Source organism: Trachemys scripta, chromosome 1, assembly GCF_013100865.1.
Source record: "Trachemys scripta elegans isolate TJP31775 chromosome 1, CAS_Tse_1.0, whole genome shotgun sequence".
Classification (NCBI taxonomy): domain Eukaryota; kingdom Metazoa; phylum Chordata; order Testudines; family Emydidae; genus Trachemys; species Trachemys scripta.
This window is the reverse complement of record NC_048298.1, coordinates 306,413,895-306,702,252: the sequence shown is the minus strand read 5'-3', so window position 1 is coordinate 306,702,252 and position 288,358 is coordinate 306,413,895. Positions and strand designations below refer to the sequence as shown.

General features: G+C 43.4%; 3 protein-coding genes across 5 annotated transcripts in view; 1 reads left to right on the top strand and 2 right to left on the bottom strand.

Annotated features, from left to right (window-relative positions):
• The window catches only part of XPO4 (exportin 4), a 153,786-nt gene extending 30,634 nt beyond the window's left edge, over positions 1–123,152 (bottom strand). The window contains exons 1-15 of the mRNA XM_034758775.1: positions 122,871–123,152; positions 78,349–78,454; positions 72,253–72,394; positions 71,830–71,968; positions 42,286–42,402; positions 41,305–41,458; positions 28,622–28,734; positions 25,935–26,092; positions 25,484–25,658; positions 17,355–17,531; positions 14,329–14,471; positions 14,036–14,181; positions 12,396–12,573; positions 9,967–10,126; positions 3,463–3,632 (exon numbers count right to left, since the gene is read on the bottom strand). Of these exons, the coding sequence (XP_034614666.1) occupies positions 3,463–3,632; positions 9,967–10,126; positions 12,396–12,573; positions 14,036–14,181; positions 14,329–14,471; positions 17,355–17,531; positions 25,484–25,658; positions 25,935–26,092; positions 28,622–28,734; positions 41,305–41,458; positions 42,286–42,402; positions 71,830–71,968; positions 72,253–72,394; positions 78,349–78,454; positions 122,871–122,873 (2,081 nt within the window). The 5' untranslated portion in view covers positions 122,874–123,152. The remainder of the gene's footprint in view (positions 1–3,462; positions 3,633–9,966; positions 10,127–12,395; positions 12,574–14,035; positions 14,182–14,328; positions 14,472–17,354; positions 17,532–25,483; positions 25,659–25,934; positions 26,093–28,621; positions 28,735–41,304; positions 41,459–42,285; positions 42,403–71,829; positions 71,969–72,252; positions 72,395–78,348; positions 78,455–122,870) is intronic.
• Positions 123,153–157,125: 33,973 nt separating this feature from the next.
• LATS2 (large tumor suppressor kinase 2) lies at positions 157,126–277,889 on the bottom strand. Of its 3 annotated transcripts, none has more exons than XM_034758772.1 (8): positions 277,299–277,889; positions 215,496–216,030; positions 173,203–173,335; positions 166,150–167,678; positions 163,372–163,954; positions 162,192–162,374; positions 160,773–160,879; positions 157,126–159,387 (listed from the first exon to the last, which is right to left on the bottom strand). In XM_034758772.1, exons 2-8 carry the CDS (start codon positions 215,832–215,834, stop codon positions 158,893–158,895), a joined length of 3,369 nt encoding a protein of 1,122 aa, XP_034614663.1. In that variant the 5' UTR covers positions 215,835–216,030; positions 277,299–277,889; the 3' UTR covers positions 157,126–158,892. The 3 variants fall into 3 exon arrangements, with proteins under 3 accessions (XP_034614663.1, XP_034614662.1, XP_034614664.1); XM_034758771.1 differs by lacking the exon at positions 277,299–277,889 and adding an exon at positions 224,771–224,979; XM_034758773.1 differs by lacking the exon at positions 277,299–277,889 and adding an exon at positions 223,415–223,630.
• A 137-nt stretch (positions 277,890–278,026) lies between these two features.
• SAP18 (Sin3A associated protein 18) lies at positions 278,027–285,192 on the top strand. The gene is made up of 4 exons (XM_034758774.1): positions 278,027–278,188; positions 278,285–278,394; positions 280,608–280,730; positions 282,106–285,192. Exons 1-4 carry the CDS (start codon positions 278,117–278,119, stop codon positions 282,260–282,262), a joined length of 462 nt encoding a protein of 153 aa, XP_034614665.1. The 5' UTR covers positions 278,027–278,116; the 3' UTR covers positions 282,263–285,192.
• The last annotated feature ends 3,166 nt before the right edge of the window (positions 285,193–288,358 follow it).

Genomic DNA, 288,358 nt, shown 5'->3' with positions numbered 1-288,358 from the left:
TGTATTGAGCTCAAGCGGTTTATTTTGAGTTTTGTTATTATAACTCTGAGCCTAGAGACTCAAGTTTTAGAGAATTTACAGGAGATTCAGATTAAGCAAAAGAAAATCTGTTTTATCACAGAGTTCTGTTTAACCAAAAGAACACAAACCAGCAAAGTCTTTAGCCACTGTTCCTTCTTGCAGCTTGTCAATCTGTACACATCAAAACAACAACAAACAGGGCATCTCTTGTGTATCTCCAGAGCTCCTCAGCTCGTTTCTGGGCAACAAATTTCTGTCCCTTCTGGTCACAAGAGTAGGCCAGTCCCTTTAAGGGTCTAAACCCAACTAGACTCCGTCACACAGAGATTGCCTTTGCTCAAGGAGGCATTTCTAGCGGGACCAGATTAAGACAAACCAGGGCCCTTGCCACCCCCTCACATGGGGCCCCTCCTGCACTGTGGCGCTCTCTCTGATTTGGCCAGCAGTGGCATGGGCCACCAACATAAAAGCAAAGAGTGAATTTTGCTAGGCTGGTTGCCCTGCTCCTCTTTGCATAAATTTGGGCCTTTCTCATTTCTGGGTCACCACTACCTGCCTTCAGGTGAGCTGGGCCCTCTCCAAAACCAGGGAGGGGTCGGTCTGCATCCACCTCAGAACAGGACTCACTGTTACCACCTCAGCCAACTTATGATGGGGTAGAAGCAGAGAGGCCCCTCTGTGTAGGTAACTATGTTCTATCAATATTTGGCCCCTGTGTAGGGAACAAATGCCTGCCTAAGCTCATGTTTCAAACCTATCAATTCCTTTGCCTCTGTCATTTCATCTATCCCTTCATTTATTCATTCCTTCCCCTTCCTCAATGCATTACAGATCCCATATTCACTATATTCTCCTTTCCACGCCATCACTCATCCACCCTTTGCTTTTATCTCCTCTCTCACCTCACACATTTGTTAAGCTTGCATTCTCATGGTCTTTGTTCAACGAACAAAAAAATGAGGGCGGGGAGGAGTGAGAAGGAAAGGGGGAGCTGTAGGATCTCCCAACTCCCCAACAGGCTGCGAGCAGCAAAACATGGGCTCTCTTTCTTCCCAGTCTACCCAGAGTGCTCCAAACCCAGTGACTGACCCTCCCTTTCTTTGTAGGAAGCACCTCTCACAGATTCCTCTGGTCTCAGAGAACAGCAGGGAAAACCCTTCCTTTCCTTTGACTAGTGGCAGGGCCCCCTCTCCTCTAGAGCAGCACAGTGGCCATCCCAGAGCTGCAACAGCACAGGACTGGTCCCATCTGGTGGTGGGAGTGGGGCCAGAAAACCTCCTTTCCTTGTGAGTGGCTGTCTGCACATACAGTGAGGCAATGCGTTAGTTACACTCTAGTAATGTTTTCAAGATTTTCTTTACAAACCGGGGAGGCTATAAACTTTCGTTTATTTATTTATTTGTTTGTTTTTGGTGAATCAAAGTGGAGATTCTGACCGCATCATGTGATTCCAAGAGCTAGGGCCCCAACATGGCTCTGTAGTGCCTATGTCATAATCCAATGGTTCTCAACTGTCAATACCGCGATTCCATTTTACACAGGGAAAAAAAAAACAAAAAACATGTAGTCAAAGAAATGGAGGGTGGTTGTAATCCCCTTAAAATTCCCTCTAGGCTCAGAACACATGCTTTAATCCTGGATTCCAGACCTGACTCCCAGACAGGACTCAATCCCCTGCCAACCTTAACTAAAAAGCCCACACCATTATCAAGCTTCCTCTGAGGGAGCGCCACTGTGGTTTGGGAGCAGAAATGAGAGAGGCAGGGTTATGGGAACCCTGTAGAGAGCACTGAACAGTGTCAGCTCCCAGATAACACTAAGGAGTTCAGAACTGACTTTGGCACTTGAATGCTTTTCCTACGTTGAGAAAGGATGGTCTCATGGTTAAGGCAGATAAATGCTGCTGTAAAAGAACTGGATTCTACTCCTTCCTTTGCCAGAGCTCCTATGTAATACTGGTCAAGTCACTTCAACCAAGCCTTTTACAATCACTCACTCATTGTGTGTTTCTCATGCCTGACTTTGAAACCCTGGTGTCTGATTTGCAGAAGTGCTGAGCACTCACAACTGTAACTGAAGTCAATGGGAGCTCTGCTTTGAGTGTAATTATGAAGTGCTGTGTAATGCTGAGTATTCTAAAAAATCAAGGCTGAGGAACCTCAAATTTAGCACCCAAAGTTTAGTATATACTTTTAACCTTACTCTCCCTGTGCCTCAGTTCCCCATCTATAAAATGGGAATAATACCCCTTAATTTTAGAGAGGTATTGTGAAAATAAATTCACTAATATTTGTGAAGCACTTCACATACTATAATGATGAGCACCACAGAAAAGCCAATGAGGAAGTTAATAATTCTGTCTTCAGAGCAGAGTTTGAACAGTGTGTAGTAATAAGCCATAGGGCCACACACCGAACATCAAGCAGAAAACAAAATACTGAATAGTTGTTTGTTAAGTGAGCACTGTTCATTTTGTGCACTGAATGAGGCAAGGATTCTGTGTGAAAAAAATCACGTAATTAAATAATGCACCATAATGCATATGCACAAAGGGGGTGGATTACAGTTGCACATGCAACTTTAATTCTGGCATTTTTAAATGTGCGTGCTTGACTTAGCAACCGTAATAATGTTCTTTCAACACAGTACATATGTATTACACACAAAAAACTATTTTGTGTCAGTCTACAAAAGGATAAAACTTTCAAGAATTTGCTGCTTTACAGCTTCTAGCTCCAAGCAAATCTTTGAAATTTATCACTTTCTCCAAATTCTACATGCTTTTAGATGTTTAAAATTACACCATTTTAACATTCTTTTATAACATAACTATGTTGGCATTTGATTTTTCAACCCTAAACAGTTAATTCTTCAAAAGTAAATAGCAATGTAGAAATCCTCATTATAGGATTGGGAGGGTGGGGGGAAAGGCAGAGTTAATTCTTCCTAACCACTTGGTGGTTGAGAGGCATAGGGGAAGGAGAGCACATTTCAGTACAATATAAACTTGAAGGGTTCACTTAACTGGGCTGACAAGCACTGACGGGCTGATTCTCCTCTCCATTATACAAGTTTTATGTTTGGTGACACTCCACTGGAGTTACAGAAGCATAAAACTGGTGTAAGAGTGAAGAATCAGGTCTTGAGTCTATGTAGTCCAGAACATGGTTATTATTTCATAAAAGGAGAAAAACAGCTAGTTATATAGTTTGTGTGCAAGTATGTACATATTTTTAATAAAATACCTTATATTTTATGTTAGGGTTTGAACAATTTTGAATGCTTTAATTCTCAACAGAAAGTGCTCTTAGCTGTGGAAAACATTTAGAACAGTACAAATACTCTAATAGGTAATATACACTGTATTCGCTTTATTTTTGGCCCAATATAATTTTAAAAGATGCAAAAGAAAAATTTGACTTGCATAAGCCTTCACTTTACCTCTCTCTCCTTTCCACTAATGTTACTAGCAACTGTACAGTGTCATTTGCAAGATCCTGCTCAGAACTCCATACTGCCAGGTTACTGATTACTTTTTCTAAGAGGTAACCCACAATCCACTGGGAACCCTCTGTGTCTGCACCAAATGCTGTATTAAATGGTAGACTTATCTATAAGAAAAAGAAAACAATTAAATGAGTGCATTTTATAAAAAGTCAAAATAGTAACTCATTTTCAGACTTTCACAGTCCTTGCTTACTTAACATACAAAAGTTATGTTGACAAAAAGGAAAAAGTATAAGAAAAAATAGGTAGGAAACCAAACTTACCTCTCACTCTATGCCAAAAAACTGGAAACAATATCAATTTTGTTATAAAACCTTATTTTAAGCATCCTTCCATCTAACCTTCAACACCACCTTTTAAAAGAAAGATTTCCCATGTATGCAGTGTTGTTATAGCTGTGTGGGTCCCATGAATTAGAGACAAAGTTGGGACCACCTTCTGTTGGTGAGAGACAAGCTTTTGAGCTCACTCTTCTTACCTGAAGAAGAACTCTGTATAAGCTCAAAAGCTTGTCTCTCTCACCAATAGAAGTTGGTCCAATAAAAAATATTATCTCACCTACCTTGTGTCTAACATTTCCCATGCACAGTTTAAGGTGGCCATGAAGGAATTCCTGCAGTTTTTCAGAACTGAAGATTCTAATACTGAGGGCTGGCTTACTCTATCTCTTAGGTCGATGTAACTTATGTTGCTCAGGGGTGTAAAAAAGACACACCCCTGAATGACGTAAGTTACGTCAAGCCAAGCGCTATCCATATTGGCGCTGTGTTGGCAGGAGACGCTCTCCCGCCGACGTAGCTTCCATCTCTCTCGCAGAGGTGGAGTAATTATGCCAATGGGAGAGCACTCTTCTGTCAGCATAGCATGTCTTCACCAGACATGCTACAGCAATGCAGCTGCAATTGCTCCCTGAATTTGTTCCATTTGCTTCTTTTTATCGGGGTGGGGTGGGGGGGGGGAAGGAGCGCAGAGAAGAGGATTCAAGTATATAAAAGGTTGTTACAAGGAGGAGGGAGAAAAATTGTTCTCCTTCACCTCTGAGGATAGGACAAGAAGCAATGGGCTTAAATTGCAGCAAGGGCAGTTTAGGTTGGACATTAGGAAAAACTTCCTGTCAGGGTGGTTAAGCACTGGGTCTGGAATAAATTGCCCACGGAGGTTGTGGAATCTCCATGGTTGTAGATTTTTAAGAGTAGGTTAGACAAACACCTGTCAGGGATAGTCTAGAATAGATAATACTTAATTCTGCTATGAGTGCAGGGGACTAGACTATATGACTTCTTGAGGTCCCTTCCAGTCCTACGATTCTGATTCCATGTTCAAGTTCTGGTGCAATAATGTCTGACACCCTTGAAATTTCAAGTATTCAAATTTCCTGTTCTCTGCAAGAATTAAGTTTCTGAAAATTGAATCTCAGGAATTTGATAATTTTGCAAGGGGGGCTCTGGACCCCTCGGTCTTGTGAGCATGTTCAATTTCAAATTCCCATCTATTTTCACGTTTCAGCACTAGTTTTCAGTAAAAGAATTTTCTCATCACCTTCAGAGACCAATATTATTACACACAAATTAAGATGGATACAATTTTTTTTTAAAAGAAGAAAATCAGTATTTGTAATTTAAATTAAATATAGATTTATTCAAATTAAATTTGAATTTGACACCCTATGTTAAGGGCTAAGCTTGTACACAAAAATAACATTAAGCAATATATATTTGCTGCCAAGGCTTAAAGAAAGTGAAACCACTGAACTGATGGAAGTTACTGGCTAAGCACCTGGAATCAGAGTCTGATGAAGTGCTAAACCAGCTCTTCTGTGGATACAGAGAGAATACTTTCTTCATTTCAGTTTATTCAACTAGTTCAGTCCAATGACTAGTTCAGAAAGTTAAGAAAGTGACTGAAAAAACAGGAAAGCTTGTTTTCTTCTTCTAACCTATGAATAAAAACTAGGTGTGATAGGATGAGGTTTACGATTACTAAAATCTCAAAGGATGTGGTGACCAGAAGCAGTCAATTCAATTAACTAAACTACAGATAATATTTCCTTTGTTTAATAAATCAGTTTTAAATGCAAAACATGTTCTGATAACTTTTCTTATGTACTTAGCACATTTAAGGTTATTTTTTTTAATTTTAAAAAATTAAAATGCTGTTTTTGTTCTTAATCCAAGTACAGCTTGACAGAAATCACAAGAAACAAATTAACCATCTAGTCAAAAAGAAATACATCATTCACCATTCTTATAATAAAAAACAATGTAAAAATTAAGATTCTGAATAAATGTAAGTTAAGCTATACAATTGCTTAAATAAATGTGTATAGATATATTATATCCTCCTGGTTCACAATTTTTTTTTTTTTTTTTTTTTTTTTAGTAAAGGCTATATTTAGTTGCAAATCAACATGTTCTAATGGTTCCCAACCAATAAGAAGAGGAGGTTACTTACCTATAACTACAGGTTCTCCCAGATGCGTGGTCCCTATCTGTATTCCAATCATGGGTGCGCATGCGTGCCAGGTTCTGGAGCTAGAAGGTTTTCGTAGCAGTGTCCATTGATCCGCATGTGCATCGTGTCTCCTTGTTCTCCCAGCAACGCCTCTTCAATAACCCTCTTACCACTGAGTATGCCAGCCCACAGCAAAGGGGATGGAGAGCAGGTATTGGAATAGGGACCACATATCTCAAAGAACGTCCAGTGATGGTCCCTATATGTATTCCAATTGTGGGTGAGTAGCAAGTAGTAATCAGCATGGAGACGGAAATGCAGTCTATAGAACAGCATGTTCGCAGCCGCTCCTTCAGCGATGGCCTAGCGCAATGGTCCCGAAACTTTTCAGGGTCACGCCCCTCCTTACTCCTGTACATGCCTTCCACCATGGGAGGCGGGGCTGGGAGTGGGGCTATGGGACGCAGAAAAGGGTAAGGGAGCCAAGACTGGGGCTGGGAGCAGAGCCCTGGACTGAGGCTGGGGATGGGATGGGATGCAGGACTGCAGCTGGGACTGGGGCAGAGCTGGGGCTGGAACAGGATGGGGTGGTGCTCCCTCCCGGCCCCCCATGGGGGCTGGCCCAAGCCCTGCTGTGAATGTTCTTTTGAGCCCCCTAGGGGGGAGAGCCCCACAGTTTGGGGACAACTGGCATAGCAGGAGGTACAAAAGTGAACGAATCGCCATGTCGCTGCTTGACAGATGTCCTGACAGGAAACGGCTGCTAGGTGTGCCAAAGTGGTAACCCGTGTTTGCATAGAGTGTGCTGTAATTGTATCCAGTGGCTATACGTTGGAGTGTATGTAGCACGTCTAGATGCACCCGGAGACCCATTTCAAGAGTCATGGGGAGGAGACAGCTTGGCCCTTGGACTGGTCTGCAATTGGTACAAACAGCTTCGGTGATGCCCGAAAGGCGCGGGTCCTCTGGAGATAAAAGGCTAAGGCATGGCGGATAGCGAGGGAGTGAAGGGTAGCGTCTGCATTGGAGCCGTATGGCTTGGGACAGAAGACAGGGAGGTGAATGAACTGATTGAAGTGGAACTCCAACGCCACCTTCGTGAGGAAGTTAGGGTGCAGTCGCATGGAGACTGTGTCCTTCTGAGGGCAGTTCTATTTTACTGGTTAAGTCATCTAACTTACGTCACTCAGGGGTGGGAAAAAAAAACCTGCCCCAAGCAACGCAAGTTTTGCGCTGTCCACACCAGCGCTATGTCAGCGGGAGATGCTCTCCCACTGATGCAGCTTACACTTCTCACTGAGGTGGAGTATTTATGCCAATGGGAGAGCACTCTCCTGTCAGCATAGCGCATCTTCACCAGATACACTGCAGCTGCGCCGATGCAGCACCGTAGTGTAGATATGCCCTGAAACAGAGTGTGTGTGTGTGTGTGTGTGGGGGGGGGGGGAAATCTCAGTCATCGTGGTTGCCAGTATGCTGACTCGTCAAGCGAAGGTAATGGTAACCAAGAAGATTACCTTCATAGAGAGATGAGAGAGGGAGCATGTTTCCAGCAGTCTGAAAGAGGGCTTTGTGAGAGCAGATAGGACTAGATTAAGATCCCATGGATCAAACGGATGGTGGTAGGATGGATAAATACTGAGGCGCCATCCACTGGAGGGAGGAAGGCACTAAGAGCTGCCAGATGGACTCGGAGAGAGTTGATGGTGAGGCTCAGCATCTTGATCTTGAGTAGGTAATTGAGGATGATGGGAATGGAAATCTCACCAAGATGGTGGTGATGGCAGTAACACCAAGTGGTGAAAAGAACAGGAGTACTTGTGGCACCTTAGAGACTAACAAATTTATTAGAGCATAAGCTTTGGTGGACTACAGCCCACTTCTTCGGATGCATACAGAGTGGAATAAATATTGAGGAGATATATATACACACACACACAGAGAGCATAAACAGGTGGGAGTTGTCTTACCAACTCTGAGAGGCCAATTAAGTAAGAGAAAAAAAAACTTTTGAAGTGATAATCAAGATAGCCCAGTACAGACAGTTTGATAAGAAGTGTGAGAATACTTACAAGGGGAGATAGATTCAATGTTTGTAATGGCTCAGCCATTCCCAGTCCTTATTCAATCCTTTGTTGATTGTGTCAAGTTTGCATATCAATTCCAGCTCAGCAGTCTCTCGTTGGAGTCCGTTTTTCTGTTGTAATATAGCCACCCGCAGGTCTGTCATTGAATGACCAGACAGGTTAAAGTGTTCTCCCACTGGTTTTTGAGTATTATGATTCCTGATGTCAGATTTGTGTCCATTAATTCTTTTGTGTAGAGACTGTCCGGTTTGGCCAATGTACATGGCAGAGGGGCATTGCTGGCACATGATGGCATATATCACATTAGTAGATGTGCAGGTGAACGAGCCCCTGATGGTATGGCTGATGTGATTAGGTCCTATGATGATGTCACTTGAATAGATATGTGGACAGAGTTGGCATCAGGCTTTGTTACAAGGATAGGTTCCTGGGTCAGTGGTTTTGTTCAGTGATGTGTGGTTGCTGTCCTCACTTATAGACAACCCCCCAACCTAAAGCAAATACTCACCAGCAACCACACATCACTGAACAAAACCACTGACCCAGGAACCTATCCTATATACAGGAAGAGTAAAGGCTATGTTAGTGTAAAGACGAAGATCGCAGAGGACCAGGGATTCCGACTCCAGCCAGGCGGCAGTAAGAGGGAACTGAAGAGGTGTCAACCAAAACAGCCTATCATAACTTGTGCTAGGAGCATGAGGAAGCGCACTGCGCATGTACAGGTCAATGGACATTGCTCCGAAAACCTTCCAGCTCCAGCACAAAGCACGTATGCACTTCATCAATCAGGGAAGAATCAGTCTTTCTTTACAAAAATAATTAAAAAATACAACTATTAAAGACTAAGAAGGAGCCTTCAGTATCCCAAATTACACTAAGGATGATCCTCTGAGTATTTTAATATCCCGGATTATTTCAGCAATAGAAACTATAAAAATGCAGTCACTATGTCCTCCTTAGTCAATGCAGGCCAGCGAGTCTTCTACTATTGATCTGTAGTTCAATTGTGTCGGCAGGCTCCAATCAGCATTAGAGCTCCATTGTGTTTGTCCTGTTCAAACAACATATAAGACTGTCCATGCCACAAGGACTGCCAATAAAATAATGGATGAGGTAATATCTTTTATTGAACCAACTTCTCCTGGTAAGAGAGACCTGAAAAAGAGCTCCGTGTAAGCTCGAAAGCTTGTCTTTCTCACCAACAAAAGTTGGTCCAATAAAAGATATTACCTCACTCACCTTGTCTTTCTAATATCCTGGAACCAACACAGCTACAACTACAATGCATTCTGAAATACTAACAACGTGGACATGGGCTTGGAACATAATGGAGTGGGGAGGGCGAAAAAATGATTAACAGGAACACAAGTTCACACAATTTGGACTCTTCTTAGGTTCTGGGGGTCCCTCCCCATCTCTGCTTTTTAAAAATATCCAACTTTAAAGAAGAAATATTAATTAATCTCTACCAGGCCACCTGCCTAGCCATTATCATTAGGCCATGTACCATGACTATTACAGTGGAGATTAATCTCAAGAAGAGATTTGAAGACGGTATTGGCTCAGATAGCTTATTTGGAGAAGATATTCCACCAAGTGACAGCACGGAGGATGTATATCTGCTATATCAAAGCCTACAAAATGGCATTTAAAAATCAAAAAAGGTATTTGTAAGTTATGAGTGTTGCTATTTCCGCTTAGCAAAATAATTAAATAGAACAAACTCATTTTTCAGGCTATGACTATATACATGAAATTCGAAAACAAACCACAGCTAATGTTATAAATGTCGGCAACTGGAGGTTTAAAAACTCTAACATCCACTTTCACAAAGTGGAGTTAGTGTTATATTCTCTACAGTCCATTAATGCAATCAAAATTGCAGTTAAAGTCTTACCTGATCATACAGTTTTTCATCCACTAGGAGATAGGTCTTTGCCCAACGCTTAAGAAACCATACAATATCTTTTCCCATTTGTGGACTCAGAAGGTGTGTTAGATCCGCCCTTATTGCTCGAGATTCTACTTCTGAAACTCTTAGAATAGCAGATAATAACCTGCAGATATGAAGTATAATTAAGATACTTGACTTTGGGTTTTGGTGGATTTTTATCTTTTGGGGTTTTAGCAGGGTCAATTACCCAAGCAGGGTGGCCTGGCCAAAGATTTCCATTCTTCTTGGAATGGGGTGGAAGAAGCAATACATCAGCAAGTATTTCCTCTCTCTACTGATGGAGTGTAAGCACCCTCAGGATATTCTCTCTTTACACATGTATGGTGGGATGGGACAGAGATGCTAGAATATCCTAGTCAAGTCCAAGAGAATGCATTTGAAATTGGACTCCGAAATCACTGCAGCTGGAAGAATTCTCTCCAGTGCTCTGACATCAGGGGAAATGGGAAATATTCCAATTGGAACACTGTCTAGAGGACTTAAAAAGCTTTTATTGAGACATTGGTATTTCCCCACTCTCTTGCATTATTACCTATAACTTTGGACAGTCTCAGGAGTGCCTTTTGGAGCATGTGCAAACTAAATCAAATACTGAAACTGTAAATTATCTCATTATTTGTGTTACTGTACAGTGTATATACTTCCTCGCCCTCAACCATATCCCTGATAGACCCTAGCGACTCTCTTAATTTAGAACAGATTTTATTCCCTACTCCACTGGACACACACAATTGGACAGTATTGCTTCTTTTTTTTGCCAGCTAGAGGGAGGGGTCATCAAAGAGCAACATAAAGGTACTCCTTTACCTTTCAAGGACAAAGTATAATGCTTCTACATCATTTCTAGACCTGTCAATCCAGGGACCAAATGAATGGGAATGAAAAGCCATCTCTAGCCTCCTAGAGTAGATTAAGGCTGGCATGAGACAGACATAGAAAAGTAATTTTAACCCTGGGTGAAGTAACTTCCACATCCATTAGTGTGCCACATGATCCCCTTAATTTGAACCCTCAAACTCTGAGACTCTGCTCTGAGCCATCATTTTTCTTTCTTCTTCCTTCTTTCTGCATTAATCCCATCAAATAGGGTCAGTGCTGAGTCCTCTCCCTCCAAAGTGCTTTGTTCAATGCCATATCCTCTATCACAACACATGTTAACATGTCTTCCTTTATGAAATTTCACTACTTCTTCTTGGGCCGGCCTCTGTCTTTTTTCCTTCAGTCTTGATCTGTTGGGATTCTCTTATCCTCATACCTATCAGGACTGTACTTTACATGACCAAACCATCGGAGTCTGCACTCCCTCATTTTTTTGTTTATGGGTCTTACTTTGAACATATCTTTAACATACACATTCCTCGTGTGGTCTTTCTTCTGACTCCACCCATCCATCTTAACATCTGCATTTCTGTACAACGGATCATTTGCTCATGTTTCTTCTTTGTTGTCCAACACTGAGCACCATACACACCACTCTTCTTCCCAAAAAGGATGGAAGTCCCTTCTGAACCCCTCACACTGGTCCTTAAAATAGGCCAGTAACTGAGTGTCTGAGCGACAGCATTCTTTCCCCACTGAAGGCCAACAGAGCTGCTTCTGGAGCAATCCCTGGGACCAACAGTTCATGACAGAAGCAGACAGACCCATTTAATACTTTGGAACGCTTGGCAAATGGTCATTTTGTTTATGCACACTGTAGAAGGCAGTATGCAATTCATCTATATAATCTTATCTAGAGATTTTAATTCAATGATGTTTCAAACATTTAGTCTCAGATGTTCAAAAAAGAAACACCATTTATTTTGATTCTTGATATTTACTGGCAAAAGACATTTGTTTCTACAAAGATGTTTCTCTGTCTCTACTGCAAATCAAATTCTGCATCTCTCTCCAGAAACTTGCTCCACCTTCCCCTGATGACTCCCTACTTACCTGTCTGCTTACTCTAGCTCTCTACTCTTGGGACTCTTCTGAGTCTCTCACATTTCGGAGTTAGAGGAGTAATCACTTTTATTTGTCTTGCCCCATCTTCAATACTTTCCAATCCTACTTTTTCCCATGCCACTAAGTCACCTTCAGCTTAAAATTTCATCTTAAGACTGTTACTTTAACCTACAATTGATTTAATCCTTCCTACTTTTTCTTTCCTACCTTTATAGCATTACCTTATTATCCCTGTACTATAACCAATCTGACAGAACATCTACTTAAAAGATCTCTTTTCCTTTCCCATATTCAACATTCATGCATTGTTTCCCTTTTTCCCACATGCATGAGACCATCAATATTCAAGTTTTATCTTCTATCTACCTATATAAATTTGTTTGAGATACTATGCATGGAAGTTGCTATAGACTGTGTTGTATTCTTACCTAATTACAGAATCAGTTCTGTTGTACCCTGGGATGGAAGAGGCCTTTTCTCCTGGAGATCCCAGGATCTGAAGTGTTGTATTGATGTCAACCTCAGTTGAATGCTTAATGGAATATTCCATTACTTCTGGAGGTATTAATGGAGTCTCTCCCTGAGTATCATTAGCTAAGAGGTAGCCTAAAGTTAAGAGAGAGAGAAAGTGACCACAAGTTTTTTGCCCTAGATTAAGTTTCTGCACTTTAGGACTTTGCTTTTTAAGTCTATTGGCTTTACAACAGATGTTAAATGGCACTGGAATCAATCCTGACTAACAATACTAAATATATCTCTTCATCAATTATGTATTTCAGTTCTGTGTGTATAGATGAGAGAAGAGATCCTAAAATTGTAACAGGAAGCTAAAGATGAAAAGTAATCCCTGAATAAACAAGATACAGAACACATGCTTGCTTCACCTGCAGATACCAGAACTGATGCCTCTGTAGAATAATACATTTTTACACGACATTTCTACTAGCTTTCTTTCTGCAGCCATGTGATAAAATGTCTTCATTTTACAGTTCTGACTCATCAATCTAAATTGAGATTGCTAACAATCAAGCCTCTTAGCAGCTTTCAAAAGAATGCCAAACAAACTTGCCACAAAAAAAGGTTTCCTTCTTTCCATAGCAAGTCTAGCTCAGGTAGAAGTATTTATTTAAAAGTACAATAGTCTGATGTCCAGGACAGGCAATATTCATTTCTGGTCTAGTAACAACTGTAATATCCGATGTATCATAACTCACCAGAACTAGAAATAAAACTTTATCCCATAGGAGATAATGGTATGGCTAGTAAACTGTATACCATATTTGCCTCAAGATCTGGTAATCACTAAGACATCAGACATTCAAAAATCATAAAGCCCTGTTTTATTAAACATCTTAAAAGATGTACATGTTTATTCCAATATTTCTGCCACTGTGGCATGGGCATAGTAACTAAAGCAATTTGGTTTTATGAATCAATATAAAAGATAGTACCAATAAAAAGTTTGAAACTTAAAAATGTTTCAAAAATAAATTGCCCTAAAATGTAGCAAAATTTGTATGGTGCTGTGTGGTTGCATCAATATTTTATTGACACTCTATTTGGGATGATCTGCATAACTCAGTCAGGTCACTCCTTAATAACATGGCCATCATAAATTCATGCAAGTAAGTTCTTTATGCCATTACATACGTCAGATATTCTCTATTTATGATCTTTCATTGTTAGCAAGCTACCTGAATATGGTGACTGACTATACTTAAGAACAAACAGGTCAAAGTGTATGACAAAATCAATACAAGCACAAAAAGTAACATGTCTTCTGTTAACATTTTTCTAAGCATCTTTATAAGAAACAAATTATTTCTATCAAAATTAACAAGGAAATAAGAAAAAGAATGACAAAGTAACCCAGTATTGTTGAAGGGCAAATGATACGTTTGCCTCTAGTTTGTGAATTGTCTATATGAAATGAAAGATAATGAGCACATACAAATCAATTACAAGGATGAGACATATGGGCTTATAGACACATTGCAGTTTTGGCTGAGGAGCTCCAGTTTCAGATGCAGTATACCAATATTTTATGTGTTTAATACTTTCCACTAACCTGTGACTAAAATAAGCCAATGAATATCCTCATACAGATCATCAAGCACTTTATTGTCAATTGACCCTGATCCTGGTGAGGCAAGTAATTGCTGCTGATGTCTTTGTAACTGACCATGGAGCCTTGTCACTCTGTCTTCTAATAAACTGAAGAAAAACAATGAGCAAATAACTTTATGTAGTCATTACATAAATTAAGATTATATTAAAGAATTAAATTCTGCTTAACATGAGATTCTTTTGTTTTAATCATCTGACTAAAGTACAGTACACTTTTATAATTATATCTTGTACCTTGTAAGAAGAGGTATACAGTGTTCTGCAGCAATTCTTCCTAGCATGCCTACACTGGCCAGCTGGTCAGAGAACTGGTCTCGATCATCTTCCTGCAGTTCGCTTATTTCTTCTTCCTCCCGAGAGGCTACACCATTGGCAGTCTGATGTGATTTTAAATAAGATAAAAGTCATCAATCAATGTATATTATACAAGATATCTACTGTGTTAAGAATATCACACTATGATTTTTTTTTTCTTTTTTGCAGTTTTCTACATGCTATTCAATTTTTTGGTGTTCCAGATGGAAAGTCAGAAATGTAAGTTTAAGTTTAATAAAATATACGGAGAAGAATTAAGAAAGGAGTTGGTAACTTAATGCCCATGGTTTTCTAGAATCAGGAGTGGGACGTCTTACCTCTGAAACAATCACCAAACTCTGAACTCAAATCTCTTATAAAACAGGAATGCAATAATATAAATCCAGATATTAAATGAGACTATTTCTAATAAATGGAGGAATTACAGACTGGCCACTGGATGCCAATGACAGACAAAACATGATAGGAGAAACAGAAGGAGAAAAAAAATAGGAGGAAAAAAATCCCACCCTGTCTCCCAAACTTTTGTATCTGAATCAGGAGCTCAAACAAAATGCAACCTATGATAGGCCAAGTGAAAATGGCTTTTGGTGCATTTGGCTGACCCTACTGATCACACAGAACAGGCTCAGCCAATCAAGGACAGAGGCAAAATATACAGTTTGTTCTCAAGGACTAGCTTTAAGCTTGAAATACGTCACCAATATACCAATAAAATTTGCAATAGACAAACTGAGCAAAAAGATTCTAAAATTCAAACACATCACTACTGGCTTGCAGATACACTAGTTTAGACACTAATCAAGACTGAATTACTACGTTTGCTATTTGAATCACACACACACACACACACACACGACGAGGAAGAAAAGTTTCCAGCCCTCATTGTTTACAGAGTAAAGGTTGAAAAAGTGAACACTAAAAGCTCAAAAAATCAGAAGGGAAATAAGAACCACCTTAATTTTTTTTTTTTTTTTTTTTTTTTTAAATCTCACGATTTTTAGTAAATCTCTATTTTTGAAAACTTGGGTTGGCAATATTGCAAAGACCCCTTGAGTAACATCATGACTTATTTCCAAGAACAAATACACTACATTTCTGGGAAAAATGGATTTCAGTGTTAACTGGAAAGTTAAGTATGAAATTGCAGTAGTTGATAAGAAAGAGAGAAGATTGTGTGTCAGAGAAAAATACCTTTTTGCTGTCATTCTAGAAAGGAGCTGGGAAACTGAATCCAAATCTTAAGTCCTCCCAAAGTGCTTTTAAATGCCTCTTTTCTTTATCTAAACTGGCAAATAATTCTCTTTTGGCCACTTCAAAGTTGCAGCTGCTTACTGAAGAGTGCTTTCCTATTTGAAAGTTCCAGCCACTGCTTTGATATTGAACAAGCAGCATTCTGAAATGCCAGCTGTGGCTTTTAAAAGGTTATTCATGGGATAAACGACTTATCTCACAGAAGGACATGAATTAACCTGTGTATACAAGTTATGTCAAGACTGTCTGTTATGAATTCAAGGTCTCTTGTAAAATATTCTTCTCTATACTGACACTCTTACCACCATCTGTTATGTATCAAGAGAACCAAAGTAGGTTTATATGGTATTTTTCGGAAGTGAGGTATCTCAAAGCCCTTTAAATACCACTAAGTTCGATACCATTGATAAAATTACTGAATAAAAATTGGGCAATCATTAATATACTCAAGATTTACATTCAACAGTCTACATCAGAACCTGTTTTAAGAGACAGAATGTTGGGATGGATAACAGTTATTTTCTTTTTCCTGTGAAAATGCCATGGAATGTTTAAAATTTCCTCCTGGACAGCTACCCTAGAAAGGCTGTATGGACCCTGGTTTACCATTTTATCCAAAAGGACCATCTCTCTACAAATGCAGTTTCTCCTAGTCTGAGCCCACAGTCCTACTGTGTATCTAATAAGTTTACACATATAAAATACAGGGGGACAACTGAATAAGAATTTGGCGGTTAAGTACAGAGAGAATTAACAAATACACTATCAGGTTTATAATTCCACTGAAGTGTTTTTGGTTTAAATCATAATTCCCCCTAAAAGGTAGTTTGTTTTGTCACTAGACCCAAAGATGGAAGGCTAGGAGGCAAGCAAATTTTTCAATTATGGGGCTATTTTATATATTTAATAGAGCCAAGGTTTTAAAAACATTCTCCAACACTGCTCTCCCCTTATTTTCTCTTTAAGAGGAGAGAAAAAGGCTGTTGAAGAACCCTCTCCTGTGTCAAACTCAGCACAGTGTAACTGCTAAACATGTTTTTTCATCACTACTGCAGACCATCTAAAAAAATTTCTGTTACCTCCTTGAATAGTTACTTAAGTAGTGTATATCTAAGAAATGTTTAATTACTTTATACCAGGGATCGGCAACCTTTGGCACGCGGCCCACCAAGGTAAGCACTCCGGCGGGCCAGACCTGTTTGTTTACCTGCCGCATCCACAGGTTGGGCCGATCGCAGCTCCCACTGGCCATGGTTCGCCACTCCAGGCCAATAGGGACGGCGGGAAGCGGCAGCCAGCACATCCCTCGGCCTGCACTGCTTCCCGCAGCCAGGAGCGCCGCCAGCTTTTCTGCCACCCTAGGTAGCGGAAGGTCCCGCCCCAAAATGCCGCCCCCCCCACAGAGGCGGCGGAAGGTCCCACCGCCAAAATACCGTTGCAGTCGCCATCCCCCAAATTGTAGCGCCCTAGGCGACTGCATAGGTCGCCTAATGGGTTGCGCTGGCCCTGCCCGCAGCCCCCATTGGCCTGGAGTGGCAAACCGCAATTGGCGGCAGCGGGAGCCGCGACTGGTCAAACCTGCAGACGTGGCAGGTAAACAAACTGGCCCGGCCCGCCAGGGTGCTTACCCTTGCTCTATACACTAACAGAGTCTTTATTATTACCCCAAGAACCTCAAATTAAGAACTTACCAAATTCCTTGTACCATCAGGAGCAGCTAGGTGGCACTGAATATAAGAATTAAAAACCTGAACAGCATGTTGGGTAAAGAAGCCTTTGTGGAAATGTTTGTCATCTTGTACCAAGGTAAGCCAGGATTCCAGCAATTTATCATATGCCTCCATGTATACCATGTCATCTTTGTCAAGCTGTAAGAAAAAGATTATTACCAAAATAAACAAAGCAAAACAAACCAAAATTGCATTAGTAATCATAAATCTTTAACAGATATTCTACACATTTTTATAAACAATTAATATAAAGATCTGAGCTGAATTCAGTTACAACTACACCTCTACTCCGATATAACGTGACCCGATATAACACGAATTCGGATATAACGCGGTAAAGCAGCGCTCGGGGGGGGGCGGGCCTGCGCATTCCGGCGGATCAAAGCAAGTTCAATATAAGGTGGTTTCACCTATAACGCAGTAAGATTTTTTGGCTCCTGAGGACAGCGTTATATCGGGGTAGAGGTGTACTATAAAAGATACACATAAGAATTCAAATGGATTCCCTGAAATGATATCACATAACAAGGGCCAGCAAGTTTTCATGCTGGTTAAACTTTTTAAAAAACTGGCACTCTAAAAAACAAAAATAAAGTTAAGAAGATTCTTCCCTGCACCTAAAAGTTTAACACCAAAATCCGCTTCCCAAATTACAACTTTAAAATACTTATGATTTAGATCAAAATGTTCAAACCTGGGTGCCTAAAGATAGGCACATAAATAAGTAACCTGATTTTCAAAGGCGCTGTGCACTCACAGCTCCTCTTGATACCAATATTATATTATAATACATAAAATATAATATAATCACACACATATACTTAAGGCTCGTGAAAGTCGTGGATTCCATGACTTTCCGCTACGTTTGTGACTTCCACAAACGTAGCGGAAAGTCTGCAGCCGCTGGTGCATCTGACCCCAGGGCCAGCTGCTCGGGCACTCAGTGGCCAGCCACAATGGCTGCTGCTCAGACAGCCCTGGGCAACTGGCCCCAAGGACCGCCTGAGCAGCAGCTGTCCCGGGGGCAGCCGGAGTGGCGACCCTGGATGCCGCTGACGGAGTGGTTCCCAGGGGCCTTGGAGCAGGGGGTCCCCTAAGGCAGCGGAGCCCCATGAGCAGAGATTTAATTACCATGGATATTTATAGTAAAAAAGTCATGGACAAATCACAGGCCGTGAATTTTTGTTTAGTGCCCATGATCTGTCCATGACTTTTACTAAAAATATCCATGACTAAATCTTAGCCTTATATATATATAAAATTTATAAAATCACTCTTTTTTAAAAAAAGAAAGAGACAAGAAGGTGAAAGAATCCTCTATTCTGGGGAGAAGCACTATTAGGATTTGAATCTTCACAGTACACAATTACAGGTAAACAATTTTTTTTATGATAATTCAAAACAGGTCATCAATCTTGGAGACTAAAAATGGCAGGGATCATTCCACAAAACCACACACACACACACACACACAATAGACAACTGAAAGTGCAGATAATATGAACATATATTTGAGAGTAACATTCAAAATACTTGAGCGGAGGTTACTGTTTACAATTATACACACAAAAGAATAAGATGCCACAGAATGGAAGGGGAATAAAGGTCCTCAAAATGAAGTTACTACACAGCAGGACAGATGAGGAGCCCTTGTCCGAAAAGTTTCTTTAACACTATTTGACCAATTAGTGACTATCCTGAGGCAGAATTTAAACAATTTTTAGTAAATATATCCAAATGTCACATAGCTTTCTTGCTAAAGTCCAGTTGAAAAAACATTGTAAGTGTACTACTGCAAGACCTGCCTTTTAATAAATGGTCCTTATCATAACCTTTGAACAGGAGGCCTACCATGGTATAATCATTTGGTACAGTAGAACATAATGAATTGATGTCTTCATAAAATAAAAAGTGAGTGACTATGGCCTTAAGTCTGCTCCAGATAAAAGCTTAGTGACCTTTTAACAGCAGGCTTGGGCCTTGGCTACACTTACCCGGTAGTTCGACGGCTGGAAATCGAACTTCTGGGTTCGACTTATCGCGTCTAGTCTGGACGTGATAAGTCGAACCCGGAAGTGCTCGCCGTCGACTGCGGTACTCCAGCTCGCCGAGAGGAGTACCGCGGAGTCGACGGGGGAGCCTGCCTGCCGCGTGTGGACCAAGGTAAGTTCGAACTAATTCGAACTAAGGTACTTCGAACTTCAGCTACGTTATTCACGTAGCTGAAGTTGCGTACCTTAGTTCGAATTAGGGGGGTAGTGTAGACCAAGCCTTGTAGTGAAAGTCCTCACTGTGATGGACATGTGGGGAAAGGGGAAAAAAGGTTGGGATGACAAATCAAGATGGAAACATTTTAAGACACTTTTTCAGCACCATACTATCTTTAAGGTGATTGTATTTTCGAAATCAAAAACCAGGACATTCATAGATGCAACCATAAAAGGGGGGGCTGGGGGAAGAAGGGGAGGAAGAAGAATTTTATTCAACATAAAAAAGACAAAATTGGGAGACAGACAGCATAGTAAACCAGGGCTGGCCCAAGACAAATTTCTATCCTCATCGCACATTATATTCTTTCCTTTTAAAGTAATTTTTAAAACCTGGTTACTTATTGCATCATTGTGCATTTACCTTTTCTATTATGTAAAAACTTGTTAAAATTTACTATGTTTCCCTTGCATTAGTTCTTTTTATTTAGGCCTTGTCTACACTGCCACTTTACAGCGCTGCAACTTTCTCGCTGGGGTGTGTGAAAAAACACTCCTCTGAGCACTGCAAGTTTCAGCACTGTAAAGTGGCAGTGCAGACAGTGCACTAGCGCTGGTAGCCACGCTCCCAGCACTAGTAGCTACTCCCCTCATGGGGGTGGGGTTTTTTTTTTTTGTTTTTGTTTGTTTTTTTTTTTAATAGCGCTGGGAGAGCTCTCTCCCAGTGCTGGTGCCGTGACTACACAGCCATGTTAAAGCACTGCCGCGGCAGTGCTTTAACATTGCTAGTGAATACATATCCTTACTCTTCGCTCTTCTCCTCCTTCCCTCTAACATACAAATATCTTTTCCCAGTCTTTATTTTCCATTCAATATCATTTTTCTACATTGCATAATAACTGTTCTCTCTCTCGCCCTCTATCTTCCCCGCTCCCTCCCCCAAATATGTTAGATATTCTTCCAAGTTTCCAATTTCTCCCCAACTCTCCCTCTAGTGCTCTTCTCCTCTGAACTCTTGAGGAGTGGACATTTTTGAATGTGTTGGTGTGACTACTGCCAACATCTGACTCAGTGACATGCATATCTCTTGAACTGGAGGATTTTTTCCAGTAACTTAGTGTTCTGAATGAGTCATGAAACACAACTGGGTGTCATTAACATTAATTTGAACAAAAAAGCATCTATGCTAATTTGAATTTTCACTCCAAACACTGATCACACTGAACACTCATTCTGCTGGACTGCTTGTTCATGGTGAACACAGTGTAAATTTAACACTATACAGGAATAAGTCTTGAATTAAAACAAAAACATCTGACTTGATTAAATGAAAAGCTAGGACATTGTCAGGTGTTCTGAAAAGTTCCTGGAATATTATATCAATGTTCTGGTAAAGCCACTTTACCAGTATTCAAATATTTTATAATAAAGGTCTATTGATCACTAGGGCCTGAAGTTCACTTCAGCACACTGAATATGTCACTGCCAACAGGAAAGCAGTCTCTAAGAAATTTAAGCTCACAGGTATAGTTGTTTTTGTGAGGGCCCATTTGCAGTAGGTTTTTGCCTGGCTGTACTAGTTTTTTCTTCCTTTCCTGCTAGCTAATTGGTCATTAGAAATGTCCTGGGTGATACCGTCCATTTCCACACCTGTAGAGTTCTCTAATTACAATCTTGCCTTTCCCAGATTGTTTCTGTAGAACACACACACACCTATGGACCGGTCAGGTACATGGCCACAAATGTAACATGTTTATAAACATGCAGTGTCAACACAAACCCAAAAGACACTAACTCAGAACTGGTAGAGCTGTTTCCCTACTGAAAATCTGAGATACATCAGATGGTTGAAATGTATCCATACATGCATGGTAAAATCCAGGGCATACAAAAGAGGTATAATTTTTCCTAGTGACACCATTATTAATGTTACTTTTGACAGATGAAAAAAAACCAGCTATGTTTCCAAGATCCAGAGTGGATTTGAACCCGGCTGTTATCAACATCAGCAAACCCCTGGAATAAACCCGCTTTGTTCTTTCAACTGGCAGCATGCTATTCTAAGAATAATTTAATTTCTTGCAATCTCTCTTCCTCGTGCTGTTGAATCTGAGAATATTTAAGAACAATACTTTGATATAATTTCTCTAAAGCAATTCTGTATCCCATTAGACCAGTGGTTCCCAAACTTTAACAACCTGTGAACCCCTTTCACTAAAATGTTAAGTTTTGCGAACCCCCTCCTAAAAATGAGTATTTCCAGGGATTTTCTCCTTTACCCGAGTAGAAATTATAAAAGCAGTGATCTGGGAAATATAAAATTTGTTTTTATGACATGCTTATTACACACTATTAATTATTATTTATCATTAGAGTATTTGTATTTCATTATGAAAACGGCAACACTCTTCTGAGATCTCACTTTCGTAGCTTGTATCTCTTTGAATAAGCCTGTTATAAGACAAGGCTCCTATGTTTCATCAAGGAGCATCAGATGTGAAACAGCAGGAAGGTATTTAAGAAGCCAACTCAAAGAGTTCCTCTTACACAAGCATTCAGGCCTTGAGCAGTCCGGGCAAACAACACACATTAGACTAGCTGCCTATTTAATTTAAAAACAGCAAAAAATGATCTGCTTAGCTCTTGGGAGTCCAGGGGCTCTGGGCTGCTGGCCCCGTGCTGCCCAGGGTTCCTAGGCACAACTCTGTCTGCCATTAGGGAATTTTTTCCTGATAACCCTCTGTAACATTTTGCAAACCCCCCGGGGTTCACGAATTCCAGTTTGGGAACCACTGCATTAGACAATGCTGAGGATTCATGTGCTCTAGGTAACCACAAGCCATTAGGGATAAGAGATCGCTAGTCGCCCTCCAAAAAGACTGATCCTCCCAGGCAGATACTGCTACAGTTTGGCAATTTGCAGTAGGTTTTTGTTGCTTATGATTTTACTGAGAGATGGAGTGCCCCAACTCTGAGTATACTAATCACTTCTGATACCACATTTAAGATGTGTAGGCTGGCTCTGAGACTGGGTTTCTTTTTCTTAGTCCCTCAGGAACAGGCGGGTGGCTGAGGGTCAATGGGTGGCTTTCCTCCCTTTAACTTTAAAGGCTAGGTCTTCATCTTTTCTCCAAAAAATTCATCATATGAAATATCTTCATGCTTCTGCTGAACCTCTGTATGAAAGCCTTATAAATGTAACCAAAGAGAATCAGTCCCAGAAATAACTGCATTTAACGTCCTTGTCCGTTACAAATCTGTAAAATGGGGCAACTTAACAATAGATGAAGTTTGAAAATATACAGCATTTAAGATTCACACGAAGAGGTATATAAGTGTTATCCCCATTTTACAGATTAGGAAATGGAACCTCGGAAAGGTTAAGTGACTTGCCTGGAGAGCACTGTGGTCTAGTTGAATAAGCATTTGTCTAACAATGGTCAAGACAAGGGTTCTAATGTACTGAGTAGCTCTCTGACCTTGGGCAAGTTAACATCTGAGCCTCAGTTGCCCAAACTGTAAAATGCAAAGAGACATATTTGCCTACTTCATTGTGACGTTGCACTCTATATGATTTTATGAAAATATGCTAATGTAACTGGAATATGCTTCATGCAAAAGGTCTCTTGTAAGGTATCATTACAAAGCTTATAATCTACTGAGTGCGATCATCCTATTTGTATAAATGTACCACTCTTGTATCTGAAACTAGAAATATGAAACATAGCGCTAAGGGCCTATTGTAATTATGCAAAGTGTGGGCCGTTAATGGTGCTTTGGAATCTTGATAACTCCCATTAACCAGGACCATTGACTGCAGATGGCTCTATTTTACCTGTAAGTCTTCCTGTATACGTGTGTGCTGGCAAGTGGGTAATGAAGTCTTACAGTGATATGTGATCATGTCACCTGAACTGGAATTCATCTTTAACCTGGTACTTTTCCATTGGGGGTGGGGGTAGGAACCCAGAGGGACAAAGGATTCCTGCCTTATGTGAAAGATATATAAGTGGGTGGAACAGAGAAAAGTGAGAGCCATCATGAGGAATCCCCTAGCTACCATCTGAGCTGGAACAAGGGCTGTACCAGGGGAAAGGATTGTGCCCAGACTAGGAAGGCATCCAGTCTGTGAAAGAAAAGTATTGAAACATCTCTGAGGGTGAGATCTTATCTGTATTCAGTTTCTTACTGTATTAGACATAGACTTGCATGTTTTATTTTATTTTACTTGGTAATTCACTTTGTTCTGTCTGTTACTACTTGGAACCACTTAAATCCTACTTTCTGTATTTAATAAAATCATTTTTTACTTATTAATTAGCCCAAAGTATGTATTAATAACTGGGGGGGGGGGGACGGGACAGCTGTGCATCTCTCTCTATCAGTGTTATAGAGGGCGAACAATTTATGAGTTTACCCTGTATAAGCTTTCCACAGGGTAAAACGGATTTATTTGGGTTTAGACCCCGTTGGGTGTTGGGCATCTGAGTGTTAAAGACAAGAACACTTCTATAAGCTGCTTTCAGTTAAGTCTGCAGCTTTGGGGCAAGTAATTCAGACCCTGCGTCTGAGTTGGAGCAGACAGGCATGTCTGGCTCAGCAAGACAGGGTGCTGGAGTCCCAAGCTTGGCAGGGAAAGCAGGGGCAGAAGTAGTCTTGGCACGTCGGGTGGCAGCTTCCAAGGGGGTTTCTGTGCTCAAACCCGTCACATTCATAACTATCATGGGAAAGTATTTTATAATGTAAGTGCTAATTGTAAAGGTCAGTCAACAGCAAAGGTTGGAGAACTCAGGCCCTTCTGGCAATGAGAAAACCTCCACATAATTCATTTTAAAAGCTTTTCAATATAGGATCTTTCTGGAGTTTTTTTGTTGGTAAAGCCCAAATAGGTAGAAAGCCACCTTTTTATAAACATATAATCTAAGAGAAAAAATTATTAAACATTGCTAATAAATAAGGACAGTTTTATATTCTTAAGTTCTATTTTTACATCACTGTGTAGCAAATTTACCGATGTTAGTTCTCATTATCATACACAGGAGCTGCACAGTTTATCTGCCTTATTGACTATGTCTCTTCTTCAAATAGCTCCTCTTGGGATTGTTTCATTTTTAATATTCCTCTCCTGGGCAGAGAGATAGAGGGATAGTAATTGCTCATGTATGTTACAGCCAACAGCTTTGATATAACAACAACAAAACACTGAATTACCTGGCCATCTAAATTTGTAAAAATGTCATCTGAACTGAGTCAACAGTCAAGGGATACTTAAAACAGCCACTAAGACATAGAATGGGGGCAGTAACAGGGAATATCATAGCAGATGCATTCACTTAAACAGAGGTTCAAGCTTCAGGTAAGTTTCAATTTGCCCATATGTGCACATAGCCATTCCAGGCTTTCAAATCTGTAAATTGTTAACCATTTATAAGCACTTCTCAGAAGTTCTACCTGAACACTTAAGCAATATTTAATGCCTACTATACTTGCTAGTGAAGCTGTCAATTTAAAATGAAGACGTTTAACAGGTATTTTAATCAAAATTTTAATTCAAGTTTAAATTTGTTAGACGAGTATTTAAAGGTGCATAATTATTTCTATTGTTCTTCATTATTAATTATATTGGTCTACACATATCTCTTCTACATCTGATTACAGTAATGTAAAAATAAACTAAAAGTTAACAACAACTTTCTCTCAAACAGAACTAATGAATCTCAGAAAACATATATTACAGAATGGGGCTAAGACATCCAAACATTACTAAGTCATTACAAATCTATTACGTTCTTATGTCTCTTGTTAATTTCATGTTCATCATAAATGCAATAAAAAGAACTCAACTCTTTCAAGAATCAATTGCAGTTCAAGAACAGTACTCACCACTTCTTCCAGTGCAGCACTTCTCCCAAAAGAACAGGTGAGGTGTGTGAGGCAGTTAACAAATGAAGAGAAAAGTTCATTTGGAATGGCAGTTAAAACATTGCGAGGAAACACAGTTATCAGGTTGCTGAAAACACTGGAGATTCCCATTGCTTCAGAGTCCTCTATTTCAACTCTATAGATAGAAACAGCAGGGTTTGGGGTTTTTTTTATAAATTAGGAAAAAAGCTTAAAATTGTTCATTTTATGGATGAATTTTCAGCATTTAACAAACCAATATATACTTTATACTCTTTTCAGGAAATACCCTTTCGAAAAAATGTTATTCCATTTTAATAGTTCAACTCCAAACACAAATTATGCAAAGAAATAAGCCATACTGGCTCTCTCCTTCCACTCCAAAGTAAAGATTAAAAGATGCCATCTAAATTTAAAAGGCAAGTGTACATACCCATTGATAGTATTCAGTAATCCTTCAATGAAATGTGCCAGATAATCAACTTGTGAACCTTCATCAGGAAAGACTGGCCCATGCAGAGAAGCTAGCTGTGCTAGGCACTGTAGAGAGTCTTGTGCCATATCTGTATCCTCTCTGATTTTTCGATGTACCTTTTACAAAGTGAAATGAATTAATAATACATGGAAAACACATGCGTGTTCTTACAACAATCATATGGCTCTCAATCCAAAAAAGCAGACACCAAAAAAAAATCTTACCCTAATTTCTAGTCAATCTGAAATGACATGGCTTCTATAGCATCGCCCTAAACCAGAGTAAACATCAAGATTGCTCCTCAGTTTATTAGCGTCATGAGCCATGACTTAACTCACCAAAAGTAACACTTAATTGGGTCCTACCTACATTTTAGAAATTGAACTGTTTAGTGCATGTTATCTCTTAAAGAGAGAAACAGATGCCAGCCAGTCAGACATACTGCTCCTTCTAAAAACAGCAATAATGACAGTCATCTGTATTATGCTAACTATGCCTAAGCTACAGCGTCTTGCTAAAGTTAGTTGATAAATTCAATCAAGATTATATAGATGCTTCTTTAGCAGAGGTAAACACTGAAGGCACACAAAACAAGTGCACCTCACCCTTGGCAACATCTCTGAGACCACTAGTAATCTTTTCTCATTTCTGCAAATGGAGTGTTACATCACTACTTATGTGGTTACCAATTCTGGATTAAAATAAATTTAACATATCAATAGATTTAAAACATATTTTTACATATTTATTGCAAATATGTATTGCAATACATAATTGCAATACATATTTGCAATACTTTAAGGCTTTTATTAGGACAAGCATTTTATTTCTACAGGACAAAGCAAATAGTATAATATAATGGTATAATAAATACTAGTATAGTCGGCCTCTCAAAAAAAAAAACCACACAGTCTTGTTAAATTGATATATATAAAAGAAGTTAAATCTTTATAACCATTTCTCTATTTAGCCCATCTCAAATGTTATCCAAGTGATAATTGTGCAACTAACACAAACCTCTAAATGATACACAAAGACAAGTTACAACTATTTTAACTTCTGAAAGATCAAATCACGTGAAAACACAATTTTGAAATTTAAAACAATTCTTCCCCACTCTACCCTATTAAAATAAATCTTACACCATGTAGAAATTAGGATTTTTCTCCTTTAAAATGGCAGTTTTACAAAACTTAGAAGTATTCAAATTTGTTAGTTCAAATAAGTGTGTAAATTATCACTGTTCATTTAATTTTTGTATTTGAACAAGAATTTGATATCTACAGAAGCAAAGGCTGCATTACTTCAAATGCAAAATTAATGTTATACGACTTAAGCCGTGCTACTTAAAACAAAAGTAACAATGTGCTGTTTTGATTTTTGTGCATTCACAAATGATTTAACAAACTGATGTATTCTTTAGTTTCCATTAAATAAAATAAATGTTTAGTATTCAGAAGCATTCATCTTCTGAATGTGATGGATAAGGCAGTCACTCAAAATTTAACACTGAAGAACAAATCAGAAGTCAGACATTTAACTCAGGGACTTCTTAGTACAGTTAAACTAGAAAGGGTTAACCTGTAAACCCAAAAGTTATTTGCATTAGGAGGTTCACAGCTGACAGTAGCAACTGTCTAGATCGTCTAGACAGCTGTTCAGATTGTGTGTGGCTGTTAAGAGTTCTGCCAGGAAGTTTTTCACCTTTTCAAGAACTGCTGGAGCAAGATAAATTTTCAATCAAACAAATGAATCTCCTTTAATAAAACACTGAATATAGATGTGTAGTCAAACTCACAGGTCAGACATATCACTTTTGGTTCTAGAGATTTATATATGCTACATAGTGCCCACCCCAACAGAGTTTTGAGTATATTATTTCTCTGCTTTGCAAAAGGAACCCTAGCCTGAAGAATGTTGAGCTACAAGATCCCAAGAGATGGGATAGGATATAAAATAAGATTAGCATAGCAGTTTACATAAATAATCTGAATACTGTGGCTGGGTTGACTGCAAATTAAGCAAATATTAACAAAAATTAGTGGTAGGAAATTATTTTTACCCAGCTTTAATAGCAGTTTAAAAAAAAATACAAAATAACCATGTGTTACTCAGCTATTTTCCAATCAGCAGATCTATCATTGACCTTTTTGGTTTATATCCAGTTTATAACGAATGGAGTTTTATGCTAAACTTGGATGGAGAAATGCAAAGATATTGCTAGTTTTCAACTGTTCTGTTGAGCAGTGATCCAGCAGCAGTGAAAACCTATTGTTCAGCTGATATTTGTAGAGAGGCAATACCTTAGCTAAAAAGGTATCTGATAACACGGCTAACGCATTATGCTCAGAATTTCATCTGGCGAATAGATATGTCCAAGATATTAAATGAATACATGAATAATTTTTAAAATAAAAATAATTTAAGACACTTTATATGCAAAGTACGTCTTGATCACTTGATAGGGAAAAAAAAAAAATCAATAGTCCACCACCACCTTAGAAACTTGCTAGGGTAAAAATTGATGTTAACAGAATTAGTCTTACCTGGTACAACAGGAAGAATCCAACAATAATGTTTTAAAAGAGGAAGGAGTTGCTTCTCTGTGACCTGTATTATGAAAGTTGAAGAAGAATGAGACTTACTGTAAAGAAAAGCTCCATAACTCTGATGTCCAGGAGGGTTTCACGCCACAACTCTGTTGGCTTTAGCATCACATTTTGTGAGGATTCAAACATAGCTATATAATGTCTGCCCAGTTATCTGGTGTCAAGGTCAACAATAACATTCCTACTTGCCTTTAAAAAAAATCCTAGATACAACAGGATCCATTCAGAAAGAATGTAATGGAAACAATCTTTAAGCCTCTCCACATACACAGCATAATTCATGCATGAGGCCAAGGAATAAAAGGTATTAAGTATTGAAAAAAAGAATGCTCCAGGAATGTTAGATAACAGTTTGATCATAATTATGAGACATACCATAGTGATATGATCACTTTGATAACCAGGATATCTAATGTGACAGGGGGAGAGGGAAAAAAGCAACCGCAATTAACAGGTGTTAAAATTTATGCAAAATAGGAAGTCATTTTCTAAAAAATTTTCCTGGCAGCTTTTATAAAGGCCTTATGATTGCTAAAGATAGCTCTTTGAAACATATATCCTATTTTTCTAAATAGCCAAATATGCTTCACAGAATGAAAATATGTTCCCCCTGTATTACTCTAATTTTTTTATCATGCTAGGAAGAATAAAAGCATAAGGCACCACAAGTCATTGTTCTATTAAGCATATGTTCTTAAAAGAGAAACCAAGGAACATACACACATTGCATCTATGAATTCATTGCAGAGAACCATCTAATTACTCAACATTAAATTACAAGCATGGAACTCTGCAAATGGTCTAGTAGTGTTGGATGACCAAAGATGCGAGAAACCACTTAAGCATGTAAATCCACTGCACTCTGTGAGTCTATGACTATACTAAAGTATATAAATATTTAGAGAGCCATTGAGAATACACTACATGTAATACTATATGCGGTTAAAGGCATCATATATACTCCAGATTTCTCAAAATATGTAAAGTTCTAGACATCAGAGTTTATACTACACTAACAGATGTCAATAAGCTCTACCCATACTGATCACATTATTTAAAAGAGTAAGCAAGTGGGGATTTAAAAAAGACAAAAACCCCAAATATAAGTGGCATAAACAAAAGTGTGAGCATAAAGCAGGGTGCAACATTTTTACTGCCACTTGTTTGGGGAGACATCATAGTACCACAGTGACTCCAACCATATGGCAGCAACCAAAATAGAACCCCACCACCATCATACACAGTTGAACCCTCCTATAGTGAAGTAATTTTTTCCATAGAGCAATTTCATTGTAAGTGGGAGAACTGCAATCGACACATAATGAACTGAAACAATTCAGGACTTTTATATTACTTCAATATAAAATGAATTTCATTACATACAAATTTACAAATGTATATGTGAACAATATGGACTCCGAGATACACAATAGATTATTTCATACAGAAATACAAGATAATGGAGTTAAGTCTCATTTATATTTGAGAATATAAATAAAAGTTTAAGATATCTATAAAGTGACTTGATGAAAGTATTTCAGTTTTTTGGATGAAAATAATATATTAGTGTAAGTTATAATAGGAAGTAACCATCCTTCACCAAAACTTTACAGTTACTCTCAAGTGCATTTCAAAGCACTTAGTAGTAGTCGAAGTTGTACAGTAAGTTATAAATGATTTTCTCCACCCATGGTAATCTGATGAAGAAAATACAGCAGGATAAATTATTCTTTACTAGTGAAAGTGCTCTTCTCCTTAATTCTGTACCGAATGAATATGAAAGATAGAAGTACCAGAAGAGGATTAGAGATTCAATTTATTCATTAGTAGGTTTAATTTACAAATGGGACCAGTTATATATGCACACCTAATTTGGAATGAAAGAAGGGCTGGTTTACTGTCACTATTTTAACAAGCCTCAGTATTTAGTAGTCATATCCTGTTATTTTTAGAACTGAATCTCATACTAATGGCCTGATGACATCTGACAATAGAAGATTTGTAGGTGAAATAATGTATATGTTCACTAAACAATCCAAAATGAGACTGCAGCTACATCAGAGAACCTAAAGCCCATTTTCCAGAACATGTCATTGCACCGGTGCTAGTAAATGTATATAACTGCTAGTGTAGATAGGGATCAGGCATGCTTATCACACTGGCATAAAAACTTGCTTCAGGGACACTACAGTGAAATTCCTGATCTATGCTATGGTTTACACTGTTATTAGCATTGGTCCAGAATGGCTGAAAAATGGATACTAAATTTGACAGTGCACATGCAGCTTCTGATGCTACCCATGATAAATGCTGGTTTTGTAACATATTGTTATCAAAAATGAATTTGAAGACTGTCAATACTTTTAAAGCAATAGAAATATGACTAATTTGTGCAATACTATTTCCAGGAGTTCAGACAGCAATATAGTTTAAAAATAAAAATGCCACTGCACCACTCTGTAATGTCACAGGAAAACTAAATTAATTTTTTAAAATTAATCTTTTTTTCCCCCAGAGCAAATCGTTAAAACAGCTCACTGGTGATACCACACAAATGCACATTAAAAACAACCAATAGGAAATTCAACTTTGTACTGAGATGATAAAATGTAAAATACAGAGATTCTTACAGAAGCTGAAAGTCTTTTAAAATAAAAAAAAAAGATTACACTGGTCTACGATTTTTGAGAAGTCGTCTGCTTCAGAAATAAAATGTGCTATTTATTATATATTTTGATGTGCTGAATTCAAATATGACAATTAAAACAACTGATTGGCTACTGTTTCTAAGATATTTAAGTTTTTACATTTTATGGCTATGTATATTGTGTAGATAGTAGAGTTTGAATCATAAATTGTAAACCTAGGTCTTTTCATGTGTTTATCGTTGCTTTACATGATAATATTTCACCTGTCCTGTTTATGTAACACTTTAAAAATCAGCAAAAGGGTTATACAAATAAAATTTATTATGAAACAAAAAGGCAAAAAACTATTATGTACATAGTTTCGTCCTATTCAGTGTCTATTCGGCGCTTCTTGGCTTGACTCTTGTATTCATTAAATGGAGCATCTCTTATCACTGTCCAGCAATAGTCTGCAAGCATTGATGGGCTCCATTTGCCCTGATAGCGTTTCTCCATTGTTGCAATGTCCTAGTGAAATCGCTCGCCGTGCTCGTCGCTCACTGCTCCGCAGTTCGGTGGAAAAAAATCTAGATGAGAGTGCAAAAAATGTATCTTTAGTGACATGTTGCAATCAAAGCTTTTGTATGCCTTGAGGAGATTTTCCACCAACAACCTGTAGTTGTCTGCCTTGTTGTTTCCGAGAAAATTTATTGCCACTAACTGGAAGGCTTTCCATGCCGTCTTTTCCTTGCTACGCAGTGCATGGTCAAATGCATCATCTCGAAGAAGTTCACGAATCTGAGGACCAACAAAGACACCTTCCTTTATCTTAGCTTCACTTCACCTTGGAAATTTTCCACGGAGGTACTTGAAAACTGCTTGTGTTTTGTCAATGGCCTTGACAAAGTTCTTCATCAGACCCAGCTTGATGTGTAAGGGTGGTAACAAAATCTTCCTTGATTCAACAAGTGGTGGATGCCGAACACTTTTCCTCCCAGGCTCCAATGACTGTCGGAGTGGCCAATCTTTCTTGATGTAGTGGGAATCTCTTGCACAACTATCCCATTCACAGAGAAAACAGCAGTACTTTGTGTACCCAGTCTGCAGACCAAGCAAGAGAGCAACAACCTTCAAATCGCCACAAAGCTGCCACTGATGTTGTTTATGCACCTCAAAAGTTGTTTCATGTTGTCATAGGTTTCCTTCATATGGACTGCATGACCAACTGGAATTGATGGCAGTAAAACAGCTTTAAGACTCGTCTTCGATGAATCAATGAACAGTCTCCACTCATCTAGATCGTGAACGATGTTGAGGGCTGCCATCACACCATCGAGGTTGTTGCAGGCTACAAGATCACCTTCCATGAAGAAGAATGGGACGAGATCCTTTTGACAGTCACGGAACATGGAAACCCTAACATCACCTGCCAGGAGATTCCCCTGCTGTAGTCTGGAGCCCAACAGCTCTGCCTTACTCTTGGGTAGTTCCAAATCCCTGACAAGGTCATTCAGTTCACCTTGTGTTATGAGGTGTGGTTCAGAGGAGGAGGATGGGAGAAAAATGTGGGTCCTGTGACATTGATGGTTCAGGACCAGAAGTTTCATCCTCTTCCTCGTCTGACTCAAGTGAGAATGATTCTGGTGCATCAGGAACTGGCAGTCCTTTTCCGTGGGGTACGGGGCATATAGCTGATGGAATGTTTGGATAATGCACAGTCCACTTTTTCTTCTTTGACACACCTTTCCCAACTGGAGGCACCATGCAGAAGTAAAAATTGCTGGTATGACCTTTTGGCTCTCTCCAAATCATTGGCACTACAAAAGACATAGATTTCCTTTTCCTGTTCAACCACTGGCGAAGATTTGTTGCACAAGTTTTGCAGCATATGTGTGGGACCCACCTCTTGTCCTGATCTCCAATTTTGCAGCCAAAATAAAGGTGATAGGCTTTCTTAACCATAGTGGTTATACTGTGCTTTTGTGATGCAAAAGTCACTTCACCACAAACATAGCAGAAGTTATCTGCACTGTTCACACAAGTACGAGGCATCTTTGCTCACTTTGGCTAAACAGAAATGTGTCCCTTTGCAAAATCAAACACTGACAAATAAGAGAGCATGACACTGTATGATTTCTAGAGCTGATATAGGGCAATTTGTTCAGCAGAGTGATGTAAGCTTTGTTATGATTGCATCATCCATGATTTCTAGGAATAACATGATGCAATTCATATCATGTATGACGCAATACCAGCTTCAGATTGCATCATTCATTGTTTTGCCTAAAAAGCAAGTACTGTCCAAACCCAGTCATAGATTTATTCATAGATCCAGTCAAAGATGTATTTTAGTCATTTCTGGTTTAAATTGAGATCCCTTCCCTTTATAACTCACTTATCCTCCGCCATTCCCAAGTCAAGGGTCGTATATACTGACCCAATAGCATATCTTGAAAACTAGAGCCAATCAACAATTTTAAGCATCATTTTCATTCTCAGTGACCCAGAATTAGTAGAGTTTGACTACATTTATTTCAGAAGCATTTTGGCTGTAGAGCAGTGTTATTCAATGAACAGTCTCAAATTGTGCTGAGAAGTATAATAATGTAGAAATGTCATTCATGCCATGACATACAGTAAGGCAAATGTATTCACTGGTGCTTTTGCTGGAAGAGAACAATTGCAGATCATACTGAAGTATTGTTTTGGAAGGATTCATTTAGCTTACATTGGTTCCCCTCATCCCAATTTATGTATGCACCCACCAACTTCACGATGGGTTTAGTTTTACAGATTATAGAAATAAAACCATGTTTTCAAACATGAGCAATCACTGGGAAATTAAAATGATTTTCAAATTATATATGCTCTAAGTATTACTTACAATTACGCACATTTTTATTGACATACTAATTCATATTAATGAATATCTGCACAACATACAATAGGTGGCGTTAATCTCCAGATCTACACATAGGTCAGCCTTCTCTGCAGCATAGCCAACTTCCATGACTCCCCTGTGAAAGACACTCTGTGGGTCCAGAGCCCATGAGTAGTGAATGGACAGGATATGCACTGCTGCCCCTCTGACCCTCAAGAGGTGGGGCTATATTATCTTTTCCACAAAAGCTCTCCATGGGTCTGAGGGCAGCCATTGAGTATTAGAGCAAGTGTTGTAGCTCAGGGCCTTCTGCAGATCCACCAGGTTTGGTGGTTGGCCCCCACAGCCTGTTCCAGGTGAAAGCAAACCCTGCCTCTTCCCAACAGAACAATAGAGGAGTAGTTCATAATCAATGCTTTGATTTCCTCTGACAGACTTCTCCCACTGGTGTTTCTGCTGGAGAGGATGATCTGGCGCATTATGAGATATTTGCTTCAAAGGTCATTTTAATCAAGCTTTAGGATTTGTTTGGAGAAAAAGTGTTTCAAGTACAATAGAAGTACTCCTATACATATGTTTTACAAATAATTAAAAACTTTAAATAAAATCTAACAGCTGGAAGTCTGCAGTACAACGTTGTATTGCCAGTATACTGATTATATTTAGAGTTTAAAGACTGTTGTTTCTGGTTTGCATCTATGCCAAGCACATAGTGAGTTGTTCTCAGATCCTGGCTAAAACTCATACACAGATGGACTGGAATTGGTCCCTATGGGAAAGGGACTCTCAGTCTATAAGGGATCTTACAAACCCTCATAAGTCCCTACAGGATATGCCTTTCATGTCTGACTTTTTTGGGGAGGTGAGGTTTTGGTAATAAAATGAGGAAAGCCCATGCTTGAATGCTTAGCATCTTCTGCTTAAAAAAAAAAAAAAAAAAAACAGCCTACACTTCTAAATACTAAACTTTTGTCCAGGGCAGCATAATTAACAGTTAAGAGGAAGGCTAAATTACCTTGCAGTTGAGGCACTGGACTAAGACTCAAAATACCCTAGGTTCTGTTCCCAGTTTTGCCACAGACTACTTGTGTGCCAGTCACTTGCAGCCTAGTTTTCAGAGATGCCAAAACTGGAGTTGTGTGCACTCAGCACCTTGAAAAGTCAGGCCTTTAATCTCTCAGTCTCACTTCCTCTTTTTTTAAATGGGGATAAAACTACTTCCTTAAAGGCACTGCAAGATCTATTAAGGTTTGCAAGTTGCTCAGATACTACACTACAAATCAGAACTACTAACTGTGATATGTAACCTATCATTTCAAATCAGCTTCTGTACCAGATGACTAGAGGATAGCTACTGCAACGCCAATTTCTTAAAAAGGCTCCAGAGGTGATCCTGGCAATTACAGGCCAGTAAGCCTAACTTCAGTACCAGGCAAATTGGTTCAAACTGTAGTAAAGAACAGAATTATCAGACACATCGATGAACATGATTTTTGGCAAAGAGTGAACATGGTTTTTGTAAAGGGAAACCATGCCTCACAAATCTACTAGAATTCTCTGAGGGGGTCAAAAGCATGTGGACAAGAGGTATCCAGTGGATATAGTGTACTAGATTTTCAGAAAGCCTTTGACAAGGTCCCTTACCAAAGGCTCTCAAGCAAAGTAAGCTATCATGGGATAAGAGGGAAGGTCCTCATGGATCAGTAACTGGGTTAAGAATAAATGGTCATTTTTCGGAATGGAGAGAGGTAAATAGTGGCATCCTCCAGAGGTCTGTACTGGGACTAGTACTGTTCAATATAAATGTTCTGGAAAAAGGGGTTAATAGTGAGGTGGCAAAATTTGCAGATGATACAAAACTACTCAAGATAGTTAAGTCCAAAGCACACTGTGAAGAGTTACAAAGGGATCTCACTAAACTGGGTGACTGAGCAACAAAATGGCAGATGCCCACTGGAAAACAAAATCACAACTTTACATATAAAACAATCGGATCTAAATTAGCTGTTACCATTCAAGAAAGATCTTGCAGTCATTGTGGAGAGTTCTCTGAAAACATCCACTCAATCTGCAGAGGCAATCAAAAAAAGCTAACAGAATGTTGGGAATCATTAGGAAAGGGATAGGTAAGACAGGAGAAAATATCATATTGCCTCTATATAAATCCATGGTATGCCCACATCTTGAATACTGCGTGCAGATGTGGTCGCCACATTTCAAAAAAGATATATTGGAATTGGAAAAGGTTCAGAAAAGGGGAACAAAAATAATTAGGGGTATGGAACAGCTTCCATGTGACAAGCAATTAATAAGACCGGAACTTTTCATCCTGGAAAAGAGATGACTATGGGGAGGGAAGATATGATAGAGGTTTATAGAATCATGACTGGTGTGGAGAAAGTAAATAAGGAAGTGTTACTTACTCCTTCTCATTACACAAGAACTAAGGGTCACCAAATGAAATTAATTGGCAGCAGGTTTAAAACTAACAAAAGGAAATATTTCTTCACACAATGCAGTCAACCTGTGGAACTCTTTGCCAGAGGATGTTGTGAAGGCCAAGACTATAACAAGGTTAAAAAAAGAATTAGATAAATCCATGGAGGACGGTTCCATCAATGGCTATTAGTCACGATGGGCAGAGATGCAAAACCATACACTGAAGTGACCCTAGCTTCTGTTTGCAAGAAGCTGGGAATGGGTGACAGGGGATGGATCACTTGATGGTTACCTGTTCTGTTCATTCCCTCTGAAGCACCTGCCATTGGCCACAGTCAGAAGACAGGATACTAGGCTAGATGGACCATTGGTCTGACCCAGTATGGCCGTTCTTATGTCCTAGGTCTTATATAGTTTGCAACAAAATGTCTAGAAAAACCCAAGTGATGAAGCACTAATTATGGTTGAGTTCAGTTTCAATATGGTGTTTAAGTTTTGTTTAGTTATCTTTAAAATTCATGAAATCCAAACCCTCTTTCTCACACTCTGCTCAGTATCTCTTAAGACATTATTAATAGGATTAACACTTAAGTTGAACACAGGACCACAGACCACATGCCTTACTCAAAAGTACTTAGCCCCTCAAAAAGCAGTTCTTGTCTTGCCCACATACAATTGCTATATTCACATATGGCCTCTTCTCTTCCTCTGGTAGTCAGGGACTCTTATGGTGGTTTCTTCTGGACAATGTTCTCTAGAGCATTCCATTTGGTTCTCTGACTGCTCCGTTAGACTTAGTGATAGATGTTTCCAACTTGGGTTAAGTTGTTTGGGTGCTAAAGCCTCCTTTAAAGGTCTTACCGTGGCTCAAGAAATAAAAACCACTGAATAGATTCAAGGAGAATTCCCCTCCCTTGTGTATTTAAGGCAATAGGCATGCTGAACCATTAAAGTCATAAGGCAGATTCTCAGCTGGTGTAAACTGACATAGCTCCATTGAAGGCAACTATGACAATCTGCATCAGCTAAATAGGTGCACCATTATGCTACTAAAAAGCAGCAGATGTCTTAACCAAGATCCCACCTCAACATTCACTATGGAAGAGACCCAAGCCCTCCAGAGGTGCAGACCTTTAACTTAAAACAAAACAAAAAAACTAGCACTAAAGCAATCATTACCATAAAACTACTACCTAAACTATTGTTGAAACTTTAAACTAAACCTATTAACCAAAACTTATAAAAATCTATACCTTAATGAGTCTGAAGTTCCATGGCTGAACTTGCTAACAAAGAAATTAATACAATTTTGGGGGGAGACAGGACGACAAAAATCTTACGCTCTCAGTTCAAAAATTTTGGATCTGTGGAAAGTCACAAAGTCAGGCCCCTAATGATTTTACTGTTGTCAGTGGTTTCATAACTTGCAACTAAAAAGCATGTGACTTACTGTAGAGAAATCAGGAAGATCTGCAGAGGCAATTTCATGAGAGAGATGGGTTACGAGGGAACCATGAAGAACAGCTTAGTTGCATATGTCAAGGTACACATGGGCCAATGGTATATAGCTCTGAAATGGGATGTTTTAGATACAATATGTGGCTCCCAGGGTGGGAATCAGCAGAGGCAAATTTATGAAAAATATGGATATACAGCACAATACTAGTCCTGAGTTATCCAGTCTCCCCAAAGGTCAATTTAAAAATAAAGGAAAAAAAAAAGTGATCAGAACTAGCTTGATCCAAGTAAACAAAACAATGCTGTATCAGTACCAAAAAAAGCAATGCTACAGAAGCCAACATACCACTGCAGACTGCCATACATTCTTAGCGCAAAATAGGAATTCTATGTTATCATAATTTACAATTAGCACTGCCAAGAAATGTCTCAAGCATTCATAAACACCAGGTGAACTACTGCGTACACAGTATTCATGGAGGTAATGGATAAAAATAACAATTGATAGATTGTCTACATGTTATAAAGTGAGATGGAAGAAGCAGCATCTCTCAAACCAGCTCTTGCCATCTCTAGTACTACAGTTTAAATATGATGCTGTCATGTGCCATCTGTGACATACAGATGCTTAATGTGAGAAACTGCATTTAGCTAAGCAAAATAGTGCGCATCCTATTACAGTATGAACACTCTTGGCAGTGACTAAAAGTAACTTGTCTTAATACAATTCTTAAGAGATTACACTAAATTATATGACCCTTGAAGATTAAAATTCTCTTTGATTAGTACTGAGTTCATCACATTTTTGCCACTTCTTTTAAAGATACAATAATCATTTAACTAGAGAGAACAGATATCTACTGCAAATTAACTTCACTCTGTCATTGACAAACACAAGAATAACCAACCGTGTATTTTGCCGAGGGAAGTACAAAACATTATGGCAAAATCCACACACAACTGATGATTGTACAAGTCCATTTCTGAGGTCTGCTAACTGTCTGAGAACGAAGAGAACATCTGCTACAAAAATTTTGATGTATTAAAAGTGCACTCTCATTCAGGTCTAACAACTGGGAACCAAATGTCCAAGACCTATGGCCAACTGTCACATTTTTTTAAATTAAAGATTAAGAAATTACACTGGTGGAATTATTTAATGTTTTCTTAATTAAATTTAATTAATTCTGATACTAAATATGCTTTTCATATAAAAATTTAATGCCCAGCAGAGGAGGGGGAAAAAAAGACAATTCTCTCTTCCCTTTGATTATAAAAATACAGTTACTAGCTACTGTATCTTGAAAGTATCCAAGTGACTGAAAATATTGCTAGTACTAATGCAGTGATAAGGCTTGATTATCTGTTTCAATTAACACCTATTTACTGGCACAGAACAAGCCATTTTCTGATTACATACAGCTAAAAATGTAAGCTAGGTCACTAATTTAATTCTCCAATTTTCTTTGCATCAGTGTAGTTGCACCAATGTAACTGCATCATTTCAAACCCACAGTGTAGATGCACAGCACTCATCCGAAGAAGTGGGCTGTAGTCCACGAAAGCTTATGCTCTAATAAATTTGTTAGTCTCTAAGGTGCCACAAGTACTCCTGTTCTTCTTCTTACAGCACTCATGTAAATTATGACTTGCACTGGTACAGCATACCCCAGTTTCCAACTGTGGTATTCATCTCCACTAGGGTCTTGTACTAAGGTAACGCTACACCAGTGGGAAAACCTTCAACACAAGACAGCATAGAGGTGTACCTCTTCAGTGGACACTGTCAAATTACAACAGGCGATCCCAAAAGATATCCAATATTCTGCAAATCCCAAATTTTCCTTACACAACCTCAGCCCATTCAGCAGTTGGCCTCCAAAATCAGTCTTCAAAGCCCTTGGACCAACCTCATCTCTGGATTAACTTCGCTGACTTTAGCTGAGTTACACCAGGGCTGAATATGGCCCTTAATCCAGCCTGAATTCAGTGGTTTTCAACAGAACTGCAAATGGATGTTTTCTTTTAAATCATGGTACTTCCCCTATAACTTTAGAATTCATAATATGAACTCAGCCTTCCAGACGAGACTTTAAGAATGTCCACTTTCAAGCATGGAAATCTCACTTTTACTTTCTATTGTATGATAGGTACAAACTTCCCAGAAATCAGGGCAAAAACAACCCCGACAACATGTTTTGATCACCCACAACCAACAATATTTCTGGGAGTGAAATAAAGTCCTTACAGAGGATTCAGGTAGAACATCTGAGTTTTTTTGTAGTGTGTGTCATTCGATGCAAATGGATTTGAAAGGATTTAAAACAGCTTTGTGAGTCAGGGATAAAAGTCACCCCTGGCAGTGAAGCTTTGTCATTTAACTCTTTGTTGGATAAATGCAAAATGCAGTTTACCATATCTACACTGATTTTCTTCTAGTGTGTGTGTGTGTGTGTGTGTGTGTGTGTGTGTGTGTGTGTGTGTGTGTGTGTGTGTGTGTGTGTGTGTGTGAGAGAGATATCTCTCTCTATTCCTCTCTTCTCTCATTCCTTCCCCCTCCCTCCATGCTTCTTCCCTGCATTATAGTCCCTCTTCTTCTTTACTCTCTTCCCACTTCTTTGGGATCCCAAGATCAGCAACCTGTCACACACAGGAATGAGGGACTAAAGGACCGTCTTAAGGCAACCTGTAGGTTGTCAGGAGGAAGGGGTAGTGTACCAGGTGCAGTCTGTTCTCCCTGCCTTCTGGCAAATGCTTTTCTTGGTGGGATCCTAAAACGCTTTTCTACTGCTCATGGAAAAAGTAGTACAAAACTTCTCTTCTAGCTCCCAAAGAAGCCAGAGAGGGGGTAATTCTTGGAGGGTGTTAGTTCTACATCACCCTCCCCTTTTCTTGGTGGAGAGAAGGAGGTGATAGATCCACAGTGAGAAGCTTTATAAGAAAAACAAGAGCTCTGATCTATCCCTGCTGGTCCTGCCTAGTCTCATATTAAAGCAGTAGATGAAAGTTCCCACTCTGCACCATCCCGACATCTGCTAGACAGTCCAGCAGCCCATAACTAGCTGCTGCTTCTATGAGCTAATTTTAACCTTGTGACAAACACTCACAACTTTAAAGAGAAAACAGCAGTAACAACTTGAATATATAGTAAATATAAGCAAGTATGGGAGTGACCAATAGAGTACATAGCAAGGTCTAAATTACCCCCACTTGAAAAAAAAATTCTCTAAATGTTACATTTTTCAAAAGCTCCAATTATCAAGTACAGGTGAAGTTAATTAGCTGAAGCAAAGGTTCAAACATTAAAAGGATATAATTTGGAGGAAGAAAGTTCCAGCTTAAGACCTGATTGGCTAGTGCAAGATAACGCTGAAACACTGAAGACATCTGAGCATTGAGGTTTTCACGCCTGCTGAATTCCTGTAGTACCTCTACTGTTAGCATGAAGATCTGCCGAAGGTCATCCTCCTAGTGTTAGGAAGAATACATACTATTAATGGAGTCTCCCATTCATGAAGTAAGAAGTTCTTGATCAGGCAAATAGTAAGAAATAATAAAATTAAATTTTATTTACAAAATCTGGGATTCTTGCATTAACTTGGAACATTTCTAACATTTTTACAGAAACAAGGCCTTTACCTACACAATGTAACACTTTAAAAAAAAAAAAAGCTTAAATCTTAATTATAAATATTAGTCATTAAGAGAAAAAACTGGTAATACATTTTTCTAACAACTGGTAGAGGAGGAGGGATTTGGTCTTTGGCATGGAAGAAGTTGATAAGCTGTTCCACAACAGTCACAGAACTTAAAGCTATGCCTTCACAAAAACGTTTATCCATAGCCAAACAATACATCTGAGACAACCAGACCGCACCATCTGCAATAATATTTTTAAATGCATGGCTTTCCTTGGCTTTTAACCAAAGCTATATTTAAGACTATCATGGTTCCAAAGAGTATTAGTTTTATTTGCTATTGGTAGACAGGGAGTTAAGATTCCTACTGTGTATAGATTCATAGATCTACATTCATAAAATGGTCAAAAAATGCATTACACTTTCTGAAACAAATATTCATAAAATTACTAAAATGTTCACTAAACAAGGAATTAATACATACTTTGTATGTATTTAGTATTAATTTATAATATATAGGAGTCTTTTGCACATACCAAAATTGTTAATGCATTTGTTGGTGCATGAAAGTTTTCCTTTATTAACATTTCTATTTATCAGAAATATAGTTAGCATACGTTAATTTTTTTTGTTTGTTTGTTTGTTTGTTTGTTTTACCTGAAATATTCGTTTGCAGTTACCATGGAACTCCATGCTTAGTCCAATGTTGCTGGTTTTACTTGAACTTGAGAACTCACTCAACAAAGCCGTTAAAATGGAACAGGCCAAAGTTTGCTATATAAGAAATAATATAAATTAAAAATTGTTCAATAAGGTAATACTGCTTAAGATGCAGTTTAAGTTATCTTATTAGAATATTTCTATGGACTTCAGTCATCTTATGACACAAACTAGAGCAGTAGCTCAAGCTTTCCTCAGATTCTGAAGCGCTTAAAGTAAAGCTCCTTGGATGCGCCATCTCTCCCTGTACAGATTCCACACCTTCTCCGAGGGAACTTTAGTACTTGGGTAACATGAAAAGTAATATTAGAGTATTAACACAGGATGAAAACAAATTTGCTTTCAGACAATCATGTTTCTGCTTGGTTAGCTCAACCCATTTTCCATACATGCTGTTTAGTTCCTTCCCTGTGCTTAAGGCTTTACGTTCATTAGGGGTATGTCTACCCTATGGTGCCTATGCTGGCTTAGCTATGACAGCACAGCCCTAGTGTAGACTCAGCCTACACATACAGGAGTTTGTTGGTTTAACACCACCACCTCCCTGAATGACGTTAGTTATGTTGACAAAAGCCCTCTTCTATCAACATAGGCCCATCTACGTTGAGGTTTCTGTTGGCATGGGGTGTTTTGCTTTTTATTTCCCAGCTATGACAACATAGCTTTTAAGTACGTACTAAGCCTACCACTAGCAAAGGTTCAGCTTCCTGTTGCCTCTATTTGTCTAATTTATCCAGGTCACTTTGCAGTTTGCTTTGACCCTCCTTTGTGTTTGTTACTTTCCCATGTTGGTGTCTGTTGGTGTAAATTAAATTTATACCAAGAGACAGAGAATGAGATATAGCTAGTCAAAAAAGCACCCCCAAAGTCCAAACTCCCTCTCCCATCTCTAAAAAAAGTCCAGAACTGGGACAGAATTAGCAGAAAGTATCACTGCTTGAAGATTGACAGATGATTCCCTACTGACAGAAGTAGATATTCAAGCCACAATAAAGTACCTTGCCAACTACAGTTCATGAAACACAGAAAGCTTGTAGGACTGCAGAAAACATATCAGTCATTATATTGAGGTAGCTCCCAAAGGCTCTAATCAGATTGGGCCCTGGTTGTTCTTTTCTCACTCACAAAATGTAAGATAAGAGTCAATACTTCAAAAGTTTTTAATAGATAAGCTACTTAAAAGAGATGTGTTATCCTAAAATACAAGTCAAGGCCACACTCTTCTTTGCTGAAATATGCTGCAAAAACAATTGATTTTTGCAAAAAAAACAAAACAAAACAAAACAAAAAACAAGCTTTACTCTTGATACCGAAGTCCATTAATCATCTTTTTCAGTTCTCATTTCCCCTATATTTTACCATGATTGATCACCACACACAAAAGGAAAGAAAACATCTTGTACTGGGGAGGTAAATTACATTTCACAAATGTTCAACATATTACACAGGAAACATAACAGACACCTTGTATTAATTAAATGAAAATATTTTTGCTTAATAGATGTACCCAACACAGTTACAACTTCAAAAAGTTACTGGCTTTACTCCTAGACTGTTTGGAGCCAAGGTGCCAAGGATGGACAGAGGGACAGGAATTGTTAAAGGGTCATACATGCCGGCAAGTGTCCAGGGGTTAAATGGAAATATGCACACTACCTCTGAACACCCGAAAGATTAAAGTTGAGATACTATTTATGCAAGCTCATACAACAGCTGAAAGCAGTGCCATCCACCCACCAACTGCAACATCTTTGTTCAGAAATGCCTCTGATGTCAGTACCTTGACCCTACAGACAACTAGTTATCTTAGCCAGTACACATTAAATTAAAATTCTTACTTGCTAAATAAATCCCAGCCAGATCAAGCAAACATGGTTGTTTCATGCATCTTTGCAGACAATTGCCTACAGTACATTAAAAATTTACTTTATGTCCGCTTACTCCAATTAATTGCTAAATTCAAATATTTCTATTTCAGTTCAAAGTAATTCTTTTAATTTCAATTCTACTTGACTATTTCTTTTTTACTATTGTTAAATTGTGAAGGTTGTATCTTCGCCAGTGTAAAACAAAAAATCAAAGCCTTCAATTGCTAGAATAGCAGTGTAGTCTCTCTACTTGTCAACCCTATATTATACAATAAGTCAGCTGTCACCTAAATGATTCAGCAGTTTTAAAAATCTCAAGGCTCTGTGTAGTTACTGTTGGGACTGTGGGCTGTGTTTTTTTTTTTATTCAGAATTGAATCAATATGAGAATTAATCAAGGCAAGCACTTCCTTTTGAATCAAACATCAAAACTATGAGAACACCATATAAAAACTAGTTCTCTGAAAAAGTTAAAAATAAATTTAAAAGTTTGACTGAGCCACTGTTCTACAGTCAAGGATTTTTCATGCCTTTGCAAGATATATTTTTTAAAGAATAATTCAGAGTTGCCAGAGAATGCTATACATTTTTGTATGCTATACTGTGTGACAAAGTTCCTTCTCTACCTTGGTGGGTCCTGCGCTTATTGGCGGATTTGCTCGCTTCACAGTTTCATCTTGTGGGTCAGGAAACAGTCCAGAGGCCTTCCCCTCCGGTAGAAGCTATAGTCCAGGTCAATTCCTCCTGTGTTTGATCAGGAGTTGGGAGGTATGGGGAGAAACCGGGCCCGCCCTCTACTCCGGGTTCCAGCCCAGGGCCCTGTGGACTGCAGCTGTTTAGAGTGCCTCATGGTACAGTTGCACAACACCTACAACTCCCTGGGCTACTTCCCCATGGCCTCCTCCCAACACCTTCTTTGTCCTCACCATCGGACCTTCCTCCTGATGTCTGATAATGCTTGTACTCCTCAGTCCTCCAGCAATACGCCTACTCACTCTCAGCTTCTTGCACACCTCTTGCTCCCAGTTCCTCTCACACACTTCCTCTCCCCCGGCTTGAATGGAGTGAGCCCTTTTATAGCATCAGAGGGGCCTTAATTAGCGACAAGTGCTTAACTGCCTCACCTGACTCTTAGCAGATTAATTGGGGTGAGGTGGACTATTAGCCTGGAGCAGCCCCTGCTCTGGTCACTCAGGGAACAGAAAACTACTTATCCAGTGGCCAGTATATCTCCCTTCTGCTACTCTGCTGTTCCCAACTGGTCTGGGTCTATCACATATCTCTCCCCGCTGCTCAACACTAAGGGGTTGGGCAGCTTGGGACTCCAGACTGTGTACACATGATAAGCCATCGGCGTTGCCATGGCGACTCCCTGCTCTGTGCTGTATACGGAACTGGAAAGGTTGGCGGGATAAGAACCACCAGGCTACCCTTGTGTTCTTTTCCTTGTTCCGTTGCATCCATTGAAGAGGGGCATGGTCGGTCATGAGGACAAATCTGCGCCCCAGCAGGTAGTAACGCAGCGTTTCCATGGCCCATTTTACGGCGAGGCATTCTCTCTCTACCACTGCGTATTTTTGTTCCCTCAGAAGGAGTTTCCTGCTGAGGTAGAGAATTGGGTGTTCCTCTTCCCCAGCCATCTGCGACAGGACAGCCCCTAGCCCCACCTCGGATGCATCTGTTTGAAGGATGAATTCCTTGGTGAAATCTGGGGCTAACAATATGGGGTTACTGCAGAGGGCAGTCCGTAGGTCTGCAAATGCCCTCTCTGCTGTGTCGGACCATCTGACTGGATCCAGACCACAGGCCTTCACTAAGTCCGTTAGGGGACTTGCCCTTAGGGCAAAATGGGGAATGAAACGACGGTAATACCCCACCACCCCGAGGACTGCTCGGACCTGCTTCTTACTACTTGGTCGTAGCCAATTTTGGATGGCCTCTAACTTGTTCAGTTGATGTTTCACCAGACCTTTTCCTAGCACGTAGCCAAGATATTTGGCCTCTGTGAACCCCACAGCACACTTAACAGGGTTTGCCGTAAGGCCAGCTCGCCTGAAGGTATCAAGGATTGCCCCCACCTTCTTCAAGTGGGTTTCCCAGTCTGGGGTATGACTCACCACGTCATCCAAGTAGGCCGCAGCATAGCTGGCATGGGGGCGTAATAACTTCTCCATGAGGCGCTGAAAGGTACCTGGGGCCCCATGTAGTCCAAAAGGAAGGACCGTACACTGGAAAAGACCCTCTGGTGTACAGAATGCCATCTTCTCCTTTGCATCTTCAGCTAGGGGAATCTGCCAGTACCCCTTTGTCAAGTCTAGGGTCATTAAGTACCGGGCATTCCCCAGACGGTCTACTAATTTGTCTATGCGGGGTATAGGGTAGGCATCAAACAGGGCTCTCATTTAGTCGCCGGAAGTCATTGCAGATCCTCGTGGTGCCATCAGGTTTGGGCACCAACACTATTGGGCTGGACCACTGACTGTGAGATTTTTCAATGATCCCCATCTCCAGCATTTTCCTGACTTCCGCTTTTATTTCCTCCTTTTTGGCTGCTGGCACTCAGTAGGTCCTCATTGTTACTCTGGCCCCAGGGTTCGTGACAATGTGATATGTCCCAGTTGTGCGACCCAGCTTTGTCGAGAATACATCTTGATATTGGGTGATCATCTCAGTTACCTCTTTCTTCTGGGCTGTCGTTAGATCGGGAGACACCCTCACCTGTCCAGGGTTTTTGTTCCCTGGGTGTAGGTCTTCCCGAACCACCGGGCATGCCTCTCGGGTATGCCAGGGTTTCAGAAGGTTGACATGATATATCTGTTCTAGTTTTCGACGTCCCCGTTGTCGCACCTTGTAATTTACTTCCCCTACGGGTTCAACTATTTCATAGGGCCCTTGCCACTGGGCCAACAGCTTACTTTCAGCCGTGGGTACCAGTACCATTACTCGGTCACCAGGCTGAAACTGAAGAACCTTGGCTTGACGATTGTAGTAGGTTTGCTGGGCCTCTTGGGCCTTTTCTAGGTGCTCCCTCACTATGGGAGTGACCCGGGCTATCCGGTCCCTAATCTGTAGCACATGCTCTATTATGTTCTTCCCCTCACTGGGTTCCTTCTCCCAAATTTCCTTGGCTATGTCCAGGATGCCTCGGGAGTTGCGCCCATATAATAGCTCAAAGGGGGAGAATCCAGTTGGGGCTTGAGGTACCTCCCAGATAGCGAACATAAAGGTAAGGTAGTAGGGTGTCCGAGTCCTTCCCGTCCCGACTTACCACCTTCCTTATCATAGCCTTGAGGGTTCGGTTAAACCTTTCTACCAACCCATCAGTCTGCGGATGATAGACTGAAGTTCTCAGGATATGTATATGGAGCAGCGTACAGAGGTCCTTCATTAGCTTCGACATAAATGGGGTTCCTTGGTCTGTTAATATCTCCTTTGGTAGCCCCACTCGGGCAAAGATCCCCACCAAATCCTTAGCTATTGTTTTAGAGGCTGTGTTTCGCAGGGGGACGGCTTCTGGGTAGCAAGTAGCATAATCCAGAATGACAAGTATATATTGGTGGCCCCGGGCTGTCTTCTCCAGGAGTCCCAGTAGGTCCATGGCTATTCGCTCGAAGGGGACCTCTATGATGGGAAGAGGTACTAAAGGTGTCCTCACGTGGGGACGGCGATTGTGCAGCTGACAATCCGGGCAGGAAGCACAGTACCTCTGCACTTCTTCATGTACTCCGGGCCAGAAGAACCGTCGTAGGACCCTGGCCAGGGTCTTCTCTACCCCCAAATATCCCCCAAAAAGATGACTATGGGCAAGACTTAATACAGCATTCTGGTGTTTTTGAGGTACTAGGATCTGCTGTACCTTCTGCCCCTGTACTGGTGCAACCTGGTATAACAGATCCTTCTTCATTATGAAGAAGGGTCCTGGTCCCTGGGTTTTCCCTTCCACGGGGATCCCATCTATTTCAGTCATCTCCTTCCTAATGTTGTCGTACCTTGGGTCTTCTGCCTGGTCCCATCCAAAATTTCCTCTCCCGGGGCTAATCTGCCTGAGATCTAGGGCGCCAGTCTCTGTTGCCTCTACTGGTTCAGAAGTGTTTGAGTGGGAGTCAGATTTGGGTGCTTCTCCCTCCTGGGTGGCCTCCTTTTCAGCTGCTCGGATCCGCCTACCTACGAGAGCGACCCTCTGGCTTTAGGTCAGTATTCGGGTTCCCAAGGCCTTAGCTGCCCTCCTTTCCCTTTTTGTCTTTCTACCCTGTCTGGGAGTGGAGAACAAATCTGGGGATATTTCAGAGAAGACTGGGGGTTGACAGTCTACTGTGGATGCCGCACTAACTTCAGGGTTTCCCCCATTCTCCAATCCCCTTACCGGGAGTAAGTCTCCAAACCCTAGGAAGTCCTCCAAACTCTTAACAAGTTAATTGGAGTCAGGTATGGAAGTTTAGGGACTACACCTGCTGCTACCTCAGTAGTGTTCCCCGGAATCTCGATTTTTACTGGGATGGTAGGGTAACAACCAACTGTCCCATGGACACAGGTTATCCCCGTATGCTTAGCTCACAGCAGCTGACTATGCTTCACGAGCTTCCCCAAGACAAGCGTGATAGCACTCCCCGAATCAACCAGTGCTGTGGCCTCTACCCCATTTAGTTTCACTGGTCTGGTATACATATGTGGGGTTAGTGAGACCCCCACAAGGTGGATTAGGGAGCATGGGTCTGCCCAGTTCCCCAGGTTACACTGCATAGGCTCCTCAGCAGCTATGTGTCCCCACTCCCCGCAGGCATAACATCTGTATGGAGCCCTAGGTATTCCCAGATCTCTTGGTTTGGGCAGTCTAACCTCCCGATCCTCTTCTCCCTCAGTGCTCCGACTCTTTGTGGCCTCTAGTGGGCCTTCAGCCCCTCTCTTTTTCCACCTGGGCCCTCTTGGTGGCCCAGTCACCTGACCTTTGGGGCTTGGTGCTGCTAATTTAACCTGGGGTGCCTCTTTAACTGGTCAGGTCAGCTCCCTCGCCGTCCTTCGCCTCTCTACCAATGCGACGACCTCGTCGTAGGTGCAGGGTTTGTTCTGGCTTACCCAGGCGCAAAGGTCTGGTGGTAGTCCCCTCATGTATTGGTCAATGACCAGAACCTCTAGTATCTCTTCCGGATTCCGGGACTCAGTTCGCCACCACTTTCGTGCAAGATGGATGAGGTCATACAATTGGGACCCCGGGGTTTTGTGTTCCTGGTACCTCCACTCGTGATACGCTGGGCCCGCACTGCTGTCGTTACCCCAGATCTGGCCAGGATCTCTGCTTTCAGCAGGGGGTAGTCTGATGCAGTCTCTTCAGGCAGATCATAGTAGGCCTTCTGGACCTCCCCACACAGGAATGAGGCAAGGATGCCAGACCACTGATCTCGAGGCCAGGCCTCCCGTAAGGCTGTCCTCTCAAACGCCAAAAGGTATGCCTCTACATCATCCTCCCGCATCATTTTCTGCAGCCAATGGATGGCCCGTATGAGCCGCATCCCATCATGGCCAGCTCTGTAAGGGTCTTTACCTGGCTTACCAGTTCTCGCAACATAGCTCGGTCTTGAGCAGCCTGGTCCATCAACAGGCTAGTAGTCTCTTGCTGCAGCCGCATTGCCTCCTGTTGGGCGGCTGCCTGGACACGGGTAGCCTCCTGCTGGGCCGCCATAGCGTGTATCAGTGCCCGCACTACATCATCCATTGTGGTGAAAAAATAAATAAACCCTCTCCCCGCCCACCCTTTTTTTTTTTTTAAATCACCCTCCTTCTTCCGCCGCGCTGTGCACCCCAAATCCCACTGCTGACACCAGTTGTGACAAAGTTCCTCCTCTACCTTGGTGGGTCCTGCGCTTATTGGCGGATTTGCTCACTTCACAGATTCATCCTGTGGGTCAGGAAACTGTCCAGAGGCCTTCCCCTCTGGTAGCAACTATAGTCCAGGTCAATTCCTCCTGTGTTTGATCAGGAGTTGGGAGGTATGGGGGGAAACCGGGCCCGCCCTCTACTCCAGGTTCCAGCCCAGGGCCCTGTGGACTGCAGCTGTTTAGAGTGCCTCCTGGTACAGTTGCACAACACCTACAACTCCCTGGGCTACTTCCCCATGGCCTCCTCCCAACACCTTCTTTGTCCTCACCACCGGACCTTCCTCCTGATGTCTGATAACTCTTGTACTCAGTCCTCCAGCAGCATGCCTACTCACTCTCAGCTTCTTGCACACCTCTTGCTCCCAGTTCCTCTCACACACTTCCTCTCCCCTGGCTCCCCCTGGCTTGACTGGAGTGAGCCTTTTATAGCATCAGAGGGGCCTTAATTAGCGTCAGGTGCTTAACTGCCTCACCTGACTCTTAGCAAGTTAATTGGAGTCAGGTGGTCTATTAGCCTGGAGCAGCCCCTGCTCTGGTCACTCAGGGAACAGAAAACTACTTATCCAGTGGCCAGTATATCTCCCTTCTGCTACTCTGCTGTTCCCAACTGGTCTGGGTCTATCACAACTGATAATGCCTATTCCAGACTTCCATTATTACTTGTAGGCTCTAGGAAGCAGTGATGCAAAGACAGCTTTAATGGCAATTACTTTAATTCCATATATGATGAGCATGCTATATCATTTTTGTGATACAACAGCATACAAATTCAGTCCTCTCTGCTTTATCATACAAAGATCTGATAACCCTCCCAACAGATTTACTACACAAAACAACCTAGGACAACTAAAACAATGATACAAGTTGGCACCATTTACAAAGCCAAAATACAAGTGTATAATGGGAGTAAAGAAATAGGAAAGGAGGAGGGGGAGAGATTTGGTACCTACTGTGGTAATAAAAAACTTCCAAGATTACTCTAACTGAAAGAGTAAAGTTATTTTCTCCTTCCTTTTTTTTTCAGTTTTACTTTGTGCATTTGACAGTACTTTGTGCACTGTCAGTTTCATTGTTTTGTTTGTCAGTTGCATGCCTGATCTCATGCAGTAGCATGCTGTTTCCCCAAAGGACAGGAGGAGTCTCCAAGGGGTGAGAGATTGGTTTCCTCTTCCTGAAGGGGGAAGTCAGCTTTCTAAAGTTTGGGAAACACTGCATCAGCATGATGATTCACTACTTTCCGATACTGCTCTGGGATAGAGCTCATGCAAGGGCTTGTGTACCAGTAACAGCAACAGTAAGTCTGAAGCTGATATGGCAGCAATCAAACATGAGCGGGTGGGGGAGCTGACTGGTTGTCTTGAGCAGGTTTGGCATTACTCTCAGACCCACCTCAAAAGTCCCTTTCTAAAAGCAGCAACAAAGAGAAGAGAGAATTATTTCAAAACAAAATTGATTTAAAAAAAATAAAGAAATGTCAGGACTTACTAATTAAGGGGGCTTTATCAGAAAAACATTTTAAGTTAGTTTTAGGATATTCAAGTTTGTCCCTTTAAACAAACTAGTTTTTAAAAGATGTAACTTGAATAGATCCTATCACTATGGACTGCCATTCATAGCATTAGGGCTTGCCTACACATGGAGTTATTCAGGGAAAACTGTTCTTGAATAACTCCATGCATGGACACTTTTTCCAGAGTAAGGCGGCCTTGTTCCTGTTTAGCTTAAACCACACTAAACAGGAACAAGGCAGCATTATTCCAAAATAAAAGTGTCCCAGAGCTATTTGGGAATAGCCATTCCTAAATAACTCCATGTGCACTGTAGATAAGCCTTTAGAAATAAAAAAGGAAACAGCATATCTGGTGAAGAAGCCCTCCTGTTGGTGTGGTATCTGCACTGAAGTGCTGCAGAGGTGCAGCTGCACCACTGTAGACGTATCCTTAGGCGACGTCTATACTTAGAGCTGGGAAGATGATTCATAGTTTGCATAGACGTCCCTGTGTCAGTGCGCTACAAACAGCAGCATACCCATAGGCGTGCGCAGCACATTTCATTAGGGTGTGCACCCAGGGAATTTTTATTTATTTATTTATTTATTTTTTTATTTAAAGGCCAACATCATAAAGGTTGGCCTGTGGGAGGGGTGCGGTGTGCAGGAAGGGGCTCAGGGCAGGGGGTTGGCGGCAGGAGGCGGCTCAGGGCAGGGGTCTGGGGGGCAGGCAGGGGGCTCAGGGCAGGGAGTTGGTGGGCAGGAGGGGTGCAGGCAGGGGGCTCGGGGCACGGGGTTGGAGGACAGGGGGGCTCAGGGCAGGGGGGCAGGGGGCAAGGAGTTGGGGTGCAGGAGGGTAGGCTGTTTGCAGGCGGGACCCGGGCTGGGGATCTGGGCTCCCCCCGTCCCAGCAGGCAGGCTCGGGGGCCAGGCCGAGGGGGCTAGGCAGAGGCAGCCGGGGCGGATCGCAGCGGGGCTGGGGTGCTCCCAGAGCTGGACTCAAGGCCGAGGGAGCCGGGCCGGAGCCCCCGAACAGCGCCAAGGAGCTGAGCTCGCAGCCGGGCTCCAGGGGGGCCTGTGGGCCAGGCTTGCCCCCTGCTCCCGCTAGTTCCCGGGCCCCACTTAAGGTGGGCTGGGCTCAGGGGCGGCCTGACCCCTCCCCCGGGCAGTGCCCGGGCCCGCGGCCAGCGCTGGGAGCCCAGGCAGGTTTGGGGCCCCGGGCGCTGGAGGGGGGCAGCTGCCTTGGGGTGGGGGGGGGCTGCGGCAGCGCCCCCGCGAGCCCCACAGGCCACTTTAAACGGCTGTGTTGGTGCTGCCGGGTGGGAGGCTGCCAGCGCACGTGGGGCTGTTAAAGCAGCTGGGCCCAGCCCTGGGGAAGAGGCGCCCGGTTCAACAGGGTGCAGGGGGGGGGGGGGGGGGGGAAGAGCAGGGTGCAGGAAGGATTCGGGCTTACCCGCAGCGGCGCGCTCCCTGCCTACCCTGATGCCGTGCCGCGCACCACGTCCCCGCGCAGCCCCAGGGGAGGGGGAGGCAGCATAGGGCTCTGCACGCTACCCTTGCCACGCCTCCAGGTACCTCCCCCAAAGCTCCCATTGGCCGCAGTTCCCCGTCCCGGCCAATGGGAGCTGCGGGGGGCGGTGCCTGGAGCAACCCCCCCTGGCCCCAGGGACATGGTGCCCTGCCGGCCACTTCTGAGAGGGCATTAGGGTGTGCCCAGGCACACCCGGCACACTCCGTGCACATGCCTATGAGCGTACCCATGGTAGCACAGCAGCAACTCAGACTAGTGTCTGCAAATATGTACATGCCTAGAGCCCCTGGGTTCATACTGAGGGCTTGTCTACACTACCAAGTTTAGTTGACAAAACTTACATCGACACCCAAAAAACGACAAAACAAAAATCGCCAAAGGATCTTCACACTTGCTCCCTCTGTCGACAGACCATGTCCAAACTGGGGACACTATCATTGACAGGGTGAGCAATGCACCAGGGGTATGTATCCCACAGTGCAGTGTTGTGGGAAAGCAGAGCTGACCGCTGCGCATCTTGGGATTCTCTCCGAGTTCTCCCACAGCCCTTTCAGCTGCAGAGAGCAGCATCATGAGTAGCTCTCACTGTGAGCTCTCCGTGCTGAGGAATGGCAAAGCAGCACAGCAGTCTGTCCCCCTCTCTCTGCAGCAGCAGTCTGCCTGCTGCTGTGTTCCTAGCGCAGCACAGAACAGCAGCATTCCAATGATTTGCTCTTTGTTTGTTCCCCAAATGGAGCAGCACACAGATACTTCCTGGAGCTTTGAAAGGGGAGAGGCGCATGCCTGCAGGGCAGCAGAGATCAAAACACTGAGCAATCAGGGCAGGCATTGTGGGATACTGGTGGAAGCCAGTTCTGTATGCTCTTGCTGTTGTGTCACCAAAAGGCAGTTTTTGGCGACAAAACTTGCCAGTGTAGACAAGCCCTGAGATGGCTAAGCAGCCCATGCTATCCCAGCTACAAAGCTATTCTTTTTTTAAAGTTGTGTTCTTAACCCAGGTTTCTTCTTAACCTGGGTTAGCCAACCTGAGTTAAGAACACACTTCCCCCCCCCCAGTGTAGACATACCCTAAAAATACTGTAATTTTCCAAAACATCATAATGCTATAAAAGACTAAATATATTCATGCATGATATATTACCATTTTCACACCAAGGGGGGGGGGGGGGAGAGAAATCAGTCCAACAATTTTAAAGGGAGCTACATATAGTCGTCACCTTTTTAGCTCATTGAAAGAGGAACAATCACATTTATAAGACCCTTGAAAGGAGTTCACTTGATATACAGCAACAATGACACAATCTTTTGAAAAAAGCAACAGAGAGTCCTGTGGCACCTTTAAGACTAACAAATGTATTGGAGCATAAGCTTTCATGGGTGAATGCCCGACGAAGTGGGCATTTACCCACGAAAGCTTATGCTCCAATACATTTGTTAGTCTTAAAGATGCCACAGGACTCTCTGTTGCTTTTTACAGATCCAGACTAACACGGCTACCCCTCTGAATCTTTTGAAAGTTAAGTATTGTAAGCTTACAAGTGTATTTTGTACAGAGGGATCTACAAAGCATATCTAAACATGCACACTAGCTGCATTACTAAGTCTAAGAAAAACCTCATAAAAATTTGAAAAACAAAGTTATTTAAGATCAACCAGTAGGGCACACTGTGCTTGGTAAAAAAAAAAAATTAAAAAATAAATAAATAAAAAAAAATCTGTACATCAGAGTTACAAGATTCTTTTAAAGTAACCACATTTTAGGTTTTTTGGTTTTTCACTTTTAGTAACATCGCACAAAATACAGATAATCAGATTCAAGAATGCCACATATTAATGGCTAGAAAATGTGAGTAACTCTGATCATATTAAAAGTCAAACCTCAATGTTCTAATTTCCCATAGAGTCATTAACTTCATACCAGTAAGAGTATACCTCATGAACCTAGCTTGTCTCACTCAGCAGCAATTTCATTAGTTCTGTCACAAGAACATACCCAAACAATAACCCCATCTGACAAAATAAAATACTTCAGAGCATGGATTGTCTCTTAGAATAGCCTGGCACTTACCCCAGTTAGTTTTATTACCAGTAATAAATTTTTGAAAGGTTGACATACATAAAACACTCAGCTGCTCGGACAGAAGATCAATGAGACTTGTGATAAGAGATTAATTTAGCAATCAGACAACCCTAAAGCATGGCTTTAGACAATAAGATTTTTTTTAAATCTATACACAACACTAAAACAGAGCCACTATATGAAAAATATGCACAATTTGAACCTTATTTTGCAAAACAACTTTTGTGGAGTACTCTTCATGATATATGCATGCTCTATAAAATGTGACTCACTCCTTCTAAAGGAATGTCACTTATACCGAATGTTAAACCCATAATGAACATTTGTGGGATTTCTCACTTTCATCTAGGCAGCTCACTGAGTAAGTGAACTGATTTATTTGAGGATAATTAAGTTACAAAATGTATGAAAGTAAGAACAGTTCAATTATGGATTAGGAAAACATAGGAGTTAGCACACAACTGTCTAAATCACAGAAGCTGACCCAGACAAAGCAGAATTAATTGCACAGCAAAACTGTTGTATCCCAGTCTTGAACTTCAGTGTGTGGACACATTCGTGTTGAAAGACGCTTGGTTCAAGTTAGTCACATTCATCTCGCTGCAAATTCTGAATCATCAAACTAAAGAAGAAATCCCATTTGGGAAATCTCAATATCTTATTATTTTTCCTTTTGTATTCTAGATAATTGAACTTCAATGAATTTAACAGCACAAGGGGCTTATTCCCTTCACAGTTAGAACATGAAACTAATCCTGTTATCTTAAATAATTTTCAGTTACTCTTATTAGTGATTTACAGGGCTTCAGTTTTCTTCCCCCCTCCCACAATGGAATCTCTATTGTCAATGTAGACAATGTTTCAGGGCCACGGGAAGTATGCAATAAGGTCCCTTCCAGTTCTAGGAGATGGGATATCTCCATTTATAATTGGGTGGGAGGGATAGCTCAGTGGTTTGAGCATTGGCCTGCTAAACCCAGGGTTGAGAGTTCAATCCTTGAGGGGGCCACTTGGGGATCTGGGGAAAAATCAGTACTTGGTCCTGCTAGTGAAGGCAGGGGGCTGGACTCAATGACCTTTCAAGGGCCCTTCCAGTTCTAGGAGATAGGATATCTCCATTAATTTAAATTTATTTTTTTATTTTAAGATAAAAGTAATTCTTCAGGGATATTAACTAGTATAGAAGCAAGCAGTTGATAGAGTAGAAAAGGGGCATTGGGGCAGAAATAGTTGTGTAGTTCCTGGCTAATAAACTTTCATGAGTATAAGGCCTTGGCTACACTTGCGAGTTACAGCACAATAAAGCTGCCCACAACGCTGTACCTCACTCCCCGTCCACACTGGCAAGGCACGTACAGCGCTGTGTCTCCCTGACTATAGCGCTGCAGGTATTCCACCTCCCCGAGAGGAATAAGAGATGCAGCGTAGTAGCTACAACTCCCGAGTGTCAGCATGAATGAGGAGTTAACTTGCTGCAATGTGATAATCCCCTTATCAAGTGGCCACTCTTTTCATTGTTGTGATCAGCTCCAGGAATGCGGAAGTGCCGTTTCAAAGCTCCGTACCAGAGACAAAAAGCGAACATTTTGCTGTTTGCTTTGAGTGAGTGAATGAGAAGCAGGGGGGGCAGAAGGATCGGAACTTGCAAGGCAGCGTGCTGACACACTCTCAGCACCTCAAAACCCACTCTCTCTCCCCCTACACTCCCTGTCACACTCCACCCCACCCCCTTTTGAAAAGCACGTTGCAGCCACATGAATGCTGGGATAGCTGCCCATAATGCACCGCTTCCAATGCAGCTGCAAACGTGGCCACGCCAGTGTGCTGCCAGCTGTCAGTGTGGATAGACTGCAGCGCTTTCCCTACTCAGTTGTAGGGAGGTGGGTTTAACTCACAGCTCTGTACAGCTGCAAGTGTAGCCATACCCCAAGTAAAAAGGTTGTTCTACACCAAGTCTTTCAAAAGTGAGACTTCTCTTGCAAGCCAGTTCTACAATGAGAAGGGACAATGTTCCCGTTCCCTCCCCAGCGTTCCTCGGACAAACTACTACATTTACTAACATCATTTTCAGATCCTCTACGCATAACAGAATTGACTTTCTTCAACAGTTTCTGTCCAAAGCGCTCTGTTTACAGTTGGACCTTCTGATGTTCAATAGTTATGCAAACAAAATGAAGCCCTACAGTTATATCAGGGAACAAAGTAACAAAACAAAACCACACAGCTTGTCACTGGTATCAGATATTCATTTGAGGCCAACAGCTGTATACACTCAAATTCTAGTTTTGGCAGGTCACGCTCATGGCACGTGTGCTTAATTTGTTAACTTCTCAAACCTGCTTCCTCATCCCAGAGGACGTATGCTGCAGCCGATACATTCATTCTATCTAATATACTACTTAACTGTTATACATCCATGCCTCTTAGTTTTTAATACCACTCCTATCACTGCAGTTATCTAAGCACCTAACATCTAATTGCAAACTCTGAATACCGAGAACCAAGAAATTCTTCAGTCACTGTTATTTATCTGTCTTCAGAGTGTTTCATTATTGCGTTGTCTGATGAACAGTGAGTCACATATCACTCTGTGGGTCTGAATGAAGATGAACTGATTGCTTACCTAGAGACCTTTCATAGCTCCTGCTCAGATGGTTTAATTATAAGTCTGCTAAAACTACATGAATTAAAGGCAAAGCACATTCATTTATTTAGGCAATGCCTTCCCTTTAGCTGATTTTCACTTATTATCCTTGTGGAAAACTCAGGTCAAGTATCTCTATACTCATAATGAAAAATATGAAATTAAATAAACTGTGCACTATATTATACGATGCCTCACCACACTGAATGCACCTTCAGTTTAATCAGTGATTATACAAGCCTTGTAAATTTTTATGATTATTTTATCCTCACCAACGCTTACAAGAAATAAAAAAGCCATCTGGAGTTTCTCTTGAGGAACTTGGCACAGCTCAAACAATTTCCTACTCTGAGGGCAATGAAAATTTTACTACATGAATTACATTCTGCAGCCATCTAATTCAACTACACCAGGAAGCCCAGGATGGAATAGTAAGAAATGGGCACTCCGATGGTTTCATGGAACCAAAAACGGAACCAGATTGCTGCTATGTAAAATGAAAAAGGTCATAGAAGAGTTCTTAAACTAAAGGCTGGGGGAAAGCTGACAGGTGCAGAGGAGCACATGGTTTGGACAGACACATCCCTTAGGGAAAGATTTATTAAAGGGGATATTCTATATCCTAGTAAAGAGGAGCGGCTATGAGTTGACAAAGTGCAGGTAGGAAATAAAGAGGAACAGTGAAACAATTACATCACATAAAGGCAGACAACTAAATATTGACAAATTTTATAAGTGCTAATATACAAATGCAAGAAGTCTAAACGTGAAGATGGGTGAACTTGAGTGCCTGATATTAAGTGAGGATACGGATATAATAGGCATCACAGAAACTCAGTGGAATGATGATAAATCAACAGGACACAGTAATACCAGGGTACAAAATATATAGGTATGACAGAGCAGGTCACGCTGATGGGGAGTGGCACTATATGTGAAAGAAAGCATGGAGTCAAATTAAGTAAAAGTCTTAAATGAATCAAAGAATACCACAGAATCTGTATGGATAGAAATTCCATGCTTGACTAATAGGAGTATGGCAGCAGGAATATACTGCCAACCACCTGACCAAGGTGGTCACAGTGATTGTGAAAGGCTCAGGGAGATTAGGCTACAAAAACAGAAAACCCAGTAATAATGAGGGACTTCAATTATCTGCATATTGATTGGAAACATGTGACCTCAGGATGGGATGCAGAGATAAAATTTTTAGACACCATCAATGACAAACTGCTTCTTAGAGAGGTAGTCATGGAACCCATAAGGGGAGAAGCAATTCTTGATTTAGTCCTAAATGGTGCACAGGATATGGTCCAAGAGGTGAATATACTGAATTGCTTGGTAAAAGCGATGACAACATAATTAAACTTAACATCTTTCTAAGGAAGAAAAATACCAAAGAAACCCACCACAGTAACATTTAACTTCAAAAAGGGAAACTACACAAAAATGAGGAGACTAGTTACGTGGAATTAAAAAGAACAGTCACAAGAGTGAAATGCCTGCAAACTGTATGGAATCTTCTTAAAAAACACCATAATTGAGGCTCAAATTATGTAAACCTCAAATAAAAAGAACAGTAAGAAAACCAAAAAAAAGTAAATAAAATAAAAGCCACCATGGCTAATCAGAGTAAAAGGCGGTTAGAGACATCTTTTAAAAATCAAAATCAGATTCTACTGAGGAAAATAGAAAGGAGCCTAAACACTGGTAAATCAAGAATAAAAGTATAATTAAGCAGGCCAAAGACTTTTCTTTAGAAGAGCAACTAGCAAATAACAAAAACTAACAGCAAATTTTTTTTAAAGGATGTCAGAAGCAGGAAGACTGCCAAACAATCAGTGAGGTCACTGTATGACTGAGGCGCTAAAGGAGCACTCAAGGAAGACAAGGCCACTGCAGAGAAGATAAATGAATTCTTTGCATCCATCTTCACTGCAGAGGAGGTGAGGGAGATTCCCATACCTGAGCCATTCTTTTTAGGTGACAAATCTGAGGAACTGTCCCAGATTGAGGCGTCAGTAGAGGAGGTTTTGGAAGAAACTGACAAATTAAACAGTAATGAATCACCAGGACTAAATGGTATTCACCCAAGTTTTCTGAAGGAACTCAAATATGAGATTGCAGAACTACTAAACAGGATATGTAACCTATCACTTAAATCAGCCTCTGTACCACATGTCTGGGGGATAACTAATACAATGCTGATTTTTAAAAGGCTCCAGAGGCAATCCTGACAATTAACTTAGCCTAACTTCAGTACCAGGCAAATTACTTGAAACTATAGTAAAGAACAGAATTATAAGACACAGAGGTGAACACAATTTGTGTTGGGGAAGAGTCAACACGACTTTTGTAAAGGGAAATCATACCTCACCACTCTATTACAATTCTTTGAGGCAATTAAACACGTGGACAAAGGTGATACAATGGATACAGTACTTGGACTTTCAGAAAGCCTTTGATAAAGTCCCTCACCAAAGGCTCTTAAGCAAAGTAAGCAGTCATCGGATAAGAGGGAAGGTCCTCTCATGGATCAGTAAACTGGTTAAAAGATAGGAAATAAAGGCTAGGAATAAATGGTCAGTTTTCACAATAGAGAGATGTAAACAGCTGTGTTTCCAAGGGATCTGTAGTGGGACCAGTCCTATTCAACATGTTCATAAATGATCTGGAAAAAGGGGTAAACAGTGAGGTGGCAAAATATGCAGATGATACAAAATAACTCAAGATAGTGAAGTCCAAAGCTGACTGAAGAGTTACAAAGGGATCTCACAAATGTGGGTGACTGGGCAACAAAATGGCAGATGAAATTCAGTATTGATAAATGCAAAGTCATGAACACTGGAAAACATAATCCCAACTATACCACTTTAGATAGATCTTGGAATCATTCTCTGAAAACATCTGCTCAATGTGCAGTGGCAGTCAAAAAAAGATAATGTTAGGAACCATTAATAAAGGGATAGATAATAAGGCAGAAAATATCATGCCACTATACAAGCCAATGGTATGTCCACACCTTAAGTACTGAGTGCAGGTGTGGTCGCTTCCCCCTCCCCCGCCTCTTCCCCCAGCGTGCATCAAGCCCCATCTTCTCAACCTCCCTGCTGTCAACGGCCCTTGCCAGGGAGGGGAGAAGAGCAGCCCCAGTGCCCTCGCTGCTCAGACCAGTAAGGAGGCGGAGAAGAGGCAGGGGGAAGGAGGGTAGGAGCGGGGCGTATCCCTCCAGCCCCCTGCCGTGAGCTGCTCAGGGGGCAGGGTGCTGGGAGCACTCCCCTGATCCCAGCCCACACCCCCAGCCCTCTGCCCTGACCCCTGCACCCCCTTTGCACCCCAGCCTCCTGCATCCCTCCCCACACCCCATGTCCTGACTCCTGCACTCCCCACACATACCCAGCCCCCCCACAGCCCCTGCCCTGACTCCTGCACTCCCCACACATCCCCACCCCTACCCTGAGCACCAGGGCAGCAGCAGGCTGAGTGGGGCCAGCGGCTGGGACCCCAGCTGGCAAGGGGCCGGCAGCCAGAACCCCAGGTTGGCAGCGGCCTGAGTGGGGCTGGCGGCTGGGACCCCAGCTGGCAAGGGGCCGGCAGCCAGAACCCCAGACCAACAGCGGGCTGAGCAGGGCTGGCAGCCAGGACCCTGGCTGGCAGGAGTCAGCAGACGGAACCCCAGCCTGAGCCACTCAGCCCGCTGCTGGTCTGGGATGCCAGCCCCGCTCAGCCTGCCACCGGTCTGGGGTCCCGTCCCCAGGCTCCGCTCAGCCCGCCGCCGGTCTGGGGTTCTGGCTGCAGGCCCGGGGTTCTGGCTGCCGGCCCCTTGCCAGCTGGGGACCCAGCCGCAGGCCCTGCTCAGCCCACTGCCGGCCTAGGTGAACAGAACCCCAGGCTGGCAGGGGGCTGAGCAGGTCGGTGGCTTAAGATCAGCATTTTAATTTAATTTTAAATGAAACTTCTTAAACATTTTGAAAACCTTGTTTACTTTACATACAACAGTAGTTTAGTTATATTATATATAGACTTATAGAAAGAGACCTTCTAAAAAATGTTAAAATGTATTATCGGCGAAATCTTAAATTAAAATGAATATATGAAGACTCGGCACACCACTTCTGAAAGGTTAGGACAGGGGTCGGCAGAGAATAGGTCCATCAATGACTGTTAGCCAAGATGGGCAGGGATGCAACCCCATGCTCTGGGTGTCCCTAAATCTGATGGTTAGAAGCTGGGATTAGACGCGAGAGTGTGGACCACTCGATAAAATGCCCTGTTCTGTTCACTCCCTCTGAAGCATCTAGCACCAGCTACAGTCAGAAGACAGGATAATGGGCTAAATGGACCATTGGTCTGACCCAGTATGGCCATTCTTATGAGGCACAAAGAGCCCCGTGCATCTGGTTAGCAGTCAGCTGCTTCGGCCATCATTGTAACTGTCTATAATACAAAGAACCAGTTGAAAGCAGCCATTAACATCCTCCATCATAACAATACCCCCTTTCATATCAACTCTGCCAATCATCCCAATACAGTTTCAAAAGATAACACCCTGAGTGACTTACCTCCTACACAGAAATAAAAAAAACAAATGGCTGAGGGAAAGAGAAAATGGGAGGAAGAATTTAAACAGTGGCTCTGCCATGTGGGGAGAGAATGGGGGACCCTGGTGTGATGATTTGGAGGCTCTGTCTATGTACACCTCATCAAATCTGATTGATGTTATACAGAGAGTTCTGAAGTCTCAGCCTCAGTGCACACTAAATCAGCCATGGGCTGACAAGGACCCTGTCACATATCACGCCCCATCTGGAAGAAGCTATAGAACAAAGTAATTCATTAACATTTTATTAATTATGCTCCAGTAGGACAATGGATATGCTAAGGTGAGAGCCTGAGCTGACAGAATCCAATTATTCCAGGTGGTTTGCAGGGAGAAAGTTTTGGAGCAGTGGAATTTCTCCAGAAGGAGAACAAAGAAAGCAGGTGATAGCGTTAGCATTTAAAAGCTCAGAAGGCTAAGGGCTTGTCTACACTGGCACTTTACAGCGCTGCAACTTTCTTGCTCTGGGGAGTGAAAAAACACCCCCCTGAACGCTGCAAGTTTCAGCGCTGTAAAGTGCCAGTGTAGACAGTGCTGGGAGCAATGCTCCCAGTGCTGGTAGCTATTCCCCTCGTGGAGGTGGGTTTTTTACAGCACTGGGAGAGCTCTCTCCCAGCGCTGGTGCCATGACTACGCAGCCACGTTAAAGCGAAGACATGTCCTAAGAAGTCCCACCTCTCAGCAGGAGGCGCTAGACACGTAATCTGTACTTCATTAGTGTGCCTAGAGATCCAAAACCCAGAAGCAGTTATTGGACTATGCTCAGCCTCAGCAAGCCAAGAACACATGGGTCCAGGGTTGGGATCCAAGCTCAGTGACTGTCCAGCAGAGGGAGCTTGACCGGAGCTGTGACACAGGGGATGGGGGTACACAGAGCCTCTGGCATGAAGAAAGGGAGATACAGAGCTCCTGGAATGGGGGGAGGGAGGAATGAAGGTTACAGGGACTCCCTGAAATACACAGTGATGGGAGGGTGGGACACAGGGGGTGACAGTGGAATGCAAGGAGCCACTAGTGTGTGCTTGGCCTACAGAAGGTATGAAGCCCCCCCATTAATAAAATTTAAAGTTTATTTTCATGTACACTTTACAATGTGTTGATGGTGAGAGGCCACTACCTTTCTAAAATACAGACTCAGACTGAGCAAAGTGCATACACTTCTGAAAGTAAACAGCAGAGTTTCTTGTACTGACAGACTAATATGAAAGCAAAAGACAGAACTTTGAAGGATGGCAAGAGTATTCATTTAAGAAAAGAGTAGTGGAGCAGTAAACTCTTTATAAACATTTTCTTTTTTATGACACAAGACATACAAGTGAAAGAATGCTCTGTTAGAAAATAGAATTTATTTTAATTTGATTTTAAAAATCTTTTTTTAAAAAAGTGTCCTTTTAATTTCACCTTAAAGTTTTTTACCTGGAAGTTTCTTTAGTTTTTTATATAATCCTAAAATGGTATTGGAGAAAGAAGTGGGAGAAGAGCAAGGGGCATTTTCACCAGCCTTCTGAGATATGCAGGACAGAAGCACCACTCTCGAGAACCCTAAGTAGTGCAGAGGAGAACAGGGGGATCCCTTCCTGGTGACCCACAGAGATCTGCAGCACTGAAGATGCAGCACATCAGTAGCCATTACTTCTCCCTTCTTAAAGACTTGGAAGTCTATATGTGAGTGGACCTAAAGACATGCAGCAATGCATCTCTGCCTGGCCAAGTGCACCAGTCCCCTTCCCCGTGAACCTTAGGTGTTTGTAAGGGACTGAACAAGCCTAGATAGGCTTATCAGCACCCAAGAATCCTAAATATGTTGGCCGAGGACTCATGAGCATAAACTTTGTGGTGAAAAGGGTGGGTAAGTGTTCTTAAACAGCCTCCTTCGGCTTGGGAGGGATCCCTGATTCCTATTCAACTGAAATTGTACAGAAGTAAGTGCCTGCAATCTCCCCATCCCCAGACCTTCTACAGCAGGGATAGTCAATTATTTTTTGTCAAGGTCCAGATTTCTTGGTCAAAGTATAGTTAAGGTCCAGGCTCCAGAGAAAATTTAAAAAATGATAATAAGTAAATAAAAAGATCTCGGGATCCATTCAAAAGCATCTGGCTGTCCGGATTTGGCCCACAGTCCGCCTATTGACTACCCCTGTGCTAGGGAAACACATGGACCAAGCTTCTTTCAACTGCAAATGCTTGTGATTTCTTGGTCTCGTACGTATGTGCAGAATACTTCTATTTTGCATGCCTCAAGGATCTCTCTCTGAGCAGAACTAATTTTCTTTTTCTCCTGCAACTGTCTGCATAGCAGCAGATTTTCACATTGCTGCTTTTTTACATGTGTATATGTTTTAGTGTGTTATCTGTTCAGGGAGGTCAGGTATTTTTTTTAAACATGCTGAGCAAGCTTTATGCTCTGATCTCTTGATCACAACTGAAGGGGATTAATTTTTTTAGAGTACTTTGAAAAAAAAATGTATTTATGTCCCATACAGTAGCCAGGGTACTTGTCTTTCTGGCAAGAAAGGTGAACTTTAGGCACCAATTCCAGGCACGGTACCTGTCAGAGTCCCTGGAATGGGCAATTCCCTGCCATAGGGAATGTACTGTGTCTACATTTCTGCCAGAATGTGGGAAAGGATATTTAAAAGGTCCAAACTCCTGTAGGCTTGGTGTGAGACTGTAGAATTGTAGAAGTTATCTGATGTGGGGAAGAGGGGAAACTGTTGATGAGTAGGACTTCTGGTCATTCAACTTGCTCAAAATGAATCTGCCATTAGTGACTGAATAGACCAGTAACTGGATTTGTGGTTCTTGACCCCCAAAAGATGCACTCCTGTTCTTTATGGGAGTTTAATCTCCTACATCCATTTACCTAGTGCTGTCTCCTGGAGCAGGGTGAGGAGATGGTCTCATTTGACTGGCACCCTCACCCTAGTAATAATTCTTTGTAAATGTTGGGGCATTGGGGTGTAATGGGTCAAAGAACAGGCCAACATACTGTGACATTCTATACCTTACGGGAGCATCCTGGAACCCCCATATTCCTCATTTTTATATAATCATGATCTTACATCTAAAGCATGCCTTGTAAGATATCTGGAAAGGTTATGATCTGCTGAAAGTCATTTCTCTATCCATTTATGTGTATCATTAATGCATATGAAGTTATAAGAATTATGTTGTATGGTGGTCACTAAAACATGCTGTAAATTGGGGAATCAGCGAGATATTAGCTCCCCAGAGGCAACAGCAAGGAAAGTAACCAACACCCAGGCGGGATGTTAATCGACCCATCAACAACCACTGTCCAGCAAGGGAGCTACAATGCAATGACTCACCTGCATGAAGCCAGACCAGGGGAATTGCTCAACCTTCCCTGGAGGCTCAGCAATGCACCCAGACGTGTTTTCCAAGCACATGGACTGAGGGTATAAAACTAAACACAGGGGACCCATGCTTGGCCTTTTCCTGCCCCCACCTATGCTGCAAGCAACAAGGACACTGAGAAGACTTGAGAAGACTCCAACCGAGGGGACTGGCCGAGATTTCAAGGGTGAAATCTGTGTACTATGGATTGCAATATCCAGTGGGGTGAAAAAAATGCTTAATCTAGACGTTGCCAGTCTAATAGGGTTGAGAGTTTAGACTGTGTGGTTATATTTTCTTTTCTTTTGGTAACTAACTCTGACTTTCTGCCTATCAGTTAATATCACTTAAAATCTCTCTTTTGTAGTCAATAAACTTCTTTTACTGTTTATCTTTACCAGAGAGTTTATGTGAAGCGTGTGGCAAATCTGCTCAGGTTTTGCAAAGGCTGGTGTATATCCACTTTCCATTGATGAAGTGGTGAACAAATCAATAAATCTGCATTGCTCATCTTGAGCTGTACAAGATGGTATATTCCTGAGGTACAGTGCTGGAACTGGGGGGGATTTGGCTTTGCCTTTCTCTGTGTGATTCATGAGTGGCTCTGGGAGCACACATGCAATCTAGCTGAGTGTAGGGCTCCACATGTGGTTGTGCTGAGTGATAACAGCACCTGGAGGGGTTTGCTGCTGGTCACTAGGAAGGCACTGTGAGAGACAGCCCAGAGAGGAGAGCGTTCAGGGGGCACAGCGGTCCCAGGCTGCACTCCAGGGATCCCGTCACACATACCTAAACTGAATTAATTCTAACCAATAAACGGTGACAAACTGTTTAAAAATGACACAATTAAACTACAGCAAAAACAAAAGATCAAATCCAGTTTACTAGATTCATATAGTACAGACTTAGTGGAGACCTAGTGCACAAGATCAAGTTCAGTTGATTAAAACCTAATTTTAGAAGTTTATTACATTTTAAAAGGTAATACTGGAAGACGCTGAGCTAATTCTGCCTTGCTTGCAGCCCCAAAGATAGGGTTGGAAAGCAGGAGGAGACAGGCAGGATGAGAGGCTGTTCACTCTTTCTTGCACACATCATGGGGGGGAATGCCCTCTTTTTGGCCCCTTCAAGCCCCTTGCTCTCCTCAATTCCCTTCCCTCTGGCAGCTGTTAAGATGTGCAGAAGTGGAGCCCTGCTTTTGCAGGCTGTAGGACAGGGTTGTCAATAGGTGGACCATGGGCCAAATCTGGATCACCAGATGCTTTTGAAGGGACCCGGAAATCTTTTTATTTACTTATTATAATTTTCTCTGGAGTCTGGACCTTGACCAAGAAATCTGGACCTGGACAAAAAATAATTAACTATCCCTGCCCTAACATCTAGAAATCAGTGGTGAAAACATATATTACACATGCTAAAATTAGCCAAGTGCTCTGAGACTTCTACCAGAAACTCTATCCCTCAGAAATGCAGGCTACAGAGCAAGAAATGTTGAAGTTACTGGTAGGAGTGCTTTTTCTTGACTGCCAGAGAGAAGACCTGAAAGAAAAAAAGCAGGCACACTAAGACCCCTTCTTGCCTCTCATTTGATTGCTACAAAGTTACTTTGGGAACAAATAGCCACCCTACTACCCACAAGACTCTCCCTACCAAGCCCAGGACTCTTCCAGGGGGTCCTAAAAGGTCCAGATGTCACAGAAGCAACAGAAAGAGCCAGAAGGAAGAACTCAGCATTCCAGGTCCTAATCTTGGCCCACACTATACCACCTTCCCTACCACCAACAGTTCATAACATCTAGTCCCATTGATGGAATTTCTATAATGAGTGATAAAACTCTTCTCTAACATCTTACTGTTTCCCTAACTTGAATGCTCTTTTCCACTGCCCAGACTCACTCACACCTGCCCACAATTCATCTTACCAATCTCATATCCTTCTGTCCTTCATCCTCTTGTCCCTCTTTCCTATCCATACACTTGACATTCCCGTACACTCCCATTAGGGTAACCAGATGTCCAGATTTTATAGGGACAATCCCGATTTTGGGTTTTTTTTTCTTATATAGGCTCCTATTACCCTCCACCCCCGTCCCGATTTTCACATTTGCTGTCTGGTCACCCTACCTCCCATCCAACCTCTCTCTATCCTCTTTCTCCGTTCCATCTCATCGCTCTCTCATTTCTCACGGTTTTGCACATGCCCCTCCCTGTCACAACCTTTACTCAATGCTACTCTTCAAGCTCCAGCCTCAGAATAACCCAATTTCTATCAATTTTAATTAATATGTAAAAAAGTTAAATATATGGAACCTTTGAAAAGTGTGCAGACCTAATGTATTCTTCATGGTCAACCACATATTCTTAATGTTCAACTTTTGTCATCATCCTGGCTGCACACCGGATTCTGCAAGCAAACTCAAGAACAACATTCACATAAGTAGTCCCACTAATTTTAAAGAGCGCTGATATAAATAAAAGTAGCCATGGAAGGCTGAGGAGGGGCCTGGTGGGAAAGATGAAGCACATTCACCATCCTCTCAGCCCAAGGAGGGAAAAAAGGTCAGGTAGCTTTGAGTCCAGCTACAGGAAAGGAAGAAAGCAGGAACTGTGAAGATACCAGTTTGCTTCCACAGAAGGACCAGATTGCTTACAAGTGACTTTATAAGTAAAATACTGTTCCACTAGCTGGAGCAAGCTTCTTTTATTTATTTATTTTCCATTATATTCCTTTTTCTGGGCCAGACTGAGGAATAATATGCACAGAGATGCCTTTACCTTATAGTGGCAATATTTGATTTCTTTTTATCTTTATTTTTCCTATTCCATTCCTGTTACCCAAGAGATATGGCCCCAGCCTACACTTGTACAAAGCTGTTTTCAGATGTATATAGAGCAATGTTTAAACACTTATAACTATAAGCTGAGTTGTTGCTGACCCCTGACTGTGCTGCTGCAGTTGCTGAGCTGAGCCAGAGATGGGAGGACACAGAAGGGTAGGTACTTGACCAGAGAGAAATGTTCTGCAGCAGCAGTCTGGAGGGGGACACAGAGGTGGGGGAGAGGGAGGAGGACTAGATAGAGGAGAGAGCTAGGGGCCATCAAGGGATGATAAAATCGTGCTCTCCAGTCTCAGAATGCGGGAGGCTTTGGATGAGAGTATGTAGAGGAGCCTGGGGAGACATGAAAGGTGTGAAATGAAGTGAAAGGGACCAGTGAAGCAGAGACCATCTCTCCCCCATACCCCAGCCAAGTATATCTCTCTCCCCACCCAAAGGAAGCCCACTTTAATGGGTCTCATAAGTTCTGTTGAGTCTTTGTTAATTCGTTTTAAATGGAACAACAAAGATTCCATACTTTTAAAAAAGTTACAGTTAATGGTTCCAGCCAGTTCCTCACTGCCATACAATCCTTCAGTCTTATTAAATTTTATAATACAATAGCTCCTTGAGGGCCCAGTCAGGAACAGGCTCTGTTGTGCTGGGTGCTGTACAACCACAAGCCAATATGATTCCTGGCCAACTCAATATCACACATCAAACATTAACTTAGTCTTCCTGACTTGTTCTGTAATGGAAACACACTGTTGGGTGTCTACTGTTGAATTTATGTATTGTTGATTAATGTGCAGTAAAGATTTCAAAAGGAATCAAGTTCCAGGGCTCATTAAACTATGTAGTTCTAGAGGTCCACTCGGTGTAGTATGTTGGCAGAGTAGTAGATATTTTTATTACTAGAACTGGAATCAATGATCTATTTCATGTTATAAAGCATATTAATTGCATGGTGCAGTAGGTTTATACACATGTATTTAGGCCTTGCAAGTTTGTATCACACAATATAATAAAAATATTTAAATACACCTCTACCCCAATATAACACGAATTCTGATATAACGCGGTAAAGCAGCGTTCCGGGGGGATGGGGAGGGGGGAGGGAAATAGGGGGGACTGCGCGCTCTGGCAGATCAAAGCAAGTTCGATATAACACTGTTTCACTTATAATGCAGTAAGATTTTTTGGCTCCCAAGGACAGCGTTATATCGGGGTAGAGATGTACCAACAAATGTTAGTTTTTGGTAGCAAAAGTGTAGCATATGTTATAGTGGATTGGAAATGGAAATCCCTTGAGTAGAAAGTGACATTTTCTAATCAAGGATTTTATAATCTAAGTTTGTAATTACCCCCTTCGTTAAACGTGTGTGTGTGTGTGTGTAGCTCCAAAAAACTTGTGCAGAGGGGGTAATATGTTTGTGGGTAGTGGAGAGGAGGAAGAGGAACAGATGGTGAAGTCTGGTCTGTTTATATTGGAAGGGGGTGGAAATTGAGGAAGGAGGTGCTGGAAAACCAGGGCATTACTACAAGGCAGAGATAAGGTTGTGATACATTATCAATAATGTATGGTGACTGTGTTGGTGGCAAGGTGAGCCTATGGACGGGAAGCAGAGGTATTTACTGTTGGTAGACTTAACTTATTTCCTTACTTTTTAGGTTTTGTACTAGGTATATTATATAGAGAGCAAACTTAAATGACATATAATCTAGCGTGTGTGTATTGTATTTGACTGCAAGAGCTGGTCCAGTGACTATTCCTCTGATATGCAGCTTTCTACTTGTCCCACTCCTGTATCATTAGTTAAAATCAAATAACTTCCTATACATATACACATGAGTATATAGAAAACTTTTGGAAACCTCAAGTATATTTTTCAGGGGGGAAACTATATTTTCAATGATTAAAAGATTAATATGTATAGTTCTCCTTCCACACAATTATCAATCTCCACACAACTGCCTATTATAGGCTAATATGCATTTTAAGCAGCTAATTGGGTGAGGATGTTGTTCTTTGTACAGACATTAGAATACTGTGCTGCCAAACAGGAAATCTGAGTTTAAAAACAATCTTAGAACTTCCATTTCTATGAGTTAGGGAAATCTGTTAGAAGTGCTACAAAGGTGGAACACTTTTTAGGATCATGACAGGAGTTGCATTACTCTGACTGCACTTCTTTGATGTGATTTTCAGCGGTGCTGAGAATTTCCAGCTCCCATCTACCTCAAATGGAGTCCTAAGTGCTCAGCAATTCTAAAAGTCAAGCCCCTTTTTATGGGATGTGGGTAGTTTTAGTTTATGCTAATTTTTTGCATAATCGTACATCTACATTTGGGAGGCAAATTATCGAGTTTCTTTAATTTGTAGTTAAGTTAGTTTAGTTTTTAGATATATTTAGATATCAAGTTTATCACTAAAGCCTCCATTACGAACTATTCTAATCTTATCTCCTGGCATAGTAAATGGAATTTAACTAAATGCAAAGATAGACATTGACACCTTGTTTCCACTTTAACACAATAAGGAAGGGAACACTTACCCCGGTCTGATTCTAAATCTAGAGTGAACAAGTTTTATATTTCCATTCCAGTTTTTACTTCCTCGCAACCCTTTCTCCCCACCTGGCCCAACTCCCGGAGAATGAAGAAGGTCTATGTCTCTTGCTCAGTAGACAATTCCAACAGCTGAACCAAAACAGGGTGCAGCAATGGACAGATGTAAGTGGAACAGAGTCCTTACAGAACCACTGCCAGCTAATGGAAAATCCTTTTTTATATCAAGTGTCATGGCTCTTGAAGCAACTCAGAATGGAAACAAGTACACTGGTTTAATTCTAGTAAAGATTACCCCATACTATATGAGTGAGAGATTAATGGATCAAACACGCTAGTATTAAATACAAGTTTAAAATACTCATTAACATTTGTCTCTAGAATGCCAAATGCAAATCTACACTTTTCCATAGGACACAGATATCTGTCATAGTGCAACAGGGTAAAGCACTGTAAATACAACATGCATTACAAACTGCCTCAAAACTCATTTCTCACAAAAAAAATCCCAGATTCAGATATTCAAGCAGCCATTTACTATTTTCTTTGATTATGCTTCCTAATTTCATATTCTGGATATGAAAATAATCCAGCAAACTAGTACACTTAATATACAATTTATAATGATTATATAATATTTTAAACAAGAACTTACCACAGTGGGGTTACCACTGCTTATCAACTGGCTGACTTCATGGAAAATGCTTTTGCAGTCAATCGATTTGTCTAATGATCCTCGTTTCACTATTACTGCTACTGCTAATAGAATCTGCTCCCGAACATACTTTTGAAGGCTGTAAACATAATACAAATATTAAGTTCTTGCCATTAAGCTGAACAGCACAAGGCTTCTGTAAAACAGAATTTTAAATCTGGGTTATTTTTTCAAGAACACAATGAAAGCTTAAATGAAAACTGACAATTCTAGAGATGTCAAGAGCCATCCATTCAGGAATTAGAAGTGTCACTATCATTAAATGTTTCTATCTGTTAGCCTAGGAAGATTAAACAAAGGTAAATCATGGTTTATGTAGGAATTTATGTAAATATTTTTGGAAGTACTTCCATCCATACTTACTTAGGCCTTTGTAAGACATAGGTTAAAAGGAATGTTCGCAGTGACTCGATGCTACTTTTTTCCAAGAGAATCCATTCTCGCACAACTGCTTCCATTATTGCTGTGGCAGCTTGAAAAAGGACATAGTCCACTTTACTAGTTTCTGTTAAGACCAAAGACATTATTCAATTATCACCTGCTGTTTTCACTGCCCATGCTGGTTAAAATGAAAAAATATTTTTCGTTCAAAAAATATAGTCAGCTGCAGTTTTGTTAACTGGTTTTGCTATTTCAGGGGTTAGTTCCTCTCACATGTGACAAGGAGATAAAATGCCAGAATTATCACATTATCATATATTATTATGAATGGCAGGAGGAGTTGGGAGGAGATGGAGACTGGGATGAGAAGCCTAAGGAGTGGAGACTGACTGGCTAGGCAAAGAAAACAGGATTGGGATGAGGAACCGGGGTAGGGGGGGAGAGGAAAGGAAGACTATGAAAAGACTGGTCACTGACTAACACATAGCATATACCCATGTTATTAAAGATTGTATCATAATGCCTATGCACAAGGAACAGGAATTAATGTTACACAGTCAGCCTTAATTTTTTCATCTTCTAATTTTTGTATGCTTGATTTTGCAACCTTAATGTTATTTTAATGTAATTTGTGGGTGCATAATAAATATATACGTCATTGTTTTTTAGGATTTTATAACCTACGTTTATAAGCATCCCCTTCCTTAAACCTATTCAGGTGTTTGCAGATAACTTTAAAAAAAGATTTGAAAGCATCAACTCTTGACTTCTGAATTTCTACTTTTTTTTATTTATTTATTTGGGGGGCATTGTGAAAAAAGCATAGAAGGAGCAGTATGCAGGGGACGTGGCTATAGAGCAGAAAGGGCAGAAGTGGGCAGGGTAAGAGGATAAAGAGCTGTACCTGGCATTTGGTTGTGGTGGGCTAGCTAGCAGGGCAAGAAATGTTGAGAGACACTAAGCACCCCTGTACTCACACTACAAACTACTGTAATAATCTTTGTACAAAATATGCCTTGTGAAGTATCATTTGAAAACTAGTCACTCACTGACCATTAATATTCTTTAGATGTATGTATGCATTCAATATGTATTAATAGTTATGAATTTATGCTGGAATTAGTGAGAGAGAGAGAGAGAGAGAGAGAGAGAGAAAGAAACCAGGTATGTTGGGGGACTTGAACAAGTTTATCTTAAACAAAGGAATGTGTGATTATTCAATTTACATATAAGCAGTAAACAGACCCATCAAGCTAACAAGGAGTGGAGGCAAACTTCATACTAACAAATGGGTGGAGAAGACAGGAGGTGTCTACACCATGCAGCTTGGTCTGGGTTTCACTTTTCAGAAGAATCCATTTCAAAGGTTTACTTGTCTGTAAAAAAACTGGGGGGGGACGGGGGAGGGGCTGAACCTCAAGTGATAAGCAACTGAATCCACTGATTGCACACAATATTACTGTATTATAAAAGTGTAGAGAGTAAAATCTCCTCTGAAAACAAATGACATGCTAGTGATCAATACATTTATTTCACAACGATATTAACACTATGTAAGGAATTATGGATACTCATTGATATTAGGCTGTACAGCGGGGGGGGGTGCAAACTATGGCCCGTCGGGCCTTTTAATTTGGCCCTCAAACTCCCGTCTCGCCAGGGAGCGGGGTCAGGGGCTTGCCCCACTCCGTGCTCCAGCCAGGGAGTGGGGTTGGGGGCTTTCCGCGCAGCTCCCGGAAGTAGCAGCATGTCCCCGCTCTGGCTCCTATGCGTAGGGGGAGCCAGAGCCAGGGACGCCACACGCAGCCCCCATCCCAAGCGCTGTTCCCCACAGCTCCCATTGGTTGGGAACCTCCAACACCCTGAACTCCTCATTTCTGGCCCCACCCCAGAGCCCTCATCCCCTCCCACACTCCAATCCCCAATTTCGTGAGTATTCATGGCCTGCCACACATTTCTATACCCAAATGTGGCCCTCGGGCAAAAAAGTTTGCCCACCCCTGCTGTACAGTCTGCCCAGATAGGAGGGAATGGCACAGCTATATACCAGTCTCCTATGTAAATTAAGCATGGTGGAATCAAACAATGGAAGCCCCATCTGGGGGAGGGGAGCACACAGGAAAGGAAGAATAGCATGAAGTCATGAAGGCTAAGGGCATTTTGGGCTGTATAAGTAGGAGCTTTGCCAGCAGATTGAGGGACGTGATCATTCCCCTCTATTCAACATTGGTGAGGCCTCATCTGGAGTACTGTGCCAGTTTTGGGCCCCACACTACAAGAAGGATGTGGAAAAATTGGAAAGAGTCCAGCGGAGGGCAACAAAAATGATTAGGGGGCTGGAGCACATGACTTATGAGGAGACGCTGAGAGAACTGGGATTGTTTAGTCTGCAGAAGAGAAGAATGAGGGGGGATTTGATAGCTGCTTTCAACTACCTGAAAGGGGGTTCCAAAGAGGATGGATCTAGACTGTTCTCACTGGTACCAGATAACACAACAAGGAGTAATGGTCTCAAGTTGCAGTGTGGGAGATTTAGGTTGGATATTAGGAAAAACTTTTTCACTGGGAGGACGGTGAAGCACTGGAATGGGTTACCTAGGGAGGTGGTGGAATCTCCTTCCTTAGAGGTTTTTAAGGTCAAGCTTGACAAAGCCCTGGCTGGGATGATTTAGTTGGGAATTGGTCCTACTTTGAGCAGGGAGTAGGACTAGATGACCTCCTGAGGTCCCTTCCAACCCTGATATTCTATGATTCTATGATCCTGCCTCTTGAAACAAGGTCATTGAACTTTGGAAGATACAAGTAAAGACAGAAGTCAGCTTTGGCATCCATCACTAGACAGACACAAGAGGCCAGAGTTCCTGCAAGCTAAGAAAAATGAGTCCTTCCACCAAGGGGGAGCGCTGCTCAAGTCTCTGAAACTGAATATAGGCGAGAAACGTGCTTAGGCAAAGAGAACAAGGGAAGCCAGCACCTTGTACTTTTGTGGAAGGTCCTGAATGAGAAGAAAGTCAGCCATACCTGTGAAGAGAAACCATCTCCAACAAAGTCTGTATCTTGCTAGATTTAAGTTTTAGACTTTTAGAAGCATGTTTTGTTTTACTTGTAATTTTGTATCTTCATAGAATCATAGAATATCAAGATTGGAAAGGACCTCAGGAGGTCATCTAGTCCAACCCCCTGCTCAAAGCAGGACCAATCCCCAGACAGATTTATTCCTTATACTTGAATTCATATATATCTTCATTCCTTATACCTGAAGTCATTTACCTCTATGTATAATTTGTCAATACATTTCTTTTTACCATAAAACTAACTCAGTTCTGTATTTAAACAGAAGGGTTTATTACCCCCAGTTAAGTTAATAAGCTGTGATGTGTTCCTGAGTTTGTACAGGAACAAATGAACCATATTATTTCTCTGAACTGCCCAGGCGAGAGCTGGACATTGTAGAACACACAGTTTTGGGAAAATTCAGGACTGGAAGTGTATTGTGGTCACCCTGCAAGTAGTAACCAAGGCTGGTGGAAGCCAGAGTGAGACTGTAGACAGGCTGCTGGGGTAAGAGATGCTAAACCAGGGCTGTCTAGCACACAGAGACACTCCGGGTGTTACCTGCAGGCTGGCTGTGAGTGACCTAAGTTGGAAGCTACAACAATAAAGCATACAGGACAGACAATGACACAACCCCTCACTTGTCCAGACTGCACCCCCACCAGAATGGGACATGCTGGCTTCTCTTAAGCATCACCACTTACTTGTTGAAAGGGAATGCAGGTGGCTATGAAAGGAGACTTACAAATATTTTTAAAAGAGCCCACAATATTCATGTTTCCTTTATATATGACAAAGGCCTTCTCTATATTCAAAGTTGCACCGATTTAGCTAGAATCGGTTATTAAATTGATTTAAAACTGGCAGAAAACCTTAAGTGGATACTTAAATAGATTTAAACCTGGCTTATATCAATGTAGCTTAGTTTGGAAAAATAGTATGTGATCATGTAATTAAAAATATCATAACGCCATACATACTGGGAGGCTGAATTAAGGTGACATCAGCTACCTTAATTTCCTAATTTGAATGCTTGACTTTGCAACCTTAACATTTTTTAAATGAAATTTCCTAATTTTAAAAAAAACCTGAAAAATTAAATTTGATCATGTCAAATCATATTGAATCCTTACTTGAGCTAACTAAGCTAACCCTCGTCAGCTGGGTTGGGACCACTTGAGCTAACTGAATAACTAGTGGGAATAGTAGGTTGTTATTCTATATGTGGACCAGCCACTAGAGAGAGATAAGAAATGCACTTTGCCAGTGGGTTTCAGAGTTTTTTCCTGACGTAAGAACGGCCATACTTGGTCAGACCAATGTACCATTTAGCCCAGTATCCTGTCTTCTGATAGTAGCCAATGTCAGATACTTCAAAGGGAATTAACAGAACAGGGCAATCATCAAGTGATCCATCCCATCGTCCAGTAGCAGCATCTGGCAGTCAGAGGCCTAGGGTCACCCAGAGCATGGGGCTGCATCCCTGACCATCTTGTCTAATGGCCATTAATGACCTGCCCTTCATGAACTTATCAGCAGTGGAATGGAAAGATTCAGGACACCTAGGTTTTATTCCAAGTTTTGGAAAGGAGTGCTCTCTAGTGCTTAAAGACTGTTCTTATCCTGTTGTCCCAACCTGTCCCCCTCTCCTCCTATTCATCACCATCTATCCTGTCTTCTACCCCTTACCCTTCTGCTCTGACACAACCCTCCCCAACTCCATCTCCTGGCTGCTGCTTTCCTCCCCCTTTGAGCTTATCCTTCTACCCCCTTTGTTCCTGTCTCCATCCTGCTGCATGCATGTCCCCCCACCATGTCCCAAGTACTGCCCCCTCTCTGGCTCCTCCAACCCCATCTCACTGTCCCTCATTTCTCACTCCTCTGCATTCAAATCAGCTGCTTTGTCCTTCCCTCCACACTGCCTGGGTGACAGAGGGATCACAGAGCACAGGAAAGAGTCTATCATCAGTTCCTGTACCCAACATCACAGCAGCTCCAGGGGAAGCAACTGCAAGGAATGTCCTGCTCAGCCCCTGCAATCCTGAGCTGAAGTGTGTCCACTCACTCTGTGATGACGGTACGTGTACACACACACACACACACACACACACACACCCCTTCCTCTGATCAGCACATAGGAGCTGAGTGGGGATGTTTTGTGCTCAGTAGAGGTAATTTTGCTGCCAAGCTATCTAGTCTCTACCGAATCTGCCCAAATGTGATCAGTTTTCCACAGGCATTACAAAAAATACAACCCTGACACCAGGGCAACATGAACCTTTCTGCCAAATTCCAAGGCCCTGCTCCAAAGCTTAGAGGCCCTAGAGTTTTTTTTAACAAAATGGATGGAAGTGGGAGGTTTTAATCACAGATAAAACAGCATATTTCCCCATAATCTCATTCCCTGAAATGGCATGATCATTTTAGCTGAAACTTATTTAAGAAACTGGCATAGAAAATTTCCACCTGTATGGTTAAAGTCTGGCAAAATCATAAGCAATAGAAAACAGGGTCTTACAATGGAAAGTGACAAGCAACCTTAACTACAGGTGGCATTACCAACTCCACATACAAAGTATTCTCAAACTAAAATAAAAGAGTGTCCTGGCAAAGGAGTTGCACTTCGTTACTAAATCAGTTTCTAAATCAAATTTAGAAATTCTTCAACAGAAGAAAGTTGTACCAAGGCCTTCGCTAAAGCTGACAAATTTTGAGGGGGCACTAAACTTTTTTTTCCCCTTAGCAGACCATTTAAAAAAAAAAACATACTAGTAGCTCTGCAAACACCACAAAAATTATAGCTAAAAATCAAGGATTTATGATGTGTAATCCAGGATCTTAAAGAGTTCAATTTAACTTACTTTTTAAATGCTTTGCAATTCACCAACAAATTTAATACCGTACAACAACAATGAAAGAATATCTAACCTAATGTTCACATTCCCAGATGCAAAAGACTAGTATTTTCTATTAGTTGTGAATTTGATGACATGCTAAATCTCAAAAAATACACTGAAGACTTACCCAAAATATGCTTGCAAACAGCAAATGGTGATTTTGATTTTCTAAATGATAAGAATATGTGCTCGGCATGCTGGCGTTGTTCATTATTGACCATGGAAGGTGGTGCCTACAAGAAAATAAAGTTTACTTGCATTTAGGTAATCTGCAAAGTAGCGTTCCTACTGCATGTGCATTTTATGAGAAATTTTATAAGCTGATAAATATTTGCCTTGGTGAATAATCCAAACAACAGGAATATAAGTCTGCTAAGGCAAGGTGCCTCTTATTTGTCTGACATAGCCTTCCTTATACACAAATACACCTATTGCAGGGTGTAAATATCTCTATGTGCATATTCAAATGGCATGCAGACAATAAATCATTCTAAATGCTTCTACATTGCTAATAATACTAATACCAAAACACATTTAAGGTAAGGTGAAAGGAAAGGAAGATTAAAGTTCTACTCAATCCTTTTTGCACTGGACTGACGAAGCCCAAACCAAATAATAGCACACACTCTAGTACAGATAAAACCCCACCAACATCACCTAAAACATAATGGACTACTGAAATGTAAACCAAGGGAAATGGGATAAATTACAGCTAAATTCACCAAAAAAAAGTTTAAATCGTGGTACTTCATTTTTCTGAAGGTTTAAATTTAGATTAGAGATTTTAAATGGTATAGTAATCCTGAAAGGTTGAAGAATGTGTAACCTGATTCTTTTAGGAAATGAAATCATTATTAGTGATATGCTACCCTCTAGTGTTTAGAGTCAGCATATTACAAAGAGACTAAATTGGTGCTGAGCACTTATAATCATCCCATACCGAGTTACACAAAACAGAATGATCAAAATGCTTTGCTGTTTGCATGTGATCACGTACAGAGATTTACTGGTACCAATAGCCTTACTTGGTTCTAACAAATATTAAAGCTATCCTAATCAATTAATCTAGCAAAAGGAATTTTCTATCAAATATTTCAATTCAAGGTTCTATTACTTTAGGATGACATGCCATGGCATATTTTCATACCTACATTATAATATTTTCTTGTCATTTTATTACATCCATATTTGTAGAAATGACAGACTACAGAAATTTCTAGGGTATTTTTTTCCCTTTTAAAATCTCAGTAGAAAAAATATTAGTACTTAAATATATATATATATATTTTTTGTTACAAGCAGGAGTAGCACCTTAAAATTAAATCAGAATCTGCTTACTAAACTATCTATTGGAGTAGGTATCAGCTGTTCTAACTGAAAACTCAAACCCACCTCAATAATTATCCTCTGTAAAAAGTGTATTTATTACTCCTATATCCATTATAGTGGAGCAAAAGATCTTCTAGAGTTGAGCGTCACTTTGCTCAAAAGTTGACCATTCTAAGCCTCTAAAATCTACATGCTTAGTCTGCCTTGAAATTTGCTGTTTCATGAAATTTGCTGGTGGGAAGGGTTAGTGGGCAAATTTGGGGCTATTTGAGCAATGGATTTCTAAAATACAGTCCCTCCAAAAAATTAGATGTTTACAAAATCATCAAAATTACTTCTCAAACTGATCTCAGCCACTTGGGATTTATCTCAGCTAGCGCATGGCACCCTTTTAGGGAAAAACATTATTGAAAAAGTTACGAGTAAAGTTCTTAACTCCAGGTTGGCATGAACTACACTGATGCATCTAAAAATGAAGTGCACATGTGCAGCAAGACTAGGGCTCTGTTAAAGGTAGAGGGTTTGCATGAAGTCCGAGAAGCTGGGTGGCTTGAGGCACAATGCTGTGGTCACTGCAGGAGAGGTTATTCACCTTGTAGTAACTGAAGTTCTTCTAGATGCATTGTACCTATGCATTAGTTCACTTCAAGTTGTGCATACACTTGAGATCCAAGAATTCTTCCTAGCAGTGTCCACTTACTCTGTGCAAGTGTTCTTGCTCTCCTTGTGCTCCACACTGAGTGTACAGGGGGGCTGCACTGGACCACTGCCATCTCAGCTCCTTCATCACCAAAAGTCCTGAGACTGGGATCTGAGGCAGGGGGAAAGAGGATAGTCAGCACACTAAAAATAGGGACAACACACCTCGAAGAACTCCAGTTACTACAAGGTAACCGCTCCTTCTTCAAGTGGTTGTCCCTATTCATAGCACACTTCAGGTGATTCAGAGGCAGTGACCCCGCTTATGGAGATGGGTGCCCAGAGCATTGCCCAAGTGCTGATTGAAGGACTGCTCTCTGCTTAGGGAGGCATCTAAGGCAGCTGCCTGTACCAAAGCATAGTGGACTTTGTGAAGACATGGACCGAGCCCAATGTCACCCCCTGCAGATGTCAATGATTGGAACATTCTTGCAAGATGCTATCAAGGTTGCCTGGGTTCTTGTTCTCGTTGAGCATGCTCTCATGCTGCCCTCGAGAGACCTTGTTCACCTCATGACAGAGTATTTTGCAGTCAGAGATCCATTTTGACCTTAGTGGAGCAGAAATCGCCTCCCCTTTCTTTCCACAAATGAGATAGCTTTGATGACTTCCAAAGCAGCCTAGTCCTCTGAAGGTAAATGGCCAGGGTCCTACACACATTCAAGGTGTAGGACACATGGCTTAGGCTAGGACACAGGTAAGTTAATGCTCTGAATGTCCAATACCTTAGGGAGGAACTTTGAGTGCAACCTCAGACACCTTGTCCTTGTGGAAGATCGAGGCGAGGAGGGGTGTCCACCATAAGCACCCCCTAACGAGATCATGACCAGAAACTCCACCTTCACGGAAAGGTGCAGAAGAGAGGATGATGACAATAGTTCGAATGGCGCCCCATAAGAGCCAGTAAGACAAGATGAAGTCCCAAACCAGTGCAGGAGTCATCACTGGTGGAAAACCCCCACTATTCCCCCTCAGAAACCAGAACATAACCTAGTGCGAAAAGATAGTATGGCTGTCCACTAAGGAATGAAATGTGCTGACAACAGCTAAGAGCACCCTAAGGGAGTTAAGGAATAATCCTGTGGACTTCAGGGATTGCAGGAAATCCACCACATCAGCAGGTCTCGGTCAGCAACGGGGAAACTCCCCACTGGTCATGCCAGACTTTGAGATGTAGCACTTCCTGGTGGAGTTTTTCCTGCTGCTACTCCATATGGCCTGCATGCTTGCCAAGTAACAGCTCTCTAGATCTAACACCCATCCAAATACCATGCTGTCATAAGGATGGGTCAAGATGGGTAGTCTTTTCTCTTGTCCTGGGTCAGGGAATCCCATACAAGGAGGCGGCTGATTGGAGGTCAGGCCAACAGCTGAAGCATCACGGAGGACCAAAAATGTCACAGCCATCATGGAGCTATGAGAATGATCTATACCTTGTCCTGCTTGATCTTCCACAGGACCCTCAGTAGCGGAAGACGGCAAAGGGGTGCTCTTACCATTCTCAGGTTGATGTACGGGGGGGTTCTTCCTATTCAGAATCCAACTATGTTCTCAAAGACTTGTCCACGAGGAACACGTTAAGGCTGATCTCCGGCAATTTCTTTGTCCTTCAAGGAAATAAACGGCAAATACTGCATCTGGATGGAATATGGGTTTCTCCCAGGCAGTACAAACAGGAGTCATGGTCATCATTTACCATGAAGCAGTGTAGACAGACTATACAGTTCTTAATACTGGGGCTCTTTGTCATGCTGTCCCTTCCCCACTGGACGAAACAAATGGGGTGGGTAGATGAAGAAATGCACACCAAAAATGGGGGGCGAGGGGGCTCAGTGAAGGAAGCACCCTTAAGAGCAACGAAAAGCAAGCCTAACTGAACTGAACAGAAATAGCTATCTCTAACTATCTACAGGTAAACTTCAGGAGAGCACAGCAAATACTGGGGCTCCATCTAGGACAACAAGCAGTGAGAAAGAACTTAGATGGTGGCAGTCCGGCACAATCCCTTGTATCCTCAGTATGGTGCACAAGAAGAGCAAGGGCGCATGCGCAAACCAAGTGGATGCTGCTAGTAAGAAGTCTTTGGTCTCAGGTGCAAGCACACCCAAAGTGCACTACACATAGGGACAAGCTCTCGAAAACCTGAGCTACACCCATGCACTGTGAGTTTGAGCTCTACCCTTGGCAGCTTTCAAATAATGAGCTAGACATGTTCTTCGCTCTCTGCCTGCATTCTACAGGGAATTTTTTGGGAAGTCTTGCTCTGAGACCAGGGATTTGGGAGGGTACAGCATGAGGGCTCTGCCCCTTTGCCAACCTTTGCCCCTGAGGGCTGCTCTGGCACAGCTATTGAGGGGCCAGCACGTCCTTAGATATTGACCCTTATTAGTACCAGGGATCACTCAAAATGTTACATTTTTAAAAACCCAATGGGATGGCTAGAGCTTTGATGAAGACCTTGGTTTCCAGAAAAGTAGTTTTTCTTCTATGACACCTTGACAAATAAGGGATCGCCCTAAAAATGGACCTTTGTGCTCTGGGAATTCAGAAGGGCTGACAAGACAGAACTATAAACAGGGAGAAGGGGAAGTGGAGCAATCTATGCCTTCCCCCTCTCTTCCTCCTCTTCTACAAATATTGAGAGCTTGTCCCTGTGCATACTGCACATCACCCAACAATTCCTCCATGGCTATTTCACTAGGCTGAGGGAGTGACTCCAGAGTTCTTCTTTCTGCCACTGGTCTCCAGTCAGAGGAGGAATAACAGAATTCCCCTCCTGCCTCCATCAGTGAGGAAGGGACTTCCCTTCAGATGCTATGGCTTCTAGAGAAAAAGGGGAGGTCAGAGCAGTGCAAGGGAGCATGGGGAGGAAAAAATGAGGTGGTCACAGCTGTGCAGTGGAGGAATCTAGAAAATTTCAGCTATACCCACAAACCAACCTCCCCATAGCCACACATACCCAGTTTGTCTCCCCTTCAAAACATGCCCCAAAGTGCTAAAACCAGGATGGGGGACTGGGAATGAACTTTGTGCATGAAATAGGTACCCAGTGCTGAGAGGGGGTGGACAGTTAAGGACAGGCATGCTCAGAGAACGGCACAGGTGATGAAACCTTTTTTTGGGGGGGGGGGGGGGAGGGAATGAGAACACCGCATTGAGATTAATGGAGCAGTTCACATTTCTCAGAGCTATTGTTTCAGGCTGTATTCATCTTCACAGGGTATTCTCATTCAGCTAAGCACATCTCACGGAGATCATCTCTCTGAACTGTTTATGCTGCACATGGATATGTATAACCCCTTCCTCACCTCCCCATGGCATCTCCAAGCTTATGAGGCTAGGAAGAGGGTGGAGCTCGTGTGTGTGTGTGAGGGGTGGTCTCAGAGGAGCAGGGAGGGATGTGGGGGAATGGTCAAAGGGATGGACATGGATGGAGGGAATGTTCGAGGAGTTACACAAGTGGGGGGAAATCTGCAAAGTTGGGAGGGGAACCTCAAACTAGTAAGAGAGAAAAGGTGAGGGTGCTAGAACAGTGCAGGGGACAGATGTGTAGTCTGAGGTGTGGGGGCTTCAGCTCTGTCCCACAAAACCACCCCAGACTCCCCCATTTCTGTCCCCCCTTCAAATCATATGCCCACTGACTATATCAATCACTGTACTGTAACTGCTTTCTATTCCCATATCCTCAATCTGTGGGGTCCTCATCAATGTCTGTTTCTCTGTGGGAGGAGGATCAGTCTGTGCTGGACAGGCAATGAAGGGACCAACATGGACCCAGGGTTCTCTCTGGCCACCTTAATCAGGCCAAGAACCCAGAGGTAGCAGAGGGGGAACATGGAGGTACTGAGAGAAGTTTAAAAAGAACCAAAGAACAAAACCAAAAACAACCAAGAAAATTAACTGCCCAAAAACTTTGTTAATGCAGAGGTAAGGTTGTGTCCAGTAATGTCTTGTGCCCTTCCAGAACGTTGAGTTCATTTATACTCAAACCTCTGAAAAACAGTAAATGAAAAATTACAGTAAGGCAAACTTCTGAAAACCAGAAATACAGAATTAAGGTACACACCATCCTTGCAATGCAACCTTAACTCTTCCCTCTGAGAGATGGCCCAATATGCCTATAACTAAAGCTAAGATTTTGTCACAAGTATTTTTAGTAAAAATCATGGACAGATTCATGACTTTTACTAAAAATATGCATGACAAAATGGGGAGCTGTGGGGTTCCCACTCCGCCCCAGGGTGCTCCCAGGGCACCCCAGCTGCCCGTGGTGGCTCCGAGCTCTCGGAACACCCCACCCACCCGTGAGTACAGGGCCCCGCAGTTCCCAGCCACCACGGGCGATGGGGGGGACCCTGCAGCTCCCAGGCACTGATGGCTCAAGTCATGGAGGTCTCTGGAAAGTCACTTCCGTGACAAAATTTTAGTCCTACCTATAACACAAATACTAGCATTCTACCCTTACAGATGCTACAGAACACTCTGAGAACTGAGCACATGAGCACCTTCTCTATGCCAAGGCAAAACTCTGGTTTAGGTCAGGCATAGCAAACAGGAGCTACCTGCACCCAACCTACACTCTAATACTAAGCCTCCTCCACGCTCACCGTCCCAAATATGCAAAATGTTACCACCCCTTCACCCTTTCCTTGCGGACTTCTTCTAACACAGTGCCTTCACTAGCCCCCCACTAAGCCCCAGAGACCAGTCATGTATTCCACTACACTGCTGACAATCACCATGACAAGACTTGCCTGTCTGCTAATACTGATGCAACCTACAGACCTCAGTGCTGAAATGAGGCATGCTTAATCCCTCAAGGCAGTTATGGACCTCTTCTGATAGCACAATGACAACTCTACCAATCTACTCCAAATAATCCCTCCACCCTTCAATACAGCACCACTGGGCAACCTTATCTCTGCATTAACAAAGTTTTTACTCAGTTAATTATAATGCACAGTGTAATTACATGCATTAACCTCATTAGGCTCTCAAATCTGGCCTACTTTAAAGGTGCTGCTTTTTTTTTAAATTTATTTTAAATCCTCACTGTATGGCTGAGAAATTTTAGATCTCTCGTAATATTATTTTTGTATGCTCTGCACCGCATCACCACGAGAGGGAGCTTAAAGATAAGTAACTCTAGACTGAAAGCTACTACATGAAAATAACAGGGTTTCTGGTACACAAATAAAAAAATATTAAGTTTCAGTTATATGTCAAATCTAAGAAGAAAATCAGTGTATGCAAATTCCATTGGTATTAAAAAGAATATAGACTGTCTTATGTCTGAGATTTTGCCACTTTATTTGACTGCTGTTAACTTTTTTTGGACAGAGAAACTGGAACTGCTTAAGACATCAACAGCAGCACAGGAATCACAATCTGACTGATGACATAGGACTACACCCGTGAATAAAGATTATTCACATGAGGATTGCAGGACAGTGACCATTAATTTTCTTTACAATTTGTTCAGCTTTTCAAAAGTTTTACAGCAACAAAACAATGAATAAATCAATGAGGTGACATGTGAAAGCTGCCACTTTGGCAGATTAGTAACTAACAGACTAACTTTTTAAACTATGAGCCTGGCCATGTAATCAGAAAGAAGACACTTTCATCCCACCTTTATATCCCAGAGTTTCTAGAAAAACTAATTCTTCCGTCTCAGTCATATCCAACTACCACTGGTGGGGAAAATCTGAATGGAGGGCAGGAACAGATGGGGTACAAACGTTTGAGGAAAAACAGCAGCAGAGCAGAGTAGCATGTGTTGAAGGATTTAAATTCAACACAGGCTTGTAGAAATGCAGTATCTTCACACTTCTTCTGGGACAATCCTTGGCGGTGGCTGCTGGGACTGTTCAGGGATTTGAATGGGTGAGAAAAGAAGGAAAAGGGAAGAAACTGTCTTTTCTTTCCTCTCCAATTTGCCAACTTCCATTAACAGATCACAAGTACTTTTGCTGGAGATGTCATATGGATGAGCTTAACCGCCAGCATAATGAAAAATGCTGATTATGAAGAGCAACAAAAACACCGTAAGAATCTTGTGACAAGACACAGAATATGTGCAGATAGAAACTCCTGTGTCCCCCTACTCCATCAAAAAAACCAAACTTCAAAACGAGAAAACTTCTTCACATTAGGACAGGGACAGTACTGGAGTTTTTTAGCAGTTGATCAGCCTGGTAAAAGCCAGAGGAAATTCTGATAATCAGAGTCATAGGACAGGAAGGGACCTCAAGTGGTCATCTAGGTCCAGTCCCCTGCCCTCATGGCATCTCAAGGTATAGCACATATATATTTTTAGGCAGTACAAGTTGGCTTAGATTTTCATAGGAAACCTGAATATGTATGGAACATTACTACAGGTGCTAACCAATAGAGTACTGTGGCTACTCTACATGACTTCATTTGACACAAAGTCAATTTTTATATTCAAGCTGATAACCTGCACACGTTCCTCATGCTCATCTACACCACCAAAGACATTTCAAAAGAAGGACCATGAGGTTACTGAAAGTAGACCAGGTGAGAAGAAAAAGCGAGGGGCCTATTCAGATGGAAGATCTGCTTGATTAGCCTACCACTAGATCCATTTAACAGACTTTCATGTTATCCTACATTTGACATTTAGCTTCTGTACAAAACCAAAATCAAATAAATAACGTAAAGCATCTCCTCAAAAAGTAGGCTATGTAAGACTATAACAATGTTACAACAATGAGCTCAAGTTTAAAAATTACATTATGGAGTCACTGGTTGTAGCTCCATAGAAAGTCTATGTTTTATCACATCTGCACTTAAATGTGATTAAAAAACCCACCCCCCAAAAGTCACAGAGATAGTAACTTTTATATTGAAATAGATTTGGTATGGATTCCAAATTGCTGATAGCACTACAGCTAAAGTTAATGACTCAATCATAATTAGTACATGGCCTAACACCAGAAATAACTCCTACTAACCAACCAAAAAGCTATTTTAAAGGCAATGCTAAGTTCCATATTTTTAACAAAAGTATTATGATTTAAGATTACTATTGTGCTTCATCACATCCAGGTTGTGTGTATGCTCATTAACACACCCTGCCATGTTGCTGCTTCTTTACAAATATATTGTCAGACTTATCTATAGTATATATGAATAGATAGGAAATGTGTCACCTCAGACTGCTATTGTGTACTCCCCTCAAACTGAACAAGGTCAGTTCTTGTATAAAAGATCAAACAAAAAACAGTTCTGCAGGAAGCGATGTTAGCAGTTCAACAAATAGCACTTTCCCCTAGTCTGTGCCCCAACATGGAACTAAGGGCACTCTGCTGTTTGAAGTGTTTCCAGTCAGAAAAAAATTATTTATTTATTTGCAGGAATAATGCTGCTAGCTTGGGTGTCATATGCAAACTTCAATTTGAATAACTGCATTGTGCCTATCTACATTTCTCCTAAAGTTTTAATCAGAGAGAATATTCTTCAGTTATAATTATAATAATTAATGGAGATATCCCATCTCCTAGAACTGGAAGGGATCTTGAAAGGTCATCGAGTCCAGCCCCCTGCCTTCACTAGCAGGACCAAGTACTGATTTTGCCCCAGACCCCCAAGTGGCCCCCTCAAGGATTGAACTCACAACCCTGGGTTTAGCAGACCAATGCTCAAACCACTGAGCTACATGAGGCAATGACCATGAGATGGTCAAGTTCAGGACCCTGACACAAGGAAGAAAGGAGAGCAGCAAAATACGGACCCCGGACTTCAGAAAAGCAGACATTGACACCCTCGGGGAACTGATGGGCAGGATCCTCTGGGAGAATAACATGAGGGGGAAAGGAGTCCAGGAGAGCTGGCTGTATTTTAAAGAAACCTTGTTGAGGCTGCAGGAACAAACCATCCCGATGTGTAGAAAGAATAGTAAATATGGCAGGCGACCAGCTTGGCTTAACAGTGAAATCTTTGTGTTTTAAGATCAGCAAGGAAGAAGCTTACAAGAAGTGGAAGATTTGACAAATGACCAGGGAGGAGTATAAAAGTATTGCTCAGGCATGCAGGAGTGAAATCAGGAAGGCCAAATCACACTTGGCGTTGCAGCTAGCAAGAGATGTTAAGAGTAACAAGAAGGGTTCCTTCAGGTATGTTAGCAACAAAGGTGGTCAAGGAAAGTGTGGGCCCCTTACTGAATGAGGGAGGCAGCCTAGTGACAGAGGATGTGGAAAAAGCTCATGTATTCAATGCTTTTTTTGCCTCTGTCTTCACGAACAAGGTCAGCTCCCAGACTACTGAACTGGGCAGCACAGCATGGGGAGGAGGTGACCAGCCCTCTGTGGAGAAAGAAGTGGTTCAGGACTATTTAGAGAAGCTGGACGAGCACAAGTATATGGGGCCAGATGCTCTGCATCCGAGGGTGCTAAAGGAGTTAGCGGATGTGATTGCAGAGCCATTGGCCATTATCTTTGAAAACTCATGGCGATTGAAGGAGGTCCCGGATGACTGGAAAAAGGCTAAAGTAGTGCCCATCTTTAAAAAAGGGAAGGAGGAGGATCCGGGGAACTACAGGCCAGTCAGCCTCACCTCAGTCCCTAGAAAAATCATGCAGCAAGTCCTCAAGGAATCAATTTTGATGCACTTAGAGGAGAGGAAAGTGATCAGGAACAGTCAGAATGGATTCACCAAGGGCAAGTCATGCCTGACTAACCTAATTGCCTTCTATGAGGAGATAACTGGGTCTGTGGATGAGGGGAAAGCAGTGGACATGTTATTCCTTGACTTTAGCAAAGCTTTAGATAAGGTCTCCCATAGTATTCTTATCAGCAAGTTAAAGAAGTATGGGCTGGATGAATGGACTACAAGGTGGATAGAAAGCTGGCTAGCTCGTCGGGCTCAATGGGTAGTGATCAATGGCTCCATGTCTAGTAGGCAGCCAGTATCAAGCGGAGTGCCCCAAAGGTCGGTCATGGGGCCAGTTTTGTTCAATATCATCATTAATGATCTGGAGGATGGCGTGGTCTGCACCCTCATGCAAGTTTGCAGATGATACTAAACTGGGAGGCATGGTAGATATGCTGGAGGGTAGGGATAGGACACAGAGGGACCAAGACAAATTAATGGATTGGGCCAAAAGAAAGCTGATGAGGTTCAACAAGGTCAAGTGCAGAGTCCTGCACTTAGGACGGAAGAATCCCATGCACTGCTACACACTAGCGACCGAGTGGCTAGGCAGCAGTTCTGCAGAAAAGGACCTAGGGGTTGCAGTGAATGAGAAGCTGGATATGAGTCAACAGTGTGCCCTTGTTGCCACAAAGGCTAACAGCATTATGGACTGTATAAGCAGGGGCATTGCCAGCAGATTGAGGGATGTGATCATTCCCCTCTATTCAACATGGTGAGGCCTCATCTGGAGTACTGTGCCAGTTTTGGGCCACACACTACAAGAAGGTTGTAGAAAAATTGGAAAGAGTCCAGCGGAGGGCAACAAAAATGATTAGGGGGCTGGAGCACATGACTTATGAGGAGAGGCTGGGAGAACTAGGATTGTTTAGTCTCCAGAAGAGAAGAATGAGGGGGGATTTGATAGCAGCCTTCAACTACCTGAAAGGGGGTTCCAAAGAGGATGGATCTAGACTGTTCTCAGTGGTACCAGATGACAGAACAAGGAGTAATGATCTCAAGTTGTAGTAGGGGAGGTTTAGGTTGGATATTAGGGAAAAAAATTTCACTAGGAAGGTGGTGAAGCACTGGAATGGGTTACCTAGGGAGGTGGTGGAATCTCCTTCCTTAGAGGTTTTTAAGGTCAGGCTTGACAAAGCACTGGTTGGGATGATTTAGTTGAGGATTGATCCTGTTTTGAGCAGGGGGTAGGACGAGATGACCTCCTAACATCCCTTCCAACACTGATATTCTATGATTCTATATATATTTATTTAAGCAATTATATAATTTATATTTATTCAGATTTTTAATTTTTACATTTTTATGATGTTAGAAAATGGTGGATGGTGCATTTCTTATTTACTGGATGATTAATTTGTTTCTTGTGATTTGTGTCAAGTTCTATTTGGATGAAAATTCAGAATTACAAATGCACAAACAGCATTTTAATTATTGTAATTAAATAAAATAACCTTAGATATGTTAGGTACATAAAAAAGTTAAAACATTTTGCTTTTAAATTTTATTTATTAAACAAAGGAAATATATGTAATTAGTAAATTTAACTAGTTTTTTCTGGTCACCACGTCCTTCAAGATTTTAAACCTAGTAGATCTCAGCCTCTCACACCTGATTTTTATTCGTAGATTGGAAGAGGAAAACAAGCTTTCCTGCTTTTTCAAACTCCCAACTGGTTTCTTAACTTTGAATGAACTAGTAATTGAACTGAACTAAGTAGCTGAATTGAAATGAAGGAAATATATTTTCTCTGCCCCCACAGAAGAGGCTTCTCCTGTCAAAAGCTGGTTTAGCACTTCATCAAACACTAATTCCAAATACGTAGCCATTGACTTCATTTTCTTTAAAACTTGGCAGCAAACATATATTAACATTAATCTTACTCTTACTCTTCCCCTTAGCCCATCAAATGGGGTCGAGCCATCATGCAAGCATCCACCATCTTCATCTGTCTGAGGTGGCACTAAGGTCCACCTGCTTACCAGCTTCTTTGATGCAATCCATTCATTGCTTTCTTGGCTTTCCTTGGGGGTCACTTTTCTACCACCCTTTCCTGACACGTCATCTTCACCAGGTCCCCTTCATCCATCCTCTGCACGTGTCCAAACCAGCAAAGTCGCACTTCATAGATTTTTGTCAGCAACATCAGATACTGACTTCCATCCTAATAGATTCTGAAATGAAAGTGCCTCTTTGTGTAACTCCTCTTGTAGCATGAAGACATCTCATTTCAAATATCTGTAGGTACTGAACCTGCCATTTCTTTATTATCCATGTTTCTGCACCGTACAGCATTGCAGGGTTCCCCACTGGTCTATACAGTTGGGCTTTAAGTCTCAGTGGCTTACACTGGTCATATACAACCCCTGAAATATTATTCTACATTCTTGCAGCACTCCCCTATCTATACTGTATCATGTTCCACCTCACCGTCTTCCATGACCCAGGCGTCAAGGTACTTGAACTGGTCAGACTGGTTTAGTCTCACCCCATTAATCTCTACATCCAATTTCCCTGTGGCACCTCTACTGACCCAGAGGACCTCGGTCTTAGTCATGCACATTTTCATCCAATGGCAGCTTAGCTGGTCATACCACTGGTTTACTATTTCCTCTTAGTCTTCTTTTGAGGCTATTCTTATTGCTATGTCATCTGCATCCAGCAGCTTCTCATCTTTTCCTCTTGGGATCTTCCTGCTGACATAGTCCATCAATATGATAAACAGCAGTGGATTTAGGGCCAACCCCTGGTGCAGTCCAACGTTCACTTCAAAGGGACTTGATATTTCAAAACATATTTGGATCACTGTGGTAGGTGATCTATATAGGACATTCATCATAGTGAATAAATCAGACACTCCACGTTTCCTTAGCACTGGTGTGAGCATACTTTGGTCCACTTTATCATATACCTTTCCCATGTCGATAAAAGCCCAGAAGCTATTCTATTAGTACTGTAGCTGCTTCGCTATCCCTCGCTGAAGTACAAACATGGTACCTGTTCCTTGGCCTTTCTTAAAGCAAAACTGTTCTTGTTCGATTCTTTGTTCACTATGACCTCACATTCTTATCAGTCACTGCTTTCCAGGCTCCTGTCTTCCATTCTGTAGGTATGGTCTGCATTCTTTGTTGCTAGACATATGACCTTGCATTTGGGTGTATTAAAACACATTTTGTTTGAATGGACCCAGCATACCAAGTGATCCAGATCATATATCTGCCCTGTCATCCACTATTACTGACACTATCAATCTTTGTGTTTCACCACAAAGTTCATCAGCAATAATTTAATATTTTCTTCAAGATGATTGAAAAAATATTGAACAGGCCTAGAACCCACCCCTGCAGAATCCCACTAACATCACCCCCATTCAGTAATGGCTATAGCATCTCTCCCCTTCCGCCCATTCTTACCAGGACTAGTAAGAGGAACTGTGCTACAGTCCAAGTCCCAGAAGCTCCCCATCCCCAAGCACCAACATATGGGGTAGTAGTCCCATCAGCAATCTCCAATAAATGGCCTTAACACCCCTTTAGAGGCATCAGTCCAGAAGCACATGGAACAGAGAAGAGAGAAAACCCAACAGTCCTGTTCTCCCCACGACTACCATACTGATCAGCACAAAGAGCTGCTTCAGGGCATTGTGCTCCCAATGATTCCCTCAGCACCACCACATGGGGCACCTGATTCATTGACAAGCTCTCAAGAATGGCATAAAAAGGATCCCAGCTCTCTTGGAAAATATAAGTCCAGCACTGGAAGTAGCCTATGGAGTGCATCTTTATAGCACCAGCAGCAAGATGACATCATCAGGACAAGTCTTTATTGAACTTCAGATTTGGGCTATACATCTTCACTTGGCTGTGGGACTAGGTGGTGCAAAGAGAAGGGGAAGTTCTCTTTTAGGAAATAAAAAGATGACCCTGGAATGACATTTAAGTTGCCAAAGTCAAACTGGGTCCTAATAAGAACATCGGAATTCCAATACTAGATTAGACCTCTGGTCATTCTATTCTGGTGTCCTCACACCCACAGTTGTCAGTACAGTAACTCCTCACTTAACACTATAGTTATGTTCCTGAAAAATGCACCTTTAAGCAAAACGATGTCCCCATAAGAATTAATGTAAATGGGGGGGTTAGGTTCCAGGGAAATTTTTTCACCAGAGTGTGTGTGTGTGTGTATATGTGTGTGTGTGTATATTTATATATATATATATATATACATACACACACACACACACACACACACACACACGCACTACAAGTTTTAAACAAACAATTTAATACTGTACACAGCAACGATGATTGTGAAGCTTGGTTGAGGTGGTGAAGTCAGAGGGTGGGATATTTCCCAGGGAATGCCTTAGTGCTAAATGATGAACTAGCACAGGGGCTGGCAACCTTTCAGAAGTGGTGTGCTGAGTCTTCATTTAATCACTCTAATTTAAGGTTTCGCGTGCCAGTAATACATTTTAATGTTTTTAGAAGGTTAGGGTTGTTAATGTAGCCTCACATTCTACAAGGCAGCACAAATGGAGGGAAGGGAGACAGCATGGCAGACAGAAACAGGGACACACATCGTGTGTGAGAGAGAGAGAGATGCGCATTGCCCCTTTAAATGTGCTGACTGCACTCTAAGTACATTGCCTTTCTAAGTAGATCAGCAAGTTGAGAGAGCAGCTGCTGCCAGCAAGCTCCCTCCGTCTTGAGCCCTGTCATGTCCCCCCCCCCCGCTCTATAGAGATGGGGTAAGCGGGGGGCAGGAGCAGGGGGGAGGAGGACACATTGGCATTAGCCCCCACCCCCGGCACAGCAAGCAGGAGGCTCCCAGGAGCAACTCCAAGGTAGAGGGCAGGAGCAGCACATGGCAGTGGGGGAAGGGACAGCTAAACTGCAGGTAATTGATAGCCTGCTGGGCGGCTGCCACACAGAGAACTTAGGGAAGCGGGGAGCTGATGGGGGGCTGCCCATCCACCCTGGTTCCAGGCCCCCACCAACTAACTGCAATGGGCTGCTCTTTCTGCAAGCAGTGGACAAAGCAGGCGGCTGCCAAACAACATTATAAAGGAGCATGGTGCAACTTTAAATGAGCATGTTCTCTAATTGATCAGCAATGTAACAACGTTAACCAGGACAACTTTAAGTGAGGAGTTACTGTACGAGATACTCCAGGGGGAGATCAATAAGACCTATAGAAGACAGTTGTAAAAATAACATGCTCATAAGGAAAGTGTCTTCCTAGCCACAGGTAGCAGCTTATGCCCTGAAATGTAAGGATATATATTTTTCTTATAAACATTTCCCCTAGCTAGAGTAATTCTGGTTGTTTTCATTCTTCATATAAAATGTCTAATTGTTTTTGAAATCCTATTAATTGCTTGCTCTGACAAATACAGGGGTAGAGAGTCCAATAGGTTAACTACATATGTAAAAAAACAAGTCCTTTGAGGTTTTTAATTTGTTTTTCTAATTTCACTGACTATGCCCCTCCCGTTTTGTACTGAGGGAGGGCAAATAAAAGTACCTGATTTAACTTCTCCATATGATTCATTATTTTGTATATCTTTATCATGTTCCCTCTTATTTGTTTTTCTCTAAAATAAATAGTCCTAATCTTCTCATTTTCTCCTCATACAGTAGAGAATTTCCATGTCTACTTATTTTACTCACCTTTCTCTGAATCCCTTTCTGTTTCTAACATAACCTTCTTAGAGATGGAGTGTGAGAAACATTGAACACAGGACTTCCAGGAGAAGGTGTACCAACAATTTACATACCATATATTCTCGTTCATAAGCTGAATTTTTTTAGTAAAAAAGGGAAGCACCAGAGAAGTGGGTCGGCTTATGAACAGGTATAGAGAGGGAGATGTGGGACACAGCCCCTCACCCCAACAGAAGCAGCACAGCCAGCAGAGCCAGAAGGGAAGAGGGGGGCCAGAGTCTCTCCACTTCTGGCCATGCTGCTCTCCCCCCAGCCTCCGAAGCAGCTGCAGCTCTGGGGCTGGCAGGTTGCAGCTGTGCCGCTCAGCCCCGCCCCCAGAGCAGGCTGTGGCCACGCCGGCTGGCCCGCCAGAGCACGCTACGGCCGTGCCACCCGGTCTGGCCCATGGAGCAGGCTGTGGCTGCGCTGTCCAGCCTGCCAGAGCAGCTCCAGCCAGGCCAGAGACATCCTCCCCTGGCCCTCCCCAGATAAGGTGAGAAGGGATGGGATGGGGAGAGTGTGGGGGTCCCGGGCTAGGGGTGGGATCATGTGGGGGGTGGTCACAGGGGTTACTCCCCTGACCCCCAGCTTCTCCCCCCAAAAAAATTTCCCCACCAGTTGCTGTCCCGGTCAGGGTAAGCAGCTGGCACGCCGGGACACTTTATTTACTTAGGTTTACCTCCGTGCCTACAGATGTGATGTAAACAAACCATCTCGGCCCACCAGCGGCTTATCCTGATGGCCCGGGAGCCAAAGTTTGCCGACCACTGAATTATAGGGTCGGCTTACGAACAGACCTTAAAAATTTTCCATTTTTACTTATCCATCTGGGGGGGGCGGGTGTCAGCTTATAAACGAACCGGCTTATGATTGAGTATATACGGTACTATCATTATAAGAAAAAGGGACAGCTCTAACAGAGAAAAATAATAAGACAGTAAATTCAGCAAGGATTAGCTACATAGGCTATAGTCAAAAAACTAAAATAGGAAGTATTTTAAAATAAACAGAATGCAAGTGAAAACAGAAGACAAGATGACTTGTAGCCAGAAAGAACAGAAAAGGGAAAGGACAAATAACACTGGTCTACAATTTTTGAGAGGTCGTCTGCTTCAGAGATAAAATGTGCTATTTATTATGTATTTTGATGTGCTGAATTCAAATATGACAATTAAAACAACTGATTGGCTAGTGTTTCTAAGATATTTAAGTTTTTACATTTTATGTCTATGTATATTGTGTAGATAGTAGAGTTTGAATCATAAATTGTAAACCTAGGTCTTTTCATGTGTTTATGGTTGCTTTACATGATAATATTTCACCTGTCCTGTTTATGTAACACTTTAAAAAAATCAGCAAAAGGGTTATATAAATAAAATTTATTATGAAACAAAAGGCAAAAAACTATTATGTACATAGTTTAGTCCTATTCAGTGTCTACTCGGCGCTTCTTGGCTTGTCTCTTGTATTCATTAAATGGAGCATCTCTTGTCACAGTCCAGCAATAGTCTGCAAGCATTGATGGGCTCTATTTGCCCTGATAGCGTTTCTCCATTGTTGCAATGTCCTGGTGAAATCGCTCGCCATGTTCGTCGCTCACTGCTCCGCAGTTCAGTGGAAAAAAATCTAGACGAGAGTGCAAAAAATGTATCTTTAGTGACATGTTGCAACCAAGGCTTTTGTATGTCTTGAGTAGGTTTTCCACCAACAACTTGTAGTTGTCTGCTTTGTTGTTTCCGAGAAAATGTATTGCCACTAACTGGAAGGCTTTTCATGCCGTCTTTTCCTTGCCACGCAGTGCATGGTCAAATGCATCATCTCAAAGAAGTTCACGAATCTGAGGACCAACAAAGACACCTTCCTTTATCTTAGCTTCACTTAACCTTGGAAATTTTCCACGGAGGTACTTGAAAGCTGCTTGTGTTTTGTCAATGGCCTTGACAAAGTTCTTCATCAGACCCAGCTTGATGTGTAAGGGTGGTAACAAAATCTTCCTTGATTCAACAAGTGGTGGATGCTGAACACTTTTCCTCCCAGGCTCCAATGACTGTCGGAGTGGCCAATCTTTCTTGATGTAGTGGGAATCTTTTGCACGACTATCCCATTCGCAGAGAAAACAGCAGTACTTTGTGTATCCAGTCTGCAGACCAAGCAAGAGAGCAACAACCTTCAAATTGCCACAAAGCTGCCACTGGTGTTGGTCATCGTTTATGAGGGCTGCCATCACACCATCGATGTTGTTGCAGGCTACAAGATCACCTTCCATGAAGAAGAATGGGACAAAATCCTTTTGACGGTCACGGAACATGGAAACCCTAACATCACCTGCCAGGAGATTCCACTGCTGTAGTCTGGAGCCCAACAGCTCTGCCTTACTCTTGGGTAGTTCCAAATCCCTGACAAGGTCATTCAGTTCACTTTGTGTTATGAAGTGTGGTTCAGAGGAGGAGGATGGGAGAAAATGTGGGTCCTGTGACATTGATGGTTCAGGACCAGAAGTTTCATCCTCTTCCTCGTCTGACTCAAGTGAGAATGATTCTGGTGCATCAGGAACTGGCAGTCCTTCTCCGTGGGATACTGGGCGTATAGCTGATGGAATGTTTGGATAATGCACAGTCCACTTTTTCTTCTTTGACACACCTTTCCCAATTGGAGGCACCATGCAAAAGTAACAATTGCTGGTATGATCTGTTGGCTCTCTCCAAATCATTGGCACTGCAAAAGTCATAGATTTCCTTTTCCTGTTCAACCACTGGCGAAGATTTGTTGCACAAGTGTTGCAGCATATGTGTGGGACCCACCTCTTGTCCTGATCTCCAATTTTGCAGCCAAAATAAAGGTGATAGGCTTTCTTAACCATAGTGGTTATACTGCGCTTTTGTGATGCAAAAGTCACTTCACCACAAACATAGCAGAAGTTATCTGCACTGTTCACACAAGTACGAGGCATCTTTGCTCACTTTGGCTAAACAAAAATGTGTCCCTTTGCAAAATCAAACACTGACAAATAAGAGAGCATGACACTGTATGATTTCTAGAGCTGATATAGGGCAATTTGTTCAGCAGAGTGATGTAAGCTTCGTTATGATTGCATCATCCGTGATGTCTAGGAATAACATGGTGCAATTCATATCATGTATGACGCAATACCAGCTTCAGATTGCATCATTCATTGTTTTGCCTAAAAAGCAAGTACTGTCCAAACCCATAGATTTATTCATAGAGCCAGTCAAAGATGTATTTTAGTCATTTCTGGTTTAAATTGAGATCCCTGCCCTTTATAACTCACTTATCCTCCGCCATTCCCAAGTCAAGGGTCGTATATACTGACCCAATAGCATATCTTGAAAACTAGAGCCAAACAACAATTTTAAGCATCATTTTCATTCTCAGTGACCCAGAATTAGTAGAGTTTGACTACATTTATTTCAGAAGCATTTTGGCTGTAGAGCAGTGTAATTGCACTAGTACCAGGAAGAGGCAGATCTATGTGATTGGGGTCTCCCTACTAAGAAGAATAGACAGACCTGATCCTGAGACCAGAAGGGTGTGCAGTCTGCCAGGAGCTAAAATACAGGGTGTAAACCTGAGGCTGAAGAGGGTTTTAATGGAATCAGAACAGACTTCACTGATTGTCCTTCATGTGAGAACAAATGATACTGCGAGATTTTTACTGGAACACATTAAGGGAGACACTTGAAGAAATGAGGCTCAGGTGATCTTCAATGGGATTCTACCTGTCCCTAGAGGAGAGCAAAGGTGAGACAAGTTTACAACGATCAACAGATGGCTTAGGCAGCAGTGCTATAAAAAGAGGGATTTGGGATGTTTGACTGAGGACTGTTCTCATGTAATAGACTCCAGCTGTGTAGGGAGGGAAATAGACTTCTGTGATGGAGGTTGGTACAACTGATTAAAAGAGCTTTAAACAAGGAATTCAGGTGAGACAGCTAGGAGATGCTCATGTAATCTCTACACCCAATGCTAATATTGAGCAGGAGAAAAATCAAGTAAGAGTATACAACAATGGAGAAAGGAACAACAGAAGGCAGGAAAATGGACATTCTGAGGAAAGACTGCCAATACTAATCACACTGACAGTCAGTAGGTGATGTTGGCAGTAGACTGACTAATCGGGCAAGAACCTGGGCAAAGCCAAGTAGAAGCAACTAAAATGTGTTTACACCAAGGAACCTGAGTCACAAAATGGAAGAACTAGAATTGCTGGTGCAGGAAGTGAAACTAGATATTATAGCCATAACAGAAACATGGTGGAATAGTAGTCATGTCTGGAGAACAGGTATTTAAGGGTATGTGCTGGCCAGGAAAGACAGAAATAAAGGTAAAGGTAGTGGAGCAGCATTGTATATTAATGATGAGGTAGACTGTAAATAAATTAGAAGTGATGGAATGGATAAAACGGAATCTGTTTGGGTCAAAATTACTTTGGGGAAGAAAGCTAACAGAGGCTCCACTAGGATAGTGTAGGGGTATGCTACAGATCCCCTGTATCCTATTTGGATATTGATAGATACCTCTAATACTGTATTTTAAACAAAATAAATACTGAGAATTGAGTGATTATGGGAGACCTCAATTTCCCAGATACAGACTGGAGCACAAATGCAGCTAATAACAGCAAGGCCCAGATATTCCTGGATATGATAGCTAACAGATTTCTTCACCAAATAGTCACTAAACCAACAAGAGATTATGCCATTTTAGATTTAATATTGATAAGTAGCAAGAACCTCATAGAAGAACTGGCTGTAGGGGACATCCTTGGTTTGAGTGACCATGAACTAATTAAGTTTAAACTAAATGGAAGGATACATAAAAATAGGTCTGCAATTAGAGTCCTTGATTTCAAAAGGGCATACTTTAAAAAATTAAGGGAAGTAGTTAGGGAACAGAACTATACTGAAGAACTCAAGGATATGAACGTGGAAGAGGCTTGGAATTATTTTAAGTCAAAGTTGCAAAAGCTATCTGAAGCCTGCAACCCAAGCACAGGGGAAAAATTCATAGGAAAGGGTTACAGACCAAATTGGATGAACAAATATCTCAGACAGGTCATTAAGAGAAAGCAGAAAGTCAATAAGGAATGAAAGATGGCATAGATCAGAAAGGAAAGCTGCCTCTTGGAGGTCAGAAACTATAGGTATAAAGTGAACTGCCAAAAACCAAGCAGGGTTGGACTTGCAAGGGAAATTAAAACCAACAGTAAAGGGGTTCTTTAGCCATATAAATAAAAAGAAAACAAGGAAAGAAGAAGTCGGACCACTAAGCACAGAGGATGGAGTGGAGATTGAAGACAACCTAGGCATGGCCCAACACCTAAATAAATACTTTGACTCCATTTTTAATAAGGTTAACGAGAAACTTAGGGGTAGTGGCAGGGTGGCTAATAGGATATGCAAGCAGAAGTTACTACATCCAAAATGGAAGTCAAACTCAAACAGCTTAATGGATAATAGGGGCTGGATAATCTCCATCCAAGAATATTAAAGGAACTGGCACACGAAATTGCAAGCCTAATAGCAGGAATTTTTAAAGAATCCGTAAACTCAGGGGTCGGACGCTATGACTGGAGAATTGCTAATATAGTACCTATTTTTAAGAAAGGAAAAAAACGTGATCCAGGAAACTACAGGTCCTTTAGTTTGACCTCAATTGTATGCAAGGTCTTGGAACAAATAAGTAGTTAAGGATATAGAGGTAAATGGTAATTGGGATAAAATACAACATGGTTTTACAAAGGTAGATCCTACAAGACCAACCCAATCTCTTTCTTTAAGAAGGTAACCAATTTTCTAGACAAAGCAAATGCAGTAGATCTCATCTACCTGGATTTCAGTAATGCATTTGATACAATTCCACATGGAAAATTAGTTAAATTGGAGAACCTGGGGATTATAAGAAGAATCAAAAAGGTCAGTAAGAAACTGTTTAAAGGGAGACAAAGGTCATACTGAAAGGTGAACTGTCAGGCTGGAGGGAAGTTCCTCAGGAATCAGTCTTGGGACCAATCTTATTTAACATTTTCATTAATGAACCTGGCACAAAAAGTGGGAGCGTGCTAATAAAATTAGCAGATTACACAAAATTGGGAGGTATTGCCAGTAAAGAGAAATCTGGATGACCTTGAAAACTGGAGTAATAGAAATGCGATCAAGTTTAATAGTTCAAAGTCATGCACTTAGGGATTAACAACAAAAACTGTTGCTATAAGCTGGGGATGTATCAGCTGGAAGCGACAAAGGAGGAGAAAGACCTGGGTATACTGGTCAGTCACAGGATGACTATGAGCCACCCATGTGATGAAGCCATGCAAAAGGTGAATGCAATCTGAGATATTTCCAGCAGAGATAGGGAAATGTTAGCACCATTACGAAAAGGCACTAGTGAGACCTCACCTGGAATACTGTGTGCAATTTTGGTCTCCTGTGTTTAAGAAAGATGAATTCCAACTGGAACAGGTATAGAGAACGGCTACTAGGATGATCAGAAGAATAAAGAAGCTACCTTACAAGAGGAGACTTAAAGAAAATAGAAAAGAGCATGAACTCTGGCAAATGAAGTGTAAAAATATAATTAGAAAGACCAAAAAGAATTTGAAGAACAGCTAGCCAAAGACTCCAAAAGTAATAGCAAAAAATGTTTTAAATACATCAGAAGCAGAAAGCCTGCTAAACAACCAATGGGGCCACTGGATGATCGAGATGCTAAAGGAGCACTCAAAGACCATAAGGCCATTGTGGAAAAACTAAATGAATTCTTTGCATCGGTCTTCACTGGATGTGAGTGAGATTCCCAAACCTGAGCCATTCTTTTTGGGTGACAGATCTGAGGAACTGTCCCAAATTAAGGTGTCAGAGGAGGGTTTGGAACAAACTGATAAACTAAACAGTAACAAGTCTCCAGGACCTGATGGTATTCACCCAAGAGTTCTGAAGGCACTCAAATGTGAAATTGCAGGACTACTAACTGTCATCTGTAACCTATCATTTAAATCAGCTTCTGTACCAAATGACTGGAGGATAGCTAATGTGATGCCAATTTTTAAAAAGGGCTCCAGAGGTAACCCTGGCAACTACAGGCCAGTAAACCTCACTTCAGTACCGGGCAAACTGGTTGAAACTATCGTAAAGAACAAAACTGTCAGACACATAGATGAACATAATTTGTTGGGAAATAGTCAACACGGTTTTTGTAAAGGGAAATCATGCCATACCAATCTACTAGAATTCTGTGAGGGGGTCAACAAGCATGTGGACAATGGAGATCCAGTGGATATAGTGTATTTAGATTTTCAGAAAGCCTTTGACAAGGTCCCTCACCAAAGGCTCTTAAGCAAAATAAGAAGTCATGGGATAAGCGGGAAGGTTCTCTCATGGATTGGTAACTGGTTAAAAGATAGGAAACAAAGGGTAGGAATAAATGGTCAGTTTTCAGAAGGGAGAGAGGTAAATAGTGGTGTACCCCAGGGATCTGCACTGGTCCCAGTCCTATTTAACATATTCATAAACGGTCTGGAAAAAGGGGTAAACAAACAGTGAGGTGGCAAAATTTGCAGATGATACAAAACTACTCAAGATAGTTCAGACCCAGAGCTACAAAAGACTCTCACAAAACTGGGTGACTGGTAAACAAAATGGCAGATGAAATTCAATGTTGATAAATGCAAGGTAATGCACATTGGAAAACATAATCCTAACGATACATATACAATGATGGGGTCTAAATTAGCTGTTACCACTCAAGAAAGAGATCTTGGAGTCATTGTGGATAGTTCTCCGAAATCATCCACTCAATGTGCAACAGCAGTCAAAAAAGTGAACAGAATGCTGGGAATCATCAAGAAAGGGATAGATAATAAGACAGAAAATATCATATTGCCTCTATATAAATCCATGGTACGCCCACACTTTGAATACAGCGTGCAGATGTGGTCGCCCCATCTCAAAAAAGATATATTGGAATTGGAAAAGGTTCAGAAAAGGGCAACAAAAATTATTAGGGGTATAGAACGGCTTCCGTATGAGGAGAGATTAGTAAGACTGGAACTTTTCAGCTGGAAAAGAGGCACCTAAGGGGGGATATGATAGAGGTCTATAAAATCAAGAGTGGTATAGAGAAAGTAAATAAGGAAGTGTTATTTACTCCTTCTCATAATACAAGAACAAGGGAGCACCAAATGAAATTAATAGGTAGCAGGTTTAAAACAAACACAAGAACGTATTTTTTCATGCAATGCACTGTCAACCTCTGGAAATCCTTGCCAGAGGCCTTCCTTGTTGTGAAGGCCAATACTATAATGGGGTTCAAAAGGGAGCAAGATTCATGGAAGATAGGTCCATCAATGGCGATTAGCCAAGATAGGCAGGAATGTTTGCCACAAGCTGGGATTGGGTGACAGGGCATAGATCACTTGATGATAACCTGTCTGTTCATTCCCTTTGGGGCACCTGCCATTGGCCACTGTCAGAGGACAGGATACTGGGCTTGAAGGACCTTTTGGTCTGACCCAGTATGGCCATTCTTATATACTTGTTTAGCCTAACCAAATGAAGGGTGAGGGGAGATATCATTGCTCTCTATAAATACATTAGAGGGTTAAACACTAGGGAGAGAGAGGAGTTATTTAAGTTAAGAGCCAATGTTGGCACAAGAACGAACAAAGATATAAACCGGCCATTAACAAGTTAGGTTTGAAATTAGATGAAGATTTCTAGCCATCAGAGGAGTGAAGTTGTGGAACAGCCTCCCCACAGAAGCAGTGAAGGCAAAAAACCTAACTTGTTTCAGGTCTGAGCTTCGTAAATTCACAGAGGGGATGGTGGGATGAGCATTCCCCTCAAGGGAATGTGGCCTATCTGTGACTGCTATTAGCAAATATCTCCAACAGCTAAAGATGGGGCACTAGATAAGGAGGGCTCTCAGTTAATACAGCGAATTCTTTCCCAAGTGTCTGGCTCGTGTGTGTTGCCCACATGCTCAGAGTCTAACTGACAGCCATATTTGGGGTCAGGAAGGAATTTCCCCCAAAGTCAGATTGGCAGAGACCCTGGGGTTTTTTCGTCTTCCACTGCAGCACGGGGCACAGAACACTCGCTGGTTTGAACTAGAATAAAATGGCGGATTCTCTGTAATTTGAAATCTTTACATCATGGTTTGAGGACTTCAATAATTCAGCCATAGATTGTGGATGGGTGAGGTTCTGTGGCCTGCAACGTGCAGGAGGTCAGACTAGATGACAAGAATGGTTCCTTCTGGCCTTAAAGTCTATGAGTAGGGCCTTACCAAATTCACGGGTCCATTTTGGTCAATTTCACAGTCATAGGATTTTAAAAATTGTAAATTTCATGATTTCAGCTATTTAAATCTGAAATTTCATGGTGTTGTAATTGTAGGGGTCCTGACCCAAAAAGGAGTTGTGGGAGGGTTGCAAGGTTATTGTATGGGGGGGGTGGGGGTGGAGTGAGGATTGCAGTACTGCTACCCTTACTTCTGCACTGCTGCTGGTGGCAGTGGCACTGCCTTCAGAGCTGGGAAACTGGAGAGCGGTGGCTGCTGGCCAGGAGCCCAGCTCTGAAGGCAGAGCCGCCGCAAGCAGCAGCGCAGAAGTAAGGATGGCATGGTATGGTACTTTCACCCTTACTTCTGCGCTGCTGCTGGCAGGGCACTGCCTTCAGAGCTGCTCGTCCAGCCAACAGTGGCTGCTCTCCGGCCACTCAGCTCTGATGTCAGCACAGAAGTAAGGGTGGCAATACCGCGACCTCTCCACACAATAACCCTGTGACCCCCACCCCCGCAACTCCCTTTTGGGTCAGGACCCCCAATTTGAGAAACACTGGTCTCCCCCCATGAAATCTGTATAGTATAGGCCAGGGTAAAAGCACACAAAAGACCAGATTTCACGGGGGAGACCAGATTTCACAGTCCGTGATGCATTTTTCATGGCTGTGAATTTGGTAGGGCCCTATCTATCAGTCTACAAGACTGAAACTTAAAACAGGGAAAGGGTTAAACAAAAATGGACAAAGGTTGGATAACCTGATAATCAGCAGTCAAGTGGGCACATGGTAAAAATCTAAAAAGGCCAATAGGTCAAACACAGAGAACTCGAGAGCAGAAAAAGAATGTATTTAAAAGGAGGAAAAGATTTTTTTGAACACACAAATCTGCATATGTAGCCCACATGCTCACAAATAAATAACCTAAGCACATCTTCTACCCCATCCGTTTGCTGTCCAAACAAACAAGTAACCCTGGGACAGAAATTTGTTTTCTTTACATATCTGAAGTGCCCAACACACTTTTGGACTATATATATTAAACAAAAACAATACACGCCTCTTGTGTTTTTACATGAATTTCAGCTCATTGCTACCAGCACCTGTTGACCAGTTACATACAAGGTATCTCAAAATTATTCCATTACATATTTTAATAATCACTTGACTAAGTTTTCTATTAAAGCATGTTTTATTTAACCAGTCTGTAGCATTATCTCAGAGCTGCAGGTTTTTGTTAAAAATATCTGGCGTAACAGTAAGCAGGCACCGGATGTTTTCATTCTTTGTAGAAAGATTTACTATACTAGCTCTAAGGGTTGTGCATTTTCACACCCCTTATGTAATGCAAGAATACATCAAATCATGGCTGTATTTAATTATTTAAGAAATGTCTCTTTCTATAATTACTAGGAGGGAACTCTAAAAATTAGTTGGCTACACAGCAGAATAATTAAGCATTCTTCCTTACCAGTTTTAAAAAGAATGACACGGATGGTGTACTGCAGTTCTTTAGACTAGTACTCAGTCTTTCCACCTACAGAAAATGTCTCATATGAACAGTGTAGCCTAAACACAGTACTAAGGGAAGGCAAATATGCCTACCAGAGGACTTTCTTGAAAGAAACTGATCAAATTTCTCCCACTTGCTACTATTCAAGCCAGGAAGAACTGTCTTGCCAAAGGCAATGTTTATGCCTGAAAGTGAAGTGAATTGCAAACTTGTCAAGAGTAGTAATAAAAAAATCCTTCATATCTCTAATGAAAGTGTGATTTAACGAAATTTACATTGCATAATCTCCAAACTGATCCTGCTTAAATACTGTAAAAAGCCTTGCCTTTCCTCGCAGTCAAGTCAAACAACACAGTTATTCCCTGAGTTCTGTGGATCGCTAGTGGTTTGCAGAGAGACAGTTGACCACATGGTAGGGGCCCGTCTGCCTCAATTCCACAGACTTCAAAATGGTATCTAGACACTGCTATGAAGAAGAGCCTGGAAGCCTGTAACAGGCAAAAACAAGGCGAAGCTAGCCAAGCTGAATCAGCATGTCCATAAAAGAATTTCAATTTGAGCTGAAGTCTAAGATTTGAGCAAAGGCTATACATTAGATCTGCAAAAGACAATGTAAGGGAACCTAAGATTTTCTAAAAGTACAAAGGACTTTCATTTTCTGAAAGTTTTCCAAAATGAATTATGATACAATCTATTATACAACCAATGCTCTCCATTGCCAAGCATTTTTCAATTTATATTTGGAACCCACGCATGACTGTCAGAGGAACTACCTCCTACACATTTACTATCTCATCTCTTGCCATCATGATGATTTTTAACTTTAAACAAAATTTGCCTTCTTCACCTTCTGCTTTTACTAGAGTAGTCTTTTAATTAAGTCCTTTGCAAGTTGAAGTATGTGCTAAATTTTATTCTGAACAGCTGTTGCTTTCATTCTTTCTATATAATATTTTCATTTAATACATATAAAAGCAATATAAACCTGCACCTCCTTCCCATGCCACTTTTTAGCACTGAGATGCTTCTCACCACCTTTGCCACATTCACTCACTTCTTATTCCTATACGTTTTCTCTCTTCCCAAATCCATTGCAACTTCTACCTCCTTTTTTGGTTTTGCCTTAAAGAAAGTGATAGGAGGGTTTTCAGGACGCCCCATCCTCAAAGCCCTAAATCGCAGAAACTGTTGCTTTGGTTAAGCATTGGCGCTGACCAGAAGAAATCAATTCCATTTCATGGTAGGCAGCGACTTTTGAGCTTTCAAAATTTGTTTTCATTCTGCACTGGAAAAAAACCAAGACCTTCCTAATGTTTCTGCAAAAACAGAATTATGTCAAAATATCTGGTTTTTGCCTGAAACCTGAGCTTTCTGATTCAGGCACATAGGCAGGTGAGTTTGCATGTCTATCTACCTGGTTAGGACACTGGCCTAGGATGTGAGACACACAGGTTTATGTCCCTGCTCTGCCTGATTCAACTCTACATTCATTAGATGCAGAAGAAAAATTCTGCTTTTAACCATCTTACTTTAAATGAAACAAGCACAGAAACAGTTTCCTTACCTTGTCAAATCTTTTTGTAAAAAAACTTTCCCTTTTTTTAGTAGTTTACATTTAACACAATACTGTACTGTATTTGCTTTTTTGTGTCTCTGCTGCTGCCTGATTGCATACTTCCAGTTTCAAATGAGGTGTGCGGTTGACCAGTCAGTCGGTAGCTCTGGTGTTCGTAACTCTGAGGTTCTACAGTATATTTATTAGCACCGAAGTCAAGAACACCAAGTTTAGTGCTACAAAAATAATACATACTGCCACAGGATCACCAGTGTAGCTACTCTGACCTTTACTGTCAGTCTCCTCACATTCCCCAATTTTATGAATCTCTGATTTTCGGTCCAGACCATCAGTGCATAATACTGCTGGGCAAGAGTCCACAGAGCAGAACAAGCTAAAATTGCACCAGATACTTCTTTTGCCAGCCTCTTGGCAAGTACTATTAGAACACAAGCAGTCCAGATTCCATCCACTCCACGGAAGACTACTCCAAGAGAATCTGGAAAAAATGCAGTATTCCAACAAGAATTAAATCCTCCTCCAGTATTCACTACTTTAACTTGTCAATGCTGAACCAGATTCAGACAGCCCACACACAGCGTACACCACTGCAGATGTACATACATAGCTACAGTTTTTGTGTCAAAATACAAAGTGTTGTGGACCTAAGATTCAAGTGACACATTCGGTGTAGGTTTAGAACTTTTATTAAAAATGTTTTTATAAACTTACAGCCAACAAACTTTTCAATAATTTCTAGAGTTTCCAATGGAAACTTTAAAAAGTCAAATTGACAACCCCTGCAACTGAAACACTGCTGTATACTGCTAGTATGAGAATCTGAAAGTAAAGCTGACTAGTTAGTTTTGTATTTCCTCTCAACTTGGACAATGAAATAGTAAAAAACATAAATGGTGAAAAGTAAATTATATGATAAGGGCTTATCCACACAGAGTTATTCAGGAATTTACTAACTCCATGTGTAGACACTCCCTTAGATAAATTCACACCAAACTTTTGTCCCCAATATTATTCCGCAGATGTATTTCAAGATTCTGTTCCACATCTTTGAACACTAGAGCGTAGGTATCTGAAAGGCCACCTCTTGCTCCAGACCCAGCATGGTAGCTGCATTAGACAAGAAAGGTAAAGCTGACTGAACCCAGATTCAAACACACCCAACGTAGGGCATTTTCAGTAAGGGGCCCTTAGCTGTGAAATTCATTACTGCAGGGGGTTTCAATTTTTGTACTGCACATCACAAATAAAAGCAATCTCAGGGACCAGCTTCCTTCCTATTCATGACCTGCAACTACTTACATGTTAAACCAATATTAGAAAACATATTTAACATCTTTTAGCTGTCTTAATGTGATTCAACAACTGGAAACAAGATGACACCGTGTGACCAGCTACCTCTCCAGGGCAAGTTCTCTGCAAGCCACCAGTGGCTCATGGATCACAGTTTGAGAATCACCAATTGTACACTCTTTTGGGAAGGCACAGCCTCTTCATTATGTGCACATTCAGTGTCTAGCACAATCCAGCCAAGATCCCCAACTGGAGCCTCTATACCAGGGGCAGGCAACCTATAGCACACGTGCCGAAGGCAGCACACAAGCTGATTTTCAGTGGCACTCACACTGCCCGGGTCCTGGCCACCAGTCCGGTGGGCTCTGCATTTTAATTTAATTTTAAATGAAGCTTCTTAAACATTTTAAAAACCTTATTTACTTTACATACAACAATAGGTTAGTTATATATTATAGACTTATAGAAAGAGACCTAAAAACGTTAAAATGTATTACTGGCACGCGAAACCTTAAATTAGAGTGAATAAATGAAGACTCGGAACACCACTTCTGAAAGGTTGCCGACCCCTGCTCTATATACAGCAATACAAATAAGCAATAATAATAACTGCAAGACCCAGAACAGGCAGAGCTTCTGTATTGCAACTTTTAGAGTGTGAGGCAACATTCTTATCCTGCTAAGGCAGTGGTTCTCAAACTGGGCCCGCCGCTTGTGTAGGGAAAGCCCTGGCGAGCCAGGCCAGTTTGTTTACCTGCCAGGTCCGCAGGTTTGGCCAATCGCGGCTCCCACTGGCCGAGGTTCACTGCTCCAGGCCAATGGGGGCTGCGTGAAGCAGCAAGGGACAAGGGATTTGCTGGCTGTCGCTTCCCGCAGCCCCCATTGGCCTGGAGCGGCGAACCGCGGCCAGTGGGAGCCGCGACCTGCCGAACCTGCGGACCCAGCAGGTAAACAAACTGGCCCGGCCCGCCAGGGGCTTTCCCTACACAAGCGTCAGCCCCAGTTTGAGAACCACTGTTCTAAGTGTTCCTCTAACAAAATGGATGCCAAAATGGTTCCAGGTTTTGAGATAAACAGCACCAAGATTCAATTCCTTCTAAGGGTTGGTCTACACTGGGGGTGGGGGTGTCGATGTCAGATACGCCACTTCAGCTACCGGAATAGCGTAGCTGAAGTCAACAGATCTTATTTCAATTTACCTCGGGTCCTCACGGCGCGGGATCGACGGCCCCGGCTCCCCCGTCAACTCCGCTACCGCCGCTCACCCTGGTGGAGCTCCGGAGTCGACGGGAGCGTGTTCGGGGATTGACATTTCGCATCTAGACGAGACACAATATATCGATCCCCGATAGATCGATTACTACCCGCCGATTCGGCGGGTAGTGAAGACGTACCCTTAGTAAGCAATTTTATCTGGGAATGAGGGTGAGGTGGGGTAAAGCCCTCACTCTCTTTCTGTATGTGCTTTACCAGCACCTGTACAACTCCACCAATGAAAGCACTAGTATAAGGGCACAGGGGTTAGAAGACACAATAAATAACACCTGTGCCCCCTCTCATCCTGTCTGTATTGCTGATTCACTGGAAGCTACCATCAGTAGAGCTGCATTGGTACTAGACTAATCATGGGGGTGGAAATCTTAGTGTACATGCACACTGTAGTGGTCAGTTTGTGGATAGGTAGAAGATAGAGGTTGATAGGTTAGACTTGAGGTTATTTGTGACCTCCATATTAGTTACTCCTGTGTACTAGTAATGTAATCCATCCCAGATGAATCAGCGGGAGACTTCCAATTTCTGTCTAGGTACTTCATTCACCCGGAAGGACCACAAGCAGCCCCATAAGCTAGTTTGGACACCCCGGCTGTAAATTGTTGAGAGGTTATGGAAGTTATTTTTAATGGTGAAGTTAAATAAAGTCTGTCTAAAATAAAGTTATCATCACACAAAGTTAGGACCGATATATATTTAAGTTAGCAGTTTTGCAATTACCATAATGTACAAATATAGCTTAACACAAAAACTAAGTTTAGGCAGAACAGTCTAAATTCTGCAAAGGTGACATTTTCATCCTATGAAGTCTGTCTTAGAAAGCAAGCTTTTTGCAGGTGAAGTGAGTGGGAGGTTGCAGGGAGAAAATCCATCACCTTAGCCTGAAGGTAAGGCATGGGGGTATAGGAGTCTAAGGGTTGGAATAGCAGCCACAGTTCTGCAAAACCATTTGCAAAACCGATTCATGATGGTCAGGATTGAGGGGCAGGAGACAGTTGAGCTATAAAAAGCAAAGTTTTAAATGCAAAAGTTGTATGTATACAATTATATCCATCTCCAAACCACTCTGTATGTCACTTATCTTCTTAAATTTTAAACTCTACAGGGTAGAAACATGTCTGTTTGTGCAGTATCTAGGTCTGGGTATTACTGCAACATTAATTTCAATACTGAGGGCCACTAGATTCATGTCATTGTGGATTCAACGCACCTCTCCCCTGACATCCTCTAAACCAACCTTTGTAGGACCAGTGCAGACACACGCATAGTGTGCAGATGGTGCAGAGACCTGAGCCTTTCACTAGGGTGACCAGATGTCCCGATTTTATAGGGACAGTCCTGATTTTGGGGTCTTTTTCTCATATAGGATCCTATTACCCCCAACCCCCATCCCGATTTTTCACACTTGCTGTCTGGTCACCCTACCTTTCACTTCAGCGTGAATTTCAATCTAGACCACAACTGCCAGCATATTTAATCTAAAATTTTAGATATGCTCTCCAGAGGGAAGCTTGATATACAGTGTCTGAAGCTGAAAGTATTTTTGTTTACCAAATTATGGAGCAACAATAGGTGCTCCACAGTTAAGGCTGAAGCTAACTTCCCATTATAATCCCACTTTTCAACCCTTCCCTCACCAATCTTTCTGAAATTTCACAGGCATCATTTCATCTCACAATAGAATTTAAGGAAGTTTGATAAAAGCCAGAAAAGGAGTTTTAAAGTTTGAAAAATCACCTGAAGTTCACTTTTTAAAAAGCTTTTTTTGACTCAGAAGTTTTGAACGCTCAACAGCTCCCCTGATACAAGTTTCCAGGTGTTCAGCATTGTAGAAAATCGGAACACTTATTTAGGTACTGAAATTAGGATTTAGGCACCCACTTTAAAAAAAGCAACAGAGGGTCCTGTGGCACCTTTGAGACTAACAGGTGCCACAGGACCCTCTGTTGCTTTTTACAGATTCAGACTAACACGGCTACCCCTCTGATACTTGACACTTTAAAAAAAAAAAAAATCTTGGCCACAGTTCAATATTAAATTTCTTCACCAGACTTTTTTTTTTTGGTATCCAGAGAAAATGGTTGTAATTTGAGCATTAGGATAGCTCCAAAATAGCAACTATTGTCTCCTCTCATTTCAACACATTCTCCCCTGATGTACAATTCATTGTAGTCAAGTTACCGAACACCTGTTATTAATCCCACTTAAAACAGCCTAGCAAAATAAAGGCTTTAGAATTAAGCCTCTCTATCTCCCTGGGGAAGAATTTGTTTGTTTGTAGACATAGTGAGCAATGTATCTTTAGTTGTTTATTATCAGTCATTACAGTAAAAGCTGAACCAACAGATTTTGTACTTGGCTGGTACATTTCCTTGACAATGATGCAAAACTATTTTGTAATATAGGAAGCTATCAAAAGGGAAAGTGACAGAGCTTGAAGGAGAAGAAAAGAAGGGGCAATCAAGGCTGACATTGGCAGAGCAAAAGGTGGGAGTCATTGACTCAGTAATTAATAGATCTGACAGATAGGACAGAGCAAAATGACGACTGGCCTTAAGAGCAGAAAGAGTAACATCAGCTTAAAGATGGCATTTTAATCCCTGCTTGTGGATGAAAGAAGTGTAGGGGGCCCCAAGGGCAGAGTTTTGGGGGATGTCTACTGAAAGAGAGGGGAAATGGAAGACTCATCAAATAAGACAGTGAAGAAGTAACTGAAGAGGTAAGGAAAAAGCAATGAGTAAACAGTGCCATAAAAGCCAACAGACAACAGATTTTAAAGACAAAGAACCATCACTAGCGTGAAAAGGCACCGAGCCATCGAGAATGAGAATGGAGTAGTCTCTGGGATTTGGCTAAGGCTATGTCTACACTACAGCCTACGTCAGCAAAACTTACGTCACTTGGGGGTGGGGGCTATGAATATTCCACACACCCCTCCGAGCAACATAAGTTACACTGACATAAGCGCTCGTGTGCACAGCGCTATGTTGGCGGGAGAGTTTCTCCTTACAATATAGCTTATGCTGCTTGCAGAGTTGGGGTTTTTTAGGTCGACGGGAGAGCTCTTACTTGATCTCTCAAGGTACACGTGCACCTACTGTCATATTACAGGGATAATTCTGCCAACCTGCTCCAGCTAACCCCTCGACTAATCAATACAGCTGCACCTAACACTGTGAGCATGCTGGAGTGCATGCTGACAAATACTGGAATTCAATCCTGTAGAACTCAAAACAGTGTCATATTTTTAGTCCTTACTTAAGTCCACTTATTATAGATTAATAGATTTTTAAGACCCCAGAAGGTATCATTAGATTATCTCATCTGACCTCTTGCTAAACACAGGCCAAATAATTTAATCCAGTTACTTCTTTTCTGAGCCCAATAACATGTATTTGACAAAAGCATATTTTTCAGAAAGGCATCCAGTCTTGATTTGAAGACTTCAAGGAACAGAGAGTCCACCACTTCCTTAGGTAGTTCAACCTTTGCACCACCCTTACTGAACCATTTCAAGTGGCTATTGCCATCTCTGAGGTGCAGAGTTAAGGTTGCATTGCATGGTTAGCATGTACCTTAACTTTGTAATTTCTGGGTTTCAGAGGCATAGGTTTAGTCATTCTTCACATTCTGGAAGGGCATAGGCAGCACTGAGCAATCTTAACTCTGTGCTAAGTTTACAGGGTGTTAAATTATTTAAAAATATATAATACAAAGAAATTCTCTCAGCATCCCTACGTACTACAGCCCAGTTCTCCGCATCCACTGCTTCTGGCTCCTTGGCAATGATTACCCCAGGCACAAAAGATAGTGACTGCAGGTTGGTTCCTTCCCTGCCCCTGCATTATCTCCTTGTCTCTAGTCTGTGTCTGTCCAGATCAGCTCAATGCTTCCTCCCCAGCCCTCCAACCCATGGAAGGGAGGCATCAGCTGGCTTTGTCTCCCGGACACAGTACAGCCCAACAAGCTGTCCCAAGGAGGGACTCACGTAGATTGCACTGAGGGTGCATTTGTAGAAAGCTGAAGTTCTACAGCTTCCAAAAGGAGCTTGATTGTGGTCCTAGACACCAAGCAGAAAGGCAGGCTGAGAACACTAATATGCACAGCAAACAAATCACTTGAGCCATAGGTGCTGACTCAGTGGGTGCTCCGGGGCTGGAGCACCCATGGAAAAAAAATAGTGGGTGCTCAACACCTACCAGCAGCCCCACTGATCAGCTCCTCCCCCTCCTCCCAGCACTTCCCAGCCACCGGTGATCAGCTGTTCAGCTGTGTGCAGGAGGTGCTGGATGGGAGGGAGAGGAGTGAGGGCAGAAAGGAACAGGAAGAGGCAGGGCAGAGGCAGAGTGAGGGCAGGGGAGGGGGCGGAACGGGGCAGGGTTGGTTCTTGGGGGAAGGGGTGGAGTGAGGTCGAGGCCTGGAGCAGAGCGGGGGTCGAGCACATCCCAGGAACTCGGGAAGTCAGTGCCTCTGACCTGAGCAAAAGAGTTTAACTCATTGTGCTCGGATTCTAGGGACAGCAATTGTTCCCTTAAACCACCGAGTAAATTGCTCAGTGTGTGTCACTCCAAACAGCTTTTGATGAAGCAATAGCGCACACAGATGCTTATGGTCTCTAAGAAGCTTTTGTAACACGATAGCTTTTGAAATATTTCTAAACTGTACCACCCAATAACTGATCGCAATGGCAGTCCATGCTATAAATTTCTTGAAGGACAGCGTCGTAGATTTTCCCTAGAAATATTGTAAGTAGTAAGAACCTGAAAACATTTTAAACAGCTCTCGCTAAGTAGGGAACGTATCAGGAACCACTAGACAAAATGACTCAGTAACTTGCTTTTCTTCGACCACAGAATACTGTTGTTCAGGGAAAGGTTGAGGAGCAGGAGTCATGATTTCATTATCCTAACAGCTCACAAGAGTTTTTCCATCTTCCCTCTATTTAATTAATGCTATTTTTTCTTTACAATACCTCTACATAAAACTGGAGTATGTATGTGGATTTTAGAACAGTTTTAAACATCTTTGTCTCAGGGCAAAACTTTCAAAAGGAGATGCTGGAGAATCCAAGTAAAAAGCAAGTAATGTGCACAACACATTCTCAAGAATCTGCCAAAGGTAGAACTCAGGCCTTGGCTACACTGGCAATTCACAGCGCTGCACTTGCTGAGCTCAGGGGTGTGAAAAAACACCCCCCGAGCGCAGCGCTGTAAAGCGCCAGTGTAATCAGCGCCTGCAGCGCTGCACGCTCGCTCGCAGCGCTGCAAGCTATTCCCCTCGGAGAGGTGGAGTACTTGCAGCGCTGCGAGAGAGCTCTGCGAGAGAGCTCTGTGCAGCGCGACTACACTTGCGCTTCACAGTGCTGCCGCAGCAGCGCTGTGAATCCGCGAGTGTAGCCAAGGCCTTAAACTCACAGTGCATGTATGCTGCTCAAGTTCAATGACTATAGCATGTCACTTTGAGCCACCTGTTTACTTTAATGTCAGGCTGCCTGCAAACCTCCTGGCCTGCAACAGAGTCCTACTTTTACTGCACATAATTATTTCATTCTCTTTGGTGCATCAGTTTGAGTCAATCCATGCTGGAGTTCCCAACTTTACCCTCAATAATTTTTGAAATATTGCTTCTCCAGAGGGATAGTGGATGCCGTGCCGTAGCTGAGATAAATCCTGAGCAGGTGATATAAATTTCAGGAGGATTAGAGGAATAGTTTGAGCCCCATGTGTGTGCAAAAAAGCAACACAACTACAAAAGGAATCTGATAGGATTTTTAGAAGGGCTTTATTTGGAGAACACCTTGCTCAAATAATCCCAAATTTGGTTCACTTATCCTACCCAGGACCCCACCACCACACGGCATAACAATTTTCAAGGCAACCTGAGTCAGCATCTGGATTTTAGACCATTTAGAAAAGTCATGATGACTATTTGAGCAAGGTGTTCTCCAAATAAAGCCCTTCTAAAAATCCTATCAGATTCCTGAACAGTGAATCTGAACCTTAACTATAGCAAAGCTGCTCTTCCACTGTTATGAACTGCCACTTACAAGCAGTCCCCATTCTCCCACACACCTCTCCCCTGCAGTGGCGCACATCAGGGCCAGGGCAGGCTCCCTGCCTGCCTGCCCTGTCCCCAGTCCCATGCCGCTCCAGGAAGCGCTGCGGCCCCTGGGGGATGATGGGGCAGAGGGCTCTGCATGCACTGCCCTTGCCGCGCCTCCAGGTACCTCCCCCGAAGCTCCCATTGGCCGCGGTTCCCCATTCCCAGCCAATGGGAGCTGCGGGGGGGGGGGGGAGGGGGCAGTGCCTGGAGGCAAGGGCAACGCACACGGAGCCCTCTGCCCCCCAGCCCGGGGACTGCTTCTGAGAGCAGCGCCAAGCCAGCAGTGCCATGGGGGGCAATCCCGTGGGCCGGATCCAAAGCCCTGAGGGGCCAGATCCGGCCTGCGGGCCATAGTTTGCCCACCCATGGTTTAAAAGCACCACCAGAATAGAGTTTATTGATATAAGAGCAGCCAGATTTATTTTAATATGTAGGGACAGAAAGAGGAACTTAGCAAGAGAAAAGACTGGGATCTCATCAATTTTTTACGGGCTGCAGTGTTTGCAGGAGTTCATGGGGAGTTTTTAAGTAGTGCAGATGACTAATTAATACTCTTAATATACCTTATGTTAATTTAAAACAAACCAAAGGAAAAAAGGAAATCCCCACCGAAAAAACACTTCATTAACTTAAAGTAACAATAAATATCAAGAATGCTAATTTTAAAAAAAACATTTAAAAAGTAGAGAGATTACTGTAATCTACTACACTATTTGAATTTCTTTACAGTTTATACATTCTCTCAAGAAAGATCTACAAGTATAAAAATTAATAAACTTATCAGAATGTCTAAACTCTGCCCTGCAAGAAACACAATATTTAAATATGAACATAAGAACAGCCATACTGGGTCAGATCAGAGGTCCATTTAGCTCAGTATCCTATCTTCCGACTGTGGCCAATGCCAGGTGCCCCAGAGGGAATGAACAGAACAGGTAATCATCAAGTGATCCACCCCGTCGCCCATTCTCAGCTTCTGGCAAACAGAGGCTAGGGACACCATCCCTGCTCATCCCGGATAACAGCCATTGATGGACCTATCCTCCATGAATTTATCTAGTTCTTTTTTGAACCCTGTTATAGTTTTGGCCTTCACAACATTCTCTGGCAAGGAGTTCCACAGGTTGACTGAGTTGTGTGAAGAAATACTTCCTTTTATTTGTTTTAAACCTGCTGCCTATTAATTTCATTTGGTGACCCCTAATTCTTGTGTTATGAGAAGGAGTTAATAACACTTCCTTATTTATTTTCTCCACACCAGTCACGATTTTATAGACATCTATCACATCCCCTCCTTAGTCGTAATCTTTTCCAAGATGAAAAGTTCTAGTCTGATTAATCTCTCCTCACATGGAAGCTGTTCCATACCCTTGATCATTTTTATTGCCCTTTTCTGAATTTTTTCCAACTCCAATATATCTTTTTTGAGATGGGGTGACCACATCTTCACGCAGTATTCAAGATGTGGGCGTACCATGGATTTATATAGAGGCAATATGATATTTTCTGTCTTATTGTCTATCTGTTTTCTTAATGATTAGTTTTTTTGACTGCCGCTGCACATGGAGTGGATGTTTTCAGATAACTATCCACAATGACTCCAAGATCTCTTTCTTGAGAGGTAACAGCTAAGTTAGCCCCCATCATTTTATATGTATAGTTGGGATTATGTTTTCTAATATGCATTACTTTGCATTTATCAACATTGAATTTCATCTGCCATTATGTTGCCCACTCACCCAGTTTAGTGAGATCCCTTTGTTACTCTCCACAGTCTGCTTTGGACTTTGCTACCTTGAGTAGTTTTGTATCATCTGCAAATTTTGCCACCTTTTGTTTATTCCTTTTTCCAGATCATTTATGAATATGTTGAATAGTACTGATCCCAGTACAGACCCTTGGGGGACACCATTATTTACCTCTCTCCATTCTCAAAACTGAACATTTATTCCTACCCTTTGTTTCCTAACTTTTAACCAGTTACCAATCCATTAGAGGACCTTCCCTCTTATCCCATGACAGCTTACTTTGCTTAAGAGCCTTTGGTGAGGGACTTTGTCAAAAGCTTTTTGAAAATCTAACTACACTATATCAACTGGATCACCCTTGTCCACATGCTCGTTGACCCCCTCAAAGAATTCTAGTAAATCATGGTCATCTATGCGTCTAATAATTCTGTTCTTTACTATAGTTTCAACCAGTTTGCCTCGTACTGAAATCAGGCTTCCCGGGCTGTAATTGCCAGGATCGCCTCTGGAGCCTTTTTTAAAAATTAGTGTCACATTAGCTATCCTCCAGTCATCTGGTACAGAAGCTGGTTTAAATGATATTACATACCACAGTTAGTAGTTCTGCAATTTCACATTTGAGTTCTTTCAGAACTCATGGGTGAATGCCATCTGATTCTGCTGATTTATTACTGTTTAGTTTATCAATTTGTTCCAAAACCTCCTCTAATGACATCTCAATCTGGGACAGTTCCTCAGATTTGTCACCTAAAAAGAATGGCTCAGGTTTGGGAATCTCCCTCACATCCTCAACAGTAAGACCGATGAAGAGAAACTAAATGAATTCTTTGCAATGGCCTTATCCTTGAGTGCTCCTTTAGCATCTCGATTGTCCAGTGGGCCCACTGGTTGTTTCGCAGGCTTCCTGCTTCTGATGTACTTAAAAAAAAATTTGCTATTACTTTTTGAGCCTTTGGCTAGCAGTTCTTTAAATTCTTTTTTGGCCTTCCTAATTATATTTTTACACTTCGCTTGCCAAAGTTTGTGCTCCTTTCTATTTTCCTCAATAGGATTTAACTTCCACTTTTTAAAGGATAAAGTCAAAAGATATTTAAAATAGTAATTTCAGCACATGAATCTCTTTGACATCCATATCGCCCCCTTCTAATCCATATAAAATACAGCTGCTAAGACCATCTTCCTTGTCTGACACACTGAACACATCACCTTTGAGACTAACAGAAGTACTGGGAGCATAAGCTTTCGTGGGTAAGAACCTCAGACTAACACGGCTACCCCTCTGATACTTGAACACATCACAACACTCTTCTAAATCTCTCCATTGCCACCTATCCAATCACCCCCCCCCAAGTTACGAGGCAGATAAGTTCAACCTTCTTGCCCTCACCTACAAGGTTGTTCATAACTCATCTCCTCCTTGTTTGCCCATTCATCTCTTATTGCAGGGTCCCACCTGCTTATCTCCACTAATAATGCCAGTTTCACCTCCTGTCCATTAGCTTCTCACACAAACATTTCAATACTTTTTTTTCCTATTCCCCCCCACCCCGCCTCCATCAATGGCTCTCCACTTGTTTCTTCCATGCGTGTGAAGCTGTGGATGTGGACAATCCATTCACACAGACTCCCGCCCTCATTCATCATGCTCTTTATACGCAAATGACTTGAAAAATTTACCTCACTGACCAGGAGTAATTTCCTGGAGAGATACAAACTGCGCTTCCACAATTTCTGGGATTCCTTTCATCATGCTGTCCCTGGGCCCAGCTTTGGGATCCTATCTTTCAAATCAGAGTTGTCTGAACAATTTGAATTCTCCCCTCCATCACGTAAAATACCCTCTGATTACTGGAGCGGGAAAGGAGCATTAGAGAGAGCCTCCTGGCTGCTGTGATGGTGGTGTCTGCTAATTTACCCCTCCCTCCAACCTCCAAATCCCCCATGAATAGCTTTAGTGCCTGGACGCCTCTGTCTCCCCTACCCTAGCCTTCTGCATCAGAATAAAATGGACCTAATTCTTGTCAGTTTAAATCTTTTCCACAAGGTTTCCAGTAACAGTAGTGAAAACAGATAAAAGTCTGATCAGTTTTCATTCTACTACATCTTGAAAATGCTGAGTAGCAGCAGAGGTACTAAAGCTGTATATTCAAGAGTGAATGTATTGCCCATTTTTCTATATCTGTGTAAGCACTACCATAAACAGTTTCAGAGTAACAGCCGTGTTAGTCTGTATCCGCAAAAAGAAGAACAGGAGTACTGATATGCATCCGAAGAAGTGGGCTGTAGTCCACGAAAGCTTATGCTCTAATAAATTTGTTAGTCTCTAAGGTGCCACAAGTACTCCTGTTCTTCTTTTTACCATAAACAGGACTCACGTATTTTTACCACCACTTTAATGAAAGCTTCATATGAAAGTGCCTCAGCCAGTCTACACTAACATTTACACTACCACTAGCACAGGGAAACTACATGATACTGACAATCAGATACTACATTTGCTAGTGTAAATTCAGGTAAACATTTGGAAGGTTATATTCTACAACATGCAACTAGAAACTTGTTTTTAAGCTGCAAAAGTTAATGGTACTCACCTAAAAAAAAAGCCTCCTAATCATCTCTCTCCCCTGCCCCAGTCCTGCCTGTAACATCTAACATAATAACAATACACTTCTATTATTAAACTGCCCTTATACAACTGAGTCCTTCTACCACCATAATCAGATATGCTCAAAAAAGGGAGTCTAAGATTGGTAGCTGAATGTCTAATATTACTCATGAGTTTCACAAGCACGTGTATGAGATGTAACATAATTCAAATCTTAAATATACATTACCTTAATTTACTACTATTTGCATATTTCTAATTGTTATATTTTATCTATAATTCTTGGTATTTATTTTTTGTAATGTTTCCTATTAAGGACTTGTCTACGCTTGGAAATTTACCAAAATAACTACTCCAGAAGAGTTATTCTTGAAGAACTTCCCCATGTGGACAGTCAGTCTGGAATAAGAGCGTCCCAAAATAAGTCCATGTAGACACACTTACTCCACACTAAGGGTGGATCAGCGGGCAGCGATCGATCCAGCAGGGGTCGATTTAGCACGTCTAGGCTAGACGAAATAAATCGACCCCCCGAGCACTCTCCCGTCAATTCCTGTACTCCAGGTCAGCGAGAGGCGCAGGCGGAGTCGACAGGGGAGTGGCAGCAGTTGACTCACCGCGGTGAAGACACCATGGTAAATCTAAGTACATCAACTTCAGCTACATTATTCACGTAGCCAAAGCTGCACAACTAAAATCGATCCCCGCCCCCCCCCCCCAGTGTAGCCCAGGCCTAAGAGTGCCCACATGGGGAGTTATTCTGGAATAATTACTCCAGAATAGCTATTTTGATACATTTCCAAAGACAAGAGCTTTGTTTGGCCATTTTAATTAAATTTGCAGTTTTTTGTCTGGGAATACACATTTAACTTTTTTAGTCCATGATGCTTCAAACAGTTATACAGATGAGTAATTCAAAGGGATTACTCACATGCATAAAGATGTGAGTTTATGGGATTAAGTTCTCAGGGTTTAACTTAAAGGGAACACTCAGGAAAATTAATCCAAAATTAACTAAAGGTGTGAATTTAAAACAGATTTGTTTCATCACATTCAATCCCTGTGTGGACTATCTTATTCAGAATTAAAGTGGTCTTAATTCAAGTTAGTTTAATTTACAAGAGATTAGATTAACTACTGTAATTGGTGTAGAGACAGTCTCAGTATGTGCACAATACCTCATACCATGCAGCCTCTGGGCACTACTTTAGTATAAATATTAAATATTTCAGCCAGACTCTTAATTAAATTGTGTTCAGCTCCACTGAATTCCCACCAAATTGTCAAAGTCATTCAAATTATCAATAAGGTCAGAATTTTAATGGTAATCAGAAAATAACACTGAAGGAAAATCTTCACAGAGAAGCATTATTAAAATAGATTTATGTTTAAAACTATTTATGTACAATATTTCATAAAGAAAAAATCAAAAGGCACTCATCAGTTTTACATGATGTTTAAATATCTAACACCTAAAGATTGTTGTTTGCATTTATTTCTGTTTTAGAAAAAATAGTTACGTTTCTCCATATACAGAAATTCTCTCCTCCATATACTCAATATTACACAGCATTCAATTCCAAAAACCAAAGCAATTTTCAGTTAAGTGATGGTGAAAAAAAGTCAGACCACCACAAATAAAGTCAGTTAAATAACTGCATAGTTCTAATCCAGCTTTGTTTCATAAATATTTAATAATCCTTTGAGGATTTTTACCCTTCACGAATTCCACATTAATTGAAGTAACAAAAACACCTCTGGAAAAAAAAAAACACCACTGCTCAGACAATAGCTCACAAAACGTTTTATGCTGAGAGATTTTTTATACAGTCCATCACTATATAAATATCAAAATACTAAGTACTAGCTTTGTTGTAGTGCTGCCGGTACTTTAAGTGGAGTACTTTTGTTTGTTCATTAGAAAGCCCTTGACTCCTTGAGTGTATTTCACAACACAGGGCAGATAGAGTCACACTCATAAGGTCTTAGTTCCATACATCTCACACACAATACCTTTATGCAGCCTTTATAACCACAGAACACATTACAAACTGTTCAGGGACCACTTCACCCACTACTAAAAATCAGACACCGCTCATATGACATTCCTTGTTGTTTATGACATATTTTGCAATTCACCCCTGGGGTTTCCCGGTTCCCATTACTGCAAGGAGGGAAAGCTGAAACAGGCAGTTATAGCTATGTTTTATGTAACCCACACACACTAGTTTGTGCAAGCAGTGAGAGAGGAGGAGATAGGTGGGGGAGCAGGGATTTCTCTGCTAGTTTCCCGTGGAGTGGTGGAAACACTGATGGTGACAGGAGGGCAGTGGGGGGGGGGGAGCAAGTAAAGGGGACCAACAAAGAAGGATCTCCCATGGGGAAAAGGGCAACAAGGGACCAGTAGAGTGGAGAATGTTGGTTGCTGGAGATGGGTTGGAGCACATGGGGATAAAGGCATGTAAGGGCCACCCCCCCTCCAGTGAGACTTTAGAGAGTGGCAGGCTCCTGGATGGGGAGGGTTGTGCTTTGAAGGGGTCAGAAGGGAAAAAGGAGCCTAGGGAAGCTAAGAGCGTTAGAGGGGGCAACTACCTAAAAGGAAAAAGGTATTGAGGGGAGGGCGGCAGACTAGCCAAGGTAATATAAAGGAGGCAGGGGAAGGTATCCCGGAGAACTATGCACGGAAACAGCTCGGGGGGGGGGGGGGCACAGAAGCATCGGGGGGCATCTAGGGTAGCTCTGAAGACGGCAGACGGGAGAGGGTCGGTGCAGGCGGCAAGATGGGCCCGCGGACCCGGCGCTGTCTGCCCCCACCTCCCCGGCCCAGGGGGGCGCCCTCACCATGAGCACTTTGGCCGCGTTCTCCAGCTGGGCGATCACCTCAGGAGCCCCCCCCCGCAGCCACGGCCGCCGCCATCATGGTCTCTCTTCAATGACGCGCCATGCGCTGCATTCTGGGACAAAGCGGTCGCAGAGCCAATCCCCCGGCCCGGCGGGGAAGCGCCCGGACCGAGAGTATCGGCGCCGACCTGCAGCAGCGTGACCGGCCAGAGCAGCAGGGGGAGAGACGGAAGCACCAGGCGTGACTGCACCAAGAGCCACCTCTCCGCGCTCTCCCCCGGGGCGGGCCCAGGGCACGCGGCCACAGACGGGGGGGGCGGGACTAATGCAGGCCCAATACTGAGTTCGCCTGTTGCAGCACCGCCCAGGGTGAGAGGGGTCGCATCGCCTCGGGGGCTTAGCTGCGGTTTCTGCTGAACTTCGCTGGGGGCCGGCTGCAGCTCCCCTCTGACACTTGCTACACCGGGGGGGGGGGGCCTTCGGGGGGGGGGGGGGCCCGGCCCCCCGGCCCGCCCCCCCCCCGGCTGGCGGGAAGGGGGGGGTGGGGGGAGACGCGCACCCCTAGCTTGGTCCGGCCCGAGGGGGCAGTTATTGCGGCTCCCTCGACGCACCCAATGGGGGTGTGGAGCTCGATTTTCCACGCTTTTCAGCTACCGCTCTCCTCCTCCAGTAAACTCAGCTTCCCCACGCACACTCCAGCCAGCAGCCTGGCTTCCTCCTCCTGTTGGCCAGCGGGCCAGGAGTGCTCAACAGGAGACCCACAACCAAGTGGGGGAGGGTGAGCACCCTCCCTTGTCTCTAAATGGGGGAGGGGAAGTCCCAACTACATAGAGAAGTTTCAGAGTAGCAGCCGTGTTAGTCTGTATCCGCAAAAAGAAGAACAGGAGTACTGATATGCATCCGAAGAAGTGGGCTGTAGTCCACGAAAGCTTATGCTCTAATAAATTTGTTAGTCTCTAAGGTGCCACAAGTACTCCTGTTCTTCTTTTTACATAGAGAAGGTGGCCCTGGAATGGAAAAGGGTGAGAACCTCTGCAAGAGGGAACTTGGAGTTCAGCTTTCTTCCATGCCTCCAACAGTGAGGCAGCAGCTCCCTAGTTACATCAGCAGGGCCTTAGCTTTCTTCATCCCTTATAGGGGGGGTGGGACAAACTTTTTGGCCCAAGGGCCACATCGGGAAACAGAAATTGTATGGCAGGCCATGAATGCTCACAAAATTGGAGTGCAGGCTCTGGGGTGGGGCTAGGGGTGACGAGTTTGGGGTGTAGGAGGATGCTCTGGACTGAGACTGAGGGGTTTGGAGGGTGGAGGGGATCATGGGTGCTGGAAGTGGTGCAGGTTCCAACTGGGAGTGCGTGTTCTGGGGTGGGGCTGGGGATGAGAGGTTTGGGGTGCAGGAGGGTGCTCTGGGCTGGGACCAAGGGGTTCAGAGGGTGGGAGGGGAATCAAGGTTGGGGTAGGGGTGCAGGTTCCAGCTGGGAGTGCAGGCTCTGGGGTGGGGCTGGGATCGAGGGGTTTGGAGAGCAGGGGGGGGATCAGGGGCTGGGGCAGAGGCTCAGGGGGTGCAGGCTGCGAGCAGCGCTTACCTCAAGCGGCTCCTCAAGTAGTGGCGTGTCCCTTCTCCAGCTCCTACGCAGCGGCGCAGCCAGGCAGCCCTGCATGCTGCCCCATCTGCAGCACTGCCCCTGCAGCTCCCATTGGAGCGCATAGGAGCCAGAGCGGGGCCATGCCACGGATTCCGGGAGTCGCGTGGTGCGGCAGGACCAAGCTGCTGGTGCGACACCTGACCCAGGGCCGAGCCACGTGGTGTAGCTTGCAGGCCGGCTTAAAATGGCCCACAGGCTGTAGTTTGCCCCCCCTCCCCCTCCCCCTCCCCAGTCTGGATATTCAATCTTTCCGCACGCCACCAGGGGCAGTGCTGGTTACCTGAGGCGGTGCCTTTTACCAAGGCAGAACATAAGAATGGCCATTCTGGATCAGGCCAATGCCCCATCTAGCCCAGTATCCTGTCTCTGGCTAGGGGCCAGTGCATGCAGCTAGACCACTATGCAGCAGAATAGTACATGCAACTAGACCACTATGCTTCCCAATGACTGCTCATGCCTCATCCATGAAGATCCTGATACTATTTTGTTATTTAAGCTCACTTTCCTTCACATATTCATCCAATATTTGAAAACATTTATTTTTTAGTTGTGTAGATTGGAAAAGATTGACAAAAAAAGAAAATAATGCACTTTGCCGTCAGATGCATATCTCACATAGGTGGAAAGGTTTTCACTGGAAAGCAAATCAATGTTTAGTCAAGCTGTATTACAATTAAATGACTACTCCAAACTTGAGAGAGCACGTTCTTTCATATTTTCAGCAATGCTGGAGAGTCTTGTTAATTCTGTATTGTCTAACAATGTTAATATGGCCAACTGTTTGCTTGTCTTGACATCAGACACCAATGATGCCGCTTCTGCTGCTAGAAAAAAAACTCTTCCCTATAATGATATTTCCCTCCTTTTGTGATGTAAAGACTCACAAGATGAGATGTCTTCAAAGCTTGTGGACACTGGATGCACTTTTTTTTCTGGCTATGTTGCTCTGTAAACTTGTGCAGAAAAAAAAAATCACATGCTTGTTTTTCAAGTAAGAATGTTTGGTCTCAAATTAACTGGAGGGATTGGGGTGAGGTTTTCAGTGTCCAACACTTCACAGCAAATAACTTTGGTGTGATACTCCTCTAGATATAGTCCACATATGGCTCATTTCCATGTATTTGCCGTCCTACTTTCTGACAGTCCTCCTCTTAGTTCCTTTTCCTCCCACACTGAGTACACTGCTGTCACAGTTCAGGGCAACTGCATCTGTATTTCCCCTCATTGGTCTAGCAAGGGCACTCTCAGGCTTCCAGCTGTCACCACATCTGGCACCTTCTGACGAGGGTATTTCCAGGCTGCACAGTTCTCTGCTTTCACTATTATTTCCATCACAGACAGGCTACCCAAGCACACCTGCTTGCTTTCTCTTCAGAGATGGTTAACAGGTATAATTGCTACAGTTATATGTTACCACACAGTTCTTTCTATACTAGCCTATTTTATTCTTAAGGAGAAAACATTACAGAAAAAAACACATTAAAATCAACAGAGGAACCTGATAATAAGCTTACTGGGATTCCCTGACATGGGCTTTGGCAGGAGCAGTCCAAATCCCAACTGAAGGGCATTCCTCATAGTTGCAAATTCATCACAGCTTCAGCTCCGAATGCATACCTAATCTTATGGGGCCTCAATAGGTCCAGTCTTTCCAACCCTTCCTTCCATGGACCTGGGGTCCTGTCTGCTGGATCAGGAATAAGACCCTTAGCCAGTTTAAAATCAGGCCATTTATCCAAAAATCCTTTCTTTGTCTGTTGGTTCCTGGAGAATCCAGTTTGAACTAGTATATGTGAACCTCTCCAGGGGAGAGGCTTCGAAGAGATGATAAAAGAAGTACAATAACATTCCCCTCCTACTAAAGATGTTCAGTGCCACAGTAACACACACACAATTGGATTTTTAATACAATTTACCCCAAAGCCATTAACCCTAAGTCAATATGGATTAATTTAATTCAATGAGGTCTATCTTAATTCCCTAAGGTTTGTTTGGGATATTACAGGATATTGTCAGTCTGTCACAACCTTGTCATAGCTAATACTAGGCTTTGTCTTGGTTGGTTCTTTCTCCTTGGCACTTTGGCTCAAGCTGCCAGACTGTGACCAACAATTCATGATAAGACACAGAATCATGAATGAGCTGCTACAAATTGGAGGCCTCGTATTTGTACAGGCAGTAGGAAGCAGCAGGGAGAAAGAGGGGCTCGGAAAAGTGCTCTTGAGGAAGCTGATAAAAGGAGTGGGATGGGGGAGTAAGAAAGGCAGCTGCAAGGATGGGAGGGCAGTGAAGACAGGTCACTTCAAGTAAACTTTCTATCCCAGACTGCGTCCACGCTCACCTCCCACAGCTACCCAGCCAGTCCCTGATGCCTTGCTATTAGTATCCCAAGCATAGTCATTTCCCTTCCCTGCTCCTGGTGAGTACCCACTAATTCCCCTCCTCTGCTTAGCTTCTCCTTTACCTAACTCTAGGGCTCTTTTAGGAGCCTCATATAAATAGGGGGCTGCGGTCCCCAGGCAAGCATTTTGGCCTCCTCTCCTAGGCAGGGTTCCTGCTCTGGCCTTATTGTTTCCCCCTCACATCTGCCACTTCCCAGCTCCTTCTTCCTCCAGCCTAACTTTCCCTGAAATACCTTCTAGTGGTGGCTTCCTCAGTACCTCTCTTCCTGAATGCCTCATCATGCTGCTCCCTCTGCAGTGTCTGCTCCTGCAGTCAGTCCTTCAGTAGCAATGACTTCAGGATGGCAGCTCCAGTGGTAGCTGATCCTGTCCCAGTAGCCTGGCACCAGTCACCCCCTGAAGCAGCTCCCACTGACAGCGGCAGCAGCAGTTCCTAGGTCAGTGGAGGAGGCAGCAGCAGATCCCTTTATTGAACAGCACAGTTCCTTCAGGCATCCTGACAGGAGATGGGTGCAGGCCAACACATTAGATGGCTGCCCAGCTCCTCTATTTCTCTAGGAAGAAGAACCTCTGTCAATGTGGCACTATACAGCAGAGCTGGCTGAGAGGGACCAGGGAATGCTCACTGAGTGGCAGTTAAACTGCCATAACTGTTTCTTGATGAAGGGGGGGAGGATGTGCTAAGACCCATCTTTCTCTCAGAGACTCTGTGGAAGGGGGAGTTCAAGAATGTGTTGAGCACTCACAGTTTTCTAAGGCAGGCTGAGTCTTCAGACATAACAACATTGCAGTGTCTATGCAGTAATATTCAACTTAAGGATCTTGAGTCACAGGTGATTTCTCTTAGGCCATCCAGTGGCTCTCTTCTCATGTATGAGAAAAGCATCACAGAGCATCCTGACGTAGATGCAGGGGTAGATGTAGATTACTCCAGAAGAAAAAGAGTCAGTTTAAAACACTGGTGGACAGAGCACAAAGACAGAGGTGGATAGCAGTAATGCGGCTAGAATCAGACTTCTTGAATCTCATGACAGACTTCTAATCCCAGCTCTCTCACTGGGCCATAAATAATAAATACTTATGGTATGTTTTTATTCAGCTGTGTTGATTATTTAACACATTACCTTGTTACTTTATGGTAAGTTTGCCACCTTCATTCTTGTATTTCAAATATGCTCATTCTCTTGTCACTCTGCTTTACCAATGGGCTCTGACCTAGCATGGGCTTGTATGTGTTGGCAGAGGGAGCTTGAAGGAAGCACATCATCACTAGGCTTAGCCATTTTGACCTTCAATCTTATCTTTAGGATTTGCATGTGGTTAACTAGTACAGACTGCTTATAGAGAAATTTATCAGCAATAGGTTTCAGTAAGTATTTGGACAACGTGCTCTTGCTTTCGCTTCACATAACGTTTCTATTGGCTGCAAAGTGAATTCTGGGGTATTCCAAAAAGTTTTGCTAATATGCTACACAATAGGCTGGTGAGTTATCACTGACAAGTTTGAATGACACATTTTTAAAAACCCTTTTGTACAGTAGTTTACTTTCCTCTCAAATTTGCACAATGCCAACTCAGAATTTCCAAAAACTTCCTTCAGGAGAACACAAAAGCTAAAACGATAGGGTTGTAATCTGGAAGGTTCTCTCACCAACCCAGGAAAAAGTATGAATGAAACGTAATATTTTAATTAGCCCTGTTGGTACAAGGAGGAGATGTGAAGCATTGGAAGATCATGTCTTGTTAGAACCCCAGGAGTAGGTCTGATGTGAGCTAAGAGCACTCTGAGCAGCTGCTCACTGGTGTTCCCTCACTGACAGCTTCATACACTGTAGGGTATCTCTGGATTGCTTCATTGCCTGCTTATCTGCTAGGCTGTGGGATGCCCAGGAAAAGCAGGATAGTAGGTCACCTGGTTCTGTATGATATCTCTCATCTCCCATACCATCATCCCATTCAGATGAGGAGAGGAGAGGAGAAAAAAAGGAAAAACTGAGATCCACCACCCAGTTATTGGTTAGTAAGAGAGGAAGGCTTTCCCAGTGGTTACAGTGCTAGCCTAGGACTTGGGAGACTCAGGTTTAAGTCCTTGCTCTGCCACAGTCTTCCTATGTGATCTTGGGCCCGATTGCTAGAAAATCACTGGAACACACTGTGATTCACAAAGCCTGTGTTAAGCATCTAGACTCCTTGTACAATGAATGGAGAGAGCTAGATATCTAAGAATGGGATTCACAAAAGTGAGCAAGCTGACAAGGAGTCGCTTAGGTACACACGTCTTCTGAGACTCAACACAGCTATTAGCAATAGCACCATCTGGTGAGATCCAGTAATGTGATACATTTATAGTCTTGATTCAACTTCTTCTACTTTCTGCAGTTCTAACTTGAGGGTGTTTTCTTTTTACAAAATAATTCTCAGGGCTAACTGATTTCTGGAGCAGAAAGCAGAAATGATTAAGGCAAAGGAGCTCTGAGGCTGAGGAGTTTATTAGCCAGAATGTGTTTGTCACAGTTCTGGGGTAACTGCACCTCTCACCCCTTCACAGCCCCTTTGAAGGCAGCCCCACCTACATCTGAGGCCTCTAGTTATCACCTTTCTTGGGTTGAGAATTCACATGTTTTTCCCCCAGACTGGGGATTTAGGCTGCAATTACTTCTATGCTTCACTGTGATAACCTTAGCAAATTTGAGGTTACCTGAGCACTTGCAGCCCTTATATCTCCCAGAGACAATGACAGAGTTTACTAGTGACCAGCCAGTCTTCACAAATCACAGTATATTTATCTAGGACAAAATCATTACAGAGAAAACATATAATAAAACAATAAACTGTCTACATGCACATTAAGCTTGCTATGCTTTCAAGAATTCCCACACATCTGGGGTGGACAAGGGAGGGAGTAATATCGCACACACAAAGCTATTATACTGCATTAGACACAGTAGAGCTGTACACAAGTTTGTCAATTCTTTGTTCCAGCATGAGTCTGTCCTGAATTAGTTTGGACTGCCCCTTTCCAATTCTTCATTCATTGTCTGCTGGGCCTCCTGAACCTGGTCAAACTATGTATATGCAAATCCCCGCCCCAGGGGGGGTGGTCCTTCCCAGACCTGTGTACCTATACAGGGTTTTGCAATAATTACCCTGCAGCGATTTTAGTTCCTGCAAGAAGCTCTGTAACTCTCCCCCATGGAGCCAGAATACAACCCCTGGCTCACAAAGATACATATAACATTTATAAAATAGATACAAGACTCTCAGAGATATTGCATTTGTCTATAATATGTGTCACACAGCTCAACATAATAGTCTTTGAAGTTTCCTTACTTCCCAGATCTCCCATCTATCACTCACAGTGATTATTACCAAAGGGGTAGGAAGCACACTGAAGGCTGGTGTACTGACTCGCTCTTCACAGTTGTATAGATCACTCAGTGATTTTCACAGTGGCATTGACATCTTTGAGGACTGGTGCCAAGTGTTTAGATTTTGTGTGTATGTGTGAACAGTCAGTTTTTCCCCCCTCAGCTAATCCTGCAGTATTTTTTCCCCCTTATTTGGTGGGGATATACTCAGTTGCTTTGCTTCCTTTCTAATTATTGTTTGTCAATATAGCACTGGTGAAAGTTGTCGGAATTATACTTCTAGAGTCTGAAGTTGCCTATCAGTTTGCAGAACAGCCACAAAAAGCTAGCAATAGCTTAATAAATACTTCCCTTTAGTCTGTGACAAGGCCCACGGATAAGGGTTACCTGTGCTCACAAGAAGGAAAGGTGATGGACTGCGTGATCCTGGGTGTTCTTCCTGAGAATTTATTTTTAAATACTTGCTATTTGGTGTAACGTTGTCCAGTTTAAAGGCTAAAAATATAATAAGCCTCAGGGATAAATCATATCTGGTAAGGATGAATTAGCAATATTGGGAGGGGTAAAATCCCAGAGAGTTTTTGACAAGGAGATCCCAAAAGCTTCTCACTGATAGCAACAATACAAGCTTCCAAGTTAATCAGCTCTAACCCTGACTTGACAGGACCCTTCTAGGAGTGACAGGACAGTTCAGTCTCCATGGTCCATTTAATCCTTGACCCTCCGCAGACACTGCCAATAAACTTGCAATTTATTGCTAGCTGTAGTGCTGTTCTTGATTTAAACACCTATCCACTGGGAACTAGACTGAGATCACCATCTCATTTCACATGGACCAGGAGACATCACATTCATAGATTCCAAGGCCGGAAAGGACCACTTGATCATCAAGGCTGACCTTTTATATAACACAGGCCATAGAACTTCCCCAAAATAATTCCTAGCTCATCTTTTAGAAAAACATCCAGTCTTGATTTAAAAATTGCCAGTGATGGAGAATCCACCACAACGTATGGTAAACTGTTCCAATGGTTAATTAGTCTTACAGTTAAAAATTTGTCTAGCTTCAACTTCCAGCCATGACCATGATATTCTTTTCTCTGCTAGATTGAAGAGCCCATTATCAAATATTTATTCCCCATGTAGGTACTTATAAACTGTAATCAGTTAATCCCTTAACATATGTTTTGCTTACTTCTTACCTGTGCTGGATACAAGTTATCAGTCTAGACAGGGCCAGCTCCAGCTTTTTTGCTGCCCCAAGTGGGGGGGGGGGAAGAAAAAGAAAAACCCGATTGAGCTGCCGCCGAAGTGCCGCTGAAGAGGAAGATAGGGAGTGAAGGATCCGCCGCCGAATTGCCGCCGAAGACTGCAGCAGTCCGATTGAGCTGCCACTGAAGTACTGCCACCGCCGCCTTGGACGTGCCGCCCTAACAATGGACGGACTGCCTCCCCTTTCTATTGGCCGCCCCAGGCACCTGCTTCCTTCGCTGGTGTCTGGAGCCGGCCTGAGCCTAGAACAGACATGTTCTGTATTAGCAGTTCTGGTCCATGGACCATGGGGTTTCTTGGAGCAATTGTTGATGGTCCATGGAGAGCAGGCTGGTCACATTGTACCAACCCTTCTTGTTTCCAGATGCTAAATTGCATCAAGAGATGTAAAAATATGTTTACTTTCCTAATATTATTTTTCCCATGTAAGTAATTGCTGTAGTTCCTATGTGCTGTTTAGGAAAGACGGAAATAAAGGCAAAGGTGGTGGAGTAGCATTGTATATCAATGATGAGGTAGGCTGTAAAGAAATAAGAAGTGATGGAATGGATAAGACAGAGTCTGTCTGGACAAAAATCACATTGGGAAAGAAAGCTACTAGAGCTTCCCCTGAGATAGTGCTTGGGGTATGCTACAAACTGCCGGGATCCAATTTGGATATGGATAGCAACCTCTTTAATCTTTTTAATGAAGTAAACACTAATGGGAATTGTGTGATCATGGGAGACTTTAACTTCCCAGATATAGAATCATAGAATCATATCATAGAATATCAGAGCTGGAAGGGACCTCAAGAGGTCATCTAGTCCAACCCCCTGCTCAAAGCAGGACCAATTCCCAGCTAAATCATCCCAGCCAGGACTTTGTCAAGCCGGGCCTTAAAAACCTCCAAGGAAGGAGACTCCACCACCTCCCTAGGTAACGCATTCCAGTGTTTCACCACCCTCCTAGTGAAATAGTTTTTCCTGATATCCAACCTGGACCTCCCCCACTGCAACTTGAGACCATTGCTCCTTGTTCTGTCATCTGCCACCACTGAGAACAGCCGAGCTCCATCCTCTTTGGAACCCCCCTTCAGGTAGTTGAAGGCTGCTATCAAATCCCCCCTCATTCTTCTCTTCTGGAGACTAAACAATCCCAGTTCTCTCAGCCTCTCCTCATAAGTCATGTGCTCCAGACCCCTAATCATTTTTGTTACCCTCCGCTGGACTCTTTCCAATTTTTCCACATCCTTCTTGTAGTGTGGGGCCCAAAACTGGACACAGTATTCCAGATGAGGCCTCACCAATGTCGAATAAAGGGGAACGATCACGTTCCTCGATCTGCTGGCAATGCCCCTACTTATACAGCCCAAAATGCCGTTAGCCTTCTTGGCAACAAGAGCACACTGTTGACTCATATCCAGCTTCTCGTCCACTGTGACCCCTAGGTCCTTTTCAGCAGAACTGCTACCTAGCCATTCGGTCCCTAGTCTGTAGCAGTGCATGGGATTCTTCCGTCCTAAGTGCAGGACTCTGCACTTGTCCTTGTTGAACCTCATCAGGTTTTTTTCTGCCCAATCCTCTAATTTGTCTAGGTCCCTCTGTATCCGATCCCAACCCTCTAGTGTATCTACCACGCCTCCTAGTTTAGTGTCATCTGCAAACTTGCTGAGAGTGCAGTCCACACCATCCTCCAGATCATTAATAAAGATATTAAATAAAACCGGCCCCAGGACCGACCCTTGGGGCACTCCACTTGAAACCGGCTGCCAACTAGACATGGAGCCATTGATCACTACCCGTTGAGCCCGACGATCTAGCCAGCTTTCTATCCACCTTACAGTCCATTCATAGACTGGAGGATAAGTGCTAATAATAATAATAGGGCTCAGATTTTCCTGGATGCGATAGCTGATGGATTCCTTCACCAAGTAGTTGAAGAAACAACAAGAGGGGATGCCATTTTAGATTTGGTTTTGGTGAGTAGTGAGGACCTCATAGAAGAAATGGTTGTAGGGGACAACCTTGGTTCGAGTGAACATGAGCTAATTCAGTTCAAACTAGATGGAAGGATAAACAAAAATAGATCTGGGACTAGGGTTTTTTTATTTTAAAAGGGCTAACTTTAAAGAATTAAGGAAATTAGTTAGGAAAGTGGATTTGACTGAAGAACTTGTGAATCTAAAGGCGGAGGAGGCCTGGAATTACTTCAAGTCAAAGTGGCAGAAACTATCAGAAGCCTGCACCCCAAGAAAGGGGAAAAAATTCATAGGCAGGCGTCGTAGACCAAGCTGAATGAGCAAGCATCTCAGAGAGGTGATTAAGAAAAAGCAGAAAGCCTACAAGGAGTGGAAGATGGGAGGGATTAGCAAGGAAAGCTACCTTATTGAGGTCAGAACATGTAGGGATAAAGTGAGAAAGGCCAAAAGCCATGTAGAGTTGGACCTTGCAAAGGAAATTAAAACCAATAGCAAAAGGTTCTATAGCCATATAAATAAGAAGTAAACAAAGAAAGAAAAAGTGGGACCTCTAAACACTGAGGATGGAGTGAAGGTTAAGGATAATCTAGGCATGGCCCAATATCTAAACAAATACTTTGGCTCAGTCTTTAATGAGGCCAATGAGGAGCTTAGGGATAATGGTAGGATGACAAATGGGAATGAGGATATGGAGGTAGAGATTACCGCATCCGAGGTAGAAGCCAAACTCGAACAGCTTAATGGGACTAAATCGGGGGCCCAGATAATCTTCATCCAAGAATATTAAAGGAACTGGCACATGAAATTGCAAGCACATTAGCAAGAATTTTTAACGAATCAGTAAACACAGGGGTTGTACCGTACAACTGGAGAATTGCTAACACAGTTCCTATTTTTAAGAAAGGAAAAAAAGTGATACAAGTAACTATAGGCCTGTTAGTTTGTCATCTGTAGTGTGCAAGGTCTTGGAAAAATTTTTGAAGGAGAAAGTAGTTAAGGACATTGAGGTTAATGGTAATTGGGACAAAATACAACATGGTTTTACAAAAGGTAGATCGTGCCAAACCAACCTGATCTCCTTCTTTGAGAAGGTAACAGATTTTTTAGACAAAGGAAACACAGCGGGAATCTAATTTACCTCTATTTCAGTATGGCATTTGATACGGTTCCACATGGGGAATTATTAGCTAAATTGGAAAAGATGGGGATCAATATGAAAATTGAAAGGTGGATAAGGAACTAGTTAAAGGGGAGACTACAACGGGTCATACTGAAAGGTGAACGGTCATGCTGGAAGGAGGTTACTAGTGGAGTTCCTCAGGGATCGGTTTTGGGACCAATCTTATTTAATCTTTTTATTACTGGCCTTGGCACAAAAAGTGGGAATGTGCTAATAAAGTTTGTGGATGACACAAAGCTGGGAGGTACTGGGATATCATACAGGAAGATCTGGATGACCTTGTAAACTGGAGTAATAGTAATAGGATGAAATTTAATAGTGAAAAGTGCAAGGTCATGCATTTAGGGATTAATAATAAGAATTTTAGTTATAAACTGGGGACACATCAGTTGGAAGTAACAGAGGAGGAGAAGGACCTCAGTGTATTGGTTGATCACAGGATGACTATGAGCCGCCAATGTGATATGGCCGTTAAAAAAGCTAATGCGGTCTTGGGATGCATCAGGCGAGGTATTTCCAGTAAAGATAAGGAGGTGTTAGTACCCTTATACAAAGCACTGGTGAGACCTCATCTGGAATATTGTGTGCAGTTCTGGTTTCCCATGTTTACGAAGGATGAATTCAAACTGGAACAGGTACAGAGAAGGGCTACTAGGATAATCCGAGGACAGGGCCAGCTTTAGCAAGAGCGGGGCCCAATTCCTGGGGGCGGGGCTTGCCGGCCGGGGTTGCCAGGCTTGGGTCCGATCCGGAGCCGCGCCGCGGGGGCCGCACTGGGACCGGGCTGGGCCCGAGCCGCGCCACGGGGGCCGGGTCGGGCCGGAGCCGTGCCGGGCCGGAGCCGCACCGCAGGGACCGGGCCGGGCCGGAGCCGACCCAGGCCGCACCACGGGGGCCGAGCCGAGCCAGAGCCGGGCCGCGCCGCGGGGGCCGCGCCGGACCCGAGCCACGCTGCGCCGCGGGGGCCGGGCTGGAGCCAAGCCGGGCCAGAGCCGCTGGGGCCTGCGTGCTCGGCGGGAACGGGCCGCGCCTCCCCGGAGCCCTTCTCGCGCCCCCACCACCCCAGCTTTCCTGGTGCTGCCTGCCCGCCCCTGTTTCTTTTCAGACTTCCCGCGAATCTCTGATTTGCGGGAAGCAGGGGAGGGGGCGGAGCATTCAGGGGAGGGGAGGAGGGGGAAGTGAGCTGAGGGCAGGGTGGAGAACTGCAGCGTGGGGCCCTCTTGGCGCAGGGCCCAATTCAGCCGAATCGGCCTAAAGCCGGCCCTGTCCGAGGAATGGAAAACCTGTCTTATGAAAGGAGACTCAAAGAGCTTGGTTTGTTTAGCCTAACCAAGAGAAGACTGAGGGGAGATATGATTGCTCTTTATAAATATATCAGAGGGATAAATATCAGAGAGAATTATTTAAGCTTAGTACCAATGTGGACACAAGAACAAATGGATATAAACTGGACATTAGGAAGTTTAGACTTGAAATTAGATGAAAGTTTCTAACCATTAGAGGCATGAAGTTCTGGAACAGCCTTCCAAGGGGAGTAGTGGGGGCAAAAGACATATCTGACTTCAAGACTAAGCTTGATAAATTTATGGAGGGGATGGTATGATGGGATAGCCTAATTTTGGCAATTAATTGATCTTTGATTATTAGCAGGTAAATTGCTCAATGGTCTGTGATGGGATGTTAGATGGGGTGGGATCTGAGTTACTATAGAGAATTCTTTCCTGGGTGCTGGCTGGTGAGTCTTGCCCACATCCTCAAGGTTTAACTGATCGCCATATTTGGGGTTGGGAAGGAATTTTCCTCCAGGGCAGATTGGCAGAGACCCTGGATGTTTTTCACCTTCCTCTGCAGCGTGGGGCACGGGTCACTTGCTGGAGGATTCGCTGCACCGTGAGGTCTTTAAACCACCATTTGAGGACTTCAGTAACTCAGGCATAGGTTAGGGGTTTGTTACAGGAGTGGGTGGGTGAGATTCTGTGGCCTGCGTTGTGAGGGAGGTCAGACTAGATGATCATAATAGCCCCTTCTGACCTTAAAGTCTATGCGTCTATAAACATGACATCACCACAAAGAGATGTTATGTGATTGCAGCTGTTACACCAAGGGGGGAATAGGGTGCGGGAGGGGAGCACAGCTCTTCATCTGCTAAAAGCAAAGGGAGAGCTCCTCTTCCTCTCCCAGTCTCGGTTGCGAAGTGCTCCCTTATAAACTTCTCCTCCCCACTGCAATGAGAGTTGCTCCTCCTGTTTCAATCTACTTTAACCACTGTACAATCATGAACAGACGGGGAGTGGCTACAAAACAATCTCTCTTATGCTGGGGCTTCTCAAACTTTTTAATTGTGTAGACATCTGTCTCCCATTACCAGTCTCCAAAGTCATCCATTGACTTTCCTAATCATTTTTCTTAGCGTGAGGGTAAGGTGTTCTTCATAAGTAGCTTTTCCTTATTTCTTGGCTTGTTTTTCGAGCCACTCTTGAAACATTTTATTGCTCAAAGTTATTTTAAGTAGAGGATTAATTTTTCTTAGAAGATCTGCTCTGAAAAAGGATACTTTCCAAAAAGTTGGATATTAAATCTGATATTTTTAAAGTCTGATCTTTAAATTGCTAATGCTGGGCAGATTTCAAATAGCGAAACAGTCTTTAAAAGGCTGAGGACAATATACTTGAATGGCAGATATGAATTACAGGTAGAGCTGTGCAAATAATCGACTTTTCATTTCTCTGTCCAAACCAATATTTTTTCTTCAAATATTGTTTCAGATCAACCCAAGGCAAACATTTTTTAGTTTTCTTGGCAAACCCAGTTTTTTTTTTCATTTCATTTTGATTTCAGGCATTTAATTGCTTTTTCACTAAAAGCAAATGATATTTAGAAATGTCATTCACAAGACACCACTGGTAGCAGTGCTGCCAACCACCACCACTCTCTTTATACTCTATAGCCCTAGGATGAGACCCAAGTTCCCTGCAGTGAATCAGGCAGAGTTGGGACCTGAGACAGGCTATGGGACAGACTAAGTGAGTGCTTTAACCACTGGGCTATGGAACTCTCAATCTCTCCTGTTGAAACTGTTCCATGTTGTAAAACTAAATATTCATAGGTCCAGCGAGAGAGAGTATGAGAATACTTGCCTGGGTTCCTGTCCTTTCTCCAAACACACATTATAATACAATTAGCTTACTCTGATTCAAAGGAAGCTGAGCTGCAGATGTCTTAGCTCTGCCAGAGGGAGCAACACTGCAACTACCATCATCACATCAATGATTCATTCAGATTTAAGGCCTCCATTTTCATTCCCTCAAATGGCCACACTACAATAATAAAACGAATGGATAAAATTCTGGCCCCAAATGAAGTTAGTGGCATTACTTCCAACAGAGCTGGGATATCATCCAATGTGTAGACCATGGTCCAAACAAACAAACAAAAAGTTTGGTAAGTAATCAGATATTAGTTTCTCATTTCCATGGAATTCTTATAGATAACCGTATATTTTATAAAATACATTAATCATGCATGCCATTCTTAAAAGGACATGGTTAGGCAAATTAGATCCCAAATTTGAAATATTAAAAATATAAGTTTTATAAAACTTATATGAATAGAAATGTCTTGTTTTCTTTTTCTTTTTCAGCTCAATGAAAGTAGTTTTGATGGAATTTAAACATTACCATGCAGCATTTTCAACCCACAGACTCATTCTGATCTGAATTCAAAGGGGGGTCAAGTAGTACATTTTCTCTTTTAACAATCTAAGGTATTAGCAGCAACACAAGATAATTATATTTTTTTCAGTTAAGATTTTAAATGTAACAGTATCCATTTAAAGCAGAGCCTTTTTTAAAGAAGTATTCAACAATATTACCACAAGATGGCCCCTACCAACCATAGCTGATATATGCGGATGTTGACACTTAAATTGCTCTGCTCTTTGTATCATGGCTCTATTCATTTCATAGCAAATATAAAGTACAATAATTTACTGCATCTCTCTGTTGAAACATTCTAACAAAGCAAACCTGTGTGTTAAGTCCTTGGGTTCTCAGAATGATTTATTCCTAACTCTGCTAGCTGTCTAAAAAAATGTATGAGGTGATGTGACATACACATTTTGAACATAACCACCACCAAATAAAATGTTTAAAGTATGTGAGGAATAGATTACTTTAAAAAATCAGCTCTAAGATAAATTGTGAATGTGTGTGTGTATGTATATAAAAGAAAAAGAGGACAGCTGAGCTGTTCAGTTAGGAGGCAGAATCCAGCAGAACTTTGTAGGAAGAGTTTGGAAGAGGCAGTGGAGCGTATAGACAGTACTCTAGGAAAACAAATCAAACTTCCAGAACTTCATTCCTTCCACACTGCTGAAGTGATAGCACTCGCACCAGAAACTATTTGTTATTTAAGGGCCCAATTGTGAGATCCTGGAACACCCTCAGCTCTCATTCCTAAATTCCAAGGCCACAAGGGACCATTGTGATCATCTAGTCTGACCTCCTATAGAAGTTCCCCAAAATAATTTCTAGGGCATATCTTTTGGGGAAAAAAAACCAATCTTGATTTAAAAATTGTCAGTGATGGAGACTCCACCATGATCCTTGGTAAATTGTTCCAACGGTTAATTACACTCATTGTCAAAAAGTTCACCTTATTTCCTGCCTGAATTTGTCTAGCTTCAACTTCCAGCCATTGGATCATGCTATACCCTTTTCTGCTAGATTGAAGAGTGAATTATTAAACTTATTAAACTTTTCCTTGTGTAGATACTTTTACAGACTGTAATCACATCACACCTTAACCTTTTCTTTGTTAAGCTAAATAGACTGAGCTCTTTGAGTCTATCACTATAAACCATGTTTTCTAATCCTTTAGTCATTCTCATAGCTCTTCTCTGAACCCTCTCCAATTTATCAACATCCTTCTTGAATTGTGGACACTAGAATCGATCTCAGTATTTTAGCAGTGGTTGCACCAGTGCCAAATACAGAGGTAAAATAACCTCTCTACTCCTATTCATGATTCCTCAAGATCACATTAGCTCTTTTGGCTACAGCATCACACTAAGAGCTCATGTTCAGCTGCTAATCCACCATGATCCCCAAATCATTTTCAGAGTCACTGTTTCCCAGGATAGAGTCCCCCATTCTGTAAGTATGGCCAACATTCTTTGTTCCTAGATGTATACATTTACATTTAGCTGTATTAAAATGCTTTGTACCTAGTCAACCAAGAGATCCTGATCGCTCTGAATCAGTGACTTGTCCTTTTCATTATTTACCACTCCACCAATTTTTGTGTCATCTGCAAACTTTACCAATGATGACTTTATGTTTTATTCCATGTCATTGATAAAAATGTTAAATAGTGTAGGGCCAAGACCTGTGGGACTCCACTTGAAACACACCTGCTCAATGACAATTCCCCATTTACAATTATATGTTGAGACCTATCAGTTAGCCAGTTTTTAATCCATTTAATGCGTGCCATGTTAATTTTATATTGTCCTAGTTTTTTAAACAAAATGTCATGAAGTACCAAGTCAAATGCCTTACAGAAGTCTAAGTATATTACATCAACACTATTACCTTTATCAACCAAACCTGTAATCTCATTAAAAAAATATATCAAATTAGTTTGACAGGATCTATTTTCCATAAACCCATGTTGATTTGCATTACCCTCCTTTAATTCTTTATTAATCAAGTCCCATATCAGTCACTCCATTATCGTGCCCAGGATCCACATTAGGCTGACAGGCCTATAATTACCCACTTCATCCCATTTACCCTTTTTAAAAATGGGCACATCAGCTTTCTTCCAGTCTTCTGGAACTTCCCCAGTGTTCCAAGATTTATTGACAATCAACACTAATGATCCAGCTAGCTCCTCAGCCAGCCAACATCAATGATTGCTGAGGGCACTCAGCTCATTACACTATTGGGCCTTGAGACAAATCTCCAATCTGAACTCTCACCAGTGTGCTGGAAAAGAGAAAATAAATCCTCTCCTCAATGATGCTCTGCCTCTGCACTCTAGTATATCCCTTCAGTGGTAGGAGAATAGAGGGGTCACACTGCAGCAGATCTGGCTCCACCACTCCCCTCAAATTACTTCTACCCCACAGCATGCAGCCCAGTTTATCTGGAGTCCAAGCCAAGTGAGACTAGAGAACCATGGCATCACCACCCCAATTCAACCTCTCCTTTGCAAAACAAGCAGGTGTTGCTAACAGGGGCATTCCACACCTGAAGAGGCGGGGTAGACTGTGCCCTTCTATATCCACCTGAGGAGGTGGGAGTGGAATGTTCCCTCTATGTGTAACCTTAGCAAAATACTAATGTATGCTTTTGCTCTCAATTTAAATCAGGGTTCCTTCCCTTCTTCTAATTATGGAGTTATTGCTTTCCAGTCTCCAGGGGAGTCCACCCATGAAGAGAGAGAAGAAAACAAAGTTTCCAAACCAGTATCTGGAGCACTCCAAACATAGCTCCACAGAACTATATTGCCCTTCTCTTGGCTTCTTCGTGAAGGCTGCTAAGTGGGTCAGGTTAACTAGGCATTCCTTGTATAGGGTCAGGAGTGAGTGGGCTCATATCTAGCTAAAGCTGTGCAAATACCTGCTTTTTCAGTTCACTGGCTCTTTCCAAAAAATTGGAAAAAAGAATTGTTTCAGGTCAAACAAAATATCTTGTTTGCTCTGAAATGAGAGGTTTTTCTTCAGTTGAGCTTTAACATATTTAACTCTAATAAAATGGAAGAAACTTTCAAAACAAAACAATTTTGAATAAAGATATTGAAATGTTGCGGTTTGACCTTGTTGAAATGAAACATTTTCATTTTTTTCACTTTTTTTTTTTTTTTTTTTTTGCCTAAAACAATTTGGCAAATTAGACATAAACCCCCAAAATGTTTCAGACAACACGAATGTGCATTTTTCAGTGAAAAAAGTTTTGGTGGAAAAATTTTGCCCTGTTCTACTCATAACCTGGTATTTAAAATAAACTCCCGGGGCTGATTTTCAATGGCACAAATGACAGTTAAGTGACTAACTCCCTATGACTTTGAACGTTCCTATCATTACTGTCTATTTGTACTGCGTGTCTTGGAGGCTGTAGAACTTGGAAGTGTTCGAGTTTTGACAATAAATATTTATCAAGACATGCTGTTTGTCACTTGCTGGTATCCCTTTTGTGACCTATAAACTGTTATTGTTTGCTTGAAAAGCAAACACAAAAGTTAGGAAAAAAAAGATTAAAGTACAATATAATCTGTTCTTCTCATTGCAGGGGAAACTCAAACTACGGAAACAGAATGAGAACATGCTATTCTCTCCTCTTCCCTGTAAACATTTAAACTAGCACAAGTGACTGATGGAAATTTTCAGTTGCTTAAAGATCTTAATGATGAGTTATTTTAACTTTGCTAAAGATTTTAAGAAAGCACTGGCAATTTAGGTCACTATAGTTGTCACTATGCTGTGTATCATGGACATTCACTTCATTGCAACAGTGCGGACAGAGCAAGATTCCCCTGTTTCAGAAGTACAGGCCCCTGCAACTTGAGCTAAAGAATGCTATTAGCAGTATGGAGTCCGTGACACACAGTTGAGCAGTGCTGATTCTATCTAGCAGAGGGCAACAGTTAAACACACACAACCCATTTCATTACCATATTTTACAAAACAACTGTTAGAAATGGCCACCATTAGTGCATTAGCTCAATAACTATGACAAATATAGCCAGTGTCTGACAATGCAAACTGGTATTTTATTGGTAATGCTCAACAGGAAGCCAGCTCTCATTATGTAGTGCAAGACACAGAAAATGCAGCTCGGCAGCTAAATTCATAACCACGGTAAAGGAGCCTTTCAGAGTTTCTTTAAGTAAATGTTTTTAAATAATTTAAATCATACAGTTAACTTTAATCAATAAAAAAGTTCTAAAGAACAAATGTTCTTAGAAAGGCTCCTGCCTGCCTCCTGCACTCTCCTGTGCTGCAGTCTCTATGCACTCACGCTCTGGTGATGGCTCCTGCTCTGTGCCAAGAATCTGCCTCAGTCAGGACCTACACGGTTATTTTCTTAGTCCTCTGATCTTGTCTATTTTCACCCTCTTGGTGGTTGAGCAAAAGTCACATATCTCCTGCTGTCAGGTTGCAGCTATGTCTCATTTTCCCTGTTAACCATCCATTGCTCAGCTTTAGTTTAGCTCTCCAGAGTCCAGACAAATTGTTTTTCATCTTCTGCAGGCCACAAATCCCTCTTTAGGTCTGTGTGACTTTCATCCCACAGTCTCAGTGGCTTACAACAGCCCTTTTAAGCCCTTGGGCACAGGAGGAAACAAGTTCATTGCATCAAGTAGCTCACAAATGAGGTGTAGGGTAGCCCATGGCCTCCTCCGATCAAGGCAATCCCAAGGCCCTAAACAGTGTGAGGCAGCCATCCACTCAGGCCTCCAGTAGTCCACTTCAGTCTCACCACATCCTGGGATTTCAACTTCTCTTAAGGGGCACCCTGGAACAGGGATCCTCCCTCTGTCTTAGACTAATATGCACACTGGTGATTCTAATTTGTACATATCATTTGACATCTTTAATGGCTCTTCCCTGCTCACAGTGCCTGACCTGACGAAGTAGACTTGTGGCTCTCTCTCAGCTTCCTTTTGCTAAATGTTTTGAAGGCAGAAGAGCATTTCTGGGGCAAGAAGTTCATCCTCAAACATAATTCCATCTCATTCTGCAGCTCAGTCCACCTAGCCACCTCTCCTCTTGATAATTTTAGTGTTCTTTTGAATCCTTTAACTTTTCTTCTCCTCTCAAAGCTCTGTAAATCTGTGTATTACTATTTTTAAAACATTTCTCTCATTTGTATCTCTTTGACTTCATGTCTGCTAAAATCTTAATTTATGTTTCTACTTAAATGACCTTGGTCCTGGCAGCACCTGTGTACCCCCCAAGTATTAAAAAATAACAATAAACGCAGACTCTCTCACTTTTTCTTTTCCAATTCTAGGAATAAAAGCCTGAGTTGATCATAGAGATTTTGCCTATAATGCATTGGGGGAAAAGGGAAGAGAAACATTCTAATTGACAAAGTCAACCTGAAATAAATCAGTTTTGCTTTTATTTTTGAATCCACTGAGGTTGGTGGTCATTTTTCACTCTTCATGTAGTCAGTTCTATAGCCTTGGGGTATATCTACAGTACAATATAGAGACTATACCAGCATAGCTAGGTCATTGTAGCGATGCTGGCATAACCCCATAGTGTAGACATAACCAACAGCGACAGAAGCGTTTTTTCCATTGGTGTAGGAACATCACCTCCCCGACAGATGGTAGATACATCAATGGAAGCATTAGTCCATCGACATAGTTGTGTCTACACTGGGGGTTATGTCGGCAGAGCTATGTCAGTCGGGATGGGCTTTTTTTCATACCTCTGACCAACATACCTATGTCGACCTAACTTTTAAGTGTAGACCAAGCCTTAGTCCAGGTCCTGTCTCTTACATCCATGATTTTCTCCTACAGGACAATAGTTGCCTAATTCCAGTGTAAAGTGGTTGTGGGAAGTTCTGACATGAGAAGAAAACTGCTCTCTCAGGTAGCTAGGGCTAAGCCCATAATGAACTTTGCACATCAGGACAGAGGCCTTGAATTAGACTCTGTTTGATGGAGAGCCAGTGCAGAAAGTGGCGCACTGGAACTACATGCTCACTGCAACCTGCATTATTTAGCTGACTGGCAGCTGCAGACTGCACCAGCTGGAGCGATTCCAGGCTGTCTGGTTTCATTCCTAGATGTTATGAGTTGCAGTAATTAAGGCTTGAGGTCATGAGTGCGTGAGTCACAAGTGTCAGGTTCAAGCCTGAAAAGCCAGGGCACAGTTTTCTGTCTGTCTATATGTGGAAGTGGGTGTTTTTGGCTGCTGTGGCTACTTGGCATCCAGTTGCAATGGAGAGTCCAATAGGACCCAACACTGTGAACAGACAGCAATCTATGGGGTGTTATGAAGGGGGTGAGTTCCTCAAAGTGTTTCATTTCCTACCAGCATCACTAGACTTGCTTGGGTTCAGCTTCAGCCAGTTAGCTTTAATGAATCTGCTGATCTCAGCTAGGCATTGTATTGTTTGCCTGTGGTATTCGGGAGATGTAGAGCTGAGTTACATCCTTGTGTTGCTGGCACTTCAGCCCCACCAGCTCCCCTAATGGTAATACGGCAAAAGAGAAAAGTCTTGAATCCAACTTTCAGCGTTAGGTGATGATGCTGGTTGTAGCTTGCGAAAGTTCACCCAAGCTGCGGAATAAGGGGCGGTGGGGATTGTGGGTCAAGTACCCCTAGGTTTTGTAAGGTCTGAAAGGCTCTGTCTTCCCCACCTGCACCTTTGCATGTAGTTAGTTCAGGGCCTAGTTCCCTCCCTGAAATCTCTTCCTGCTTTTCCCAGGTGGAGGCCTTACTCCCTTGCATTATGCTCACTGTTTCCCCCCTGCACCCTGCCCCCAGCCTTAAAACTTACCAAGCATACAATATATTTACATCACTATTTCCTGTAATCTAGCCTGCTGTCTTGTATTGTCAAACCCTGTCACTCAGTTTTGGGCTACTGTCTCCATGAAAAACAAGGAAGAAAATAAAATGTTATTCTATTACTTCATATATACCATTTGTGTAGCCACCATCAACCAGGCATAGTCATAAGAGAAAATGTAGTCATGTAAATCAGCAACCCGCACAATTTCAGTAAAATAAAGCAGATTGGGCACACAGCAGTGTTAAAAATTCCACAACTAAGTATCATATGAAATCAGAATTGCCAAGACATGGAGAGCAGATGAGGTGGCTAAAGAGACCATCAGGTGATTGTTATCAATGGAATTACACTGGGGATGAATGTGATCTATTAGATTCAGTTACATTTCAGATATTATTCACGTCAGTTTGCTGTCTGATGCTTCCATCATCATTAGAGCTGGTCAAAACTCAGAATTTGTGTTTTGTGGGAAATTCTGACATTCAAAATTTCCTTTAGTCATCAATTGGAATGAAAAGTTAAAAAAAATCATTTTAGAAATATCAAAATGACCTTATTGAAGTGGTTCACTTCAACTATAGTTTTATTAAGAAATAAAATATATAAAATTGTATATAATTATATAATATAAAAGTTGAGATGACTGTCAGAGTGAAGAACTTTGCCCTTATCAAAACTAAAACATTTTGATATTTTTTTTCAAGGAAAATTTTGACACAAATCAATGCATTCCCATGAAATGTTTCACTTTTGGCAAATCAACACTTTCTGATGGAAGACTATTCCATCAGGAAATTTCTGACCAGCTCCAACTATCATCTCTTCCTCAGTCCCACGACTCCCAACCGATGAAACCATGTCCCTCAGACCACTGGATTCAAGGTGCAGTCCAGCAGGAAAGGCCAAGCAAATCCCCTTACTCCCAGGGCAGCAGCATTTGGTTAAGGTGGGATGCAATTCAGATCAAAACAAACTGGATGCATCAGGTTTTTTCTCATTTGGGACATACACACACAACCTTCCCAATGGAAAATTAGTTTTTCAGCCAGGGGCCCGAAGGAGTGAATTTTGCTGGGAGATATTTGCTTTTATTCAATATATTATTTTAATAATAAGCACTTTAGGCAAAGCAATAAATCACATGAATTTAAGAGACTTGTTTAGCAGCCATGACAAGCCACACAGCAAGAAGTTGAATCTAGCAAAAAGCATTACTTGAACAGTAAAACACTATGAATAGGATGCAAATACTGAAGCAGATTTTTCAGAGCTATTAGCATGCCATCAATTCAGTATTTTCCATCCATTTCATGCATTTAAAAGAATCTGTTCTTTGGCAATCACCCCAATTAAACAGATAGACCATTTATCTGGGATGATGCAAATTCAACTGCTGTTCTAAAAATAATCCTTTTTCCGCCTTTAGTTAATTTAAGAATCTGGGTTTTACATGGAGGACATCATGAATTACCAACACAATCCTCAATCTGTCCAACAAAAATGATATGTTGGAAAATTGCCACACTATTAGAAGCATCAGAGATGGATCTGTGGGCTGATACCGCAGCAACTTCACATCTATCATGCAACAAAATATTCAGTATTTCTTTTTTCACAGCCCTCGGGGTAGGGGCTGTGTGTCTTCTTATGTATTTGTACAGTTCCTAGCACAATTCCTGATCTTGATTAAGACATTTGGGTGAGATCCCAATACAAATAAATAATAGCAGCACTGTCCACATAGCTAAACCTCTCATTCAGGCCCTCATAATGTCATGTCTTGATAATTGTCACTCCTTACTCTTCAGCTGACCCAACACGCACGTCACTCCCTTCTGAAATAAAGGAAATGCAACAATCACCTTCCTGTCCATTGCTTTATCATGTCGTCAACTGTGCTCTTTGAACCTCCTCCATTGCCTCCCTGCTTTCTACTCCACTAACCTCAAACTTTACAAAAAATGTAGCTTTTTATTGCAGTCTTATCAATACATCAGATTAAAACCTTACTTTGTAAAGTTTTAGAATGATCATAATCAACAGACTTAAGAAAAATTTGACAGCCTAACATTTGTTCTTTAACCATACAATAGAGCTAAAACAAAAACATGTATATGAAACATTGAACCAAAAAGCAAATAATTGAAATAGTTGGCAGACCAATACACCTAAAACTCATTCTCTGCACACAAGTACCTTTTCACCTTTATTGAACTGATTTAAAAGCACCCTAAAAGATTAAGCATTTACAAGGCAGAGTATTAGTCCAGTTTCAAGTTAATTGTCCATTTGTTCACTTTCTCTTTTGTTCTGCAGGGCTTGAGGCTATTGCTGCATAATTTAAGAAAGGAGACCAGACATTTTTTAAGTTCTTTGGTTTATCTTGATATGAACAAGTTCAGCTTTCCATTTTCATCACATGCCATACGCTGCTTAAAAGCCACTAGAGGAAGGCACTGCTTCCATGTTCTTACAATAGCACATTTCTTTTCCAGGAAAAACATTTTTACAAGTTTTTGTGTGTTAGCAGTTGCTATTCCTGCATTATCTATTCCTGAGATTATTTCCTGCAGGAAGAATTCAATACTTCTAATTCCAACAATATTTTTGGTAGCTGTTACTATTTTCTGACAATATTTCTGTAGTTGGGACAGAACCAAATTATATGTTCTAAGCTCCCTTCTCCACTTGAGTTTCTCCAGCACTATATGAAGCACTTGTATCATAGCCCAATCTTTAGGGAGTAAAACAGAATCTATGTAAAGTTATTACAGAGAATTTCCATCAAATTACAGGCAATAGCACTACTTCTTGTGCAGTTAATTCTATTCTTCCTCAGTCATTTGAGAGTCAAATGCTTTTCTTCCTCATTTACCTTTAATGTTGTTCAAATTATATACACTTTTATAAATTCTACCTGTAATTCTTTTCCACTGAGAAACCAGGAATAAAATTGCCTCTAATAAATTATTGCTACTTCTTATTGCAAAACGCCACATCAGGCAATATAGGTACAAAGGGAGGTTATGAAGACCCCTTTTGTTCCTACAATACTGTTACTGCTGTGTTATAGATTTGCCACTCTGTAGTAACACACTATCACATACACTGTTCAGTGCTAGACTACCTTCCAAATTATTTAGGTCTTCCAGGACAAAGACTGGAAACTTAGTGACTATTTTACCTGATGTCAACCTGGTGTACTTTTTAAAAATTGAAATCCAAGGGTGACTTCTTGCCTGTGAGAGCAGGTCCAAGCGGAGTGGTAACAGCCACGGCAGAGCTACTGCCAGGCTCATGAGGGTCCCGTACCAGTACTGCCTGGGCCACGCCAGGGTGATCAGGAGGACCCGAGCCTTGTCCAACTTTATCTTTTCCAAGACCCTGCTGATTAGAGGGAATGGGGGAAAGGCATAGAGAAGCCTGCTTGACCAGGACAGGAGAAAGGCATCAGAGATAGCACCCCCTCCCCAGGCCCCCCCTGGAGCAGAACCGGGGGCATCGCCGGTTCTGTCGAGTCACTAACAGGTCCACCTGGGGAGTTCCCCACCTTTGGAAGAGCCGGTTGGCCATTTCCTGGTGGAGGGACCACTCGTGTTGCGAGGAGAAGTCCCTGCTTAGGCGACCCGCCTTCTCATTCCGGACGCCTGGTAAGTGGAAGGCCTTCAGGTGGATATTGTGGGCTACACAGAAATCCCACAGACCGAGGGCTTCTTGGCAGAGGGCAGAGGATCGGGCCCTGCCTTGCCTGTTGATATTGAACATGGAGGCCGTGTTGTCCATGAGGACCTTGACTATCTTGCTTGCCAGGAGGGAGCGGAGGGCCATACACGCCAGCTGCACCGCCCTGAGTTCTTTGACATTTAAGTGTAAGCTCAGGTCTTGAGCCGACCACAGGCCTTGGGTCTGAATGCTCCCCACATGGGCACCCCAACCCAGGTCTGATGCATTGGACACCAGCTCCAACGATGGGGCCTCGTCCCTGAATGGGACCCCTTGGAACATGCTGCTTGGGGTGGATCACCACCTCAGGGAGGTGATCACCGAGTGTGGCACTGTGAGGACCTTGTCCATCCATCCGTGGCCTGGGAAAAATTTGAGGACAGCCAGAGCTGGAGGGGTCTCATCCTGAGTCTGGCATGACGTACGTGCATGCCGACATATGACCCAAGAGCTCCAGGCAAACCCTGTTGTAACCGGGAACCTTGTGACCGAGTCGATGAGACCCTTCAGGGTCTCAAACCTGTCTGGCAGGAGTGAGGCCTTGGCCGACACTGAGTCCAGGAGAGCCCCGATAAACTCTATGCATTGGACTGGGACTAACGTGGACTTGGTGTTGTTTACCAGCATGCCCAAGGCGATGCACGTGGACAGGAGGAGCGCCACGTGATTCCTCACCTGCGACTGGGAGGTGCCCTTGGCTAGCCAATCGTCCAGACAAGGAAAGATCTGGACCCCTCGCCATCTGAAGTAGGCCGCTACCACTGACATGCATTTTGTAAACATTCTGGGGGCAGTGAACAGTTCAAATGGGAGGACCATAAATTGGTAATGATTGTGTCCCACCACAGAAGCGCCTGTGCCCCTCGAATATGTGGATGTGGAAGTACGCATCCTGTAGATTGAAGGCAGCGTACCAGTCCCCAGGATCCAGGGAGGGAATGATGGAGGCCTGGCCAGGGAGACCATGTGGAATTTGAGCTTCACCATGTGCTGGTTTAGGCCCCGTAGGTCCAGTATGGGTCTGAGCCCCCCTTTGGCCTTCGGGATAAGGAAGTAACGGGAGTAGTACCCCTTGCCCGTGAACTCCTCAGGCACTGCCTCTATCGCTCCTAATTCTAGGAGCTGTCCCACCTCCTGCTCGAGCAGGGCTTCGTGCAAGGGGTGCCTCAGGAGGGATGGGGGCGGGGGGTGGCTGGGTGGGGAGGAGGTAAACTGGAGGGAGTAACCCCGGGAGATGGTGCTGAGGACCCATTAGTCCGAGGATCCGCGACCATTCTGGGAGGAAAGCACACAACCGGTTGGAGAAGGGAAGCTTTATTGGCGTTGGATCCCTGATGAGGACTGGTGGGATGCCCCTGAGTATCCCATCAAAAACACCTTTTCCCTGCCTGTTTGTCATAAGAACATAACATAAGAAAGGCCGTACCGGGTCAGACCAAAGGTCCATCTAGCCCAGTATCCTGTCCACCAACAGTGGCCAATGCCAGGTGCCCCAGAGGGAGTGAACCTAACAGGCAATGATCAAGTGATCTCTCTCCTGCCATCCATCTCCATCCTCTGACAGAGAGAGGCTAGGGACACCATTCCTTACCCGTCCTGGCTAATAGCCATTAATGGACTTAATTTTGTTGCCCAATCACTTAGTTTTGTGAGATCTTTTTGAAGTTCTTCACAGTCTGCTTTGGACTTAACTATCTTTAGCAGTTTAGTATCATCTGCAAACTTTGCCACCTCACTGTTTACCCCTTTCTCCAGATCATTTATGAATAAGTTGAATAGGATCGGTCCGAGGACTGACCCTTGGGGAACACCACTAGTTACCCCTCTCCATTCTGAGAATTTACCATTTATTCCTACCCTTTGTTCCCTGTCTTTTAACCAGTTCTCAATCCATGAAAGGACCTTCCCTTTTATCCCATGACAGCTTAATTTACATAAGAGCCTTTGGTGAGGGACCTTGTCAAAGGCTTTCTGGAAATCTAAGTACACTATGTCCACATGTTTGTTGACCCCTTCCTTAGAGGGTCCAGGCTGGGGGGCAGGTCGAGACTGCCTATGAGGGCGTCTCTTATAGTCCCGCTGCTTCTTATGGGTGGCCTTGTATTTCAGGAGGGCAGCAGGGGCAGATGTCTGCTGCGGCTTAAATTTAGGTTTTGCCGGAGCCGGGACATATAGACCCAGCATCTGGAGGGTCGTGTGGGAGTCCTTCATGCCATGCAGCCTTGTATCTGTTTCCTCTGCAAACAGAGCTTTCCAATCAAACGGAAGGTCCTTCAAGGAAGGCTGGGCCTTGCTGGACAGCCCAGAGAGCAGTAGCTTTGTCGCCCGTCTTATGGACACTGCTGAGGCCATCGATCGCGCGGCCGTGTCCACAGCATCCGAGGCAGCCTGCAGGGAAGCTCGAGCTGCCGATGTCCCTTCCTCCATGAGCACCCTGAACTCCTTCTTATCACACTCCTGAAGGGAGTCCTCAAACTTGGGCAGGAAGCCCCACAGATTGAATTTGTACCGGCCCATGAGAGCCTGATGGTTCGCCACCCATAACTGGAAGCTCGAAGACTAATACATTTTCCTACCAAAAGAGTCCAGTCTCCAAGAGTCTTTGTTCTTTGGGGTCGGGGCTGGCTGACCTTGTCGTTCCCTGTGGTTGACCGACTCGACCACCAGGGAGTTGGGCGCCGAGTGGGTATATAGGTACTCATGCCCCTTAGCGGGTACGAAGTACTTTCGCTCAGCCTTCTTTGATATAGGGGCCAATGAGGCCGGTGTTTGCCACAGGGCATTCGAAATCTTAGTCACCCCTTCATGGAGTGGCAAGGCCACCCTACCCAGTGCCGATGGGGACTGCAAGTTGAACAGGGAGTCCGCAGGCTCTTCCATCTCCTCTGCCTGGAGATGGAGGTTTGCTGCCACCCTCTTTAAGAGGACTTGGTGGGCCCTGATGTCCTCCTGCGGGATGAAGGGGGCGGGGCTGCAATCGCCTCAGCCGGGCAGAGCCAAGAGGCCGGCGCAGTGCTCAGGATGTCGGCTGGCACTGGAGGATCCACCACCTGGTCAGACTCTGGGCACGGTGCCGAGGACGTGTGTCCCACCGACTCCTTCGTCAGGGGGCTGGAGATAGAGACAGACGGAGCCTCCAAAACTCCGGCCACCGAGCGAGCTCCCACCGGGGGCTGCGCTGGAAGCCACAGTGCCCACTGGTACCACTGGGCCGGCCACAATGCTCGGTGCCACTGCACTTGCTGTGGCACTGGCAGGGCCGCTGTCTGTGTTGGCCAGTTGGCCACAAACGGAGACCTGGCTGGCATAGGATCCATTGCTGTCTCTCGACCGAGAGGAGTGGTGGTCCTGGGATCTGCGACAGTCACGAGACCACGATCTTGATGTAAAGGACCAGTACCAATGGTAATAGCTGCTCCGCAAACGGCCTTGACAGGTGGACCCGCAACGGCGAGATGCAGGTGATCGATGCCTGAGGCTGCGATGTCTTGGCAGAGACTCGGAGTGGGAGTCCGAGCAGGAATGTCGTCGATGACCGTGCCGTGACCGACTGCGGTACCCCCTCTGGGACGAGGACCAACGACGATGTCCGCTGCGGTCCTGTCGATATCCGCTCTCTGAGAAGGACCAGTGCCGCGAGTCCCAGCCGGATGGAACCCAGCCCGACAGTCTAGTTGGCATTGGGGGCGATCCATGTGGACTCTGCCCTGAGCAGACGCTGAGCAGTGATTGGTGTCCGGAATGTTCCTTTGACCGAGACCGGTACCAAGCCGGAGGCAACTGCGGTGATCCCAACGGTGGCTTACCTCTGGAGTGCGGGGCTGACATCGGCGGAGCTCCGGGCACCGGCATGGACATGACGTCCTGGGCCTCCTAGAGGGCTTTGGGTTTGAAAGGCATCCGGACATCCAGAGAGGCCTGTTCCGAAGGGGCCAGGCTACTCCGCTCTACATGAGTCGGAAGCCTGGGGCCTGATGGGGATTGAGGACTGCCCGACATGGGCCTAGCCTCTTTCCCAGATATCCCTCGGTGCTGTTGCGAGGGGAAGTCTTGGTCCTCTTGGCATGTCCCATGGATGGGGAGTGGTGCCGACTGGTTGATGGCACCGGCTGATTGCCGCGTACCGACACCGCGGTGCCCGGTACCGGCTCGGAGCGGCATGCCGGGCTCGGGGTCAGCGCTGACTCCATCAGAATGGCCCGGAGCCTAATGTCTCTTTCCCTTTTAGTCTGGGGCTTAAACGATTTGCAAATTTTGCACCTTTCGCTGATGTGGGTTTCTCCCAAACAGCACAAACAGTCTGTGTGCGGGTCACTTCTCGGCATAGAACGCTGACAAGAACCACACAACCTAAATCCCAGGGCTCGGGGCATGCCCCAGCCTGGGCTCACTGACTAACTAAAACCAACTATTTAGCTAACTAACTACAGGTGCTAAATGAACGAACAGTTCTGGGGACAAGCTACAGCGAAGCTGGAGCAGAGCAGTTCTGATGCACCTTCACTGGCAGCAAGAAGGAACTGAGGGTGGGGGGAGCACCCGGCTCCCCTTATACCACGCCAGGCAGGCGCCACTCCAGGAGTCGAGGGGGCGCTCCCCCCCCCCATGGGTACTGCTAGGGGAAAAACTTCCAGCACCGGTGCACGTGGCGAGCATGCACACCTACTGTGGAATAGACATGAGCAATCACTCGAAGAAGAATATAAAATTTGGCTGATAAAAGGTAATAGTGTTGATGTTTCTGCTAGATATTTGGCTTGGTTACCACACAACATATTAAGAAACTAGAATGATATAAAATTAACATGGCACATGTTAAATGGATTAAAAACTGGCTGACAGGCCTCAGTATAATTAAAACCAGGGTATCATTATTGAGCGAGTGTATTTCTAGTGGGGTCCCACAATGTTTGGTTCTTGGGCCTATACTATTTAACAAGAACCTGAAAAAAACCAAATTCACCAATAAAATTCACAGATGATACAAGGATTGGTGGAATGTTAAATAATGAAGAGGACAGGCCACTGACAGCGATCTGGAGCACTTGGTAAGCTGGGCAGAAGCAAACAGTATGCATGAATCAACCAAACGTAAAGCTCTACATATAGGAGCGAAGAATTTAGGCTACACTGTCAAGCTTGGGGGGACTCTATCCTGGAAACCAATGCTTTGAAAAAGACTTGGAAATTATGGTGGATAATCAGTGGAACATGAGCTCCCAGCCCAAAGGTGTGATCACAAGGGTTAATGAAGTCTTTAGATGTGTAAACGGAGATACCAACTAGGAATAAGGAGGTTATATTACCCCTATATTTGGCACTGGTGCAACTGCTTCTGGAATACTGTATCCAGTTCTGGTGTCCACAATTCAAGAAGGATGTTGATAAATTGGAGAGCATTCAGAGAAGAGCCACAAGACTCATTAGAGGAATGTAAAACATGCCTTATAGTGATAGACTCAAGGAGTTCTATCTATTTAGCTTAACCAAAGGTGTTAAGGGGTAACTTGATCACAGTTGAGACGTGCCTCTGTGAGGAACAGAAATTTGATAATGGAGGGCATTTCAATCTAGCAGACAAAGGTAAAACAAAAATCAATGGCTGGAAGTTAAAGCTAGAAATTCAGACAGGAAATAAGGTGCAAATTTTTAACAGTGAGGGTAATTAACCATTGGAACATCTTACCAAGGGCTGTGGTGGATTCTCCATCCCTGGCAATTTTAAAACTCAAGATTGGATGTTTTTCTAAAAGATATGCTCTAGTTCAGTGTTTTTCAAAGTTTGGGTAGCGACCCAGTGCTGGGACGCGACATGTAAGTCACTGGGTCGCCTTGCTCAGCACCCAGGGACTCTAGTGGCTCTGGTCAGCACTGCTGACCTGGACATTAAAAGTCCCGTCAGCGGTGCTGCCCAGCTAAAGCAGGCTAGTGCCTACCTGTTCCAACATCATGCTGTGGCCAGCAGTGGGTCCAGCTTCTGGGGGGGGGGGGGGGGGGGGGCACAGGGCTCTACGTGCTGCCTCCACCCTGAGCACCAGCTCCACACTCTCATTGGGTGGAAACCGGCCAATGGGCGCTAGGGGGTGCTGCCTGTGGGCGAGAGCCACGCAGAGCTGCTTGCATGCCTCCGCCTAGGAGCTGGACCGGCTACTGGCCACTTCCGGGGCACAGCACGGTCTGCGGTGCCAGGACAGATGGGAAGCCTGCCTCGGCTGTGCCACTAACTGGGAACCACCAGAGGTAAGTCTGCGCCCCAACCCCGCGCCCCAATCCTCTTCCCCAGCCCAGAGCCCTGACCCCCTCCTGTACCCCAACTCCCACCCAGAGCCACCTCCCATACCCTGAACCCCTCATTCCCGGTGCCACCCCACAGCCCTTAACCCCAAACCCCAACCCTCTGCCCCAGCTATGAGCCCTTCCCACACCCCAAACCCCTCATCCACAGCTGTGTTGAGTCACGGACAACAATTTTCTTCAACTCGGTCCCCAGAAAAAATGTTTGAAAACCACTGCCCTATTTCAAACAGGAATTAATTCAGGGAACTCCTATGACCTGTGTTATACAGAAGATCAGATGAGATGATCACACACATTATAAGGCCAAAAGGAACCAATGTAAGCTGCATTAATTTATAGTAGCAGTACACAATGGTAGGAATAACAGGGATTGGTTTTAAGTACCCTGCGTTATTGCCATGAGGTGAGAAAGAAAAATTGTAAACAGTTCCAAAACAGAGGTATTCCATGGTGCTCATGAAAAATAGTCCTTTATTTGAAGGATTACCTGAGGTACATTTGCTACACATTGCGATGGCAAAGGTTTGAGAAGAGTCTGACCACAGTTCCTATAATCTTCTCTTTTCTATTCAATGCATTTTGAAGAGTTCATATTCCAAAGCAGTGTGCAAGAATGAATGTAATGTAGCAACACAACAAGGAAGAGAATTTTAAGAGTGGAGCATCAGTATTTTAGAATGCGTCTATTGTAATAGCCTGGAGGGGTCACAATAGGATGGGGCTTTCAGGTATTCTGGTGATAATGAAGATCAAAGATCCAAAATATGTTACTACTAAAAATTTCCCTCAGTCATGTCCCTTCATTTCTATTTTTTATTCTTTCATTCCTATAGTTTCTGCAGACCCAAACCAGGACATCTACTTACACTAGAGAGGCCAGATCAACAGCACACTCTGAAAGAAGGTAAGTGTTCATCCTGGGAGCCATGGTAGTGACATCAGCTGCCTCCTCCCGAATAAAGGACTTTGGACCAAATTATCTCAACTGTGTCCAGCATCCACTGTGTGCAGCTAAAATGGTGACTGCAAAGAACAACTTGTGGCTTCCAATCCAGAGGCCAGTTTTCCATTGGCCTCCTCATCAGTGTCCTTCCTGGAGCTGCTCTACACAATGCCAACTGACTACAACCTCAAGGGACCACCATGCCAGTGGGGTTCACCCTAGTGTAGTGGCACCATGCTTAAACTTTTGGCCCCTACACTTAGGATGGAGAAAGATGAAAGATGTGGTCCTGGTGGCTTTATGCTATCTAGTGACTCTCCCATGCCAGGGGACTCATCAGCTAGCAGCTGAGAGTCTACAGAATAAACTAGATGTGAGTGTAGAAAATAAACTGGCCAATGTATATAGAAGGATCTAAACCAAATGTTGGATCCAAGTTTGAAGAAAGCTGAGATTTGGATCTAAATTTTATGCCTCAACTCCATCACTAACACTACAAACTAGCCCTCACAGCACAAACACACAGAAATGATCATTTCAAGAACACACAATGCAGTTTAGATTTTGATTCAATTTTTTTAATAATAAATTGTGCCAGTAGAAGCTTTCAAAGGCAATGATATATCAATAAATAACAGTTAAATTGAGTTCCTGAGAAAGAACCTACCACATGAAAGAATGTCAGATAGATGTAAATAACAAACAAACAAAAAAGCAGTAATACTGAATCTTACATGGACTGTCACAACACAAGCACTGCATACCTCATAGCACTCCTTTCATACAAATGTAAACAAATACACAATCATTTTTGTTTCGTCCAAACTGATTAATTTATATGTGTTGTTGCTTAGATATCTAAACAATGGATAGGATAGGATATGCTAAAAACATTAAGGAATAATATGTGGAGTAATATATGGAAAAATTCTGAAGCTCCAGATTTAAAATAAAATAATAATAATAATAAAGCAAAGACACACTGAAGGAGTGTTGTCCTCAATGTTATTATGTCAATCACTTAAATAGGACTATTACACTAATCTGAATTAAGATTTTTTTTTGTTTATCTATTTAGTTATATATAATAAAAGTAAATATGTATGGCTTAATTATCTTTAGTATTCCAATATCACTTTGAATAATTCTCACATCTATATATAGAAGAAAAATACATATTTTAACAAAGTTAAGATTTCATATTTCAAAGTGCCTATCATTTGATAGGAATGAGGGACTGTTGTGTTCCATCACAGCAATATTTCCATTGAAGAGACAACAGGACAGAATAGCTTTCTAACAATGCTAACTTTTTCAAACCTTAGTGCCTAAAGTTAGATTCCCAAATCCTTAGTTAGACAACAAAAATATAAGTGGCCTGATTTTTTAGAAGTGCTGAGCACCGCCAAATCCCACTGATGTCAATGTGAGTTGTAGGTGCCCAGCACCTTCTATAAAGTGAGTCCATTTTTATTTAGAACCCTAAATATGGATTTAGGCACCTAGCTTTAGGCATTAAGATTTGAAAATGTAGACTGGATACTATGTGTTACGGATAGTGAGTGTTAAATGGTGAAGTTTTAACTACTGATCACTGTGCTTTGTGTGCTACATGAATGAGCTAGATTTAGACTGTTGCCACAAGGAAACTGTAAATAATGGTTTGCAATTTACTCTTCTTAGGGAGATGTGTGTGCAGATGATACATGTTTACTAAAATTGACCTCTTACATCAAGACCACAAAAATCACTAATCAGTTATAACTTTGCAATTTGTCCAAAATTAATATTGGATACAATCATAAAAGAGAAAATCATCCACACAATACATTATCAACACAGGTTTAAAATGGTCTAATTTTAGACCCTCAGTAAAAATGGATTCACAGGACCTGCCTGTGAATGGCAAGAAACGGCCATTTCATATAGAAAAACACTGCTCATGCAACATTCTTCACACACCAGACACTGAAATCACACCCAAATTGTCACTTACTCACACTTTCTATTACACCCCAACAAGCGGAAAAAAATAAAGCAGCTTTAAGATTATGTCACAACTTTGAAATGTGGAAAATACAAATTAAACAAAAATCACGGTGTGAATAAAATGGCATCTGTAAATTTAGAAAATTAGAGAGCAGTTTTTCTTTTAGTTTTTTAACATTATTGCACAGAGACCTTTCATCACATGTTCTTCAGCTTTATGCATTTTTCCTAAATGTGAAATAATAAGTGCCATGGATAAAATAAAAAACATAGAAAAGAAGAACAGCAGCATGATTTGTCAAAGTTAATCCCTATAATTTAGTAGGAAAAAAAAACTGCTATAAACAAAATAAGTGCTCTTTACTCATTTAAAAAATAACATTGTGTAAGTCTGTAAATGCTGATGGGAGTAGGGGATGTTGACTTCAAACAAAAATAGGCCTGGCAAGGCTGCTGGCCTTGCAGATTTTGGTAAAGACCAGGAATTCAAGTGTAATTATCAACATAGCTATTTACAATGAAACTGACCTGAACTTAGAATGCTCATTTAGGACCTGGTCCTGCAATCTTTTGACTCCCCAACTCACAATGGCCTCAACTGGAGCTACGCCTGAATAAGAACTGCAAGATCAGGTCCTAAATGGTCAGCTAAAGGCCCTCTTCTACTTGTAAATAAGATTATCTGGAGTACTCAGTACAATAATTTACACATATACAGGTTGACAGGCTCCAGTCTGATCCACCACATCTTTGTTTTCTGCATCAGACTTCTCAGACTGGCTAGATTCAATTCCAGAAGGCTTTGGGTATCTAAATGGATATCCATTGTCATCAAAAAACCTTCGGAAAGTAAACTCATAAAAGGCATGCTCTGTGTGTTTACTGTTTGAAGAGGCTAGTGGGTCCCATGTCCTCGTACTGTCCCCACTAGTGTCATTCCAAGGACTTTCTTCTTCAACCGGGTCAAAATTTGAGGTGTCCATTGGATGGCTGATCTTTGGAACATAGGGAGCTGTCTGTCTGCGGATATCAGTGGAGAAGTCTATTGAGTTAAAGAAAGGATGGGCCTTAATATCATCTGCTCCACTTCTTCCAAGTCTCTCCTCAGCAGCACAGCAGAGTTTTGTGATCAGATCACTTGCCTCAGGGCTTAGCTTGATCTGCAAGGGAATGTGCAGTGTGTTCTCCCAGTTTATCACCTGAAGAGGAGAAAGATATTCAACATCATCTTTTAATCTTTTGAACAAAGGCTCTTCATTTGTTAATGCTGATTGAGCTAAAGGTCACCTCACACCCACAATTTTTACTTTTGAAAGGCAAGAATCCAGCGGTCTGATGACTTTGCAAACATGCTGCTCAGTGAGAGCAGTACAGGAAAAATTGTGAGGGATGGACATGAAAACAACAATAAAGATTTGATCCCGTTTCCTATACAAATATTAGAGAACAGCTGCAAAGCTAAAAGGAAAACAGATTTTAGCTCTGAAATGTATATGCTGAATACTTCTCACAGGCCAGATTTAGAGGGCATTCTAAGCAGAAAAAGAGGAGAAAGTGTAAATTTAACTTGTTTTTAAAAATGGTTATTCCTGTTCTGCCCCTCTTCCCACTCTGTGAGATTGTATTCTGGGAATATTTCAGTGAGCCAGAAACAACACGTGCAATCTATGGTATCACTGCAGTCATAGAACTGTGTCTTCTGGGATGTATTTAGTGAACAAGGAAATACCACTGCATTACAGACAGGAGAAAAAAGAAATTTAAACAGTGTCAGTTCGAATTTATTCCTAGCTAAATGCCCCCACAGCCAAGTTTGAATGGATACGCAGCACAGACATTTCTAGGCTAAATTCAATATTCATTTAATTTTGCAATTTGCCTTTAAAGAGACGGAGGGAGAGATACCCCCTTCTAATAAAAAGAATTGCAACCACTGCTCAACTTTGGAATATTGAAATTGCAAACTGTGACGTTATAATTAACATATGATTTTCAATAGCAAAATCCATGGTGAACAATTTAAGAGAAGGTGCTTCTCTTTAGGTGTAGTACTTGAAAACAATGTTCCCATACAGATTACCAGGTTGCTGAATAAAAATCCAGACAGCATTCACCCAAGAGTTGTGCAGGCACAATGTCAAGGAAAGTAAATATTTGAATTAGGACCTGTCCCATCAAGAGAGAGGAATCCTCCTCCTTCCCCCACCCCATTTTAAAGCAGGGAAAATTTAAGCATTTTAGAAAGGAGTTGCTAAAATGGGATATTCAGCCTCTGGGAGGCTGGAAGGATGAACTTGTGGTTAAGGCACTGGAGTGGTATACAGGGGTTTCATTCCCAGCTCCACGTGTCAGTTACGGCCTGATTTTTTTTTTTTAAGCTGCCATTGACTTGGAGGAGCTTTGTGATTGCTCAACATCTTTGAAAGTCAGGCCTTTAATCGGTCTTTGCCCTCTCTGTACAATGGGGATAACACTTCCCTATCCCATAGCAATAGGACAAGGATACATGAACATCTGATGTGCTCAGATACAGATGAGCAGATAAATAAAAATAAGATCTATTTGGAATTCTGCTTTAACCTACCTTTAGTTGGGTTTCTGTGGGAGTGGAGGCCAGAAAGGGAGGCTGCCCCACTAACATCTCAAAGAGAATCACCCCAACGCTCCACCAGTCACAGAGCTGAGTGTATCCTGAAAAGCAGGCAAAAGACAGTGTCCCGCGACCAATAAGAATTTGAGTACAGACGTTGTTTCCTCTTCCAATTTAAATAATATTGAAAAAAACAGCCTACGTTTTTATCTTCTCTCACACCTTTTCATTCTCAGTAGTGTGATTTGTGACCTAAAATTAAGTTACTCAAAATCCATATTCCTGTGTGCCTTCTGCTGGCTGACCCAAATTCTACTCCTGAAAGCGGAGAAATCCTAATCCTGGCAGCTAGAGATCATGCTCCATATTTTTAAGCATGACACTGGTGACTGACAGCTGACAGGGAGCACATAACTAGACAGAGCAAGGACTTTGTCATGCATCGTTCTGGCCCTATTCTGCCATGGAGCACATACTGTTCCTCAGAGGAAAATAAAACACTTGATGACTGATCTACTACCAAGATTATATAGAAGTGATGCTGAATTTTAAAATACAGCTCAGGGACACACACAGCAGGGCTCAGGGGATAGGTGAAAGGACACAATCTTTTACTGGATTCCATGCAAACAGGAGCAATTTAAACCAGTCATTTCCTGAGACTACACAGTAAGGTACAAGTTTGAGATTTTAAAGCCAACTAGAGGAGTTAGTCATTGATTTTATTGGAAGTTTGTGTGGCTAAATCCTCTAGTGCGTGATGTAAAGTCTATTGAAGCTAATGGAAAGGCGCCCATGGACTCCAGTGGACAAACGATCAGGCCTCCAGTGAACTTGAAAATCTCAGTTCATAACTATACAATTTAGAGCTCATGTCAGCACTGCATGGGCATCCACAAAGCATTAGCTAAAGTCCCCAAGCCCTGACCTGATGTTCAGTGTAAAACATTAAAGGTTCTTCTTCTTTGGCTGCCCAAAATCCTGGCCAGGAAGAGATATCCCCAGGACATTATAATTTCCATGCCACAGTCTGAATTAGTCAGTAGATAACCTCCATTGGCTGCTCATTGCCCTACGTGAATTAGCTAGTGCTTTCAGTCCCATTCCTAGTGCCCAGCTTGGTTATCTGTCTCACAGTAAAACAATATCATTGCTGACACCTTTATTAGCTGCCTCAGCAGAAAAGCCAAGAACTGAATGGCCATGGAGGCAGAAGTGCCATCTCAACCCTCAAGGTGAATAGTACTGAGGCACATTGGTATGGTGCATGAAGAAATTTGCACTGGGCAAACAGTTGACTTAACATCCAGGCTGTCAAACTGACACCAGTCTCCAAAATTATATTTACTTAAAAAAAAAAAAAAAAAATCAGCATTCATTTAACAGAAAGAAAACAAAATAGAGCTCATCTACCTTTGCGAAGCAGTACTTCAGGAGCTATGTAATTGGGGGTCCCAACTAATGAGTGGGCTAAACATCTCTGATGCTGCTTTTTGGCTCTTTGCTCCAAGGTTTTCAACCTATCGCCACATCTACAGTTGGACACATCATCCCAAAGATCACTGGGCTCCATGCTGTCTTGTCTGCTATGGCTCCCTTTCAAACAGAAAAAGGAGGAAATAAAGAAAATGTTTATTTTAATAGAACTATTTATAAAACAATTGTCAACTAGCGAGAAAAACAGATTACTAAATGGCTCGTTGGGCCATCCAGTATTTTCCCCTCTCTCACGAGCAAAGAAGAATAGGTTTAATCTGAAAATTCTCCATTTTTGGCTAATTTTCCATAATGAGCCCCATTTCTCAGTCCCTTACTAAACCTTTCAGAAACACATCTCCAAGTAAAGACCAGAGGGGTGTAATAAGTTTGGGATATCTGTACAGATGGCCCTATGGCTACTGGTCAGGAATGAACAGTGCCTGAACAATGGCATGAATATGATCACTGGGGCCAGGAATACATCAAATGAATTTAATTTATGATTAGTTCCTTTTGCCACCAGTAGGGATCCCCCCCTGAAGCCTGCGAGAACTGGATGTTTATTGCTATCGCAGCAGTTTAAGCTACTGATGGGGACTTAAACTAGCAGTAGTTGAAAGCAAAGGACTGAACCACCAAGGGTATGTCTTCTCACGGCAAAACAAAATAACTGTGGCAGCAAGTCTCAGAATCCTGATCTACAGATTTGAGCTTGCAGGGCTTGCGCTGCGGCACTAAAAACAGTAGTTTAGACACGCAGGCTTGGGCTGGAGCTTAGACTGTGAAGCCCACCCACTCCCCAGGCTCCAGAGTCTGAGCCTGAAGGACTACATGGCTATTTTTAGCACCGTAGTGTGAGCCCGAGCCTGAACATCAGGGTTCATAAACTTGCTGCCATGGGACTGGTTTGTTGTTTTTTTGCTGAGTAGACATATCCTTAAATACAGCAAATTTAGCCTGAGAGACACCAAGCCACTGGCTTAGGCCTCTTCACCTTTATCATGTATAAAATGTTCAGTATACTCTAAGCTAGCACATTTGCAGAGAGACCACTATTTATTTCAAGGTGAAATAATACAACACGCATCACAAATAGTACACATAAGAACGCTACCTTTCTGATAGTACTTTGAATTGTGAGTCCATCTGAATCCAGTACAGAGCCCAAAATCAGTCAGTTTGATATGCCCATCAAGGTCTATCAAAATGTTGTCAGGCTTGATATCTCTATGGATAAATCCCATTTTGTGTACACTCTCTATGGCCAAAGTGAGCTCTGCAATATAAAAACGAGCTAGATGTTCTGGAAAGACCTCCATCCGTATCAGCAGACTCATCATGTCCCCACCAGGGATGTAGTCCATCACAAAGTACAAATTTTCTTTATCTTGAAAAGAGTAATAGAGTTTTACCACCCATTCATTGTCTGCCTCAGCAAGTATATCCCTTTCTGCTTTGACGTGAGCCACCTGGTTACGATTTAGTACATCCTTCTTTCTCAGGGTTTTCATGGCATAGAGGGCATGGGTATCCACTTTGCAGGCAAGGCACACTTCCCCAAAAGCACCAATACCTAGGGTCTTGATTTTTACAAACATAGATTTATCCATTTTGGCCCTCTTCAGTCTGTTGTAGTTGGACTCCTTTTGGTAGAGAATTTTCCTCATTTGCTCCTGCTCTGCTTCACAAAGGCCAGCCTTTATAAGAAAAACAAATCAGAACAGCCAGTATAATTACATTCACAGCCAGAGACTAATCAAACTAGCATTTTGAAAGCATGTGGTTAGGAGAAATTAACCATGAGCTCGAAGAGACACACATGAATTTGTTTGCGCTCTGTCTGTAGATATATTTTTGAAACTCTTGCAATTTCACTGCATCCTGGTCTATCACCTCAATTTTCCGTAAATCTTTGATCACTGCACTGAATCCAGTGTCTCCAGAGCGATTGACAGGAGGAGTTTATTTTAACAAGACAAGTCTGACCAGGAAATTGTGATTGTTCCTTTCAGGCATGGACCTTGCTACTGTGATCCAAGCCTTTGTCATCGTGAGACTGTATTACTACTGTACATGGAATTACACCTTAAATCTATCCAGAAACTTAAGCTGGTGCAAGATGCAGCAGTCCATTTATTAAGTGGTGCTTCTTGGTGGTAGCATATGTTATCTGCAATGGATTTCTGTTAGTTTCTGGGGGGAGTTTAAGGTGTTGATTCCAACCTAGGACTCTAAATGGGCTGGGACCTGCCTGCTGAAGAGACTACCTTTCTCCCTATGCCACGTTGCCACAGATGAATCAAGCTCAAGGGACTCTGCTGATCCCCTTTGTTATATAAGGGAGAGAGCTGCTGGCACAGCATTCTCTATAAAGGTCCCTTTCTTTTGGAATGCTCTGCCCCCAAGGTCCAGAATTCATTGGCTTTCTGGGCACTCTGCAAAACCCATCTGTTTAATCAGGCATTGGCTGAAGGCTGAGCCAACTGAGAGTGGGATTTCTGTCTGATGGGAAAGTGCAATGTGGGGGCGCTAAGCTGTAGTGTTCAGAGGACTGGAGGTCAAGTGTGCCATAGAGTGGGAGGAAAGGGTGTTGCTGCCGCTTTGGTTGATATTTATTTTGCATCTTGCGTGCCCTGGTGCTTTTAAAACATATGTCAAAGGCTCACAAAGCTTTGATGTGGAGTCTATATAAAAGTGAAATCTACAAATAAATAAAAAGAAGAGAAGGGGAAATTAAGGGAAACCTGCAGGACAGGTAGGATGAATTGCCAGATTCAAGCCAAAAAAACCCTAGTAATAACATTTTTAAAAGTGAGCAGAGGTACATACATATGTGAAATACAAAGGCAGCATCTACTATTTTCATGTGAAATGATTCTTGCAGTTTTAGAGATTCCTGGGAGTCTGCGCACTGCTGGTGGTTCAATCTAGGGGGAAAACTTTTGATATTCAGGATGGAGAATGTCACAGTACATCACTGTATTAATGGGCAGTTGGTGAAGTCGGGTTGGCTGGTGGTGTGTTTGGTTTTTGTTTTGGTGCAAACTCCCTTTCAATAACAAAGTGAGGAGAGACATGAGAGATTGAAAAAAAGAGAAACTAATGCAACCTGGTTCCTTAGGGGCCATTTTCTCAACAGATCCGTGGCAGGACACTGTACACTAAAACCCAAACAATGCAACATAAATTGCAGTTTGCAATGAGAATCCTACACCATTAATGTAGTCACTCAAATTCTAATCTTTCACAGAGATTTTAGAGGTATTGTTTGTTTAACTCCTGGCTGCAATGTTGCGATTTCCCAGTTCAATATTAGCACCTGATGCAATTGACTTCAATGGAAGCTGAGCACTTAATTAATAATGCCCCAGTCTTGTAATCTATTAAAAAAGGCCACACTTAGAATTTTTAAAACTAAATATAAAAAGATACTAGACATATCAGACCATAGCTTGGGGTGTGTATCAGTTTCTAGTCTCATCTCCAGTTTTCAGTTGCTGAAATTTTCAAAAGTTCCACTTGGCAGAAATATTTCATGCTTGATTTCTTCCTGAAAGTGATTTATTTTTTAAAAGTTTAAGTGAGCAGTTCATCTGTTCCTTAATGCAAGGAGAGTGTGTGTATGCACGTTTGTGTAGGGAGGGGAGGAACACTTCGTTTTTTATATATATATTATACACACACACACATACACACACACCCCCATCGGTTCCTAAAATAGGCTCCTAAATAAAAGTGGCCTGGACTTAAGAGGTGCTGGGCACCTGTAGCTCCCATGGGATCCTAACTTTAGACACCTTGGTTTTACTTTATTCTTTTCAGTTGATTAATGTTACTCCTATACCAATCTGATCATGATTCGTTTGTATTAAAATAAAAGAAAAAGAATTACTTTGGCCATTTCTTGCTCCAGCTGTAACCTTCTGTTGATTTTTTGCTGGTAGGTCTTTAGGACATTCTCCACATGTTGTTCCATGTAGAACTTGAAGGCAAATGGTGAGTAACTCTTAATTCGGGATTCTCTTTTTTCCTCATCTTTACCATTTTTTCGCACTGGCACAGGAGATGTCTGGATCTGCTTTTTATCCTTGCTTGTTTTTTCAACTTTAGCATTTTTGCTGCTTTTGTCATTTCTTTCACTATTTTCCTCAGCTTTATTGCACGTTGAATTGGGGACTCCCCGGAGGGTCTGTTCTACACCCATGCACAAACAGTTTATATCAAATTGCTCAGAGCTACCAGGAAGTAACAGATGCTTAGGATATGGTGGTGGAGGACACCTGGGCTCTTGATTACTGTAATCAACATCTAGTTGGTAGGCATTAGCTCCTCCAACAGGAAGTGGGTGCTGTTCAATGATCTCTAGGCTGTCCACAGGTGGGGCTTGTGCAGGTAGCCAGCCAGGGTGGGAAGGCCCCACAGCTGTTTGAGGCTCAGGTCTCATCACTCTCATGCTCTTCACTGGTTGGAGAATATGAGCAGATGTGACTGCTGTGATGGTATTTGGAGATGTAATTGAAGGATCAGGTTTTCCTGGAGGAACCTGTCTTATAGATACCGGCACTTGCTGCTGCTGGTGGTTGTTAAAGGAGTTAGTTCTGCTTGGCACTGAGGCATCTGGTCTGAAGGATACATGTTGCCGTGGGGATGTTTCTATTCCTGGGTTTTGTAAAGAATCACGGTGTGATGGTGCTGCCGTTTGCCACTGCTGAACTTGAGGATTATTCATGTCATACAGGTCCATGTTCAAGCTATTTCTAGATGGAGCTATTAGATTCTGTGGTGGGCTGTCTGAAAAGTCATTAGCAAATGCTGGACCTCTGGCTATCACATGCATCTGGTGAGGGGAAGGGCTTGTTTGTTTGTGATGAGTATGTATATACAGACTGGCTGGTGCCTGCTGAAATGCATGACCAGAGTTATTTTGAACGGTCCCTTTATTTGGAAGATTTGCATATCCTCCCTCCTGCTGCATTTTGTTTTGGAAAGATGGACTTCGCTGAACACCATACCCCATAGGTTCCCCCTGCACCATCATGTGCTGCCTGCTGTAATGTGGGCTGTTTGAGCCATGAGTGGCCTGCAGCTGTAAAGCTTGGCTATTGTGATTAGTCACTGGATAATTAATCACAGGAGAGTCCATATTTGCAGAATATGTTTTTTGTTGATGGCTCCCAGGTGTGCTGTGAGAGGCTACTCCGGAAGGTCTTTGTACTGCAGCATTCATGGCTGCAGACTGAGAAGCAGAGAGTAAATAGTCCATGTATGTCCTGGGAACGTCACTAAGCATATTTGCACCTTCTGTTCCAAAGCTTGTCCCTTCATAGGCTGTATTACTGATCTGATGATAGGACGGAAAAGACTCATTTGATCCTTCAAAGCTTGGCCTGCGGGCTACGTTATTTGGCACAATACCCTTTCCTTTATAAAAAGACAAAAGAATGTTAGGAAACAATTCATCTGAACAAATTATATTACATAATCCATTCATCTATACACAAACAAATATTTTTATATTGCATCTGTGTTACCAAAATCAAACCAAATTAGATTAAGCTCTCTAATCATTTGAAGTACTAAGTATTATTATTAATAATCAACTGCAATTCTATAGGACTTTTCACTACATGAATCACCAGTAGTTTTACCAAATCATGAAAATAGAAGCTCAAATATTTTAGTTATGATATCATCAGCTTGGATTTAAAAGCTGAAACAGTATCAGAGTCATGAATCACAAAGAGCTGGGAGCAGCAGAGCTGAGGTCTGGAGAACTTGAAATGCTGCTGTCTAGGGCTGCTGCACCAATGGGAAAAGAGAATACTAACAGGCTAGCAGAACATCAAACATTACTTATCTGTATTACAACATGGTCCAAATTGTGCTAAGTGCAACACACACAAATGTGTGTTTATAGATATACATCGACATGCATACAACACATATGAAGAAGCAGCCCCTACCCCACAGCGCTTACACTCAAAACAGTGCACTACCTAATAAAACTGGCCAACATTTCATTATTTTATAAAATTAAGTCTCCTATTGCATGCAGCTGGGTTGGTTATTTTTTTTTTTTTTTTTGGTGATAAAATGCAGGGCCAAATTCATCAAGGATTTACTGTGGCTTATGTCAGTGCCAGTTATTACTCCTGAGAGCATTCTGCGCCAAAAAAATAATTCTGCAAATTTTATTTGTCAAATAAATGTGGAGGCTCTGGCATGGCATTTGGGAGCCCAGGCCACTGGCTGCACAGAGGTGGGAGATCACTCTGCAGCCTCCCCACCCTCCACCCCAGGACACAGACTCAGCGATGAGGCTGCACTCAACCCTGACACAGTGCAGGGATAGGCCCTGCCCCTCTGTGACAGGTGCACCAGGTGTGGACAGGCAGGCTCAGCAAGGCAGGATTGAAGTGTGGAGGGGCTGAGTGTGGAGGGATTTAGGTGTGGGTTAATGTGGGTGCAGGGAGGATCTGGATGCACAGGGGCTTGTTGGGGGGTTCTGTGGGTAATGGGAATCTGCAGGGGGTCCAGGTGAAGGTGATTGGGACTCAGCAGTCTTGGTGTGCGGAGGATAGAGCTCGGCAGGGGGTCTGGGGGGGGCGCTCAGCAGGGGGTTCCAGATGCTGGAGGAGTGGGGCTCAGTGGGGTGGGGATCCAGGTGCAGCTGGTTGGGGCTCAGTGGGGTGGGGATCCAGGTGTGGGTGGCTCATCGGGCTGGTCCAGGTGTAGAGGGAGTGGGACTCGTCAGGGTGGGTTCTGGGTGGGAGGGTCTGGGTATGAGGGGGTCTGGATGCATGGGGGTTGGGCGGATGGGAGAGCAGCCTCCTGTACAGTGATCTCTCCCCCTGGAGCTGAGGAGCAATGGGTGCAGGACGGGAGGGCAGAGTTTGCAGAACTTCTTACAGCCAAGGGAGAAATCTGGGGGTGGGTTTGACATGGCCCTGGATGCTGTGCAGGGGACGAGGAAGTCCGGTCCTCCCCAGCCCATCTGGAACTAGCTGCTGAGCCCGGCGCAGGGTAGGAGCCACCAACTGGGTCTTCCCCAGTCCCATCCCCTGCCCCACAGTAATTTACCTCTCTGCTGGCTGCCCTGGGCACCCAAAACATACTGCTGGGGAGGTTTGCATGACCGCTCTTTTGGCTTTCCTGTCAGAAAGTCATTTCTCTGAAGAGAAGCAAAAAAATCTGCGGGGGACATAAAATTCTGCACATGCGCAGTGGCACAGAATTCCCCCAAGAGTAAACAATTATCCCTTGGAGAAGGTCCACAGGGATACATATGGATGTGGAAGCAGAAATCTCCCATGTAGAAGTGGGATCATGCTGGGGCAGCACAGCCAGAAGAGTGACTGGCACTGGTTTGGAAGGGGATGTGGCTTGCGGAGGCATTAACGCAATATATCCACTCAGCATCTCTGCTGGCATGGCACACAGGAAGCATTGGCTGCAATCTGAAGCTGCTTCCCCATCAGGAACCCTGAAGAAAAGCAACAATGTGAACATTACTGTCCTCCTTTGGAGTTGTACATGGGGACTTGCTGGTACAGAGATGTAATTTACATTACCTGGGACAATGAATCAGATCAGACTGAGAAGTGTTTGGGTCTGTGGAGGTACATGACTCACCAGAAATGATTTTTGCCCACATCTTCCTATCTAGCAAGGCAAAATTTGAGGCTGCATATCTTTCATCTGGAAGGGTTTACGTCTTAGTGTATTTTGTAGTGTCCACTAACTATGGCCATAGAGAACACTGATTCTTTCAGTCTCATCCATAGCTGATGTCAGATAGGCTCCATTTGGCTCTCAGTTGAATGCTAAAAACGTGCTATCAATTTTAATATTAAAAAAGTTAAACCAGATGAAGAAAGGAAAAGGATTTGAAAACGTACATGCCATAGATCGTAACTGGAAATCTCTGAAGCAAGGGTTTAAACGCTCACACCCGGAATCTAAACGCTTCCAGCAAAGCTTGTATGCCATCTAATCAATTGCAGGAGGCCTACACAACCTAGCATAAGTACTCTAATACCAAACAAATCAAAATGTTTTTCTGGCATGTCAAACAGACACACGCCAATCACAAGCCACCTGAGTTTGGCTTTTTTGAGGATAATGAAGTGAAGGCTTAAACAGAACTTAAAAGAAAAGGGCTTTAAATAGTTGCAGTAGTGATTTGATCCTGAAATCTCCATAGTCTGGCATTCTGTTTAAATGAGACCACGATGTGATCAGGAAGTAAAAGCAAAAGAAAATGAAAAACAGCTGGATAACTAGAACCTTTAGGCAGGAAAGATTGCAAGAACTGGGTTTCAAAAATGTGAACTGACCTACCAAAGGGAATATGTGCATTCAGGGGATAAGGATTTTAATATATTTGAAAGAAAAAAAACCCACCCTATACATAAGGCAAAACATGGTTATTAAATAATTCTGTCAATATTATTTTAAATTCTTTCTAATGCTTATCCAAGGCCCTGTCTACACATGCCTTACACGCAAGTCCAAAAAGGAGAGAGGAACCCTGGCAATTACCATTCTGTTTGCCAGATTATCATCTCCCATACAAAACACCTGGAAGGGGGCCTGGGCTACGAAATCTCGGCAAGTACCCTACTTCCCCCTCACTCCCCTACACTGTCCCACTGAAAGTGCAGGATTTGTAGAAAAGGCAGCAGGGCCCATCGCCACACATGGCAGAACCCAGAGCCATATGTCACCACACAAGCAGCTCCTCCTTACCCCACTCCCTCATAGTGGCTACCAGGGACTGCACTTTGTCACCCCCAACAGGAGAAATGGCTTTGTCCCCAGCTTTTCCAAGTAACCTCCATGGGCCTTTTCCTTCCTCTGGCTTTCCCTCTTCCCAGCCACGCCTCATTAGACTTGCCCAGTCTTAACTCCCTCCCCAGCACAGACCCTGGACCAGCAGAGTGCCCTTACTGGGATCTGGAGCGGGGAGAGATAGTGAGGGAAGTTACTGCATTAAGCTAAATCAGTTTAAGTGCATCTACATTCGGAGGTTGTGCCACTGTAACTAAACTGATTTTAAGTTGATTTTATTAATTAGTTAGGTACAAGTTTTCCAATACAGACGAGACCTTTGAACGTTACCAGTTACGTGTAACATATAAAAACCCACCTCTGGCCAGAGGAGTGGCCATCCCAAGGTTGCTGTTAAGCCCATCCCACTTCTCTTCCCCCATCCTGGTCATGACAATGCTATCCGATCCCATAGGTCAAGCTACTTAAATGAGTGGTTCTCAATCTTTCCAGACTCCTGTACCCGTCGGGAGTCAGATTTGTCTTGCGTACCTCCAAATTTCACCTCACTTAAAAACTACTTGCTTACAAAATCGAACATAAAAATACAAAAGTGTCACAGCCACACAATTACTGAACAATTGCTTACTTTTCATTTTGTCTGTATGAAATGTTAGTTTGTACTGACTTTGCTAGTGCTTTTTATGTAGCCTGTTATAAAACTAGACAACTATCTAGCTCAGTTGATATACTCCCTGGAAGACCTCTGTGTACCCCCAGGGCTACACGTACCCCTGGTTGAGAACCAATGACTTGGAGGATGGCTATTCATTTTCTACCGGGCTATTGGTTACTCTGGGGTGGGTGGGTCTCTCTCTCTCTGACCAGAAATTCCATCCCGGACCTGAGAAATCCTCCCAATGAAAGTTTTGTTGAAACTAGCACATTCCTGCAAAAAAGTTTGTTTCAATGAATTGGAATCTTCCAACAAAAAAATATTTTGTCAAAAAAATTCCCAACCAGCTCCAGCAGAGAGGAAATGGATTTCTCGGTAGTTGGGCCCATTCAAATAAAATGCACTTTAATAAAGCCATCTGCAGCGTTATACATCTAGGAACAAGGAACGCAGGCCATACCCGCAAAACGGGGGACTGTGTCCTGGAAAGCAGGGGTTCTGAAAAGAATGTAGGGATCATAGTGGAGAAGCAACTCAAAATGAGCTCCCAATGCGATGCTGTGGCAAAAAGGGCTAATGCAGTCCTTGGAAATGTAAACAGGAGTGAGTAGCCTTGTGGACACTACAGAGTCTTTGCTGGTATAGCTATGCTGGCAGAGCCCGCTAGTGGAAATGTAGTGTAAGCCCACAGGAGTTCTGCTGGCATAGCTACCCTACCTCCCTGAATGACATTAGCTATGCCTACCAAAGCACTCTTCTGGTGGCACAGGTGTTGCTCCACCAGGGTTTGCCAACATAACTACGTGCCTGCTGCAGGGGTGATTTTTTTCACACTGCTAGCCAACATAGCTATGCCGGCAAAACTCTGTTGAGTAGAGTAGGCCTAGGCCTAGGAGTAGGAGGTGATTTTACCTCCGTAAATTAGGCGTAGATTTTTAACAGTGAGAGTGATTAATCACTGGAATAAACTACTGACAGAGGTGATTCTATATCTCTTGATGTCTTCAAATTAAGACTGGAAGCCTTTCTGGAAGATATGCTTTAGCCAAACACAAGTTATAATTTAGTCAAACAAGTTACTGTGCTCAATACAGGGGCATCTGGGTGAAAGTTAATGGCCTGTGATATACAGGAGGTCTGAGCAGATGATCTAACGGTCCCTTCATGGATTCAATAGAATTGAAGGCCACAAGTTGCTGGGCATTTCCAGTCTGCGAGATCAGACTCTTGTTGAATCTAGGGACCTTGCCACAGAAAGTATGTCCAGTTTGCTGTGGCGCATGCAGGGCCTTGCCCTCTTTCTCCTTAAAGTGGACTACATAGAACAGGGTTGAGGCGCACTAGCAGCACTGAGTGGAGAAGCCGGTGATGCTGTTCCTGTGAACAGAAAACTCCTGCCCACTACTGTCAATTCAGCTCTTTTCACCAGCAACACATCCACTTTAAAAAATAAACATATTGCAAGAAAGAGGGGTATAATTTAAAGGAAATGATGCTTACCTGGCGAGGTCTGTTTAATCACACGTACTATCTGTTCATTTCTAGGATCCAGATAGCCCATCTTACTAATGTACTCCAAAGCTGCTTCAATGCTTCTGCTGCCTGTCTGCTTCAGAGCTCGTACAGCCATCTCCTAAATAAAATTAAAGGCAGAGTAAGAGGTAAAGCATACAGTCAGACAAAAATCAAGAATGATCTCTTAGTCTAGGGATCAACAGGATTTTTTATATTTCAAACATTATACTATACAAATCAGGGCTGATTACGACCAATTGGACTTGTAAGTTTTCAGAATATCTGTGTGAGTTAAGTGACTTTTGTTTTTTTAAATACTCAAATTCTGGCAAGGTATTTGATACTCCACTCCCAAAATGGACTGCATTGTTCTGTGGTATACCAAATGACAGCTAAAAATTCTGGTAGCTACAGTTCTTTAATATTATTTTCTCATTTGCTATAGTTCTACATTAGTGTAAATTTTAAAAAAGCAATTCAAATGTTGCTGCTATAAACAAACTCATATAAACAACATAGACTAAGAAAACCAGAATCATACACATATCTTAGGAAAATTCAAGTAAAACTCATCATACATGTTGGCACAGGTATTGTTTCAATGGCAAACCCTGCTAAAAAGCCAGGAGGTTCATTTAGTATAAACACTGTCCAGCCACCATATCCTGTAAGCTTCCCCCCATGTCTCTTCTCCCCCCTGCAAGACAACAAGTTAGATCTCTTTAGAACACGGGTTCTCAGGACAAATTTTTTGGTGGCCTCAGAGTGCGGCCACCAACTCTTGCTGGTGGCCACTCACACTTTGTCCTAAAATACTTAATTAACTTTAGAAAAAACAAATAAATATGCATATTTACACATCCAAATCATAGTAATTTATTGATTGCTAGCTAGTAAGTCTGCTGTGAAAAGTGATACTTGTATGTTTGTTAGTATCAGTTTTCACAGCAGACTTACTCAGTCCTGGCAAGCCTGGGGACAAATTAAGACCTGGATGGGGGGGCTGGGATAGGCAGCAGGAGCCAGGGGCGATGCGGCTCGGGGGGAGTGGGGGGGGGAAGAACTGAAGGAGACAGTGGGGGGCCAGAGCCTGAAGCTCCATGACTGGGGGATGGGGATGGAGCCCAAAGCTGCGCAACCAGAGCCCGGGGCCCACTGTCGTGCAGCCAGAGCCTGAAGCCCTGCGGCTGGAACCTGCCATCCCAGAGGTAAATCCCAAAGCCTGAGCGCAACCTCCTCTGGGAAGGTGGGGAACTCACCGGCTGCCTGCTCCTCCAGCACTGGGCCCCAGCTGTCTCCAGAGCGGGGACAGGGCCCAACCCTTGCTTGCAGCCCCAGCAGCCAACACCAAGGCGGTGCATCCAGAAACAATAGGGAAGGGGAGGGGCTGCTGCTTTGCACGCCCTACCCCATATCACAGCCCAGGAGGCTGTGGCCGCAAGAAAAGCTGCTTACCTAGGAGGACGGCTGTACATTTGCTGTAGCCAAGAGAGCTGGTGTTTGAATCAAGCAACTGGGAGTTGGAGTTTAATACTATACGTACTTTGACAAACTCAGGATTCCTGTGTTCTAATCTCAACTCTGCACTTAAATTGGGGCAAATCTACACTTAAAATGCTGCATCAGGGCAGCTGCACGGATGCAGTTGTGCTGCTGTAACACTAAAGAAGCACTAAGACGACAGGAGAGAACTCTCCTGTTGGCACAGTTAATCCACCTCCTCAAGAGGCGGTAGCTATGTCAGTGAGAGAAGCTCTCCCACCAACAAACCACTGTCTACATGGGAGGTGGGGGGGTGTCAATATAACAAATTGGTTCTCGGCCAATGGGAGCTAGGGGCGGGGGCAGCGTGCAGAGCCCCCTGGCTGCCCCTATATATAGGAGGGGGAGGGGAGACATGCCGCTGCTTCTGGGAACTGCTCGGAGTCATGGCATACGCAGAGCGGGGCAAACCCTGGACCCCACTCCCAAGCGATAGTTTGAGGGTCGGATTGAAAGGTCAGGTGGGCCGGACGTAGCTTGCGGGCTGTAGTTTGCCCATCCCTCATCTATCATGTTGATTCATGTCTATGCAAATGGAGGCCACATCTCAGGGACTTGCAGCAAGATAATAAAGCTCAATTCTTTTTGGTGGGAGTGATAGATTACATGCTACCATAGAGTAGAGAGGTTCTCGGAAAATAATAGAACAGTTCTTGGAGCTAAACTGATTTACAACTCCTGAGGATCTACTCCCTCTTTTAAAATCAAAATAAGCACCGAGTTATATGGTCCTCAGGCAAGTATTTTTATAAACAGAAAAGGCAGAAATGAGGCAAAAAAAATCTGCTTGGTGCAGTAACCAATGGTAATTTCAGGGCCAAAACATTCTTTTAGACAGAGGAATCAATCCAGCTCCCACCAAGGCCAACAGAAAGATTCCCACTGAGTGCAATGGGAGTTGGATCAGGCCCTTAGCTGCTGATTATTTTCTTTTCACTGAGCCAAATACTTTAAGTTGCATTATGGTTTGAGAAATCTAGCTGATGATTGTGTTTTAAGCTAACATTACAGCCAGCGGCCAGACTTTAATAAGAAACACAAGCTCGAGGTAGTGTGCACAGAAGTCACAAGGGAACAGATCAGTCCCAGCTGCACGTCATTCTTTACATTCTGTGTATTCTCTTTGGAGAATTCAAACACTCTCAGTGCAGTGCACCTTTTCTTTAGCATTGGCTGTGGCTGAAAAAAGAAAACAAGGGGGAAAAACCTGCTTTAAAAATACGGTTACCTGTTAAAACATTGAGCAAGGAGATTTACGTGGTCAGCTGCAGACCTGTGACATTCAATTTTCTAATGTAAAAACTAAGGCAGTTAAGCAGCCACCAGGTCAGCATCTTATGTAAAGTATGAACTCAATAAGAGGGGGTGGGGAAGTTGTCTTCCATGTTTGGTGGTGTACAGAGAGGAATAGGTGTTCGTGTGCTTTCCAGCCTCCACAGCTACAAGCAGTGACAGTGGATTGCATAACCAGACAATGGTAATCATCAGATCTATTTCGCACTCCCACTATCCAGGGTTGCTGGAACAATTTATATAGTGCGAGTGCTTAGAGCCATTGAACCAAACCGTAAACCCTATATATAATGGAAACCACTTCAAGCCAGCACCCACACAGGAGTGTGACAGCACCCCTAGTTCCATCCCTATGCCACTACCACAAGCCCTGAGCTGGTAGATAGCTGCTCTACAATAAGCAACAAGACTTTGCCACAAGGAAAGCTACCTCTAAACTCTGATGCCCAACAGGGAATATCTGTATTTCTTTAACTTAGTGTATGCAGTGAAGGCTTTCCCCATTTTAGCCTCCTGCCTGGCTGGAGGCCATCATCATTGGCAGAGCCTAGCATTCTTGCTGTACTACGGGGTTGTCCAGCAACATTTTTCATTCAAAAAGCTAGGAGTCACCAAAACATATTTATCATTGAATTGAAGATTGCTCAAGAGGTAAGTAGTACTTTTTCTGAGAACACTGCGTTTGAAGGAGACAATAGGTCCTCCAAGATTTGGCAAGGATAATTAATTGCTAACAACAACAAAATTAATTACTTGATTCTCCATTCACAAATAAGGATGGGTGACAGATGCAGGAAATGGATACAAATCCCCCAAGAAAAGGAGATCAAGATTGTGCCAGAACAGATGATCAGGACATGAGAATTAGCCTTTCAAGCCTAGCCCATATTTTATAAAGGCTAATTCTCATGTCCTGATCATCTGTTCTGGCACAATCTTGATCTCCTTTTCTTGGGGAATTTGTATCCATTTCCTGCATCTGTCAATAAATAAATAAAAATAAATAAGCCTGGGGACTAATAAGCTTTAAAGAATGAACAAAAACAGGCTATTGCCAAGAGACAACTAGAATTTAGAACACTTTTCAAGGCACTAGTAAATACCTAATCAAGAAGATAAAAGTTGTGGAACCAACATGATGTTTGCGGCCATCATATTGTTCGCTCTGCTTGTGTGTTATAGCCCATCCCTCACCCTGTGCCTGTCTTGTCTATTTAGATGGTAAGCTCTTTGGGATGGGAGAGTCTACTACTACCCGGTGTTTGTAGACTGCTTAGCACAATGGGCCCCATTCTTGGATGGTCATTAGGCATTACTGTAATAAACACGATTAAGATCAGTATGTCAGGTACAGTGACAGGGGGTCAAGCTGTTTGAGTGGATGAAGCACTGGTTTAGATAGCAAAAACAACAGACATTGCACATTTCATAATCAGATGATCAGTGCTCAGAAATTCATGTCAGAAATGGCTTTACTCAATATTCAAATTAATGTCCCGAAAAAGAAATAATTTTCTTTTGTCTGGAACATTCAGAGGATTAAAATTGAGGTGGGAAGGAGAAGATGGGGTGGGGAGGGATGGGACAAGACAGACAGACACTTAAGTCACTAAAGGATTTCCTCCCTTGTTTCTTACAGCAAAGTTGCAATAGCATCACTCAGGATGAACAGTACTACCCGGGGAGTGCTCAATGTGAGGAAGTGTATAACCATCTCGCTCTTGGATAGTACCTGTCTGCAGGAAGAGTTGGTCATCTTTGAATGTCTGTACATTCCCCAGCACAGTACTAAACTAATACACCTCTACCTCGATATAATGCTGTCCTCGGGAGCCAAAAAAAAAATCTTACCATGTTATAGGTGAAACCGCATTATATCGAACTTGCTTTGATCCACTGGAGTGCGCAGCCCCCCCCCCCTCCCGGAGCACTGCTTTACCGCGTTATATCCAAATTCATGTCATATCGGGTCACGTTATATTGGGGTAGAGGTGTAAATAAAAACCTGGTATGGAGGCAATGTTATGCAGTACAAAAGTGCAAACCAAGGTTCATAACCCTATTCTTTTTGTCTTATGACCCAAGCAGGTGGAAGCAGGGAGGACTTGTAGCTGCAATGCTTTCAGCTCCCAGGCCAGAAAGGGGACTACTACTAGCACCATTAACTGAAGTCTAAAGGAAGCTTATTTTAGTCCTCCCGGACAGAGAATAGCCATGGTTACATGCGTATCAGGAGAGAATAGAGTAATGCAAAGTAAAACTAAGACAGAGGCTTGATTTCCATTTCAAATGCCCACAATTAGAGTTGCCAAAAAATTTTAAATGTCAATTTTTTGGCAAAAATTTTCATTCCAAAAATTGCTTTTGATAATAAAATAAAACTATTTATCAGGTTTTTAATAAACTATCTAGCTGGTCAAACTTCTCTGATTTTCAAAAAATTTGATCAATTTTAAAAAGATTGGCATGAAGTTTATTTTCTGATTCTCTCAACCAGCTCTACCCAGGACCAGGAATTCATACACCAGCTAAATTTCCCCAGCAGGGAGAAGCTCCAGCCTCTGGAGTTGGGAGGCAGGTATATTTATACCTACTCAGAGTGAGCATCATGCCAGCTGCATGGAACCGACACAGAAAGGGGCTGATGAAAATAAGAATCAGAAAATGACAAAATTACCTAGAAAACTTCACAACTGATACAAAACATTTTAAAATACACCTCTATCCCGATACAACGCTGTCCTAAGGAGCCAAAACATCTTACCGTGTTATAGGTGAAACCGCATGATATCAAACTTGCTTTGATCCTCCGGAGTGCGCAGTCCCGCCTCCCCCGGAGCACTGCTTTACCACGTTATATCCAAATTCATGTTATGTCGGGTCGCATTATATTGGGGTAGAGGTGTACTTTAATGCAACACATTTGTACTAAAGTAATAAACTGCACATAATGGTTTGTTCTCTTAACTGAGCTCATACAGTACATCCCAAAATGGTAGATTCTTGTAACATGGGTGGCATTTGATCACCAGTGTCTCATGAAGGAAACCTGCCAGGTATAAGATTTAGATCCAAGGTCCTGAAGTTAAGCCATTCTGAAATATTCCAAGTGTGGCTGCTCATCATTTCCAAACAAATGCTTGTAAGATGCAGTGATGACTTATAACAAGGCATTTCTAGACAGAGGTTGTAGATGTAAACATTTCATTCAAGAGATGTTGCATGTTTAAAAAAAAAATTGCACAAGGCTTTCAAACCCAGGAAGAGTTAATTACATAACTCCTGTTAAAATCAATATCTGAGTGTGTGTATGTATGTATGTATACACTTTTGTTGAAATGGGTTTAATTGTAATAGGTCTAGAAATCCCTTGAAGGCAACACATGAAAAAAGCCCCATGCATTCTCTCTCATGAAAAAAAATAAAAATAAAAAAATACTATTCCTATATGTATTTTAGGCCAAACATGAAGATGCACTCTCTTGTTAAGATATGTAAATTTGTAATGCAGACATGCCCTAAGTTGACCTATGGTCAAAGGCGACGTGTAGGGAGAACATGGAGTGGGGGATCCCCCCCCCCCCGATTGGTCTGCCAGCATGGGGAGGGAGAGGGTCTCTGTCCTCCTTTCCTTGCGCCTCTCCCCTACCTCCTCCGCACGTTTGGCAGCTCTCAGTTAGCAGGGTGGGGAGCAGGACGGAGCCGCTTCTGCTTGAGAGCGCTTGGCTGGGAGGCAGTGGCTGCCCGCTCCCTACCCAAGCCTGGCTGCCGGGGACAGGGGCTGAGCATTCCGGGGAGGACGCGGGTTCCGACTCCTTCAGCCTCTATCCCCGGCAGCAGGGCCCAGGCGGCAGCCGCTCAGTTGCTGGGGACAGGAGCTAAGCGAGCCAGAAAGATGGCAGGAGGGAGAGGGGGTTCCAGCTTGCTCGTCCCCTGTCCCTGGCTGCTAAGCCCAGGCAGGGAGCAAGACACCACTGTCTCTCAGCCAGGCAGAAACCGCTCCATCCTGCTTCCCGCCCAGCTGCCAGAAAGAGCGGCCAAAAGTACTGAAGGGAGGTGCAGGGAGAGGAGGACAGAGCTCCCGCAGGTAATGTGTGGCAGGGAGAGCGCAGGGGCTCAGGACGGGGGTCACTGGGCAGAGGACGCATGGGACAAATCATATGTTCTCCCCTTTAGATTGTGCTCCCCCTGCCTCCAGTATAGGGAGGCACCGGTCGTCTACATATGTTGGTTCATGTCCACACTACCCTCCTTCTGGTGGTAGTGTGTGTCTTTACCAGGAGCGCTTCCACTGACTTAAGAGGGGCAATGTGGGGGGCAGAGAGCCCACTCTGAGCTCCACACACAGCTCCCCGCTGAGAGCCTGGCTGCCCCCCCAGGCTCTTGGCTCAGTGCTCCCCACTGTCCGCTGAGAGCCTGGGCGGCTGCCAGACTCCCAGTGAGGAGTGGGGAACCTTGGCGCAGCTTGGCTCCAAGCAGGGCAGGCACAGCCCAGCTGGGAGAAGGGAGCCTGGGGGCAGCCGGGCTCTAGCTGGAGCTCCCCACTCATCCCAGGGTGACAGCCCAAGTTGTGAGCAGCTTTCTTGTTAATGTCAATTTCATGGCTGGTGCTGTGACAAGAATGACAGCCAACAGCCGATGTAAGTAACCTGCAGTGTCTACATGGACACTGCATCACCCTAACTACACTGACATAAGCCTGACGCCTCTCATGGAGATGAAGTTATTATGTAGGTGCAGTAGGGCACTTACATTGGTGGGAGCAAGGTTGTAGTTTGTATGCTGACGTAAGCTGTCTTACGTCGACCTAACTCTGTAGCGTAGAGCAGGGCTTAATTTACTGTTGTACTACAATAGTTCCTGGATGCATATTAAGTATTTATCTCAGAGTAAAATGAACTGCACAAGGCCCTGCCCTGAAGAGTTTACACTCCAAGTTAACAAATGGTGCAATGAAAGGACAATAAATATAACGCAACAAGGAAAACAGTGGCCAGCACATTCAGAGATGAGGGTGTTGATAACCAAAATGGGAATGGGACTTCCCAACTTGCATGATGAAAAGAAAGAAGAGAGAGAATGGAAAACTCCTCAGTTCAAGCAAGCAGCCAGCTGGGCTCATTGATAGATAGAAGCTCCCACTCCTCTTACAAACCAGAAAAACAGAAAGTAGTAGGAGACAAAAGCAGCAATGATAGAGCCTATTGCTTCTGGATCAGATGATCCTCGATTCAGGTCCCAAGAAGAAAAGAATCATCCTTGACTTACTGCCCTCAATAATGCTTGTATGTTATCTTTCTATTTCCCCTTCCCTGGCAGATGCTAATCCAGAGGTTAACAAGTTTTCTTTGAATAGCTATGAATCAATGGATTCTCTCTCTCTCCATAAACATGTAAAACTTCTTTTTCAAAATGACAACAAAACAAAATAATAACCCAAAAAACACAGCACCTAATAGGCGCATGTACAGGATTCCGTTAGTTTAAGCAATGCAATTAGTAGGCCTTTCAAAGTAGTGTAAATATTGCCATGCCAGAACAGTAATGGTTCTCATCTAGTCCTGTGTCCTGACTGTGCCAGTGGCATACTTATTGTTGACGTAGTTTAAAAATAAATACAAGCTATACAAATATCAATGGTTCGCTGTCAAAACTGGGAGGATGTATCTAGTGGGGTCACTCCTGGATCCAATACTATTCATTATTTTCATTTATGACTTGGATAATGGAGTGGAAAGCATGCTTATAAAATCTGCAGATGATAACAAACTGGGAGGGCTTGCAAGCACCTTGGAGGACAGGATTAGAATTCACAATGATCTTGACAAATTGGAGAGTTGGTCTGAAATTCAACAAGATGAAACTCAGTAAAGATTTCATAGATTCATAGATTCTAGGACTGGAAGGGACCTCGAGAGGTCATAGAGTCCAGTCCCCTGCCCACATGGCAGGACCAAATACTGTCTAGACCATCCCTGATAGACATTTATCTAACCTACTCTTAAATATCTCCAGAGATGGAGATTCCACAACCTCCCTAGGCAATTTATTCCAGTGTTTAACCACCCTGACGGTTAGGAACTTTTTCCTAATGTCCAACGTAGACCTCCCTTGCTGCAGTTTAAACCCGTTGCTTCTTGTTCTATCCTTAGAGGCTAAGGTGAACAAGTTTTCTCCCTCTTCCTTATGACACCCTTTTAAATACCTGAAAACTGCTATCAGGTCCCCTGTCAGTCTTCTCTTTTCCAAATTAAACAAACCCAGTTCTTTCAGCCTTCCTTCATAGGTCATGTTCTCAAGAACTTTAATCATTCTTGTTGCTCTTCTCTGGACCATTTCCAATTTCTCCACATCTTTTTTAAAATGCGGTGCCCAGAACTGGACACAATTCTCCAGCTGAGGCCTAACCAGAGCAAAGTAGAGCGGAAGAATGACTTCTCGTGTCTTGCTCACAACACACCTGTTAATACATCCCTGAATCATGTTTGCTTTTTTTGCAACAGCATCACACTGTTGACTCATATTTAGCTTGTGGTCCACTATAACCCCTAGATCCCTTTCTGCCGTACTCCTTCCTAGACAGTCTCTTCCCATTCTGTATGTGTGAAACTGATTTTTTCTTCCTAAGTGGAGCACTTTGCATTTGTCTTTGTTAAACTTCATCCTGTTTAACTCAGACCATTTCTCCAATTTGTCCAGATCATTTTGAATTATGACCCTGTCCTCCAAAGCAGTTGCAATCCCTCCCACTTTGGTATCATCCGCAAACTTAATAAGCATACTTTCTATGCCAATATCTAAGTCGTTGATGAAGATATTGAACAGAGCCGGTCCCAAAACAGACCCCTGCGGTACCCCACTCGTTATGCCTTTCCAGCAGGATTGGGAACCATTAATAACAACTCTCTGAGTACGGTTATCCAGCCAGTTATGCACCCACCTTATAGTAGCCCCATCTAAATTGTATTTGCCTAGTTTATCGATAAGAATATCATGCGAGACCGTATCAAATGCCTTACTAAAGTCTAGGTATACCACGTCCACAGCTTCACCCTTATCCACAAGGCTCGTTATCCTATCAAAGAAAGCTATCAGATTGGTTTGACATGATTTGTTCTTCACAAATCCATGCTGGCTGTTCCCTATCACCTTACCATCTTCCAAGTGTTTGCAGATGATTTCCTTAATTACTTGCTCCATTATCTTCCCTGGCACAGAAGTTAAACTAACTGGTCTGTAGTTTCCTGGGTTGTTTTTATTTCCCTTTTTATAGATGGGCACTATATTTGACCTCTTCCAGTCTTCTGGAATCTCTCCCGTCTCCCATGATTTTCCAAAGATAATAGCTAGAGGCTCAGATACCTCCTCTATTAGCTCCTTGAGTATTCTAGGATGCATTTCATCAGGCCCTGATAACTTGCAGGCATCTAACTTTTCTAAGTGATTTTTAACTTGTTCTTTTTTTATTTTATCTGCTAAACATACCCCCTTCCCATTAGCATTCACTATGTTAGGCATTCCTTCAGACTTCTCGGTGAAGACCGAAACAAAGAAGTCATTAAGCATCTCTGCCATTTCCAAGTTTCCTGATACTGTTTCTCCCTCTTCACTAAGCAGTGGGCCTACCCTGTCTTTGGTCTTCCTCTTGCTTCTAATGTATTGATAAAAAGTCTTCTTGTTTCCCTTGATACATGCAAAGTACTTCATCTAGGAAGGGAAAAATCAAATGCACCACTACAAAATGGGGAATAACTGGCTAAGGTGGTAGTAGTGCTGAAAAGTGATCTGGGGTTATAGTGGATCACAACTGAATACGAGTCAACAATGTACTGCAGTTGCCAAAAAGGCTAATATTCAGGAGGGTATTAACAGGAGTGTCGTATGTAAGACACAGGAGGTAACTGTCCCACTCTACTAAACACTGGTGAGGCCTCAGCTGGAGTACTGTGTCTCAATTCTGCGTGCCATGCTTTAGGAAACATGGTGACAAATTGGAGAGTCCAGAGGAGAGGAAGAAAAATGATCACAGGTTTGGAAAACATAACCTATGAGCAAAGGTTAAAAAAAAAAACCTGGGTAAATTTAGTCTTGAGAAAAGAAGACTGAGGGTGGACCTACTACCAGTCTTTGAATAAGTTAAGGGCTGTTATAAAGAGGACTGTGATCAATTGTTCTCCATGTCCACTGAAGAAGTAATGGAATTAATTTGCAGCAAGGGGAAGTTAGATATTAGGATAAACTTTCTAGCTACAAGGGTAAAATTGGCTTCCAAGGGAGATTGTGGAACCCCCTCACTGGAGGTTTTAAAACCAGGTTGGATAAACTCTTGTCAGGGAGGTTTATATGGTCCTTCATCAGTGCAGGGGGCTGGACTTGAGGACTTCGAGGTCCCTTCCAGCCCTACATTTCAATGATTCTTTATTAGGAGAACATTAAAGGTGCACACTTAAGCACTCCAAAAGCCACAAAGCGTCAATGTTAAGATTGCCCATGCAACTTTAACACTACCCCTTGAGCGTACACATTATGATTAAGGCTACAGTTTTGTCATGGAAATTTTTAGTCAGTCAATCTCACAGCGGAGGTGGGGGGGGGAAAAACCATAGTCATGGAAATGTCGGAGCCTACAGGGGGTGGAATGGTGGAGAGCGAGCCCACCCCAGTGAGGAGGAGGGAAGGCCCCGGGGGACAGGGGGCTGGAAACCGAGCCCACCCTGCACTAACCCCACAGTGGTGGTTCCTGTCTTGTGGGGCTAGACTTGGCTCCACTCTCTAACAGTTGTTACCCCTGGCATTAGGTCACATCATCAGTCAAAACTGGTCAGTCTCCCCTTCCGTATCCATCTATATATGGGGTGGATGCACCAAACATGAATGGTGCTGCAACCACGTGGGCCAGGTCACAATGCCCAGCACAGGGAGCTGAGGCCACAGAAGCTGCCACTGACACGATTACCGTGAATGCTGTGATCGCTGCACCAAAAGCATAGCCTTAATTATGATACAGTCTTTAATTACACTAATACATTCTATTTTTCATATAATTTTTCCTTCAACCTTAGGCACACGTGCAGAATTTTGTAATCTCCCCTCCCCCCAGTATACTTGTATACTTACATTATACTTGTATACTTACATTATTTTCATTCTCATAGCAGTCCATTATATTTATTGATTTATGTCCTGATTTTCCAGAAATGCTGAAGATCATCTTGGCCCAGGGGAACAAAACATGCTCAGCACCTCTGAAACCAGGCCACAGTTAGGCTTTTTAAAACAAGTTCTTTTCTCTCTAGGAAATGTTCTCTAACAATGTTGCAATCCATGTACTATACATTTTCTTCTCGACCAGCAGGAAACCTGCTTTACATGCAGCGCAGCAATAAGGCAGTTACCTACAAAGCTAGCTTAGCCACAGATTTAAAGTGGCTAACATATTTGCCAGAGGCATGCACGGGGGGAGGGGGGGAGCAATAATCGTGGGGGCACACTGGCATGGGGGAAAGGAGGGGAAAAGGAAGCTTCTGCCAGGGCAGAGAGAGTGAGCTCCACGGGTCTATACTTAAATCTGTCTGCTGCTGACATCAGAGCCCCATTACAGTGACGCAGTGCAGCACCTCCTCAAGGGGCAGCGAGCCACGGTTGATGTACTGAGATTGATGCAACATGAGCGTAGACACGGCATTACTTGTGTGGACCTTAACAGTCCTCCAGCAGCTGTCCCATAATGCCCAACACTTATCACTCTGGTCACAATTGTGAACTCCACTGCCCAGGGATCACGGAGACAGGAAGGCCCCCTTCCCCTTTATTTTTGAAATGCCCTTTTCTGATTGCCCACCAGCAGTCCTCTGTTGTTGTGTGCAAAAGCCCAGCTGACCATGCCAGCTTATGTGCCGGTCCGGCTTGGAGTAGACAGGGGATATTGAATCTCCTGCGCCTGTGGAGAGAAGAGGCTGTGCAAGCACAGCTAGGGACCAGCTGTAGAAATGTCGACATTTACAAGCGGATTGCTTGGGGGATGCAGGAGAAGGGGTACAACTGGGACCAGCAGCAGTGACACATAAAAGCGAATGAACTGCATCAGGCATATCAGAAAGCCAGGAAGGCCAATAGTCGATCCAGGGCTGAGCGGCAGACCTGCTGCTTTTACAAAGAGCCGCATGCCATCCTGGGTGGAGACTATCACCACCACAGAACTCTCTGGGGAGCCTGAGCCACAGGCTCCTGGTGTGAACAGTGAGGACAAGGAGGCAGCAAAGGAGGAAGCAGAGGACGATAGGGGACAGGCAACGCGGGGGGGAGAGAGTCCAGCTATGCCATGAGCCAGGACTTGTTTGAGACTCCCCCACAGTCCAGTCAATCCAAACAACTACAGGACAGAGGATTTTTCCCCTCTGGTTTAATTAAATTGGCAAATGTGTTCTTCAGGGAGGCACAGGGCCAGCGCTTCCATTTAGGCGACCTAGGCAGTTGCCTAGGGCACCAGGATTTGGGGGGCGGCATTTTGCCGCCCTCAGTGGCAATTCTGCGGCGGGGGGTCCTTCTGCGCTCTGGGTCTTCGGCGACAATTCTGCGGCGGGTCCTTTACTCACTCCGGGACCCGCCGTCGAAGTGCCCCAAAGACCGGGAGCGTGGAAGGACCCCCCCGCTACAGAATTGCCGACAACGGCCGGGAGCACGGAAGGACCCCTGCCTAGGGCACCAAAATCCCTGGCGCCGCTCCTGGGGAGGCATTACTGATATCTAGCCTTAGCTGTACACATCTCAACTGGATTATACATTACAGCAAGGTGGCAACTCCCGGCAAGAGCACTGCCTTTACCTACACAGGTACACAACTGTGTAAAATGTACTGCATGTATGTTTTTGTTAGCTTTGTAATTTAATGAGAATTGCTGGTGCCCAGCCCCTCTTGGATCAGGTCCTAACACTTTATTTAAAAAAAAATAAATCATTTTCTGGGGCCTTACTATTTTATATTTTTAACCAGCCATGTACAGTCCATATAGGCAGAGAAAGCCATAGTCATAGTAGGCCATACTAGCTGCCCTCCAGACAGCAGAATAGTCAGTAGCCCATTGGAAAAACAACCCCTCTTCCAATTCCCACATCTTGCTATTAAGACTGAAGTACCAATTTCTTGACCTGAATATGAGAGCAAGTAATTAGTCTGGATAGAACCCCAGTTCACTGAAGGTTCCATGAGGAGATTATTCCTCTTCATCAGCTGTATTTGCTAATTTTATTACTCAAGTGCTAGCCAAAAATGCTTTTGGCTAACATTACGCATGAGAGTGCTAACGCAGTACTCCAAGCATTTCTTTACTGCAGACACAGACATTATAAGTGACTGGCTTCTATTCCTCCCCCCCTCTACTACTACAAAACAGAGTATATATTAAAAATAGTCGAGTTGTTTACAAATGTTCACGGCATTCAAGAATAATGTTTCTGCCAAGCTGGGTGTACGTGAATCATTAACTGGGCATCCAGATTCAATATGGTGAATCACTGTGCTCACTGTCCAGAAATAAAAGCATCAGGATACAAAAAATATATATACACATCAAAGACAGAAAGGCCTTCCTTGAGCTGCCAACCTCAAACTTTAACTAATCTGCTTCACATAAAGACATATAGTCTTGAAGTTCATGGGCACGGTTTGTTTCACACATCTCCATGCTTAATTAATTGTGAATCTACCCAAGGTCATGATGCTCCACTCAGGTTTCTTAACGCTATTTACATAATGCATTACAATTTGTATTCATTTTCCAGGACTTTACCATACGAGAGCAATAATGCCACTTTCTTTTACCGTGTAATGTTATACATCTTTATTCAGTTTTAAAGAACTTCATTTTCAAATGCGTTCTTACAACCTCTTCCCCAAGAGAGGAAAAATTCTTAACAACTTCCCAGTAATGACAGTTGGTAAGAGCAAGTCACCTAATCAAATTCTAGGTCAGATGCTAACATAATTCTTCAAACAAGGTTAATGTACCTGTTCAAAAAGTGTTTCTGACATGGATTTTAGTACTTTAGGAGGGCTCCCTCCCCCTTAATTTTCCCTTTGGGAATACTTTAATAGAACTGTAAAATCTCCAGGATCTCTGTTTGGAATGCATTATAACTGAAGTATTCTTCTTTGGGGATTTACACTACCATGGGATCCTAACTAATGTCAAGTAGTAATTCACATTCCAATTAAACTTGAGTTCTATTGCGAGACAAATGAAGGGTACTTCTCTGTAAACCTAAGGAGACTGAATAAGCATCTGGATTTTATCTTGCGTATCCTCGTGTTTTCTCAATATTAAAAAAAAAAAAAAAAAAAAAAAATCAGGAGAGACTTCTTGGCCTCTTTACTGTTCAAAGACTGGAAAATTCACTAGTGTTATCTTTGTACCTATTTTTTAAGACAGGATTATTTCAACTTAAATTCATTAGCACTTCATATGAATTCTACTTCTGTATTTCTTTTTCCAAACTCTGAAAACAAAAGCATGAAAGATAGCATTCAACTGATGTCTCTACAAAAACCTGGATGATCAAATTTTGCACACTAGGGATCATATTAGAAACTTGCCAGGCAGCACTTAATGTACATTAGCTCTATAAAACACACATGTATCCTGTGAAATGCTGAGCACCATGGACTCCCACTGAGTGGCTCTCAGAGAACACTTCGGAAAAACCTCAAAATACCCTTCTATAGAAAGTCCTATATAGTTAGTACAGCTTTCCACAACTGCATGATAAGACTTCAAGTCACACAGTGCTGGAAGCAAAAAAAACCAGCTGGATAAAATATCCTAAGGTCAGGCTTTTTACATTTAAAGCAGTCGCAGCAAAATTATTCAAATTCTTAGTGCATAACTGACCAGGAGGAGAGTCCACAGAGAGACAAACAACTCCTCAAGAGAACAGCTGCAGTCTCCGAATCTCAGGAATCATTGTAACAACAAAAATATTGTGTCCTCTCCATGTTAATCTGGAGCATAAGTGTAAGAAATTAAAGATAGCCAAACATCAACTAACAATTTAATTGGTGATATAGAAAAGCCCTGTAATCGGACACCTGACTTCAGTTACACCAAAAAGTAAAGTGAAGTAAATGATAGAGAATTCTTGTCAGTCATTCTATTCAATATTATGTACATCTACCGTTAGGCTCGCACTTCAAAGCACTGCCTACCTATCTCATAGAGCTGAAAGGGACCTCAAAAGGTCATTGAGTCCAGCCCCCTGCCTTCACTAGCAGGACCAAGTACTGATTTTTGCCCCAGACCCCTAAGTGGCCCCCCTAAAGGATTGAACTCACAACCCTGGGTTTAACAGGTCAATGCTCAAACTACTGAGCTATCCCTCCCAACAGCACTTTGAAGTTTCCAGCGTAGACATACCCCATGTTTGTTCTTGGTTGCCCTATATTTTCTTAGGCCTTGTCTACACTACGAGAGTAGTTCGATTTTACTTAAATCGAATTTTTGGAATCGATATTGCAAAGTCGAACGTGTGTGTCCACACTAAGGACAGTAATTCGACTTTGTCAGTCCACACTAACGGGGAAAGCGTCGACATTGGAAGCGGTGCACTGAGGGCAGCTATCCCACAGTTCCCGGAGTCCCCGCCGCCCATTGGAATTCTGGGTGGAGCCGCAAATGCCTTCTGGGTAAAAAAAAAAGGGGCCAGGGTGCTTTTGGGTAACTGTCGTCATCCGTCCATCACTCCCGCCCTCCCTCCCTCCCTGAAAGCGCCGGCGGGAAATCATTTCGCGCACTTTTCCAGTCATTGACAGCGCGGACGCCACAGCACTGTGAGCATGGAGCCCGCTGCAACCATCGCTGCAGTTGTGGCCGCTCTCAACGCCTCGCAGCTTATCATACAGGTTGCCCTGAGGCAGATGCAGAAAAGTCAGGCGAGGAGGCTACGTCAACGCGGTGATGGCCTGAAGTCTGAGAGTAGCACAGACCTCTCAGAAAGCAGGGGACCCAGCGCCGAGGACATCACGGTGGCAATGGGTCATATTGATGCTGTGAAACGGCGATTCTGGGCACGGGAAACAAGCACTGAGTGGTGGGACCGCATAGTGCTGCAGGTCTGGGATGAATCACAGTGGCTGCGAAACTTCCGCATGCGGAAGGGAACTTTCCTTGAACTTTGTGAGTTGCTGTCCCCTGCCCTGAAGCGCAATGACACCCGGATGCGAGCAGCCCTGACTGTCCAGAAGCGAGTGGCCATAGCCCTCTGGAAGCTTGCAACGCCAGACAGCTACCGGTCAGTCGCGAACCAGTTTGGGGTGGGCAAATCTACCGTGGGGGTTGTTGTGATGCAAGTAGCCAAGGCAATCGTTGATGTACTGCTGCCAAAGGTAGTGACCCTGGGAAACTTGGAGGCGATCATAGATGGCTTCGCAGCGATGGGATTCCCAAACTGCGGTGGGGCCATAGATGGAACTCACATCCCTATCCTGGCACCGGAACACCAGGCCAGCCAGTACATTAACAGAAAGGGCTACTTTTCCATGGTGCTGCAAGCACTGGTGGACCACAGGGGACGTTTTACCAACATCTACGTGGGATGGCCGGGCAAGGTTCATGACGCTCGTGTTTTCAGGAACTCTGGTCTGTTTAGACGGCTGCAGCAAGGTATTTACTTCCCGGACCACAAAATAACTGTTGGGGATGTGGAGATGCCTATAGTCATCCTCGGGGACCCAGCCTACCCGCTAATGCCCTGGCTCATGAAGCCCTATACAGGTGCCCTGGACACTGAAAAAGAACTCTTCAACTACCGGCTGAGCAGGTGCAGAATGGTGGTGGAGTGTGCTTTTGGCCATCTCAAGGGGAGATGGAGAAGCTTACTGACTCGCTGTGATCTCAGCGAAACCAATATCCCCATTGTTATAGCAGCTTGCTGTGTGCTCCACAATCTCTGTGAGAGCAAGGGGGAGACCTTTATGGCGGGGTGGGAGGTTGAGGAAAATAGCCTGGCTGCTGATTACTCACAGCCAGACAGCCGGGCGATTAGAAGAGACCAGCGGGAAGCGCTGTGCATCCGGGAGGCTTTGAAAGCAAAGTTCCTGAGTGAGCAGGGTAACCTGTGACTTTAAAGTTTGTGTACAGAGAAGCCGAACCTGCCCCCGTTTCTTTACCCAGTTCATGTTGACTATCCTATCCAGTTACATACCCCCTTCACCCCACTTCCAACACACGTTTCAAAATAAAAATAGTTCTACTTTGTTAAAGCACACCGTTTTCTTTAATACTGTTTTCGCGGGAATTTTTTAAAACTGGGACGCAGACTGTGGTGCGGAGCGGGTGTAGTGTAGTCGCGCGAATGCAGCTTCTAAACTCAAGGACTGACAGGCTCCACTGCGGTGGGATGGTTGTTTCAACGGAGCCTGTCACCCCTCCTGATAGGGACTGTGTGTATGGGGGGTCTATGTGACTTTGTGGCAGGGGGTGGACGGTTACAGATCCCCTGCTGTGTGGCTCTGTGATCCTGCCTAAGGACCGCCGCTTAAGATCTCTAACTGCCCTCCCCTGCCACAAAGTCACAGAGCAACCCACCCCCTACCACATAACATGAAAACAACCTCCCAGACTAACCAGGGTAAGTAGTCACTGCATCACTGCACTATGTATGTGCCCTGCTGCTGTGCCTGCCCCCGACTATGTACCCTGCCAAAGGTGACTGTCCTGTCCAATTACCAACCCCCTTTCCCCCCCTCCTCCAAAAGAACATGATGGAAACAGTAGTTAACAGAAACATATTTTTTATTATCAACTACACATGGAACTGGGAAGTGAAACTTGGACGGGGGCTTGTGTCAGGCGGGAAGGAAAGAACTTGTCAAACTTTGGGGAATGAGAGCCTTCTGCTGCTCGAGCTCTCTGCAGGGGTGGAGTGAGAGTTAGCAGGGACTCTGCCGCCTCTCCTTCTGTGCACTTTGGGTGAGGGGAGTATGGGACTTGGTGGCGGGGGAGGGCGGTTAGAGATGGACTGCAGCGGGGCTCTGTCCTCCTGCCTCCGTTCCTGCAGAACATCCACAAGGCGCCGGAGCGTGTCCGTTTGCTCCCTCAGTAGTCCAAGCAGGGTTTGAGTCGCCTGCTGGTCTTCCTGACGCCACCTCTCCTCCCGATCCATGTTGGCTTGGTGCATTCGGGTCAAGTTCTCCCGCCACTGGGTCTGCTGTGCTGCCTGGGCTCTGGAGCAGGCTATAAGCTCTGAGAACATGTCCTCCCGTGTCCTCTTCTTCTTATGCCTAATCCTCCCTAGCCTCTGGGAGTGTGATGACAGGCTAGGTTGTGAGACAGTCGCAGATGGGGCTGTGGGAATGGGAAAAAGGGAGTGAATTCCTCAGAAAGATAAATGTAGTTGTGAACAAAGAACATAGTCTTTCTCTGTGAACAGGACCATGCACAGCACCTATCACATGCGCACTCAGCACAAGGTCGAATTCTCGGCCTTCGCATTCAGTGTCTGGGGTTTTGCAGAGCACATTTGAGAACCGTGTCAGGACAACGGAATTGCTCTTGCACGCAGACATGGTAAGCCGTAGATTCGTGGCAGCTTAAAACTTTAATATTAGCAATGGCCTCATTTCACATTGAAATCAATGTCGGTCCCTGCTGCCAGCAATCCGGCAAGCAGGAAGTCTGCTCCTGTGCCACACCCTCGCGGCTGTCCCCGGGAACGATCCCTTTCGGCTGCCCCTCTCCCGCCTCCACCGCGTGGCTGCAAACCAGCGGTTACAGTTCTGTAAAGGAACGGTAAAGCAGTCCCAACACTAACATTCCCCTACCTCATTCAAAGCAGGTCATCATGAGCGACATCACCCTCATGAGGATCTCTGAGAGCGACAGACAGAGAATGCTCCGGGAAAGCCTCCAAAGACCAGGGCCGTATGCCGCCATGCTGTGCCAAGCAATGATTCCGGAGTACTTGCTAGTCTCGTGGTGCGGCAACGTGTCCTACTACGGAGGACCCAATAAGGCCGCTCTCCCCAAGAACCTAATGCAGCGGATTTCAAATTACCTGCAGGAGAGCTTCCTTGAGATGTCCCAGGAGGATTTCTGCTCCATCCCCGGACATATAGACCGCATCTTACTGTAGCTGCAGTAGCAGGGACTAAACAGTAGAGCGGCTTGGGCAGGACAATCATGCAAAACCGGACATTGCTAGATTTTTTTTCAATAGTTGCACTGCCCATGACTGAACCGTAAAGTTAATCAAACTAATCATGAGAAACCCATTTTTTAAATTGTTAATATTCATGTTCTGTTACAAATAAATGTTTAGATGTTTACAACACTTACTGGATGATCCTTCACCAGATTCTGTGTCCGGGGTAACGGCTGGGGAGGGTTGGTAGGGGATCTCTGTAAGGGTGATGAAGAGATCCTGGCTGTCGGGGAAATCAGCGTTGTGAGCGCTGTCGACTGCCTCGTCCTCCTCATCTCCTTCCTCATCTTCCCCGTCCGCTAACATGTCCGAGGATCCGGCCGTGGACACTATCCCATCCTCAGAGTCCACAGTCAGTGGTGGGGTAGTGGTGGCGGCCGCACCGAGGATGGAATGCAGTGCCTCGTAGAAACGGGATGTCTGGGGATGGGATCCGGAGCGTCCGTTTGCCTCTTTGGTCTTCTGGTAGCCTTGCCTCAGCTCCTTGATTTTCACGCGGCACTGCGTTACATCCCGGCTGTATCCTCTCTCTGCCATGTCTTTAGAGATCTTCTCATAGATCTTTGCATTCTGTCTTTTGGATCGCAGCTCGGAAAGCACGGACTCATCGCCCCACACAGCGATGAGATCCAAGACTTCCCGATCAGTCCATGCTGGGGCCCTCTTTCTATTCTGAGATTGCACTGCCATCAGTGCTGGAGAGCTCTGCATCGTTGCCAGTGCTGCTGAGCTCGCCACGATGTCCAGACAGGAAATGAGATTCAAACTGGCCAGACAGGAAAAGGAATTCAAATTCAAATTTTCCCGGGGCTTTTCCTGTGTGGCAGTTCAGAACATCCGAGCTCTTACTGCTGTCCAGAGCGTCAACAGAGTGGTGCACTGTGGGATAGCTCCTGGAGCTATTAGCGTCGATTTCCATCCACACCTAGCCTAATTCGACATGGCCATGTCGAATTTAGCGCTACTCCCCTCGTCGGGGAGGAGTACAGAAGTCGAATTAAAGAGACCTCTATGTCGAACTAAATACCTTCGCGGTGTGGACGGGTGCAGGGTTAATTCGATGTAACGGCGCTAACTTCGACATAAACGCCTAGTGTAGACCAGGCCTTAGCTATAGCTTTATTCAGCTCACTCCAAAATTACTTCTTTTGGATACAAATAAAGTAACTAAAGGCCAAGGCAATAAACACTAGATCAGTGCCCTTCCTGGCCCCCATCCAAAGAATACATGCGTGTTAGGAATGTGTGCTTTGAATTGTTGTGGAAAAGTAAATCCTCTTCTAAGCTTATCCTCAGTGGCATACCTTTTTAGCGCTACTTTCTTACCCCTCCACAAACTGCACTATATTATGCCATCAGTGAAACACAGCTCAAAAACTAGATAAGCAAAATAGCAATCTTCCAGCAATCTTAACAGTGGCAACTAAACTGTCTTTGAGAGTCTCCCATTCCCTCCCCCATGTAAATATATAACCTTTATAGCAGAATGGAACACGTACGTTTATGCTTCATCAGACCATAAAGTTTTGATCCAAAACTTTTCAGTCTTTTTCTCATGTTGCCTTGGGAAGTTGTTTAATTGCACTGTCTTGGGTTTTAGTGTCATGGCTAATTTTCCTTCACTAGTAAATTTACCACCTAATATTACAAAACAACTTTTTTTTTTAAACACACTTATAATCTGAAAAATACAGACAAGGGAAAACTGTTACATAATAGGCCATAGTCAACAGATTAGACAAGTATAAAATTTAAACCAGAGGGAAAACCCTCATATATCACAATATTATGCTAATCAAAACCCAGTAACAGCATCAGTAATAAGTATTACACCCATCCACAGCAAGTATATTCCCGATGAGAACATACTTTTGGTTATGAAAAATTCTAAATCAGGTTTGTCTTAATTTAAAAAAAAAAAAAAAAAATCAGGATAACACGATTTTAAATTTTTTTCCTCCATAGCTGACATTTGAGAAGGAAGCTTAAAGTAGCTCAAGCAGATAAAGAAAAAGCCCCTTTGTATACCCTGTTTCCCCGAAAATAAGACAGTGTCTTATATTAATTTTTGCTCCCAAAGATGCGCTAGGTCTTATTTTCAGGGGATGTCTTATTTTTCAGAAATGAAAAATGCCTTATTATCGGTGGATGCCTTATTATCGGGGAGGTCTTATTATCGGGGGGATGCCTTATATTACAACGAGAGGCAAAACTGTAAGTAGGCCTTATTTTCGGAGGATGTCTTATTTTCGGGGAAACAGGGTAGAAAGCTTACTGTCAATATTTTATCTTACTAGTTTCTCAAATAATCCTGGCAATGAAATAAGGGGACTGTCTTCCTCAGTTTCCTCTTTCATGCCTATTACTCAAAATTTTGAGGCATGCTTTTGTTTCCTAAGACTATCAGTCTGTGTCACTATACAGGACACCAACCACATCATTTTATTTATGGTATGTCATCAGATATTTATATTACAAGTTATGGTTCTTTGCAGGATTACTGCTTGACAAGCATATTTTTAATATGGTCAAATGCTTCTTACTAGCTCCTTACTGGATGCAGAACATTAGGTACCAAGAGACAACAGAATGGGTAATCATCTTTCTCAGAGTAACTGAAATGATTCCTAGAACTTGTGCCTATGTTAGCATTTTACTATTTAAAACTTTTTCACATGTTGGGCTAAAGTCTTCTCAAATATGACAGGCCAAGCACAGTGAGACCTGATCAGTTCTTTGATAGGAGAACACCAAGCGTAACAAGTGGGCATTGCATGAAGTGGTGGCGGAATTTCATTACATGGCACTCAACAAACTAATGCCCAGCAGGGTATTAGGCAGTAATGTATTGGTGATGATCTCTTTTGGAGAAGACATAAAAATCTAGGTCCTGCCTACTTATGGGTCAGTAGAGGTTCCAGAGTAAGGATAAGAATATGAGCTCTGGTTGGGCAATTAGAAGAATTTAGGAATTTGGAGTATTTCTCCTATTGTTTGGAGACCATCTTACTTCCTTTTCTGAACTAGTGTGTCGTGTTGCTAAGCCCTGCCAAACAGCTGCCATTCCACTACACTGCACTGCAGCAGTGTGTGAAGTGATTCCTGTCGATTCAAGGGGAAATCCCAACACTAGCCCTCACTTACATGGGAATGTGCCAGGACCAAGTTCCAGACCTACTCTCTTTCTTCACTTTTGTGGGTGGGTGTGCGGTTTATTGCCCATCTTGATAGGGCTCCCGTCTCGGTGTACGTTGCCCATGCTGTTGTATTGTTATGTGCCCCAAGCTGTAGGGAGTCTTACAGACACATTCTTTTGAATTGAAGACAGTCTGCTTCTGAGGTCAGAGTTCAGTTTAGCTTTTCCTCCTCAGTACTGAATATGCCCCAAAGTGGGGATTAATTAGCTATCTGCTTGCCTCTCTAAGCAGCTGAAAAAGATCTAAATTGCAATTTACTCACATCCCCCCAGTCCCCACAAATTTTTCACTATGTGTCTGCAAATATTTAGCTATGACTAAGGCTGTGATTTTGGTGTGAAGGTCATAGTGTTTACAGGAATCATGAACTTTAATGAAGTCAGTGACTCTGCAGCAGCAGTTCCTGTGGGCTGGGTTCCCAGTTCCGGGCATTGAGAACTGGCCTATGTGGTCACAGTGCCACTCATGCTTGGCTCATCCACACTCCAGAGATGGTGACAGAGGGGCAAATGGGCCAAATTTAATTGGCGTTGTGACTAGCACACAGGGTCGCAATGTTTGGAGTGGGGAGCAAGGCCCAGCCCCTGTGGGACAGGAGCTGCAGCTGCATGGTGAGTGCGGCCTGGGCTCTTTCTCCAGCAGCCCCCTACCCTTACGTCCATGGGCCTTCTCTCCTCGCTGCAGGGGCTCTCTCCAACACCCTCCCCATACACAGATCTTTCTAGGACTATGGGTTTTATCTCCATACCTCTGCTATGAAATTGACTAAAAATCTGTGTGATGAAATTGTAGCCACATTAATAACTATCATCAGATTTCCCATATACATTGGGGTTTAGAGTCTGCAGCAATAAGCACAATTTAAAACCTAAAACTAGAAAAAAAATTCATTATGTACTTGAGAAAGCAAAATCACCAAGTCTAATTGCTATTCTCAAACACCAGATGGACGATAGAGTCATTCCAAAGGATCTCCTGTATGGAGTACTTTCAGCAGATGCCCCAAGGCCAGTGAGCTGACCTAGGCGCAGGTTCAAGAACGTCAGCAAGAGGAATTTGAAAACTTTCAGCATCAACACAGCAAGCTGGGAAAATGCGGCTACCAACAGGCTACCCTGGAGGGCTGTGCTGCACCAGAGAGTCTAAAAGGCTGAAGAGAAGTGCAAAGAGAGTGAAGAGGAAAGGGCAGCAGGTCTCAAGCACTAGCAACATGCCAACTCCATTTTCTGGCCCTCCACCTTAGGTTTGCATTATTTGTGGCAAGGACTATCACTCCAGAATTGGACTTTTTAGCCACCTGCAGCACAACATACAGTAACTGAACTGCTTTGGGGCTTACACAGTCATCTTTCAAGACAGACAGTTGCCATTCACTCATTTAAATGAAATAATGGATTTATGTTGTACATCAATACTTGTAATCTTAGTACAGGTAAGGCCATGTCTATACTACCACTTTTGTTGGTATATGTCACTCAGGGGTGTGAAAAAAACCCACGCACCCCTGAGCGACATAAGTTACACCAACAGAAGCACCAATGTGAACAACACTATGTCAGTGCGAGAGCTTCTTCCACTGATGTAGCTACCGCCACTGGTAGCTTTATTCTGTCAATGGGAGTGCTCTCTCCCATTGGCATAGAGAGGCTACACGAGCAATCTTACACCAGCTCAGCTGCATCTGTGGGGCTGTAAGCTCACCAGTGTAGACATGACCTAAACAACATACACAACAACATGGTACACAGCCATAATGTAGATGTAATGCTTTCATTTTCACGTCACCCTCTTTGAAAGTATCTGTACACTATTACTGACTCAGTCTTGAGTGACAAGGTGGGTGAGGTAATATCTTTTATTGGACCAACTTTTGTTGGTGAGAAACAAGCTTTCGAGCTTACATAGAGCTGAAGAAGAGCTCTGGTGTAAGCTCGAAAACTTGTCTCTCTCCAACAAAAGTTGGTCCAATAAAAGATATTACCTCACCCATATTTTTTCTCTAATATCCTGGGACTGACTACTGGGACAGCTACACCACTCAGTCTTGAGTGGTCAGTTTTCAGTTCTCTGCCTGGCTCTGCACAGTTTGTTCTTGTTCACTCACACTTGCACACAAAGATTTAGCAGTCTCTTATTCTAGACTCCTATATGCTTGAAATCCTTAGTCTTCAAACTGGTTCTGTACCCTAATTGTCAAATGAGCCTGCAACCTATACTTGAAACCCTATTAGATTTAAATGATCCTAACCCCCACTTTCATCTTTGCATCCCCTATGTGGAAACTCCCAGCTTGGTCTGGTCGATCATGTAACTATTCGCTTTCTCTTCCAAGTCTCTCTGGGAAAGGCACCCACAATTCTTCAATGAGACCTCTTGTCCTTCCCTTCAAGGAAGCACTAACTAAACAGAGGATGATTAAAGAAACAAACATACATTGTGGAACCAAAAAGATAACATACTAAACTTCACTGCCCCTTTGTATTCTTTATGTTGCATCCCTTCTCCCATTGCTAGACTCTAAATTGTAAACTCTTTAGGTCAGGGTCTCATCCTCACTTTTTGCCCACTTGCTGACTAGCACATATTTGGTGCTATACAAATAAAAATGATAAGAATGAAGTTGCATTTTATGAGAAGTTCTGCAGAGTCCTCTCTTTACCCTTCTAACTCAATAACGCAAATGTGCAGCTGTTAGTTGAGATAGTGAGGGGATTTGTTGGTTGTACCTGTGCTGTTAACACAACTTACGACCAAACCAAGTTTTTCCTGTTTCTAACAAACAAGGCATATTACTGGCCTGAGTTTTTGTATCTATGTGAAAGGTACCACTACAGTTTATCTTGCACTGCAGAGCTTATGCTTGCCGGATAACCTTAAAATAAAGTTTTTAATAGTTTTTGCAGAATATTACACACAACATTCAAATTTTAAAAGGACCCTGTGCAACACAGCTGTCAAGACTGATTCCCCACTCTGGCACTTCGAGTACAGAAGGTGGGGGCCCGCGAGGATTCTAAAAATTAATACTTGCCACTCCAAGCTTGTATTAAACTCCCAAGCTTACAGCTTTTCTCTGACCTTGGCTTGGTAAATGCTGCCACCACCCAAATGCCAAAAAAACAAAACAAAACAAAAACACCACCCTTGGACCCAGGAAGGAGCACTTGGGAATTCCTTCCTGTGGGGTACCCTCAAGCCTTTTCACCCCCCTCTAAAGACCTGGACGTGCCACCCCTTCCCATTGGCCACCCCAAGCACCTGCTTCCTGTGCTGGTGCCTGGAGCTGGCCCTAACATGCACAAACCTGTTAGGACACCAAAAATCCAATCCTGTTCGTAAAAACAAAAAGAAAATAAATACATTTAGAACTTAGGCTTTTTCTAGATTTTAAGAGAGCAATTCCAAAAATTAAGCACCCAAAATAGCTTATTGGGGTTCAGCTTAAAGGTTACAAGCAAACAAAAGCATCTGGGGTTAGCACAGAGGAGATCCACTAGCCAAAATAAAGAAATAACCAGATCGTGTCTAACTAAACATTCCCTATCCCAATGAGTCCTGCTAGGTATGGAAAATAATTTTTCATACCTGATTCAAACCTTATACAGAATTTTTGCTTACAGCATTGCTGCTCTGTGTCCCTGCAGCCCAGAGAGACCAACAGTCAAAGGGAAAGTTTCTTTCCCCATTTTAAAAAGTTCTAGCCTTCCCATTGGCTCTTTTGGTCAGGTGCCCCCTTTTTTTCTTTACCTGGGAGACTTTTTAACACTTTACAGGTAAAACAAGTAAAGAACAGCTATCAAGAGGGATTTTACAGCTAACTGGCTGGCTGGGTGTCCATCAAAGGGAGCTACCTTTATTTATTACAAAAGCAAAGTGCTCTTCTACACTTTAAGATATGGGAAGCTCTTAATCAATTATTGTATATAGTTGTGTTCAGTGTTGTCCATTCATTTTGAAATGCAAACCACCGGTGCTAAATGGATCTGTAGAGGCTAGAGATAAGAGGTGAAATCCTGGTCCTATTGAAGTCAATGGGAATTTTGCTATTGGCTTCAATGAGGCCAGGATTTCATCTCTCCAGGCCTCAGCCATCAATACAGCCTCACTGCTCTTGCACCCCAGCTTGGTGGGGGTGGGGACACTGTCCAGGTGTATCTATACAGCAGTAAATGCATCAGCCAAACCCCATTGCTTCCCTCACCTGCCCCTATATCACACCCCAAATCCTCTGAGCGATGATGCACAACTCACTTCTGTGGAGCTGGATGCCACAGTGCACAGAAGATACAGCTGTGTGGGCTCCTCAAATCCTGCCCCCAATCCAGCATATATGGGACCATCTGTTGTTGCAGATGGGTGTGAAGGCAGGACTGATCCCTTATTGTATGGCTATTTGTTAGTTAATGAACTGGAAAAGCCTGGAAAGAACCACCCTCCTCCCCACCCCCACACCAAAAAACACACTTCCTGCAATACCCCATATACTACTCTAAAGTAATTTATCACTACAAACTGGCACAGAGCTCAGTACATTCCATTGTACTTTGTCATGCTTCCCTGACCTATACGATGCCAGAAATGACTAATTTAACAGTTCTCTGGTGAATAAAAGCTTTTGGAACTCTAAAACAGAGCTGAGTTTTTAAATTCATATTAAGTCTGTATCTGTTCGGTAAGAATGTCTATTTAACAGTATCTGTGGTCACACAGCCACCCCATGCCATATTTTACCTTTAAAAGGGGGTAATGCAGGAGGAAGAAAGAGGGGAAATTAATGTAGAAGGTTTTTGTAAAACTAAATTTAAAAAATACTTCTAATAATGAAACAGAAGGAGGAAGTTACACTATCGACTACTACAAATACAAGACCAAAAAAGCCCAAACAAACCCCAAAACACCTTTATATAAATTATACAGTACATAGCACTGAACCAGAAGACAGTTACAAACATCTACTACAGGGAATAAAATCCAAAAGTACATCCAAATAAGTATAGAGCAATATTGTCCAAAATGTGCCCATATACACAGACACGTGTGCACAGGCATGCTTTGTTTTTGTGATTCTATTGGTACTATACTTTAATAAGGACCTAATCCTGCAAATCTTGAACAGGATTAGTCAAACTACTCATGATAGTAAGCGCTATGCTCAGCAGTGTTTGCTGGTTTAGCTCCTCACAAAAAACAATTTTTACAATTAAAAACCCCACCAAAATAAAACCATGAGAAATCTGTACCACTACAATTAAGCACTAAAACAGCAAAGCATTAATTTCGTCACAACCTGTCCCATAACTCTGATGTGGGCTAACCCAACTGCTGGATCCCATGTGCTTCTAAATCAGGGGTTCTCGAACTGGGGGTTGAGACCCCTCACGGTGGTGAGCTGTCAGCCTCTACCCCAAAGCCCGCTTTGCCTCTGGCATTTATAATGGTGTTAAATATATTTTAAAAAAAGTGTTTTTAATTTATAAGGGTGGTCTCACTCAGAGGCTTGCTATGTGAAAGGGGTCACCAAGACAAACGTTTGAGAACTACTGTTCTAAATCAACCGGGCCTGGGTCATTTTTCTTAGCCCTGAGTCTGCAAGGCACAGTGGCACAATCCCAAGCTTGGACAAGAGGTCTGAGTCTTTCCTTGGGACATGGGCCTCCACAATCCAGGCACCCTAGACCAGAAGTGGGCAAACTACAACCCGCGGGCTGCATCCGGCCCGCCAGTCATTTTAATCTGGCCCTTGAGCTCCTGCTGGAGAGCGAGGTTGGGGCCACTCTGTGCGGCTCCTGGAAGCAGCGGCTTGTGCCCCCACGGACTCCTATGCATAGGGCAGTCAGGGAGCTCCACTCCACACGCTGCCCCCGCAGCTCCCATTGGCCGTGCCTGCAGATGGGCAGAGTCCAAAGCCACCTGGCCACATCTCCGTGTAGGAACCGAGGGGGAGGGGGGGAACATGCCACTGCTTCCAGGAGCTGCTTGAGGTATGCACCACCTGCACCCGCTCCCCAACCCCCTGCCCCAGCCCTGATCCCCCTCCCGCCCTCTGAAGCCCTCGGTCCCAGCCCCAGCCTGGAGCCCCTTCCTGCACCCTAAACTCCTCATCCCCAGCCCCACACCAGAGCCTGCACCACCAGACGGAGCCCTCACACACACACCCTGTGCCCCAACCCCCTCGGTCCCAGCCCGGAGCCCCCTCCCACCCTCTGAACCCCTCTGCCCCCTCCCACACCCTGGACTCCTCATTTCTGGCCCCACCCCGGAGCCCACACCCCCAGCCAGAGCCCTCACCCCCTCCCGCACCCCAACCCCAATTTTGTGCACATTCATGGCCCACCAAATAATTTCTATACCCAGATGTGGCCCTCGACCAAAAAGTTTGCCCACCCGTGCCCTAGACCCTGGTACCAGTGCCTCAGCCCTCCTCAGCTCCCTAGTTGGTTACATACTCCCTCAGAGTTCCACCTAGGCTGTGGTTACTCTGGGCTTCTAGTTTAACCCCTTCAGGGACAACATGGAAGGAAGGCAAGGAACACAGGCTTGACAGAGGAATTTCTTAGCCACAGTCACGATACTCTTTAAAAAGCACTAGAGAGCTATAGATTTTTTCAAGGTAACAGAAGTCCTAGATGCACCCCTTACTGGGAGTCCAAAGTATTATCAGCATTTTAGGCTAGGCCAAGTCCCTCCCACCTTCTCTCTCTCAACCCAGCTCTTCTTGCATGTGGCAGTGCATGACCCCACTTCTGAGAGAGGAGCCCCCTCTCCCCCCGCCGCCTTTAAATGCAATCGTTCTCCCTTTAGTGCCAAACTGAGAAACCCCAGCCCTGCTCCCGTCAGGTTCCTATGTAGTGTTCATTGCTCCATGGGGTTGGGCCAGCAGCCAAGAGACAATCAAAGCTGATGGTCTTAAAAAGTTATGTGATTGCTTTTAAGTTATAGTCATTCAACTTGGTGTCCAACACCTTTCCTGGGCTGGGCACCTGTCCGGAATGCAACACAATAGACTGACCTTGTCAAGGTCATGCTGGTCTTTCAAACACAGAATACAAAAAGTTAGTCAGCACACAAAATGGAAGACTGTACAAAAATGGAAGTCATAATTGATAGAGATATGTCCCACTCTGTCAAAAATCATACCTACAGTTCTTTACAATGTTACACCACACAGCAAGGAGCAAAAAGGAAGAACGTGTTTGAAGAGAGAATATTTTCCAAGAGTTTAAAATTAACAAAAGTTTCATTAAATTGTGAGCTATTCAGATGAGCGTGGAAGAAAGCAGAGAGACATTTGTGAAAGTGGGAAAATGGGCATTTAAGGTAGGTGTCATTGGCAAAGCAGAGGGCTGTGCAAAACAGCAGGTAAAGAGGGAGGTGCAGAGCTATAAAGAGCCTTGAAGGGAAGTACAGGAAGTACAAGAAACAAAGTTTGATGCAGTGGAAAGCAGGGAGCCAGTGGTAGGATTTAAAGGAGTTGATAAGGATGACAGGGTCAGAGCAACGGACAAAGAGGGTGATTTTACAATTACATTATTTTTTCCTTATTATATACAGATTTGAAATAATACATGGATTAAATGATACAAATGTAGGCCCTGATCCTACCAACAGTTACACATAAGTACACCTCTACCCTGATATAACGCAACCCAATATAACACGAATTCGGATATAATGTGGTAAAGCAGTGCTCCAGGGGGGTGGGGCTGCGTGCTCCAGCGGATCAAAGCAAGTTCAATATAATGCGGTTTCACTTATAAAGCAGTAAGATTTTTTGGCTCCCGAGGACAGCGTTATATCGGGGTAGAGTTGTAACTACACAGAGTAGTCTCACTTAATGGGACTGTGCACACACAAGTATTTGCAAGATAGAAGCCTAGATACCCTCATCACCTGCAATAAGTAATCTATTGCTTTCTGGCACGCTATGTATGTGGGAGCTAAAGTATTCCAACTTAAGCATGAAAACATGCAACTTTTAAGGTCCAAAGCATCTGTCACAGGAATGCAATGATACAAAACCCAAACACAAAAAAACACTTAAGTCATTTAAACACTGGAGTTGTAAATGTCTACATTTTCCCATTCATGGAGGGACAGGGGGGTTATTGCAGACACCCCTTGTTCTATAAATATTGTGACACATATTAGGTAGCACATAAAAAAATACCACCCCAACCCTTCCTCCGCCCCTCACACACACACACAGAGCAGTTAAAGGCAAAGTGTCATAAAAGCACCCAAGGCATAGCAACTGAGAGAACATTTATTTTTTATTGGCTCTGTTCTTCAGCAGCATAGGCAGCATGGTTGTTATCCTCTCCGCTGGAACTAAAAGTACACAGTAACTAGGCACTCCTTGACTTCAGCCTTCTCAAAAGTAACCCACTTAAAAAGGCTATTTACAGTGCTTTTATATTCCATCCCCACTCCCTATATTTACCTTGTATTTTCTTCACAAGGAATATTTGAGTTACTTGGACTCTATTCAAAATGAGGCTCACAGATCTCTCATCTAGGAAGATCCAACTCTTACACTGACTGGAGGGAAGCAAGAGGACCAATAAGTCTTCCTTTTCTGTCTTCCCACTATGGAGCTGGGAGAGGATCACAGTCAGAACAAAAAATGTTCTCTCTGTCTGACCATTGAGACTGGAATAGAATCTGGTCTAAAAAGGCACTTCCTTCCCCATAGTTCTCTGCAGTTTGGGAGGAAGGGAGTACCACCACAGTGAAGGGTCAAGACTACCCTCTCACTTTTACTGATGCACTAGTTTATTATTTTTCAGATAATATATATGTTTGCTTGAGGTATGAGCAGGGAGAAAGGGAGTGGGGGAAAGAGAAAAACCAAGATATCCCCTTCTGAGCTATCTAGATAGCCAGTAGAAACATACATATATACACACACAATCTATATATAAATAAAAAAATATGGACAATTTTTTTTTTAAAACAAAAAGTGTACCAGATAAACACAATGCATGCTCACAATTCACATTCCACATGTGAACTGTTCTAGTATGATGAGGGTTTATTCAGTTTAGGAGTTCAATGAGTTCCAAATATACATGTAATACATTTTATTAAAGAGTTCTTTCTAATCTGCAAAATCTTTACATCTGGTCCTTCTAATAAAACCTGTCTCAAAGTTAATAAACTTCACTTACCTCTTCACATATGCAATTTTTTTCTGACTTAACATAAAACTATTTTGGCTCCTATCAAATACAAGCTGTCAAGAAGAGTGGAGATTTAAGCTGAGAACCATAAAACATGCAAAAGGAACTGCTACACCCTAATATCATTGTGATACAACTTCCTGTTACATTAGTGGCATTCTCAAACTTTTGGTTACAAGTGCGATTTTTTTAAAAGCTTGATGTTAACACTTCTACAGAATTTCCAATGACCTGATGAAGCCATTTGTTCTTTTACTGAAGAAAGACATAGCAAACCTTATGCTGGCCATTAATTTGTATTTATTACTACACAAGAGTCTTTAATGTAGACAAGCACGGAGAAGAAAAACATAATAGTATCTTGTTCCTGAAATATATGGTTATAGTGCTTTATATAAGCTCCACATTGAATAATTGGGCATAGACTATCTCCCCTTACTATACATGCAAAACTCTCATTAACATCCGTGACAAGTTGTGTGCATGTGCTCACGGAGAAGAGTGGTCTCCATTGGTTCGATAGAACTGACCATTTTGTATATATTTAACGGTTTACATTTGGCATGGAATTCTCATCCTGTTATTTCAAAGGTGACATTACAAGGAATTCCCACTCCTGTCCAGTGTCGCCCAAGAGGGAGGGTGGAAAGGAGGACTGATAAGGACAGCAGCAGAAGTTTAAAACTAATGTAATCCTGGTTAGTGTCATTCTGGTGCTCTACAGAGAAGTGTGCTATGCAAAAGCAGCATAGGCACCATCCACCACTGCTGGACACACTTGTACAGGGAGAGGGTGGAGAGAAAGGAACAAGAAATTCTCTTTGCTCCCTGCCCCAGATTTCCCAGCACAAGAACACTTCTGGGCAGCTCTTGTGCAAAGCATATCCCAGAATGGATGGACCCCTCGATTTCGCACAGCAGCAGCATAGCAACGCCTACTAGAATCTGGTCATTTTCACTAGCAATGACGCTGCCCCTCTTGCCAGCAATAACATGGGAGACTGGAGACAAGAATGAGAAGTGGAGTAGGAATAGACACAGGGAGAAATGTCAACACATAAGAGTTCAGGAGTAGGCTTGGCCTCTTCCCTTCAGCCCCCAGGGAAAGCTGTGACTCACTTCATTCTCTAGCAGCCAAATTGAAACAACTGAAGGCATTCTCTTCAACCATGTGGGGTGGGAAAGTGTAATATGTGGCCTTGTGGGAGGGCGCAGCAGACAGAGGGGGGAGAAATGGGTGATCCTGGAATGTCCTCAAAAAAAGAGAAGAGATTGTAACAAAAGGAAAGGGTAGAAACAAGCACACAATATCAATATCCAAAGGAAGGGAAAGAGAAAGGCTTAATTCCAAACTGGGATGGGAGGTGGGAGCACAGACGTGACATTGGTAGCTGAAATCTTCAGATACAGGTTTTATTTTACCTGCTGGAATGTGTATCATTCAGCAACACAATCATTTGATAATATATTTGTTATTCCCCCCACCCCCCGAAATGAGATCTAGTCCTTGCCAAATTGCAACACTAATAGTGATGGCCCACATGCCATTGTTCAGGTATTTCCCAAAGAGCAATCCAGGCTGGTTTAACAGGTCTCTTTTCAGCTACTCTTCTTTTTTCACTCTTCTTTTCTACTTCTAGGGGGAAAACTAATGTCTTTCCATCCTCACCACATTGTACTACTCCTGTGCTCAGACCCCAAAATTCTGCACCCACTGCCAGAGGGATGTTTTCAGTGACCACTTAATTCTGTGTGCCCGTCCCAACAAAAAAGATTTCTGCATAAATTACATTTAGTGTAACAGAATCAGTCTCAGTTAAGTAAAAAACAGTTACCTTCTCATAACTCTTGTTCTTCGAATTGTGTTGCTCATATCCATTCCAATCAGGTGTGTGCACACCACATGCACAGTCAGAAAGTTTTTCCCCTAGCAGCACCCATCAGTTTGGCTGTGAGCCCCCTGGAGTGGTGCCTTCATGGCGCTCAATATACGACCCCGCCGACCCGGCGCCTTCTCAGTTCCTTCTTGCTGGTTACTCCGGCAGAGGGGAAGACGGGTGGGTTTGGAATGGATATGAGCAACTCATCTTGAAGAACAGTTACGAGAAGGTGAGTAAGCGTTTTTTCTTCTTCGAGTGATTGCTCATATCGATTCCAATCTGGTGACTCCCAAGCCTTACCTAGCAGTGGGGTCGGAGTCATGGAATCGTAGATTGGAGTCCCGCTCTGCCCCGTCTCTGTGGACCTTGAATATGACTGTGCATGAAAGGGATTGGGGGGAAGGTGTAGAGCAGACGGCCTCCCCAGGGTAGCAGGAATGTGTCCGCAATTGAGCCCAAGCTGCTTTTCTTGAAGGAGCAAAACACTGGGCACTTCCTGTTGCTCCGAGTGGCGAACAGGTCGACCTGGGGAAACCCCCACCTCTGGAAGAAGAGTGAATGACGTCTGGCTGGACGGACCACTCGTGGCGGTGGAAGGATCTGCTGAGGCGGTCCACCAGTACATTCTGGGCTCCTGGCAGATATGATGCTTCCAGGTGACTGGAGTGGGCTATACAGAATTCCCAGAGCCTCCTGACAGAGGGGCAAGGACCGGGTTCCACACTGTTAGTTGATGTAAAACATTGCAGTGGTGTTATCCATCAGGACTGCCATATGCTGGCCTTGCAGACGAGACTGAAAGGTCTGGCATGCGAGTTGCACCACTCTGAGCTCCTTGAAATGGATATGGAGAGAGAGCTCATCCTGTGGCCAGAGGCCCTGCATTCACAGATCTCCCAGATGTGCGCCCCAATCTAGAGCTGATGCATCTGTAACTAGAGACAAGGACAGCTGAGGGGGACTCCGCAGACTATTCGAGCATCGAGCCACCATTGGAGTGACTCTAGCACCTGAATTAGCACCATGACCACTAGTCCCAGGCTGTCATGCCCCGACCGGTATGTCGAAGTGAGCCATGTCTGTAGAGGCCTGAGTCTCAGCCTGGCATGACAGACCACATACATGCAGAGCGCCATGAGACCGAGGAGACTGAGGCAATTCCTTGCTGTAGTGGTCGGGTACTCTCTCATGTACCGAATACTGCTTGCCGTGGCTTGGTATCAGGACTCTGGCAGGCTTGCTCTTGCCTGGACCGAGTCCAACACTGCTCTGATAAACTCTATCCTCTGGGCCGAAGACAATGTGGACTTGTTCATGTTGAGGAAGAGACCCAGTCTCTCAAACGTGGATGTGGTCAGACGGACCTGCGATTCTACCTGTTCTCTGGTGTGCCCCCTGAGCAGCCAATCATTGAGGTAAGGGTATACCTGTACTTGCCTCCTTTGGAAGAAGGCTGCTACCACCGACATGCACTTGATGAACACTCGTGGGGCTGAGGACAGGCTGAAGGGAAGGACCTGTGAACTGATAATGTTTTTGGTCTATCATGAACCTTAAAAAGCGTTTGTGTGCAGGGTGAATTGCTATGTGAAAGTATGTGCCTTCCATGTCAAGGGCGGCGAACCAGTCTCCCGGATCCAGAGAAGGGGTAATTGTATTGAGGGAAAGAAGTAGAGGAGGTGGTGTGAGATGGCAGTGACCCGGGGTTCTAGGACGCAGGGAGCCAGGTCCAGGCGTGAGAGGTGTGAATCCCTTCGGGAGCGGGGGCAGAAGTCCCATCCAGTCCCAGTCATTCTGGTTTGGGGAGGAGAATGGAGGAGGAGAAGAGATCCCATCCTGTCTTGGTCTCTCCAAATGGGTGGCTGGGGGGGAGGGAAGAGGACGGCAGATGGAGGTCCCGGTTTCTCTGGTGGGATATGCGCTGGCCGGTCTCTCTCACCTGGGTCCAGTTCTTGAAGGAGGACAAGAACCAGCGACTGAACTGCCAGAAACTGGTTGGAGCTGGGGCTCTGGCCCCCGAGACCCACCAAGCCTGGCTCCCCACTTCCCAGAACCCCAGGCTGCCATCTCCTCATTGTCTCCTCCCTCTTTTCCACTTCCAGGCCTGCTCTGGAAGGGGAGATTGCGGCTCAAGTGTGGAGGGGGTGACCTGGGCCCCCTAAACACCACTCCCATCCATCTCCCCTCCATTGGACTGCTGACTTAGTGATTCCTCCCCCCGCCCCCCCCCCCCAAAAAAAAACAGCCTCTGCCAAGGGGGAGAGACAGTGGAGAAATATTACTTTCTTCAAAAAAAATGTAATCCATGACAGAAAGATCAAAGGATCCTGGAATGCAATTAAAAACAAAAAACAAAAACTTTTGTAACTGAATTCCAAGACCTCAGGGTAATAAAGATGACAAGATGGTCAGCTTGATACTCTTAGATATATTAGAGTTCCCACAAACATCTTTTATCTTTCCAATTCCTTGAAAGACACCATAATTAGAGTTTGAAGGGGAGAGCCGCCTGTAAGGTAATGTTCAGGTATTGGCAAAGCGTAGGAGGTGTGTGTTTTATTTCAGAGGCATTTGTAAAGGTAAAGTGAGCTGTCAGAGATTCCTTACATCATGAATCACTGCTCACCGTAGACCACTGCACTGCGTCATTTTTTTAAGGGCACAGCATAAGAAAAATTCTGAATTACTGTTGTTAAGAATAAACTACATACACAAACTATAGCCAGGCATCTTCACCAAGTGAATCCCAGCCACCACTGAAGTAAAATAGAAGAGTTATTTAACAGTGTGTATTTACATGATTTAGAACAAGAAACAACAGTCTTATATCAGGGTTTTTTTAATTCTGAAGTATGGCAAGAAAAAACCTAGCCCCTTCAGGCTGATAGAATGCATCTGATCATATGCTCAATTGCACCTACTTGCTACAACTGCAAAACAATAATTGCCTCGGGTGATTCCAAGTGGCTTACTGATCTGCAAGAAGTCTCTCCACAACCTTTCTCCAGTGTTTCTCAGTGATTGGAAGCTACACTTTCAAGCCCAGCAAGTTTTGGGAATAGTATACAGAATAGCAGTGTTTTTGACTACATGCTTTCACACTGAGTAAGGTCATGCCTTTTGCTGTCAAGTTTTACAAGTTTTGAAACTATTTGATCTGAAATATTTGTGATTCCAACTCATATGCTATTTGTTTAAGTAATGTCTGCAACAGTCATTATTTAGCAAGAGTGACTCCATTTAACTGCCAGGATTGTAATTTGTTAAAAGGGTTATGATTAATATAAAATAAAGTTAAGATCCAGGGTGAAATTCTAGATCCACTGAATTCAATAGCAAAGCTTCCATTGAGTTCAGTGGGACCAGGGTCTCACTCCCAATATCTTAAGCACCACCAACTCTGGAAATGGGCATATTATGCCATTCAGAATCTGGGAATCTAAACTTCAATTTACAGTCATAGTGATGCACCCAACATCAGTTATTAATCAACTTTAATACTAACTCCATCTGAAAATCTCTTATCAGCTGTTTTTACAAGAAACACCTAAAATTACAGAAACATACAGACATTTTTTTTTTAATTTTGCATTTACTTCATTCTTTTGATACCACTTTATATATAGTTATTTTACTAATTCTCCAGCAGTCAATTTTCCCTTTTTGTCTTTCTTTCACACAGCAAGAGCAAAAATAAAGAAAACAAAACGTGATTGTGATCTGAAACTACTTTTAATTTTTTTTAATTGAACAAATGTCAACTTGATGGTACCCTTTTAAAAATGCATCATTTTGATTACCATCTTGTTTCCTTCCCCACACATGCTTGAATTCCAATACGATTTTAGCAGTGGGCCTCAAGACCTGAGAGCTAAAAACCCCTTGCTTTATGCTATCTGATGGCTTGAAAGCTCAACTTTCAAATGGTATTAAGCATTTCTCTCCATCTCCATAGGTGCTGGAACTAGGCATACTGGGGGTGCTGCTGCACCTCCTGGCTTGAAGTGGTTTCTATCATATACAGGATTTTAGGGTTACCATTCGTCCAGATTCCCCCGGACATGTCCAGCTTTTTGAGCTAAAAATAGTGTCCGGGGGGAATTTGTAAATGTCCGGACTTCCTCCCCCATGCAGAGCGTGCGCGGCTAACAGGGCAGCCGGCCGGATGGTGCCACTTACATGGGGCTCTGACGGCCAGAGAGAGCCCCGCCCCCGCTTCCCCTGCAGCAGAGATCACTCCCTCCCTCCCTGCATTCGCAGATTGCCTCCGGCAGTCTGGAGCTCCTCCCCCGCTCCTCCTCCACTGCTGCCCAGCGTGCCGGGACGAGTGGCAGGGTAAGGGGGCCAGAGAAGGGGCAGGGAGGTTCTGGAGGGGGCAGTCAAGAGACGGGGGGGGTCGGGAGTTCGGGGGGGGCTTTATGGGGAGGGGTGTGTGGATAAGGTTTTGGGCAGTCAGGGTACAGGTAAGGGGTAGGGTCCTGGGGGGCAGTTAGGGTGGGTGGAGGTCTTAGGAGGGGGCAGTTAGGGGACAAGGAACAGGGAGGCTTAGGTAGGGGGTGGGGTTCTGGAGGGCAGTTAGGAGCAGGGGTCCCAGGAGGGGGCAGTCAGGGGACAAGGAGTGGGGGGGGGGGGGGGGGGGGGGGGGGGGGGGGCTGGCAGGGACCAGGGGTGAGGAGAGGGATCGGAGCAGTCAGGGGACAGGGAGCAGAGGGGTTTAGATGGGTCGGGCGTTCTGGGGGGGGGGGGCTGTCAGGGGGTGGGGAGTGGTTGGATGGGGCGTGGGAGTCCCAGGGGTCTGTCGGGGGTGGGGGTGTGGATAAGGGTTGGGGCAGTCAGGGTACAGGTAGGGGGTAGGGTCTTAGGGGGCCAGTTAGGATGGGGGGAGGGTCTCAGGAGGGGGCAGTCAGGGGACAAGGAGCGGGGGGAGGGTTGCGGGTTCTGAGGGGGGCAGGAAGTGGGAGGGAGTGGAAGGGGCAGGGACGGGGCTAGGGCAGGAGGGGGACGGGGCTCCTCCCGTCCTCTTTTTTGCTTGCTGAAATATGGTAACCTTACAGGATTTACAGTTTGCTTCAATGTATACACTATACACATTGTTCCAGCACCCCAGTCCATTCGGTGTGTTAATAATCGTTGCTAAACTGAAAACATACTACAGAGGTATCCAGTAGTGGACCTTAAAAAATTCCTTTTAGTACTGGTAGATTTTTTTCTAACACTGGTCCTGGCCCAGTGACCAGAAAGAATGAAAATGTTGATCTTTGCACCCTCAAGTATAGTCCAATGGAAGTAGGGTTCCTCTGGAACGCAACACCAAACCAAATCAGCCCAGATCTATTGTGAGAATGAAGTTCTTCAGACCATTATGATGAACATCACACAGCATTTAGATGTTTTCAAAAACCACGTGGACACCTTAGATTAGATTTACTGATGGGAAATCACTGATTTCAGTTAAAGATCATTAAGTAGCTGGTTAGTATTTTATACAGTGAGCAGGAGTAGGCTTGCTGTATGGGAAAGTTAAGAGGGACCCTCCCACCCCCCATTAGGCCATTTAAGGCCCAGTGTTTTTCTATTTTTATAAAATCGTTTTCTAAATCCTTGTTTCCTGTGTATCTAGAATATTAGTTCCATCAATGGTTTGTTTAAGTTTTTAAACTCACTCCTGGCATGGATTGGGAAAGTGGCATGGAACATCCTCCTGACTGGGCAAAGGCAGGAGAAACCACAACCTTTCTTTTCAGATGAGAAAAAAAACACTGCAAAATATGCATTCACCACCTCCAGATTAGACTCCATCTGGGCTGAACATGACTGCCACCAAGGAGCTATTTTCATGCCATGCACTTAAAGGCAGGAGTAAAAACACAAGCTTCACTGGCTATTTATTTGGTTGAATTTAGGGTCCTCATTTAAAGCAGTTAGCAGAGTCCAAGCTACCTCAAGGAACTCCCATCCATTCACAACCTTCCAAGACATCTATGCTTCATCTAGATTGGACCAGGTAAGATTATGGGATGCAGGAACAGAGCATTTTCAGAAACAGGACACCAGTTGTGGAATCCCCAACAGGAGATTATGTCAAATCCGACCCTGACGATGTTCAGATCAAACTGCCTTACTAATTTGATATGGCTGCCGCTAGTAATGGCATCTTCACAGGACCAAGCCACAACTGGGGAAACTGAATGGAAAGAAGTGAAACTCAAGGAAGGAATCAGGGAGAGGAGGAAAAAACCACAAACATGCACTCCAGGATCTAGGGAGCCTATGAGAAGGTGAGCATTTAGAGCACAGTCAGAGCTGACTTTAATTGTTGTACAGCACTTCAGATCCCTGATGCCACTATCTGAGACCTATAAAAATAGTTATAAAAAATTATATATACACAGTACACTACACTGAATTTCATGAAACATTTTTAGCTATAAGTCCCAAAGCATTCTGAAAGATAAGCAAGCATCCCTGTTTATAGATGAGTGAAGTGTGGTTAAAGCAGAAAGTTTTAGAAGTCTGCACTCAAAAGCATGTGTGCATAATGTGTCTTTGTAATATACCCAATTTGTACGTGCAAATCAGGGATCCCATTGTGCTCACTTAACCTTCACTCATTTATGTGCATCCAGTATTTGCATTCAGAAGTGCCATAGGAACTTCTGAGTGCAGACTTTTAAAAATGTAGGCCTTCGCGACACACAAGCTCACACTGGCAAGTCAGTGTCACATCCAGGAAGAGAACTCAATTCAGCATCTGAATCACTGGACCAGGTAACATCTAGTTGCTCCCCCTCAATCCTCCCATTATCATCTGGGTCTGCATCCTGTCTTCTCTCTACCCAACTTGTAGAAGAACATAAGCTCACTGGTGCAGAGACTGTCTAAATCTCTCTGTCCTGTGCAGCTCCAAGTAAATGTCAATGGTTGTTATTATGAATTATTTGTCAAGCAACCTCCCCCTTCCCCCCCCCCAGGGAAAGTTTTAAGAAGTTGATAGTCTTTGAAAGGTGCCTTGAAGGTCAGTAAATACAAGCGTTGATAGACAAGTAAGTGGAAATAAGGTTTGGAATCAAGGAACCATGGTTGAGAACACCTTGCCATTTAAATCAGGGGACTATAAAAACACAAGTGTTTCTCCTTGATGCACAAATGCCATTTGAGCATAAATCGTAAAAGATGGTTTCTCATGCAGCCAGGACTTGAACCAGAAACAGAGCTTTATAAGTCAAAACCAACACCTCAAATTGTACCCACACACAAATGGGAAGATGATGCCAACTCCAGAGCACATATGTAAAATACTTCCAATGAAAGATACTGTTTAACACAGAAATAGCTACACTATGTACCCTCCACCCCCACACAACCCTTCCGTAAACCTGGCTATGCAACAGTGGGCATATTTCAGTTAAGAAGCCAGACATAGTCCCTTTCGTCTGGTTGCTTCTGAAAGTCAATGAGACTTGGGGTGTAAGTCACTAAGGGTAAAATTTTCAAAAGCACTTAAGTCTTTGACAGCTAACTCCTAGCCAAGTCACAGTATGGCCAAGCACTGAGCTAAAGCATTGAACTGCACTGCCCAGTTCTGATGAAACAGATGAACAGCTGAGTGTCATATATGTCTTTCAGGCACCCCAGCACACATCCTATTATTACTCCTACTGTGCCCATAGACACACCAATAAGATAAATGACAGAAGTGACAGAACAGAAACCTATGGGATCCCATGACAGCCCATGGGACAGATTAACGGCCATCCAATGCTACCCACTGAAACTACTCAAAGGAAGGAACAGATCCACTCAACAATAAGTCATCTACCCTACTAAAGCCTCCAGCAGCAACCATACTTAATGGCCAACAGCAGCAAAGGCAGTTGACACTAGAAGAATCAACATTTCCTTGGGTCAACCACCAGCTGATATAATTTCCGTAGATTTACATATACGTCCTGTAAACCCAGTGTAACATTCCTTCCCCCCAAATTCATACGTACCTGATCACAGCCTACATTCACCAATTCCTGCAGCATCTGCCTATTTACTTCTGTAGATGCTGAGGTGCCTGACTCATTAGCAAAAGGCAACAAAGAATATCTGATTTCTCGTAGTGCTTTCTGATAAGGTCCAAACTTGGCTGTTGATCTCATTTGCTGCTGCCTGGCAGCATCTTTCCCTATTAAAATTTTAGGGTCCAGAGAAGTTTCACTGCCTGGTCCAACAGGTAATCCCTGACCTGACGATTTGGAAGGCTGCTTTAAACCTTCACGAATCTCTTGTAATCTTTGCCTGCTGTTTCCAGAATAAGTTGTAGCAGGAAAAGTCTTTGGCCTCATTGTTAATCCAGTTTTTTTTCAGCATAAATACAATCTTCTTACTTTTTAGAATAAAGTAGTTTTAAAATAAGTGTTCCTCTCTTGATGATCCTTAAACAAATAGTTTCCACTCAATGTTTTAGTTCAGTTCACAATCTTCATGGCTCCTACAGAGAATGAAAAACCCTGGAATCATCATTGTGCAGACTGTTTGTACCTGAAACAGAAAAGAAAATATAAACTTAGTCTCACAGAATTTTCTGCCTGTTTTAAATGGTTTGCCACTTACGGGACTTCAACATGACGACAATGACGGTTTAACCAGTGAAAGCAGTAGAACCAGAAAGCAGTAGAACCTGACTATACCAGTCCTCAAAGCTGAACATCATTTAATAAATTTCACTTATCTGTTTTCCATTCAAGGATCTCAAAGTTGACGAGAACTGGTCAACATTTCTCAGGTAAATGTAAAATGAACTTTTTTAGAAATTAAATTTTCACAGAAAAGAGTTATTTCTCTGGAAATTTTTGGTTTTCAAAAACCAAAAATATTTTCAGTTTTCAAAAACTGACAACCAACAACCTAAAACTTTAAAAATCTCACTGTATTTAAAAAGTTTGGTGGCAAGTTTCCTGTACAGCTGCATAACTAAAAACAGGCCAAAACTATCTTTTATTTCATAGCTAGTGAAGGGTATATTCATGCTGAGGCTTTGTATGTCAAGATCTTGCCTGAAGAAAAGTTCTTGTTTGTCTTACAATAGCTGAGTTATAAATCCCAGAAAAGGAGATTTATAATGGCAATACTGACAACTCTAACTATAGCATTTCCTACTATTTCAAAACCAAGGTCAGCAGCAACAAGACATTCTGACATTCCACTGTAACATCTAAATAAATCTTGAAGATGAAGAACTTTACTCTCCTTGAGTAATACCTTTCTCTACTGAGTCAGGTACAACTTAGTGTGAGTAACTAATCTGATTCTTGCAGTGTAGGGTTTTTGCATACTAATCTTGAGCAAAGGTGGCCGAATCTAAATTAAGATGAGTAGTGACAAAGAATAAAAATCCTAATCTGGAAACAAAAAAAGACTGCTAGCTTGTCAATCACAAGTATGCTTACTCTGACACAGGGAAGGACACTCAATTCAGTTTCTGAGCTCTTTGGTGGGGTGTTTGTATCATCATATATCTTTATATAACGCTTAGCACAATGAGGCTCTGACCCTGATGGGGCTCTGCTGCCATTACCATAATAATAAATATTAAATAGAATATTCAAAATAAGATTAAAAGATCCACCACACTACTGAAACTGCTTCCACACCTCTGCAGCTGCTACCATTTGGCTGAAAGTTTTAGCCCCAAAAGGAGAGTTCTTCCATAAAGATTATAATCCATCATTTTCACATGCTTATATCAAAGTGCCAACAGACCCTTAACTCTAGCTTCTGCTATTGTGAAAACTATAGTATTTCTCATCTTGAACTGGCTGCCAAAAGAGTACAGTCAGAGCTTTAAATCAAATGTGTCCTTTAACTTTGCTCACTGTTCCCCAATTTAGGGACCAATGGAACCATCACAGAGCTTGGAGAACATTTGCAGATTTACACCCTACATCCTCATCACCCATCGTGCTGGGCCACTATCCTGAAGGCCAAAGGGGTCTGGGCAAGTCTATCTTTGAAGCCCAACATCACTCCCTAATTGGCAGAGGGTTCATTGCTGAGTGACATAAACTAGGAGGACTCAGCACGGAACAGAACACAGTGGCGCCACACCATACACCAAGCCACAGCTCACTTTGAGGAGAACAGACGTGCTCATGAGACAGAAAAGCAACAAAGGAGGAAAGAAAGGACACAACAGTCAACTATGTCTCCTCCAAGATCACACCTGTCACTTCTGTGGGAAAATCTGCAGAGCACGAATTGGGCTCCTCAACCACCTAAAAACCCACCAATGAACCCCTGTGGCAGACATCATCCTCGCATCGAGGGATAGCGAAGATAACATAAAGCCTTTCCTCTTAACCAGGGGCTGAACCCTTTTAAAATGGGAAAACAGGATAGTGGAATCAAATCCAAGTCTCCAGTACAACTGTGCATCTCTTTAAACAGTGGCAGCACTAACTAATATGTTAAATTATCATACAGGAGTAACATCCTTACATAATGTGTCACATGCCCCTCTGGCGGCTAATACACACAGAAGATAGCCTATTACACTTATCATCTAGAATTACACATTAGTTCAAATGGTAGACTTTGGTGCTAAAGGTCCTAGGTTTGAACCCTGATAATGATCCATGGTAGGTTATCACTATCTAAACATTTTTTTGTTAAAATTTAAATTAAAAAAATGTGCCTTAGTGGTTAGCCAGATGACCTAGTACCAGACTCAGGGATACACTATACGAGAGCTGGATTCAACCTGAGATCTCAAACTCTTTGTCCCCCAATTCTTGGTGGTGTCCTGCAATCCTTAATAATAAGTTGTTTGTGTCTAAGTCTGCAATTAATGGTGAGAGGAAGTCTGTGATGACAAAAAGGGTTAAAGCTACTCATCCATACTGTGACATTTCCTCCTAAACAACAATTCAATCATCAGTTAGCAACAAATTCTGCTCAGACACACACAATGTGGCTGCCAACGCAGTCAGGGGCGTGGGGAAGTGCATGCAGGTTTCTGAGGGTAAGATTTGGTCCCCCTAATGTGATAATAGCAGCTAAAATGGACTTTAATAAATAAAAGGCACTTAAACAATATTATTGAAGCCATTTTAGGAATACACCATAACTAAATAGCATTTCATAGATGAAAATTACACTTACAGTCCAATTTATTACCCGGTGTTTCCTTTCCCTTTCCTGACAGCAGCAGACACCGTATGGCTGGGTTTAGGAGAAAGAACAAACAAGGACTTCTCTCAGACCCGGTGCCAGTGTTCAGGCATGGGATGTGATAGAGAGGAATGCAATTCCTCCAACTCCTTGCAACCCAAGAATTGGCCTCTTGCTTACACAACATGTCTCACTGAAAGAAGCTTTGTGGCCCATGATCCAAAGCATGATTCTAATAATGCTGGGTCAAGTCAGCTGGCAACTTCTTGAGCTTTCTTTCTGTTTTAGCAGCATTAACTAACTGAGTGATCAGCATTACATTTACAGTATGAATGAGAATAGCAACAACAGCCACCAGATAACTGTAAATGTGTTTTATATTTTCCAGCAGAAAGAAAAGTTAACTTAGTAGGCATGATATGCCGAGTATTGGAATAGCATTTAAATATTACAGATCTGCAAAGGAAACCAAATTGTCCGTGACCTTCATAAATGGTGGACTTAGCTGTGCTGTACTTTTTTAAAAACCACAGAATTAAATATCAAAAATATCAATTTATATTTATAAGCATGTCTGTACAGCTTGTACTATCCCAATTTTGAAAATTCATGATCCTTCTAACATTCAACCTGTCTTTGAAATGAGTGTCCACCTCACGCCCCTACAATCACGAGTAATCATTTTGCAAAATTATTTGTTTTAAATCATTCTGATTAAACACCATTAAGCTTTTCAAATAATTTCTGCCCATTACTAAATTACAATACCCCAAAATAAAAAAGTTAGGGTTACCTTCATTACAGCAAGTTAGAACAATTTTTGTAGAGTTGAGGTTTTTTTTTTTAAGTTGACAAATACTGACAGAGGTTGTGGTAGTAGACAAACAAACAGATACATTCAATTTAAACTATATTCCCCAGGCAGGTGTTCCGGACAATGCATGGCATAACAAATTAAAATACAATGAAAAAGCTACCATCATTAATATGCAAAATAAAAAAGTAATGATGGTGTCTTAACACGAAAAGGAGGAGGAGAGGAAAAAAGTTCTAAATGTGTCATAATAAGAATGGTCACCAAAAACCTTTTAAATGGAAAAGTAATGAGGTGTTTTATAGAAGAAATGAACCAAAATAATTTTCAGAGGATAGAAAGTTCCATTCTCCAAAGACCCAACAACAAAGATACAATCCCCTAACAATTTAAGGTGAGAAGGCAGAATCCCTAAAAGACACAGGTGTGGTCAGAGCAAAAGTAGAATAAGCCTCAAGGAGGAGGGCTCACAATACTTTAAAATAGTAAGTTATTATTAAGCAATAAAAGCCACTTTAAAAATCATCTGTTCCATCTTCAAATTAGTCTGACTGTTGACACGTCAAAGGTGGCAAATGTAGAGAGTGCAGGACAGGTATAATAGGATTGTGGTTATTCACGCCAATGAGAAAAAACAACAGACCACGCTGCTGAATTCTGAACAAGCTGCAAATGACAGGAATGCCCTTCTGTGAGCCCTCTAAAAAGGTAGCAATAACAACACCTTGCTATCCCAAGGGCACAGAATACTACTGTCATAAACTAAATCAGATGCAAGCATCACAACTGAAAAATACCTCTTTGTGCCACATGGCTTTTCTGGAAAGGGTGTGATGAAAAGCAACACCAAGATTCTTAACCTCACTCATCGCCTTTCAGTCAATCCCCTCAACCAGCAGGAATAAAAACAGGGAGCAAGAGTAACCAATGACAAGACTTCTGTTTGACCAGGGCTAAATACAAGCTAGTTCTGACATATACAGCTGACAATACTGTTCAAGTATTCCTCCAGAGCAGAGACCAAATCTGCATTGTCAACAAATGAGGCAGAGCTGTGTATCATCCACTGAATTAATTAATCCCCAGAGCCATATAGAAATAGGGGGCTCTAGTGTTGACAAGGTATTGCTGAATAGCCCCACATCGAAAACACACAAGCTGATGGGTTATCACTTTTGCTGGCCTATCTACCCAAGAAGGGCATGTCCACACTACCCTCCTGTCAGTGCTGCATGTTCTCACCAGGAGTGCTTCCACCGACTTAAGAGGGGCAGTGCTGGAGGCTGCATCCCCTCCCCCCCCCGGCTCTTGGCTCCCCACTGCAGCTGGGCTCACAGTTCTGAGCTCACAGTTCTGAGCTCAGCATCGGGCAAATCCCGGGAGCAGGAAGCTAAGAGCCCAGCAGGGAGGAGGCAGCAGGGCTTCCAGTGGCAGGGAGCAGCGAACCAAGAGCCAGGGGGCAGCTGGTCTCCTGGTGCCAGGGAGTGAGGAATCAAGAGCCGGGATGAAGAGAGGAAGCCGGGCTCCGGGGAACCGAGGTGGGGAGCTGGGGTCCAGGCAGTGGGGAGCCAAGAGCCAGGGGAAGGGGGACATCTGCTCTCCTGGAGGTGGGGAGCCGAGAGTTCGGGGGGGAGGGGTAAGGAGGGGAGACCTGTGCTTCCGGCAGCAGGGAATCCAGGCAGCAGCTGGGCTAGGAGCTGGGGAAGCTGGGCCCCAAGCAGGGCAGATGCAGCCTGGCTGGGAGAGGGGAGCCCGGGGGGCAGCCTGGCTATAGCTGAGCACCCACCTGCCCCAGTGACAGCCTAGTTTTCTTGTAAATTTCACAGCTCCATCATGGAGCCCTGAAATTGACAAGAATGACAGCCAGCAGCTAATGTAAGTAACAGTGTCTACACAAACACTGTGTCGCCTTAACCACACGGACATGAGCCCTACGCATCTCGTGGAGACGGAGTTATTATGTTGATGTAACAGGGCACTTACATCGGCAGGAGGAAGACTGTAGTGTGTACACTGACATAATTAGGTCACCTAATGCTGTAGTGTAGACCAAGCCCAGGTATCTAAACCAGCTCCCTTGGAACTTTTACTCCACCTTCCGAGTAAAATCCAATAAAAAAAGCCAGATGCTGGTTCATCTGAGCTGGATCCGTATGTACGTTGATACAAACTCCTGCCAAGCACAGTGGCTCATGACTTCTTTTTTTGGAGATGAATCCTGGGTGGAGGGAGGGGTCATCACCCATATACCAAAATCCCCATGTGTCATGCCCTAGGTACAGATGCCCTGCCTACTTTCTTATGGCCATTCTCTCTTTCATTCCTTTGTCTTCATTTCCCCCCACCTTCTCTTCTTGTTTTTTCTTGCTATTCTTATTCATTGTTGCTCTAGGGTTTTTTGCCCAAAAGTCCCCAGATACATGCTTCAAAGAGCTCACATATTTACCCTAAGAAAGAGAAAGTTAAGGGGTGACGGGATTAGTCTTGAAGTACAAATATTTAATAATGACCTCTTCAATCTAGCAAAGAAAGGTGTATCACAATCCAATGGTGTAAATTTAAACTTGATTGAAAATAAAGTATACTTTTTTTAACAGTGAGAATATTAACCATTGGAAAAATTTATCAAGGGACATGGTGGAATCTCCATCACTGACTATTTTTAAATCAAGATTGGATGTTTTTCTAAAAGTTCTGTTCTAGGAATTATTTTGGGGAAATTCTATGGCCTGTGTTATACAGGATGTCAGCCTAGATGATCACAATGGTCCCTTCTGGGCTTGGAATCTATGGATCTAACTTTGCCTCCCTGTTCCTCTACTGACACAGGCTAAATGCTACTAAGGGGGAAAGGAGAATCTACTGGTAACTATATGGGGCTGGGACACATGCTCTTGCAGATCAGCTGTATGTTTCAAGAGCAGACATCTGCTTGTCTATCTGGTCTCGTCTACTTAGACTGTAAGCTCTTTGAGGAAGGAACGGTCTATTACTAAATATATGTACAGCTTCTAGAACAAGAGGGCATAATCTCAGCGTCTCTGGCTACCATAATACAAATAATAATACTATGTCACCCATAGCAGCATATTTGAAGTGAGGAGTAGGAATGAAGGCAGGGTCATGTCAATTCTCCCACTCTCACTCTCCTCTATCCCACTAACAGTACCATACAAAATTAGTGTGAAGTCCCCATGGACAGGGGATTTGCACCTTGCCAAAACCATAAACATAGGTCCCAAAATAGCCAGAAGTTTAAAGAAGTTAATTCCCATACTTACCCATCTGACATGTTATAAGCTAGTGATTATATCTTGCAAAGAGTTTATGCAAGACTTTACATTTTCATAATGCTGGTCATATAAGATCTCAACGTACTTTTCAAATATGTTATTTTTCATTACACCCATTGTACAGATGAGATACAGAGAGGTTCAATCAGGACTTTTTAAAAGTGGCTTCTTATTTTGGGTGCCTGACTCGAAATAGTCAAGACCTGAATTTCAGAGGGTCTCAACCTCTTGATTCAGTTGAAGTTCTGGGTGTTCTGAGCTTCTGAAAACTCAAATTCAAGGTGTCTCAAGTTGGACACTGAAAAACTGAGGTAATAAAAATGTTGGCCTAAGTGACCTGCTAAAAGTCATAAAACAAACAAGTCTGTGGAAAACGGGAAGCAGAACCCAGGAGTCCTGATTCCAAAGTCCCTTGTTCAATCTAAATCATCAAACTACACTTTCTCTCAGCAGACAGGAACCCTTTGAACAACACTCTCGGGCATTGCACCAGCCCACCCTAAACAGAAAGTGCTCTAAACTGTTGGGTGGCTAAACAGCAGAGGTGACTAAAGTGACCCAATATCCACAGTTAATTTGTACAGAGACCACAACCTCTTTAGGCAAGGTGCTGTGGGGAGAGCCCACCCCAAAGTATCATCAAACCTACCACACATTTCTACTCCACTTTCCTTAGCTGTCAAGCAGGAAATGGAGGGCGCCCAGAGGCCACGAGGACGGGCTCAGTCAAAGCTGGGAGAGCTCCGGGATGTAAGCGTTACACTCCGAGCAGGTGGGACGTGGAAAGAGTCTGTTTGGAAACGCAGCCCCCCACCCCCGGGAAAAGAGCCAGGCACGTCCTCCCCAGAGCGACAAGCCACCAGCCTGCTGCTATTTGGGGTAGGGGAGAGTCAGCTGGGGGCACCGAGGCCTAAGTGCGTGTCCGAGGCGGCCGGCAGGGGCCTCTCCCGGGCCGGGCTGTCACGTTCATGTCTGCTCCAGAGGCAGCGCTCGGGAAAATGTCGGAAAGCAACTGCGGAGCGCGGCTGCCAAGGGGAGCCACGTTCCCCGGCTGCCCTCGGGCCCGGGACAGAGCGAGCCCCCGGGCCCAGCGCTGCCGCTCACACACCAAGGGACCCCGGCCGCCCGCTCCACTCAGACGCTCGCCCCGGCCGGCGCCCAACTTGCTCCAAAGTTTTCTCGTCCCTTTTCTTCGGCGCGGACCGGAGCGCGGGGACGGGCCCGAGTCCGGTTCAGCCCCGGCCACCGGGGCACGGCGCCCGGCGTTCCCCGCAAGCAGAGCGCGCACTCAGCGGCGGCTGAGCCACCCGCCGGGCCCCGGAGCCCCTTCCCTAGTTACACCAGGGAGCTGCAAGCCCCCGACCCCTAGAGCCGCCGCCTCCACCCAGGCACTGGCCGCGGCTCTTCCCTTCCGCCCGCCGGGAAGAACCGACTCCCCGCAAGCCACCTCCGCCGAGAACTTCTGCTCCCCGCCCCTGGATCCGGTTCTTCGCCACCCTCCCGGGGTGGGGTCGGGAGCCCTCAGCTGCCCCTGCCCACCTCGAAGACACTTGCACTTAGGGTGACCAGATGTCCCTATTATTGGGTCCTTTTCTTATATAGGCTCCTATTGCCCCCCACCCCCTGTCCCAATTGTTCACATTTGCTGTCTGGTCAGTGGTCACCCTACTTGCACTCAGTCCTGCTTGTCGCCCAGCAAGGGCTGGCTGGGTCCTGCTCTTCCTCGCCAGTCCCCCAGGTGCCTCCTACCCCCACCCCAGCACAGGCGCGCGCGCCCTCTCTGGGTCCTGCCTCTGCCTCGCTCCAGGGAGCACCGACTCCCCCAGCCTCGCCCCGCAGCCCGTGCCGCTCCGGGGCGCGCTCTGCTGCTGCTGCCGGGACCCCCGGGACAAGCGTACCCGCCGCGGGGCCCGCTCCCTGCGCGCTGCCCTGAGTGAACCTGAGTAGCCTCTGTGCAGGGGCGAGCTGCGGGCCCGTCCCCGGGGAGTCCCCTCCCCGTCCTCACCTCCAGTCCCGGGGGGAGCCGGGGGACAAAGTGCCGAGCCCCCGCGTCGCCCGTCTCGCTGTGCAGTCGGGGTCAGGGAGCAGCGCCCGGGCCCTTCCCGGCGCGTCTCTGCCGGCGGTGCCGCTCGCTCCCCATCTTCTCCGTCCCCGTCCCGGGCTCCGAGTGCGGCAGCGGCAGGACACAGTTGGGACATTCGCTACATTGTTAGCATTCCATTCGCGTCACGTGACCCGGGCTCGCGTCATTCCAGCCCCCCTCCCTTCACATACCAGCGGGGGGAGGGGCTTCTGCCGCCCGATCAGCGAGCGCGGGGCGGGGCCCTGGCGCCGCCTGACTGGGGCTGGAGCTCGCTGCTGTGTCGCGGAGGGGCGAGAATTCCCCTGGGCACTGAGGCTGTAGGGGGAGCCAGGGGCTGGTGCCTGTGACATCCCGATTTCCTTTGTCCTCTTCCATACACGGACCATCCCTCCCGGAAACTGTGTGTGCAGCCACCTTAGCAAGTTCTTCTCAACCTAGCTGACTTTCAGTTACAGACAGGGCCCAGCTGCAAAGTTCGGGTCTAGAGCTGAATTTCCCCAAAGTTCCTAGCTGTTAGGATTATGGTTTCTGAGTCTGGCCATCATAGAGAGAGCAGCTGGCACACTCTGTCTGCCTGCTTGGCCCTGGCCTTTGTGCTTGAGACTCTGGTTTGATTGGGAATCTTGGGGTCCTTCAGTGCCAGGCAGGGCTGCCCAGAGGATTCAGGGGGCCTGGGGCAAAGCAATTTTGGGGGGCCCTTCCATAAAAAAAAAAGTTGCAATACTATAGAATACTAGGTTTCAGAGTAGCAGCCGTGTTAGTCTGTATCCGCAAAAAGAACAGGAGTACTTGTGGCACCTTAGAGACTAACAAATTTATTAGAGCATAAGCTTTCGTGGACTACAGCCCACTATATTCTCGTGGGGGCCCCTGTGGGGCCTGGGGCAAATTGCCCCACTTGCCCCTTCCCCTCCCCTCCCCCCCCCCTTCCCCCCCGGGCAGCCGAGCCCTGTCCAAAATGGCATTGGACAGAAGAGGGGTAGAAAAAAGGGATAGGTCCAGTTTAAGATGGCTGTGAAGAAGAATGAGGGTCTGGCCCACCCCTGGAATTCTGCCTACTGGGAACTTGCTGGAAAACAGTCTAATGTGAACTGGAGACCTATTCTTGTCTGGGGTCACATAGTGGACAATATATAATTCTCCCAGTTCAATAAATAGCAACTTATGTTAAGGTTTAGTTTATTCTCGTCATGGCACAGAGAAGTCTTGGGCCTTGACTACACTGGCAATTCACAGCGCTGCACTTGCTGCGCTCAGGGGTGTGAAAAAACATCCCCCCTGAGCGCAGTGAATGCAGTGCTGTAAAGCGCCAGTGTAATCAGCGCCTGCAGCACTACACGCTCTCTCGCAGCGCTGCAAGCTATTCCCCTCGGAGAACGGCGCGACTACGCTGGCGGCAGCGCTGTGAATCCGCAAGTGTAGCCAAGGCCTTGGAAACAGGTGTTGGGAGGAGACAAAGCAATCTTAGGCTTTTCAGTTTTCACTTGAGGTAGATATGGATCAAACGTTCACAGTTTGAATTCAACCCCATTACAGAGCTAACGGTCAGCCATGAAGTGTGTATCTGATCATGCCTCCTACAAGTGCTAGAGTTTTTGCATTTGGGATTTCTGTTTAGTTTAGTCCATTATAGAGACCTGACAGAGTTCTGATAGAGATCCAAATTCTCCTAAAACACTGAGGTGTTTCACTTTGGAGATTTGATTCAGGCCCATCAAAACTGTCTTTTTATGGCATTGTGGTGAATATGGACATTATAATAATCAAAGTAGTAATAAAAATAGAATTAAATGAATCCTGCAGTCCTGTTGCAAAGTTCAAGGGAGACTTCTTCATTCTGGATTTACTTTAAAGGCAGTGTTTTAAAGTCTCTTCTGGGGAGGAAGGATTTTGCTCTGCATGTGTATGTTTAAGGGCCAGTCCTGCAAATACTTAAGCACATGGGTAACATTACTAATGTCAGTGGTTCCACTGATTTGAATGGAATTATCTGCATATACAAAGTTAAGTTTGTGCATAACTGTTTGCAGGCTGGGAGCTATGTAGTCAAGGAAGTAAATATGTGAGTAAAGTCACATTACGTGTTCTCAGATAGAGCCTGATCTTGCAAACATTTTTAAAATCTCACACTTGTCTTCTGTATTTTCAATTTCTCTCATCCAAATTGTCACCACAGCTTGCAAACCCCTATTCTGAAGAGAAGAGAATTAACTTAAAGTGACTACAAACACACTGCCATGTCTCATAGGAAAAGGTAAACAGAAATCGTTCAGTGTTTCATCTGAAGGGCTGCCAGTTACTTTATATGAATTCATATAAGACTTTTAATAGTGTATTGAAATATAGACTGAAATATATTGAGAGAGAAGGGGGGAGAGGAACCCCTAACCTCACGGGAGATAGAGAAACCCATTAGGATGGTTCATAGCAGATTGCAATATCGACAGAGCACAGCACGCTGAAGTGGTTCATTTTGCAATCTTCAAATACCTGCAAAACTAAAGCAAACTTTAAATAATATGAGAAATGCAGCATGGCTTCATTTTCTGAATTACTGCTGTGCTTAACCAATGAAGCATAGCAATGTGATTGCCTAAACTAGGGTATTGCTCAATTGCTGGAGACCTTTTCCTGACAAAGCTCAGGCTGGCTTAAAGGGGCACTGTCACAATAAAAATCACATACAATATATTAAAATTTCCTTTACCTGAGACACTAATGTCATCTACATTTGTCATTTGGAAAAAAAAAAACTAATTTATTTTTCACCATTTGCTTTCTTTTTGCATTTCAATCAATTTGGACAGTGAAACTAGACTGGACTATTTCACTTTCTATTTTTAAGCAGTTTCACTTTCTGGGTCTCATGTACTAGAGCACAAAGCTGTTGTGCTTTGGTTTCCAACAGCAGAGCTGCATATGTGAGAGAGATGGGAATGGGGGTCGGGAGAGAGAAAGGTCACATCTACCTTGTAGAAAATGTCAGGACAACCTGTTACAAACTCATAATCTCCACACACAATTAACTTTTGCAATGACAATGAGATCAAACTATGTGTTAATCACATGCCTCAATAATGTTAGTCTTGGAGTTCAGAACACGGCTAGAACATGTTTTCATCCCAACTATACAGTTACGGAATGTATAAAGACCAAACCATATTTTAACGGAGAACTACTGCGTATTACGTAGGTTCCCCCTCCCACTAGTGTTTTCCATAGTAGGACAGTAGAGTTATAGAGTAAAAACAGTATCATTGCACATATGAGAAAATTCATTTAAGGGCTAGAGCATAAGATAGTGATCTGCCCTGAGCAAGGGGTAATATGGTTCTCTGCTGCTCTGGGTAGGACGTAAATTGTGTCAGATCTATAAGCAGCACAGCATGCTCCAGTTCCCACTTGATACACCTGTGCAGCTATGCTGCCAAGCGCATGGGTGGAGGGGGATGGCCAACGTGCCACCCATTTCACATTCTGTTTCCTCCCACTCACCTGAACAGGTTTGGGAAGTAGTGGCCCTATGGAACTCTTCTGTTCCTGTAGGCCTGTCCATGATGAAGGGAGCTTTGTGCCCCTTATGTTCCAGTGCCACCATGCTAGTTGAGTCACAAATTGGGACATTTTAAACAACTGTATTGTATTTAAATTTCAAATCTTACTGCCAAAAACACCCCTAACAGCCAAAGAATTTCAAAGGAGGTAGATTAAATTAAAACAAACAAACAAACCAAAACAAAACCCCCACACAGTAGTGGTGGCCAGGGGGAATTGGATCACATTCAAACAAACAAAAACGATGAAACAGGAATATGACCTGCAACTGCTAATTCATTTCTGCACATTTTCCCCCAAAGAGAATTCTAAGTCCATATGAAATGGTTTTTGTGATGCAGAAACATTATCAGACTTTATGAAGAATTAACGGACTTTTCAGTGTATTGATTGTACATGGAAAATGGAAAGACAAAAATAATGAAGTGAAACAGGATGTTTGCTAGAAAGAGACGTAGGTTAACATGGTTAAACTGTTTTTAAACCATGGAGCTTGTGTTTAGTGATCTGGACAAGATATATGCATTTCCTCTTCCATAGATGTTACCAATCATTTCAATATTAAGCTTGCTTCAACCATTTTACCATATTTTGTTCACTGATTTTTGAGGAAAACCCCCAACTCCTTGAGGTAAAATCAGTGGGCTTGATTCTGAATTCTCTGGCAGTGTAAAGGAGCACTAGTGTGGGTGTAAATATAATATCATAACCCTGTAGCAGGGTCAACAGCCTAGAACAAGAGCAGTTCGGCATCCATTGTGGTTGTCCTTTGTTTTACAGAATATGTAAAGAAATTGCAATGGAAGCAGTGGGATCTAATGGACAAGGCACTGGACTCAGGAGATAAGGGTGCTAGTCCTGGGTTTGCCACTGACTTGCTATATGACAGTGGGCAAGTCACATCAGCGGTCTGTGCTTCTGTTTCTCCTCCCATCTTTTGTTTATCTTGTCTGTTTAGATTGTATGGTCTTCAGGGTAGAGAGTGTCTCTTACTATGTGTTTTGTACAGCGTCTAGGATAATGGGATGATCTTGACTGAGGCCTTTAAGTGTTCCTGTAACACACATTACTAGTAATTAATAATTGATTCCATCTGGTTCTAGAATTTTCTCATTCTTCAGTTGTTCTGTGTTTTTCCATCACCCACTGTGAGTCTGATTCCTTTAATATTTCTTATTTGGTTATTTCTTAAAAATTATGTTCACTTCTGGCACCTGTCTCCATCCTTCTTTGTGGACACAGAGATGGAAGTGGATTTTTAGCAAAGAATAACTTTTCTGTCAATACATAACCCTTATCTCTGACAGTTTCCAGGGGCCTCTTGTTCATTGTGCTTGGAGAATAAACAAACATTTATTTCAGTTTAGTTTACAGTTTTGCTTTCATTCTCTATTTTTGTTTATATCTTTTTATTTTGTATTACTAATGTGAATCGTTGATCAGTCTAGTTTTTTTCCTCTGCACTTCTATAATACTTTGGATGTACTTCTTTTTGTTATTCCTGATAGCACTTCCTTATCCATGAACATTGGCTATTGTTTATTGCTATTGACCATATATTAATATACATGTAAATACTTTTCATTCCTCATATGGTTCTCTTCCATACATTGTTTCATTCTTTTCCATTTCACTTACTGCATCCAGTTTTCTTCCACAATTGAATCTATTGAGATTCTCTGTCTTTATTTTCCCTTTTGAACTCGTTTAGTCAGAAATACACATGGGGACAGATCCAAATCCCACTGAAATCAAAGCTTTGGATCAGACCCATTTATTAAGTATCATTGTAATGCCTACGGCCCCAGTCATGAACAAGGACTCCACTGTACAAGGTGCTGTACAGTCACAAAATAGAAAGACCATCACATGGTCACTACTATGCTGATGCTCCCCCATCCATGGCTCGAATAATTTCCAACTGTGTGTTATGACAGACTAAATCAAGATTTACCTCCATTCTAGTTTCCTCTTATATGAGTCCTACATCTAGTCCAAAAATTTATATAGTCTGGATGTAATTGGAACACACTAAGGAGAACTAACAATCTGCCACCTGTGTGTAGCTTGTTCTTTTTAAAACCCTTTTGATTTTACCTTTTCTTTCTGTTACTTTCTGGTCAGGCAGTCTATTGAAAATGCTCCCTTTATTTATTTACATAATAATGGTTCTAGTTTATCTTTTTCATTTTTCAAAGGTGCTGGATTATCAGTCTTAGCTACAGAAAACCTTTGTTAACATAACAGGCAGCAACAATACAAGTTCCTTCAAGTTTCAGAGAGGATAGGTCCATCAATGTCTATTAACCAAGATGGGCAGGGTTGCAAAATCATGCTCTGAAGTGTCCCTAGCCTCTGTTTGCCAGAAGCTGGGAATGGGCAACAGAGGATGGATCACTTAATGATTACCTGTTCTATTCATTCCCTCTGAAGCACCTGGCATTGGTTACGGTCAGCAGACAGGATGCTGGGCTAGATGGACCATTGGTCTGACCCAGCATGGCCGTTCTTATGTTCTTCTCCCCTGCAATGGCCCTCAACCTTGTCCTGGGGCAAGGTTTTTTCTGTCTCTATGGCTTTAATCTACACAGAGGTTTTTCTAAAAGTCTTGAATTCTTGCTTTGAGCAGGATTAGACAACCCAGACCAGTGATAAAATGCCTGTGGCTGGACTACAGTTTGTGCTCCCACTGGTGCTGCGACTGGTGGAGCTGCACCTGGGTTATAGTGATGGTAGGAGATTTTCAGAAAATCCTCAGTGTAGCCTATGACGACTCTATCCTAGACCTCTTTGTTGAGACTGCTAATAAGTGCAATTATGATGTTTTTTTTTTTTTTTTTTTTAATGTGAACACTTCATTTTAGGAACTGGACTGAGATCATAGGCAGGTAATACAGAATAACAATTTTCCAGAAATGTTTGGGTCACTACTACTTTGAGCTTCATTGAAACACATGACAGTCCCTGTACCATATTACACCTCTACCCTGATATAACACGACCCAATATAACACGAATTCGGATATAATGCGGTAAAGCAGCGTTCCGGGGGGGGAGGAGGGGGGAGGGGGCTGCGCACTCCAGTGGATCAAAGCAAGTTCAATATAACGCAGTTTCACCTATAACGCGGTAAGATTTTTTGGCTCCCGAGGACAGCGTTATATCCGGGTAGAGGTGTACCAGTCACCTGAGCCATTCAGTCTGTCTCACCAAGGTCTTGTTATCGCAAATGATTCTCAAGATTTCCTCTGCATACAATAGTGATGTGAGTTATGCAGTGATTACCTTGTGACAGATTATACTGATGTTCTGAGCTCTTGGGAGGTAACTCAGAACTAAGTTAAACTCATGTCACCATTATACAAATTAGACTGACCAGACTGTATAATAATAATGCATAGCATTTTACACTGTCACTGTCAGAGCAGTTTACAGACAAACTGGGTAAGTCAAACACCACCACTGGGAGTGAAGTAAAACCGAAAAATAGGAGGGTAAGTGGTGTGTCCAAGGCCATACAATGAGTTAGTGGTAGAGCCAATATTAGAATTCAGGAGTCTAGGTTCCCAAACTGGTTCATTCTTGCTGCCTCTGCTGAAAGACACTCTTTCCCCCCTACCCCTGCCCACTTACCTAATCTGAGACATCCCAGGTACCTATTAGATCACTGGAAGTGAGAGACTTCTTATCCTGAAGACCATTGCCAGTAATGAGACACAACCTAACTGCTGGAGCCAATGGGTTAATAATTAAAAACATGTTAAAAATTTCCTCAAAGGACAGCCCAAGTTAGTACTTTGTTGTTGAGTCCTTAGTGTAGTTTAAATGCATTAGATGCACAGAGTGTTAAATTGAGAGGTCAGTGTAATGTGGAATGTTTGCAGATTTACCAAAACTAAATTTAGTTCTTAGCTGTGCAGGGCTACATGGCACTTAGATACCCAAGTGAGAGGTGCCTTAGACATACCTAAATAGATTGCTGTAGATGTCTACACAACTTTCTTCAAAATAGACTGTGCTATTGGGCTTGAAAGCATTAACCTCCTTTTATAATAATCATACTTGTCTCTTACATAGTGCTCTTCACCCTGTGATTTCATAGAGCTTCACAAAGATAGGTTTCATGATTCCTTCTTCACAGATAGGGAAACTGAGGGGCAGGAAAGTTAAATGACTTGCATAAGCTCCTACAGTGAAAGGCTCAGCTCCAATATATTTAGATCAACAGTGCAGGCCACACAAAAAGAAGTCAGCAGTGTGAAGTCTTTTAGCAGAATGTCACTGTACCCTACCAACTCAAAGCCATCTCTTCTCTAAGGCTGGGTCTACACTACCCGCCTGAATCGGCGGGTAGAAATCGACCTCTCGGGGACGCGACAATCGATCCCCAAATTGACGCTCTTACTCCACCAGGGGAGGTGGGAGTAAGCGCCGTCGACAGGAAGCCGCAGAGGTCGATTTTGCCGCCGTCCTCACAGCGGGGTAAGTCGGCTGCGATACGTCAAATTCAGCTACGCTATTCACGTAGCTGAATTTGCGTATCTTAAATCGACTCCCCCCTGTAGTGTAGATGTAGCCTAAGAAACTTCCAGGAGTGTCTTCTGTAATTCACTGTTGTGTCCTCCTCAGAAAAGCTGAACTGAAAACATCGGCTGACTATGGATGAACTGAAGTCCTAGTACTGAGGAACATTCCATTCACACATTCTCACAGCACCAGGTCTCTGAGTAGTTGCAAAATTATTTGAAATTTTTAAGAAGGCTAAAGACTAGGGTGTGGTAGAATTCATAACTTCTGCAGGCTGATCTCCTTCCTCCATTCCCCCACACAAGCTCCCTCCTATCCCCCTGCAGTTTCAAGGATTCCCTGCTCACCTCATGCCAAGGACTCTGTGTGCCCCTCCTTTTCTCTTTCCCGCAAACTTCCCCACTCTCAATTTCCTCCCCATGCAAGGTACCATTTGTCTACCCCTCCCCACATACTGGTTGTCCCCCATTATCCCCTATGTGAGGGTCTTTGTGTGCCCCCCCATTTCTCCCCCACCACACGCTGTGTGTGTTCCGTCATTCCCTCTTCTCCACATACTTCTTCATTCCCCCCTCCACCACATGTCAGGGACTCTGTTCCTCCATTTCCACCTCCCCCATACCAGGGTTCCCCATTCTCCCCCCTCCACAATAAGGGGCTGTCTGTGCACACTCATTCCTTCCCCCCCACCCCATTATTATTTATTTTCTTTCTGTCAGGGAGATAAATCATTCAGGGCATCAACACATTAAACTCTACTGAGAGGATAGGCAGAGCTATAGTGGGTGGGGCTTGTTGTCAACTGGATCTTTGCTCAATAGACAATTACAGAGAAATGCCATCAAGTTAATTAAAAAACTGGATAGCCAGCACAGAATACAACTACCTAGCGTTAGTGAAATTCCACACAAAGTCATGACATTCTTTCAGTCCTAGCCACATAGGCTCTGATCTTGCTCCTATTGAAGTCACAGATGTATGTGGGTGGGGGATTGAGTGCCTGGATAACTACATATCTCCTTATGAAGTTCAAGATTGTGTGGCCCTCACAAACTATTTCTGAAGTTTGCAAAAATAGTCTGAGTTTGTGTTACTTTATTTATTTGCAAAAATAGTCTGTTATTTTCCAGTAATGTAAACCCATGCTGATGTTTTCATAATGGGGAATCAGTTTAAAAATAATATCTATCTGTTCCATCCTCTTTGTGCTGAAATCTAAGTTATTTTTGATAGAAAGTATCTGGGCACTAATCAGCCATTACCTGCACCAAGATTTCCCCCCAAAATGTGATAAGATGGCGATAGATACTACTGTATTAGGTGTGATAGACTAATATAATGTAGGTACGCTTTTTATATTTATTTCGGTTTTGACTATACCATTCCAGAAATGTTGGTCCTGATTTTCATTTACACTGAGGCCACTTTACACCACTGTGGTGAGACCTTAGCTCCTCTTCTGGACAATTTGTCTAATTTCAGATTCCCACCAGCTAACCTCGCTTTGCTGCTCAGTAATAGCCCAGTTGCACTGTAAAATCTAATTCCTTTACTGTAATTCCTAAGTACAACATTTTAAAACCCAGGCTTTTTTTTTTTTTTTTTGGTCAATATACCAGTTGATATGATGACCTATTGGGTTAAGAGAAGTAGTTTCCACCTGAAGTGATTATAAAAAGGTAAGAAGGAAGTGAGTAGAAACCAAATGTTAGTCAGGGTACGTCTATACTTACCTCCAGGTCCGGCGGTAAGCAATCAATCTTCTGGGATCGATCCCGGAAGTGCTTGCCGTTGACGCCGGTACTCCTGCTCCGCGAGAGGAGTACGTGGAGTCGACGGGGGAGCCTGCCTGCCGCGTGTGGACCCACGGTAAGTTCGAACTAAGATACTTCGACTTCAGCTACGTTATTCACGTAGCTGAAGTTGCGTATCTTAGTTCGAAGTGGGGGGTTTGATACCAGACACCTCTGTGTTCCTGGGGAACCAGGGTGCAGTATCCAGCCAAACTCATGAAAGACACTCCCTCCCCCCCTCGCAGCCTCTGCTTAAACCAAAACCCATCAGAAAAAGAAAACTTGCAGAGAGCAGTGAAGGGTGTTGGGAAACACACCTACACCCCTCCTGACAAGGGTGACAAGATTAAGACATCTCCATTAGCATACAGAATGGAGAGCAAAGACAACTCACCTAGCCTCATCTGCATGAAAAATGGGACAGGAAGACATCTCAATTTACATTCAGAATGGAGAACAGAGAACCGCACTGAATTCTGGGACCAGAAAAAGCAGGGAAGCACTGCATCCTGGGAATCTCTGCTCCAGATGCTAATGAACCTACGCCTGCACACACACCCAGCTCAGCAGTTATCAGACCAATTCTAGTAATGAATCCTTAATTGGTATCCAAATACTGAAGCAGCCTAGTTACATTGTGAGCTCCCCGGAAAAAAACACCATCCATAGCCAAGAGTGATCAGCTCCTATTGTCTAGTCTAAAGAAAACCCTTGAGTCATCAGCTTACCTATAAACAAATCTAGTGTTCTCCCTTGAACCACTGTAATTTCTCTACAAAAATCCCTACTCACCCTCTAGTCAGGGTTCTGATGCTTAGATCTATACTATGCATCAGTTCCACTGGAACTCCATCTCCTGACTGATCGTGCAGGGGCCTCTGCCTGTCTCCAGCATTCAGAACCCTCAGCTACCACCATCATCTGGGAACCCTGACCAGTTCAAGCCTCATGGAGTGGGTGAGACCCCCTGCTCTTTCTCTCTCTCTCTGTTTTCCTTTCTACCTTAGGTATTAACCTTTAATCATGTATATTATGTTGGTTTAGTCCTCCTTGTGTAGTTATTAGTATTATTCAATAAATAACTTCTATGGTTAAGTTGGTTGCTTCTCTCTCTCTTGCTGAACTTTACTCGTTTGTGTTTTTAGCTTCCCCCATTCATTCTACAGCAACGCTTCTTTTACCTAAGCTAAAGATCCCTGCAGCACCCAAAATACTGTGGGGTTTGCTCATCGAGTAGGTTACTGCCAGTACAATTGTGTTGGGGGAGTGGGGATAGGGACGTGCTGAATTTGGGACGCATAAGGGTAACAGCTTGAAAGTGCTGCTTGACCCAGTCCACGGAGCCCAGGGGCATATAAGGAGAGACAGCTTGAAAGTGCTGCTTCCTCCAGCCCAGTGAGTCCAGAGACATAAGGGGTCAGCTTGACAGTGCTGATTGACCTGGTCTGCTCAGACTTGCTCTGTTAATGTACGTGTGGATGTTCATCCAGTTCTGGGGTGGGAGTAACCCAGCCCTAGGGACCCTAGGTCCTGCAAGATAGCTCCATTGGGAGGGGACTTGCAGAAGGGAGAAGTAGAGCTCCATATGTAAACACAAGTGACACAAGCAGTACATAGACAGAATTACAAAACCCCCTTCCCCAGAGGAGTAACCTGAATAAATGAGCATACCCCAAAGTAATGGGCAAATCTGGTAACAAATTGGTGGAGAATGCGGGCAGCACGTGACTCTAATCACGTGGTAATTGTTGAGTAGTTGCTGTGGAGTGGGGAAACTGAGGCACAGACCTGAGTAAGCTTTCTTTCTGTTCTTTTTTCAGACCAAGTTTCTTTAGCAAGGTCTCTCTCTCTCATACACTATTTGGTAACCTTCTGTTAAGAATTGTGCTTAGGATACCTGTAGAACTGTGAAATAAGGAGTTAAGAGTAGTGCCTTCAAAGTAAAGGTGTTAGAAAGAGCTGTTGGTGGGGATCATTAGTGAAATAAGGAAATAGAGATGGCTGAAAAAGACCTTTTTGCTGCTCGCTTGAGACAGGAGAAAACCAACAGGTTAGAGAGATGGATAATAAAAAAGGGGAAATGCCCTTGGGAAAGGGGGTGTTTTAAGGGTGAGAATCCCCTGACTGAAGCTAGTCTGAGCTTTGAACAATATTGCACAACCTTTAAGCCATGTGGTAGTGCAAAGGATGCAGCTGCTGCATGGGCATTATTTTACGCATGTCTGGACATGGTTGAAATGGTAAAGAGAGGGCAGGAATTAGAGCTTGAGAAAAAACAGTTACAACAACGTTTGAATAAATGTGAGACAGACGGGTGTGAACTGATAGCAGAAAAGCTCAGAATGGTGATTGTACTCAGAGATATACAAGAGGAGAGAGACAAGGCAAGCAGGAATGCAGAACAGTATAGAAAAGAGTTAACACACACAAAAGTTCTGTTAGAAGAAGCAAGAGCAGCAACTCGCTTCTTGGCAGAAGAGAATAGGGCAGCAAAGGCAGCAGCAGACCATCAGGAGTGTGAGGCAAAAATTAGTAAATTGTGTGCCCAACTTAGTTCCCATAAGGGGGTGGTAGCAGCTGTAAGGTTGAGAGAAGATTGTGATTTAGAGCCCCCTGGGAAAACACAGATACCCCTTGATGCTGTCCCCCAAAACCCATTTACCCCAATTGGCCACACAGGCATAATGTTGCCCCTGTTTCCACAAGGGAGGTTAAGTGCATAGTTGCAGGAGCTGATCTTCCCACAGCAGAGCTGGTCACAGATGTAGTAAGATGGTCTCCTAGTCAAGCCAAGGCTATTGCTGAGAGACTGGGGCCACTGAACCATGATGCAGCCGTTGCATGGCTGGCCCGTGTTTGGCAAATGTACCCCTCTGCTGATAGCATGGACTTAACCCAATTGGCTCAGTTATGCGCCTCTCCTTGTGATGCAGATGCTCTAGACATAGGTTCTTGGGAGTGGACTGCCACTGGACCCCGGGAATGGACGATAAGTGCTTTTAAAATATTACTGCCTGCATCGTCCCTTAAGAAACTGTATTTAATGGAAAAGCAGAAACCAGGAGAGGCCCCAGAAGCTTACCTAATTCGAAAGAAAATGCTGGCAGCCCTCTCTGATTCATTACCCCATGCAGAAGAGAATGGGATTATCACTTTCCAGTATCAGGGACATGAATTAGTACAGAACATTTATGCAGGACTAAATTCTCAGACAAAAATGACCATGGGGACTGTGGATTTAGAACACCTAACCTGGAATGAACTAGTGGCAAAAATCAAACAGGCAGGAGATTTGCTGCGAGAAACTGGTGTCTTAAAAAGACAAGTCAGCAAAAAGATTATCTCAGAGCCTGTGCAGGTGATCACATTTACAAATAATGGTCCTCACTCTGCCAGGCACCCTCCCAATCTTAATTCCCCTACCTCCCACAACCCTGAGCAGCGTCGACCCTTAGGAACATGATTTGGAAGGAACTGGTGAATTTAGGGGAGGATATGGGAAAATATGATCACCAGCCTCTCAGCATCCTGATTAATGCTTTGTCTCAGGTCATGCGGAAAACAGAGTTAATGCAGGGAGCTCCCCCACAACCCACTGCTCCGGTACGGAGTCCATCCCCCACGTCCACTCCCTGTCAAAGCCAGATCCCTGCCCCCTCTTCTGAGTGGAGGCTCTGGGAGTCTGACGATCAGTAGGGGTGCCCGGTTCCCCACAGGCCTCCCCAGCTGATTGCAAGACGTCAGTGCGATGTACGGAGGAGACCACTGTGTGGGCTACAGTGGGGAACCCAGGGATGTTAGCCCAATTGCTAGTGAATAGGATCTCCGAAGGGAGACCCACCACTAAGCAGGTTCAGCTCAACGGGTATGAGGGAGAAACTGTCTCCCATGGTTTGTCTCTTGGGAGTGGCAATTTGCCGGTTAAGAAAGCCATCCCAATCTCCCAGTGTTTGTCTGTAAAAAGCCATGTGGTCTGTGACAACGGGGAGGGAAGTTCAAACTGTTTGTCTAGTCAGAAAAGTAGTTTAACTGCTGGGGAAGAAAATAGCTCCAGTGTTCTGTCTGTGGAGCAGGCAGAAAGTACCTCTCAGTTTATGCTGACTGAGGATTTGTCAGTTGTGCCAGATGTGATTCTGGACTCAACTAAAACCCAGGAAGGAAGTGTTCTTAGGACTGTGTCTGTTGGGGGTAATGACTTGCTCATGGAGGGAGATATCCCAATCTCCAAAAGTTTGTCTGGAAACAAAGGGGAAGAAATTCCAAACCTGGTGACTGTTAAGAATGGCAGTTTATCTGCTGGCGCAGAGCTTGTCTCCAATCTTCTCTCTGAGGAGCAGACAGAGTGTGTCTTTCAGCTTATGCTGATTGAGGATATGTCAGTTGTCTCAGAAGTCGTTCTAGACTCAACTGAAACCCAGAAAGATGCTCAGGAAGATGTTTCTCTAGAGCAACTCCTAGCTGAAAAGGGAAAGGACAAAATTTCTGGGGAAAATGAATTATTGCCTAAAAATACTCCTGAAGGAGTAAAACCTCATGCTAGCTTTTGCAAGCAGTTTGCTGCAACTGAAGGGTGTGGAAGTGAGTTGACTGAGTTAGCTCAGAAGGAATCCTTGCCTGTAGCAAGCAACAGTGTAGGTGCTGAGGAATTTGGTTCAGTTTCTAGCTGCCAAAGTTTCTCAGCTGTGTATGAATCCACTGACTTTGTTTAAAAAAAATCCAGGGTGAAAGCCATCCCTACTAAAACCAACACTGCATCTGTCACTGCTAAGCAGCTCTTTACACACACCTGGGATGGCTACAGCTCTATTGTGAATCGGGCCAGCCCCAGTGTGTGTCAGGTAGAAATCCTAAATGGGAAAAATGAAAAACCCTGGTGGAAATGTTTTCATTCTTCACAGCTCAAAGAATGGAAAGATAAACCACCTGACTCTCAAGACTGTCTTCTCCATCCTGTCGGCCACCCTTCTTGGCCAGCAAGAAGGAACAGCTTTGAGCCGTTGGAAAATACACATCGAGTGGGCTGGTCAGTGCCTACCCCAATGTTAAGACAGGAAAAGGCCAGAAAAGTCCTTAACTTATTATGACCACCCTTACGTAGGTCACTGCTTCATGTTCACCCTGTAATATTGGTCACAGTCTCTCCCAGTATTTACGGGGGGAGTGTGGGAAGTTTTTCTCTCTTCTCTACCCCCTCACAGGTCCCGTACACGAGCCATGACATCTCACCGGTGCACCAGCACCCTGCTGTTCATAAGTGTCTGGAGTCTGATGCTGTCCAGGCTCTATGCTGTATCTGTGATCCCTCTGAACCTCTGAAAGTGCCTGTCAGCTGGAGCCCAGGAAGTAAAATTGCTGTGCCACATGCATGGATTATATGGGATTGGGAGCAACCCCCTGGCCCTGCAGCATCGCTACCAGTTCTACGCTGTTGGCAACTCCTCGGGTTGCCCCTGGAAAAGCATTGTCAATAGCATGCAGAGTGCCACCGGAGAGTCACTCAATTTTTGTTATGAAACTAAGACCTCCCCAGACTCCACCCCATTCTTCTGTAAGCCGTTGTGGTCTCAAACAGGATGTACACCCTCAAACACACCCAGTGACAGCCTCCTGGGTGCCAGAAGGTGCAGGGTAGCCCTGGTTTCCTTCGCTGTTTAGGGAACAACCATGCACCTACCTGTCATCATTGTCATTGGAACTCAGACATCTCCGTTACCCAGAGAGAAACTGCAGCTGTCTCTGATCACACCAGCAGGCAAGAATATCACACGATTCCTCATAAACTGGGAACTGTTGAACTGGACTTTAGCGGAACATGACCTGACTCAGCAAGGTCCCCCAGACTGGGTAGTTCCATTAAAAGGGCACACATTGTGACAAGCTCATGCCAGCAATTTGGTTTAAATTCACATTGCACCTGCATGTACTCCCTTGATTGGAACTAGCCATAAGGGTTGGGATGAATGGGTAACCTGGGAATAAGTCTCAATGTTCCTTAGATGTTATCCAGGAAGAGGGGTCTGTTATTGTCTATGTTGGTAAAGCATGTGTGTGTGTAAGAACAAGATGTAATATTGTATTAATTAATGGGACATTGGGTCCAACCCATGGTGCCTTATGTTAATCGCTGTTCTATAATGTAACCACCATTGTTAGTTGTAATATTAAGTTTACTGTGCCTATATGAACTGTACAACATTTAAATGCCTATCCTGAGTTCTACAAGGAGGTTTCCCCCATTTCTCTGGAAATGGGTCTCATTGCCATTAAGGTAAAAACACAGAGCAAGTCTGAGCGGACCGGGTCAATCAGCACTGTCAAGCTGACCCCTTATATGTCTCTGGACTCACTGGGCTGGAGGAAGCAGCACTTTCAAGCTGTCTCTCCTTATATGCCCCTGGGCTCCATGGACTGGGTCAAGCAGCACTTTCCCTCTTGGTGGGAGACTTTGCTTGGGTGGAGCCCCAGTGCAACAGGTCTTTTGAATATCATGCTTCACCCCATTGTGGTGATCACTGGTTTCCAAATTATACTAGCAATTGGTCTGATTCTGCTAGTTTATTGGATACAACGACTGATGCGGTGGCTGCAATGGATGGAAGATCAGACCCGGTACCACGGAGCAAAGATGTGATGGGGATACTTGCTCAGCGCAAGCACCCCATCAACGGCGGGACTTGATACCAGACACCTCTGTGTTCCTGGGGAACCAGGGTGCAGTATCCAGCCAAACTCATGAAAGACACTCCCTCCCCCCCTCGCAGCCTCTGCTTAAACCAAAACCCATCAGAAAAAGAAAACTTGCAGAGAGCAGTGAAGGGTGTTGGGAAACACACCTACACCCCTCCTGACAAGGGTGACAAGATTAAGACATCTCCATTAGCATACAGAATGGAGAGCAAAGACAACTCACCTAGCCTCATCTGCATAAAAGATGGGACAGAAAGACATCTCAATTTACATACAGAATGGAGAACAGAGAACCGCACTGAATTCTGGGACCAGAAAAAGCAGGGAAGCACTGCATCCTGGGAATTTCTACTCCAGATGCTAATGAACCTACGCCTGCACACACACCCAGCTCAACAGTTATCAGACCAATTCTAGTAATGAATCCTTAATTGATATCCAAATACTGAAGCAGCCTAGTTGCATTGTGAGCTCCCTGGAAAAAAACACCATCCATAGCCAAGAGTGATCAGCTCCTATTGTCTAGCCTAAAGAAAACCCTTGAGTCATCAGCTTACCTATAAACAAATCTAGTGTTCTCCCTTGAACCACTGTAATTTCTCTACAAAAATCCCTGTTCACCCTCTAGTCAGAGTTCTGATGCTTAGATCTATACTATGCATCAGTTCCACTGGAACTCCATCTCCTGACTGATCGTGCAGGGGGCTCTGCCTGTCTCCAGCATTCAGAACCCTCAGCTACCACCATCATCTGGGAACCCTGACCAGTTCAAGCCTCATGGAGTGGGTGAGACCCCCCGCTCTCTCTCTCTCTCTCTGTTTTCCTTTCTACCTTAGGTATTAAAACCTTTAATCATGTATATTATGTTGGTTTAGTCCTCCTTGTGTAATTATTAGTATTATTCAATAAATAACGTCTATGGTTAAGTTGGTTGCTTCTATCGCTCTTGCTGAACTTTACTCGTTTGTGTTTTTAGCTTCCCCCATTCACTCTACAGCAACGCTTCTTTTACCTAAGCTAAAGATCCCTGCAGCGCCCAAAATACTGTGGGGTTTGCTCATCGAGTAGGTTACTGCCAGTACAATAGTGTTGGGGGAGTGGGGATAGGGACGTGCTGAATTTGGGACGCATAAGAATAACAGCTTGAAAGTGCTGCTTGACCCAGTCCATGGAGCCCAGGGGCATATAAGGAGAGACAGCTTGAAAGTGCTGCTTCCTCCAGCCCAGTGAGTCCAGAGACATATAAGGGGTCAGCTTGACAGTGCTGATTGACCCGGTCCGCTCAGACTTGCTCTGTTAACGTATGTGTGTGTGGGTGGGTGTTCATCCGGTTCTGGGGTGGAAGTAACCCAGCCCTAGGGACCCTAGGTCCTGCAAGATAGCTCCATTGGGAGGGGACTTGCAGAAGGGAGAAGTAATGGGCAAATCTGGTAACAGGTTAGTGTGGACCAGCCCTCAGTCTGCTTCTTCTAGGTATAATCAACAACAGCATAATTGCAAATCCGCATACACATGTACAAAGTATCATTCTAATACAGCATGGTCTCTCTGGACAAGGGTGTGTATCACCCACAGGCACTGGCTTCTAATTTTCCCTGGGGGTACTCAACACCTGCTCAGTCCCAGCCCCCACCCCAACTCCACCCCTTCCCCCAAGCCCCCACTCCAACCCTTCCCCCAAACCCAATCCCCCACCCCTGCCCCACCTCTTCCCACCCCTGAGCACACACTGTCTCTGCTCTTCCCCCTCCCTCCCAGCGCCTCCACAGCTGTTCCACGGTGTGTAGGAGGCGCTGGGAGGGAGGGGGAGGAGTTGATCAACAAGACCGCCAGGAGGCACTGGGCGGAGGAGGGAGTTTGGCTGCCGGTGGGTGCCGGTTTGGCTGCCACGGAGTCGGCGCCTATGGTACCACCTTGCATTTAGCTTGGAAACCCTGGTTACTTTCTCCAGACCTGAAGAAGAGCTCTGTTAAGCTCAAAAGACTTGTCCCTTTCACCAACAAAGTTGGGCCAATAAAGTATATTACTTCACCTACCTTATCTCTCTCAATGTACAATCTGTCATACAGAACATTGCCTCACAGTGTCTCATAACAGCATATGAAACTCTAGCAAACATATCTCAGACCTCATTTGGAAGGAGGAAAGGTACTAAGTGGGGAAAAAAAGCTTTAGTAAAACCTCTTGTTTACTAAGTGAGCTAACCAAAATCCTCAAAGCTACACATTTGTTTACTTACCTCTATTAGCAAAGAAGACACTAGAAAGACTAATTAGCTACAGAAAATATATACTATTGTCTATAGAGTGAGTAACTTGAATTAATACAAAACTTGGCTTGGATACTGAAAATCAATTTGGTACATGTAAATTTAAGATGGAGGGTTGTGACTGGGTGGAGCACTAGCTAGATCTCTCCAATCAAAACTGAGCATTGCGTGGTGGGATTTGCCATCCCACCAGGCCACACTTTCCTCATAAAATCTCAATTTTATGGCAATTAGATTCAGCCTTAGAATTCTCAGAAAGTTGCCAGTGAAGCCCATAAGCAAAAGTTGACTGTCCCAGCCCTAGGAGAGTGAAAAGTCCTGAACTGCTTACCACACTCTACTTGAATATAATCACAGAACAATATAAATATGCAAACACTACCCCAACTGTGAGATTTTTCAGTCTAAAAATGTTTCACAACCATTTGTTCCCAATCCAATGACTTGATTATTATCGCTGCTTGTCTCCTAGTCTTCCACACAATCTTCCAACCTACATCTATTCTGAACTTTCTTCCCATGCTAGTCACTGTTTTTAGCTCACTTTAGGAATACTTGCTTGCTTATCTGAAAAGCCCTGCAGCAGTCCCAGCAATGTTTTCAATTTTTAGCCTTTTTCTTTCAGTCTCCACTGTATGTTACCATCACATACTGTGCAGGATCTCAGGAAATTTAAAATCCAGGATTAAAGAAAATAGACTTTGAATGTCACAGGTGGCATTTATTCATCGTCAGTCACTAAAACTGCAGGGAGGATAATAAGTGGTTTGCAAAATAACAAATAAAAGACAGAATGAGGCTATAATAAGGATTGCCAATTATCTGATTCAGTGACTAAATGAGGAAGGCTTATTATAAATCTTAGAATATCATAAGCACATAAGGAGCAATATTAATATATTATAAATCAAAATGAATACAGAAAAACACACACACAACATTATTTTAAAGCAAATAGCACGACAGCATGAAAACACAGGACTGTGTTGCCTAACTGGTCTCTCTATATTTTCCCCTCTCCAAAATGTGTACACACATTTTTGGGTGACCCAAGTTTATTGTGTTTCCAACATTCACATCTATATGAGCAAGAAGGGCAGGTAGCACTCAGAAATGTGAATGTCAAATTTTGAAAAAAGCATGTAAAATGCTATTTTCTCCAAGCAAAGTGTGCATGTTTGTGTTTGTAATGTATATCTCCTTCACCACTAGAACCTCACATTTATCACCATGCTGTGCTTCAAGCCCATTAGAAACATCATTATAAAGCCTCATTCTACAGGTCCCTAGTAGAAGCATGTATGGAATGAATGACACACTAATGTAGCTTATATTGAGCCTGTCTGAGTCATTTATCTGTTTAATGGTTACTGAACCCTTTATTGCTAAAAGCTCTGTAATCTCTCCTATTAATAATATATAGAGATATACCTATCTCATAGAGCTGGAAGGGACCTTGAAGATCATTGAGTTCAGTCCCCTGCCTTCACTAGCAGGACCAAGTACTGTCCTTAACAGTTTGGGGTTTTTTTGCCCCAGATCCCTAAATGGCCCCCTCAAGGATTGAACTCACAACCCTGGGTTTAGCAGGCCAATGCTCAAACCACTGAGCTATCCCTCCCTTGCGGTTGGTCAGCTCTCAGCCTGGACTTGGCCACCATCTCTTTATGTCTGTTGTCCCAGGGTTCCCAGGCTGTGGAACACACACTCCTGATTAAAATCACATCCTCCACAGCAGTTGAGCTCATTCCCAGGGTCCTTTCTGAGTCCTATTACCTCCAGTCCCTGGAACTGCTCCTCAGGTCCAGCTGCAAGGAACTGATGGTGAGCAGATGCCCAGAGCCCTCTCAGTGTTGCAGTGTCTGTCTGCCCTAGACAAGGGGGCTGGGGAAAGAGGCGGCTAGTCACTGCCTCAGGTTGAGCTCCCTGGCTACTGGGCTCCCTAGCAGCCTGCTCTGTGGCCAGCTTCACCTTTTTAATATCCCCTTCTCCAGATAGAGCATGCTCTACAGGTGTTCCTAACTGGCACTGCCTGAGTGTAGGGACACTCATTAGGCTTCGTGTCAGTGGGATGGGGGCATGTGCCATCACAGAGTACATCAATTCTACCACCACCTCTGTGGTGCTAACCTCCAAAACTACTTTTCTATCCTAATCTCCATCAATGTCCAGTTTCATATCCCCATCTCTCAGACATACAGCTGTCTGTCGTAGCTGATGATGTCATGGCATCTTGTGTGTGGTCTTGTGGCTGTATAGTCTGAGCTGCAAGGAGCAAGGTCACACACAGTTGTCATATAGGAAAGTGTGGGCTCCCACTGAAGACTTGGCATGATACCTGTGGCTCTTTTTTCGATCAGTTTCTTGGATTTGTCTTGGTCATAGTGTTTGATAGCTGTACTCCATTCAGGTCTGTCTTTGGCTGTGTCTTCGAACTACTTTTCTACTCTAACCGCATCACTATCCATTTACATATCCCCATCTCTGAGATATCTGCTTCCGGAATCCCTGCTACCATCGCAACCTCATTCAGACCCAAACTAAAATTCTCATTATAAAGCATCATTCCTCTCCCAATCCCTCTCCACAGCCTTGATTTATATCTTCTAATGATTGCACTGTTCTCCTATTCTCACCATCTTGGTGTCATCTGTGACTCCTCTCTCTCTCTCTCTTCTTCTCTCTCATATATTCAGTCTCTCACTAAAGACCTATTGTAGCCCATTTAAGTCAATGAGAGTCTTTCTATTGACTCCAATGCAATTTGGATTTGGCCCCAAATTCTGTTTCTTCATCTCCATATCTCTAAAATCTGTGCAGGCCTCTCTGTCTCCACAACTAAAACTCTTGTCCAGGCCCTGATCATTTCTCACTTTGAGTATTGTCACTCCTTTTGAACTAGCTGCCAGCTAGTCTCTAACCTCTCTCACCACTTCAACCACATTGCTCCCTTTCTTGCATCCTTTTTCTGGCTTCCTGTCTTTGGCTGCTTCAAATTCAAATTCCTTATTCTCACTCATAAGCAACTCACTTGTTTGCACCTACATATTTGCTCTAATTTTCTCCTACTTCCCCACTTGCTTCCAATATTCCCAAATCTCTCTTAACTGCTCTTTCTGTCTCCTCCCATCCTGTTTTGCAGCTTAACAATGTTTCTATAGGTATTTATACAGACCCTAGCACATAGATTTTAAGAGATCACTGTGATCTAGTCTGACCTCCTCCATAGAGGCCATAGATCTTCATGCAGTAATTCCTGCCTCATGTCCACTAATTTGTGGTTTAACAACTAGACCATCTCATTTAGACAAGCATCCAATCTTGATTTGATGAGTTCACATGATCGGAGAATCTGTACCTTAATAGATGAGCACCTCCCAATAATTTATAGCTTGTATCCTCATAACACTCCAACTGTGTTGTGAAGTACATTTTACAGATGGGCAACTCAGGCACAGAGTGATAAATGATTTGAACAAGGTCAAACAGCAAGTCTGTAGCAGAGCTGGAAATTGCTTCCAGAACTCTGGAGTCCCAGCCCAGGGCTTTAAACAGTTTCACAATTCTCTCTCTCCTTCAAATTTCTCCTTAGCCCCCCCTCCCCTTTTTTTTCTTGAATCCTTTTTTCACAGGTCTCCTTGGGAATCATTTCTTTGAATCATCTCTAACCTGAACTGTTGCCCCATGTTTTGTCTTGTCTACATTTGAGTATAAAGTCTTCAGGGATGAGATTAAATCTTTTCATTTGTAAAGCAAATTTACAGCACCATATAAATGCTTAACACTGTAATAATGATAATAGCTATGATTTAACTGTTCTGCACTCATGGGGGAAGCAGATAGGTTTCTGTGCGTCACAGAGAGGAAAGTGACAGACTGCGTTTGCACTCTAATTAAAACATTTCAATGACTTTAGCTTGAGCAATGTAAAAACTGCCTTGGATAACTTAAATGCAGCTCAGTTAAGATATCAGATAAGATCTCTTGCCAGAACACCAAAGATGTCCTGGTATCAATGATGATCCGTGAACACTGCTGGCTCACAAATACGAGAGCAGAATGCCAGTGCCCAGGCTCCCACTGATTCTCTTAAACTTGGTGCGACAAATCCTCCAGAGAAATTCTTTGTGGTTTGAACTGAGAACTCTTCAAGGTCTTACTAGGTTTATTGCTGTGGGAGATACAAAGGACTTTTGTGCACCACCTCTTTTACACAACACAGAACAGTACTGAGATCTATAGGGCCAAACTTGCACCTGGTTTAGGTCAGTGGAGTTATAGCAGGGAGGAACTAGGCCCAGTATTTTTTGTAATCAATACACCAGCTGACCCTCTCGTTGCCTAACTTTCTCCTCACATGTAGGCACTTGCACACATTCCCCTACCCAGTGTGCAACGTCCTGTATCTGAAACAAAATATTATTATATAATAAAAGTTCAGTTAGAGAATTGTTCTTACTAACCTAACTTTCCTATTCACATTTCTGACTCACTAATGCTTGGGAACCAAGAGTACAAGAAGCTGAATTTATTCATAATTCAAGCATTATGAAAGCAACCTCTGAGCCAGTTTCCGTTCTCACTGCCACACCATTGAACACAACCCTGACCTACAGGGACCACCCTCTCCAGGAATGGAGGGTTATTCAGCCTGCATCCTGTTTCAGAGTCACAGGCCTCTTGAGCAGCAGGCACTCTATTGTGGTGGAACCTTGACAATTTGTTTCAGAGAATTTCTCCTGTGGATCATGATCAGTCACTAAGAACTCAGCTGTGTGAGTCTAAGCAAATATGTCTAACGCTGGTCTTGAATGGGGCTCTATGTGTGTAACAAGTCAAAGCAATATTAATTTGATGGAACATAAGGCAGTGGTATTTAGCAACATGGCATCAGTGAATCCTTCACATATGGATTTGCATGTTATTGAGATGTTAGTCAGATGAGACTATCTGTAGGAAGTGCTAAACCCACTGAAGTCAAAGGGCGCTCCAAGCAGAGCCAGACCTGGCATTTTTTGTCAAGTCAAACATTGTAACACCATTCCATTTACTGTCCCACTCCCTACAAAATGACTGATTCTTGTTCCACCCCCATGAAAAACCATGATTCTGCCTTAATGTGAAGGAACAGCACCACCTCATTATTATAGACAAATACAACGGGTAACCACATTTCTCTGAAAACTTGGAATGCCCCGGCCCTGTCAGTTTCACAAAAATTTGTCCTGGTTTTTGCCCTGGCCCCAGGAGAGGCGCCATCCCAAGGAAGGAGCTACCAGCCAGCTGAGCTGGTGAAACTGACAACATGCTGCTGTGGCACCTGGACAACCCCCAGATCTGTCACACAACAATACTGCCAGCTTCTAATTGAGGGAAGCCTTTACTGAGCATCCCCCTCAAACCACCAATCCCTCAAACAGAAACAGACCCACAGTCAACTCAGCTGCACTGATTCCATATACAGACAGCTAATGATTAGGGACTGGCACCCACATTTCCACCCACTTCCCTTGCACCAGGAGTGAGAATCAATTATGGCAGAGTATTGGAGTGGGACGGGGCAAAAGATAGCAATGGGGTTGACAAGAGACGGGGGAGGGGAAGGGGGGAAATGAATCACTGTAGTGATTTTCTTCATTCCTAATTAACACATTCTTACATTTTGATTCTTTCCGTGTAAGAATTCTTGACATAAATCTTTCATTTCGAGGGGGGCTCTTTTCATTTTATTTTATTTGAAACATCACATAGTTTTTGTAGAGAATAATCTGTTATAATTTTATTAAACTAATTTTGGACACAATGTCCCACATTTCTGCTAATTCTGGATTCTTCTCCGCTGGCTCTTTCCCCTCGTTTTTCTCCTTGCAGGATTATTCTCTTAATTTAGTCTAGCCACTCTTTTAACAGTAAGTTAGTCACTTGCTTTGGGCAAAACAATTTGTACACTAGATTTATTGTCTTCCTGCTTGGATAGCCATCTTGTAATGTCTTCTGCATAGAGGCGCATCCAAATTTCTCTCTCTTTTTTTCCTCTTTACTGTGAGCTTAGTATTCTGAAGGAAGTTGATCAAACTGAACATTCTTGTGAATTTAAGCTGGACTGCCAAGAATGCAAGTGATTCATCCCCCTGTAAGGAAAAGGGCTGGCAATAAAGCATTCCCCATTCCCCTTTTAAACATGCAAAATACTGTTACTGCTCAAAACAAGTAAATCTTTTTACTTAGAACAAAGTGTGCTATTAATTGCATGACAAATAGAATTCTTAAAATACTATCTTCTATTATTAGAACAAGGAAATGTTATCACCAGAGGCCTTGTAGTTGATTTGATGTAAATTGTGAGCACTAGTAAAGCACACTGAAATAGTAAGGTTGTCTCCTATCTCTGACATTGTTACCTTGTCAGCAGCAGGCCCAAATTATAGCACTTTCCCCTTTATTCCATATGTAATGGAGAGATACAGCATAATTTCATGGAGAAAACATACTGTAATTAGGATAGAGCAGGCGCTAAAGAGTTTGTTTAGTGCAACACTTTCTAACCAACAACTAAGTTGGCATTGTAAACATTCATATTAGTATGGCAGTACTTAAGTATGCTTTAGCGCCATCTAGCTAACTCCCAAGGGAACTCACATCTCCACAAAGTGTTTTCTTCCTCACTATTTCAGTAATAAATTATGAACCAACAATGTAACAATCTTGCAAAAAAAGCAAACATCATTCTGGGTTGTATTAGCAGGAGTGTGGTAAGCAAAACACGAGAAGTAATTCTTCCGCTCTACTCCGTGCTGAGTAGGCCTCAAGTGGAGTATTGTGTCCAGTTCTGGGTGCCACATTTCAGGAAAGATGTGGACAAACTGGAGAAAATCCAGAGAAGAGCAGCAAAAATGATTAAAGGGTCTAGAAAACATGACCTATGAGGGAAGATTGAAAAAATTGGGTTTGTTTAGTCTGGAGAAGAGAAGACAGAGGGGACATGATAACAATTTCCAAGTACATAAAAGGTTGTTACAAGAAGGAGGGAGAAAAATTGTTCTTTTTAACCTCTGAGGATAGGACAAGAAGCAATGGGCTTAAATTGCAGCAAGGGCGGTTTAGGTTGGACATTTGGAAAAACTTCCTGTCAAGGTAGTTAAACACTAGAATAAACTGCCTAGGGAGGTTATGGAATCTCCATCATTGGAGATTTTTAAGAGCAGGTTGGACAAACACCTGTCAGGGATGGTCTAGATAATACTTAATCCTGCCACGAGTGCAGAGGACTGGACTAAATGACCTCTTGAGGTCCCTTCCAGTCCTACGATTCTATGATTCTAATATATTCAGTCTGTCCAGCATACTGAACTGCTTGTCATGTCAATGTCCAGTAATATATATCTGGTATTTCTAATATCCCGGTCCCATAGGTGCCAACTTTCCCCGGAGCCGGTGGGTGCTCGCGCCCCCCTGCCCCTGCCCCGACTCTACCGTTTCCCTGCCCCTGCCCTATCCCCATTCCAACCCCTTCCCCAAAGTCCCCGCCCCAACTCCATCCCCTCCCTGCCCCTATTGGACCCCTTCCCCAAATCCCCGCCCCGGCCCCGCCTCTTCCCCGAGCGCGCCGCATTCCCCCTCCTCCCCCCTCCCTCCCAGTGCTTGCCACATGAATCAGCTGTTTCACGGCGCAAGCGCGGGGAGCCAGGGGGAAAAAGCGGGCACGCGGTGTGCCCAGGGGAGGAGGCGGAGGCAGAGCGGAGGCGGAGGTGAGCTGGGACAGGGGGGTGGAGCGGGGAGCTGCTGGTGGGTGCTAAGCACCCACCAATTTTTCCCCATGGATGCTCCAGCCCCGAAGCACCCATGGAGTTGGCGCCTATGCCCGGTCCTTTGAATTAAAAGCTTTTAGGTGTCTATCAGTCAGACATGCTTGCATTCGGATACCTAGTTCCTGCAAAACCGGAGAAATTGTCCACTGTTTGACGGATCCCACTACCCAAAGCAGTTCGGTACTAAATCCACATTTCTGGTGGTTGTGCAGACAGGACCTGTTTATGATGATCATATTTTATAAGTTAAGGTATTAGAAAAAGCCTATCATTATGTATTACAGCCTTGCCTCTAATGAAAACGCATTCTTCTGATCTGTTCCCTGCAAATTACCGACACATTAGTTGGATTTCAACAAAATCATTAGGGCAGACATTCTGGCTCATGGATGCAAATATCCATTTCACATCCCTGTGGAGCCATTGGGGGGATTGTTAAACAGCATGAACTTAAATGGCAGTCCCTACACAGCAGCACCACTACCTCCCCACCCCCCACCTGCACTCCCACAGTCCACAACACAACACTCAGCCCCAATCAGGGCCATTACTACCCCAACCCAGTAGCACCAACCCCCTCAAACATGTCAGCATCCCCCCCAATGAAACCATTCCTATTGTGGCACACCCCCAGCACCCTGCCTCCAGCATCAGAGCTAGCCCCATCTAGCAATATCCACCTCACTCCACCAGCATGTCCCTGCACTAGCCCCTACCTAGAAGAACTCAGCATCAGAACTCACCATCATTCATTTCCACCCACCCTAGTCTTCCCTTCCTAAGAACAGCCACAGTTCCTTGCCATGAACCCAAAGGAGTATGGAATCTGATCAAAGAATTATGGGACTGAGGTCCCAAGAAGAAACAATGACTAATTTGGGAATCCTGCCTGGAGAAAATTTGAGCCCCTCTGGTGAAACTGTCAACTTCAATTGTGATACTTGTGTGTACAGGAAAAACATTTCTCAGTAACTGGCCCATGACTGTGGCACTCATATCCAAAAGAGACCATAAAGACTACAAATTTCACTATGTTCACTTATTTCTTAGACTTAACTTTCCATCCTTTAACCCAGGGGTGAGCAAACTCTGGCCCAGGAATCGCATCTGGCCCTTCAGACATTTTAATCTGGCCCTCAAGCTCCCACCAGGGAGCAGGGTCCAGGGCTTGCCCCACTCTGTGCGTGCTGTGGCTCCATGCAGCTCCCAGAAGCAGCGGCATGTCCCCCCTCTGGCTCCTACGCGTAGAGCTAGCCAGAGGGCTCCACATGCTGCCCCTGCCCCAAGTGCTGCCCCCGCAGCAGCCATTGGCCAGGAACTGCAGCCAATAGGAGCTGCAGGGGCAACGCCTGCAGATGGAGCAGCGCGCAGAGCTGCCTGGCCATGTCACCGCGTAAGAGCTGCTTGAGGTAATCGCTGCCAGGAGCCTGCACACCTGACCCCCTGTTGTACCCCAATCCCCTGCTCCAGCCCAGATCTCCCTCCTGCCCTCTGAATCCCTCGGTCCCAGCCCAGAGTACCCTCCTGAACCCCCAACCCCTCATCCCCAACCCCACTTCAGAGCCCACACCCCCAGTCTGAGCCCTCACGCCCCCTGCATCTCAACCCCTTACCCCAGCCCAGAGCCCCCTCCCGCACCCTGAACTCCTCATTTCTGGCCCCACTCCACAGCCTGCACCCCCAGCCGGAGCCCACACCCCAACCCCCAATTTCATGAGCATTCATGGCCCACCATACAATTTCCATACCCAGATGTGGCCCTCGGGCGAAAAAGTTTGCCCACCCCTGTTTTAACCCCACCAAAAATCACATAGTTAAGAAAAAGTCCCAACAGAATGTGGGAAAGATAGAAAAAGACAGAGTTCTGTAGATCTTCTTGTGTTCATTCTAATGAACTTGCAAGGCACAGTATAAGAATCTGGGTCGATGGCGATTAGATAGAAACATATGCATCTGAAGCAGCATCAATGTATGCATAGATTTTGGCTTACAACCCTGCAGATATTTCCAAGTGTTCAAGGTGCAGTGGGAACTTCTCCACAGATTAACAAAGGACCACATTCATAATTTCCACATGAAACTGTGCAGAAGATGAGGGAATGTCATATCCTTGTATCCCTAATCACTTGTATCCTATTGGACCAATAACGATCAAAGATGAATTGTGAAGAGTGTTGCTGTAAGTGCACCCCTGTCTATTTTATTCCATTTCCAAAGTGGAATAACTCAGACCAGGTACTGGGCATGTAAGACTACATGGTTTGTTAGGCAGAGGTTGGTAATAGTTGCTACAGTGTCACCCGCAGTTTGGCTTTGACCACACCCCTTGTTGAACCTATTTCTAGTCATTCATTGAAGGTTTGTGGATCAGTATCTCCATAGGTTTTTGTACAAAGCCAGTATTGGGGCTCAAATATTTCATTGTCAACAGGCAACTACTGCATTTTTTACTGGGGTTTTAACATGTGCATGCAAGTCAGAATTTGAGCCTAATGTTTAGCACTTAATAGTAATAATCCTGTGCACGGTGTATGGCACTTTAATATTTTCAAAACATTGTGCAAACATTGACTAACTCATCATCATTACCAAACAATCTATCAGTACTTTAACTCTTGTGCCTTTGTATGTAAAGCCCTTGTGGGGGGTTTAGCTGCTTTAATACACTATATCTATTTCCAGTATTCATTTTAATTAAAATTCTGAAATATCCTTTTCTCTGAAGGATCACAAGAATACATTGGGTGATAATGGTCTTGTTGAAATCCTCATGAACACATCCCCTTTCAAGTTGTGGAGATGTGAATTTTAGTTTTAAACTCAAGTAAAACATCCAAGCAGATTTTAGCTTGTGTTGGCAAATTTAAAATAAAAGTTAGAGACGAGCCACGTGTCTTGCTTCCCTGCAGCCTGAAACTTTTGAGGGTTTGCATAACGAGATCTAAATTACCCCGAATTTTGGAATTGGGGGGGGGGGAGGAGGGTTGCAAAATCTACACCTCACCCAATCAATTTTTATAAGGCCAAACCATCCCCATTAGAAAAATCTGTAATAAAAAAGTTTTCTTTTTAATTTGTTTACAACTATTCCTCTCAGATACTTCTGTGACCTGTGTATTTATTTTTGAGGTGTGTTGTCTATTACTTACTGACATCATGTGAAAGAAAAAGAACAGTACACTCTAAGGCAGTGGTTCCCAAACTTTAACAACCTGTGAACCCCTTTCACAAAAATGTCAATTCTTATGAACCACCTCTTAAAAATGAATATTTCCAGGGATTTTCTCCTTTACCTGAGTATAAATTATAAAAGGCAAATCTTGGAAATATAAAATTTGTTTTTGTGACATGCTTATTACACACTATGTGTTATTATTATTTATCATTACAGTATTTTTATTGCATTATGAAAACAGCAACACTCTTCCAAGATCTCACTTTCGTAGCTTGTATCACTTTGAATAAGCCTGTTATAAGACAAGGCTCCTGTGTTTCATCAAGGAGTATGGGATGTGAAACAGCATGAAGGTATTTAAGAAGCCAACTCAAAGAGTTCCTCCTACACAAGCATTCAGGTCTTGAGCAGTCCAGGCAAACAATGCACGTTACAACAAAGCTTAAACTTGTTCTTCATAATAATTTAAAAAACAATACTAGCTGCCTATTTAATTTTAAAAACAGCAAAAAATATCAACCTTCAAGACTCCTTATAAGAAATGGAAAGGGAGGTGAAGTCTCCCCAGTGTGATATATCTGCTTGCTTTGATTTGCTTAACTCTTGGAAGTCCAGGGGCTCCGGGCTGCTGGCCCCATGCTGCCTGGGGTCCCTAGGGACAGCTCTGTCCGCCATTAGGGAATTTTCCCCCAAGAACCCCGTGTAACATTTCATGAACTCCTAGGGGTTCACGAACCCCAGTTTGGGAACCACTGCTCTAAGGCAAACTGAAATGTCTTTATTAGGTGTAATGTCACCATGGCTACTGCAGTGCAGGGAAAATGTGCATCCACATTCAGACTTTCCATATGGGATTTATATTTGGGTGCTATTCCCCTGGAGGATCCACATGAACAACAGGTCAATTGTTTTAGAGAGAAAGAACTGCCTTAGATTTTTTCGTTTGAGAGTTTTATATTTGTTCATGAATGACCTGTATAATATTTATACTGCACATAAAGGGGACACTGGGTGAAGTACTGGGCCCATTGAAGTCAATGGCAAAACTCCCTTTGATTTCGACAGGACCAGGATTTCACCACGAGCCTTTGCTGTATGTAAAACCCAGTTTCATATGTCTAATGAGACTAGTTAACAGTATGGAAAATAAAAAGTTCCTTTTCAGGGAACATTTCCTAAAAGAAGATGCACATTACATACTCTACTAAATTCTCTTTCCAAGAAATTGACACTCTGGTTCCTAACCTATCCTGCATTATATACCTACAGGACATTGTATTATCTTAGAACAGTGGTTTTCAACCTTTTTTCATTTGTGGACCCCTACAACATTTCAAACGGGGGGTCTTTGGAAATCTTAGACATAGTCTGCAGCCCCCCAGGGGTCTGTGGACCACAGGTTGAAAACCAATGTCTTACAGGGATGTACACAAGGGGAGGCAAGCAGGGGCATAGGCCTCCCAATAATCACTGGGGGCACAGAACTCCACCTGGCCCCAGAGCCACAGTGGCGGGAGGGCGCGGAAGGGAGCTCCTCCTGGTCTCAGGGCCAAGGTGGGAGCTTGCAGCTGGGACACAGACCATGCCCCTCCAAAAGGTGTCAAATTAAATTCTTGCACATGCCCCTTCTGTCTTAGAACCATTCCTGTCACTATATTAAGGTTATGTCAACATTTCAACTATAGTAGAACCTCTGTGTTACGAACACCAGAGTTATGAACTGATCCGTTAACCACACACCTCATTTGGATCCAGAAGTACACCATCAAGCAGCAGCAGAGACCCCCCCAAAAAACAAAAACACCCAAAATACAAATACAGTACTGTGTTAAACAAACTACTAAAAAACTAAAAGGGAAAGTTTAAAAAAAAAAAGATTTGACAAGTTTCTGTGCTTGTTTCATTTAAAATAAGATGATTAAAAGCAGCATTTTTCTTCAAGTTTCAAATCTCTTAAGTTGTTGTTCAGTTGTAAACTTTTGAAAGAACAATCATAATGTTTTGTTCAGAGTTACAAACATTTCACAGTTATGAACAACCTCCATTTCCATGGTGTTTGTAATTCTGAGGTTCTACTGTATAGACTATCTCAGGGAGGTGGGTGGGTATGATTATAACACAGCTATCAGAATTCATTTTGGGTTCAAACTTTACATACTAAAAAATTTTCAGCAAAGGACTTTTTTTTTCTTTAAAAACAAAACAAAACAAGTAATTTGGTATTGAAACATAGATAATGGATAGAATTTGGTTTTACACAGTACTTTTCACAGTACAGGTCTGTCGTATCTTAGGCGCATTTAACATGTGTGATTTCAGCTTTGCGCAGTCGGCAAAAACAAAACAAACAAAAAAACAAGAGAGAAATAACAATTTAAATACTGTTTCTGTAGTGCGGGCGATTCCGCCCACCATTACACTCAATGTAATTTTGACTATACGCGATTTTCGCTTTAGGCGCTGACTGCGGAACGTAACCCCAGCGTAAGATGAGACAGACCTGTATCCAGATATTTTACAATAGCAAGTTCACTGTGGTCCTGTAACATCTCTGCAGGCAAAGTATGGTTATAGAACCACGAAGGTTATTTATGTAGCATAGGCAGGGCTTTACAGGACTCCAGAAGCTTTGCCTTGTTGTGCCCTACAGTGCTTGCCATATGAAACTACTTCATTTTAGGAACAAAGTTTGCAGGTTCCTTGTTACAATGTTTTAGAAGCAGGACATGTCATGTGAGCCATTACACATCAGCCTTTGTTAGGCATAACCATTATCTCAGATTGTGTGACTAACAGTATCAAAGTGTAATACTAAATAAAGCTGTGTATAGCTCTATTATTATGACTGAAGCTTGACAGGAGGGGGTATTTTTATCAGCAATGTTTGTTGTAATAAAAAAATCAATGTGAAAATGCCATAAATATGAGTAGATTAATTCTTTGTCTAAAACCCTGCTGTCCTAGGACAGCAAGGAAAACAAAGGAGAACTGTGTGTTGTGTGGGATAAACCATGAATCCTCCATTATTTTCAATAAGAATTGCTGAAAATGTCTAGTAATATATTTGAAGTTGATGCACAGCATGTCCTGGATGGTGGCTGTGAGTGTTATTATGAGCAGGAGCATATTCAGTCCAATCCCTTGGAATCTGTCTGGTAAGGTGTTGGGAGAAAGGGCCTCCTCTTTCTTAGAATATCCTGGGGGGACTGGGGAGCCAAGGGCGGGGGGAAGCAAGGGAGAACAGACATTTTCAGGGAGATGTTGGAGTAACCAAACACCTGATCCTGTAACATTATTAATGTAAGCAGTCCCAATGCAGCGTGAATAAGGACTTGTATGAATAAAGCTGTGTTTACCCAGGAGGTAAGATCTTTACCTCTGCTCAGACCCCTTCATGCCAGGTAAAAGGGCAGAGGAGTAGAGTAAACGGGCTCTAAAAATCCAGGCCAGGATCCATCCAGGGAGGATTTGCCAGTGAAGCACGGACAGACAGCCTTAAGGTTGCCTTCTGAGAACCCCTTGCAAACCTTGGCACAGTGGTGCGAGTAGGAACAGGAGGGACATCTCAAGGGTGGCGCCTCAGCATGGAGCACTCTGGAGCCAACACTGCAGCTCATAAGACACCAGGGTAGGTTTCCTTAAATTATACAGAGTCCCTCTCCCCCTCCAGGGTTGTCCAGGGCCTTGTTTACATGGAGATATTCTGGAAAATTAATCCAATTTAAGTGCATTAGTTAAACTGCATTAAATCCCTGCAGTAATGTTCTTATTCAAAATTAATGTGACTTAATAGGATTTATCTTAATTCAAAGTGAATTAGGATAAACCAAATTAAGGGCACTTTAATTCTGAATCAGAGCATCCACACAGGGGTTTCATGCAGTTTAAAACTAATCCTATTTAAATTCACACCTTTAGTTAATTTGGATTAATTTTCCTGAATGTACCCATATAGACAAGCCCTAAATTATACCAGGAGCTCCAGAACAGCCCAGGATCTGGTCAGGGGTTCAGGAATAATTTGTATAGTGGTGGTGTTGAAAGCCATTGAACCAAACTGTAAACCCTGTATATGATGGAAATCTCTTCAGGACAGGGGGTTCAGCAGCACCCCTAAATCCAGCACCTATGGATCTGGTTAACTTCACAGGCAGCAACAACTCTAGGCATGTTAGTGTAGATAAAGATCCCTTAATTACTAGCAATTTTCACACAATGGGTGAAAACCTGGCCCTCTTGAAGTCAATGGGAGTTTTCTATTTTCAACTGGCCAGGATTTCACCCTGCCTGTGGTGGATTAGCGGCAGTCCCTCCCCCTCTGGGTCAGTGGGAGGCCACTCCCTGCCTCACTACAGTCCTTGCCTACAGTCAGGGAATTAGCAGGACATGGCGCAGATGATGTCTCCGCCTGTAATTAGGCAGAGTTGCAAATAGTTAGAGATTCTGGGCCCAGGCCCTCAATCAGGGCGGGACAACAAATAGTTTAAACCCAAGGCATATAGTCAGGGCAGGGCTGCCACGGTCCATGGGCTCAGGCCCCGGCTCCCGGTCAAAGCAGGGCTGCAAACAGTTTTAAGGCTCTGGCCGACAGTCAGGCCAGAGCGGCACAGAGGTCGGGCATCCTAGCTCGGGGGGAGAGCCGACAAATGCAGGTGTCTTGACCTGGAGAGGGGAAGCTGCCACCGCAGGGCCCTAACAGTAGTGGAGTATTCTGCCACTAGGTCACCAACACGCAACATGCTGACTGGGTCTCCTGCAGCAATGCAGCCAGACTAGGGTTGGTTGCCCCTGGGACACTTCCTCCCCTCCCTCCCCTCGGGGTATACGCCTCCATTTCCTCAGGGTAGAAGGCAAGTGGCAGTCCCAGAAACTCCTCCGTGGCTTAGTCAGCGAGTGGCTCCAGTGGCTCTGGCCAGGCCTCAGCTCCGCAGGGGTCCTGTGCAGTCTCCCAGCTCAGGAGTGGGCAAGAGGCATCTGGCTCCTTCAGCAGCTGCAGCCCAACTGAGCTTTAGGACCCGCCCTTTATACTTGTTCCGCCCCCTGACTTCCAGTGGGAGAGGTCAGCACGGCCTGGCTCCGCCCACCAGGGTTCAGAGAGTGGTCCCTCCCCCTCTGGCTCAGTGGGAGGCCACTTTGCCTCATACACCATCCCTCAACCCTTAAATCCAGCTCCTGGTCTTCAGGGCTGGCATCTTGGCTCTCCCTTGGTGAGACAGGTCTGCATTAGCATTACCCTTACCTGCCCTGGTGTTGGATGGTAAAGGCATATTGCTGGAAGGTGAGCTACGATCTCATCAATCTGGCATTGGTATTTTTCATGGTATTTAGCCAATTTAAGGGTGCATGGTCAGTGATCAGTACGAAAGGAGCCCCGAGAAGATAATATCTGAGGGCGTTGATAACCTATTTAACAGCAAGTGCCTCCTTCCTGATAACCGAATAGTTACATTCTGGAGGGGAAGAGCTTCCGACTGATATAGAGAATGGGATGCTCTACTCCATCCAGCTCCTGGGAGAGGACTGCCTCAAGCCCCACATCTGAAGCATCTGTTTGGATCAGGAACTCACGGTTGACGTCAGGGCAGAAGAGCACGGGTTACCGGAACAGGCTTTCCTGGAGGACTTGGAACACGTCTTCATGCTCTGGCGACCAGCGTACCCAGTGTGGGCTGTCCTTGGTGCCTAAAAGTGCCATGAGGGGTGCTGCAATGGATGAAAACTGGGGTGCAAAGCATCAGTAATACCCAGCTAAGCCTAGAAACTGTCATACCTGTCACTTCGTAGTAGGTGCCAGGCAGACCTGCAGAGACTGGACCTTCCCTACGAGGGGGCACATGAGGTCTCATCCCAGAGTCTATCCCAGGTACATAGTCTCCTACCACCCAATCTGGCATTTTTTTGGATTGGCAGCGAACCCAGCATCCTGCAGGGTCTGAAGGATGGCAGCCACCTGGTTTAAATGATCTTCCCACAGGTGGCTGTAGATCACTACATCATCTAAGTAGGCCACAGAATACTCCATATGGGGACATAGAAGGCGGTCTGTCAGGCAGTGAAAGGTTGCCAGGGCTCCATGGAGGCTGAAGGGCATCCTTGTGAAGTGATATAACTTGGTTGGAGTGGTGAATGCTGTCTTCTCCCTGGAACTCGGATCCAACAGGATTTGCCAGTACCCTTTCATGAGGTTGAGTGTCATGATGTACCTGGCTATTCTGAGGTGGTCAAGAAGCTCATCGATCCAGGGCATTGGGTAAGCGTCGAACTTTGAGACTGCATTTATCTTCCGGAAGTCTATACAGAATCAGAGGGTCCCACTGGGCTCTGCAACCAACATAATGGGACTGCGCCACTGACTCTGTGACTGCTCTACAACCCCCAACTTCACCATCGGTCCTCTTTCTCAATGACCTCCCGTATCTGTCGCGGGAGTGGGCACCTGGTCTCCCAGACTACGTGCCTGGGGGTCGTCTGGATAGTGTGCCACATGACTGAGGTGTGGCCTGGAGCGTGGTGAAAACTGCATGGAAGGCAGTCAGCAGGCACCGAGCGTGTTTCTGTTGCTCGGCCAATAGGGTGTCACCCAGTTGTAGCTCCTCAGTCTCAACCATATCAGGAACCTGGGAATCTAGGGCCGGCTCAGGAGGATACAGGGCAATCAACAGTCCCTCATGTGTACACCAAGGCTTCATGAGGTTTACATGGTAGATCTACTTCTTCTTTTTCCAGTCCAGCCGGTGGATCTCATATGTGACTGGTCCCACCCGGCAGACTACTTCTTAAGGGTGTTACCAACGGGTGAGGAGCCTCAACTCTTCTGAGGGAAGAAGCAGGAGCACCCTGTCTCTGGGCTCAAATGTGTGGGCTCAGGCCCCCTAATTGTAGTTTCGTTCCTGGGATCCTTGGGATGCCTGCCGATTCTCTTTTGCAAGGGCACCTGCACAAGCAAGGTGTCCCTGAAATTGCAGGCCACACTGCAAGAGTTCCTGTGCGGCCGATGGCCTGGCTCCCAGGCCTTTCTCATTAGATCCTGCAGCCCGTGGGGCTGCTGGCCGTACAGAAGGTCAAAGGTGGAGAATTTGGTGGATGATTGGGACATTTCCTTGATAACGAGCAATAGCGGTAGGATTAGCTGGTCCCACTGGCATAATTCTTGCAGGGGAAACTTTTGCAGCGTGTCCTTTAGGATACTGTTAAAACGCTCAACCAGCCAATCAGTCTGGGGATGATACACCAAGGTCTGTAATTTCTGAATGCCCAATATTGTGCACACCTGACAGAGCAGCTGGGAAGTAAAGTAGGTTCCCTGATCAGTGAGGATCTCCCGGGGCAGTTCAACTCGAGCAAATATCTTTACAGCTCCACCGCAATGGTGCGGGCAGGGGTGTTCCATAGCGGGATAGCCTCGGGGTAGCAGGTAGTATAGTCCATCAAGACAAGGATATAACAAAGCCCAGCATTACTCTTCAGGAGGGGCCCCACCAGGTTCAGCGTGACCCGCTCAAAGACCACCCCCCAGTATCACCAATGGGACCAAGGGAGCTTGATACCCCCTGTGGGGCGGCAAGCTGGCACTCGGGGCATGAACTACAATAACCTCTAACCTCACAATGGACCCCCAGACAGAAGAAGTGAGATAGGATTCAGGCCAGTGTCTTCTCTTGTCCCAAATAGCCAGCCGTGGGAACGTTGTGGGCAAGCTTCAAGACGGCTTTCCTATGAGAGTGAGGACAGCCAACTGGGTCCGAATTTCCTGAATTCGAGGGTCCCGATCAATGCGGTAGAGGCAATCACTTGTCAGCTCGAATTGGGGCCACTGTGCAGCCCTCAGGGGATCAGTCAGGTCTCCCTCAACCTGGGCTACCTGTTGGTAGGCCCAGCTGAGGGTGAGGTAGTCCTTCTGGTCTCAACAAAAATCTGAAAAGGGCGAGGGTCATTGCAGGATCCTCCTCCAGGAGATCTGGTGGCGGCGTTGGGACCTTGGGTTCATCGGGGGTCCCCCTTGGGGTTCCTCAGCCTCATCTCCTTCCACCATGGAGAGACAATTGGTTTGCCCACAGCCTGAGTTTATGAGCGCCGTGACTCGTTTTTGCCCAACTTCCACTGTGGTTGTTAGCTTCGGGGTGGACTGTCTGTGGACATGAGACTCTCCAGTATAGACTCGGCCAAAGCTGCAGTCCATCTCAGGGCATTCTCAGTGTAAGTGCCTAAACTGGCCACAGGAGAAGCAGGGTCCCACCTCCAGTTGGCCTGGTCCCTCCACGGGGGACCACCTCCATGGAGAGACTTGGTTTATGGTCTCGACTCTTCTTATGAGAGCCATTGGAACGTCTGTGCCATGCAAGCTCAGGTCACCAAGGGGCGTCGCTGGCCCCAGCATCATGGGTTTGGACTCCAGGGTGTCGTTCGGCCTTGGGCCTGGGCTACCTTGCTGTGCCGGGGAGCATTGAACCGGGCACTGAGGATGGGGCTCAGGCTCCTGGCCCAATAGTGGTCTCAGCAGCCAAGAAGTCCTCCATTAAGGTGACAGCTGCACTAAGCGTTGTGGGTCAGTGCTGGAGTACCCAGGCCCTCCCCAGGGTGGGAGGACATGGACGAACTGTTCTATGGCACTCTCGCCGGCCATCAGGGTAAAGCCATCACCACCAGCAGAGGTCTTTTATCTCCTGGGCTACGACCCACGGCCGGGACCCCGGTGGGTAGGTCTTATCCGGAAATTGCTGGCAGAAGGTCTCCAGCGTGATGTCCAAGGCATCTAAAATGGCCACCTTCACACATCCATAATCCCACCGCAGGGGTCAGGTCGCTGCTCACATTTTCCATCAAGTGTAGCGGGTTAACAGCAGTGCCTCCCACTTTGAGTCAGTGGGAGGCTGCTCCACCTCACTACACCTGTAATCGAGGCAGAGTTGCAAACAGTTAAGAGTCTCTGGGCCCAGAGCCTCAATCGGGACAGGGCAACAAATAGTTTAAAGCCCAGGCATATAGTAAGGGCAGGGCTGCCACGGTCCATGGGCCCAGGCCCTCTGTCAGGGCAGGGCCACAAACAGTTTAAAGGTTCTGATCTACAGTCAGGGCAGAGCAGCACAGATGTTGGGTGTCCTAGCTCTGGCAGACAGTCAACAAACGCAGGCCTCATGAGTTGGAGAGGGGAGGCTGCCACTGCAGGGGTTGGTTGGCTCATTGGGGGGCCTGGGCCCACCCGACTGCACCAGGCCCTGATCCAGGGCCCTAACACTAGTGTAGTATTCCACCACTGGGTTAGCAGGGAATCCAGCTGCAACACATTGACTGGGTCTCCAGCAGCAGCACAGCCAGACTAGGGTCAGTTGCCTTCCTCCCCTCCCCTCAGGGTGTACCTGGATCGGGGGGGGGGGTGTCCTCTGTTTCCTCAGGGTAGAAGGCATGGGGCAGTCCCAGCAACTCTTCTGTGGTTTGGTCAGCGGGTGGCTCCAGAGGCTCTGGCCAGTCCTCAGCTCGGCAGGGTGCAGTCTCCCAGCTTGGAAGTGGGCAGGAGGCATCTGTTTCCTTCAGCAGCTACAGCCCAACTGAGCTTCAGGACCTGCCCTTTATACTTCCTATTTTGCCCCTTAACTTCTGGTGTGAGGGGTGATCACAGCCTGGCTCCCCCCACCAGGATTCAGAGTGTGGTCCCACCCCCCGGGGCTCAGTGGGAGGCCACTCTTCCTCACTACAATGTCATTAGACCTCTTTGGAGGAGGGTTGGATGACAGTGTAAAAATATCAGGAGTACTTGTGGCACCTTAAAGACTAACACATTTATTTGAGCATAAGCTTTCATGGGCTACAGCCCACTTCATCAGATGCATAGAATGGAACACACAGCAAGAAGATATTTATACATACAGAGAACATGAACAGGTGGAAGTAGCCATACCAACTGTAAGAGGCCAATCAATTGAGATGAGCTAAAATATGCCAATGACATAAGACAACTTCTTTACACTAGGGTTCCCATTATTGCTGCCACTAGTGGAGCTGGACTGGTAGGCAGAAAAATGCAGACAAAGACATAGGATAGCACCAAAAAAAGTCCAAAGTGACAACCTTACTAGCTAAATTTTGGTGAGATATTCTTAGGATTTTGGATGCCCTCTCTACAACATATGATCTCATATGCTGCTTTTCAATTTTCCATTTACTGCAGTGACAACCCTGTTTATTCCTTACCTACAGTATATCACAATTTCACTACCTAGTTGATTCAATACAAGCAGTGAGGGAAATAAGAGTCTATTGGTAGAGTATTACCCAAGTTATAAAATCACTTTATTACTCTATTGTGTGCCTAACATTTCTGGACCACCGAAACAGATGTATTTTTATAGTGAAATGACAGCATATATTAATGAAATCCAGGTTCAGATTCTGGCAAAAATTTTCTTCCTTAATTTTATATTTTTGTAGCTTTAAATCTACTGCCCCACTGGGAAAAAATCAACTGAATATTTAGTATGCCTGTCCATCAGAACTTAATGTATAGCACTATGACTACATTTTATTCAATATACATAGGAGGAGGTTATCGTATGTGACACGGGAGATTGAAAATTAAATTTAACAAAATAAGTTTTAACAAATTCCATCTACTCTTTCTAGTATGCATTTTAGAACCAGGTCTTTATGGAAGATGGTTAGAAGACTAGGGCCTAGATTCATCATTGCATTACTCCAGTTTTATGGAAGCGTAACTCCACTGAGTTACTCCAGTGGAGTTACAATGATGTAAAACTGAATAGCATCATGAAAAGACTCCATCTTTTTACCTATAAACTTAGCAAATTTGATATGGAGTCACTGAGACACAACAAACACGGAGCATGTTAATACCATTTTACAGTGTCTTTTTAGAATATAATCACACATTTAAATACAAGCACGCAACTAAGATCATACCTATCATCCTCATGAAGTTTTCATGGCAAGAAACTAGGGTGGATAAAAATTAATGATTTTAAAAAAATAAGATTTTTTTTTATTTAAATCGGATTTTTTGGATAAAATGCTTTTTGAGGGAAAAAACCTATCTAAAGATAATTTTAATTAAGATACATTATAGCTCTAAGATATCTCATCATGGAATAGGGATTATAAATTCTAATCCTATAGTATGAGACAATATATTCATGTAATGTTTAAGAAAAGTTTTGTAAATGAGTTCCAATAGTTCATGGATTAGGAACCCAATCTTATGGGGTCCCAGGGGCTTCTGTATAGATTATTTGGGTTAATCTTTCTATCTACCCAATGGGATTCAGTGCTCGGAAAAGATACAATCAGAGATGCTCAGTTTTCCACAGTTTGAGAACTGCATTTGTGTCTCCAGAGAGAACATGCTTGTTAACAGCAAAAATGTTCTTAAATAAATATATAGAGATGAGAAACAACAGACCTCAACCCTATTGTCCCTCTGCAAATTTGTGTACACAGACTCAATCCCTTACCTCTCTCGAAAAGTGCAAAGTTTCAAAAAGTTCAATGAATAGAAGATGGTTGGGGGCAGATTAGATCTGGACAAGGAGAAGAAGTCTGGAGATAAATGTAGAAAGGGAGGGACAGGCACTAGAAACAAAAGTTAAACTGTTGGAGCAGCATGTTCCGGAAGTCTTGAGGTCTTTCTGAGTGTAGCCTTCATTGATTTGAGATCTACTATACCATTCTCTCACTAGAAGGGAAAACCTATAATGGCAGCAGGCTGTAAAAGAGACCCAGTTTGGGAATATTTTAATGAAGTTCCTCTACCTGTGGGTAAGACAGGCATGCATGCACAATGCAAACTGTGCAACAAAGAAATGAAAGGCCTGGTTGCCTGAATGAAAACAACATCATGAGAAGTGTTCCTTCTCAGGAGGAAGCTGCGTTGAAGATGACGAAAGGAACATGTCTGAACATGCCGGATCTTCAGGTTGGTAAACTTTTTTATTTCATACTTCTTTCTTAAGGACTGCCTGTCTTCCTTCTGGACTATTCTTGAATTCTCATGTTTGAGCAAAAAAGATAGTACCATAGAGTAACAACTATCATTTTAGATGCAGTTGTGAAAAAATAAATACCGTATTTTCCGGCGTATAAGACGACTTTTTAACCCAGGAAAATCTTCTCAAAAGTCGGGGGTCGTCTTATACGCCGGGTATCGTCTTATAGGGCGGGTGCTGAAACTTCCGAGCTGGACTGGAGAATCTGCGGTCGCCGCATATGGTGGGGGTAAGTGTGCATTAAGAAGAGGCACCCCACATTGGCCAGAACTCGAAAAACATGTAGCAGACATGGTGAATGAGCATCGCCAAAACGGTTATGTAGTGACACGAAATAAAATACGTTTGTTTGCACTTCAGTGGGCCAAATCTAACCCAGATCACAGCAACAGATTTAAGGCCACTGTATCCTGGTGTACTAGATTCATGGGAAGGCATAATATGGTACTGAGGCAAAAGACGAAAATTGCCAAAAAATTACCTGCAGATCTTGATAGCAAAGTAAATAGTTTCCATCGATATGTAATACAACAGCGCACTAAACATGGCTATGCATTAAGTAGTATTGGAAATATGGATGAAACTCCAATGAATTTTGATATGGTTGGAAATAAAACTATCCATCAAAAAGGTGAAAAAACAATTTTAATTAAAACAACAGGACATGAGAAGTCCAGTTTTACAGTGTTACTAGGATGCACAGCTGATGGCGCCAAACTGAGACCAATGATTATTTTTAAAAGAAAAACAATGCCGAAACTCAAGTTCCCTGTTGGTTGTTTTGTACATGTGAATGAAAAAGGCTGGATGGATGAAGAAGGGGTAAAGCTATGGCTTGATAATGTATGGAGCAGGCGACCAGGTGGACTTATTCAAAAATGTAGTCTACTGGTGTGGGATATGTTCAGGGCTCATTTAACTCCCAGCACCAAGCAAAGGCTTGCAAGACTAAACACAGATGCGGCAGTTATTCCTGCAGGATTGACATCGTTGGTACAGCCACTGGATGTGTGCCTAAACAAGCCATTTAAAGATCGCATTCGAGAACAGAGGAATGAATGGATGGTTAGTGGTGAAAAGTCATTCACAAAAGGAGGAAACATGCGTGCTCCACAGTTGGATGTTTTGTGCAAGTTTGTCATAAAAGCCTGGAATGATATTGATGCAGAAACAGTAATCAAGTCTTTCAAGAAGTGTGGCATATCAAATTCATTAGATGGTATGGAGGACGACTACTTGTGGCAAGATGAAGAGGAAGCCGAAGCTGAGACCACACCATCTGATACGGAATTCGATCCATACGATGACTGCCTTACAAATGTATCACAAGATGTCATTGATGTACTTATGATATCAGATGACGAACAGGAGGATTTTGAAGGCTTTTAAAGGGAAACTGTCACGCCAGCAAAACCTTGTAAAAATACCGTAGCTTGCAGTTATGATGGGCGTTGCTAACTCGCCAGGGACTTGCCCGGCACTTGCTCTCTCTCTATTGTTTGTTATCTTCCTCCTATCATCATCAGTTCCAGTTTGGTTGACAGCTTAGAAAACAAACAGCATGGCAGCTCCCATGGGTTTATTGTCTTATCCTTCCTTTCAGCTTTAGAGTGAATTAGGAAAAGTTTAATCCACTTGCACTGTTTTATGTTTACATGTTTGATGACAAACAGCCTTATGTTTATAAGTGACAGTTTTCCTGCTAAGTACCTGCATGTCATAAGCATTTGAATTAAAATTACCATATTGAAATCAAATCTGATGTTTTTTTAATTTTTATTTGGTGTATGTTGGAAGAGGGGTAGTCTTATACGGCGAGTATATCCCAAACTCTATATTTTAACTGGAAAAGTTGGGGGTCGTCTTATACGCCCAATCGTCTTATACGCCGGAAAATACGGTAGCTGAAATAGGCAGATCTCCCTTTTACAATTTCACCTTTAAAGTAGTACTGAGTTTCAGTGAATGCAAGGAGTAATACTAAATGAGCAGCATGGTCATAATAATTAAATAATTGCATTGACTTATTTTGTTTAGGAGAATCCATCCTCAACAGGATTCTGAAGACTATCCACCTTCAAGATCATCTTTGTTTTCTATAGTTTCAGAGTTATCTGCCAATGATAGTGTTTCAGTCACATCATATATGTCACATAGCCACAGTACATCATCTGTAGCAAAAAGAAAAAAAACCTCCATCATCCAGAAATAACCATAGATAAGTTTGTGATAAGAACCAGCAGATTACAAAAAAGAGGTAATTGATGAAAAGATTGCTCAGTTTGTTTATACAACAAACTCTCCTTTCCATATGATTGAGAACCCACACTTCATTAACATGGTTCAGTCATTACAAACAGGTTACAGGCCACCCAACAGAGCAGACGTTGCAGGCAAATTGCTGGATAAAGTGTATGAAAGAGAAATTGAGCAGTGTGCAAAAGGTCTAGAGGGTAAAATTGTTAATCTGAGTCTTGATGGGAGGAGCGATGTCCACACTGATCCTGTTGTATGTGCTTGTGTGACAATAGAATAGAATGTCTCCCTCCCTTTCAGAAACAACTCATACATCAGGAAATGCACACACAGCAGAATACTTACAAGAAGTAGCAGTAAAAGCTATAACAAACTCTGAAAAAAAATTCAAATGTCTAGTACGCAGCTTGGTCACAGACAATGCTGCAAATGTATCCAAGGTGAAAAATTTTTTAGAAGAGAGTCCCAAGCTAATAACATACAGTTGCAGTGCTCATTTGATGTACCTCCTAGCCAAATGGCATGGCTACACTTGCAGATGTAGAGCACTTTAAGTTAAAACGGCCTTCGTAGAGCGCCATAGGGAAAGCGTTGCAATCTGTCCACACTGACAGCTTCAAGTGCACTGGTGTGGCCACATTTGCAGCGGCATTGGGAGCGGTGCATTATGGGCAGCTATCCCAGCATGCAAGTGACTGCAACGTGCTTTTAAAATGGGACGGGTAGGGTGGAGTGTGACAGGAAGTGTGTTGTGTGTATGTGGGGGGAAAGAGAGTGGGTTGGGGGGGGCTGAGAGCATGTCAGCACACTGTCTTGTAAGTTCAGACAGCCGCAGACCCTTTCCTTCCCCCCGCCTCTCTCTCTCTCTCTCTCTCACACACACAGCATTCCACAAAACGGCTTGCATGCCAGCTGTCAGAAACAGAGCTTTGAAACGGCATTTCCACATTCCTACAGGAGTTCAAAACATTGACAAGAGTGGCCACTTGACTTAAGGGGATTATGGGACGTTTCTGGAGGTGGATCAGAGCACAGTAATGCAACACCTCGTTCACACTGACACCTGGGCGTTATAGCCAAGGCTGAGGTGGAGTACCAGCAGCACTGTAGCTGCGGAGTCAGAGCGCTCTACATGCCTTGTCAGTGTGGACGGGTAGTGAGCTAGTGCGCCCAGGGCTCCTTTATTGCGCTGTAACTCGCAAGTGTAGCCAAACCCAAAACTTCCGTGTTCCAGAAATAAAGGCTAATGTTATTGAAATTGCAAAATACTTCCGTAACAACCACTTTGCAGCAGCTGCTCTGAGAACCAAGCTAACTCTCCCACAAGACATGTGATGGAACTCAGTAGTGGACTGTTTTAAGCACTATATCAAGAACTGGCCTAGTCTGATGACAGTTTGTGAACAAAATCATGAAAAAAAACAGATGGCACTGTCCCAGCCAAAGTTCTCAACATTGGGCTTAAGAGAAATGTTGAACACATGCGGAGTACCCTGAAGCCTATTTCTGTAACGTCGAACAAAATGCAGAGAAATAGCTCTTTTATTGCTGATGCTGTTGAAATTTGGAAGGAACTGGGTGAGATCTTATAAAGAGAAACATAGAATGACGGAGTTAAATTACAAGCATTAAAAGAAACGAATGGGACAAGCACTATCTCCAGCTCATTTTCTTGGAAATAGTCTCATTACTCGATACCAGGGTCAAACCTTAACTGCTGAAGAAGAGGAGATGGCTATGACATGGACATCAAGCAATCATCCCTCCATAATGCCAACTATAATAAACTTCACAGCTAAGGGTGAACCATTCAAGAAATATATGTTTGCTGATGATGTTTTAAAGAAAGGTTACACCAGTGAACTGGTGGAAGTCACTTAAGCACTTGGATTCAGAGACTGTTGAAGTGATAATCTCACTTTTAACAGCAGTAGCTTCTTCTGCCAGTGTAGAAAGAATATTTTCTTCCTTTGGACTAATTCATTCCAAATTGAGAAATCGTTTGGGACCTGAAAAAGCAGGACAGCTCGTTTTTCTTTTCCAGATTATGAACAAACAGGAAAATGAAGGTGAAGATGACTGAGTTAGCTGCAGAACCCAATATTTGAAGTTTCTCATGTTGACCTGGCTGACTCAATTTAATTTTTTTTAAATATTTCATTTAACTATTTTTGTTAAAATTGTTTTTAACTAAAACAAACCTGATTTTAAAAACTTGAATGTTTAACTAAATTCAAAAATTCATGCGCTTGTTTTGTTAAAATAGTATATGTTTGCTGTTGAATACACAATGTTGTTGTTTTAGTTAAATAAAACAATTTAAATGTCTGTCTGGTGATGTTCTCCTAATACAGCATGGCAAGAAAATCCTCCAAATATTAATGATTAACCTGTTGAACTGGAGATAGTTCACCTCCCAATGACTTCATAAATATCTGCTTCAATTACCTTTGGTAAATTAAATAACCAAACAGTCATTCATTTTCTGATATAGCTGTAAAACTAATCTGAAAAGTTTTCAAAATAAATCACTTTAAAAATGTATAGTATGTACCTTCTAAAAATGAAACCTACATCTATCTGAGTTGTGAAGAATATGTATTAAGGTTATAACAACCAACAAGAATGCACTTTTATGTAGAAATCCATGATTAAATCGAGTCTTCCTGACTAGTGATTTAAATCATGATTTAAACCAAATCCACCCTGCAAGAAACTGGTCTTTTCCGACAAAAGGCTTTTAACACTAACAATTTCCCTCCATGGTCTAAACTTAGAGGCCTTTGTAATTAGAGAAAACAAACATTACTTCGAAAACACTAATATTTTGCACTTAAATAGTGGAAGGAATGGTTATTATTGGTGCTTCTTTGTGTGTCTGCACTAGAGAACTGAGCCTTTTGCCTTTCATCTGATTTCTCTCCTCCATTGGTAGAGCCCTGCAAATCTACGGATATCTGCTTTATATCTACTCCGGGGACCATTTTTGCAGATCACAGATGGATGAAGATCCAAATTTTATATGTAAAGCCCTGCAAATCTGTGGATATCCGTGGATCATTTTTGAAGATCACGGAATCGGATGCGGATACAAATTTTGTATCTGCGCAAGGCTCTAATTCATTGGGATTGGGGCCTGGTTAACTAAAACTGGCAGAACTGCCGTGTGATCAGTGCACGAGATGGATGGGGCTTATTGAATGAGCAGCTATTCAGTATTTTGTTTTTATCTTAATTGCTCAATGAGTGGCCCCATGCCTTATTTACTGCACACTATTAAAACCTTGTTCTGAAGACAGAATTATTAATTTCCTCCTGGTCTTTTCCATGGTGCTCATCACTATAGTTATGGATTACAGAAAATAATTTAATTTCACAACGCTGTGACGTGGAATTAAACAGAGATTAATCAGAAGTGTACACTAATTTTAAGCACCCATGTTGAGATGCCTATGGGCTGATTCTTCAGAGTACTTTATATAGCACTTCATATGTTCAAATCCCTGTGTATTTTTAAAAAGTAATTTGTGATCACACACCACTGAAGAGTAGCATCTAATTAGCTGTACATGGCAACGCAGAGCAGTGTCTATTCTATACTATTGTGCTGCAGCTTATCGCCATAGTATCTGAGCATTTTCCAGTAGTCCCTTAAATAACATGACTACTATCTGTCAGATGTTTGTTCTCTCACCCTCTTCCCAAGGAGAAAATGTGTGCAATGGGGTATCTCATTTAAAAAAAAATTTTTTTTAAAAAGCAATGCACACACAGCTCTCTCTTTATTTTAAAGAAGGTGCGGTAAAGAAATGGAACTTCCACTTAGAGCAAAAGATGGTGAGGTTTGTGATGGTCTCTACTTTCTGTGGGAGTTCATTCCACACCCTCACGCACAGACAAGCTTTACCCTTATTGGAGTGAGTTCCATTGTTCCAGGGGAGCAAAATTGTTGATTGCAGTCTTCATCCTGGAGGTTTAGTTGATCTTTTAGATATCTTCAATGTCCTCCATCACCTGGCCCCAGGATGAGGACTGAGATCTTGAACTTGACTTGATATTCTATGGAAAGCCAACTTAGGGACCAGAGGATAGGTTTGATGTGTTTGCAGTAGCCTGATGTGTTACTGAGATGTGCTGTAGCATTCTGTACCATTTGGTGTTTCCTAAGGACCAAAGGCTTCATGACTAGGTATATCACATTTCGGTAGTCCAGCCAAGGGGTGATGAAGGCATGAATTACTGAGGCTAACTCATTGTTCATCAGAATGGGATGGAATCTTCTAATCAACCAGAGATGGTAGACAGCATTGCTCATGGATGGTGCTGTGCAAAAGCTTGGTGTCAGTGAGGAATCCAGGAGCACTCCTAAGTTACAGACTAAATTGTCCAATTATAGGTGTGTCCCTGCAACCAGTGAGGACTGCATCATGGCTGCATACTCTACAAAATGCTTTCCTCTGCCCACCACCATCTTCTCTCTCTTGCTCGGGTTCAGCTTCAACCAGCTGGTCACCATCCACGAACTGATCGCATCTGAGCACTGGACCATCTTGGCGATAATAGTGTGATTGATGTGGTGAGGGATAGGTAGAGCTGAAGGTCATGTGTGTATTGTTGGCACTTGAGTCCTTGTCATCTGACCAGTTCACTAGTGGCTGCACGTAGATATTGAATAGGACAGAGGAGAGAATTGATATTTATGGTACTCCACAAATGAGAGGGCTAGTAGTGGAAGTGCAGTTCCAATCACTAATCATTGGGCGCATTCCTCCAGGAAAGACTAAAATAATTTTAGGTCACAGTAGGATAAGAAGTGAAGAATACTATATATCAATCAGACAAGAGCCACGCGAATGATGAAAGGATTGGAAAATATGCCTTATAATGACGGACTCATGGAGCTCAATTTATTTATCTTAACAAAAAGGGGTGACTTGATCACAGTTTTAAACATCTAACGGGTAACACAAAATGGTAATGGGTTCTTCAGTCTAGCAGACAATGTATAACAAGATCCAATGGCTGGAAGTAAAAGCTATACAGATTTAGACCAGAAAAAAGGTGTACATTTTTAACAGTGAGGGTAATTAACCACTGGAACAACTTACCAAGAACTGTGGTGGATTCTCCATCACTGACAATTTTTGAATCAAGTTTTCTTAAAAGATATGTTCTAATTCAAATAGGAATTAATTCAGGGAAGTCCCATGAGCTGTATTATACAAGAGGTCAGACCAGATGATTCCTTCTGGCCTTTTAATTTATTAATCTATTTATTTAAACTACAGGGAAATGTAGTTTTAATACTGTACTTTCGCAGCAGTGCAAACACTGTATATGTTTCACTGTAATTTTCACTGACTTTGTTGCAATAAATTAAGAAAAAGAAATGTAATAAAATGTTGCACTTATATAGCACTTTTCAGCCCACAACAGTGTGTCAGTAAATGTTACCATTATTTTACAAATGGGGAAAAGTAGGGGTCAAATTGAAAATCAAAGGTAGTGGTACTCTTCCAAGCTCCTCCCACAAACCAATTCCTGTCCACAAAATAAGCTCCACACACTTGAAACAGAAGACGATGTTGTCCGGAAGTAGATTGTGGAGATATTTAAAACATGATCATGCTAGGCTGGCTCCCTTGGATTACCTGAGCTTGTTTCCTTTTTGGGGAAAAAATAAATGGTGGAACTCTCCCAAGTCCCATCCACTCACAACACTAAACTGAGATATCGCTCACACACTCCTTTGTTACATGCTTTGATCAGTAGTGAAATTGTTAAATTAGTTGACATTTAAATAATACATTGCTGAGACCCTGAGTTAACACCACTGAGGATCAACTCAGACTCCTCAGAATTATTTTTTTATGTTCTCGCAAACTCAAACAGACGTTGCTGCATCAGATACAATCAATTCACTTTCTAAAGGTTTCCTGTGCAACACTGAAGGCTAGAGATTTACTTTTTTAAAAACAAAAGCTTCTATTCTAGAGCACAAGGTTGCAACTTGGGAGAGTAACACAGTACCACTGCACACCTTCAAATCTGAACACTGAGGAAAACTGTAAATGGAAGTTAACTGGCTGGCTTAAGACCACATAGCAAGTTGTGGGACAGAACAGAACAGAGAACTCCTGAGTCCCACCCCTCTATTCTGCTTACTAGATTACAATATTTCTATTTATATTTTCATGCTTAAACCCATGTTAAAAGTTGCATGGTTATATTTTAATTCAAAATATTCCTAACTTTATTTTGCAAATATGAGAATATATGCATTTTAAAAGAATGTAAAATTTCAGATTCAAAATCAATTAATTTTGATTGTGAGTGTATTTCATGAACAATTAAAAAAAACCATACTTGAGTTTTCTTAAAACTCAGACATGTGGTTCATTTTTCACATAAGTAAAGTGTTCAAAATCTAATAGCAGGAACTACTTAGACTCATAAAGCAGTGCTTTATTTGTTACAGCTGTTCTTTTAGGATATCTGAACCCAGACATAAATTTCTTAGTTTTGCAGCAGGGTCTGGCATAACAGGCAGATATAATTAATTTTAGCAATATGAAAAACTGCATCATCTTGGAATTCATTCTTACAAATGGGGGTGATGCTGAGTCACTTCATTTGATAATTTAGGCAATTATAATTTATTATGATTTTTCCTAAATATTATCTACCCCAAAAGAAAGGAGATGGAGGTGCACAAAGATGGGTTGTGTTGGTTCTTGTCTCATTTTAAATGTACTATAAATCAAAATTTAAAAAAAATCAGTTTACATTAGTTTCATGAAATGTGACCTACAAAGGTTTTTGTTTGTTCGTTTTGCAATTGGACTCATGCTTTATGTTTTCAAAGAAGTCTGAAAGGTGTATGGATTTTTTTCCTGCCTATTTTTTAAACGTTGAAATATTGGAAATGTCAATCTACTGAGGCCAGGAAATGCAAATTGAAAGCATAAACTGTAATTCTACCCCTTTATTCATATGTATTACAATTTATGTGATCACATACTCTTTTTTAAACAACACACAATGTATCATATATATTTCTATAATATTAGGGCATGATTCAGAAAAGCATTTAAGCATATCAGGAAAGTACTTTGCTGAATCAGGCCTTGGATACGCAGGTGTAGCAGTTTTTAGTATGGTGTTCTACTCTGTGTATGCAAGACAGAGTCCATGGAAGTTATTTCTACATACTTAAAGAACAAACATGCTACAAATCAATTATAACAGATTTAATAAGCAGCATTATATAAATACTTACAATTAGAACATTAACTCTTTCAATAACTACATTACTATTAATATTTCACAAATAAATCAATGAAAATATATTAAATATAATTAAATACTGCGACTCAGCAAACATATGTATATTTCTATGTCAGTTTACAGCAGAATTCCATGTTCTTGTACTTGTGAAGTCAGAAATATATTAACAATTTTCAAAGTAGTGTGGAAATGAAGGTTCCAAAAAAATTCTGACATGAATGTAAAGAAACATTTTCTTTGAAAGAATCCTAAACTAAGTCCAGGACTTAGTGAAAGTAATATTTTAACTTTATTGATCAAGGATAGGCCATATGAAAAATACTCTCTAAAGCCCCAATCCTGCAAAGACGAACTTTCTGTCTTGAGAGCAGTCCCACTGATTTTTCACAATGTGTAATTCTCTATAAGGTTAGCGCATGAATGTTTAGTACATAGGTGGGCACAAATTAAAATGCATAAAAATCACAGAAAAGCCAATATATCATAAAACACACTCTATCAGCACGATAATTAAATTAGTACATATTTTCATTCTTTTCTACCCATTAATGTGATATTTTCCCATTCATCTTAATCCCTTGGGCCTATTATCAGGACTGTTTTATTGCTGACCCTCATATCAGAAACATACATTTATCTTTCTCCCACCTATCTGGCAGAACACAATAGTTGAGCCAAGAGTGACATAACATAATATTCAGTTCTTGGAAAAACAAAAGCATAAAATGGAGAGCACAAGTATTTGTGTTCCAGCCTACGGGAACTAAACTCTAGTTAAGATTTACCCCATTCTAATTTATTTTTTCAACTACTTGAAATTACAGCAGGTTATTACTACACATTTATCTGCAGCAGACATCTCTGTAAATCTTTCTCCCTTAGAGAAATATATGTCATTCTGTAGAAGACATAAGTAATATTAGCCTGTTATAAGCTTTTCAAAGTATTAGAAGATGCTGGGATGATTTATTCTGTAAATCTTGAGACTCAATTTGTGAATTTGAAACTGAGCAGAACACAGTTATTTTGGAACATTAGCAACACTTCATCTTCATGTGACAGATATGATCCACTCAACAGATAAGTGATTCTGCACTTACCTTTGAAACAATTCTCTTTAGGTCCTGTGAAGTCCTGCTAGCCAGCTACTAATAACTGAGATGCCCCAAATGCAGCTACCACAACAGTAACTTGGCTGGAGCAACACAGCCTATCGGTTCGGACATATATTGTAAATATGCAAAAATATTACATAGTTTTGAACAAACAGCGTATAACTGCTTGGGATATAAATAATAAAATAACTCTCAAAACAGCAAGTTGCTTGATCTCAGGTGCAGGTTCAAATACCCAACTAGACTAGCGTAGGTCACCGATGTTAACTCTGTCATTGCCGCTCCGCGATCATTCCGTGGTACTGCACGCGCGAAGGCATGTCGGTGCCCGGGGGCGGCCCCAGCACTCACTGGCCCCAGTCTGAGCGGGGTAACCCCGCGGCCGGAGGGCAGCAAAAGCCCCGCCCTGGGGCTCCCTGACGCAGCAGGGGCCGCGCGCAGAGCTCCCCGCACTGGTTACGCGGCGGCCACCCCGAGGGCGAGACGCGCGTGTTCCGGCCGCCGCTGGGGGACGCGCTCACGTCACTCTGGGAGCTCCGGCGCTGCCTTCGCCTCCCCCGCCCGGCCGCACACAAGCTGTGAGCGCGCGGCACTCGGGGGCGGAGCCCGGCCGGGGGCGGGGCGGGCCGCTCTGCCCTACCGCTAACTTAGTGCGCGCGCGCGCGGGTCCTGGCTCCTCCTCCCGTATCCCGGCGAAACTGCCGCGCTCCTCTCGCGAGAGTTTAAGAGAGTGCGCCCCCGAGACATCCGGGTCCCTCTCCGCCGCCCCGCGCTGCTTGGCCCGGCCGGAGCCCGGAGGCAAGATGGCGGTGGAGTCGCGGGTCACGCAGGAGGAGATTAAGAAGGAGCCCGAGAAGCCCATCGACAGGGAGAAGGTATCGCGGGGCGGGGCCGCCCGAGGGCGCTGCGGGGAGGGGGGGAGAGGGCCGCGCCTGGGGCCGGTGCTGACGGCCTGTGTTTCCCCCTTGCAGACGTGCCCGCTGCTGCTGCGGGTCTTCACCACCAACAACGGGCGGCACCACCGCATGGACGAGTTCTCCCGCGGCAACGTGCCCTCCAGCGAGCTGCAGATCTACACCTGGTGAGCGCGGCCCTCCCCTGCGACCAGCCGCGCTTCGAGGCCTGGCCTCTCCCGAGCCGCAGCTCCCGCACAGACCCGGCCGCCTGGGCTCTTGTACTCTCACCGCTGGTGAGCTGCTGGGCCGCAGCACACCCATGAGCCAAAACTGCGTCCAATCTGCCACGCCCTCATCTGCCAGAGGGGGCCTTGCACTGTACTTGTAGGCATGTGTATTTTTATTAGAAACAACCCGTGGCTATAATAGCTAAACGTAGAAGGAAGAAGGCTGCTGTTGTCCTGCTATGATACTGCATCGTGTGCAGTCCTAATGACTGGGAATCTCATGCCTAAGACTGGAACAAAGAATTTCATATGTAACTTAACTAATTATAGGCCATTGCTAGAGATTCTGTATTTGATGTGTCAACTGACTGCCTCAGACTTTCAAAGAGCTATATGTTGGAATACTCTTCATTACTTTGGTGTAAATACACAATACAAAAGACTTCTTACTTTAACATTCTTGTACATTTGAAATTCTTTATTCCAAAGTAGGCCTAAATATGACTTTGTCTTAAAAGCTCGTTGTTTTGGCTGCCTGTAGTAACTAAGGCCATGTCTGCACTAGCACTTATGTTGGCAAAACTTTTGTTGCTGAGGTGTGTGGAAAAAAACACACCCTGAGTGACCTACATTTTGCCATCATATGCGCTCATGTGCACAGCACTATGTTGGTGGGAGACACTCTGCTGCTGACATCGCTACTGCTCATTGAGCTGCTTTTATTATGTCAACAAGTGAGCTCTCTCCCATCTGTACAGAGCAGCTACATGAGCGATCTTACAGCTGTGCCGTTGTAAGCTTGTAAATGTAGACATAGCCTAAGTTCCATGTCTCTTGAAGACTACCAAAAAAGTTATCCCAAAATGTTGAGTATTGTATAGAAATTTTTGTGCTGTGATGTGCATACATTTCATGTGTGCAGTTTGAATGTGGTATTTTGTGTATTGTGGAGAAGGTGTTCTCTCTGGTGCCAACCAATGTTCTTTATGAAATTTTTTTAGTTCCTTAAGTTTAGTTTGGAAAACTAGTTTGGCTCCAAAGTTGCCAGAGTTACTCTTCAAAAACATTCTTATTTGTCTTCAACATTTGAAGAATGTCAAACTTAGTTATGTGTTGCTGATGCTGACTTGGGAATGAACTTTGTCTAAAACTTCTTTGTCTCCAGGTACCTTGTTACTACTCCAAACTTCCCATATAGCAAAATTTCCTTGTGCATCAATGACCTAGTTGACTAAACTAACTTTTGCTGTGAATAGGTTGGAGGCCCAGTCCTGCTGTATTAATTTTAATTGGAATTATCGACCCAAACCTGGTCATTGATGTCTGCGAAATTTTTGCCTTCAGCAGAAGCCAGATCAGGCTCAGTCAACACAATGCCCTCTATTGACTGGTTAGAGCTAGAATGAACAAAAAAAATTTTTTTTGTTCTAGTCCTGACTGTAAAGGTAATTCTGTCTCCTGTCAGGTTAGTAACCATGATCTTATTATAAGGCTGACTTTGACTTCCTCTATCATGTGTATGTACCTTAAAGCTTTCAAATTACAATTTATTACTTGGAGGCCTCAAATGAGATCAGGGCTCCTCTGCAGTAGATACTTTGCAACTACATAGTGATGATGGGTCCCTATTGTGAAGAATTTACAGTCAAAATAGACTAGACAAAGCCTGGAGGGGAAACAGGTACAGTGAGGTGAAGTGACTTGCCCAACATCATAGTAGGTTAGTAGCTGAACCAGGATTAGAACCCAAATCTGAGTCCCAGACCAGTGCCTTATCTACTAGACCATTTTGCCTCAAGTGTTTAATTGGTGTCTTATGTCTTCAGATGTTTAGAGTAAGTACTTGCTGACAACAAAAAAACATGCTCAGAATGTTTTAAATAACTGAATTTTTTTAGATTAAATACTTTAAAAATGGATCCTCATTGAAGCTTGTGAAGTGACTAACATGAAATATGTAGTACACGGAAATACAGAAGTATATAAAAATATTACACTGCCCAAATGTGAACTATATATTTCCTTGCTTTTACATGCTGGTTTTGTAAGTGATAGTACATAGTTAACAAACAATTGTCACTTACCTTAAATGAGGTTTGAAATTTTTATATATTTGACAATAATATGAACCATCCTGATGAGTTGTAATGTCTTTCTTTTTTTAAATCTAGGATGGATGCAACTTTAAAAGAGCTGACCAGTTTAGTGAAAGAGGTCTACCCAGAAGCACGGAAGAAGGGCACACACTTCAATTTTGCAATAGTTTTTACAGAACTCAAGAGACCCGGTTATAGGTAAATGACATTTCTTCTCCAGATTCATAGAATATTTCAGTCAGCAGAGCTGTAAACTGTTTTTCATCAACACTTATTTAAAGTCTGATATCATCTGAAATCTAGTCCTAATAAAGAGAGAATTGCATGGTGACTGCAATGCTTCTAAAGTTTCTTTTGTTCTTCCCAAAACAACCAACATGTGTTTGCCTAATCTGCTGGTCACCTCATAGGCAAGCACCCAGGATATGTACCTGTAGCATACAATGGAAATGGAAGGCTTGTTGTTTCAGATGGTATGGGGAGTGACTAGATCCTCTATCTAATAAGTGCTTATGATTAGGGCCCTACCAAATTCAGTCATAGGATTTTTAAAATAGTAAATTTCATGATTTCAGCAATTTAAATCTGAAATTTCGTAGTGTTGTAATTGTAGGGGTCCTGACCCAAAAAGAAGTTTGCAGGGGTGGGGGGGGCGGAAGGTCATAAGGTTATTGGGGGCGGGGGAGGGAAGGGTGTTGCAGTACTGCTACCCTACTTCTGCGCTGCTGCTGGTGGCTGTGCTACCTTCATTGCTGGGCAGCTGGAGAGCAGCAGCTGCTGGCCGGGAGCACTGCTCTGAAGGCAGAGCCACTGCCAGCAGCAGTGTAGAAGTAAGGGTGGCATAGGATGGTATTGCCACCCTTACTTCTGCGCTGCTGCCTGCAGAGCTGGGCCCTGAGTGAGCAGCTGCCACTCTCCGGCCGTTGAAGGCAGTGCAGAAGTAAGGATTTGCAATACCGTGACATCCCCCCCTTAAAATAACTGTGAACCCCCTGCAACTCCCTTTTGGGTCAGGGCCCCCAATTTGAGAACCCTGGTCTCTCCTGTGAAATGTGTATAGTGTAGGGTAAAAGCACACACAGGACCAGATTTCACAGGGGGAGACCAGATTTCACGGTCCATGACATGTTTTTCATGGCTGTGATTTGGTAGAGTTCTACTTATGATCTTGGGACTGATATTTCTGTCATAAGGTCCTCTGTTAATCAGTGATGTAGGCATTCACTCCTCAATGACCAGTTAAAGAGCAGTGAATGTGTCCTGCTATATCATTTACAGTGTTTTCTTTACTAGTTTTGTTCCCTTTAACTTGACAGTTTTTTCTGAGCTAAAATTTAATGTAAATTTACATAATTGTTCTATCCCAAGTTGTACTGTTTGTCTAGTGAAGACAGAGCATGTGGAGTGTGAGGGTGCCACCTCTGTATTCAGCTAGTTGAAGACAGCATGAGGGGGGGAAAAAACTAAAACCATTCACTAGGAGTTTATATTTGGGCCTTAAATGAGTTTTTAGTTGAGAGAGGTGGACTCTTTGCCTCTAATTATTAATTTGCATTTCACGTCCTCCCTGCAGGGTGAAGGAGATTGGCAGCACAATGTCAGGCAGAAAGGGCACAGATGATTCCATGACTCTGCAGTCTCAGAAGTTCCAGATTGGAGACTACTTGGATATAGCAATTACTCCTCCAAATCGTGCACCGCCCCCATCAGGACGCATGAGACCATACTAAGTGACAAAGTGTCACTTTGTTTAAAACTGATCATGTATATTTCCCTTTGATAGTACTTGCTGCTTGAAACAGGCTCTTTTTTGTTTTTATTGCTAAGCAAGAACCTCTGAGAACACACTTAAGCCTTGGAAACATGAGTTACTTTTAAATCTTTATTTTACTCTGTTTAAAAGGAAAATATCTTTTAGCAGCTTCATAATCCTTTTCATAGTAGTTATGGTTTGAAAAGTAGGAATGTTCAGTGTTTCACAGTCTCTAAAATATGAGCAGCATAACATAGAAGTGTTCTTTTCTGTTAGAAACTGTCATGTTTGAAACAAATATATTGCTATGTCATCCAAAATTTAGTGTCTGTTTTTAAAGATTAAATCAGGTCTGCGTAATAAGTGTTTAATTAAACTGTTAATGTCAGGAGTTGTTTCAACAAATTGTGGCCTCTAAAATGGGGAGTGAAGCTTTCCCTGAATGACCCTGTAACTGACTCCTTTGTGGGATGAATGGAGTTAATGTGGTGTTTAACTCTGCAAAGTCGTAAGAAAATTGGGCTTTGTCTTTTTAAGATAATTTCATCTTTAGTGGTAAGTCTTTCTCAGCTGAGTGAGATTCAGGGAAAGACAGGGTATCTTCTAAATTGATGTAGCTGTTTCAGATTGTAGAGAAACTGGCAAAACTGGTTAGCTAATTGATCTAAGGCATAAATACACCACATTGTAAAATGTCAGTTGGCGAGAGATCTAAAAATCTTAAATTCCAAATGCTACGTTTACGCTGAATATTTCTTAGGGATGTTACTATACTACGAAACTTCACTGTTCAAAGTATATGTCATGCTCCTTGGTTAATCTTTTGAAGAAGTAAACAATCCCTTTCTTGCTCATTTCACTTTGAATTCCTGTAAACTGCTGCTTTTGACTTTTGAATAACAAAATTTCAGTTGGAAAGAACTTCAGTGTCAAACACTAAATAGTCCTCTTTAAAACTCAGCCATACAGCTGTAATCTCTGCAAAGGCAGCTCCAAAACACTTCCTGTATGAAAAAATGAGATTCCCCCTTTCCCTGTTATTTCTTCCTTTGTCTACAGTTTACAGCAAAAGCAGTTAGTGGCGAGGGTTCCTGGGCTTGAGTCTGCTTTTCTTTACTCTTCAAATATATCCACTTTACTCAGAATGGTATGTTAACAACTTGCCTTTTCAGTGTCTGAAGGCTAAATTACTTAGTAAAATTTAAAACAAGCATTTCTAAGGTCACAGGTGTGACTTCACTGGAAAGTGATAATGTAAATACTGAATCAGGGGCAGGGTCTAAATTAACTTAATTCTTACCCATATATGTAAAGTAGCAGAAGTCTTTTTGAAAATCCTGATGGTGGCTTATACTGAACTGAATGTGTAACAAGTTTTTCTTTTCAACAAGACAGGTGCCTGGAAACATCATAGTTCCTTAGCCACTGCCCCCCTTTCCTGTTGTTCCTTGATTCTTAGAACGGTATGGGTGTTAAAAGGGAGTCCCGAAAGCAAAGACTGACTTTAAGGGTCTGATCATATTAATGGAGGGGGGCTTAATGAGCACAACAGTGATTGCCAAGCTCAGAAAAAGCTACACCTGACATGGCTTGCAAGATTCTGCTTTATTTGTATTAGTAATTATCTTTGATAACACTTTAGCCATACCTACCACACCAGTGCTCCCATGACTGTCTCCCTCTGAAAGGTGCCTAGCCCATATCCAGCCAGAGTGCTATCCTGCCTTACTGGTTTCTGATTCTTCTATGGAAGGAATGGACGTAAGTTTTATGAGTATGTATTTTACTTTTAGGGCCCTACCAAATTTATGGCCAAGAACAATGCATCACGGCCTGGGAAATCTGGCTACGTAGGGCTCCCCATCCCAGAGTCCCTGCTCCCAGATCCTCATCTGCTCTGCCTTTCCCCCACCCCATTTCCTCCTGTCTCTACTTGCTCCTAGTTCTTCTCCTCCTTGCCCAATCTTAGTGTGTCCCCCCCCAACCTCCTTTGGCTCCTTGTCCTAGTCTTTTGCCAGGAGGTCCCATAGCTCCTTGTCAGATGTCTCCATCCTTCACCAGTGGTTGCCAGTTTGCCTCCCTGACCTTGTGCAAGCCTGGTCCCCTTACTTACCATTCCAAATAGCTTTTGTCATGCACTCCTATGGGTCCAAGCCCCTATATTTGATTCAGGCAATTTACTCCTTCATGCTGCCTGGGAATTAGGGCTGGGGTGAGTGGTCATTGACAGCACAGGAGAGAATCTCCCTGCTTTCAGTTCTGGTGCTCAGACCTGGCATGGCCCACAGCAGCTCAGAGCTGCACTTGCAAGGAAAATTCTTTTCAGCTCCCTGCAGCATGGCTAATGCCGATGGAATCTTTGGGGAAATTAAGCTCTACCCAGTGAGAGCATGCACACTGCAGTTTTTCAGATACTTATAACTTGGCCAAATTTGAAGGGGAACAGCAAAAAGCACATTGCTGATAAAGGCTACCTCCCCCAGGCTACATTTTAAGTCCCTGGTTCAAGGCATTGGTCCTGCCTCAGCACGGTCCTGGAATTGATGACTTCTCAAGGTCCCTTTGAGCCCTATATTTGTGAGGGTACTAGAGCTTTTCAAAGAGAAGGTCACCAGAAGGGCCAAATCAATGAATGTTTCCACAACTTTGTTCTTGGAAACAGCTGACCCACTTTGGCCTGAAGTTTTCCAAAAAAAAAATTCAGCCTGAGGTTGACAGCTGCTCTAGAAAATGTCACTTCAAAGGGTTAGTTTGGCAAAGTTCTAAGCAACTGAAAACAGGGTCTTATAATAACAAACGTCAGGCACCTTTAATGGTGGGTGGTGCCACTGCCCTCACCTATAGCATTTACTTCCATATTGTGTATTTTTTGCTTGTTTAATTCAAAATAAATAGGACCCTATCAAATTCATGGTCCAGTTTGGTCAATTTTTGGTCATAGGATTTTTTTCATGATCATAGGATTTTAAAAATGGTCTGTCACTGTTTCAGATGTTTACATCTGAAATTTCAGTGTTGTAAGCAGGGGGGTCTGGACCCAAAAGGAGGTGGTGGGAGTGGGGTGGTCACAAGGCTTTGTAGGGGAGTCTTGGGATTCCCACCCTTACTTCTGTGCTGCTGCTGGCAGGAGCACTGCCTTTAGACAGGGCAGCCAGACACCCTGTGACCCTCACTTCTGCACTGCTATTAGGGTGACCAGACAGCAAGTGTGAAAAATCATTACAGGAAGTGGGGGGTAATAGGCTTCTATATAAGAAAAAGCCTCAAATATTGGGACTGTCCCTATAAAATTGGGACATCTTGTCACCCTACAGGCTATAGATGGTGGGTTACCATATGTCTGGGGTTTTTTTAGGTGGCAGCCTCCTGGCCAGGTTTGGGGCTGACAACTTGAGCTGCAGCCTCTCTGCCCAGGGCAGGGCTGACAGCTTTTTCAAAAGAACTGAACTGAACAGCTTTTTCAAAAGAACTTGTCCCAAGTCGGAGTAGGACTTTTCATGCTATTGCTCATTCCAACCACCAGGTGTCATTGTGGCATCAGGTGCTAGATTAAGCAAGTTGAGAGAGAGCACATGCCTCTACTGGAGCCCAGGCAGTGATAGGGAAGAAAGACAGAACTTGACTCCTGTGGAGAGGTATGAGAAACATAGGGGGACTGGGACTGAGAAAAGAGGGGAATAGGAGCAGAGGGCACATGGGGGGACAGAAGGGTCTGGAACCACTAGAGAACGCTCCTCTCCAGAGGTTGGTATTGAAGCTATGGATCCTGACTGCAACTGTGTGCGTCATTCCACTCTGGTCTATAGGGGAATAATCACTTACTATTGCTTGAACCCTCAAGCTTTGTGCTGCCAATCCATAGGTCCCAAATCTGGTGATGATCCATCTGGGGGCCAATATGGTTCCACACGATGGAATTTCTAGTTTTCCAGTTTGCTTTTTAAAAAAATTCAGGAAGATCCATATAGAAAAATTAAAAGAACATTTAATCTGCAACGTCAAGTCCTCAAAAGGCCTATGCAACCTTAATTTGCCCCCCTATGTGCATATGTATTATGATAGTCTTTAATTACATTATCATATCCTATTTTCTTCCATAAGACCTCTGCCTCATTCAGTGCATGGGTGTGCTGTGCCCTGGGAATGAATATGTAGAGATAGCGAGGCAGTTATCTGTAGTACATCATTTGTTTTGGAAAGGGCAAGGTGTGTAGTAAATGAAACAGGACAGTGTAAGAAGAGACAGGATGGACTCATGGTTAAGGCTGTTGAATGCTGCCCTTGAGAATTGGATTCTATCCCTGGCATAGAATTCCTATGTGATTCTGGGCAAGTCACTTAAACCAAACTTTTCACACATGGTCACTAGATGAGAGTTTCTGCTTTTTCTGGGCTCCTGACTGGAGGCACCTGGGGTCCAGATTTACATAAGTGCTGAGCACTCACAATGCATGTGAAGGCCATGGTAGCTGTGCTTTGAATATATAAAGTGCTATAAAATGTGAATGACTTTAGAAATTAGTCCTACAGTGAGCCCTGTAATTTAGTGGACACTTTTGACAGTTTGGGCCTTAATCTCTCTGTGCCTCAGTTCCTCAACTGTAAAATGGAAACAATACCACTGCCCCTCATAGGGGTATTAGCGAAACACTCAGATACTGCAATGAGTGCACCACAGAAAGAGCCTATGAGGAAATTAATAATTTTATATTTAGTGCAATGTTTGCATGGTGTGTGGTAAATAAGGACAGAAGACACATGTTAAATAAGAATATAAAAAAATATATCAAATAGCTGGTCATTCACCAAGCACTGTCCTCCTGTGCAACACAAGCATAATGCATACACAGAAAGGGTGGGAATTCAGGTTGCCTGGACAATCTTGACACTGGCACTTCTAACATTTGAATGCTTGACTTTGCAAACTTAATATTTATAAAAATATATAATTCTGATATTATGTTCACTGAGGGTACACTCCCTGCCTGATGCATAAGTGTACAGAAGGAACTGCCTGTACACACAGAGCTAGCAGTAGGTTATAGAGAGGCCAGGCTCTCAAAAAGAGAGCTTCCCCAAAGAGTATACCCAAAGCAATGCTCAGGTCTAGTCTACACTCAAAAAGGTTTGCCTATGTGGTTGTACCAGTAATCCCCCCCCCCCCCCAGTGGAGACAGCTTCTACCACCAAAAATGTGCTTTTGCTGCCTATGACACAGAGGCCACTTGGTGCCAGCTGCAAAGGGTTCACTGTTCTTTACAAACAATTTCTGCCTCAGACCTGACAAGCTCACTATACCTAATAAAGCCCTGTCATGGTATTTATCTATAAAGGGTAGCATCTCTACTGAGAGCTTGCAATTTAACAGTACTCACTGTAAGATGTGTGTACAGGTAATATTTAAGGAATGACAACTATATTAAAATATGTCCTTATGGTTTTGGAGTGAAAGTGAGTTGCCAGGGAATCATATGTCTTGGTGGTGGCCCATTGAAAGCAGGAGGGAGTTAGCCAATTACATAAGATATTGCTCAATTGTCCACAGCTGCACCAACTCAGAAAAGTCAATGCAAAACCACCAAACACCAACAATAACCACCTGGCAGTGAAAAGGAATAATATGACAGTGAAGGGCTCACCCTGTCTGTGGAGAGCCACAAAAAACTGATTCAGTATATCACAGGGTAGGAAAGACACTTTGGATCCATTCACTGAGGAAGTACCTTGATGAGCAGGAGTTTCATGAAAGACTGGGTCCTAGCTCCTTGGGGCTAGCAACCGCTGCAAAAAATTGAACTTTGGGGAAATGTAACTATTAATAAGCTAGGAAATGTAACTATTAATAAGTGTAGGCCCTAGTTTGTGTTTTGTGAATTTGTTTTATCTGTAACCATTTGTTTTAACCATTCCAACTTGTCTGGATTTGAATCTTTGTTCTTCTTAGATCAATTTTCTTTTGTTCTAGGACAGGGGTTGGCAACCTCTGGCACGCAGCTCGCCAGGGTAAGCACCCTGGCGGGCCGGGCCAGTTTGTTTACCTGCCGCATCTGCAGGTTTGGCCGATCGCGGCTCC

Coding starts and splice junctions, on each gene's coding strand:
- LATS2 (XM_034758772.1), bottom strand. CDS start 215,834: ATGAGGCCAAAGACTTTTCCTGCTACAACTTATTCTGGAAACAGCAGG. Junction 173,336..215,495: donor TGAATGTAGGCTGTGATCAG/GTACGTATGAAT, acceptor AATTTTATTTAG/GAGATGGCTGTACGAGCTCT. Junction 162,375..163,371: donor TTCAAAGTACTATCAGAAAG/GTAGCGTTCTTA, acceptor TCTGTTTGAAAG/GGAGCCATAGCAGACAAGAC.
- SAP18 (XM_034758774.1), top strand. CDS start 278,117: ATGGCGGTGGAGTCGCGGGTCACGCAGGAGGAGATTAAGAAGGAGCCC. Junction 278,189..278,284: donor AGCCCATCGACAGGGAGAAG/GTATCGCGGGGC, acceptor TCCCCCTTGCAG/ACGTGCCCGCTGCTGCTGCG. Junction 280,731..282,105: donor CTCAAGAGACCCGGTTATAG/GTAAATGACATT, acceptor TCCTCCCTGCAG/GGTGAAGGAGATTGGCAGCA.